General features: G+C 35.3%; 1 protein-coding gene across 1 annotated transcript; it reads left to right on the forward strand.

The window, feature by feature from the left end:
• Positions 1 to 6,818: 6,818 nt before the first annotated feature.
• Positions 6,819 to 237,835, forward strand: SEMA3A (semaphorin 3A). The gene is made up of 17 exons (XM_060156161.1): positions 6,819 to 6,930; positions 66,641 to 66,798; positions 71,230 to 71,292; positions 85,416 to 85,535; positions 128,564 to 128,657; positions 135,968 to 136,087; positions 188,907 to 189,049; positions 190,801 to 190,915; positions 191,005 to 191,074; positions 193,683 to 193,827; positions 197,564 to 197,783; positions 201,261 to 201,352; positions 216,261 to 216,302; positions 220,528 to 220,685; positions 223,274 to 223,341; positions 235,681 to 235,823; positions 237,201 to 237,835. Exons 1-17 carry the CDS (start codon positions 6,819 to 6,821, stop codon positions 237,654 to 237,656), a joined length of 2,319 nt encoding a protein of 772 aa, XP_060012144.1. The 3' UTR covers positions 237,657 to 237,835.
• The last annotated feature ends 50,523 nt before the right edge of the window (positions 237,836 to 288,358 follow it).

A 288,358-nucleotide genomic window follows, 5' to 3' on the forward strand; every position in this document is an offset into this window, starting at 1 on the left:
ATACTATTTGTGGTAGTGGACATTATTTTTATGCCACAAAGGGTGTTTTATAATATTCTGTCTATTAGATATTTGAGGGCCTTTCAAGTGCTTTAAGTTACTAAAGTTATTCATCAACTTTGAAAGAACAAGCAAGAGACTAATCAGATCGCCATTTAAGTCCTCAAGTCAAACCATTTTCAACTTGGATCTGTAATTTAAGAAGATTCAAGGCTGGACATATTGGATGTTATTTTCTCTTCTCATCAATACGGCATGAGAAAATGAATTTATGTTGATTGATTTGCAAAGAGACTTATTCTTTGAATATGCCCTGAGGGAAAATGGTGGAGACTTGAATTTTCTTCCTAAATCACTTGTAAATAATAACTGTTAACTAATAAACAAGGCGTTTCCTAATCTCTCCCATAAGGTGACAGCGGCTCCTGTAGCCAAGGCAGTGAAATGAAACCTGGCATATAATTCTGACACCAACCCCACATCACAAAAGAAAAAAACGGAGAGCATAGGCTAGACCACATGATATTTAACACTTGAAACAATACAGAATAGGGAAGAAAATAATTGAAGTCCTTTCTTCCTAACTCTTGCAATTTGGAGAACTCTGTGCCCTTGAAAAGCAGAATGCACTGTAGTTTTGGAGTCACCATCCGCCAAACAGTTGGTTTTGCCATTATAATAAAGACTTTTAAGGAGCTTTAATTCTAGGCTTCAGCATTTCTGTTCCCTATCGTAATCAGTTTCAAACTCTTTAAAAACATTTTTAAGAAAAGAAAATAGGCTGCTTCCTAGAACATACAGATTTTAGTAAACTTACATCTGAGGTGCAACATTCTTTTCAGTGGTAACATAGGGAAACTATATGCATCTGCTTTGTCTGAGTCAGATGGAAAGTAGTCCTTTAAACAATACTGCCTAGTTTCTTCACTTTGTTTTGTTTAGTACAGATCTGCTTATTTGTTTATTCAGCGAGAAACTGTGTGCTATACCTTTGCTGAAAGCAAGTAACTAATAACTTCATGTCCTGAAACACTCAACAGCCAACCTGCTCATTTCATTTGTATTCCAGGGATGCCTCATTTTTTCCTCCTCACTGCCTAGCCTGTACTGATCAGTATTAACAATGGGATTTTTGTCTCACTTGAAAACTTTCTTGTTCCATTTGAGTTGAGGTGGAGACACTCCCACTTAAAAACAAAACAAAACAACACCACAATAACAAAAATCCCAAACAGGTATTCTGGTATTTTCAGTGTTTAATTATTGCAATAGATTAATATTCTGGAAAACTGCATTCACTTATCAGATAATCTAATAAACTGTAGTGATTCCACTGCTTAACTAGGTGAAAAAGGAGAAGTCCCATGTTTAAAACATTTTGAAATGTTGAAAAATATGATCGATTTAAAAAGTCGAAAGAAAAGAGAGACTGTGGAAATGGTAAATCCTGTTCCTATAACTGGATTTTAGCCACTTTTGGCTACATAGACACTAAACATAAAATTTTATGCATCCCTTTTTTGTCACTCTCTTCTGTTCCCCCCGCCCACAAACTTAATAAAACTCACCTGCTAGCCCTTCGAATCAAATTCTCAAGGAAAGGGAAGCTACTGCCTCACCTTACTGCTAAAGAACTTCCCCTGTAATTTCTGATACCCCTTAATGGTTTAAATTTTTCTTAAAATCTAGAGCCACAGCTAACGTGACTGGCCAGTTTCTGGACCCCTGCATTGATTTAACATCTATCATGTTAATTCATTTGAAAAACAAAAAGGCTTTTATCTTGAGTCCCTATTTACCTTAAATCTCATGATGAACACTGATGTCACAAGAGAAGACATAAAACTGTTTTTTCTTAAACTGTTGCAAGTTCAGTTCCGAGGAGCGGCTAGCTTATTTTACTGAGATCTCTGTTCATGGGTGGGTAATAGGCAAAGACAGGAGTTAATGCTTCCCTAGAGATTGAATTCCTTCTGCCTTGTACCAATCCTTCCTCTCAACTCATGCTTTCACACGTTGCTTGCCCCAAAAGCATTCACAGGGGTCAGATTTTTTAAAAAGTTTAACCTAATTTCTTAAATATTGCTTTTAACCTGCTGCCACCCAGCCCCCCATTCTCAGTGACTACGGCAGTAGTTCTTAAATAACTACCATTTTTTGGCTAGAATGAATAATACATCAACTATTTAGTTTTCCCAATTAATAAGATGTCTTTTGATCTTCTAAAGAATGTTTTCACCCACACAATTCTTTTTTAGAAAAAATAATAATAATTCAACTTCCCTGTACCAGAAAAACCCTCATTAAAAATGAATTTCCAGCATGAGATGTCAGAGCAAGGGCAAATGTTCTAATCTGATATTTGCTGTAATTCTGTTGATCATAGGTCTTTCTCATATACTAACGAAGCATTCTCTTGAAGGAAAAAAAGGGAGATAGCAGATGTTGAATGGAAACTAATATAGATTTTTTTACATGACTCAATTGAATAACACCTTGGGAAGAGTATGGAAATTTGTGTTTGTTTTTTAGTATTGGTTTCCTTCTTGGTGTTTTTTGTTAGGAGAGCTGGTTAACCAACTCCTTTTGAAATTCTTAACTTCATAATTTCTCTTAAAGAGGTCATCTACTTTTGTGGCTGGTACACCCTTTGGGGGTGTTTATCTAACCATAGTGAAATGGGGGGTAGAGCGGGATTGCAGGGAGAGGCAGGTATGTTTAATGAAGCGCACCATAGCATCAAGTAAACTTAATCCACTCAATCTCTTAAATATATCTAAGCTGTTTCTCCTTATAGTCTTTTATGCACAAATATAGCAGGTGTTTTTACCTACCACTCACAGAAAGTTTCAGGCTGTCTATAACCTGGGGAAGCACTTGGAATACCATCTCACAAATTAGAACAATTTCTGCTATTAAACTGCAATGTTTATTGCCATCCCAGTTTGTTTCATTAATAAATAACAAATTATAGAACGTGTACATTTAAAAAATGTACACATTAGTTTTAGCTAACATGTGAAAAGATCAAAAATACATTTCCAATGGAGAATTGCTTTAACATCTGTCTTCTTTGACTGTACTGGTCTTAACTGAAAAAGAAGAGTTAACCAAAGTGTTGTGAAGTTGGAAGAGTTGTTTCTCTAGAAAATCAAGCACGCCACCCAGAAAACTGCCTGTCAAGAGTTTTATACTTGGAAGTCTCCGTAATCCATCTCAATATGGAGTGGGGTGAGATTAAAAACTACTGATTTATTTGACAGAAATATATACAACAGCATGATCATCATATTAAACACCTGCTTAAATTTGACTCTGTAGCAGGACTTAATCACATCTGAAAACTTGAAATTTAAGAAGATATTATAAACTCAGTTGCAAGTAAATTATAGCATATGATGTAGATCGTGGGTTAGAAAATAATTGAAAATAGAGATACTGCTTTAAGAGAAACAAAATAAGATTTTTCACTTGTACCTTAAAAAAACTCAACGTTAAAAGGTCAATATACTATGTATGACTTTTAAAAACGTAAATGATGCAGTAAAATCAATGGTTAATGTGGCAAATACAGCAGGCTTGACCGTGTCAGGGCTGAGGTCACAGATTCAGAGTAGGGAGCAATGTTCCTTGGGAGGTGAATCAAAATTCACATTTCACACATGCAGATTTTGATAGATTCTGATGACATCCACCCAAGTCCACCTCAACTTTGCATCTACCTCAATTCAGAAATAGGTTTAACCTCGGTTATCCCTCACATGTTTGGGTGTTATAAGAAAAACATTGAGAGTAACTTTATTTAAACCTGACCAAAGTCAATTGAGAAAGCAGTAGAAATATAATATTACAAATACTTTGGTAAGTATTTTTCAGGAAGTAGTTCCTTCCTTCCTTCCCCCTTCCTTCCTTCCTCTCTTCCCCCCCCTCCCTCTCTCTCTCTCTTTCTTTCCTTCCACAATTAAAAAAATTCTATCTGTGGTCACACTTTTCTACTATTTTATAATTTAATCAGTCTAGAACAGTTATGCTTACATAAAAAATTTCCTATTCTCACATTTTTTAATTAAAAAAATTACAGATAAGTAAATATAAATGTGAATTCATTAAACTTTCAATTGTTTGAAAAGACCCAAAGATCATAAAAATTTTAGAGGGTAAGAAAAATGTTAAATAAGTACATTAAAGTTTTAAAAAAATTTGTGTGTGTATAAACATGGGGTGTCAGTGCTAACCAAATTCCAGGCTTCAACATTAAGTTATTTATTTTACAAAATAAAGTAATTCTGTCATGATTTTGTGGTTCAGACTCCAGATTGAATGTCTTTCTTCTCCATGGAGTCAATTCTGACCCTCTTTTATCTGAATTTTACCTACAACCTTTTATTTTTCCTGGACAACATCAAAATGTTTCAGGATTAGACATTACGCAAGTGAAATGGATACATTTCTAAATTTGCTTATCCTGTTTAGTTTTGACAAATATAAACTTGCTCTGCTAGTCTAGGTAACAAGAGCTGGAGAAAAATAGATATTTACAATATATATTAATGAAAATGGTACAAGTATTTAAAGTATTTAACCATATGTGGTATTTCAATAGGATAATTCGTTAGTCCAGTCTTCTAAATAATCCCAAAGTGACATGAATTCCTCTGCAGAATGAATGTCTATAGAGAGTAATCCATGGAAGACAGACAAGCCTCTTGTCATTTGCAGCCTTAATCCATTGCCTAGAGCGTGAAAAGTGCTCAGGATAACAAGTGTGGGAATCAGTAAAATCAACATTATTTTTGGATTTTATTTTCTTAACAATACTGACTGATCAATAGGCTGGCGGAAACTGACAAATACAATAGGGTCTGTTTGATGAATCAATCTAGTGAAGTAGAAGGAGAATCCCTGCTCCCCCTCCCCCATTCTCGCCCCTTTAAATCCTCTTCATTCTCTTCCTCCTCGTCCACCTACACTCACACAAACACACGCACACACACGAACACACACACATACACACACACACAGAGGGAGAGAGGGAGGGAGAGAGGGACAGAGGGAGTTGCTCTTTCTCTATTGGTCTATAGACATTAAGTAATGAAAGCTGTAGTGACAATGCTTAGGTCATTTTTTATAAGAATACTAAACCACTTTCAATAAGTGTTTATGTTTTTAATTGTAAGACTCACCCTTTCCTTTCAGCCAAGAAATTTCCGTATTACTGAAATAGAGCTCTCTCCTCCAAATTTCTAACGTGTGCTGTATGTGGGGTTGGGGGGAGGGTGCAGAGTAGAGAGAGTTGGGGAATAAAGAAGGGAAAGTTCTGTCCTGTTGATCTTCATACGCCCTTCCTCAAAACAAAACAAAACAAAACAAAACCGTAAGGATATCAGCTTCGAGAAAAATTGAAAGAAAATACAAAAGGAAATTTAAAGACCTCAGGCAACATGCCTGTTTAGAAAAGAATTAATGGTGTTTGTATGACTGCCTGAATACATGCATATATGTCCACAGAAAATTTAGTAACCCTTCACCAGCTCATGAAGACACAGAGATATTCTCTTTATGTTGGTCCTTGACACCCAGCAGGGACTTCTGTGAACTTTGTCATCTTCCTCTGCCCTTTAAACCAAAACTAGGGAAGTGGCTTTAATTAATGCGATGTGATGCACTAAAAATGTTAGCCAGACCATTCCAGGAGCTGGAAAACCATACATGTTTTTAAATTCTGAGTGTCCTTTTGAGAATCCCCTGTTGTAATTTATAATTCTCAGTGGACCTATATTTGTCTTGAGCTGATTGTTGAAATGGGCTTTACTAGGAATTTCTTTGCTGAAATTGCAGTGGGGCGGGGGAAGGGGGTGGTTGATCCAAGGGGGTTTCTTGGGAGGAGGGAATGATTACTAACAAGGTTTTAAAACCTCCAGTGGTTAAAGTTATATTGATGAAAAGGACAGACATATATATGCATATCCATATACGTATATAGGCATAAACATACGTATAACATACAACGCACAAGTCCAAGCAGAATTATATAATGAGCATGAGTTGGAAATTATGTAGGTAGCAGAATTCAGATTTTTTTCATCAAAATTGCACCTAAAAATGGCTATAAAACAACGCTTGCCTTGGGAAGTAAATTTATAGCTACATGCCTTTCACAGGCACGTTGGAGTGTTCTGCTCCCGGCTCTAATCTCTACGAGATGTTTTTTGCATGTGTTGTGTGACAGGAGGGAAGGGGAGTGGGCTGAGCTCGCCTGTTCTCCCATTGTCAGCCAGTCTAGTGAGTGTTGGGAAAACCTGTCTGTGGGATCTTGTGTCATCTCTCCCTACATGTGTACAGGAAAAGTCCGCGCTGCTCACGGTTTCTCTCTCTCTCTCTCTCTCTCTCTCTCTCTCTCTCTCTCTCTCTCTCTGTTCCCCTTTCATTCTGCTTCCCCGGAGCCGAATGAAGCAGGCAGCAGGATTAGAGTCCGCCAGCTATCAGAAGAGTCTAGATAAAAGGAACTGCTTCTTAAGCACCACTGCTGCAGCCCTTGTTGATTTTTTTTTTCTTTCCACACAACAGTTGTGCCTCATTATCCGGTGCCTGGCTCGATTTTTTTTTTTTTTTTTTGGAGGGTTTGAAGTTTCTGGGCTTCAGTGACTGTTACAGAAGAAGAGGTGTTAGTGTTGCCTGGAGGTCTTGATTGTCTGCATTTATGAATGAAACTGACCTAAATCACCTGTTACCTCCAGTTTCCAGATTGTTTGAACTTCTGTGGCCGCACAATACAGGACCCGAGACTGAAGCAGCTTAGGACCCACAGTGCCTGCAGCATGGGCTGGTTCGCTAGGATTGTCTGTCTTTTCTGGGGAGTGTTACTTACAGCAAGAGCAAACTATCAAAATGGGAAGAACAATGTGCCAAGGCTGAAATTATCCTACAAAGGTAAGTTTTTCTTTTCCTTTTATTTGACTAGCTTTCTAATGCCTCCCTGCCCCCTGCCTTTTCATTCCTTGAACTCCCTCCCAACCTAAACCGTAAAACCTTTAGTTTAACCTGGGAAACCTTTGTGATCGTGTGTGTCTTTTGGAGATGATTGAAACACTTTTTTATAAAAGCATGGCTTCTGTTGGATATATGACAATTTAAATGCAAACAAAGAACATTTAATCACATTTGCAGAGAAAAGCTGAATGCCTGGTAAATGCTGATCTATATATGTGATCATATATCCTGATAATTCTTCTGACTCTACTCCTATTAAAATATTTTTAAAAACCACTATTGCAACAATGGTCTCTTTGTAGATGTGAGTGCCTCACCTATAATAATTATTATGATACATTGTATTTTCTTAGTTTTAGACAGTAAATGGTTAATTGTCATCATGAATATTCAGTTTGTTCAGATCTGACAATCAGATGCTTAACATAAGCAGTAGATCATGGTTTGCCAAGAGAATATAAACTGGAGAGAACAGACTAGTTTTTCCACAGTGTGTTATGGTTGTACAAAAGACTGTGTATTTGGCTAATTGGTGCAAAGCTAAAGCCTTTGAAATGTAATGTTATTTGATTCTATATGTACTTCAGTGAGAACTGAAGAGATACTACTTTCTAGTTGTACAGCTAGCTGTGTGAACTTCTTTTCAAAAAAAGTATAAATTTAAGAAGAAAAAAAAAGCCTTATCACATGATCCGTCTGGTTACATCTTAATGTGTATGCTTGTTTTTTAACGAGGATTTTAAAGAAAATATTTGTTCTATATTTGTTTAGATAGATTTTATAGATAGATGTATAATATCATGCTAATATGGATTCCAACATGGTATATATAACTTTTAATGGAAGAGAATATTTATATAACTGAGGTATTATTAAAATGGAGTTGAAGATTAAACTGTTTTAACTCAAGTAGTTTTACTCCCTAGGGTGTTGCTTTCTTATGATTCTCAAATTTCTACAGTTGGGGGTGGGGCAATAAGAAGCTTCAATTATATTTCGTTTTTAGCCTATGATGTGAAAGAAAATTATTGTATCTATCTGTAGAGATGTCTGTCTACTATACATTGCTCTTATGCCAGAAAAGATATTCTTTAATTTTCACATGATGGGGAACATCTCTTTCTGAGTACTCTAGTGTGAATGAGAACCACAAAATAGGAAAGACAGATGTAATTTTTCACACTTTGGATTAGAAAATTAAACACCTACTTAATGTGTTTGTTTGTATTTAATACTTAGATAAAATACATTGAATTGGAAAATATATTTATTTTTGGTATAATTTTTTGGTTATTAAAATGAGAATGAATTTTAACCATTAGCAAGCAGAATTGCAACTGTACTCATATAAGGTTTTTAAAAATAATCAAAAGGCACCCATTAAATATTTAATTAAATCCCAATTGTGTCTTTATATAGTAACTGTCTTTAAATTATTTTCCTAGTGTATGATATTATGGTCTCTGTGTTTTCATCAGTTTTTGTTTTCTATTTTTACTCTTTGAGAGTATTTCATCCAATGATTCTTAGGTTAATCGTCCACTTTCTTCAAGTTTATATTCCTCATGAGTAAGTTTTACGTACGAGTTTACTTCCTGAAGATGTGAATAGCTATATGCTATAATTTTGGAGTAAGTTTGAAACATGACATGCATTTTAAAAATCTATATTTGGAGATACTTGTCTAAGTGCTAAATAAATTGCAAAATCAGTAGGAACTGAGAATTATTCTTATTTATTTTGCAAGAATTTTATTTCCATGGTAATGGATTACTCTCCATTAATAGAAAAGGCACCAGTTCTTTCTACATATTAAAAGATAGCATTTAATTAGAATAGCCCTTTGTTATATACAAATACTTTAAACTTGTCTAATGAAGTGAGTTGTATATATTGACAAGATGTATATATTTGAAACTGTCTCTATGAGCTCTTTTTAGCAATGGTATCCATTAGAATTATTCTGCTTTCCTTTAAACCAAAAACTGCCCTACAGCTACATAACAATTCTATTGATATACCTAGAGCTTGGCAATTTGGTAAAACAAGCTGTGAAATGAACAACACCAAAAAGAATAATAGGGATGGCCCAAGCAATTTTTCTTCTGCCCTTTTATTGGTCTGTCATTACCTTTTTGTCTCTACATGTACACTTGTTTTTCCAAAGCAACTGCCTGGTAGCCAATTGTCAGTACTTTGTTTCTAAGCTGTAATAGAGATTTTTTTTTTTTTTAGCTACTTCTTTTTCCTCCTTAATTAGATGTCAAACACAGTTAAAACATCCACTGCTTTGCCCTTAAAAATATTCCAGCATGATTCATGAAGAGTTAAATCCCTGCCAACCCTAATTTCCCATGGTCACTTGTTTTCAAAGATCCACCATTAACCCTCTCATTTCTCAGGTTGCCAGGACGAAGTTTCAGGCAATCACTGTGCTTACTTTCTACTTGTCATTTTGCCTGGTAGGAGATAAAAGAGATTTGATATGTTAAATGAGAAAGAAAGAGAAGTAAGAACAAGAAGGCAGCCTTTGATACATTAGATATTAGATACATATATATCTAATAAGGTACCTCTTTACTTTCTAGGAACAGGAATTAAATAGATGTTTTCAGGACCATCTGGAGAAGTGATAATATTAGAAAAATGGGGTAGGCTGGCTTTTCCTCTGAACCAATCTGATTTAGAATCCTTGCGGGGGAAGCAAATGTGAGAACTCTGTAAATCTCAGCAGTCACATACAAATTATCCTCAAGAAACATTCACTCAGAGATACTTTTCCCTTCCTTAAATTCATGTAATATAGCTAGATGTTATAATGCTTCTTTTTAAAATTGATGAATAACTGTTTATTTGCCCCACGAAACTAGTCAAATTTCACTTTTCTCATGAAATACCAGATTATCATAAAATCTTCCTTTTGGAATGTGTGGTACAATGAAGACTTCAGAAAAACGTATGGAAATCACAAGGAAATAAATTAGGTCTGGGGTTTTAAACAAATGGCAAACATTCCATCACTCAGTGTAATGAGCTTTTCCAGGACATTGTGTGCTTCAGTTTTAGTAGAAATCAAAGACACATGCAAGTCTGAATGTGACGGTGATCATGTGAATCCAAAGATTATATCAGTGCCTTTAACTTTACCTTCATAGGGAGGACTTAGTAAATAGCCCTTAAATAAATGGTAGACATTTCAGAGGCTTTCTTTTCATACTTTGTAAAGGTTTTTTTGTTTTGTTTTTTTTCCAGAGTCAAATTGTTTAATTATTGTAAGAATAAGATTATTAGTTAAATCAAAATTCTCAGACATATCTTTTTGAGAGATGATAATGTTTAATTAAAAATTATGAATTAAAACTTGCAAAACCTTTTTTATTTGCCATTATTCAATATATTATGACCACTTCAAAATTTAATTTGTATGAATAATGATTTACTAATTAAACTTGTTGACTTTTCTGGGATTTTCATTAGTCTGCCAAAGCACAAGCATATTTTTACATATTCATACATATATGTGTACACATATATGAATAGGTGAATATACATGAAGGACAACATTTATGTTAATATTTTAGAGTTAATAAAAACAATCTTGGCAATCTACACGTGGTAAATTATAATAAAATACTTTACAAATAAAATTGTTATTGGTTTTAAAGATAGTCATGTGTTAAATTACATATGTATATTGTAGCACACGTGATCTATTTTTTTAATATTTTTTTTTTATCTTTGGCTGCATTGGGTCTTTGCTACTTTGCGCGGGCTTCCTCTAGTTGCAGCGAGCAGAGACTATTCTTTGTTGTGGTGCGTGGGCTTCTCATTGCGGTGGCTCCTCTTGTTGCAGAGTACGGGCTCTAGGCGCACGGGCTTCAATAGTTGTGTCATGCAGGCTCCGTAGTTGTGGCTCGCAGGCTCTGGAGAGCAGTCTCAGTAGTTGTGGCGCACGGGCTTAGTTGCTCCACGGCATGTGGGATCTTCCCGGACCAGGGCTTGAACCCGTGTTCCCTGCATTGGCAGGCAGATTCTTAAACACTGCGCCACCAGGGAAGCCCCAGGCATGATCTTTTGAGTCTCATGAAAAGTCTTCATGAATATCTCAAGTATTCAAGTAATAATATAAAATGGAATTTGTCTTATACTGGAAATCTCCTCATAGCTAAAATGGAATGTGTCTTTGAAGAGTAGGGTAGTAACATGTATATTTTCACAGAGCAAAGACATTATAAATTCTTTGCAATACCTTATCTCCAGTAGTCACTGCATGTATGGCATCAGATCTCTTATTTGCTGATTCTTATTTAGTATGGCCTTTTCTTCCCAAATTCTTTTAACTTTAAAAATCATATTTTGGTTCTGAAGTCTTCGATTTGAGCACGCTGAAAACTAGAACTTTTTATTTATCTACTCGACAAGTATATCCAGGCAAAATAATAAAAAACAAAATAAAACGAAATGCACAGTATCACATCTTGCGATCCAGTGCGGATCAGATCAAATGAGAGCTAGTGAAAGTCTCCAGTTAGAGGCTTCTCTGTTTGGAGCTGCCAGCCAGATTGGCCTTTGAAATAATAACTTATCAGTGCAGACTTTGGCAAGTAACAAAATGACTGAGACCACAAAACCACCCCATGTAAGATAACTCACCAACTTTTGATAATGATGTGCAGTCTTTAATAGCGTAAGGAAACCTGAATGCTGAAGAGATGAATTTTCCAATTCTAACTTTTTTAGGTTGTTATTTCTCTTCATATAAATTATTTCCTAGACTCCACTATTGTCAGTGATATGAAATGCCTAAATATTTAGGCAACTAAATAGAGGTATAGATCTGTGATAACTAATTTTTCTTTGTTTTCTTTTTTCATTATCATATATCAATCAAACATGATTTAAAAATATGTTGTGATTTTCAGTCTATTATATTTAAATTCTATATTGAAGAATTAATGCTATTAAAGGATTTTTCAGGAATAAATTTCATTGGAATCCATCAGTATGATTGCATATGTTCCTAGTAACAAAATAAAAGTTAAAGTGTTGGTAGCAGAGCATAATGTATTTCTATTTAGTGTGAATATATAATTGTATTTGAGATGTGAGCTTTAAGTAACTTATAAAGTTATCAAGAACTTAAAGTCAGCTGTAAGGAAGTGTGTGGTTTAACTTCTTATCCCAGTTTCTCTCATTTAAACTTCAGTGGTACACCTACGTATCACAGTTCCCAAGATCAAAATATCACACACACCTTTACATCGTTTTGGAGAACTGTAAAATCTAAAGTCAGGACTATTTTAAATAGAATTTACACTTGAGTTTTTAAAATTCTTCCAGTACTGAAATAAATTTTTAATTGATCATTATCTATAACATTCATTTACAAAGTCATGATATTATAGCATAGAGTTACATATTAATTGATGAAGACATTGCACTTATCAAACCTTCATGAAAATAAAAACCTATGATAAAATGATCCATTAATGCAAAGCTGTAAGTAAAATCTCCAAAACTCATGACAGTGTCTTAGTTCATGCGGTGAAAGCTGATTTTAAAAAGACCAGCAGTTGTAAACATAAGTTAGAACCAGTGTGAATCTTGGGATGGATTTTACCCTTCATGACTTCTAAGGTGCTGTTTAAAGGAATTACCATGATTTGCAGTTCTATGCTTCTGCTAATAGGTGGCACTAGCAATTTGAGACAGTTCTTTCATTAGTTCGGAAATGGGAAGGCTGCTAGGATAAATACACACAGAGTAGTGTGTGGAGACCAAGCTTGGAAAAACTGGCATGAGAGTCAGGATACATAACAAGCACAAAACAGAAGCATTAGTTAAAATGGAATTTGCTACAGAATTTGATGTGCTCTTTGCATGTATTGGTACCTTCTGACCCTCAAAAAGTAGATTGTTGTAACCAAAATTAAATAAATAATGTAATTTAATTTAAATGAGAATTTACATGTGCAATTGGTCTATAAAATGTAAACAAAATAATGAGTGAAGCAGTAGTAACAAACAATCGGAGTGATGGAAGGACAGTGTCCTGTGGATATGTATAAATAAGACATATATAATTATTTTAAGCCTGAATCATAAAGTGCACTTAACAGGAGCGAGGCAGCCTGCCTGTGGCACATTATCACCCTCATTTATAATTGGAGAGTGGCTAGTTGAGAAGGTAAAATAATGTTTAGAAAATTACATTTGGTATATTTTTAAAAGAATGACTCCTTTAGATTTGTAGGTTATTTTAAATTATTATCACAATTAAACATACCAAAGAACCAATAAATTCTATCTGACACAAATAAGTCTAAATGTCTTCAGTTACTATCTCCTTCCATTGCCAAAACATAAACATCAGTATAAATAGAGAATTTGCACACTATTTCCAGATAGTAACAAAGCTGGACTCTGTCAAACCCAGGATAAGAGGATATACAATTTATACTTGAATTAGGGAATAAAGATAAGTAAAAATAAAATTCTGTTGAATAAATACGAAGAGTGAATTGGTCTTAGTGTTTTCTACAAGCGTAGAGTAAAACTGAAAGGGACCACGAATTTAGGGAGTCTTGTCATCTCATGAATGAGTCGTTGAAACTACATATCCAGGTTTCCTTTGCTTGAAGAGATGTGCCGTGGGAAACCATGTTGACCAAAACTTTACAGTAACTTAATTTGTTACTGCAATCATAAACATGTCTTTGGATAAAATATAACATCACCCACTTGAGTCTTCATCAGCAAACTAAATGAAGTTTAGTTCTATTGATATGTCCAATGAGTTCTTTAGTCAAGAAAACTACTTATGTGGATCATCTTTGTTGTGTCAGATTGTGAGGTTCTAAGGCCAGATTGTATGGTTTTTCATTGGTATAATCTCAAAGGCTAGCACAGTCACTCATTGAATGAACTTGTGCTCCATTGGATACACCTTGTTTTTAACCGCAAAGTATACCTGTTTATAAGTGAGTACAAAATTAATACAAATCTGTAATAAATCAATTCATTATAAGTGACTAGTACGTTATAATGTGGTAGAGAAAGTAAAGTCAGTTCTAAATGCTAAGGTAGGAGGATATCAGTGGAGGCATTTAGATGCATGCAAAGGGCAGTGGTATCTCCACAAATAGAGTCTCCTCTGAGCCAAGCTTATTCCAGCACTGAATCACAAAGTGTCTGGGTCACCTTTGTTTGCCTGCAAGTAGGAGATGGAAAATATATAACAATAAATGCATCTTAGAAGCCTCTAGGAGAGAAATTATTTCATTCCTTTCAACAAATACCCTGAGTTTCCTTATTATGGTATCTCAGTACACACAACAAGAAAAGAAAGTGAGCGAGACGATTCTAAAATCAAATAGTGGCTAAAGACATACTGTCTCCTTATCACTCTTACTGTATCTGGATTTTTGTGTAGAACAAACCAGTCCTACCAAACAAAGTTGAAAATGCAATCGTTTAAAAGTTTAAATTGGCTAGATTTCATTGTCCACACTTTTGGGAGAATCCTGGCTTTGCTCTCTGACAACCTGCTAAGATTAATGTTGCAGAGCTTCTTCTTACCCTTGATTCCACTTATCAAGAGCAGCAGTTACTCATTGCCCCTTGCTTTTCATCTCTAAGTAAGCCTCTGGCTTACTTTGGCTCTGTGCTCTATGGCCTGGGACCACCACCTACTTCCATCCTCAGCCCTTGCTCCCAAACCCCACCCGCCCAGGAGAGTAGATACGATAAGAAAGATCCACAGGAATCTTTGTTGAAGTGTGATGTGCAAAATATATGTTGAGTTTGTTGTTTAAGATCCTAATCTTATATAATCGAGACAGTGAGAGAGAACAGTAGGCTACTTTCCTTAGTCCACTTATAGGTCTATAATTGGTATCTAGAATATAAATTAATGTACAGTGCTTGACTTTACAGTCTTATAAAATATATGTTAGTCTTGTGACAAGGTAGAATTATCAATAGGAAAGGAAATAATACAACTACCCAGAGTGCTCTTACATACAAATCATAGTTATTCATGGTGTGTAAAAATGATTAAGTCCTAATCCAAGCCCTTCCAGAATATATTTGGGGAAAGCCAAAACAAAGTTCTTTATGCCTGAGGTCAAATCAAAACTATACAAGCACTTTTGAGTCTTTATAATATGTGCAGAAATTTTACCTTCAAATTTGAAATTTCAAGAGAATAGACTCTGTTGTAATCATCCTTTAAGAATTAGTTTAAATGAACCTAGGTTTTCATTAGCTATGCAAACTTCAATTATTTACAAAAATAAGTTATGATAAATAATAAGCATTTCTTACTTGTATTTTATATGTAAGACAAACACATAAAACCATGTAAGGCAAGTGGCAGATTTCTTCATGAATAAGTAGATTCTTGGATAAATAAAGTGAATACATAATGGGACTTCTGAGGAAGGTGGTATCACATCTACCTAGAGACTTCAGGGAATTTTGTAAAATAAGGCATAAGGAAGGTGGGCCTTGAAAGACAAGAAGTATGTGAGAAGGCAGAAATAGAAAAAAGTGACAATTAAACCACTATCAAAAATATTTGGGGGATATTTTTTTATAAAAGCAATATATTTTATAAAGTATGTAATAATACAGTTTTATATATATATATTCTTATGCATTCAAATGTGATATGGAAACAAGTGTGTCCTTTAACAAGGGGAACTTAAAGTTGTAGTATGTCAGGCTAGGAATGTCATCTAGTTAACAGGTGTTTGTCTATGTTTGACTGAAAATGAGAGCAAGATGGACAAGTGGCACATCCTTGAAAGACTTTTCCACAGTGGTCACAGTGGTCATTTGGGTTTATTCCATCTCTCCTTTGAGATTTATCTGTAAAGTATATGAGACAAGCTTCTTTCTAACCAATGGAGAAAAGAGGAAAGTTGAGTGTTGTTATCCAGTATAGAAAACACTGTGACTATTGTTCCTTGAAATTATAAAATATACTGGTTTAGAATGCAGGTTTCTTCTTGTTCTCCTAGTGAATTCCTATTTTTTTTTCTGCTTTACTCCATTATTTCTGTAACCAATCCACCAACAGTTTTTTAAATTTATTTATTTATTTAATTTAATTTTTTTTACATCTTTATTGGAGTATAATTGCCTTACAATGGTGTGTTAGTTTCTGCTTTATAACAAAGTGAATCAGTTATACATATACATATGTTCCCATATCTCTTCCCTCTTGCATCTCCCTCCCTCCCACTCTCCCTATCCCACCCCTCTAGGTGGTCACAAAGCGCGGAGCTGATCTCCCTGTGCTATGCGGCTGCTTCCCATTAGCTATCTATTTTATGTTTGGTAGTGTATATATGTCCATGCCACTCTCTCACTTTGTCCCAGCTTACCCTTCCCCCTCCCCATATCCTCAAGTCCATTCTCTAGTAGGTCTGTGTCTTTATTCCTGTCTTACCCCTAGGTTCTTCATGACCTTTTTATTTTTTCTTAAATTCCATATATATGTGTTAGCATATGGTATTTGTCTTTCTCCACCAACAATTTTGAAAAGAGCAGCTGCTATTTTATAAATCATATTTGTTTTTAATATGAAGACACCCATATCATCTATATGATGATCATCAAGTATTAAGATGCCCCTTTAACTGTATATTCCTGTTATGTGCCACGTCTTTAAATGCAAAGTCATATATTACATATATTTTAATTTGCTTGGCACTTTGTTATCATTCAGGATGTTCCTCTGGCTCACTTAAGAAGGAAACTTAGTTTCAGAACAAACAAGCTAGTAAAATCTTGGAACGTTTCATAACATATTAGACAAAGTTGTAGGTTCGTGGTATTTTGCAACACAAACTGCAAAAAGTTACTTCTGGAATTTTGGTCATAATAGAATAATCCCTTGTACTTGCAGAATTATATATAGATGAAGAGCTACACAAATCAGTGTGTTTATACGAGTTCAAATGTGTGTGTATCCATAACAAATACAAGAAAAGTTACATTCAACTCATTATTTTTCTAAATCACATCATGTTTGAGAATTATGGAAAATGGAATGCCAATCACTAGAACACAGACTGAGGCAAAAGGTCATGGGAGACTGTCTCTCCCTTTGCTCGATGGCAGGTCTAGAGTGGTTCAGGACTGGCCATGATTTTCTGTCCTTCAGTGGTTGACCTTACCAGAGCATCTTCTACTGTGCAGTGCTGCTGTCTAGCCAAGTTCTCTGCTCTCTCTTAGGCACTAGCACTCTGGAAAGTTACCAAATTGCCTCTTTCAGTAGCCCTTCCATTAAGACTTCTCAGCATCTTGGCTCTAGGTCATGTAGTGTCTTTCCTCTAAAAGCACACAGGTCCTCTCAGGTCCTTCCACCTCCAGAATGTAGTGTGTGAGCAGGTCCCGCTGGTACAATAGCCTTTCATCTTTCCAGACTTGAAATAAATGATCTTTTTAACTGATCCTGGCCACCCTCCCCTACCCCTTTGCTCTGGAAGTACAAAGTCTTCAACCCATACCTTCTTATCCTATCCAAATAGATCTCCTCTAAGTCTATCATTTGGAAAACAAAATCTGTTCATTTTCCCCTGGGGTATAGAAAAAGTTTCTAGGCCTCAAAAATTAAAAGCCTTTCTGTCTCTCTTGGGAAGAGGCTAGGAAGCTTTCATTTTTAGCAGATTAATCTACAGAAATTAAATGACTATTTCTTAATTAGGTAACTTTGCCACTTTAACTTTTCTCTAAGGGCTCTCTTCTACACACATACACCTAAAGCTAGACATCCTGCCTAGAACAGAGGGTGTGGTGCTCATATATTTTAGTCTAAATGTCTCAACTTTACATCTATAAAATATGCTGACTAAAGGACAAACAAATTAGTCTTCTTGACCCTTGAGATGTAGAAGTGTCCCACAACTGATGAGTGGGAAGAAAAGCACAGCAGAAAGCTGACAACTGGAGGGCATGAGCCAGGGTTACCCAGGGAACTCTTCCCAGTCTGCCCATGCCCCTGCTTGGGAAAATTACTTTCCCAGGTGCTACAAGTTCTGGGAACCAGTTGCTGAGTAAGCTAGGGGCTTTTGCATGTACCCCTTCTACATAGCAAAGGCCACAGAAAATCTACACTTGGATCTGTCACAGGGAACCCCAACTCAACTTGTTTGTTCAAAACTATACTCACAGTCCTCTCTACAAACTTGTTCACCCTCTTGGTTCCCCGTTTCTGGGATTGTTGTCATTTTGTCCTAGTTGTTCAGACCACTAGCATCTTTGCCTTCCCCTTGCTGACTCTCCCCATATCTAACCAATCTCAATGTTCTATGGATTCTCCCTCTTGAGTTCATCCCTCAAATCTTTCCTCTTCTGTCCTCCAGGTTAAGTCAGGCTCTTATCATTACTTGCCCTGTTATGACAGCAGTCGCCTATAGTTGTCTCTTCTTTCTGTCATTACTGGCTACAACTCCTTCTGAAATTCAAATCTAATTATGCCTCTCCTTTTTAAAAAGTTCCTACTGATTACAGCCAAACTCCTTAGTTTTACCTAGAAGGATGATTAACCTAAAGTAGTCTAGGGCACAGAGGAGCTATTTGGAGGGCCTGCCATGGTTCAGCTATGAGGAAATGAATGCCGGAATAAGGATCATGATAATTGAAATGAGAAAGAAATGCTGGAAATGGGACACATTGAACGTATAGAAAAATTGGGTTTGGGGAATGATTGTGTGTAGGGAGGATCTGGAGAATTCAAGAACAATAAGTTTTAAGTTTTCTGCAACTAGGAGTATTATACAACAATTGATAGTATCTGGAAAGTGAAACTCTCTTCACCTTACAGCCCAACCATGCCCCAATATAGTACTCCCTTCACGTCACACCTGTGACCTTGCTGCCGCCTGTCCTCCCACGCTCTCAATTGTGTACTGACGTTGTCCTCTCAAACAGACATCGACTTGAGTATCACCTTTGGCAAGGCTTTTGAAGAGGCAGAGAAACAGAGGTAGGAAACATAATATGGCACCTGTCCTGAAGAAACTTAGCATTCGGAAGGGAAGAAGACACAGATAGTCAACTTTGTAAGATCACACCTGCTCTTTATCTATCTTATATTCTCAGTCAAGTACAGAGTCTTGTGCATGACAGAGCCTTACTAAATACTCCTTGAATGAAGTGATTGAAGGAATAAGTGAGGAGGTGGCTGGTAATCATTCCAGGTGAGAGAGCTAAGGAGCAGAGGTGAGACCATACAAACAATGGATTTGAGAACAAAACATAGCCCAGTTTAAAGGTTTGTAAAATCAAGTACTGGGGCTTCCCTGGTGGCACAGTGGTTGAGAATCTGCCTGCTAATGCAGGGGACATGGGTTCGAGCTCTGGTCTGGGAGGATCCCACGTGGCGTGGAGCAACTGGGCCCGTGAGCCACAACTACTGATCCTGCGCGTCTGGAGCCTGTGCTCCACAAGAGAGGCTGCGATAGTGAGAGGCCCGCGCACCGCGATGAAGAGTGGCCCCCGCTTGCCACAACTAGAGAAGGCCCTCGCACAGAAATGAAGACGCAACACAGCAAAAATAAATAAATTAATTAAAATCAAGTAGTGAAATATTTGATTGGAAGAAAAATAATTTAAGGCTACAGGAGCAGTTCAAATGCTGATAAATGGTAGGGAACTCTGAAACAGAGTGTACAGGATTTAAACTTTAGATTCGAGTAATAGGTGATGAAATTTTTTAAAGTTTATAAGTGAGTGGCATGTGCAAAGCAACACTTAGGCATCCCGAATCCTGGGAGTAGGGCTTTAGTTCTGAATTACTGAGTCATCATCTGAGATGCAGAAGCAAGATTCTGTAACAAGACTTATAACTCAGGTTAGGCTTCACATAATGACCTTGTTATCCTGGGGTACAGAGACTTCATATGTGGGCATGTAGCTCACCTTATCTACATAGAGCATATATTTTCACATGTCTAGAAAAATACAAGTTATACTTAAGAAAAACTGCAGATATTTATGATTTCGTGTAAAATTATAAATTCCAACAGTTGAGTGTCATTTAGGATATAGCTCTACCTAAAAATATTCTACATTATGTACTAATTCCTTCAAATATTAAGTTTATGGCAGACTATACATGTAAAACTTCTGATGAGGAATGATACATGCATTTTACTCTGTCACAAAGTCACTATTTAGGCAAAGCAAGATATCAAAGGTGACTTTCTTTTTTCCCCATTACCATATTATATGAGTTCATCATTCTTCTTTTTTTCTTTTTTTTTTCTTTTTTTTTTTTGCGGTACGCAGGCCTCTCACTGTTGTGGCCTCTCCCGTTGCAGAGCACAGGCTCCGGAGGCGCAGGCTCAGTGGCCATGGATCACGGGCCCAGCCACTCTGCGGCATGTGGGATCTTCCCGGACCGGGGCATGAACGCGTGTCCCTGCATCGGCAGGCGGACTGTCAACCACTGTGCCACCAGGGAAGCCCAGTTCATCATTCTTTTGATGAATTTTTTTTTTTTTTTCTCCTGGGCTGGAAAGCAAAGATTCACTCCTTTGCATTTGATTCTAACTAGATAAACTTAGAAGCTGTACTCAGAGCAGCTACTCCTAAGACGCAGATTCCCTGTTGGACTCTCACATGCTGACCTGGAGCCATGGAGTTTTCTTACTTTCATTGCATGTTTTTCATGTTCAGTAGGGTCTCAGCCTTCTTTTGCTTCCCAAGGTGCTTATTCAGAACAGAATTAAGGTTCCCTCTGCTCACTCTAACAGAGCAGACGTCCGTTCTCTATCGATTCAACCCCGTAATCCAGACAGATTCTTGAGAAAGATCTAGCATAACAACAAAATGAGACCCAGTGACTCAAACAAATAGTTTCTTTCTGGCATGCATGAAATCACTTAGCAAGGCACAGTGTCCGTTGTGCCTAGTGTTTCATCAGAAACAAGATTACTACTTATCTGATTGGCTTTGCTCTTTAGCTGTCAAATTGGAAAAAAACTGTCTACTCTATGACAGTACTTCTGTTTCCATCTATATAAACATCTGCACATTAATTCTGAAAGAATCTGTTTAGTCTATTCTAAGCAGATGCCATATAAGGGAGTGAAATGAGCAATGTTATAGCGATTGGTTTCTTTTTTTTTTTTTTTTGTGGTACCCTGGCCTCTCACTGTTGTGGCCTCTCCCGTTGCGGAGCACAGGCTCCGGATGCGCAGGCTCAGTGGCCATGGCTCACGGGCGCAGCTGCTCCGCGGCATGTGGGATCTTCCCGGACTGGGGCACGAACCCGTGTCCCCTGCATCGGCCGGCGGACTCTCAACCACTGTGCCACCAGGGAAGCCCAGCGATTGGTTTCTTTAGTACCGGTCTCAGTCCAGAATATTGAACTGTACCACAGGCAATATACACTAAGGGTCATAGTCTCCCGAACAGATTCTCCATTGTACATATGACACCATCTTTTTCATACAAATTAGTTTTCTTTATAGAGTTAATAGCAGATTTACTGCCTTTTCACATTTACTAAAGAATAAAATTTCACATTCTTGGAGTATACAAAATGATAGCACATATTCAATTAAAATTATATATATTTGGTCATATGTGTTGTCATTATTTAGTATTACTGAATAGTAAGTCATGCTGTGTTTACAGAGTTCAGGTACCTATTTGCTGGCCTTTTGAAAATCAGTGGCCTTTTTGAATTTAGCTGCTGGAACAAAAATTTCACCAATGCAAGAGGAATCTAAGCCTAGCAAAGAAAGCAATGAATTGACTCTGGCATTTTCTAGGTGTTAGGACTCTGGCATTTATTTTAGCCTCAGGTTGCTCTTCTGTTACATGCAGAGAATAGCTACTTTACAGTAGCTCTTATTGGGATATTGACAATACACGTGTAAGGTATTCAGTCAGTGCTTGGTACATGGAAGAGATTCATTAACTATTAATTCCTTGTGGCAGATTAATAATTGCATAGGTTCTAGGTTACAGTGTTTTGCTCATTCAGAGTGGGTATGCATGCATGCATTCTCTAGCTATTACGCTTATTTTGTGAACCAAATTAATAAATGCTAATAATACAAAGAAAATCACAGTTATTATATTTGTAATGTGCTTCTTTCAGAGACACGTAGCATAATAGTGCAAATCTTTGAAAACATGAAGTTTGTCAATGTCATCTAGTCAGTGAATACAGGAGAACCCTTTGTGAAAAGCTAGTGTTGCAAGTAAACAGTTGTAAACAAATTTAAAAAGCTCAGTCTAACATTCAGCCTTTCAGTCCTGCATAAGTGCCCTTAAATGTCTTGGTGTTGACTTGTTGCTTGTCACAGTTTTAAGTGTGGACTATGGATGAGGGTGTACATGATACTGACCATGGGGGGACTTCCCTGGTGTCGCAGTGGTTAAGAATCTGCCTGTGGGCTTCCCTGGTGGTGCAGTGGTTGAGAGTCCACCTGCCGATGCAGGGGACACGGGTTCTCAAGAATCTGCCTGCCAATGCAGGGGACACCATTTGGATCCCTGGTCTGGGAAGACCCCACATGCCATGGAGCAACTAAACCCATGCGCCACAGCTACTGAGCCTGTGCTCTAGAGCCCACGAGCCACAACTACTGAAGCATGCATGCTCTAGGGCCCATGCTGAGCAACAAGGGAAGCCACCGCAATGAGGAGCCCGCGTGCCTCGACGAAGAGTAGCCCCTGCTCGCCGCAACTAGAGAAAGCCCATGTGCAGCAACGAAGACCCAACACAGCCAAAAAATTAATTAATTCATTTAAAAAAACACTAATTATGGGGATGAAAGCAGACATGATTTTTAGGTCTTCTGGCTCTCAATGCTTAGTGAGCCAGACTGAGCAAAGGAGCACCTGTTTCTTAAGAAAAGACCTGCCTGCATCTCGCAGATTATAAGTTCCAGTTTGTGTTTTCAACATGAACCAAGGTCAGCCATTTAATATTCAGTAAAAATAACTAGGAAATGACTAGTTTTATTAGCTCCTGTACTTACAGCATATCCTGTCAAATGGCGTAATGGTTGCCTTGAATATTATTTTGTTATGACTTGGTCCATGAAGACACAACATCCTTCATGACAACTTACAAAGTATTGAATCCACAGAGGAATTAACACAATATTCCCATTTAATATGTCCCCGAGGCTGAATGAAACATTGTAGATATGAAGTCTGAGTCTTTCAGACCAATTCTATGAACCTCCTGTGATGGCGAATAACCCACTTGCAGGAAAAAGGATATGCAGTCATTCGAGAAAATAAACTTGCAGTCTGAAGCTAGTAAATAGAATGAAGAAAATGTTGGGAGCCACTTAAAGGGGCTTTTGTCTAACAGAAGACACTGGGAAGCCAGACTGGGAAATCTAGACGTTGTCAGAAGGGGAGGTGACACTAACCACAGTTGGCTTTTAAAGGACTTCTCTGGAAGGCAGAATTCCTTTGGAAAACACTTTATGCACCAGCATGAATAAGTTTCTGAGGTACTCTAGACAAAGATGAATTTTATTTCTTTGTGGCTTTAGCAATATTACAGTGCTCATAAACTCTTTTACCTTATGCCAGACATGTGGAAGCAATCAATATATGTAAATGATATGTGAAGGTGAGGCATAGTTTTAGCTTAAAAACTTAGACTGTCTGCGGTTATAAATTATAACCACATCACAAAGAGCTACTCGCGTTTTAATAGTAACTTAAATGTAAAAATAATCAGCGATGAATTCTTAAAACTGCTAGTGTTTTCTTAGTAAAGTACAATAAATGTAAAATATAGTGCTACTTTGTGCTGTTACATTATTTTTAAGACAACATTTAAAGGCAAATATTTTTTACCTTAAGTAATTATTAAAATGTAAATAGCTGTAGTTAGACATAATTACATCAGTCTATCTCTGAAAAACTACTTTTTTGCCAAGGGTTGCATTTTAGATTAACTCCAGTTGCCCTTATTAATAGTAATGCCCCCCTTTTTCTGTTAACATTATATCAATTTGGTTTTTGCCTATAATATACTTTTTTATATTTATATATGTGTGTATATATGTATTCCTATGCTTTGTAACATTTTGTAAATTTTGAACATATAAACATGAATCAAATCTCCCAGCAAAGGAAACAGATATAATAAAAATAAATGTTTCCCTTTCTTTAAATTCAAAACAGTGAAACTGTTAGTCTCAATATGATGGTGCTGTGCCTCTTTTAAAATATTTTTACCATCTGCTCTATATAAAGCTGGATATTAAAATAACACGAATTCAAAGTAGTGTTAGACACACACACACAACTAGTAGAGGGAAAGAAAGTAAAATAAAATAAATCAAAGATGAATATTTAAACATTAATTTATCATCTTTTCAATGAAAAAAAGATCATATTTTGTTAGACTGAAATCAGGTCTGTTATATCCCCAATTTACTCATAGTAAAACAAACAAAACTCATTCTAACATATGTACTCGAGAGAACCAAGAAACAATCATTATACTAAATATTTAAATAAAATTCACCAATATAGAATGGCCCTACATGCCATACTTCATTCAGCAGGCATGTACTGGTGCAGGGTCTCTGACAAACGGGACAGAGATAAAAGACACAGTCCCCATGCAGAAGAATCCTACCCTCCTATATCAACCCAGATTAATTAGGGTTTAGTATATCATTGGGCTAATTTTTTAAAATATGGAAGTTTTACAAAATAGAATGAATTCCTCAGTCTACTAGACAAATGCCAGTTGCCATTTGGAGTTTATTTCCTAGAGCAATAGTAGAGGAATGTGAGGAGAGGGAGAATGACCAGGAATGGAGAAACATTGACTCAGCTGCTGGATGTGAACAGTCCTAAAAGAAAGACAAATTCTTCAACTCAGATGCTTGTGCCCGTGTGTTGTTGTTGTTGTTGCAGTTTGGTCTAGGGTTTTACTGTAACTCTGATTACTCAGCACGTATTTCCATGCTATTATGCTCTTGCTTCTTTAAATAGTATTCTCTTTCTCATCCAGGAAATGTTCTTTTAAAACAAACTCATTTCAAATGGACAAAAATTAACTAAGTATAACTATGCACCAATCACTATAATGATTACTATGAAAAGAAAATCATACAGGGTTAATCCCTTTTCTCAAGAACCTCACAACATAGTGCTCGAGAAAGTGTACCACCCAACAATAAGGCAAATTGGTCCATCAGTTAGATATAAAACAAATGCCATGAAATTTAGAGGTGACAGTGGCTTGTTAATTATGCTGCAGTATGCTATCGAGCATAGAGAAAATATGTTTTACAGGGAGTGAAAATTAAGCTAGACATACAAGGATGAAGAAAATTTTCCAAGGAAGCATGGGGAAGCCCTTTCTGGTAGAAGCACAATCTGGAAACATGAGGCATTAATATGTATAGCTTATCTATGGAGCCACAACATTAATTGAACATTAATTTAATCTTTATGGAAAGGGGTAGCAGATAGTGAGGCAATGGAAGCCAGTTCTGAAAATCTGAGTATGTCAGGGATCAGTGATTCTTTATAATCTTTGATCATCCCTCATACTAATATGGTATGCAGTGAAGTACACTATACATTGTGGAATATGTACAAAGATAATTCTGCCCCAGGGGCAAGAGTTTGTTAAAACACCCAAATGTGCAAAGAGTAATGTATCCTAACAAAGGACTGTGAGAATTCGGAAAATTAAGATATCACAGAGGCCATGGATCAGGAAAGTCCTCTTGTGAGAAGAAGAATTTGAGGTGGGCCTCAAAGAGCCTTTTGGCAGGTGTGGAGGAGAGAGGAAGAATAGAAAACATTCTAGGCGATGGAAGTAAATGAACAATAAACAGAAGAGAAGGTGTTAAGGGTAGTTCATGAAGTGTTTAGTATATTAGTTTGCTTAACCATATTTTAAAAAATCATATGAGGTACGTTCAGGTACTAATTGAAAAATCATGGGCAGTTAACTTGATTTCTCTGAGCACACGATGCATGACACAAAAGAGGTATTCAGTACCTATTCAGTCTTTTTCCTTCAGTTTCCAATGGAAATGCTTAAATATCCCATAAAATATGTCATCATCATTATTATTTATTTTTTTTTTTTGCGGGACGCGGGCCTCTCACTGTTGTGGCCTCTCCCGTTGCGGAGCACAGGCTCTGGATGCGCAGGCTCAGCGGCCATGGCTCACGGGCCCAGCCTCTCCGCGGCATGTGGGATCTTCCCGGACCGGGGCACGAACCCGTGTCCCTTGCACTGGCAGGCGGACTCTCAACCACTGCACCACCAGGGAAGCCCATTATCATTATTTTTAATTCATATGTTTAAGTACATTTTAGGTGCATGGTACCAAGACCAGAACAATAATCTACTTAGAATCGGTAGAACATAGTAGTTAAGAACATGGTGTTAGTGATCAGGAATTTGGGGCTCAAATCTGACCCTTGACTATGTGACCTTGGACAATATGCCCCACTAAAACTCAGTGTTTGTTTAAAAGATGGGGATAATAAAAAATCTAACCTTTTGGATGCTTCTGTAGATTACATGAGGTTTAGCTGGTACCCTTTTAAAATGTATCATGGATGATACACATGGAGTACCAGCAAAGCAATTGGCATGGTGAGTGCCCAGTAATATTGCATTTTGATAGAAAATATAGAAATGGCTCACAAAATGAGGTATCAGGTCAAGTGATAAAAGTGTAGAAAAGGTAATAAGTGTAATGGAGACGCAGAGGAGGCATTCTTTACCAAGGACTGAGATGAGAGCTGAGAAGTCAAAGATGGGAGTTGAGATAGTGCTGTGAGCAGCTAGGTAAAAATGTAAGCTGTGTTTGGAGGGGAAAGACAAATGCTTTGTTTGTTTGACTGCCTTTTCCCTCTATTGTATTAAACATTGGTTTAAATAAATCATTTCAGTAAATATGGCTACCCTTGTTGATGGAGGTGCTAATTATTGTGACTGATTTTCTATTTTCTCTCTGTCTCCTGAAAAGATTGATAAGCAATGACTACGTCAAGATGTATGAAATAGAAGAGAATTGAAAGAGCAAGATGACTAGATATCTCAGCAGTTATAGCTAACAATAGAGTTGTTTGACGTAATGCTCTATCCAGAAGTTTATCAAGACAGTTAAAAGGCTACAAGTCAATAAAATCAGACAAGTGGAATCAGGGGGAGGAAATAGATGCTGTGAGGTGGGATTGGGGAAGAGGAAACTACTTAAAATTATATTGGTTAATGCTTTACATTTTCTTATATCTCTAATTCATTTGAGACAGGGAACAACTCTACCTTTCAAAATTATTTAAAGTTTTGTAAAGAATACTGAATTGTTTAACCATGATCGCTAAATGGAATCTTTTCTAAGTGATTTATAAAAAGTGAACGTAATAAATATCATATATAGAACAAAACTTATAAAAATTGTTGTTACTAAACAATAGCTTGTTTCCATAATCTCATTATAGTTCCCTTGTTATTGAACTTGTGCCTAACAATCTGTGATTCTTTTTAGTTCAGGAAAAGAACAGAGAGTTTTACATTATGTGACAATAATGGGCAGGTGCTATAGCTAAATAACTGGGGTGATATTATGTCCTAATCATTTAAAAGAATAAAATGCATGACCTATCAAGGGGAACTAAAGACAGGTAACCTATGAGTAGATTATTTTTTATAATGTGCCTTCTGATAGGTTATGGATCAAAATATCCTTTATGAAGCATAACAGCTATACACAGTAAAGGCTGTGTGTTGTAGGCCCGTTAGCTCTGATACCACAATTCTAAAGCCATGCCATTGGATTATAGCTCTATTAACTATTTTCTCTTAACTCATACAGAAGAATAGCTTTATTTGAATGCACATGTTTCATCATTTTCTTTTAACTTTTGGAAGTAGCATTTTCTTAACTTTTTCCCTGTGTATTCCTAATAATAGAGGACAGTTCCAAAAATATTTTCGAGAACTCGATAGCACTACTGAAGTTGTTCAATATTATGGCCCAAGGCTAGACATTATTATGCAACAATGAATAAGGCTTAGATGGTGCTGTTGTTTCCAATTTCCAGAGCCAGTTATCTTCACTACTGGAATTGAATGTTGCACACTCTAAACTTCACGCATATTACTAGGAAAGATGACTCCAGACTAAATTATTTGAATTATTTGCCAAAGTAAATCAAAGTCGTTGCTTTTGTTTCACAAACATTGTCAGAGAGGCTAGGAAATGCGAGTGAATAAGAAATACTAGTATTGTTCTTTGTCAGGTTGGAAACTTCTTTTAAATGCTTAAAGAAATAAGCATTCTTAAACACTACTCTTCAGTCTTAGATTAAGCATAGGAAGACCAGCTGTTTGCTTGGTCTACAAATATTGATTTTTCTCCTGTTATCTTTGGAGAAAAGGAGTTCATCTTAAGCCACTGTTCCAAACTCTTACGGGTAGTAATCTGGCACCTTAGTGGTTTGCCATGCCATCTTTCATAAATAAATAAGCTCATACATCTTAGAAGATAATAGATGATTTATTTTTCTTTTTGTTAGGTATACATAAACTCATGGTATGTTTTCCATTAAACACAGGAAGAGAGAACCATTTGTGGTAGAAATTCCAATAGAAAACATATTTACACCCCTCTGATCTTTATTCCAGTCTGGATAATAATTTTTTCATTTGTCTGCTCCTTTTTTCAAAGTTCTTAGTATTCATACTAATTGGGGCCTTTATTTAAATGGCTTTCAGCAATTTGCAGCACACCGCACAGTAACCTCTTAATGTGCATTTAGTACCAAGATTTGTATCTACTGAAATATAAGAACTGCATCCTAAATAATTTATAACTTCAACGAAATAAGATCTTGCGTGTATTAAAAAGGGAGCAACTAAATAAAAAGAATCATTCATAGAAAAAAAATATTGAGTTTTAATTCATAATTGCATATTTAGGCTGTCACAGATTTACCATTTCCATGCCAAATAAAGTGATAAGAGTGCTGTGAAAATTTAATGCTTGTTAATGTTGGAGAATCACTGTGACCATAAATAAAAACTGCTATAAAACTTCAGAGCATTCTTTTGTGGGGCACGCAAGGTTCACGTAGAGTCTGCTCCGATGCCTATTTCCAGACATTTAGGATTCACATATCCAGCTTTTAATAGTACGTACATCTACTTGATGGAATGTTTATCAGACTGTTTTATTCAAAATGATGGATATAATAATATAGAGAAAAAGTAAAAAGACTGATGTAAGTTTCTAATCAAGACATTTGTTAGCTATCATTTAGATAACCAAAACCATTTATCTGTTGGTTTCATGCTCTGCCCTTAAGTCATCCGGATGACTCTGAAAGAAAGGAGTGGAATTTGCTCTCAAGAAAATTCTAACTTTCAACCCTAGCAGCAGGGTCCCAACTAACACAGAATGCTGATGACTAAACTTCCCCATGTACCTCCCAAGTGGTGAACACTCATGCTTCTAAAGCAAAGGGGAACTGATACATGGGATACTCAACTGGCATAAGTAATACAGTGAGGTGCTGGTTTGAGATCAACCCTCCTACTCCTTTTTACTGAGGTTGATTGGCATTCCCCAACATTGATGTATCCTGATGTTTGAAATAGCGTTAGCTCTAAAGCAGTTGTTTTTAAAGTTACTTAAAATAAATAACCCTTTATGTTAGAAGTAAATAATGGTGATGATAAAATTAATATCAACCATCACTACTTAATGAATATTTATTATTGGCTAGAAATGGTACTAAGATTTTTGGGTAAACCATGTAATGTAATCATTACAGCCATTCTAATCAGTGGACATTTTCCATCCTTTTATGGATGAGGAAACCAAGGCCCAAAGTACAGCAAGTAGTAGGGAAAACAAAATTTTCATGTCTGTCTGATACCAAAGCCTTTACATTTTTTTTTAAATTTTGGTAAGGACACCTAACGTGAAATTTACCCTCTTAATAAGTTTTAAGCGTATAATACATTATTGTTGATTACAGGTATAATGTTGTATAGCAGCTCTCTAGAGCTTATTTATTTTGCTTAACGGAAACTTTATGCCAGTTGATTTGTAACCTCCCATTTCCCCCTCCCCTAACCTCTGGTAACCACCCATTCCACTCCTTGATTCTATGAATTCGACTATTTTAGATACCTCATATAAATGGAATGATTATTTTTAATCATTGGCTCTCCATTGAAGAAGATCTGATTGCAGGTGATTGAAAAAAAGAACACTACTCAAAGGCTACAACCGTGCAATTTTACATGATCGTTATGATCCAAAAAGTGACTTAAAAATAACAATGTCAAAATCACAGAGTCCTAAAATTCTTTTTTTTTTAACTATTTTATGGGTTTTGACAAATGCACATATCCCTCATTATAGTATCATACAGAATGGTTTCGTTGTCCTAAATTCTCTGCTCTGACTGTTCATCTTTCCCTCCTCCCTAACCCCTGGCAATCACTGCTCTTTTTACTGTCTCCGTAATTTTGCTTTGCTGGAATATCATATAGTTGGAATCATACAGTTTGCAGCCTTTTCAGATTGGCTTCTTTCACTTAGTAATATGTATTTAAGGTCTTTTCATGGCTTGATAATTCATTCATTTATTTATTTTCAACATCTTTATTGGAGTATAACTGCTCTACAGTGGTGCGTTAGCTTCTGCTTTATAACAAAGTGAATTGAATACTATGGATATACCACAGTTTGTTTATCCATTCACCCACTGAAGGACATCTTGGTTGCTTCCAAGTTTCATCAATTGTGAATAAAGCAGCTATAACCATCTGAGTGCAGGTCTTTGTGTGGACTTACATTTTTGAAGTCTTTTGGGTAAATACCAAGTAGTGAAATTGCTGGATCATATTAAAATTCTTGATATAAATTATTGCTATTGGGCTTGAGGGGCGAAACATTTCAGAGACTACTACATTTCCAAGAAGTTAACCAGAGATTGTCCATCTTTTTCTAACTTAAAACACACCCTAACACCTAAAATCTTTGGGAAAAAATGAAATCTTTTTTTCTAAGCATATGGGCTACTTATAAAAATGAACACTCAGTCCCATGAGAAGACTTACTCCCATCATAGATATTCATTCATTCTGTATCTTTATTTTGAAAATGATTTCCATAAAATCTTTCATTTTTTAGAAGTGAATAATAATGCATAGTTTTCCCATAATGCATAGCTAATCATGTACCATTATGTAATTAAGTTTACTGAAATAAAAAAGATAATATATAAAAAGTAATTTTTGCAATAGCAAACAGTTCTAGCCTCTTTTTTTTTTTTTGATGCTCAAGATGTTTCAGCATACAAACCATTATTTCAGATTTCAAGAAAATTTTAAGCACACTCAAATGAAACTTCTATAATATGCCTGGTTGAAGCTGAAATAATGCAAAACCTCTGCATTCCACAGGATTTACTCTCTAAAACATAAATCCTTTCCTAACATCCAAATATTGCCCCAGCATTGCTGGCATGTTGAACCTGGTTCATATAAAGGTTCCTAAGTTTTGGCAAACTTTTTGACAAATGAATGAAATCACAGACTGGAGTCAATTGTCACATTCTATTGCGGATACTTTATTGGAGGCATTACCTCTCAGAATTAATGAAGTGGGCAGATTTATGAAATGTTAAGAGACTCACCAATCTTTTAAGAAGAAAGAGAAAAATGGTCTTTAGATAATGTGCCTTCTCTAGCTTTACAGTAAGTGATAAGTTCTTCTGTTTAGAGATAACAACAAAGTGTCCACTGTGAACACCACAGGTTATGTTTTTGTTTTTTATTTAGCTCTTTCACTTAAAAAACATGTTTCCAGTGTTGTTCAGATGAACAGCTGGAATACTTAATTGCAATAAAGCACTTGCCTTGACTATCATGAACCTGGAAATTTATAAAGGATTAGTAAAGGGACCAATTATGCATTATCTCAGTATTTCTGTACCTCAGGGTTTGATTTCTGTTTCATATTTCTGCTTGTGAATTTCAGATCCAAATATCTCTTTGTATCCGGGTCTGTGCTTCTGAATGTACCAACTTGACTTTAAACGACAACTTGTGCTCATCAGGTCCTCTTTCTCAGACTCCTCTTATCTTCCACCCGCAGTGTATGGCACCATCATCCGTGCAGCTGAGTTGAGAATTTGGGTCATGCTGGGTTTCTCCGTGATAGTAAATGGGTTTGATTACATATTTCCAATAAATAAATAGCAATTTTATAAGAGTTTTTAAAGATAGTTCAAATTGTTCAGTGGAAGGCTCTTACTTTTCTATGATTAGTAATGCTACCTTAAGAGATGATATGACAAAAATAGGCCAAATACCCTGTCAATATGGAGATATACAAAATGAATATATTGGTTGGTAAACACAAAACGTTGACAAATTCTGATTCAAAACTTAAAAGAGTGTGTTTGAGATTTGAAAAAATTCAGTGGAATCTTGCTTTTGATCATTTAGCTTCCTTCCTCTACTGCTGAACATGTAACTTAATAGTTGCTCTTTTTTTTTGATTCTTGTTTGAAGAAGCCTGGTGGCTTACATTATTATCTTCATGGTACAGCAAATGGAGGAAAGTAAAAATAATCATGTTTCCATGTAAGCAGGATAAAATATAATATTTGGTTTAAAACATTTAAAATGTTTAGTATTAAACTAATTTGGTTCTCTCTTAATATGATAATTTTTTTTTTTTTTTTTTTTTTTGCGGTACGCGGGCCTCTCACTGTTGCGGCCTCTCCCGTTGCGGAGCACAGGCTCCGGACACGCAGGCTCAGCGGCCATGGCTCACGGGCCGAGCCGCTCCACGGCATGTGGGATCTTCCCGGACCGGGGCACGAACCCGCGTCCCCTGCATCGGCAGGCGGACTCTCAACCACTGCGCCACCAGGGAAGCCCAATATGATACTTTTTTTAATCAAAAAAAGTATAATAATTTTATTTTGTTCATTAATATTTTCGTTTTGTTTTCTACAAATCTTACATTTTGCCACTGTTTAGCTATTTAAGATATTATTTATCTAGATTTATATTAGAAAACAATAGAAAACAATTGAAGGGTATACCAATATCAACATTAAATTAATTGGACATTAATTAATAATTAATGACCAGCTAATATCTCTATGTTATTATTTTGAAAAGAATGAATTTTTCTAGTGATTTTGTGTATTTAAAGTTAGAACACTTTCTAATCTTTGGCAAAGGTGTTAATTTACATATTCACATGTGATTTACATATATAAAAAAGCTTCACCTCTTTGAAAGTAGTATAAATCCCTCAGATCTGCACACTCAAATTGTCAATGAGTAAGTGCAAATCTCTTCCCACTCTCCAGCCCAAAAAAGAAAATACAATTTTTCTGTTTCATTAAGCCAACTGCAGAAAAAAACCTTTCCCCTTCTTGTGATGTCATATTTTCACACAGGATCATCATAACTTGAAACTGAACTCTATATTCATTTTTGTTGAAATTTTTTTCTTGCTTCAGAAATAAGCAATATGTGTTGATTTTATACTCTAATTGAAATAACTATTCAGGAGATTGGAGCACTGTTCTTTATAATTCAGTGTGATAGTGTATTCCATCACCCGGCAGCTCAATTTATTTCTTTCACCATCTGTTCTTTCTTTCTTTCCTCTCTGCCAAAAATCGATAGAACTCAATGAGCAAAATTGAGCTGTTCCATAACCCAACCATATTGGGATTATTTTGTTCACAATACATTGACCTAGTTCTTACACTGGTCCAGTTTAATTAGGTAAGCCCTCTGTTTATAAAAATGCACACTTACTAAACTGTAAACATTAAATGAGTGTTATAAAAGCAGCCAAAATGTTATTGTTTCAACAGTCAAGATTTTAAGTTGGCAATACTTGGCAAACATAAAGCCATACACAGTCTGCTTTCAGCTTGGAAATCCATGCAGCAAGAGCTTTTCATGAGGATCAATTGTACACGTCCAAGGAGATTAGATAACTAAAATTTTAAATGCAAGGAAGTCTGAAACTCTTATCAGAGATTTTCACATATATATAAGTATGTCGCTGAAGATAAGTCTATCACAATACTCACAAAATCCTCAAATAATTTTCAGCTGCTCTATTCCATTTGAAAATGCCATATAAAGTTTTTTGCACACATATCAAATTAATCTCATATGATTTTCACAAATATAAATATAGCAAAGAGCAGGAAAAAGTCTGATGACATTTTCTAATAATCCAAAATTGTCACAGCATTTGCTATTGTGTAGCTTATTAGCATAAAAAAACACAGTAAAAGGCTCATAAATTCCATTTTAAAAGTCACTGCAAGGCTAAGCACCTTGAGAAATTGCAGAAGTTGCACTCTATATATACTTTATGTGTGTGCACTTTATATATTACACAAAGTCATTTTAACTTTTAAATGAAATGCTTTTATAAGTAGGAAGATGAGAAAGATGTCAAACAGTACATATATAAAAATGTTTTATCATTACAAGGCAGTGAGTCAGCGTAACTGAGAGTACCAAGATGTGTCCGCCTTCCATAACTTATGTCAGGGCTGTGTTAACAAAGCTGTTTTCATCTGATGTCTCATTCATCTTTGCAACCTGAAAACTGAAATTGCAGAGTGCTTGGTGACACTTGTATTTGTCATTTTGTTTCTTTGCATTTTTCTTTAAAATTTTTGTTTTTACTTTTCTTGCTGGAACTCTCATTAGTTACAGGCACTTATAAAAGTAGGCTGCAAGAAAAATAGAGCTTTAGGTCTTAATAACTGTTAAATATGAAGCTATTTAATGAGACAAATGATATCTTCTCTACAGAAAAGCTTTAAGTATTCATACAAAGGAATTGTTACCAGTTATGGTCATTTTTAATAAATAGTATCTCATTTTAAAAATTGATTTCATCTTTAATATGTGTATTAACAACATTGCACCTTGTGATGGCATTATTTAATGTTACTTCCCAAGAAAGTGTCATTCTTTTTGTGATTGATTATAGACTATTCATTGTGACCTAGCAATAGAAAAAAGCGAAAGATGGTCTTTTGTTTTTTTAAAGCAAAGAAGAAAATTCTGGAAAATATCTCCTTTCTTAAATTTATGAATCTTAGTTCCGATATCTGAAGAATAGAAATTACAATAATTTCTATTAAAGAGCAATAAGCTAATTATAATTAATTTAAAAATCCTTCACAACCATTTATATTTTACTCCAGTAAACAAGGATTACAAAGAAGAGCATTTAATAGATACATCAATGATAATGATTATCTGCAATGCCCAACCTTTACAACGGTAATCCAATGATACTAGACATGCTGTAGGCCAATTTATTGATTGTATTAACTATAAAATTGAATCCTAAGACAATTCACTGGCTTTTGCTCTTGAAGATTTACAGCAGAGAGAGGACTAGGGCCCAGGGCTTGTATCTACATAAAGTTTTCTCAACATTTTATGATGGTTCATTATTTTCATAGACAACATAAGTAGTGGAAACACTTAATGCCCCTATTTTCTTCTCCATATTGAGAAGTGTTTGTATTTAATAGGAATGTTATTTACAATTTACAATAGTTGTTATTTTTATCACAATACTTAAAGTATTTGAGGACAATTAGGCATTTGAAACACTGACTACACACTAGAATCACCTGGTGAGACTGATTAAAAATATATTAATGATGCCTGAGCTCAACACAGGATCAGTAATAACAGTCTTAATATTTTTTTAAGCGTGTCAGTTGATATTAATGTATGGTCAGGTTTGGAAACACTGCTTTAGTTTATATAGTTCAATATAAACTTGAACCCTCAAGAAATTAAAATTACATATTAAAGCCAAGTAGGAAAGAAGCTTAAACCTTTATCTGACAAATTTAGATAATGAAGATAATCTTTAAAATGTATATTAAAAGATTAACTCAAGTGGCAGAAAGGCTCATATATTTTGTGAATTAGTAGGTGTTATGTTAGGTATCCTAATTGGTTCTCATCATGTTCTGAAATAAAATCCATTTTGTAAATCATCTAATTTGCTTATGAAATATAAGTTAATTTAATAAAGGATATGATTTCCATAACTTGATATCCATCATTCATTTCCCTCTTTGTTTACCACAATGTGATACTATTATTTGCTTCAGCATATGTGTATTTCTTCTGTCAGTTGTTTGTAGAAAGTCTCTTCTTTCCTTTTAATACACATGTATACTTGTAATATTGTTGTTATCTTTATTAATGATACTACAGAAGCTTAGCTGTTTTGTAAGTGTTAGAAGCGAAAACAAAAGAGAGCATAGATTGCTGTGTCAGCATGTGGGCTGCAAACAGAACAGGAGAGTTTGTAAATACACCATACACTAAACGAGTAAAAGGAGGGAATATGCACATTAACTTAATTTGATTCTAGTAAAAGTCATTCGAATGGAGGAAAAAACAACCCAGGAGACAGATATTTTGTCTTACTACCTCTTGGTTTATTCTTCATTGTCCTTTTTCAAAAGCAATGTTTTCTAATTGAGTATCAGCCTGGAACGTGGAATTCCAGAATTTTATTCCACTTACATATGAATTATCTTTGACCTTAAACCATGGTGACTTTGTTATTAAGTAACCCCTTACTTATTGAGTGAGATATGATCATATAATCTACGGGAGTGAAAATAGTAAATGTAGTCAAATAAATACGACTGAACTCTGTGACCTATTTCCCCTAATAACTTACAACCACTAGTTGTCGGTTTAGCCTATGGCCCACTTCTCTATTTCATTCAGCTTCAAAACATTGCAATCATCACTGTGATGCAAAATTAAGCCATTTCAACAAATAATCTCAATGTGTATAGTTCTTTTTCAAGGACTATATTTTTATTTGCTTCTTCCACTTGTATTTGAGAAGGGATATTATGGTAACTTTTATTTTTACCTTCTTGGAGTGATGTTAAGCTTGAAATGAAGACATTGGCAATTCTCAAACTAAATGACAGAAAAATCTGCACCAGATGATTGTCATTTCTCTCTGTCTTGTTCTATTAATACCGCTTACAGATTCTTCTCTACTCTCCACCTCATAGTTTTGCTGTTTCATGACTTTTATTGTCATGAGTTCTTCTTACAACCTTCTCTCTATGTGTCTGGGTGTTTGCCATACTCAGTTCTCTGTGTCTCTGGTATTCAAACTCCCAAAGAGAGTACATTTAATCTTTTCTTTCAGGATTCGATAACAAAATGTTCCTACTGAAAAGAGTTAGCATGCCAGGCATGTCAGAGGCATATCAAGTACAGACTTTGGCGCAGGCAGAGATCTCTAATCCATTAAATTGTGGCTGCATGATATAAAGCATGACAGCAAACTACTGTTCCTGTTATTCAAAGGGAGGCTTTGGGTGTGGTGAACACAGTTTTAATGATTTAAATCCAAATTTGAGTGCCACCTGGACACCCAACCACATGTCCCGTAGGTAGCTTGAGGACTACATGTGCTTCCTATGGCCTTTCCACAGTTTAATCCTGATTGGGTCTCTTCCCCTTCTATTTTTTTTCCTCTTTGACAATTCCCCTTCATCATCCAAATAAATTCTTTATTTCTTACCATGTCTTACAAGATGCATTATGTTTTCAAATCTGCCTGCCTTTTCATTATCACATCATTTTGTTCTGTCAATCACTCCCATGATCCAGGAAATCCGAATTGCTTTTGCAGTATTTGTTCACTCAGCAAAAAATTGTGGGGTACCTACTACATGATAGGCACTGTTCTAGGCACTAGGGATACAGTAATAAAATAGTCCAAAAAAGTTCACAGAATATATTGTCCATTCTTAGCATTGCTACTACCCATCTTTTTTTTTTTTTTTTTTTTTTTTTGCGGTACGCGGACCTCTCACTGTTGTGGCCTCTCCCGTTTTGGAGCACAGGCTCCGGACACGCAGGCTCAGCGGCCATGGCTCACAGGCCCAGCTGCTTCGCGGCATGTGGGATCCTCCCGGACCGGGGCACAAACCCGTGTCCCCTGCATCGGCAGGCGGACTCTCAACCACTGCACCGCCAGGGAAGCCCGCTACTACCCATCTTATCCTTCTTGTCCTAACACTTTTCATCTTCCATATTTTATATAATCACATATCCCATATACTCATGTTTACTACAAATATAGACTACACTGGAGGGTCTTTATATGAATATATATTTAAAATATATTAAAATGAAGATTCTGTCACCTGGGCCTAAAGCCATGGGAACAAGGAATGTGTTAAGAATTAAGAACTATTTTCTTGATTTATTGTTTCAAGGTATAAAGACAGTGCAGGGGCTTAACATCTGTTTGATTGATGTTTTAACATTGATTTAATATCTCTGTTAAAATAGCATTATATGAAATTAATTGCCATTTTTCCATATAAAATAATTTTTTTGAAAAGCATATAGGCCATTGGAAAAGATGATTCAATTAGAAGGTGATCAAACAAATAGATACTTAAAATTTACAGATAAAGTTTCTCTCAAATATTGGTCAACAGGAATTTATAAAATTTAGGGATATAGAAAAATATATACTTACACAATTTTATTAACTGAGTGTCACTTATTTAAAATTACATATAAAACTATATTAATTGAGGGATGATGCTGTTTTCCAGTCTCATTTTATGAAAATACTTTGTTTGAAGTATTTCCATGCATCTCTGATATCAGGCTCTTCAACATTATTTAAGCTGAATTTGGAGTCACCAATGTTCATCATTTTAACTTTTCTTTCCCTGAAAATTATAAGGCTAATCAAAAAATGCTCATATAAAATAAGGACAGTTAGTGTTTTTTTGCCCATTGGTATATATATATATATATATATATATATATATATATATATATATACACACACACACGTTCTCATAATAATAGAATCGACCAAATAGGGTCATTGCTAGGACTGATTGTGCTAATATGAGACTACCTGGTCTATATAAAAATGACACAAACTGATACATCATTGTGTCTCTTCTTTAAGTGTGCTTTAAAAGATATATGTGTATAACATAGTACACATATGTATACACATACATATATATGTATAACATATATAACATACACATATGCATAACTTGAAGTCGTAAGTTTATACCTCTACGTATAATTTATAGGATTTAACATAATTCTATACAAAGCATATAAATACAGCAGAGCTTGGATTTTGGAATCAACAACTTTGGGTTAAAACACCCTTCCGACAACTTGTGTGGTTTTTGACAAGCTACTTTATCATTAATAGCCTCTCTTTGCTTACCTATAAAATAAAGGTTAATGGTCCTCATCTTGCCAAGTACTCAGAATCTGAATTTCTAAAGGACTCACCAAGCAATTACATTAATTAATCACTGGTAGTTTTTGACTTTGGTACATAATTTCTAATGCAAGATCTCAGCCTCCGCGTAGCAGCTCTCTCCCTAAGTATTAATAGGAATTCCGAGTCTGTCTCCCTTCATTTCAGTAACAAATCTAATCCAGCTAGCTTGAGCTATCAGCCAGGTACTTAGCTGTGCAGCTCTATTCTCCTTGGTTCTTGTGGCAGTGGGTAGACATAGCTACAACTTTGCTAAGCCACCCAGTACTGAGAACTTTTTTTTTTAACTCCTTAGCAAGGGATTATCTCTAAGACCTTGAGGTGCCAAAGCTCTTTGGTTGTTTGTAGGTAAATTGAGAGTAATTGTTCCCTCCCAATCTAACATTCTGCTATAGAAGGAGTAAAGCTTCTACCTGGATTTTGAAAAACATTTAAAATGAAACACATCTCTCAAATTTTCCTTAAAGCTCTCTTTTTCTAAAAAAACAATTCCAGTCCAGAAGAATATGGGCCAAAAGACAATTTGAAGACCACTTACCGCACTTAGAATCATATTCAGTTTTTATCCCTGAGATTGTTATGAAGTTTCTCTCTCCTGTCTCCCTCTTCCCAGGTCCTAAAACATATGAGGGGTCCCCAACTCCAATTCCTGAAATGTAGCCAAGTCTGGATCTCATGTTTGGCTCCAGTGGGGCGCTCTGCTTCACTTCCCCCATGCTTTCCTGCCCTCCTCACATCTACATTTGTAAAACCCTACTAGAGTATACATATGGCACTAATACTACTAGCCACTCACACATAGTAACAGCATCTCACTCTTCCTATAGTGACTCTTTCTTATTAGAGAAAAATGAACTTAAGAAATGACATTTTGGAGAAAACTGCATGTATACAGGAGCTTCTGCACACTACTACAGAAATCAATTATTAAAATATTATATTTATAGTATCCAGTATGCATGACATGAAGCTGAATGTTCTTGTTCTGTCAGTTACATGAAACTCAAAATATAAACATTTTATTCAGAGTAAATCCAATAAGACCATATGTTAAATGCTGTATACTTAAGCAGGCTAAACTCTCAGGACCTGAATTAGGGTCAGGATTAAAATGAGTACTGAGCAAAGCAGTTTTGGGGTATATTGTTGCTATTTTTAATGATAAGCTTATATGAATGTGCTAGAAAAATGAAACATTAGTAGCATTAAATGAATTTAAATGTTAATTCTTCTAGGGCATTTAAAAAGAATATACTATTCATATTCTCTTTTTTGACAATTGGCTTGTCAACATGTTAAATATCTATTTGGCTTTGATCTTAAGTAAAGTCAATATGCAAAAGTATTTCACATGTGAATGAGCCTGCCTGTCCTGCATCTGCTCTGCACCAGTTCCAAAATTAGACTATAGAGATCTAGCAGTTCTCTCCATAAATCAAGGTATTTCTACAACCTCCGAAGCAGGGAAAGATATACACGATACAGTGAAATCATTTCACACATCACTTTAAACCTATTTCATGGGCTTGCCAGCTACTTTTATAGTTTAGTAAAAACCTTCAATGACTGGTTTTCCTAGTGTGGTAGAGTTGGGACTCTTAGTGTCCCATGAGCGTGCTTGGTATGATTTGTGCTGTAAGCCACGTTTGTAGTGCAAAGATCGTGTGTTCACATTTTAATTTCTGGATTGAATTAAAAAATACTTTAATGAAAAGCATTCTCTTCTTCTACTCAGAAGGTTGCCAAAGAGCAATCTTTTGTCCTATTTCTGGTAGATGATTCTGTTGAAGTAAGCAGAAAGAACAGTTGTGATAAGGGGCCTGTGAGGACTTTAAATTCAGACAGCCTTGACACTGAGGTCTTAGCCTCCTTTCTTTATTTCTTTGAATATTAGTGTTCTCATCTGTAAATCTGAAATAACACTGCCTACCTCATGAATTTATTATAAGGATAATGTATATAAAGAGTGTGAAAGAGCACCTAACACAGGATATTACTAAATATTAATTTTTCTACCCCTCAATATGGTCCATGGTTAAAAATATTTCAGTACCAATATTAGGGGCAATTCTGTCAGTGAGAATAAATGAGATCACTCTACTCCTTAAGAATATATTTTAATCTAAGTTTAGAGTACCTCAGATTTTATTTTATTAAGACCCCATAGTTTTCTCCTGAGGTTTTAAAAAGCCATAAATTATTTCAGAATAAAATTGCATAATAAATCAATCATATTTTGAGGATCAACTTAAGATTTTTATGCTTATTTGTATACTTTAATGTGTGAAAATTGATGCTTTCCATTGTGGGACTCTTGTTCTGATGGCTGCAGTGTTTCTTTTCTGGCTTTCGAACAGCAAAATGTCCAAATTATGAAAGTCACAATATTAAACCCATTAGGACACAATTGTCCACACCCAGCTTGCACGAAAGTCATTATCTACAGCTAATGGTAAAATTGGGTCTTCCCAGCCCTCAAATTACTAGAAGCATTAATGCTTAGATTACATCAAGAGCTAAAAGAGCCTAACAATATTTTTGACAGTGTATTCTGTGATTGAGTTACAGTATCACTAGGTAACACACTTCTCAAACTGCAAATTGCCTTAATGTTGGAATGCTTTTCTCTAACCGGTGTGAAGAGGTGTGGTGTTCTAATTTTATTTCCCCCACTATTACTATGTCAACTCCCTGGGAAATATAGCAAAGGTAGAGTGATAGAGCTTCATGTAGGAGTTTTGCATCTAATGTTTTACTATTTAACAGGATCTGCGTGTAATATTTGCTAGGGAAGAATACATTTGTAAAGATGAGTGCTTCCAAAACACATCACCCTATTTCTTTTAAATTAGTGTAAAATAACAAATGTACTGCAAAAGACTTTTTTTTTTTTTTTTTTTTTTTAATTTGCTCCTAGCGTAGGGTGTAGCAGTTTCGGATGGATTTACTACTTCAGTGGGTGTAGAAACAATCCTTCATTACTTTCATAACTGTATCAAGCACTAAAATATAAATTAAAATTTATGAATATTGTACCTTTAAGACCTTGGTAAACAACGTGAAGTTGCTGTTTACTATGCTCACTGACAGATTATCCTAATGGGTTTCTGTAAAGAGGGGAAGGCAGGCAAAAGATACAGTCCCTTTCTTTGAAGAAAAAAAGAAAAAATGAAAACTCAAAACATTTTAAGTTATTTATAATGCAAAAGGTCATGGCTTACCAGGTCCGGCAAGTCAAATGAAGCTTGTTTTTAAAATTGCAAACTCTTACAGAGGCAAGCTTTAAAAATTAGTCCATAAAATTTAGTTTAAGATTGAACTGACTTGTTACACAAATTTTGGAATCACTTGTCATCTACAGAAACTAATATGTATAATTTTCTACCTTACTGTGATCTTGTAGAGTTACTATATTCTATAGAGACCATAATGTTAAAAATTGTAGAAAAACAGGTAAAATTCAGGGCATCACAACAATACGCAATGATCAATGGAATAACTACTAACGATGAAATTGTATATAATTTTTTATTCATAATTTATTCAGTCAATATTTTTTGAGCACCTACTCTGTGCTACATGCACTGTGTTACATAAAAGAGTTGCAAGGAGGCACAAACATATATGGTGCTGCCCAAATGACACTTACTGTCTAGTTGGTGAGAGAGATAGTAAACTAAAATATGGCAAAAGTAAACATATAGACTTTCACCCTATGACAAATGCTATGAGGCAAAAAGAATATTATGAAAAATTTAATAGTGAGACCTATCGTAGATTCTCACATCAGGGAAGACATTTAAATTGAAATGTAAAATTCAGGTTAGCCAGGTAGAAGGGGAAGGAGGGATTAGAATATTCCAGACCAAAGTTATAACATCTGCTAAAGACCTCAGGCAAAAGAACACTATAGTTCTAAGTGTGACAAGGGAGGGAGGAGTTAATAAGATATTGGGCCTAACATGGCAAGGACTTGAGCAAAGGAGTTCCATGATATGGTCCAAATTTTAAGAGGATCCTCCATTGATTATTCTGTGATCAATGCATTGAAGAGTGGAGTCAAGCTTATTTGGAATTCTGTTGTATTAATCGAGGTAAGAGAGAAGAGTACTTCAACTAGGTTGGTAGTGGTGGCCGTTGAAAGGTGTGTGGTTGTTTGAGATGTATTTAAGGGGAGAATTGACTGTGACTTTCTCGATTTGGATAGCAAATCGAGAAAAACTGTGTTTCATAATATTCTGTCAATTTCTTTGTTTTTTTGAGTGAAGCCATCTTTATTTTATTTCATTTTTTTTAACATCTTTATTGGAGTATAATTGCTTTACAATGGTTTGTTAGTTTCTGCTTTATAACAAAGTGAATCAGTTATACATATACGTATGTTCCCATATCTCTTCCCTCTTGCGTCTCCCTCCCTCCCACCCTCCCTATCCCACCCCTCCAGGCGGTCACAAAGCACTGAGCTGATCTCCCTATGCTATGCGGCTGCTTCTCATTAGCTATCTATTTTACATTTGGTAGTGTATATATGTCCATGCCACTCTCTCACTTTGCCCCAGCTTACCCTGCCCCCTCCCCGTATCCTCAAGTCCATTCTCTACTAGGTCTGCATCTTTATTCCCATCTTGCCCCTAGGTTCTTTTGACCATTTTTTTGGTTTTTGGTTTTTCTGGATTCCATATATATGTGTTAGCATATGGTATTTGTCTTTCTCTTTCTGGCTTACTTCACTCTGTATGACAGACTCTAGGTCCATCCACCAAACTACGAATAACTCAATTTTGTTTCTTTTTATGGCTGAGTAATATTCCATTGTATATATGTGCCACATCTTCTTTATCCATTCATCTGTTGATGGACACTTAGGTTGCTTCCATGTCCTGGCTATTGTAAATAGAGCTGCAATGAACATTTTGGTACATGACTCTTTCTGAATTATGGTTTTTTCAGGGTATATGCCCAGTAGTGGGATTGCTGGGTCATATGGTAGTTCTATTTGTAGTTTTTTAAGGAACCTCTATACTGTTCTCCATAGTGGCTGTATCAATTTACATTCACACCAACAGTGCAAGAGCGTTCCCTTTTCTCCACACCCTCTCCAGCATTTATTGTTTGTAGATTTTTTTGATGATGGCCATTCTGACCGCTGTGAGATGATATCTCATTGTAGCTTTGATTTGCATTTCTCTAATGATTAATGATGTTGAGCATTCTTTCATGTGTTTGTTGACAATCTGTATATCTTCTTTGGAAAAATGTCTATTTAGGTCTTCTGCCCATTTTTGGATTGGGTTGTTTGTTTTTTTGATAATGAGCTGCATGGGTTGCTTGTATGTTTTGGAGATTAATCCTTTGTCCGTTGCTTCATTTGCAAATGTTTTCTCCCATTCTGAGGGTGGTCTTTTCATCTTGTTTATGGTTTCCTTTGCTGTACAAAAGCTTTTAAGTTTCATTAGGTCCCATTTGTTTATTTTTGTTTTTATTTCTATTTCTCTGGGAGGTGGGTCAAAAAGGATCTTGCTGTGATTTATGTCATAGAGTGTTTTGCCTATGTTTTCCTCTAAGAGTTTGATGGTGTCTGGCCTTACATTTAGGTCTTTAATCCATTTTGAGTTTATTTTTGTGTATGGTGTTCGGGAGTGTTCTAATTTCATTCTTTTACATGTAGCTGTCCAGTTTTCCCAGCACCACTTATTGAAGAGGCTGTCTTTTCTCCGCTGTATATTCTTGCCTCCTTTATCAAAGATAAGGTGACCATATGTGTGTGGGTTTATCTCTGGGCTTTCTATCCTCTTCCATTGATCTATATTTCTGTTTTTGTGCCAGTACCATACTGTCTTGATTACTGTAGCTTTGTAGTCTAGTTTGAAGTAAGGGAGCCTGATTCCTCCAGCTCCGTTTTTCGTTCTCAGGATTGCTTTGGCTATTCAGGGTCTTTTGTGTTTCCATACAAATTGTGAAATTTTTTGTTCTAGTTCTGTGAAAAATGCCAGTGGTAGTTTGATAGGCATTGCATTGAATCTGTGGACTGCTTTGGGTAGTAGAGTCATTTTCACAATGTTGATTCTTCCAATCCAAGTACATGGTATATCTCTCCATGTGTTTGTATCATCTTTAATTTCTTTCAGCAGTGTCTTATAATTTTCTGCATACAGGTCTTTTGTCTCCTTAGGTAGGTTTATTCCTAGATATTTTATTCTTTTTGTTGCAGTAGTAAATGAGAGTGTTTTCTTAATTTCACTTTCAGATTTTTCATCATTAGTGTATAGGAATGCAAGAGATTTCTGTGCATTAATTTTGTATCCTGCTACTTTACCAAATTCATTGATTAGCTCTCGTAGTTTTCTGGTAGCATCTTTAGGATTCTCTATGTATAGTATCATGTCATCTGCAAACAGTGACAGCTTTAATTCTTCTTTTCCAATTTGGTTTCCTTTTATTTCTTTTTCTTCTCTGCTTACTGTGGGGAATACTTCCAAAACTCTGTTGAATAATAGTGGTGAGGGTGGGCAAGCTTGTCTCGTTCCTGATGTTAGTGAAAATGGTTTCAGTTTTTCACCATTGAGGACAATGTTGGCTGTGGGTTTGTCATATATGGCCTATATTATGTTGAGGAAAGTTCCCTGTATGCCTACTTTCTGGAGGGTTTTTATCATAAATGGGTATTGAATTTTGTTGAAAGCTTTCTCTGCATCTATTGAGATGATCATGTTTTTTCTCCTTCAATTTGTTAATATGGTGTATTTCGTTGATTGATTTGCATACATTGAAGAACCCTTGCATTCCTGAGGTAAACCCCACTTGATCATAGTGTATGATCCTTTTAATGTGCTGTTGGATTCTGTTTGCTAGTATTTTGTTGAGGATTTTTGCACCTATGTTCATCAGTGATATTGGCCTGTAGTTTTCTTTCTTTGTGACATCTTTGTCTGGTTTTGGTATCAGAGTGATGGTGGCCTTGGAGAATGAGTTTGGGAGTGTTCCTCCCTCTGCTATATTTTGGAAGAGTTTGAGAAGGATAGGTGTTAGCTCTTCTCTAAATGTTTGATAGAATTCACCTCTGAAGTCATCTGGTCCTGGGCTTTTGTTTGTTGGAAAATTTTTAATCACAGTTTCAATTTCAGTGCTTGTGATTGGTCTGTTCATATTTTCTATTTCTTCCTGGTTCAGTCTCGGAAGGTTGTGCATTTCTAAGAATTTGTCCATTTATTCCAGGTTATCCATTTTATTGGCATAGAGTTGCTTGCAGTAATCTGTCATGATCCTTTGTATTTCTGCAGTGTCAGTTGTTACTTCTCCTTTTTCATTTCTAATTCTATTGATTTGAGTCTTTTCCCTTTTTTCTTGATGAGTCTGGCTAATGGTTTATCAATTTTGTTTATCTTCTCAAAGAACCAGCTTTTAGTTTGATTGATCTTTGCTATCATTTCCTTCATTTCTTTTTCATTTATTTCTGATCTGATCTTTATGATTTCTTTCCTTCTGCTAACTTTGGGGTTTTTTTGTTCTTCTTTTTCTAATTGCTTTAGGTGTAAGGTTAGGTTGTTTATTTGAGATGTTTCTTTTTTCTTAATGTAGGATTGCATTGCTATAAACTTCCCTCTTAGAACTGCTTCTGCTGTGGCCCATAGGTTTTGAGCCGTTGTGTTTTCATTGTCATTTGTTTATAGGTATTTTTATTCTGTCAGTTGCTATCAATTTCCCTAGTAGTTAAAATCTCAAAGATATCTTAGTCACAATATTAAAATTGCTGGAACTAGCTAGAAGCCCTAGATCCTCAGAAAAGACTGCTAGTGCTATTTTCACACTCACACACACACACACACACACACAGACACTTCATTAAAGTAGTAGCATTCAAAACCCACCTTTTAACTTTTTCCTAGCACATCTGCACTCTGCAATCCCCTTAACCTTGTTAGATATTAGTCAGTGTGTGGTTATCAATGAAACCTTTTATGTGAATTCTTAAATAGCATTCAACAGGCTCTAAACACAAGACTTTTGAGATCCCTACAGATGTTAGTCGTCTTTAATAATGAAGTATGTTATTTCGACAGATGTAGATATTTGGAAAACAGCTGATAGCTAATAGTTATACCTGCATTTTTGCACATAAACATCTATATTGTAAAATAATGTTATAAGGATTTTGGAGAATTAGAGGTACCGGTGTGAAGGCAAAATAGAAGATTTTAATACTCAAAGGAATGTTAATGATCAGCATCCCTTCTAATACCATTCAAAAGAGTACATTTTTGTCCATTCATATGTTCCAGGTAGTGTTGCAATTGATAGAGCATTCAGTCACTTGCTCAAAATGTACTAATCTTGAAAATTACACTGCTGATTGCTAATTTGTCAGAAATTTAAAGAAAAAACAAAGCATTCCATACAAGTATTTTAAATCAGTGCTGGCATGCATAATAGACATTTCAAGTCTGCCTATCCACCGTTTCGTGGAAAGTTTAGTTACGGTAAAGATTTGGGCTTGATAATGTTATACAGAGTTCTTTTAACAAAAGAAATAGAGACATTCTTCAAGGATTAACATTTTATGAGTCAGGACGGGGGACTAGGACTTCCATTCAAATAAATATATAGGGGAAAAATCCTATGGATAGAATACACAGCTGGTGAAAAACATAATATTCCCACATACATTTCATGTCTTTTTGACATGTGTATCTTCACTGTATACAGACTTATATACATACGGACTTTCCCACAGAAACATGCCACATACATAGAAATGGAATGTGTATTTTACAAATAATTCCTTCACAGACAATCCAGGCAATAAATACTAAGTGAAGTGATAAAACTATCTTTTTCTGTGGCTCACTCAATTATGCAACATTAAACTGAATCTTTTTTTTTTCTAATAGATTATTTTGAAGGTACTTTCAAGTCACAGAATGACCAAGAATGAATGCTGTTATAGTTCTCCCAATAGCATTTTATTGTGTCACATTTTCAGGGGTTTATGATTACCTGTCATGAGGAAAGTTTTGGAAAGACTAGTTTTCTGCTACAAGGCTCACAGGTGGAGACTTCAAGCAGGAACTAAGTCCAAATAACTAAGTAGTTGTCCTAGCATGAGCAAAAATGGCATATTTTCATCACTCTAGGAAGTCAGAGAGTATAAACCTCATCATTTCTTTTTTCTTCCTGGTGCATCATGTAAGTATTGGTAACCTTTGATTCCAGAGGATGATACCAAAAAATGAGAAGAGAAAACACAATAAAAAGTTTTAGTTATAATTTACAAAATTCCACCTGGGAAAATTGTATAAAAATCTTAAAAAATTTGGAATCGTAATGTCTTCGGAAAGCAAAGGGCTTAAAGATATTCAGACATTACATCATTATTTTTCTTAAGTTTGCCTGAGGAATATTTAGGGGCAGGTATTTTAATGTGGTCTAACAGGGACAAAGAAAGACATAGAACAAATTTTGGCTAGGCGTAAGTTCCATCATAAATCAGCTGTAGCATTAAATATGGTATTCAGAACAAAACCTAAGCTTTCTGAATCTTCCTTAACTGTACAGTTAATCTAGATATATTTGAAAATAATATGATATTATGTTGCTTAAATATAAGAACAATGTTATTAATGTAACTCATCAGCAAATAGCATATATGCTTTAAAAGCTGTTTTACTGGATAAGTTAGAGGAGAAATATATTTAAAACATTTTGATTTTGACTTTCCTCATTCTCCCCCACATAATTAAAATAACCTAATGCGTGTAAAGACAAAACAATAATGAAGCCAAGAAGACTGTATTTGGTAACCCCTCAAGGCAGTATTTGATACAAGTTGACACAATTTCTAATCCCCTACCTTAGAGAAATTCCCAAAGTGAAAAAGATGGCCTACTTGAGGTCCAGTGTTTTTGTCAAGTTGTTTGGGAAGAACAAGGCACACCTGCCCAAAGTACACCAACTTCATAAAATGTAGAAGTTCTGGACTGGGAAGGCATAGAGTTGATGAAGCTAAAATATATTCAGATTCTCCCAGAAACTTTGGAGTAACTTAAAAAAAAAAAGGCTATGAAAATCTAATGGGAATTGAGAACATTTGAGTCTAATTAAGAGAGACACTATTTTTTGTAGCCTTGGATATGCTGATCCAACCATAGGAAGAATCCTGCAGAAGGAAAATGTTGCATGGGAAAGCGTGTTGATAGATAGGTCTTGAGTTGGAAGTATGAGGTCACTGGTTTATATCCTGAGGAGAAAACCTGGACATAGTCCATGAAAAACAGCTGCTTTAGTAAAACGTAATGTCTTACACACAAGTGGAATTAAACTAGCTACTGTCATTTTAAGGATTCCACAACTCTCCAAGAGAGGTGGATGTTTGGATTCAAGCCTTTCAGATTTGCTGCTTCAGCACGAAAGTATAATTTTCCTTGAAGTAAATCAATAACAGAAAAAAATACATTTCAGTCAGAGTATATACTTTATGACTTGAATTATTTACATTTATTGAGACATGATTTATGGCCCAGGATGGGGGCTATCTTGTGTTTCATGTTTACTTGAAATGAATGTATATTGTATTCTTGTTGGTGGAGGGTTCTACAAATGTCAGCTAGGTCAAAGTGGTTGACAATGTCATTTAAGTTTTCTATATCGTTGCTGATATATATATATATTCTATCAATTATTTGAAAAGGATTGTTGATATCTCTGAATATAAAAATATTTCTTTGTGTAGTTCTGTCAATTTTTGCTTTGAGTATTTTGAATCCCTCTTATTAGGTGAATAAACATTTTCTATTATTATGTCCACTTAGTTTTAAAAAAGTGTAGGTTTTTTTCCCCTGCCAGCTCTGTAGAACTTCAGAGATCCCCCAAGATCATAGTTGACTTCCACTGAGAAGTGTCTTCCCAACTATGGGAGTAGGGGAGTTGGGCTTGATTCCACCATTCTCTGAATCTCAGCACACCCCACCCACGCTCACCCTACCCCTCCTTTTTTAAATACCACTCTTATTGTTTTAATATATTTACAGGGATATATTATCATTTTAACAAAAAATAATGTTTAAAAACAAAAACATTACTCCTCCCCCCTAGTTTCAGATCCTTGTAAGTTGTGTTTCCTATAGCGAAGATAGTTACCGACTGCTGGGCCGCACCCCACAGGCCTGCAAGCCTGTAGTTGCCCAGCCTCCAGACCGAAGAAGAAACCCAGAGACAGTGACAGAGACATCAATTTATTGGACAGGGGAATCTTAAGCAAAAGAAGTTCTGGAGGGACACTCCACCATTTACAGCAGAGGGCAGGCAGGACATATCTGCAGTCTTCTCTACCAGGGGGAGGAGGCTACCATTTACAGAGGGAATTGGCATCAGGTTGGCTCATCAGTTACCAGGGAAACCAGGAGCTGGGGCACGCCCCTCACAGCCCCTCAGGTTAACGAGCATCACAAGCGCAGATGTTTCCCTTTAATAAACTAGCAGGTGGAGCTGTTCTGGCCTAAAGGGCATGGGGCAGGCACGTTCATGTGAGTAGGGTGCAGATGAAGCAGGGACTGGTCCAGAGTGGATGTACAAAGAGCAAGAAAACAGTCATCTTGAGTGGCTGACCATACACCAACCCCCCGGAATTGGGTGGACGCCAGCTGGCTCCTTTCCTTGCCTGGTGCCACTCACGCCAATTGAAGGAGACCAGGTTCGGCAGAGCAGAAGTTTTATTTGTTGATCAAGGTATGGGAAGGGAGAAAGACCCCTTCCACGAAGGGGATGGAGGTGGGAAACTTTTAAGGGGAGGGTATGCCATCAGAATTGCGGAAAGGGGTGGAGACTTACAGAAATAGCTGGAGCATGTGCAGTCCTTTGCACATGGCAGGCACTAATTGTGCCTAGCCAAGTGCAGGGCCCCCCCCCCATTTGAGCGGAGGTCTCAGGGTGGTAAGGAAGCAAAGGAAACTTTCTAATCCTTTGGGTCTCATCTGCGCAGGCGCGGCCCTCGTGGTCAGACTGGAACCGGTTCAGGGCGGCTGACTGTCGCCATCTTGGCCCTGTCTGGCTGCGGCAGGTTCCGCGGTATTGCTTCTGTGGCGTCTGCCTTCGTTTCTGTTAAACTGGCACAGCTGTGGGCATAGGCGGACGGATTGTGGTGTGGGGAAAAGAGTGGGTTAGTCTCTGTACTGGCGTGGGTCTCTTTCTGGGGACGAGAGGACGCAGTCAGAGAGCCCCAGACCATTTACTGGTCGATAATTCAGCCTCTGCAGCTGGACCCAGGTGAGGCTCCATGCGCCGTCATGCTGTACCCATGGCTCCAGGGCCTGGCCTGGTGGAGATCCCTGACTCACAGGACCGGCAAAGCCACTGCACAGGATGCGCGGAAGGGAAACGGGTAGGTTGCCCTGGGGCCCGGCTGAGGAGATGCCAGGTTGGGCATACAGTAGGTGCTGACAAAGTGCTTAGGGATTTGGAAGGTTCGCCCTGCGCAAGCCTCACTGGAGGTTTTGTACAGCAGATCCTTCTCGTGCCAAGAGCAACGCTCTGTTTAAAGGGCATTTCAAGGAAGCCAGCTAGCACCCGAATAGTTATGATTACGGGTCCCAGAATTTGGTCTGTGTCTGAAGAGGCCGAGAGCAGGAGCTAGGCAGGAAGTATCACCCAAATGTGAGTTTTAGGCCTGACCGGACCCCTGCCTTTCTTTGAGAGCGGGCACTGTCCTCTTAGCTTAGGGGCCTGGCTATCAGCTCATGCTGCCCACGAGGCTCACTTCCCTACCTGGCTAGAAGGGATGATGCTCATCCTTCAGAAAGGCCTGCCTGGCAGGAGGATCCTGAATGCAGTGATCAATTAGCTGTGTCTGCCGTGGGTGCAGGAGGGAGGAATGGCTACATATGTGCCCAGAATTTGTCATCACGCATCTAAATGCCTGGTCAAGGCCCCACCTCAGATTCTGCTCACACAGAAAAGCATCACAAGACAGAGATGTCAGCTAATGGCTACACGCCGGCCTGTGGCTACAGCCCTGTGGATGGCCGTGAGGACCCAGCTGGCATGAATACACGAGAGCAGCTACCCTCACCCACTGAGCCACCCCCAGGAAGGCGCCCCACCCCCCCCACGACATATGGACGCCTTTCTTGCTCTAAGGCCGATTATATATATCAGAGAATTGACATATATATATATATGTGCCTGATATATATTACAATACATACAATGTTTTTACAAAATGTACCATTTTACAAAAAAATGAGTTGGCTGAAATGTACAGGTATAGATATATTTTAAAACCAAGAAGCAAAAACAAAAAAATGGTCTCTTGAAACAAAGTGACTTTGTTTTATTTTTCAATTCTAGACGTATGATTTAAATTCTGGGAAATCATCCAAATTTTTTATTCAGACAATGGCTATTAATCAGTTTTGGCTGAATTCGATATTAAATATTTGTTAAGTATGTGTTTCACTAATTTTATGGCCTTTCTCAGTGTTCTAATTAAATAGATCCTTTTTTTAAAATTTGGAAATGTCTATTTTTTTACAAGTTAAAATTATACTAAGGAATCTACCGAAAACATGGGGTATTGTTATTACAATACTGTTACCCTCCAATAATTAAAGGAATTGAAGACAACACTAGTGCACAAAGAAAGGAATTGGTCTGTACTCAGTTTTCAGAATACTTAGCCTAGGTAGATAATGTCTGTGATTTCAAGAAAATTCCCACCAAACTTTTTCCCAAATATTTTAACATGCATTATTTATTCATGTTATATTTTTAATAATCAATTTCTGCCATTAGTATGATAGCATCTCCCTGAATATTCCTTGAAAAAGAATGCTTTTGTATTAAAAGGAAAAAGAGACTCAGTGTCATACAAGGTAGGTAAACATTGGGTTTAATAGTTTCCTTAAGCAAATTTCCTTACCTCCAAAAGTCTTCAATGTCTTAATTTGACGTATAATATAATGATATATGTAGTATTCTCTCAAACTCGTTTTCTCATGGAATCCTTTATTCCATGAAGCATCAGAAGAATCTTGTTTTATAGAAATATACCTGTATAGCATCATTCATTCATTCATTCATCTACATGTATGTTTGCTTTCATTAGGCAAAGAGACAGGATCAACAGTTCTTAATATATAGATAATGTCAAGTAAGTGTCACAGAAAATATTTTCTAACTTTTGTCTGGGATACTTAAGATTTTATAGCCACATGCTTTTCCTGTTTAGTTTTCTGTTTACTAATCATAAGAAATATAGTAGAAGGTAGAAAGAAAATAAAAGACTTTATGATTAAAATTAAATTTCACTACAGTATTATTTTGAACCTCAACTAGAGTATTTAAAGAGGAAGTTCATGATAGAATTAATTAATTAACAAAAAATACATTTAAGAAAAGATGGGCCACAAAAACAGTATAAGGCCAAGTATAAGAATCCATTTAAGCAGAGATTAAAACATGCGCGTTTTTATTTTTTAATGGTCTTTCTTTTGGGAAGAAAATAGGCATTTTTTTAATCCCCATTTTGTCCTCACATGAGTATAAGGTAAGAGTTCTAAGGTCAATGATAATTCTGCTGTAATGTATATTAAATCAATGTGTGTACTTTTTCTGAATGTTACAAGTCAACTGCTGATAGTTCAAACGCTCTCTCTTTCTTTGATGTCTGCAAGGATGATAACCAACTGTACGGGATGTGGATGATGTGCCTTTCCTGATAGATCCTCTTTTGACTTAAAGTCTGTTGATTGCTCCTTTTGCAATAAGAGCATTTTCAACTACCTGAATCAAGACTTTCATAATATCACTTAGTGGTTCTTGACAGCTAATGAAGTGTCAAAGCAGGGCTGATAAACTCCAGAGCCTATCAAGAGGGCTGAGTGTAGCATTTTTTAGATTCTGATTTACTAAATGAGGTGGAAGTCATTATGTTCATCAAACAAACTCAACTATGAACTTTTAAACTAATTTCTTGGCTTTTTTAAGGAGAAGTAATTTCTTCTTATTGAGTACTTAGAAATGGTAAAGCAACCAGTTATATTGGGAAAAATTAGAAAATCTTTCTCAATTTTGTAATTATACTAGTTTCTACCACTTTTTGAGTTTTATCAGTAGTGGCATTTAACTTAATAAGAAACAAACACCTGTTTTAAATAACACCCTTACAACATTAATATAAAATTAAAATAAATTTTTAAAATCTTGGAAATCTTGTTAAAAATGCATTGCTGCTTAGGGACACAGCCAAATACATAACCTCAACTTCTAAAGCAAGTTTTGTGAGGTGGAAGTTCATAAGTTGCTCTTTTCATAACAATTGATTAATTTGAATAGAAAGTTAAAGTATGTGTCTTTGAAAAAATAAACATGTTCCAATTTTAAGTATATAAAATTACTTTCTATTATTTAATCCTAAGTTTAGTGATAACAATATTGTTATAAAGACATCTACAAAGATAATCTATTAATCTATCTACAAAGATAATCTATTAACTATTTACATGCAAAATAAACAAGTATCAGGAAAATGAAAGTATTAAGATATCAGTGACCTTAGATAATGTTAAAGGACTCTAGTTGCTCACATTGAACTACTCTGAGGGTTTTATTAGGACTGAATAGCACTAACACACACTTTCTCTCCCTGCAAGTCTAAAGGCAAATTTTACCCCTATTGTTCTCTGCATTCAGACTAATGGGAGTGTCTAATTTTGAGTGTGTATTGTGGCCAGCAGGGATTAAAGGGAGGTCATGTTTCGCTCTAAACAAGGTTTATTACTTATCATTCTAACATTGTTATTAGTGCTTTGTTTTGGTTTTTCTTTTGCTGTTTTTTTAAGAGGAAAACAGCCACATTTCCTGATGAAGTATAGAAGAAAGTTTAAAAAGAACTTAAGCTGTTTTTTTTTTTTTTTTTTTTTTTTGCCTACTCTTGAAAAAGAAGTAAATCTGTTTCTGAATTAGATGTTTGTCTTGTGGGGATAAACGTCTCTGTATCTTGTATTGGTCTAGAGAATCTTCAGTGTCTGCTGTCCTGTCCAGTCCAGAGATGTGCTTGATTTAATGGGCCCTGGGAGAGCAAGGATTTTCCACAAAACAAGCTGGATATTTAGCTTCATCCTAGGGAATCACTTAGTTGTCCTTTGGGCTCTTAAACCAAACCTGGCTCACATTATATTTAATTTCAATCCCAGAACAGTTCTAAACACGACCCAATCTTGGAATACATTTACAGTGGAATGTTTTTGGAAAAGAGAATAGAATAATTTAAACTTGTCTCATTTTCTGTATAAGGTAAAATTCTTAAATTATTTTGTTTCTATACAAAATTAGTTTTAGAAGTAGTACTATCAGATAACTTTACAAAAAAATTATTTTGGCAGAGAAGAATATAGGAAAACTTAATTTTTCCCAAATTATCTATATAATAATCCTATTTACCCCCTTTTCATTTGTGTATGTAGAAAAATTATAAAATGTCAATGAATTGTTATGAACTAATTTCATTAGGGCATCTGACTTCCATTGCTTAATTAGTTCTGAAATGTGCTCACTTCAAAATTAAATACATTATTAGGGGAAAAATACTTGCGGAGTTCCATCATAAATAGGATATTATTGTCACTAAGATTAGAATGTCCCCAGAACACATTGTGTGGTTTCATCTAGAGACTCTTTGAGTTCATTGGTTTTCAACACCATCCTCTCTCATCTCCCTCCTACCCCTCTGTAGGGAAATCTGATTCAAACAAAATCCTTTTATAAGTAAGCCTGAAGCCTTCATGATCAAAATTCTAGTTATAGAGGTGGGACATGCCAAGTGAATGCCCTCCCTCCCCACATCCCCCAGAAATGACAATTAAAAAAACATCTCAGGTGAACAACTTCTATTTTTCAACTGACAAACTTAAATTGCATTTGTTTGTGGCACTCAGATACTATATAGTTTAGAGAATGAAGAGACTAGGAGTAGTAAGGGCAGCAGGATAAATTATGAGTTATCTAACCCATATGCACTATTTTACATGATAAACATATCCATTTTATCCACCTAATTGGAAATCCATCTATTCATTCATTCAGTAAACATACAGTAAACACCTTTGTCAGCCAAATCTGGGGTTTAGGTAATTCGTATCCCCAGCCACACACAGCTGCCTCTTGGATTTGGTTACTTGATTTATCCTTGGGAATATTCACATCATCTCCTGGACTTCCTTGTGACCTTCTCTCTCCCTCACAGCTCTAAGAATTAAATAGATTCTTGTCTCAGTTACAAAGGGACACCCACAAACACTGAATTACATATGTTCTCTAGTAAGTTCACGCTTGGACACACCAGTTTTTGTCAGTGATTAAGGAAAACTTTTTTTGCTCCCATAAATGTGTTTTGGGATGGAAATAATGGAAAAATACTGATGAAATACTCAATTTATTCAATGAAAGGTCATTTGCTCAGCATTAAGGCAATTCAAATCATTCTTAAGCAGTTTAAAAAAAATTCTTATAGTGAGCATATGCAACACATAATGGGTGACTAAGTGGTTTATAACTATTTAATTCTCCATATGTGTATATTTTACACAGTTTTGTTACTGGAGAAGTGAAATATTCAATTTGTAAGTATCAGAATAAGCTTGCTTTCTTTTAGTCATGTGGGGAAATGCTAGTTATTTGAAGAACACACTGAAACATATGCTGTGGTGTATGTAAATGGAATGACCAAGACTGCCTGAAAAATCAAACTTTCAATTATATTAATCAGATAAGCATCCTTTTTTTTTTACTTTGCTAATGATACAATGCTTACCACTCATAGGCAATTAATGCACAGTTGCTGGTGAACTCATTGATGATGGAAACCTGCCTGTAAAGGAGCCTTACAAATAAAACAAAAGACAGAATCTAGAAACAAATTTTAATCCTAGATCACTAGCCCATCACTTAAAGCACCAAATTAAACTGATTTGAATTGTAAAAGAAGTATCTACATTTCAATTCTAAATTTTTACTGACAAATCATCTGGCACAGAAATGAGTGATCAGTTATAATATATGTTTGTATTAATAATTTTTGTCCACATTGAAACATTTAGTTGATTTATATGATGACATTTAAACTTTCATTGTTATTCTTCCAAGAAGTAAAAATTAACATTATGCATTAGTTATTTTGTAAATTGTTTCCAACTTTTTTTTTTTGATTATATGCCTGTGCCCTAAACTTACTGCCATCAGCTATCAGGCAGCAAAAATAAGGAGAAAAAATTAAAGTTACAATTTTTTAGAGATTTATTTAGAAAGAGGATTGAACTGAGAGCTAGGAGACCTGAATTTAAACCTGGCCTCTGCAACTGTTAATGGTAGAGTCACTCATGCTCTTTTGCAAATGGAGGCAATCAGACTACAATCTGAAGTAGATCTCAAATTCAATAATTAATTATCTAGTTAATCATTTCCTCTACAGATAATTAGACCCATATGCCACTGTGGTAACTTTATATCTAAAAGAACTAAACACATAGTCTAATGCCCATGCAGATAAATGGCATGCAGTTAATGCATTCGTGTGTGTAATGGTCAAAGTGTGTGAAGCATCAGAGGAGGGAGTGATACCTACTAATTCTTAAGGCTTTCATAGGAGAGATGGCTTCTGACTGTACCTTGAAGCATGAGAACATGGGAAATAAACTAGAAGCAAGAGGGGGGAGGCTAGATTTAGAGAAGAGTAAAGTGGCCATTTCTGATAGCGTTGTGGGAACTTATAGAAATAGGCATAGAACAAGGTAGCAAAGGAAGATTAGGGACTGTGACTTTTATTAGGGAGACTGAGCGAAGGTGATAGTGGTGGGTGTGGGTGCTTTTTTTAAAAATAAAAACATTACATTTTTGAAATTGGCTCTGGTCAATTTTTATAATAATGCCTTGAACAATATGTTAAAATTGAGAGAAATTGAAGATAGGGGACCAGTTAAACTATTGCTATAAACTATAGCAATAAACTATTGCTATTGCAATAATTTCTGTGTTTAATGTTACTAAACAAAACTCTGAAAAACTTTATTCATATGATTATTATATATAAAATGACTATAGTAGTGCTTAGCACATAGAATTTTTTAAAATAGCCATTTTATAGCCACATTATAAATAATTTAGGGTTTAGATGGCATAATTTTATTGGTTATTTGAATGCAATATATAATTAGAAAATCTAGTCTATAATCTGACATATAATACATATCACAACATTTACTTATTCCTAGATGTTATTATATTTACTTTTTCTGAGTTTTTGCTGCCTTTTTTTTTAAAAGGTGTTTCAAATACTATTTATTGAGACACTTGCTTCTATGTGCCAAGACGAGGTATATACCAGGAAAAGGTTCTAGGATTAGGAATACAAATATAGGTAAAAAGCAGCATATTTTAACTCTAGAAAGGGAGCCAAAAAGATAAAGCGGTGATTAACCTACATTATTACATGGTACTGTTTCACAAAGGAAGGCATGTTATACTGTCCCTTAGAAGGCTGGAGAATTCACAGGAGAGGCGTAACCTAGATCCTGAAATCTGAGTAGGTTCACACGGTAAGTGAACACGGAAACCATTGGGAGATAGACCACATTCTAAGCTGTGGTAACTATAGATAGCAGACCATTGAGGTAACTGGAAACAATTCTACCCATGCATGTGTGTGTGTGTAAATATATATATTTATAAATCGTTATATATAGGTACATACACACAATCTACTGGTGAACGAGCCCAAAAACGTGTGGAACATACAAAGGGCTCAAATGATACGTTGGAAATTTCTAGGCAGGTTTTAAAGAGGCAAGTGATGTAATATCTGTGCTTTGAAGTTTGATCCATTCCTTGTTTGGATGAATATATTACTAAGAAGTTGTTATTGCTGTATGGTCTGTATCCTTAAACCTTGCAAGTTTCAGAATGTCTGATATTGCCTCTCTTTCTTGCTGGGTATAAACTTATTGAGTCACATATGTTTTCAGTTGGGTATTTGCACAAATTCCTTTTTTGTTTTCTGGCAAATAATCTTGCTTTCAATAAGGATGAAGCCCACCTGATAACTTTCCTTCAATACGTGACTGGGTTTTTATTAATGGATTCCAAATATATTCTTCCTTTATTTAGGAAGTTCCATAACTGATCCTCTGTAAGATTAGATTTTCCTGGAAGATGGTGACATTTCAGTCTGCAGATATGTTTATTTTTAGGTTTTATTTCCTATCTTTTATTCTTATTATCTTCCCAATCAATTTCATCTCTTTCAATGAAAATTTGATTTTGTTATTACTTAGTTTGGAACTTTGGCAACAAGACTCAATCCTCTCTCTTCTTTGTCAGTTCCTCTTTCCTATGCTTTTCAGTTGCATTTTGGTCAACTTTTTATCTCCTGACAGTGAGTGAGCGAGCTGGAGGAGTTCACTCTCTCACTGTTGGAGTATACAATTGTTGTTTTGACTTGAAAACAAGCTTCACATTTTTTAATATATTTTCTTCTAGGAAAATATATTCTTTCATATTTTGGCGATTGGTGTGTGTCTTGTGAAACTCCATCAAAGACACTGTGGAGTAGTCTGGTGTTCACACCTTCTACTCCTGCTTTCACTGTAGTTTACCTACAGTGATTTCCTTTAGTAGAAGGATAATGCACACACAATAAATATTGAGCATGTGTGTGTTATTAGAACAGTACTTGGCATATAAGTGTTTGTTACGATGTTGCTGCTGCTTTTGTACTTTAGCTGTACTTCTGCTTTTTATGGACATTTTCCAGTAAGTTTATAGCCATATAGACTCCTACAGCTTGTTTATGTAATAAAGCATTTATGGATGGAAGGTTTGTGATTCGTTACATTTTAGTTACTAATTACATCATACCTGGGATATTTGTTTTGTAGAAAGATTATTCTGGAGGCAGTGCATAACATGGCTTGTTGGTATAAACCTAGAAAGGAAGTTCTATTAGAAGATAATTAGAATAATCAAGGGAAGAAATTATAAGGAATTGAACTATGACAGTGGCAGTGAGGATATAAGCAAAAGCAAGTTACAGGAGAAATTATAGTGTTGAACAAAACTGAAGTGATGGAATGGGTCTCTGGATGATGAAGAGGCTCTGGTTTGTACAATTCTTTGGATGAGTGATACTTGCAACCAATTTAAAAATGTACAGAAAGGTGATGATGTAAATGGAAAAAAGAAAAGGAAGTGAGTTCTGATCAATTCCTGCAGACTCTGAGATATTTGTGCAATATGTAAATAGAGGTTACTAGTAAGCCTTTGTTTGGCTTTTGGGGGGAAAATCTGTCTTTGAAGACATACATATGAGACATGTCAAAATACTGCTAGTGACGAAAGCCATAGTTGTGGATAAGATTATACACAGAGTTATTATTGTGTAAAAAGACCAAGTACAGAGCAAATAAAATAATATAAATATTTAAGAAACTCTTAACTAAGGTGAATTATGTGATAGTGAGAGGTAACCAAACTTCTCAACAATCAGTTCTTAGTGTTCTCCAAAGCATATTCTTGTATTTCTCACTTTTTCTTTTCAATGATCATTTCTTAGTATTCTCAAAAATTCTGCCGCCTTAGAGGTAGTGCAGAGGAGGACAGAGCCTGGCCTCTGGTGTCAGGAATTAGAATCTTGACTCTACATCTCACAAGCTTTATGACCTAGGATATTCCCAATATCTATCTGAGTCAATTTCTTCATGAGAAAATATGGAAATGAAAATTTCCACCTCGAACTGTTGTTGTGGGCCTTACATAAATACACTAATAAATCATTCAGCAGTTTTTTTGGCACATAATAGGCACTGAAAACTTATTTCCTTTGTATTTTCTCTTCTGTCTACTGGTTTTTATTCACGTCCTCTTATACTTCCGTGTAAGAAGGTTAAAAAACTAGTCCTCGATGAACAAAATAAAGTAAGAAAAATAAGGTGAATTTTCCCACAATATAACTTTATTAATCTCTAAAAATTATTCTTTGTGTTTTTTTGGTCCTTTCTAAACTTTTTGCTGATTAAGTATGAAATGATAATGATAGTAAATAGCACTTGTTTTGTTGTTTTGTTTTTATAGTGCAACCTTTCTTTTCAGCCCTTATTTTGTTTTTGGAAATTTAAATAATAATCTAGGGAGCGATGAAATACAGAATCTCAAAATTTTGGGACCTTGATGAACTTTCCAATATTTACAAATATCTAGATGTGATCATCATTTAGTCAAAATATTTTGGCATCATATAGACCCAAACTTTGACTACTTTAAATAGCATCTTTGTTCTATGAAAAGGATAAAGTTCAAGTCATGGAAAAAGGACATAAGCCTAAAGCCATCAGTGAATACAGGCAGTTCATTAGAGTCCAGCAACTGGTGGGGTCCTATTACCTTTCATGCTATAAAACTTAGAGAAGGGAGGGTATTGAAGGGAGGGAGAAAGGAAGGAGGAGAGAAATAGAAATGTCATGGAAGTCAGAAATATAGAGAACAGGATGGCTATTGTTTGGATTTGAGGTTAAGTGTACAGCAGTTTTCTATCCATCTATGAGAAAGTCTAGTTCTGGGCGGTCTTGCATTCTAGAAAGCAGTATTCACTTTATTGCCTTTTTGAAATCTGATTCGATCATTGTAATGTAATCATCTGTATAGATCTGTGCTTATCCTAAAGATAATCAAGATACCACAGGAACTATACAACTTTCTTATGTAGAGCTGAATCTACATACGTGATTTTGATGTAAATTTTGTCACCTTTTATTCTTTTCGTATATTAAATATACAAGAGCATTAACTTATAAAATAATTTTTCAGTATCTTAAATAACGTACTGATAGTGACTGCTAACAATGTCTTTTTCTTTTTCTTTATTCAAATAGAGCTACATTAGAGATCCTGATGTATTCGAGGGGAAAAGGCAAATCTGAAAATTTATAAATAAATAAGTATAATGAAAATGACCGTTGACTCATTAGAAGAGAATCACAGTTCTTCTCCCATGATTATTTGATAGGATATTCTGATTAAAGAACAGATCGATTAAAATTTCTTTTCTCCTTTTGCTGCATGATATTAGATTTAAAAAAATCTATCAAATGGACTTTGTGTCTTGAACGTCGTAAGATTCATAAGATTTTTTAGTATTACATCACAAGAGAGTGCAATCTATTTATAATTGAAAACAATGCTGCTTGAAATTATATGAATTGATTTTCCCTTCCAGAACATCTATACACTTATGCTTACTTTCTGCATTGTCTTATAGCCTGTCATAATAATGTGATAATAGGTAGCATTTATTGAACACAGACTATTTGCTTGGCCTTGTGACCACTTTATCTTTCATTTTGTCATTAAGCAAATTATAGAAACACTAAATCATTTGGTGAATCTGGAATAAACAAAATGTTTGCTTAATTATCTTTCAAATTTAAGAATACATAGTTCATTAAGAGTGCTTGTCTGAAATGGCACTTTTGATTACAGTCCTACATTTACTTTTCTCTATGGTTGACACGGCATGTAGAAGTTGAAGTAATGTCTCAACAAGGGAAAAACTGAATTGCACCGAAAAAGAATTAGCGCCTTTGTATGCTTTAGTCTACTAGGATTCACCAAAGTCGAGCTGATTCTATAGAAATTTAGGTTTTTCTAAAGTAACATTTGTTGTTGTTTGACTAAATGTGAACATAGGCAAGATGTAAGAAAGTAGTGGAGTATTAAACATCTCATATTACTGAATATTAATTTTAATTCCAATACCAAGTTGTGTAATGGTAAGATTTACATAACAGAAGCTGAAAAGAAACACCTAAAATTTTTTGACTCTAAAGGAGTAAAGTCCAAGTTGAAGTTATTTAATATCAATTGCAGCTGAACATGTCTACATATAAGGAAAATAAAATGATACATTTAAGTTAAAAATCATAAAGGAAAACAGAATATTTAAAAATGTGAAATCTAGACTTTGAGAAAAAAATCTCTGATTTTAACCTAGGTTTTTTCACCCTGAAAAGTGGTGAGATAATCTAAGCAATCCAGAATTTGCCCTGGCTCACTGCCAAGAAGGTCTCAAAAAGACTCCTCTCTCAGTTACAAAGCAATGTGTGAAGTCCCTGATACAGAGGAACATCTAAAGAAATTGCAGCAAAAGGAATTATGAGGCAAAGTTAAGTACATTTGAAAGGAATGTAGAATAGCTGCTAACCTGTACTCCAGGAAAAATTGCCTTTTTGTTTAATGAAATGATCCAGCAGTAACATTTTTTAAAGTGTAGTTTGTTTCTAGAGTGATTTCACATGTAAATGACTAAAGACTTTCTCTAAGTTGTCGGTACCTAGGAACCAATAATTTTCCCTGAACTCAACCTGTAACATATTTTTCAACTGTATGAATATTTTCATTGTTTAAAATTGTGATATAGAAAGTCTTTATTTTTGCTATTTAAAGTTCAGCATACAGAAGTTGGCAAACAAAAAAGAATACTGTTCTTAATATGACCATTACATTTAATATTAATGTAAATCAAGGAGCATAGTGATCTTCTTATTTATCCCTTCACCATACAAAATTACTGATGTTAACAAGTTAGCACACTTGGTAAGAAAGTAGAAAAGTACTTTTTTCATTCAGCTCCATCTGGACCCTTATTTCCTACTTGTAGTCGAGAAGATCAAACATTAATATTTAACCTCTACTTATACAAACAGGTAATCTTTAACTGAGTGTTTACTATGCAAACTATTGCAGTAATTGTTTTATGAATTACCTAATTTCACCTTAATAATAACTCTTGGGAGATTTATTATTAACCCCATCTTCCAGAACTCAAGGCCCAGGTAGTGTAAGGAACTCATGCTAGTTTACACACCTTGTACGTACTGAGGTGGTGCTTGTGTTTTCACCTATAACTGTGACTCCATGTTCTATGGCTGTAGTAGTTGTCTTCCTATAACTTCTTCCACATTATGCTTAGACCTCTCTTTCATGGTTTCTATGCATTTCAAATTAAAATCAATCCTTGTGTCTCTTAAATGACCCTCCCAGTGATTAATATCTCTATGTAATTTTCTTGGTTTAGACTCAGCTGGCTTTTTAAATTTTTTTAGTTTGCCTAGCTACCTATAGTTTAGTCTCTCTGGTATTAGGGTAGAATTATAGTGTTTAGAATTGGAAAAAAGAGTGAAGGTTATCTAGTCTATTTGATAAACAGATCTCTTTATACAACCTTTCAGTCAATGCATGAATATATCCGGTGATACAGCCCCTGTCTCTGGTACTAGCCCTTTCCATCCTCACACAGCTCAGGGTGCCTGAAATATCAGTCTTACATTGACTCTCTGTAGCATTGATCCTTTACAATCATTTCGTGAGAGGAATGGCATTTACATTCAGATATCATGTGGTGGATTCTCTGTTCTTTCTCTCTGGAGACTCACAGCTCTCATTTATTTCTGATGATGACTTGCATGAATGAAACTCCCTTGATCTATTTCTTCCTTCCCTCCTTCCTTCTATTCTTCCTTCCTTCCTTTTTTTTTTTTTTTTTTTGGTCAGAGGTAGAGAATAAGATAAGACAAGCCCAGTATTGTACTGTTTCTCATGAAGAAATTAGAAAAGCATCTTTTAACAATGTATTAACAATTAATTCTTCTAATTTTGTGAGTAAGATGTAATGTATAGGTAGGTAGGTAGGTAGGTAGGTAGATAGACAGGCAAGCATTCAATTTAATATTCATGACCTGGTAATATGGAAAAGAAACCATGTGAGTTGTGGATGATGAGCTATTAACTATATATCTCCTTACGTGAGGGAATGTTAATTCTGGTAGATAACTCATTTATAGGAATGATTGTAATAATTGACAGTGTGATGCTGATTATGAGTAATTCAAGCAAAATATTACCAATAAATTAATTCTATGAGAATTCTTAGGGATTGCATTTGAACTAGCTTGGAAGAGTGATACTATTTTCTCTAGGTGGCATATAGTTGTAGGTGTCAGGAACAATGGCAGGAAAGGCTAATAAGTGGACGACCACAGAGCATGTTTTCCTGGAGGGTTGTGGACATGAGAAAGAGTACTGAGGTGGGGTCTAAACACAGATGGTGTTGATCTGACCTTTAAGGCTAAGTTAAGGAGTTTGAACTTTATTCTCTATTAAAATAATATTTTTGATAAGATGGAAAAGGCAATAAGAGAAATAAAGCAGGCAACTTATCAAATGACTAATGTCCTGGGATAGGGCTGGGACATTGAAGCGGAAGGGTCTTCATTTCGGCTTCCTCTCCTTGGAAGGCACATTCTATATTTTATGGAGACTGATGAAAAGGTTCTGTGTGTGCACGGTAAAAATCTGAATCATTGATTCAGGACACATTTCTGGAGACTCCTCAACATTTCTATCCCATGAGAGATGGGTTGTGGTGGTATGTATATATATATATATAAACCTAATTTCAATTGAAGCAGATAAAGAAAACCTCTTTGGTGATGATCAACACTTACCTCTCTAGTGAAAAGGTGGACTTACTGTTATGTCTATCTGAAGATGTTTTTGTCACTTAAGGTGTAGGTCTAAAAAAGTTCAGTATTTGCCTGTTCACAACAAAAGCAAATTGGAAATCAATAACAAACTGAAAAATTGGGGTCATGTAGTAAAATTTATTTAATTCAGTGTTTTCATAAAAGCCTAACTCAGTTGATCTATTATATATGTCAGTTACAAAATATTACAAAGGATTTAGATGGTGAAGTTAATGATTTAATGGTCAAAAAGACGTAAATAAAAAGAGGCCTCAAACAACCTAGGAGGTTGAACAGTGTTTTCCCCACACTACCTCTGCTCTGTTGGTCCCTATGCTTATCCTTCTAGCAATGACTTGGAGCAAATGAAACCACTTAAACAAGTCTTAGTAAAGTTAAAGACATTTTGTATACAAAGTGACCATTCTGATCTATTACTACATGCAGAGATTGCACCAGCCCAATTGTTTGGACAAGGTATTTCTCTCCTTTCTTGTGTAGGAGTGTGTGGTCTTGAATATGAAATCAGCAAACTAATGGGAGTATAACTCCCACTTCAATGAAATGTAAAGAAGTCCTGTATATTTTTTACTACCACAAAGAATAACCACTGATTCGTAACTACAGCAGGCAGCAGCCTCATTACCATGTACCAATAGTCTGTGTTCATATAGGACCTCACATTAACACCCAATGTCTTGCTTTGTTACCTTGCAGAAATGTTGGAATCCAACAATGTGATCACTTTCAATGGCTTGGCCAACAGCTCCAGTTATCATACCTTCCTTTTGGATGAGGAACGGAGTAGGCTGTATGTTGGAGCAAAGGATCACATGTTTTCATTCAACCTGGTTAATATCAAGGATTTTCAAAAGGTATCTTTATTCTAATATATGTACTATTCTTTTGAAACAATTCAAGTTATATAGAATTTTCTAGTTATTTAACAGTGTGACAACTGAAAAAAATTGTTTAAATTAATATTTTATCTTTTCAGACACAAATAAAAATAATGCACTGATCTATCACAAATCAGTGGATGTAGTAAACCGTCAAAATTATCAGGGAGGAAACTGTACTATTTTCAGTGATCATTATAAGAAATACTAACTTTAGCTTATTCTTCCACAGTTCTATCATTTTTCCTGCATAAAATTAAATACCTAAAGCATTATAGAAATATATCATAATTGATTTCATGTACTAGGTATATATATTTATATATAATTTACATATCTCTCTATATTGCCAGCACATGCAGAGTTCATCACTCATCATACACATGCCTCATCTGAACGTTGCCTGCGTTTGGAAAGTTTATTAGAGCACAGGCACTCTCATTCATTTACATAGTCTATATCTGCTTTCATTCTACAATGGCAGAGCTGAGTAGTTGTGATAGAAATCATCTGAATCACAAAGCCTAAAATATGTACTATCTGGCCTTTTAAACAAAAAAGTTGGCCAAACCCTGATCACAAAGATCAGTTTTCAGTGTCAGGTTTTTGCAAGTATGGACATTTAGAAACTAGCCTTCTATCAGTATTTTTAATATACTTTATTGTGTTTCTGGATTATTTAATTAATAAGCTATACAGTTTGGAAAAAAAAATATGGATTGACAGATTAGTGGAAATTGTGCTACTGAGTCTATATGCTGTATGCTAAGTCAAACAGTTTTTTTTCAGTCGGTATTTCCTGTCAGTTCTCTGAGGAACAAAGATCTTTATGCAACAGCTTTCCCAAGAGTGGTAATATAACATGCTTTTTAGGGTGCATACACTTTAGTGTATGTGTGTGTGTGTGTGTGTGTGTGTGTGTGTGTGTGTGTGTGTGTGTATTAGTTTTGCTGCTTCTTAACACTTGGTTTTAAAGTCGTGTGCCTCAACTTTTTATAAACTGTAACATATTGGACAGTTATTTTTAAAAAGTAACAGAATTGTAAAAAGCTTTTTTTCTGGTTGGAGAATGTTGTTTTGGGATAAAGTGAAGATTTAATTTCAGGTCTGATTCATATCTCTAATAGAGTATACTGCTAAACCTAAGACTTTTACTTTTCTTCTGTTACCCAAACATTAAAATTCTGACTATATATTAAGAGATTTGATTCATAACATATAGTCAAATAAAATGGCACTGCCCTTAATGATATATTTTGGAATTAAGATATAACATTTAAAAATCACCTTGGATGTTTCTTTTTTTGATTTTTCAATATATTAGATTTTGAAGCTTCCTCAGATTAACAATATCCCTAAGGTTATCTACTATCTAAGAAAACTGATTATCCATTGTTTTTTCTGAAATGATAAAAATATTTATCTTAGCATCTTTTGTAAAGGTCAAAAAATAAGCAAGTTTTTGTTGTTTTAGTGAAAGATAACCATCCTTTATAAAATGAATGAAAAATCTAAGATGATTAGGAAGACTACATATTTTAATAACAGGAGGTTATTATATCAGTTCAACTTTTCAGTGTTTGTAGAAATTTCATCATTTTATGAAATCCATATATATGAATATATGTATATACTTATATCTATGTATCTATTGTATATATCTATAAATAGAAAATATTTGAGCACATCTCACCTCAGAATATATGTTTAATGTATTCAACATTTTTTCTGAATAAATATTCTTAATTTGGTTTATATATTCAATTGGCTCTAAAATTGAAAAGAACTAAATTGTCATATAAACAACCTACTATTTTATAGGTAAGAAAAATCCTAGAGACATTTGTGTGCCCAGGATGCATCACTTGTAATAAACATACACTGAAATAATGGGTTAAATAAAAGTTAAGTGAGTTGCCCAGTGTCGTAGTGTTCTTCTTATAGGCTCTTGATTCAGATCATTATTCTAATAATAGAAGACATATTTCTAATTTTAAAGCATTCATTTCAATACATTATTTAATTTTAATTATATCACACTCTTTATAAGGGTAAATATAGTTTACTTAAGGATTATATCTGTTTGTCTATATTGTCTATTAATGCTCTTTTTAACCTATATGTAATATTATTCAACAACTTTTTCCTAAGCATCTACTACTGTGATAAACTGTATAGGGGGCACTAGGGTATGTCATCAGTAATTCTTGAGGAACTTACAAGATAATACTAAAGATGTATGAGCATAAAGGGAAATACTAGGCCAATCCCTGTTAGAGACAAAAACACAGTCTCAGGCTTGGAAGGACCATGAAAAGATTCTTGGCCTTGGTAAAGGTCTCAATCTCCTTAAGGCATAAATGCTTATTCGATAATGAGTAAGAAGAGCTACCATGGGTAGATGTATAGAAGCCTAAAGAAGGGAAAGTCTAAAATAGATCATGAAGCACTCTGAATATGAGGGTAAGAAATTTAGTCACTGTTAACTGAGAAGTTTTTGAGCAAGAAGAAAAAATATCAACAGGTTAACAAATCTAACCAAAAGATAGGAATTATTCTTCATGGAAATAGATGCTATTGGAAGGACAATTTATATATTTGTTCCGTTGACTTATAGTTATTCTCATTAAATTGCTTTCCAAAAGAGCACTTTATACACCAGAATTTATTTTACTCATGCCAGATCTTTAAGCTAATATTTTTTTACCCTGATCTGTAACAAGTTGGGAGTACACACCCCTCTAAATATGAGAGAATTTAGCATGAATGTTAGCAAAATTACTTTTTATTAATATTTGTCATAAGAGAGAAATCACAAAATGAGGCCCATGTTGTGTCAATGCTGATAATCAAGAGCTAGGAGACTACGAGAAAACAACATGCCCTTTTCAATTTAAAAAGTTATCTGTTTTAATAATCTGTGATTCTTGCACAATCTAGCTGGAAAGCTGAATATACAGTCAATAAATCTTAGCTCTTCTATATATTATTTTTGTGTCCCAGAGAAAATTTATATTTGATCCTTCTCCTGTGTATGTTTTACTTTACATACACAGACACACATGAAAAGAAAAGTACATGAAAAGGAAAAGAATACATAAATTAAGAGCTTCAAATGGTAAAAATAAATCCATGTCCAAAAATTTTTAGGGCTTTTTATTGTGATATGGACCTGAAATGCATTTGCCATGTCATCATAGGTTATTTCAATATGTCCTAAATTCTTGTTTATAAATGTGTTATATTTTGCTTTTTAATTCCCTAGATTGACTATCACAGCCTTTGCCCAAGTTTATGACCATTTATACTGAATTATCTAGAGGTTCCCAGATGAATGATAATCAGTCATTTTGAGACTAAAAGCTTTCTAGCAGACATGGATGATGAACTGCCATCATCTCTGGATTTTTCTTTTACATACGACTTTTTTTTTTCCCCTGAAATTAACTAATGTTACCAGAAAAGAAAGATGAATAAAAAAAAATTAAAATTGCTCTACCCCAGTACAGATAGGAGTCATGGGAATTGCTCAGGGGACTGGAAAATTTTATATTAAAATTTAGATGAGGGTATTTGAATTAATATTATTGAGGGAAATGCATCTACAATCCTCTAAGCCATGAGTCATGCCTTGATTTATCTACCACTGTCACCTGATTTATCTACCACTGTCACTGTATTCAAACAATACAGGAACCTCTGGAAAGATGAAGACCAAATATCAGGGATGAAAATACAGTTATTACACAGTTAGTCTGAGTTTTGCCCACAGTGGGGAAGGTGATTTTTTTTTTAGAGCTATCTATTTGCTTCTTCATTTCCTCCTTTATCTCCTGAAATTATGTAGTGCTACTCTTACCTATTTTCCCTGTCCAAAAAAAAAAATTCCTTTCTAAAATGGGTTTTTCTAACCCTATCAGCTGCTCATTATAGCATGTCATGCTGAGATTTGAATGACAGAAATGGATCCAGAGCACCTGATATTAACATTTCAAAATCACTATTTTATGATAAAGACCAATTCATTTAGAAGACTGCAAGCCACATTCTATGCTTATTTCTATCTCTCTTCACTAGATTCTCACGTGGTCTCAGGATGATCTCCCTTTCCCAACCTGCCTTACAATTCTTTGCATTGCATACTGCTTACATCTACTGACTGCATAAATTTCTGTGTTGCTCAACTTTCATTTATACAGCAAAGCCTAATGGGTAGACAGTGAAAGATGTTAAGTTTATGCCAATTGACTGATGCTACTGCAAAGTCTTAAACTAAGAGGTTCCTGCCACATAATGCTTTACGGAACTTTCTTTATCTCAGTTGCTCCACTTGTTCTAACAGACTATAAGGTTGGATCTCTTAGAAAACTTAATTGGCAGAAAATAATGTTTCTTCTCTGCCCTTAGATTGTGTGGCCAGTGTCTTACACCAGAAGGGATGAATGCAAGTGGGCTGGAAAAGATATCCTGGTAAGTATCAATCTACTAAGTTATTTTAGTAATTGCATAAGGAATTTATTACTCTATCATCATTTTTGTCCAGTGTTATATTAAACACCATTCTTTGCTTCTGGACTTAGAAACAAATTAATGATATTTGATTTTGAATATTGACATTTTTATGTAAAGCATTGAAAATCTTATGTAAAGCAAGTGGGTAGAAAATGACAATACACCTGAATAAAGCAAAAATGGGTTCCTTTTGATGATTTATATACACAAAAGGTAATTTACAGTTTTAGCATATATACTTATACTCAATAAGTCAACTTATTTGTGCAGATTTGTTTTCATGTTAATTCCTCTTGAATTCCTTTTGAATGAATTGAAATTTTTCTTCTTCTGAAGCATCATGATTAAATTCCCCTCCTTCTTTCCATTTCATTCTATTCCTTTTCTTTCTTTTCCTTTCCCCTTCTTTCCTTCTTACATTTCTTCTTTTTTCTCCTTCCTCCCTTAGAACTTCTCTCTTCCCTTCCCTCCTTCTTTCACACATTTCATGCACTCATTCCTTAAATAAATATGGATTGAGAAATGACTATGCAACAAACATTGTCCTGGGTACTACAGACAAAAGATGAGTGAATGGTAAGCAGTTCCTACAATGGTTGTACCACTGTTAGTAGGTAGAGGCCATTTTTCCTGAGGTAAACTTCGTCAGTTAAATTAAGTGGGCCACTGGTTTGAAGTATAGCCAAGGATCTGCACAGATCATGAAAGGCAGTTATAATCATTTAAATCAATAAATTAACATGAATTCAGGATTTTAAATATTTGTATTATTTTATGTCTTATCAGATATTTTTGGATCCAAAACACAAGGAAATAAGTTTAAAAGTTTTGTCTCTATATTAGCATTTAGAAGAAATTTATTCTATGTGCATAAAGACATAAATCAACTTGTATGTATGTATATAGACATATAGATATTTTCAAGGGACAATCTGATTGATTGGTAGCAGCTGCCTAAGATTATGTATATGTTTAGAAGGGTTTAGAAGTGAAATCAGTGTTCATGGAAAAGAATGTCTCAATCTGGTAGCAGAGTTGGCTACAGGTGAAGGCAGATAAAGGAGCACAAAGCACAGCTATCTCCCATCCATGATTAATACATACCAGCAAACATGGGAAATTCATCCTTAAAAATTTCAATTTAAATATAGTGATTACACGTCACATTAAACCATAGTACGGTAAACATTTTTCTGATTATGTGAAAGTGGACAAAAAATTCTGTTCTATCAAATTTTATACTACCCCAAGTTAATACATAGGTTGGGATGATTGAAAAGGAGTAAATAGAAAGAAAAATGAAGTAGGAGTCCAAAGAATCAAGAATTTTATGTTGATTCCCCACTAACTCATTAATTTTAAATGAGCAAGTACCTCAACTTTTGGGGGGTTTTAGTATCTTATCCATTAAATGGGACATTACATATTTGCAGTTGTGAGAAAGAAGTTCAGTAGATTTTGTGATAATTATTTAGAAGTAGGTAGTATTGCATAAATGTAGGCAAAAAATATGACTGAATACACAAAAATTTATTAACATCAAAATGCTATATTTACCATTAACAAATTATGTTGAAAGACTTCAGTGTGATAATAACTAAGGATGGAGAGAAATGGAGGTTTTACCTGTATACAGCTGTGACTTTTAAAAACAGATTTTTTTTTTCTCTTTCTGTTAAAGTGTAACAGGTGAAGACATGGAAACTTAGAATTACTGAGAATTCTATCCTGTGCCAAGTACTTTGATAATTTAGATAGTATTTTATATATGTAGTTTTAACAATAATCTTGTCAAGTGGGTATCATTACCACTGTTTTCTTAAGAAATATAAGGATTCAACATATTCATTCAGAATTGTTTCATTCAGAAATTTTGGAACAAAAAAAAATTTTGGAACATTTTGAGTACTATGCTAGAAGTCAAGATCAAAATTTTTGTGCCTCTGCTGAAGTTTTTGGTGTTGTGTGGCATGTATGGATTTGAACTTAGCTATTAACACACAGATAATAAGCAATATAAATTCAAATAAATACCTTACCTATTCTGATCTTTTTAAGCGTGTGGATGTAATGATAACCAGCTCGTGACATTCCTGTAAGACTCAATCACAAATGAAATTATTACATAGACTGTAATGCATGATACAAAATTAACTATTAGTATCTGTAACAGAGTTGCTTAGACAATTTCTAAGTGAAAACATCATTAATGAAATTTGTTTGGTCCTCTCTAATGAACATGACCACTGTAGTGTGGAACTGTTCTGAATTCAATTCCATCTGAACACTGAAGATAATAACCATACTTATCTGACAACTTATCTGGATTTTATAAAAAGCACTGAGCCAAGTACTGAGCATATTTCAGTTGCTAAGATAGCAGATATTCTTTTGTGTTTATGGTTTTCAAAATTCACCTCAGTACATTTCCCTTATCTTCCATGCCTCTCGCCTTGCCTCCCCTGCTCCTCTCCCTCTTGCTCTCCCCTTCCCTCCCCTCCCCTCCCCTCCCCCTCCCTCCCCTCCCCTCCCCTCTCCTCCCCTCTCCTCCCCTCTCCTCCCCTCCCCTCCCCTCCCCTCTCCCCCTCCCCTCTCCTCTCCCCCTCCCCTCCCCCTCCACTCCCCTCCCCTCCCCTCTCCTCCACTCCCCTCCCCTCCCCTCCCCTCCCCTTCCCTTCCCTTCCCTTCCCTTCCCTTCCCTTCCCTCCTCTCCCACTCCTGCTCCACTGTCAATACTGAACACTGAGGGATTCTGGTGATAGCCCAGACACAGTTATTTCAGCAGCTGCAATAAAGTCAAGATCCCCACAGTGCCCTATGAATAACCTTAATCATGACCTCAGAGGTTTCCTCTCTAAGAAAAGCAACTTTATTTTGCAGGTTTACTGAAAATGCTTATGAGTTTGATAGAACTAAATTAAAAGGAGCTAAAACATACGGTGTTTGCTAAGTCTGATACAGGGTATTAATGGCACCTGATTATTTCATAACACCTTTTAATATGGATTCTGAAAACTTATAAATTATGTCTTATATATTATGTTAGAGATAGATAATTAGGTGTGCACTGAAAAATGTAAATTTTTCAAAGTTTAACAGTATGTCAATATTAGTCATACAGATCTTAAGCCAGCTAATTAATGTAACCTGATAAAATGCTCATGCTTTTGTTATTCCTCTACATTCTACATTAAATGAATTCAGTCATTGTGAATTTTTATTCTTCTTTGTTAACACTTATTTAATGAAGGGAAAACACAACAAGTTCCATATATTTTAGTTCAAAGAAAAAATATTTTTCCTTTAGCTCTTAACACTAAACACCAAACACTAAAGTATATTTAAATAATAAAATATATTTCGTACTATTTTTCTGGTAACCCATCTCATTCCTTTAATATTGCTTTTCATTGACTGTTATGCAAAATACATTTTGTGCATGTGGAATGCACAAATTTTATTAAAATTTATTTTACTTTTCAGGAGACCTCACTTAGGTATCTCAACTTACATAACTAATTTAAATAGGATACATGACATTTATTGGTTATGTTTGGACTTTAACATACAGATGCATTTTTTTTCTTTCTTAATATATGATTTTAGAAAATACCAAATAGTTGATTTATTGGGATTGTAACATTTCTTCCTTGATAAACATAAAAAATAGAATTAGTATTTTTACCAAAAATTTCTTAAATAACCACTTAAAAAGAAAGATTAAGGGTAAAGAGGTTTTTTTTTTTAAATTTTCATTCAACACCATATTTGTTAAGTGATACATGGACAGTTTGAAGGAAATTCTGCACTGTATCTTGAGTAAATAATAGCTGTGACTGATGGACAGTAATTCCTTTCAAAGACCTCTTGTGATGCTCAAAACCACATGAATGAGGCCTTGAGTGGTTTTTGCAGCCATCAGGACTTCAACATAGAATTGTAACCAAAATAGGAAGTGACCTGAACATTTATAGAAAAGTAAACTAACAACCTTCTTGAGTGCTCTCCGTGGTTTCTAGAATCCAAGTTTACCCTTTTCCTACTGGTTTTAGCGTTTTCTCTAAATGTCCTCTGCAAGTAAATCTCCTTTAAACAAACCATCCTGGAGGAAGTGCTGTCTTCTTGGTATTAGATTCAGATGCAAGAATACAATAGGAAAAACAGGACAAAGACACTGGTTATTTTTATGTATCTTGAGAGTAGGTCATTTTTAAGTCCGGTTAAGATGGTCAACATGGTACAGCCACCCAGCAAGTCAGGATATACCACTTGATTGAACCTACATAGTTCCTGTGTCACTAAGTGTAGCATTATACAGAAAGTATTCCCCATTCTCCCAGGCAGCTGGGAAGATACAAACCATCAGCTCAGTTTTGCATCATACATATATATTAAATCAGCTGCTGGGATTTGAGTAACTAGTCCACAATGAAAGGACTTTGTGGTAAGAGGGAATCTACAGCCTAAGACGTGAATAGTCTCTCTCTTTCTTCATATATACATAGATGGAGAGAAAAAGAGAGAGAGAATACAAACGTGCCTTAGGCTGCTGATAATGGCATTTCTGACAATAAGATTAATCTAAACTTATTTTTTTCCAGAAGTGAATATGCAGGATATATATACTACCATTGCCTTCTTTTCTTGGTGTTGTAAGTTCTAAACATTTACGTTGTTATGATATTTTTATATTAGAGGAGTGAAATGCTCATGAACTTTTCCACTGTTGTTACTTGAGAGTTGTAATTTAAAAAAAAATTACATGATATATATTATTGTACAGATACCCTCAATAAGGACATAAATGCAATCCAGATATCTCTATTCTGACTGCTATTAGCTGCATTTACTTTTATTTTTGATATTTTTCTGGTGCTTAAAATCCACTTTGTATTCACAATAACATTTCTATTGAGGGATTAACTTCCTTGACCCTGTTTTGCAAATGAAAACTGAATACATGCTAAGCTGGTAAAACGAATCTGTTTCGAATCAATAGCTCTCTGAATCTTCTTTGTTTATCCTACTAAACCATCTCTCTTTGTACTAAGTTTCAGTAAAACCAAATGGCAACCGTATGACTATTAGAAATATTTTGAACATTGTTGGAAATCAAAATTTCAACCATCTGAGATGAACAAAAAAACCAGATTCTCATAAAATTGCTCTTGTTGGATACATTTCAAAGTGCAATATCATGCACCTGAATTTGGGGACATTTTTGCAGTTCTTAAGAGATATATTTTTGTCCTTAGTTGTTATTCATTTTTAACATATGATATATTATTACATGTCTGTGAAATTTATCATGACTCAAATTGCAGGACCTCAACAACACTAATTTTTGCCAAGTGAATGCAACTGAGAATTTGAAGCTACACATTCATCTGAAGTTGCAGTACAGTCTAAAATGCATGTTAGTCCTTGAATTTCATTTACTTTTTCAAAGGTCAAAGTTGATATCAACTTAATTTTTTAAATTTTATTTTAGGGACTTCAAGGCATGTTAAAACTCTAAATGGATAATTAGAATTACCTCTGATTCTATAAAAATCATAAGGTTTCATTAAATCTCAAAACCCTGATGTTTAATTGTTGGGAGATAATTTTTCATAGATCTCTCACACTTCTGCACATCTGATGAACAGAGGAACTCTTAAGCAAAAGGATACTTTTAAAATAACCTTGAGAAGTAGAGACAGTGTCTCCCTCAGAGCAAAGGGCAAGTTATGCTCACCTGCAGGTACAATGAACATAACATCTTCCTTAAAATGTAATGGCCAGGATGCTTATGCCTAGTATAAAATGTTCAGGTTCCCTCAACCCAGAGTTCCTCTGCTGTAATGCACCTCACTGCATGTGCAGGTGTCACTTGGCCCTCTTCTCACTGCCCAGTGGGAATTGGAGCTTGGGTAACTGGCATGAGAAATGCTGATACTTCGACTACTGATATTTCTGTAAATAATAAAGTCATTTATCTCTGATTCAGGAGCTGTATATCTTCTGCCAGCATCTGCAAAACTGTGTCAGGGTAGCTGGTTATCTTACAGGTAGAGCAGAATCATAGACCCTTTACTGTTCCTGATAATATTGATTATAAGTTTTTGTGGGCACCCTAGATGACCTCACAAATGAAAGACTATGGTCACTTTATTCATTTTTAAGTATGAGTCCATGATGAAATTTGATGATACTTCAGGTATATAGACAACTGATTCCTGATGAGAGCAAGTGAAAGACTTCTTATTAAATGTCACAGAAATGAGCATTCCAATTTTCATGTGCATTCATGTGTGTATGTTTATTTCTGCTTGGAGGTAAATAACAGGCAAACTGATAACAGTTTAAATTCAATATTCAAAGAATACTAGTAATAATGATAGCTAACATCTATTGAAGCTTACGATGTATACTAGGTATTATTCTAAATCATTTCTTTTATTAACTAATTTATGTAACTCCTTTTTGGTTATAAGATACACATTTCCTTTCAAAGGATGTAGTTCCAGCTTACCTAAGTGACACACCACAATTCTGCCACAGCTGTTGAGAAACAATTGCTGTATTTGCTGTTTGACTGTGACAATGATTCATACCATCTACCACTTTGATAAAAAGAGTGATTATAAGTTTATAATTGATAGTCCTTACTGTTGGAGGACTGGAATTTTATGAAAATTCTAATGAACAAAATATAACTCGCCTTTGTAACAGGAATGAGCACAGATTAATATTCAAAACCAATTTTATTAAATCCACCTCTCATTACCACCAATTATGGGTTTAACCTCTTTTAACTGTACTTAAGAAGAAATGAACAATTCATAATAGACTTCTTGCCCAAGTCATGGCACGGTGTGTGGAATGGTGTGAGAGTTAAGCGGACATGAAAATATTCTAACCAACAAATGGATGATTGATTATTTAAAGAATAAGATGTTACTCTTCCGTTAATAAGTGCTAGGCATCATACTATGTACTTTACACAGATATGTCATTAATACCAATTTTAGTTGAAGAAACTGAGGCTCAGAAGTCCTAAATAACTTTCTTGTAGTCACGTAGCAAATGGAAAATGATGCTTTAATAATTCTAACCCCTGTCTGACTGACTTTTAAAGCATCAGATTAGTATAGGTAACTACCTTCATGTTATTTCTATTTTTTCATTTTGATTTTATTACTTTTATTCTGTTTTTCTTAAATTCTTCAAGAATACCTTTTCAAATGTAAATACATACCTAAGAATAAGTAACATTTTCATTAAATATTAATAAATATAAACAAATTTTTTAATTCTAAAGTTTAAACTTTTAACTGTATTCAGAAATTATTTTTAAAATTAATATATGTATATACATAATATATATACATATGTGTGTATAATCCACATATATTATAAATATGGAGTATATGTCTAAATGGATTATTGTAAATGGTTAAAGAGCCTCCATTTATTAGAATATATGTAGAATATTTTATATTATTAATTATATAATAGCATTTAGTACTTTGGACATTAAGGATTTCAAAAGTTTTTTACTTTTGATATTAGACAAGGCAGAGGGTAGAAAAGAGGTATATATGAATTTTAAGAAAGCATTCCCCTAGGGCTTCCCTGGTGGCACAGTGGTTGAGACTCCGCCTGCCGAGGCAGGGGACACGGGTTCGTGCCCTGGTCCGGGAAGATCCCACATGCCGCGGAGCAGCTGGGCCCGTGAGCCATGGCCGCTGAGCCTGCGCGTCCGGAGCCTGTTGCCCCGCAATGGGAGAGGCCACAACAGTGAGAGGCCCACGTACCACAAAAAAAAAAAAAAAATAGCATTCCTCTAAAATCTGGATTTCATTTTTTTTCTCCTTCCTTAAAGCTACATCTCATAGGTGATTAAAGATGCAATTCATCTCCCTTATTTGAGTATTAAATTCATTCATGATAAATGCATATATGTTAGAATTAATATGCCAGCTAATTCTGTCCACAATAAATCTCTTTAGATTGTAAATCTACCTACTTGGTGTAAACCATTGACTTAGTTGCCTTAAGGCATGAGCACTAAGTATTCAACAACCTTGCATAATATTGGAAACCACAGAATGTCATTATTGAAATCAGAGTAAGGTTTTTGACTACATAATAGTTCTGGTTTGGCAGGAAAAAATATTCAGGTTGGTTTCGCATAGTATTTTACAATTTTTTGCATTCATTTGAATATGAGATGAAGAAAGGTTATGCTAAGTACATATTGTATGGACCACCCACAATCAAATAACTCCGGTGAGTGGTACAAATGTAATAATTAGATCGATAGCACAATGTAAAATAAAATATAAGCCAAAAGTAGACATTATCAGCTTCTCTGGTCCATATGACATTTCAAAGTGAAATTGCTCAAAGCTCCTTTAAATAGTAGAAGAGAATCACATTGGCTAACTTTTGCTAATACCATGGTCTGTAGTGCTTAGGCATATAATTTTGACCAAGTTTGAAGGTTTCAAATAATTTGAAATAAAAATGTTTATAGAATCTTAATCATTATTTCTAGAACTTCAAAACAGATAGTCAATCCAGAGGTGAAAAACGAGTCAAATGGGATGCTTAATTGAAATGGGCATTTAGGTAAAATGTTTTGGTATCCTTGGGCAGGAGTCTTCATTTAGTCTATCACATCATTGAAACCAAGTTAGAATTTCTTTTCTAATTGTCATGGATTTGAAGATGTTATAGTTCAATTAATATGAATAGACTCAGATACTTAAATAACTAGCCATGGAGTAATGCCATCTTAGTTGTTCTAGTTGAATCAGTATGTTTAAAAAAAATTCTCTGAAATCAAAACAAAACAAAACATTGAAGTGGAAAGGTCCATTGGTTTGATTATGCCATCATTCTTCTTAAAAAGGAAGGGGAAAATGTCTCCCCAGATGGACAGAACAGGCTACTCACTATTTCATCAGGTGGATATTAAAAAGTTCCAAGTCACAAATTCAACATTAGATGGCTAAGACTATAAATAGGACACAGTTAAGTCTTAGTTCTATTAGACATGCCTCTTTGAAGAAGAGATTTCTAACATCCTTTAGTGAATGCTGAGGTATTAGGAAGACATGATTATGGATGATCTGATCACAGCTGTAATAGCACAGTGTTAAAAGAAAAAAAGACAAAACATTATTGCTAGGTAAGCATGGAACAGCTTAAATACAGAGAGGGATGAAGTGATTGACGGGAACAATCTCACGGATTACTGCTTTGGCACGAAGATTCTCATATTCAGCCAGCTTGCCAAATAAATTGACCAGAGAAAAAGAAAGTCAACAGATTAACTTCAGGAATTAAGCTTATTAATGGATTTTCATGCAGAAATGTATCCACCCACCATGATAGGAAAAGGCTTCCTTTGCTTTCCCAGCTGCTACATTATACATTAAAATATTTCAACATAAATTGGTGATGGGATAGAGACTTTTTTCCTTTTTAAATGAGTGTTCACTGACCTGAGGCAATGTTGTACTATATCCATTAATGTTGAGCTGATTTATATTTGAACTAGAACAAGTTGTTTGATTTAATCATGAACTGAATATATTTAAATATAGATTGTTCATCTTCACGGCCTTCTCTCCTCTTTTCTCTTCTTTTATTTAGAGTAAAATTTCACTGCTCCATCCATAATTTAAGAACATGCAAGGAGGTAATTGGAATTGGAGGTAAATTACATTCTTTTATAGAAAGTGTAATTATCAGAAGTTAGTTAAAAACACCTCTATTCTGTTTTAATTTTCATGCATGGAGCAGTTGTTTTGACAGATGGATGGACTTTATTTTTGTAACTGTCCGGGAAAAGTCTTTGTAACACACTCTAATCAGTGCTGCATATTTGGGATGTTTGTTTTTGAATCACTGTGCATTTGGCTTCTATATCCTTTTCTGGGGGTAGACATTTTCTTTCTAAGTTATTTTTCCAGGCTAATATCTCTGTGTGTAATTCCTCTCTACATTTGACCTGAAGGCACTAGAAACTTTTAAAAAATAAGTGTAAATGGTTTGTCACTGAGGATGATGAATCATTGGGCTTCATGTGTGGCCTTGGGTTTGCTGGTTTATAACTACCTTTACTTTTACTACTAGGCTAAGTTAACAATTTATAATGCTGTTGTTCTGGAGTACATTTCAGTAAAATAAGAGCTCAGTATGGTTGCCTGACTCTCGGGAAGCCAACTCGTGGCTAAACTTGTGTGTGTATCAACTTAAATTCCAAAAAGGATCCAGGTTTGAAAAATGAATTCATTTTGAACTGATTACATTCTCTTTATTACGTTGTAAATCCACTAGTGCTGAGCAAAGCAGTGCAGTAGTTGAATGCCAAAAAGTACATTACATTCTGAGTTTTAAGAATCGTCACGGTTCAAGAAAAGGTCAGAAACACTCTTCTTCTGTCTCCCTAGAGCAGAAATGTGTGAAGTGTGTTTCCTTTTTCTGCCATGCTTCCTTTTTTTTTTTTAGAGGAATGTCCAGGCTGCTTCCAAATAAAATGAATATCCCGTTTTGGAACACTCAAAAACCTTGGCAGCAACAAGCTGGAGAATGAAGGCAAATGAATGACAGGGATTGATACTCTTTTATGTAGGTTTTCTATTTAAAGAACAGTCATTACTCACAATGTCTCTTTCAAGTTTTGGGTTCTTCTCTGTGCAGTTCTTTTAATTCACTGTTTCTTCCTAAGTTGTTATTGATGAGTTTCCTTGCAGCTATTTTAAACCAATTTTGAAAGTATTTCATTCAATTTCTTTGTTTCAGTTCAGGTGTCTTAACATACTCTCTAAACCCCAGAAATTTCTCCCCATTCTATTTGCATCAACCTTTACTTCAAAATAATGTTGAGCTAGCCCCCAGGCACAGAGACAGTACAACCTGCTGCCACCTGGGAAAGTTCACTGGGAAAATCATTCCAGGCCTCAGGCCAGTAGGCTGGGTCTAGCTGCTTTTGTAGGGCAGATAGAATCTTTATCAACATTCTCAGTAGAACCCTTTGCCGGGTTTCACAACTATAGTCCTGTGATTTTTTCCAGCAGCTCTGTAGAGGAATAGTTGTCATATCAGAGTGGTGCTTCTTTGACAGTTAATAGAGAACAAAATAAAATCAGGATATTCAGTGTGGCTCAGTTCCCTAGTTCTCAAGAATCCTGAGAATTTTTCAGTCAATAATTATTGCTAATCAGTTACCCAGTCTATGAGATAAGAACCCACAGATTCTATAATCTTAGAATTCATAACAGTTGCAGAAGTGACATAGCCTTCATTTGTATGCACAAGTATCTGCGCTCATGAAATATTCCCTTCCTTTTTTTTCCTTTATTGCAGAGAACTAGGGTCTATTCTCAAATTTCTAGGATGCCCTGAGGTGTTAGTAATGAGATTAGAGAAACTGGGTTTGTATTTTAAATTCCCTGCATATCTTTATAGGTATGACTGTGGGCAAACTAAAACCCTGTTCTTTTCTAAAATGAACAATACATCCATCTGGGTGTGCCACTGCTCTTTATTAGAATATTCGTTTGCTTACCAATATGTGTGTGCACATCCAGTTTCTTAATTTCAACATATGGTGCTGGAACTGGTTGTTTATAATCTTGAATGCTATAATATTGAGTCCGCTGTCATGGATAGCTGTCTTTATGTAAAAGCAGAGTATGTGACCACCTACATGTTTCAAAGAAAGAGGTGTCATAAAACATTTTCCTGAAAATGACTTATTTGCAAAGGACTGCATTTTCTTAAGAGTACAAGGTTAAGTCCTTTGGGTAAGACTCATAAATGTCTTATTTGTAAATGAGTTTATCAGGTGTTTCCCTATCCACAGCCTCTTTCCTCTGCCCAAGGATCCATGCCCTATCCTCTTGGGGAAGGAGGAGAAACTGCTACAGAATGGGGAGTTTGTGACTAAAAGTCTTGGAAGTTAGGTTATATCTGAGCTTATCTAAGGTTATGTCTAAGATGTACCGTGTTCAAAGTGGTACATGGATAAGATGCATGTACTCTTTAAGCTAGGAAATTTTTCTTCATAGAAAGTTGCAAAATCAGTTGATTTCAGTGCTTAATTTTCTATGTTATAATGCCTTGCCAGACAAAAGAAGGATTCAGGATCTAAGTAGCAAAACAGTGGGAGAAATTAGATGTGTATTTTAGTTGCTCCCCTAAACTACTCAGCATATGATAAGGAAGCATGAGGAGTCGTAACTGGCAAGTTTCATATTTTTCCTTAAAAAGATATGATTCACCTTTGGGATGATATGTTTATAGGTCATCCTCAGATGTCATCCTAGAAAAATCAGTGATGATGGAAAGCAAGTATTTGAATTTAAATAACAATTATTCTTCTCAGATTTGGTCTGCTCTTTATTTTATGGAGGCAATAAAGTTAATACCAAAATCATCAGCTACAATCACAGAATACAAGTGTCATGTGGAAATGTACTTAAATAATTGTAACACCTCAGTTATAAACACCAATGGACTACATAAGTCTAAATGTATTCTGAGCTTTCACCTGAAGAGTCATAGGTTGTACAGAGTGACTTTGGGAGTGTTACACACTTAGAGGCGCAAGGACAAAGCCAATCCACTGTTATGTTTGCCAGCATTACTTGCACTATAGTCTGCTTTTGATCTTTATCTGCATTTTTAGTTACATATTTGGCTCTTATTTATAAATGTTTAATAGGCAAAAACACAAAACTATGTGTATAAGAAAGTCTATGATCAATAACAATAATTTTCAATGTAATTATTATTTACCATATGAATACTCAATTGGATATTAAAAAATGGGTATTGTATATTCCATGACAAACTCATATTTTCTGCTTATATGTATTTAATTTTTAAGATTTTCTGTATGGTTAATAGACCATAACATTTTATTTGAAAATATTCTGATAGTTTGAATTTCTCTTTTCATTGTTTTATTTTTACAGTATTGATATGGACTCACCTATTTAAAAATAGTTGGCAAAAATCATGTCTTTTCTGCTCCGGATTTCTTTGGCAATAAAATTATCTAGTTTATATTTTGACTGTCTGATTTTTTTTCCCCTAAATCTTTCCTTAACAGGAACAAAAGGCTAAGATTCCTATTTGTTTGTAGAACATTTTCTTTCACAGGATCTATAGATATAATGGAGTATATAGAAAAAATATAAAGAGCTCTGTCCATTTATCTCTTAGGTGACATTTTATTTGGGTAATAAAATGGCACGAATGTCTAAACTTCTATAAATAATAATAAGATATGACTATAATTCTCTCTTATAAGTAGCTGTTTTTTACCTGGGGGATCCATGACTCATTGGGCAGGGGATCTACGTATGGGTTTAGGATGTACGTGAACTGCATGAAAATATTTATTAATTATAGCCACTCTAATAAAGACCCTTCAGCCTGTAGACATTGCAGACTCTAACACCTTCTCTATCTCATCTTATACCCAAATTGTCTTTGGGGGTTAAACGACTTTTTCAAGAGAAGGTGGTTTTGTCGTCTTAGGGTCTATAAAGCTCACTAGTAAGAAGCACTACTGAAGTTCAAAGTCAGTCACCCATCATTATGAGTTACTAATGATGTTTCAAATTCATATTTAATAGAAGGTTGTATTACCTTTTATTTTTGATTTTCCAAAATTAAACTCAGAGCTGACTTCTGAAATTTTCACCATTGTTATGATTTAAATAATTCATTAATTAACCATATAATTTGCTGTTTCCCTCATTTCTAGAAAAGTCACATATGATAATCAGTTATCTATAACTTTATTCCACTTTTGTATAAATTATAGTTTTAATAAAAACATTAAAGAGAATATTATATTTTGCCCCCCCCAAATAAGAACTTCTGTATTTCATGTAATAATGCAAGCAGACACCTTCTGTATTTCATGTAATAATGTGAGCAAACAATAGAATAATAAGCCCTAAAAATGATGTGAAAGGACAGAAAAGAAATCTGTTCAAACATGCCTAGCACCCTAGAGGATACTTCAGCCATGCTGACCACTAGAGCTCACTGGTTTTCCTTTTGTTTTACAGAAAGAATGTGCTAATTTCATCAAGGTGCTTAAGGCTTATAATCAGACTCACTTGTACGCCTGTGGAACGGGGGCTTTTCATCCAATTTGCACCTACGTTGAAATTGGACATCATCCTGAGGTAAAGCTGGCTTTTAAAAAACGATGTTCGTCCATGACCCCTTCCTATTCAAATGCTTCATTACTAATTTCTTCAGTTCATTTAGCTTCTAGTTGCTATTCATTGGGACCTACTTCAAATTCAGATGCTGTTATTAATTTTAATCTGTGAATGCAAAAAGAATGAGACCATCACTCAACAATAACTGTGGAACAGGAGGAAGGAAGGAAGCATTTGCTTTCGCTCTGGATTACAGAGTCCAATCCATTTTGCATGTGCAGCAGATGTCAGCAGGCTGAATGTGTACTGTTTTCTCCTTCATTTGTATATTGCCAGCTTTTCCCCTCCATTTCCATCCTTAGCCAGAAGTGTCTGCCACCGCAGTTGTTTTCTTCTGCCCAGAGATTAAGAAAGGATGCCATACATGTGCACAGTGATCTGATCTCATGTTTGACCTAAATTACTCACATTTATGTTCTTGCTTAGCTAGGCTTTGTTTTTATATTTTGGGCTATTATTTTGTCAGTATAAAAAAGGAAAAAAAAATGTTTGTCTCTTACTCCTACAAGACGTTTTAGTGAGAAAATTTAGTGAGGAAATTAAAGTTAGGGAAATTTAAGTACAACTTGCAATTAGGGATGTATTTAAAGGAAAAGTTACTAGTAGGAAAGCAGTTCCATGAATTGGATTTATCAATAGCCTTAAATTATAAGCCTTTTTATTATTTTTGGCACAAAATCCTAAGAAGAACAAAAGTGTTCATGTGGTGAGAAAATCATTTGTGACAGAATTTTCTTTCAGACTGGAATTCAGAAATACTCAACAGATAAAGAATTTGTTCCCAGAATATTTCTGGAATCCTAAAGATAAAATATAATTTACATGTTAGCCACTTCTTTATAACTTAAACTCTAGAGCCTTTCTTTATATTTTCTTAATGGGTACAAAAGTGTTACAAATATGTTCTTTCAACCCAAAGACTTAGAAATCAAAACAGTTTGTGTTGTGCCTTCTTTGTATAAGACACCTTCGAGGCTATGTGGTTTCTAGACTGAACACAATTATTATGACTTTCCTGATGATCCTGGGAAGATAAAAACCCTTTACGGGGCTTCCCTGGTGGTGCAGTGGTTGAGAGTTCGCCTGCCGATGCAGCGGACGCGGGTTCGTGCCCCGGTCCGGGAGGATCCCACATGCCGCGGAGCGGCTGGGCCCGTGAGCCATGGCCGCTGAGCCTGCGTGTCCGGAGCCTGTGCTTCGCAGCGGGAGGGGCCACAACAGTGAGAGGCCCACGTACCGCAAAAAACAAAAAAAAAAAACCCCTTTACCAGGGTCTCACCGGCGTAGACAGTTGCCCTCATCAGCCTCTTCTCCCACTGCATCCTTCTTCCTTCCTTTACAAGTATGCATACTGTTCTTGCTGACATACCCAAGAGTTTTAAGTAAAAATTAACTTTAAGGAAGGGCAGTTCCACTTAAATTACTTGTTTCATATTGATGAAATTAGGAATAATTTCCTGCACACGGTCCTGGAGACTTTGCATACTTAACTTTTCAGTAACTTCTGGATAAATCTCTCCCTTTTTCTTTCCTTCTCAGCTATTTCCTATAGTCAGGCACCCTAAAATTGGGTCTCACTTCTCTGTTTACTGGAGACAGCTCTGGAGAACCTTCCCCATGTTGTATTGCACTTTTTACATCTGCCAGGCACCATGCTGTATAAGACAGTGGGGTCCGGACAGCTGAGCTCCAAGCACAGGTTGGTAGAAAAGATATAGGCTTTAGGGACAGATCTGACTTCTGATCATGTTCGGCAACTTACTAGCTGTGGAGCACTGGAAAAATTACTTAACCTCTCAAGACTCTGTCTCATAATATGTAAAAACAAAACAAACCTCTGTGATTCTCAGTGTCCATATGTTTTAAATGAGAACTTGACTTATTACCTCCAACTGCTTTCCAACCCTCCCAGCGGGGCGTGACCCGCTGACATTTTTTGCTGTAGAAACTCAGGGAGTTCTAATCCCATCATTGTTAAAGGCAGGTCACCTGGCCTCACACTGCAGGGCTTTGGTCCAACCTCACTTCAGTACTGGATGCTTGATAAGGAGCAAGCTACTTTCTTTGTGTCTTTGTTTCTACTCTAGAAAGTGGTAATGAGAATGGTCTCTACCTCATACAGTTGTTGTAAGAGTTTAATGTTGTCTAATAGGTAGATACTGAAAAAAAATGTGGATTATCATTTTTAAAATAGAAATGTGTATCTCAGGCTGAAAGCGGTTTCAGGGTTTATGGTGATAGTTATCACCTTGCTGTTAAATGTACCTCATTCATCAGAGGTTGTATGTTACTGCACTGGGCTCTCATTGTTGCCAGGTCACTCTGTACTTAGCTTAATTTCCTCCATTTTTAAATTTGAAGCTTAGATGATCTTGGTGGTCGTTTAAATTAAAATATCATATATTGTTTCTGTATTTTTACCATTTTCCCCAAAATGTAGTTTTGTTTTGTGTTTTTTCTTTTTGAAGTTGCTCTTTAGCAAAGTTCCTTCCTTCTCATCTCATCAACTACTTTATTGCTGCTTTATGGATGGGTGGGGAGATGCAGAGGTACAGCTTCCGGAGCCAGGCCATTTACCCAGGAAAATGGAGGAGGCCGTTTCCTCCTTCCCATCTCCTTAAGGTGGGATATTGACGTACAAGTATTTTCCTGAAATCCTAAAACTCAGAACCTTTGAGAGAAATCCTCCTTCAGAAGCTCAGTGATCTTGATTTGCATGGCAACTATACATGGGGAGATACTGTTCCAGACTGTTTAGGGGGTCAGAGGGAAAATGATTATGCAATTACCTGGGGGAATTTGGAGCAGTCTAGACAGTCAATCTACGAAATTCTGGAAAAGATATTATCACGATGGCTTGTCTAGACAACATAAAATTTAATTTTCAATGCTTAAGCTGCCTTAAGAGAGAATCTGCTTTAAATTGATCTGTATTGGTACTAAAAATACTACACTCGGATTTAAACAGTTATGCTGTTTTTGAAGTTGAGAAAAAAGAGACAATATGTGTTTCATGCCGTTAGGAAAATAATGCTGGTAATGGAAAGATTGGAAGAATAAGAAATAAAATAATAATCAGGACTGAGGCCAGGATTGTTGGATAAGAGTTCATAAGGTCTCATGAAGTTTGAATTTAGTAACTTTTATTTACAAGGATGGATTTTCAGAAAGAACCAAGACAAATCTTTCTACTATATTCTGGTTGAAAAGTAGCATGTATACTTTGCTGTTCCTGCCCCATTCTACATAAAATAGTGAAATAGTTTACTTTTTAAACTTCTATCCAGGCTTTACATATTACAAATAATTTTATCATACAAAAAAGGACATTTTGCTTTTATCATGAATTCATGGACATTTTAACATCCAGTTTTTTCTTTGCAGTGCTCTTCCTTTAAAATAACTCTTTGTCTTATATTGAGTCCCCAAGATTGTTGAAATTCATTGTTAGAAATTATGGACTTACCATTCCAGATGGCTGGATGCCACAAAAGACATCACTTTTGAAACAAAGCAAGACTTCCTTTATCATTTAATAGCTTCGGATCTTATACGAGGAAATAGCAATTCCTTTTAAATAATCATGAACAGTTTGCAAAACAAAAAAGAAAAAACCTTGTTTAGTCTTCTACTTATGAAAATAGACCCAATTTTGCTCTTCTAGCATTTTAATAGCAATATTTAAACTCCTGAATACTGTATTCCAAAACTACTCTTGCTGTATAGTGAATGCCTCATGACCACACACGGTATGTCATTTATTGCTGTATTAAGCAGATTTTGTGTTTGTGTTTCCTGTAGTACAATTGGGAATTGGTAGACCTATTAATTAACTCCAGTTCTATAAGATGTGTCAGTCAATTCTTGGTTATCCTCCAGTGGTACTTGACATTGCAGATAACTCCCAGTGAGGTCACATGCTCCATACGCATGTGTGTATTTATTATTAAAATGCATGCAGAGTTCACGGAAGGAATGATTCAGAGCTAGAGTACAGATGAGTTTTGTGTTTAAGCTTTCAGCATCCATGCCATTCAAATGAAAAGTGTAAGTCATCCTTACGAGACAGAATATTCCCAAAAGGCTTATAGTATATGGTATTTCCCTTTCAAATTTACATCTGTTAATAAAAAAAATGTATGAATTTAGGAGGAGGATAGCTTTTCGAAGAAGTGTCTGGATGTTTTCTCACATCCTAAACGGGCCTCCTCCTTGTACTGCAAAGGAAATCTAAAGAAAGATGGACCCAGATGAGAGCTGGAAAATATTAACTCTATAAATACTCTCATAATGTCATGATCTCAATTTATGATAGAACCAAAGGGACATTAAGAAATGCAATGAAGCTTAATGGCTATCTCTAAGGTCATTTCTGCAATGACAACTAATATATCAAGATGTAAAATAAAATGTTTTGTCTGGTTCTTCTCTTCCACCAAGAATAAGAGTTTGCTTTCATGTAAAACTTTGAATCACATGCTCTTAGTAACAGTCTCCAGGTCAAATACTACTTAAGTGGTAGCTAGTGCTCTGTCGACTAATTTATACATCTAATCTAACTTTTTCTAATTGAGTTATCTCTCTCAGTGTGTTATGTCATTGAGTCCAATAGAGTCCAAGTTTATTTCTAAGAGGAAATGCTAAAGCTAAGAAATTTAGATATCTTGGTAAAGCAATGAGGCATTGTTTTGGGGTTGGTTACATCATTCCATCTTTCTTAGATCATGTCTTGGAGTCTGACTTTTCCCACTTACGTTAGTAGGTTAGGTGGGAAAAGTCAGGATTCCTTGGTGATTTCTTCTCGCTTCATCATTTCCACCAGAGGCAGTGTGTCCCTCATTTGCACTCTCAAACTGAGCCAAGCGTGGTTAGAGCAAGACCATTATAGTTTCCAGGTTTTTCTTCCCTAATCTTTCAATACTTGAATCATGTTGGAAGGTGGACCATACAAGTTACCATGCTGAATAAACAATACCACCGTTTATATTGCAGATGAAATTTTAAAATGCTTTGCTGTTTGTATTTGAGAAAAAGAATCACAGTTCATAAATTCTTTGACCTTAACAGCTCAGCAATGTATTTCTTGTGAGCTATTCACATTCTAAACTCTAGATATTATCAGTGAGGCTGTTACTCAAAATCAACAGAACTAGTGGCCAAGTGAGGCAGTAGAGGGACCTAAGTTATGATTAGAAACAAGTTTAGGGAAAAAAAGAAAAAATCACAAATGGTGAAAGAGAGAGAACCAAAAATCCAAACCAGCTTCTCCTATACCCTATTTAAAAGATTTCAAATCACCATTTTATGTTTTGACTGGTTTGCTCTAAATATAGGGTATGAAAACACCATAGTTATGAGATTAATACAGTTTTACCCTCTACACTTATTTGGCTCAATTGTAAAACGTTTTCTTTTTTCCCCCCCTCATAGTATTTCATCACTATTTCACAATGACAGAAAAAATAGAAATGTTAGCATTCAGTTTTTAACTTGCAGAGTATTTAGTTTCATGTTTTGTCAGATCTGGTTCAACTAGTGCCAGAAAAAGAATTTGAACAAAATTAAACAGTTTTCTTAAGGCCGTATTGGTGCAGTGATGTCATTATCAATTACTCATTAAAAGACTGTGTTATCCGTAGTACTCAATTTCTGAGTGACATCTTCATTCACAATACAGACATAAGGACTAAATCATAAACAGCACATTGACCAATATATATTTTTCTTTTCTTCATAACTACTAGTAGCTAGTTTGGATCAAAGACTTTATATTTCTTGGAGCTAATCTGTCACTGGAGGTGTGTACTCCAACTTAAATCTTTCTCTTACTGTGCCCTTTTTGATTGATTGCTTTGCACTCATTCCCTATATAATCTATTTTAAAAGGAAGTTTCTGTTTATAAAAACTAATTTGTTATCAATATTATATTTTTCAAAAAACACAAAGAGTAGTGCTAAACCCCATTGCCTGCTCACCTGTTTGGGCTGTTTTCCTCTTCTCTTTTGTTCTTCCTCTTCATGACCCTTTCTTTGCCCTTGAACTCTAGTTCTGTTTTTCTTCCTTTATCTCTTTGTCTTCTTGCCTAAATTACTTCATTTGGAACCAAAGTTTAAGGTAGTGGAAATACAGCCTGGATATATAGGTGAGAAGGAAGGCATTAGTTTAATATATTTGAAATTTGGGGAAAATACCAAGATAAATTTAGACTGAATTTCCACAAATCAGAATATGTTTACCTCCTCTTGGAGTGTGTTTCAAATAGGCCTCAGCAAGCTATCTTGTAGATTTGTTTTAAATCATGATTGTTCACTTTGATGATAACCTGAGGAAATGATACAAGTCCATTCTAAATTATTTGGATAACTACCTCATAATCATGTAAAATCTTAAGATTTTAGTGCTCTTGTTTGCTTAAGGCTTATAAGCATGTGAGTGCCAAGGATATACCTTTAATATTCTTGGGCTAATAAGAAGGAAGCAAAGGTTGAGTTGATATGCAAACACTGTCTTCCTGCCAAGTAAAGGCCAAAATGGGGTCAGAGTGGGCTTTGTGAAGGAAGATCTTGCTGTGGTTCAAAAAGAGAAAAGTAAATTACCCCAGAGCACAAAGGAAGGTAGAACTGCTAGCTTCAAAGACTAGCTTCTGGTCACTAGAACCACGTTCATATTGTAAGAAGGTATTTACTTTTCAAGATACACAAAGATAATATTGTCCCATTGCTCTGCTATTGCTAATTTCAATTGTATTTGCTTTCTAGTTTTGTTGGTACTTAATTTTAATCAGGAAGAACCTATATTTAGCTTAATAATTTTATAAATTTAGTTACTACTAGAAAATATGCTGTGTAAGTTAACTGGTGGCACACTAAGAAGATAACTTGTGGTAGCTTTTAAGCAGATAGTGTCACCTGTTTTTCACATCTGAGGACACTCCCCTTGCTCTAGTGTAATGGCCTCTGGTCTAGGTTCCTCATGGCTCTCAGCTGCTCCAGGCTTACCATATGTAGTCAATTTGGACGTGATGCGAGCTGGGGAAATAGAAAGAGCAAAGGCTGGTGCTGTGAATCAGCGTGAGGTGATGAGCATAGCACTGAAGTGAAAAGGAAAGACATAATGAGAAAACCAGAAGTTCTGGAATAAAGGTTTTATTTATTAAATAGATTTGGGGGAATACTAGGAGATAATGGAGGCTTAATATTTATATCTAGGGCTCTTCAGCTTTGTAGCTACAATTCTGTTCAACTGCTACAATCAATGCCCAAGTGATCTTGGAGGCAATTTGTATTCAGAAGCAATTTATATTAAATAGAGGTAAAATTGACTTTAATAAAAATATAAGAAACATTTTTCCTAAGCAAGGTTCTAACAGTAATGGTGAGGAACATAAACACAAATGTCTGCCCTCAAAGATTTAACATGTACATAAATATGTAACTTCAACATGATGAAACATCAGTAATAATAACTATACTCCAAACAGCTAGTATTTACTAAGCAATAATTATACTCTGTACTGGCTGCTTTGAATGTATTACCTTACTCAGTGTTCACAAAATCTGATGAGGTAGGCACTCTTCACGTCCTCACTGTACTGATGAAAAATTAAGGGTTTCATAGGTATTTTATAATGGGCCTGAGGCAGTCATGCTATTCATTGGTTTATGTCTGAGTGGAGAACCCACTCCTTTAAAAGGAAGTACCAGCCTGGTACAGAGCGAGAAAAGGGTTAAAATCACTAATTCTGGGCTTCCCTAGTGGCGCAGTGGTTGAGAGTCTGCCTGCCGATGCAGGGACACGGGTTCGTGCCCTGGTCCGGGAAGATCCCACATGCCGCGGAGCAGCTAGGCCCATGAGCCATGGCCGCTGAGCCTGCGTGTCCGGAGCCTGTGCTCTGCAACGGGAGAGGCCACAACAGTGAGAGGCCTGCGTACCACAAAAAAAAAAAAAAAAAAAAAAATCACTAATTCTGATTTAGGCTATTAAGTCAGAGATTTATTTTTTCATGTATTTATTTTATATTCCAAAAATACTTAATGTGTGCCTAGTTTGAACAAGGTGATGACTGTAAATAAGGGAACACTTGATGAAGTGAAGAAAGGCCATCACATTTAAGCTGAGTTTTGAAAAATAGGTGAAGTATTGATGGTTGTGGAGGATCCGTTATGTAAGCCTAGAAGGATAGACTAGAAAAACAGAGACATTAAAGTCCAATGGGGAAATGGCAGATACCCCAGCGTGCATCTAGTACACTGATCTTCAAAAATGAGGCTGGCAAATTAGGATCAAGTTGAGTTTAGGGAAGCTAGCCAAGAGCTGTACAAGATTTTAGGAAGAAACTACTGGTATTGCTATGATTGGTTCTGAAACATGTTTTTGGTGTAAATGCGTGTGTGGAGGGGAATACAGACATATAGGTACATCCATTTTGAGACTGTGGCAAAAGTTGAGTAGTGTCACATGCTGAGAACCTGGACTGATAGTGAGGGAAAGATACTGAGTACTGTTAAAAGTTCTCATAACAAACAATAAGAAAATTACATCTAAATTTCATAAACCACTAGATGACATACACTGACATGATGATACTCTTTAAACTCCCCAATGAAAAGATGGTTTCCCAGTTGTCTGGGGACAATTAGATAAACATGTTTTGTAGCATACTGTGGCTTACGCACATTCAATTTTCACTGCTAAGTCTACAAATAAGCTGAATTTATACTGTGCATAAAACATTAAGCTACCATATGCAAAGTTATGCGAATTTCTCACCCACAGTGTATAACAAAAACATGGTTTCTCCACACTTGTAAATCCAGAGAATGCTATTTTGTGTAATGCATATGTGAAAGCAATTCAAACACACTTTGTTTAATAAATAAAAATAAAACACAAATAACTAAACAAAAAGAAACAAGATATAATATATTATACTTAGAAATAGTAATTTTTAAATGAAAAATATCCATGCTTTAATATTAATTTCATTACTATGTTATAGCTTTTACTGATTTTGTGAAATTTTTATGCAGATGATGTATCCAATTTATCCCTTGTTATTCTGCCCCATTTCTATCCTGCTGTAACTACTCTCCATGATTTTTTCATTAATTTTATTACTATTCATGACTCATCGTTGACATATTTGATGGTTTTATGACTATTATAGCATTTTGTATTTATAACCCTGTGATAAAGGTGTTATCTCCATTTTTCATTTTAGGGAACTATGTCTCAGAGAGAGTCAACAATCTACCCATCATCACACAACTAGTAAATTTGTTGTCATAACCGTCAATAACATACGACCTTCCTAGTGACATCAATATTAGTCTCATAGTGTACCAATACTGTAGCATCCTCATTGGTAGGATGCTGTCCCATGTGCGTTTTTTTGTTAGTTTTTTTTTACTGTGGTAAGAATACTTAACACAAGATCTGCTCTCCTAACAACTGTTTAAGTGCACAATTCTGTACTGTTAACTACAGGCACAGTGTTGTGCAGCTGATCGCTAGAACTTACTCATCTTGTGTAACTGAAACTTTATACCCATTGAGCAGCAACTCCCCATTTTCCCCACCTCCAACTCCTGACAACCACCATTCTGTTCTCTGATTCTGTGAGTTTGACTGTTTTAGATTCCTCACGTATCTGGAATCATGTAGCATTTGCCCTTCTGTGCCTGCCTTATTTTACCTAGCATGATATCCTTCAGGTTCATTGCAACAATATTCACAATAGCTAAGATAGGGAAACAGCCTAAATGTCCATCAGCAGATGAATGGGTAAAGAAAATGTGGTGTCAGATGCAATGAAATGTGATTAGGCCTTAAAAAAGAAGGAAATCCTGCCATATTCAATAACATGCACTATGTGTTCATTAATACTCAGGTGTAAACACTCTCAAAATAGTGAATTTCAAGTAAAATGAACTACAACTTGCATTAGTAGGAACCTACTTAAAAGAAGCATTAAGTTCTTGGTGCTGGAAATGTGACAGTGACTGTCAACTTGGTAAAATGGCAGTGGCAAATTCATGGCGTCCTTTAAAAGGATATGATAATACAATCTGGAAGTCATGTTTCAATAAAAGAAGTGCTTGGATACCCACAAAACAGTTACTTTCTGTTTCTACTAAATCCCTCTCTGTGTAAGAAAGGTGTTGAGCAAAAATAACAAAACCTGCCTACTGGTATTTCCACTTAGATGCACAGGAGAGTTCAAATATGTTTTACAATCAAAGAGAGTTGTAATTCTTTTTTTTTTTTAATTAATTTATTTATTTTTGGCTGTGTTGGGTCTTCGCTACTGTGTGCGGGCTTTCTCTAGTTGTGGTGAGCAGGGGCTACTCTTCGTTATGGTGCGCGGGCTTCTCATTGTGGTGGCTTCTCTTGCTGTGGAGCGCGGGCTCTAGGCGTGTGGGCTTCAGTAGTTGTGGCATGTGGGCTCAGTAGTTGTCGCTCGTGGGCTGTGGAGCGCAGGCTCAGTAGTTGTGGCACATGGGCTTAGTTGCTCTGCAGCATGTGGGATCTTCCTGGACCAGGGCTTGAACCCATGCCCCCTGCATTGGCTGGTGGATTCTTAAGCATTGTGCCACCAGGGACGCCCAAGAGTTGTGATTCTTTTTTACGCAAAAGGGATAACCAGAATCTGTAGCATTAATATATAGAAATATATTTGAAATAGATTTCTTATAATATATATATATATTTTTTAGATGTTGGGGGTAGGACTTTATTAATTAATTAATTTATTTTTGCTGTGTTGGGTCTTCATTTCTGTGCAAGGGCTTTCTCTGGTTGTGGCAAGTGGGGGCCACTCTTCATCACGGTGCACGGGCCTCTCACTATCGCGGCCTCCCTTGTTGCGGAGCACAGACTCCAGACGCACAGGCTCAGTACTTGTGGCTCACGGGCCTAGTTGCTCCGTGGCATGTGGGATCCTCCCAGACCAGGGCTCGAACCCATGTCCCCTGCATTAGCAGGCAGATTCTCAACCACTGTGCCACCAGGGAAGCCCCTTATTTCTTAAAATATTTTAAAAATTAAAGTTTCTCAATTCTCATTCAAAGTAAGTTTAGCAATGAAACATGCCCTTTTACTATTTCTCAATATTTTGATCATGTAATAAATATTTCAAGAACACAGAAGAATCTGGATATTACTATACATAGAATTTTAGATTAATAAACAGAAAATACTTAATTTGACATGGCACACAAATTATTAAATAACAGAAAGTTGGTATAGTCTTTATTTCATTTTCCTTAATGTAAATGGGCCTTACCAAGCTATCTGCCTGTGAAGGTATTGAAATATTAACATATTTTTTAAAAAGCTACATTTTTACTCAAAATTAATTTTGTACTTAGGAGTCTTTAGAGTTTCCAGCTGGAATAAATGTATTTGGATAAATATATATTTATGTGAAAGGACATCTTTTAATCATTGCCTCAAAAATTGAATGATATAGGCTTTCAGCTTTCACTTAACACAATTATTTCTATCTTTGCCTATTTTACTCAGATACTTTAGTAATTTCAATCCATTCCTATAGAAATGATAGAAAATTTGATATTAGTACCTGAGTACAGTTTTGAGATTTATATGTTTACATGCAGGAAATATATTGTTTCAAATTGTCAGAAATCAAACCACATAGAATCACTACTTTCCATTTTTATTTTATTTTATTTTATTTTTCCTGTCTGCCGTTTTAATTCGATTGTGCATCTCCGGCCACTGAAAGCAATCTCAGGAATTGCTGAGTGGTTAAAAAGGGAGTCAGATGGGATTTAAAATCAATCCACAGGTCTGTCACTGATTCATTGTGTGACTTTTGCTGCCACTGAAATGACATTAAAATGGTCTCCTCAACATTTTTATACCTCAGGATTTCTCTTGTGATAAATAAATACCTATCTAATATGCATTATGGATATATACTTTAAACAGTAGGTGATGATGAAGAACTACAAGGCTAGCTTCTGTTTTAACAAGTTATCTCACTTGAATTTACCACAAAGCTTTATACAGAGGCTAAAAGTCTGGCTATTTCTAGTGTTGCAAATGGGGTTTTGTATACATGCCAGGGTTCAAGCTCCTTTTAAGTGCTTTTATCCTGGCAAACTTTTCTTCTTTTGATTTTATTTTGTTGGTATTTAATAGCTGTTGTACTACATATTTAAATTAACCTGGAAAGGATGGATGTTTAGTGTCCCATATTGACTTGCCCTTTGCTGGCCTAAATCTCGGAGGCAAATGGAAGATTTGCAGGGAGGAACACCTATTCGCTGTATTATGTCATGCTAGATAGCCGTCCTAGGTACTAGGTACCTTAACACTACGTCAAATTTTTGCAAATTTTTCCTAACAGTATGGAATTTTTAAACGTTCATGCTAAGATTGCACAGTCTCTTAGACATATATTAATTTTTTTCTAGAATAAGATGTAATAACTTATCTGACAGAGGAATAGGAAAATATTATGCCATTGATAAGCAAAATATTTCCATTTTTACTATGCAAACGACCAGAAAACTAGATGTGAACTGACACCCCTTTGTTCATAAATTCATCAGAGGCAATCAATAGTTTCCAGTCTCCTTTTTTTAAAATAAATTTATTTGTTTTATTTATTTATTTTTGGCTGCGTTGGGTCTTCATTGCTACACGTGGGCTTTTCTCTAGTTGCAGAGAGCGGGGGATACTCTTTGCTGCGGTGCGCAGGCTTCTCATTGCAGTGCGCAGGCTTCTCATTGCCATGGCTTCTTCTGTTGCAGAGCACAGACTCTAGGCGTGCAGGCTTCAGTAGTTGTGGCTCGCAGGCTCTAGAGAGCAGGCTCAGTAGTTGTGGTGCACGGGCTTAGCTGCTCCGCGGCGTGTGGGATATTCCTGGACCAGGGCTCGTACCCGTGTCCCCTGCATTGGCAGGTGGATTCTCAACCACTGCACCACCAGAGAAGCCCTCCAGTCTCTTGAGTAAAATCAGCTTCAGGTAAAATGAAAAAACAAAATGAAATGATGTGTTTGCCGCATGGATGACAAAAATGTAATCCCATTCACTTTTCTACCTTATACTATCAAGAGTCTGAAAATTTTAATAAGCTCCTAAGAAAGAAATGAAAAGTACTTTTCAACTGTGCTACTAAGAAAAATATTTTGATCTGGAAGATTTTAGTACAAAAAATTAAGTTGGAAGATTTGATATCCACAAGACTACTGAAGCCCAATACCATCCTAAGCAGAAAGCTCAGCAATATCTGATGTCTTACTTTTTTTTTTTGATATCTTACTTTTTAAAAAATGATGTGTCCAGAGCTAACCTCTGACCACAATTTCCATGAATTTTTGCTTAAAAATACATGTTTATAAAATACTGTATCTTACAGTTACTGCATAGCTCCTCTAAGTCGTATCCTTCATTTCATAATATAGGAAATTTAAACTCAGATTGCTTAAATAGTATTCTCAAATCCCATGGCTACTTAGTGTTTTGTAAAAGCTGAACTTAAACTCAGCTCTCCTGACAGCCGATTCAGAGTTCTTGCCATTGCACTACATTGCCTTCATTCTCACTATCAAACATGGAAAAGGACGTGAAAGGCACAATTTTTCATTTACATCAAGCTGTTTATAAGTTTTTATTAAAATAAAGTGAATAAGTAAATAACATTAGATAATTACTTTTAAAATATAGTTTTACTTTATTTCTCCATGCATTCATGGTCTGATTATGAACTATATAATGCAATGTCAGGGAAAACTTGTATGATTTCTTTTACAAAATAATATTTCCGTATTCAAAATGAGTCAATTGTTTCTTCAAAATAGATAAAATTTGAATGTTGTTTCACTACTTTATACTGTTTTCCTTTATTCTCATTAAGGTAGCTAGATTAAAGATGATTTCTATTAGTTGAAACAGTCAACATATATCAAACATTATCAAAGAAAATAATTGAAACATTAGGAAGGCAACCTGAACACTGTGAACACCAGAATCATGCAAAATTGCACCCACACACCTCTGCATACAATGGACAAGAACGACTAAACTCTTTGATCTCTCCTGGATGACATGAAAGAGTAAAAGGGGGGAAAAAAGCAGCGTCTGTTAGAAAAAGAGTTTAATGAACAGGGTGGAGACCAGCTGAGTGTTGACATAGAGCATGAGAAAAGAAAAAGAATGCAGAAACAAATTTATAGTGATAGACTTCAATAGATCCAAAGAAAGTCTGATTTAGAAAAAAGATATTAAAATAAATGCAGTTTGATTTGTATGTAAAATATTTATAATTCCTGTAGTGAGTTCTCTACCAATGTTTTCAATAGGAAAAATATATATATATTACATATGTATATAACTTTTATATATAAAACTATATATTCATATTATATATATGTGTGTGTTTATAACCATAGTGGTGACAACATCTTAGACGAAAATGTGAAGGTGTAATATAAGGAATGTAAGTCAGTTTAAACTGCCTGAACATATATTGTAAATACAAATTTTAGTCTATTTTTCCTTTAACTTAAGGAAGTTGTGGGAAAAGTGGGTGTTTTGAAATGGATCAATTCTACAGGGATAGAATTTGCCTAGGCGTTGTCCATCATTCAACTGCTGCAACTATCCAAAGCAAAAATATTTTATCAGTACTTTATAAATTTGGGCGACTTTCAGGCTTGTGAGTTTTTGTATCCCAAAGGGTGGTGGTGATGGTTTTTCTTTTTATGATTGGCATCATATGCTGTTATAAGTATGGATTCTGCTATCATGTGATTTAGTATTTTCTAGGATTCTGACTGTTACACCAGCCGTTCCCAACCTTATGTCTGGTAGATGACATGTACCTATGTGACATTCTCTCCTGGGCACACCCATCATTATATGCATAAGAATATTCTGAAATATGAGCAGCTAAAAATAATGACATCAGAGCCTTAACTTTGAAAAATAATGACATAAGAGCCTTAAGCTTGAACTGGCCATAGTTTCTTTAAAATAATAATAAAGTAAAAAGAAAACTATTGAAAATGTACATATTTAAATTCAGGGAAGGAAGCCATGTTTGAGGTTAGAGAAAGTGAATCATGGGCAAAAATGACAAGAAGCCATGATCTTAGATGTGTGAGAAAGTATTTAGGAAATACGAAAAGGAAGATATTTGCCTCTACGATCATGCCTGTATGTAATAGACTAAGTGGACTCTTCTGCTGGACACCAGACAAGCTGTGTAAAGGTCACCATGACTACACTTCCACTTGCTGAAACAATGCTGTTAACTCAGATCCTGCCCCCTCCCTGCTGCTCACCACTTGGCCTATCCAATCAGGTTATCACCCTGAAGCCAGAGCAATCTTCTCAGGAAGCAAACAGCAGCCCATCACCTCTGTTTAAAGATAGAAACTAGGAAAATCTGCTTTTTGGTCTTGGTCCTTTCTATCTCGGAATCCTTTTCTGGACCTTTATCCCCTTACCCTCTACTAACATTCTGGAGTTCCTTTTCTTCTTCTGGTTCCTTTAATTCCCTGTCTCTTTTCTTTTAGGTCTTTGCACTTACTGTGCCTATTCCTTGGATCCCTTGGATATTTGCTTTAATAAATCAATCTCATCCTTCTGATTCCCAACTCAAGCATCACTTCCTTAGAGCAAGTTTCCATCACTTCTCTTGTATTGTAGATAATACTACTATTAAATATGCTCTCATAGCAACACAGGTGAAAAGGCAGATAAATAAATAGATGCATATATTGTGTTAAGTCCTATAATAGGGATTAGAGAAATTTATCTGAAATAGGATATATATTTGCAGGAAGGATTCACCTTATAAACTCTGAACTGCTAAGGGTCATTTCTTCATCTCTCAAGAGTTAATTGTGATAAACAATTGTGATTCTTTTGTGCAAAAAGCCACAGGGTGTAGATCAGAATGAGGACCTGAAATAAACATCCCCAGCCAGTTTGAACCCTTGAATAACACCAAATAGTCTCTTTTTTAAAATGTGGGTACTCCATATTTTAATACAAACCATTTTATACATTTGACATATATCACCATTTTCATGTCAGGAATAATCCATATTGATTAACATACAAGTATGCTCAAATTTTAGCATTTTTGTTTTTTTTTTTGTCATTGGTATAATTGTTTTATCTCTCATATGCATAAGACCCTAAGCAGAGAACAGATTTAAGTAAAATTTTCACTGTAATGTTTGATCTGCAGCTGAAGGTTATTCTGCTGTCAGGGCCCTTATGTAGCAAAGTCAGAAAAGAAGTAGATGAAGGATACACATGACCAAACTTAAAGGAGGGAAGGGGGCCTAAGAGAAGAAAGGAATGAAGTAATATGCCTCCAAATCCATACTGTTAAAATAGGTTGAGCTAACAGTGAAATTTATTGCATAATAACAGTAATGATAATAACATATCTATTAATTTTTATTTTGGGCCCTTTGTTTAAAATAGAATAGAAATTCTTGGCAGATTTCAGTGCTCTGAATCAAGTATGACACTTAAGATTCTGTGAGTGCTGTCACTTGTAATGTAACATAACGTTTATGTAGACGTCTACATTTCTGTCCTGAAGACTAACACAGAGGAAGCAATAAATATAATTAGCAATGTAATGTTCAGCAGCAGCTTTTCCTGGCAGTGTAGGGGAGTGGGAGTTTTAAGGTGAGAGGGCCAAAGAGACAAGAGGAGGGCAAAGGCAGAAATATGTTCACGCTAACATTAAAAAGATAATAACTGAAGGTAGCATTACCAGAAAACTACACGCTCCATTGTTTGAGTTTCGAATTAAAGCTCTCTGAGGATAAAGGCAAATTCTATTTTGGTCAAAGAATTGCCTTTCATCTCCCCCCATCAGGATGTAATTGGCAGGAGATGACACAACCTGCTTAACAATCAGGTATTTCAGAGGTTCCCAGTTGACAGTGAGCAAGATTCCCTTGACTCTCCTTAAATGCCTTTTTTTTCCTCTTTGTGAACAGCATGTATCTGGCATCTGTAAAACATTAATTCACTAATATTCTCAGAGAGTAGACCGTGGGTTGACAAGAATTCCAACTTTAGAATTTAGCAGAGTATACAAAGTTATGAAAAAATGTAGCCTGCGTGTCCATCTCTTGGGAAAAATGAGACATTGTAATATTATGGCATTTAATTGTGTTCATAATATACTGATTTAAATTCTAGAGAAATCACCTCAGAATTCTATAATGTTTGGCAGGTTAGAAAAAAAGAGCATTATTATAAAAATCACTGCCTATTTTTGACAAACTGAAAATGACAGATTCTTCTGAGTTATTAATAGATCAATAAATTTCTGGATATTCATTGTGAGGAAGGTATGAAGATATTGCCCAAAACATGGAGTCAAAGTAAAGCAGTTTTCCCTAAGCCTGACTTTTTAGAAGCCACTTTGGATTAACCATAGTGTTAGCTAGATTAAGGTTTAAGTTTATCATTTTACCTCAAAGGGATATTGTGATCAAATGTGTTTTACCTAGTAAGGCATTCTGCCTAATAGATTCTGAATTGTACCAGTAAATACTACTTATTCTAATTCTCCTCCCATTTCCCTGGCCCAACACTCTGATGATAAGGGTGTACTTTCAGTTTGGAGGTTTTTTATTCAGATTAGATCTGAAATATAAAACATTTTGTGTAAAAGCATACTCTTTTTATCAGTCTACACAGTTTTCTACAGCGCACAGTGTGACATACTTTAGACACTTGATAATATTTGTTAAGTAAATGAATAACCACTAGTAGCATAATTATTGTGACATTAAAAGTATCACCTTTAAATATCCTTTTTTTTTTTTTTTGGCGGTACACGGGCCTCTCACTGCTGTGGCTTCTCCCGCTGCAGAGCACAGGCTCTGGACCCGTGGGCCCATTGGCCATGGCTCACCGGCGGCATGTGGGATCTTCCCGGGCCGGGGCACGAACCCGTGTCCCCTGCATCGGCAGGTGGACTCTCAACCACTGCACCACCAGGGAAGCCCATCCTTATTTTTAATAGGAAAACAATCAGTTAATATCATGCATTCAGTCCCACTTTGATTTATTTTCTTGGCTTCTAGGTGTAAGCTTAAATTCTATTTTGCATTTATTTGTTCAACTCTGTGTTGTGTGTTTCCTTTTCTTTGCATTTGGGTTAAATCTTTCCTCCTTGCAGAGAAAACGTGCTATTGCCATGCTGTAGGCTATTTCTGCACATATTTAGGCAAGTCATCTGCAACCATTGTGTTACCTGTCCATTGTTTAAGGAGCAAATGTTAAAGCATACATGTTTCAGGAATGGAATGGAGGATACATCATGATTTAGCAACCGTTAGTACTCTGATTGTCAAATTCCTAAATTTTTATTAAACACACATGTTGATTTTTTTCCTTTGAGATAGTCCAACTGACTTATCCCCTGAACTTCCATGGTTTTACTTTTAAAGCTCTTACCAGGTTCTTTCCAAATCAAACTTTAAATCCAAGAAGTGCGTGCACTCACACCTCCATTGTAATCTAAAAAGTAAAAACAATCTTTTATAATATTTGTATTATTTTATTACCAAGAGAATATATGAGATCAAACTTCAAAATCTTTCAAATATTCACAAACATAATTCTCTTGTTTATTTCTTATAATAGGACAGATCTAACTTCAGATCCTTCCTAATATAATAATAATGAGTTTTACAAATATATTGTCCTAAGAATGAATGTTTTAAATGTCTTATTTATTTAGTCTCTATATATCTGTTAAATATTTCAAGCTTATACAGCAATTTTGCATCATCAGTACATTTCATAACCTTTAAAACTTAGTTTGATAACACAGAAGGTTTCCTTGCTACTTCATAAATCTAGGTATTTAAAGTAATACCCAGTATACTTAAACTATGAGTTGTTTGTATATAATAGTTTTATGTGTAAGATAAATATATATAAATATAGATACCACCCTTTAGAAGCTGCGTAATTATTTCTTAAAAAGTACTTATTTGTAAAATGAGCCCTATAATGAATTTACCATAAGAAATGTTAATAACTACTTTGAAGGAATGACTGTGTTTCATTAGATGTATAGGTAATTTGAAATTATAACTTTATGTGATTTAGATACGTATCATTTCTGTGAAGTGATTGAAGGTTACAGACTGTTAAATGGTTATCTTTAAAACTATAATTGCACTAAATCAGTAATTTTAACCTTCTCTTTTTATCTATGAAATAATATTTGCAGTCTGGTATATGTCAGAATATCAATAGTTGACAAGTTTTTGTAGATTTGTATATATGAAGTTAAAAATATTCTTGTTGAAGAATTTACAATTAATAAGGACTTGATTTATTTTTTAAAGGCACAATTTGTACCAGTTATACTAATAGCAACATGTGAGGCACATATTCTTCTTCCAGTGGAGTACCAAACTGATAGCTGAACTGAGGTCTTGAGATTTCTGTTCCTATTTAAGGGGAAGTATTTTACACTACTAGGAAAACATGTTGCAGAGTGGTGCTTGAGATGAGTGTTTACATATAATTTTTCACCAAATGGTATTTTTTTTCCCTAACAGCTCTAAATTGACTCATCATTGGGTCTTAGGAGAATTATTACTTCAGTGCCTTTTTTACTCTTAGTATAAGCTCAAAAACGATGCAAATAACCTTAAATAACTTAAAAAAACCCTTTCCATTGTTTCAAATCTTGAAAAAAATAGTAGCATGTGAGAACATTTAGAGCAGCAACAAAGACTTCTCACCAGCAAAAGAATAATTCTATCTTATTTACTTTTAAATTCTCAAGCTAATATTTCATATTATAGTGGTTTTCATCTTGTTGGACAGGAAGTTGGGAAAAATGAGTAGGATGGTGTATTTCATATCATTTTTCTAAGTATGTCAGATTTTATAGTCAAAGGATAATAAAATATTCTATTATCTTTAAATAGATATGAAAAATGTCTTCATAATCAGTCAGCATAAAACTCACACAGAATACCACTTGTGCCATAGTATGATAGTGGTAAATAAAATTGAACTAAGGAATCTTGCCTTAAATAACTTAGAATTTACTTAGAGACATGACATAAAACTGTCAAAGTCAAAAATCATATTTTCAACAAACAGTTTTTTGGTGCTCATTTTATGATGATACCAACTTCATGGATTTATATAGTTAAAAGATAAATTTAACATGTTTTCTGCCCTCAGGACTGCAAGGGCATTTGGGAAAGAAATCATTTTTAACATACAACAATGGCCAGTTATATACAGTTATGTAGAAGGTGCCATGGAAGCCCCTATTTTGGAGTATCCAGTTTTGCCTAAGAATCTTTAAGCTACTTCCAAAACAGGTCAAGACAAGAATAGACATTTCAGAAAATGGGAAGAACCTTGCAAGGCACAGAGGAACAAGATTAAAACAAAATGCAGAAACATAGAGGAAGATAAATACTAGTAAAAGAATATAATACAATGCAGTAGATTTTCAGAGAACAGAGGTCAGTGGTAATGAAGTGTTCGTGAAAGATTTCGAGAGGATAGTAATAACAGTGCTAGCAATAAAACAACAATACTAAACTACTGTTTTGAGTTACTCCTGAACGCTTTGCTGTATAACTTCTGTTCATCTTCCGAATCTCCACTGAGATGCCCATCTCTAAGGGAAGCCTTCTCTGGCTGCTTCATTCCCAGTCTCCACCTAAGTAAAGTCACCCTTGTATTTTTAATATACTGTCCTTTAGAAACATACATTAAAATTGCATATATATTGTATATGTGTGTGTATACATATATACGTATGTATAAATAGGGAATACAGACATATGTTTAATGTCTGTATCCCCTATAACACTATAAACGCCAGAACACTGATACTGTGTTTGTCTTATCTAGCTTTGCAACCACAGCTCCTGGCATGAGGTAGGATCATTGAAAATTAATGATTACATGTCCAAACACTGAGCCAAGTAGTTATCTTAGTTCATCACTCCAACAGTCTAACTAGGCGGATGGAATTTTTTTCCATTTTATAATGAGAAAAATGGGAATTAGAGGGGTTCATTGATCTAGGGAATTCCAGAGTCACGTTTTGAACCCAGGTCTTTATAACTACTATAACCTCCTATTACAGTACCTGTGGTAAGGTACTTGAAAGTGAATTCTGATAATGGCCTGCAAGAGTTTGGATAAAAGGATAGAACAAGGTAAATATTTTCATTACAAAAGGAAACCAAAAAAACAAAAGACATGAAATTAATAGCAGATGCACTATTTTGGGGTATGGAGTGGGGGTAATAGAATATGCTGAATAAGCCATTTTGCATATTAGAAAATAGGAGGAAATAGAGTTGGACATTTGGATTAGGCCAAATTATGAGGAATCTTGAAAGAAAGTTATATATACGAAAAAGAAAGCTACTGAGGATGGCTGAATGGGAAATTAATATGAAGAAAGCAGGTTTTATACAGCTTTAAAGTGCTAGTGAAGCATGTGATAATGCAATTGGATAAAAAGGGACAGAGCATCAAAGAAATCTAGGAAGCTAAGCAGAAATCTAATCTTGATATTTTAATCCTATTGATGAAATCTAATTTTGAAAAATTGCAAACAGATAATCTTTTTTCACTGCATTAACTATCTAATACAGAAGGATGCAATCAGAAAAAGAAAAGCTTCTTCCAGTTTCAAATAACATTTATAACATTTCAGAAGAACATTCTGAAAACCCACTATAGCATAATAACTCTTAGAAATAGTTGCAATTTAAAGAGGCATGTCCAAGCATTTCTTTAACCAGGAATCTTTGTTAAGGCTATGATGAGTTCTGTTCATCCCCAAAGCTTCAATGAACTATATCAAAAAGCAAGAAAATGTGGTTCTTTTAAAAAAAAAATTACACATTTTAGTTCAGCAAATTCATTCGTTTATTAATTCATTCATTCATTTAGGAGTGATGTTCTGTTTCAGAAATTATACTTATACTGGAAGAACTAGGAAAATATAGAGAGATCAGCTTACAAGAATAGAGGGGAAAGAAAACAAATTATTAAATAGAGTTTTATGGATTCTGATTGAGGAATATGCACCAGGTGCCAGGGAACGGTTTGTATGTTAAAAGGTGGTAGACCATACAAGGTGGTTTGGAGAAGGTGAGGCCAGAAGCAGGGAAACCGTTGAATGTGGCTGCCAGGAGAGAAGAAAGGGCCTACATTTGGGTAGCTGCAGTGAGATAGATTCAAAATAAATTTTTAGTATATATAGAAGCTGAAGGTAAGAGAGGGAGAAATATAGGACAAGTGCCTATCATAACAAATATGAAGATGAACACAATAGAAAAAGAATTAAGTGATATAGAAGAGGTAGAAACAAACTTTTCTCCATGTTCTGTGAGATAAATGCCTGTGAAGATGGTAGATGTGTTGTCTTCTAGAATGATATGCAGGTTCACTAAAGGGCTAAAGAAGGGAAACTGTGGTCAGTTCTACTGGAAGGTAAGTCGAGGTTAGTTCGTGGATGATGTGGATTGCCCTTAGTTTATTTTCTATATCAGAGACAGTGTGAATAATGAAACTGACAAGGTTTCCCACTTTCCTCTTGTGCTAGAAAGTTCTGAACCAAATCCGTGGCCCGTCTTAAGCAGGTGTATTGATGACTGTAGTATCTCCTTTTAGCCCTGTTACTGGCCCAGAGTAATATCAGCCCTATTGCCCTTTCTGCTTGCCACACCTTAATTTATGCTACTTTGTCATATCCTATGACACTTGAAATCTGTTCTGGAAAATATATGGTGTAAATGCATTTGTATTTATTTCTGTAGCACTGCATGGATGATGGCTTAGAAGAAATAGATAATACATGTGGAAGACCAGTTAGATGATTGCATAGCCAACATTTTAACGGTAAAGGTAGAAGAAAAAACTATAAGAGCTTTTTTGGTTAAAGGATAAACAAATTGATAGTAAAGAATACATGAAACTGATAAACCAAGGTATGTTCTGGGCTTTGAACATGTGTAATAATGATGATTTCATTGATAAGATTTGGAGCATCATTAGGAGAATTGGCTTGATTACATGATGCTGGTGTTAAGAGAGAACTTGCAGTGCTTGGTTTCCACTCTATCGAGGTTATGATTTGGATGAGACATCGAAGCAGTATGTCACTTAGGCAGATATTAAGCTGAAGGGAAAAAAAGAGTAAAATGTAGACGAGGGAGTCGTGACAGTGAAGTTTTGAGTGATGGTTAAAGGGAAATAAAATATGAAAAAGCCAAAGACTAAACTTCAATGAAAGTACTTTTGGTGAAGTTACATAAGAAATGATGAAGAAAAAGGAAATAGACAGGGGTAGAACAAACACAGAACAGAGTCAAAACAGAAAATCTTACCTTGTAATAGGCACTCAGAATTTCCATAGTCAGTGAAAATGCCAAGGAACAACAACAACAAAAAGCCTTGGGAAAACTCCAGGGGAGTTGGAACAAGAAAGTCATTGGTATTTATGGCCTTATAAGTAGAAGAGTGGGAATGGAATTTAGAATAAAATGTTAACATGGAAGGGATCGTTGAGAGCAAGGGATAAGAATAAAACAATTTACATGTGCAATTTGGAATATGTGAAAGGAATCAAATTCAAGGCAGTGTCAGTCAACAAGAAAAACAAATTGTGCAGCCAGCCAAATTTATGTGTCTAAAATATATTTCCCAATTAATCCTTGGGAAAAAACAAAACTTATCTCTTTTTCTCAGGTCTGTCATGTGTTACACAGTCCCCTGGTTATCATTTTGAACATGTGAAGAAACAAGTTAAGACAACTTGTGGTAGAACAAGATTAGAAATAATAGTTCCTTGTTCCCAGAAATTTTTCTCAGTATACAAACCACAACTTTTTTGGTATGAATTTTTACAATCACACATTTCATGTAGCAGTACCTGAACAGTTAAGCCTATCTTCTACTATAATACCTTGGCCATGAACATAATTATTGTGAATTCCAGCTCTGTTAATTATTAGTTGTACCCCCTGGAGCATAGGCATTCTCCTTAACTGTCAAGTGAATAAAATAATATCTGCCTCCTAGCAGGTTTGTGGGGAATATAAATATGATTTGAAAATAACAATAATAAATCTAATAGCAAAGAGTTTATATGGTCCAGTCACATAGGAGAAAACAGCTTTAGGTGAAAGTCAGAGTCACACAACTACAGAGCAACAGAGCCTGGGCTCAAACCCAGAGACTGTGAAAGTAGCCGGCACAGGACTCGCATCTTCCTGTGTTCTCAACTTGTGCTGCTGTAATTTAATGCTAGTATCAGAGAGAGGGCAGGCAAAGGGGACCGTGGTAATAGTAATTGTAGTAGCCACATCAATAGCAGCAGGCTTTGATGTTCACCCTTTGGTTCTGCAAAGTGATCACACAGAGCACCTACAATTTATAATAGCTATAGGGCTAGGAAAACAGTAAAAACAGCATTGCTCTGGCCTCTTCCCTGATTCTGTGTGGCACCTATGTTTGGGCACTGAAGCAATTATAAAGTGCCAAACAACAACAAGATGGGAAAAATAAAACCAAAAAATTAGTGGAAGGTGAGCAGTCTGGTTTGATTATACATTTAAGGTTCAGTTGTACTTCCCTCTTCCAAAATATTGTATCAAAGCTTCTGACTCTCAACAGTCATGTCTTCATAATAATCCACTCATATGTGTTTTTTCCATTTTGCCTCTTTTATTTTTAAAAGTGCAAAGGGGATGCAAAATAGAGGATGGCTTCATTTACTTTTAAAAGGTTAAAGAAGATACAAAAAATTAGAGTAATATAAGGGTATAGTTAAGATAAAATTAATTTTATGGTGTAAATATTAGCTCAACAAATTTATTTCATGTTTTCTAATTATTTTTCTCTGTTAAATGTTATTGGAATTTTATCTACAAAAAATTCCAGATTTCAAATTTTCCAATTGTGCTACAGTTTATAACTTTAGCACATGATTCAGGATATTCCTCAACTTAGTTCCTATCGTATTTTCTCCTTTCTTGATCATGCAGCAGTTTTCCATTTCCATCTGTGTTCACTCACTGCCCTCATCTCAGCCCACCAGTTACTTTTGCCCCCCCAGAACAGTGTCTAAGAGTTTACGATCAGTTTCAAAGCTCTGTGTAATGTGATATCCTCCTACATCTATGCTCTGTGTAATGTGATATCCTCCTACATCTATGTTCTCATTTCCTAGACACCCCCTCTCATCCTCCCTTTGCTCCTCCTAAACTTCAATACAGTCCATTCGTGCAGTTAGCCAAAAAAAAAAAAAAATCCACATGTAGCATCCTCCCTCACTAATACTGACATATTCTTATCCTTTATTCTTAACATCCCTTGAGAAACCCACATGGTTAGGCATCACATTTCATAGGCATTTTTAGGTTTCAACATACTGTAGCTTTATTTTTCCTAATGGCATTGTCTTTGACAATTATAATATCAGTGAAGAGTGAAAACCTCACAAGCAGGTTTCCAGAATATTGGACAGTCTGTATCTATAAAGACAAAAGTAATTCACCTACTGTTGAGGACAGATTCCTACTTTATTTTGCTCATATTCAGAAATTTTGACTTAAGATATGGGATATATGAAGCAAATGGGTGCTGTGGCTTTTTATTAACCAGCTGGAAAGCTGCCTAGTTTTCCATTTTTCCTTATGCGTACTACCTTGGCATTAGCAAAATTTGAGTGTCTTCAAATAGGAGGAGCTATATTTCTAATACATGCCATATCTGGGAGCATAAATTTAAATGATAGGAGACTATGCTCAAATTCCAGAAATGTTTAAAAACCACAAAATAACTCTCTAAAAAAAAGTATCTCGCCTCTTTTGGGAGGACTTTTTATAATACCACATAGATAAGCAACAGTTGTACAGCTAACTATTTAAGATACTAAATGAATTTTGCCCGCGTATCCTTGATATTCCAAATTAGCTATGAGGCATTCTAAGCACAATGGATTTAGGGGATTATTTTATGATTTGTGGGAAATTGGAATAACCAGATCATGCCATAAGCAATTTCATCTGAATTTTTATACATTTATTCTCAACTCACTGTCTCAATTCAACTATCCAGAGAGCTGATTGGTCCCTTTAATGATTCAGATTTTCTGAGTGAAAATTTATAAAGAAACATGTACAGAATTACAATTCATTAATCAGACATAATTTCCCTACTGTGTTATTTTATTATCTAACCTAATTTTAGGATTATTTTCAAATATAAATATCATTTATCTTATAGCTACTTGATCATTTATTCAAAATACGTACAATAATCTCAAAAATTGCCTTGAAACAATAACCAGGTCATCATTTTCCTGGTCTTTACGGTTATTTTTTTTAAAAGCATTTTAAAGCATCAAAAGAAATAAATAATTAACACTTAGGGACTTGAAAGAGATAAATTAAGAACTGTAGCAAAACTGTGAATGATTCTATAAAACTAAATCTGACTCAAAAATCAAGCCATTCAACGTGTAACCAAATGAAATTTCATTGCAATGGTTGGTGGTTCTGAGCCTGCTATATACCAACCACTTGTATGATCACTGATGCTCAGCCAAGCAGAAGTCTGGACTTGAAACAGGCCAACAAAAATAAACATAAGATGATTAGTAATGGCACTTGCAATGTAGCTTGAATTGTACATAGAATAATGGCTTTTACAGAATTAACTATGGATTTAAGAATAAATGTTGTAACAGTAACACACAAAGGTGACCATGGAAAGAGGCAGAATTATTTGGTGGAAAGGTTCTAAAACTGAGATACTAAATAATCATTTATTCTCCCTGAACTTCAGTGTTTTTATTTATTTTGATGGATTGCATAAAATAGTAATATTAATAAATCTAGACTATCTAGAGGCCATGGTTATCCCTTATTTGAGTCAGTCATCATTTTGGTTTTATTTACATTTATTACATACAATACTAAAGAAGTATGTATTTTTAAATAAATGTGGTTTCAAATTATTATTTAGTTAATTACATTTGTATTTAGTTGATTATTTTAGTAAATATCAGTAAAAACATACATATAGTAGATACGGTGAACCATCTCTTATAAGGTGATCATAATTTAATACCCTTGTATATAAATATAGAAAATGTTATCAGAAATTGGTTTATTTACCAAAATAATTTTAAGTAATTACATTTCAATCAAATTTGGACCTCCTTCGCATTTTGACATTCTTTATAAATGTTTTTATGTGTTTCTGTGATGTCATATCCTACTGATTAAATTCTAATATCAAATTTTAAGGATGAAACCTCTCCTTTGAAAATAACTAATTTGACACAGTAATGAATAGCACTAGCAATTGACATTATATATTATTTAAATGATCCTGTACACTTCAGACAAGATTTGACTATGTACTTTTAGGTATGGATGACTACTTTGAGAGCATGCCACCTGCAGTGTTTTAATACAGCCAAATTTAGTTTTTCTATCCATGTGCAGGTTTTGGATGGCTTGAATTTCTTGTTAGACTTCATAACTGGTTGATATAGGAATTCCTTGAGCTCAAAAGCTAATACCACTATGGACTTTACCTGTAGAATTTTTTATAATCAAGATGCTCCTAGATTTTCCTTTGTCATATCTTAAAAAGGACCTCAGGACTAAATTCTTACAAGATTTAATATAGTATAACCTTTTCTTTTTAAATTAAGGAACAGCACTTGTATGCAAGATTAAAAATAAAGATGACCCAAAAAAAGTATTTCTTTTTCAAATAGTCTTTTTTTTATTTAGTAATACAGGATTCTTCACTGATAACAATAATATTAGAAATTACCTAAATTTCCACTCCACAGTGTACCGACTGCCATTTTCATTATCTTTTACACTCTTTTGTTATCATCTTGAGTTCTTTCCACTTTCCCCTTCCTGCTGCTCATCCTTGTTATATAGCTTTGTATTTAGAATTCAGCCCAAATAAATAATTCACAATTTGAAAATGAATGAAACATATGTAATATATTCTAGTCTTTCAAGAGCATATACTTCTTGCCTCTCTGTACATCTCTTCATTTTGAATTTGTATACTACAAAGTATGTAGGAATATATGTCATAACTTACAGTATTCAATTTTATACTACTAGTATTTATTTATTTTATACTGCTAGTATTTAGTATTTATTTCATACTGCTCTCAGTCTTTATGTGTTACTTTCTCTCCACATCTAAAATTTTACAGTTCTTAATGACAGGGATTAAAATATATTTTTTAAGAGTAATAAATAGGCATTAACAATGGGCTAGTGCTATTCATTACTGTTGGCATACAACAGTAGCATGGATAATTAAGATGATGATAAAATAATTTTAAGGAAGCAGCATGAAACCAAAACTACAAGGCAAACTGAAAAGCTACCCCAAAAGGTAGACTCCTTTTTTAAGTATTTTTCTTCTACCACCATGGGGCAAGCCATCCTCAATCTTGCTCTCAGTGTTAGAAAGAAAAAGCAATGAAGAGGGCAGAAATTAAAACAGAGAACCTTTAGTCAATCTCATAATTAAAAATGAAAAATAGTGTTTTGTTCTCTTAACCTTTAAAATATACAATATAGTTTGTGTGCATCTGTATGTTTAAAAAATTGTAGGGCTTCCCTGGTGGTGCAGTGGTTGGGAGTCCACCTGCCGATGCAGGGGACACGGGTTCGTGCCCCGGTCCGGGAAGATCCCACATGCCGCGGAGTGGCTGGGCCCGTGGGCCGTGGCCGCTGGGCCTGCGCATCCGGAGCCTGTGCTCCGCGGCGGGAGGCCACAGCAGTGAGAGGCCCGCGTATCGGGAAAAAAAAAAAAAATTGTAAACCTAGTATCATGGTTAAGAAGTACCTTAAAATATATATAATATTAAGTCATATATATATATTTATATGTAATATATAATATATGAGATCAGATATATAGAATATGTGTAAATGTGTTTATATGTACATATATGCATTCGTATTTATAACTACATATCCATATAAATATAATTAGTCTAGCATAACTTTGTTATGCTATCTGCATATTTCCAGTTTTTCCTTTTGTGTGTGTGTGTATATATATATACACATATATATAAACATATGTATATGTTTAGGGGCTTTCTAACTGTAATTATATTACCCATCAATATTGATCAAATATAAGTTTGGAAAATATTGACAATTTAAAAAAAATTAACAATGCCAAGACACTTAGAAAATACAGTTTTGCTAAATTTTTCTTTCCTGTTATTCCCAGTTCATTGTTCAGGTTGGTTCATTCTTCTAATTATGCCACAAATATATCATGTGCTTTCTTCAACTTATTAAAAACATCTCTTCATTTTGAATTTGTATGCTACAAAGTATGTAGGGATATATGTCATATCTTACAGTATTCAATTTTATACTACTCTCGGTCTTTATGTGTTACTATTCTCTCCACACCTAAAATTTTACAGTTCTTAATGACAGGGATTATATTATTTTAAGAGTAATAAATGGGCATCAACAAGCTGAGCAAGATACTAATTGAGCTTTCAACTACTCTTAAAATAATTTATGATGACTTATTATGTTTTCTGTAATTGAAAATGTCATCTACAATGACATAAATGTCCAGTCCACGCAAATGGTAATTTTAGGTGTAAGGTGTGATTTTCAACAGCAAACATTCTAGTTAATAAACCAAGTAGAGAAAAGTGAGTTCCCCTGGCTTCAAAGAAGATGGTAGTAACTCTGAGTTCTTTAGCTGTAAGGAACTAAATTCTGGCAAAAACTGAATGAGCTTGGAAGAAGACCCTGAGCATCAGAAGAGACTGCAGCCGCAGCTGACATCTTGATTTCAGCCTTATGAGATCTCGAGCAGAGGTTCCTGCTAAACTTTGCCCAGACTTCTGACCCACGGAAACTGGGCTATAATAGGTGTTGTTTTAAGCCACTAAGTTCGTGGTAGTTTGTTGTATAGCAATAGAAAACTCATATAGGCAGATAGATAAGAAATATTCCTTAAGAAGATGTATTTCTAAAGTAGTGTGATTGATGTTCTTGTAGCAACCTAATATAGTGGCTTTTAGATTTCAGGCTAGAAAAGGATGCTTTTTACCAGTGGTGAAAATGATCTTTACCAGTGGTAGAAGAGTAAGTAATACAACGATGATTGGAATATTTGACAGCAATTGAGGGTCCATTTTAGATGGTAGGAAAGGATCAGTATGATACAGTGATTCCAGCTGTCGGCCCTACCAGGGCAGATGTGAATGTACAGGAAGGAAGTACATTTTTATATAAGAAGGTAGCATAGAAGTCTTACTGAAGAGGGAACTTCTTGAAATCTGTGTATATGTGAATTACAGATACAATGAAAGATTCACAGTAGAGACTTATCATAGACGTCAGGACAAGATAGTAAGATGGACATAGAAAGCTTAAAAAAGATCTGTGTTATAAAATTAACCCAGGTTCTAGAATGTGGTAGAAAGCCTCAACAGTAACTGAAGACAAAATGAGGTTATTTTTTGGATAAAAGATCATTTCCTAAAACAGTTGGTTTAGGAATCCACATGGAATTCCTGGTTAGGAATTTTCTAGTTGGGAAAAACAGAGTCCAAGAAAACTGCCATACAGCTTATCAAATTTTATAAAAGACAGCTGTAACAAAATGTAGTTCTTAAATGAAATTATAATATAAAATTTATGTAATTAGAAATTCTTAAACACAGAGAGGACAGGGTGCAGAATTTTGGAGCTGAGTTCCTTGCATAAAACCAGGAGCTGTGAAAGACAGATGCACCTATCCATGAAAAATGGAATAAAAATGTATTGCTCACCAGCCAGAGGAAGCAGCAATAAATGGATATGATATAGTCTAAGGTTCTTGCATTGTCTGGAAAGTAGTAAGTTAGTCATAAAAAATAAATAAAAATAAACCAAGTAAAAATGCTTGATTTATTCTAGGTTGTGTAATTATAATTTTTTGATAACAAAAAAATCTTGCTTTATAGCCAGAAACTGACTTCTACCAGTGAGAGAGATACATTTATAAATAATATAAGTGTTCACTATAGTAGATTAGAAATAATGACCCAAAAGTCAACTCAACATGTGATATAGAATGTCTTCCTCGTCATTAATTTGAAAGCAAAGAAGCCACCCAATATCTGGGTACTTCTCTAAGGACTACTCTGCCTGTATTTTGCAATAGTTAACCACACAGCCTTAAAGATCAAGTCTTATGAATTCTGGATAATTAATTTAGATATAAATATTTGGAGCAGTTAATTTTTTCTAAATAAAACAGAGACATTGTTAAACAGCAGTGCATGTATAGATTTATTTAATTATATAAAAAGAATGAGTGAAGAGCTATGGAGATTTATGATACTATGACAATTTGAATTTCAGAGCACTTTGAAGTTGCCATTAACTTCTGTGTATAGCCATGATTAATTGCTAAACTTTATTTGAAGTAAATCTGAAAAATGGAGACAATAAGATGATAATGCAATGTAGTTTTTGGTAATTAAGTAATTCACAATGCTTTATAGGGGTTGCAAACTTAAATACCTACGGTACCATGCAGGTGACATAAAAAGATGAAAATGGAAACACAAAAAGTGGGGAGCAATGGAAACGTTGAATTGTCCTATGGAAAGTTCTAAGTCTCATGAAAAGGCTTTCATATTAAAGATTTCAAAACTGCATGTCAACTAAATCATGTCTCTGGGCCAGATTCTGTTCATGAACTGCCAATTTGAAAGTTTACTTAAGATATAGTAACCCTGGGGGTTTTGGGGGGTTTTGTTTTTAATACATGGGCTGCATGATCATTGTATACAATATTAAAAGTAGATAAAAACAATATATATAGAAAAAATATCTAAACTAGAGATTCAATATTTTGATGAATTTTCTTCAAGTTTTTTTTTCCATGTATCTTACATAGTTGTTGTATTACTACATATTGCTTCCACAATGACTTAACAAAGGTATTCTAGATATTATAACATTTAATATAAACATTTATTTTAATATCTGTATCATAATATATTTTGTAGATAGGTCATAGTTTACTACCCTCCTCTTATTGGCATTTACATTTTTTTTCAGTCTTCTAAATACCATGGTTAACCTCTTCTAGCTTTAATTTTTAAATTTTTATTTTCATTTGTATATTTTTCCAAAAGTAAAATAATCAAGTTAAAGTATATGGACATTCTTAAAGAGCTTTCTAATTCCCAAATTATTCTTTAAAATTTATCTTCTTCCCAAGAATTGACAGGATTGTCTCTTTGCTAAAATACCTTTGCCAAAAATAAAAATTATTTTTGTAATCTTTGCTAATTTGCTAAAAGAAAATCATATATTTATGTCATATGATTATAACAACACTTGAATGACAAAGCTTTGCTAAAACAAAGCTTGGTATAAATAAAAATGTTAGTTCTTTTGGCCTCATTGCTTCCCAGATGGTATCTATGAAAAAATCTTGAAATGTAAAGAAACCATATGAGTAGATTCCAATACTTCTTACAGAACATATGCTGCTTTCTATTGACATATTTACATTTAGGTCGATAAAATTCCCCAGTGGTGTCTAATCATGGATGTGACAAACACATTTATAAAAAGAAGTGGTTAAAAATAATAGCTGTACTTTCACAGTTTAGGATAAAAAACACTGATGCTTTGTGAAATTATAAGATGGCAAATACAAAATAACTATGTTTTGGACATAGAAGACTTAAAATGCACATGGAAAGATCAAGTGAATTGTTCCATTACTTTACTTTTTGGGGACTTTTGATTTGCTCTTTGACTGAGCTCACTTTACCAGGTCTCACTGGGGCAAAATATTTTAGAGTAAATTGTTCATGTTCTGGAATTTCTCATTCTAGCCAAGATAAAATTTTCCCTTTCATTGTTATATACCTTGGGAGTTAACAGGCATTCATAGCTGAATGATTAAACCATGACAGGTATGAGATATCTGCATAAACTCAAATTAAGCTCCTATTAAAAACATAATCTGCATGAAGTATGAACACATATGCTTTCTGTTTTCCTTGGTTTATACCATTAATTTTAATGATGACAAAAAGCAGATGAATTATGTCACTGATGTTTGTTTGAGGAACCCAGATAAATTCAGATCCCTTAAATTTAGAGGGCAAATCCTATTTAATCCAGCTGTAGGAAGTGTATGTTGTTACTGGGTGGACAACAAATAAAGTGATACTGATTTCTCACAAACTTGGAAACAAAGTAATTTCATATATTTTTCTGCAGATAAAGTTAGAACTATGTTAGTTTTTTTCTACTTGTCTTTACTGTATTAGAGTATAATGTGGGGACTATATTAAATACAGTGTTATCTGTCATGGTCAATTCAGTTAAGATTAATTCAGGACCTAACGTATGCTTGAAATACAAGGAAAATACAATTAAGAGATATTATTATAACACTTTATGTATGATGTGTATTTATAAAGTAACATGGTGTGCAAATCAAACACAAAAAATAAGGATTTTAGAATCCCTCCATTTATTACTGGTTATGGAAATTGTTTACCTGACTCTGCTATATAGTATGTGACCTCAGGCAAGTCATTTTTTCTCAGTCTTTGTTATTTCATCTGTAAAATTAGTGTTATCACACTATGTACTTCAAGGGGTATTGTAATGATAAAAAAGTAAATACCTATAAAGCACTTAGGAGAGTGTGCATGGCTAATATTTGCTTAACACATATTACCTATTACATTATCATAGATAATGAGTTATCAACATGCTATCATAATAAAGATGTACCACTAATAGTGAATTTAGAATCATTAAAATTATAATGAACTAAATTTCTATATGGTTTAAATATGCTTTCCTATGTTAATTCACATATCTCATTGAATCCTTGAGGCAAGTATGTGGAGTGTTTTCATAGATAAGAATGTTGACACATGAAAGAGATTTTTGAAACTTGTTTTAGAGTTTACAGTTAATAATTGGCACAAGGGGTTATATAATCTAGATTTTATAATTATTAATAATATTTTTGACCATATCTACCTTCAAATTCAAATAACAACAACAAAAAATCTGGGTCGCAGAAAAGCCATATAATCTCTGGAGACAAATTTTAGAGGTAAGATTTCTGCTTTACTAAAGCAATGCTTGAACAGACGATAGAAATTGAAATCAATGATTTTAACCATTCCTACTTACATTTAATCTAGAGATAAACTTTATAGAAATGTTGTGTACCCTGATGATATTATCCTTCTTTCTATTTTGGATCCTCAGAGTTTCTCAGGAACAGAAATTATATTCAGTGAAAAAAGTCTGCATAGATGTAACTAGAAAGGGATCACATATTATGAATATTAAATTGGACTATATTTTATATAACTGGAATATTTTTATTTAATTTAATAAAATATATTTTTGTCAAAACAATTATCGTATAATTGGCTTTTGCTGAGAAAAATTTACTTTCCAAAGTGTATATTTGAAAAATATTGGCAATTATTGAATAAGCATAATTATAATTATTGACTCTAAACATTTTAGCATCAAATGACTACATTTGGGATTTAAAACCAAATCTTGTAATTATTGTGCAGCTAAAACTACTCAAAAATATTAATTATCAATAATATGAGAAGAAGGTATTAGTATACTCAGTTCTAAAAATCCTTACAAGTGTATAGCTTTTCCTTGAGCTTATCTTTCACTGAGATTCTTTTTCAATTAGCAGTCAGTCATTTACTTGCAGCAATGTTTTATTAGATTGTAGAGAAAAATAAAGTTCTAATGTAGTATGGCTGCAATCATAGTGAAATCAAAGACAGGGCTCATATATTATAATCAGGGCAGAAAATTATACTTGCTTTATTCACATAGCACTACTTTTTAAATTTCCCAGCCCTCAGTGACAGATACCAGGGTTACATTTCTTTTGTATCTTCCCACAATGTATATTGTTAAATAACTCTTTCTGACAGGCTAATTTTTATGAAGTTTATTATTCGTAATTGCTCTTATATTCTTTTGAAGAGCCAAGGCCTCTTAATAGCTCTCAATTTTGAAATAACCATGGAAAATGGAAGATTTCATACAGGCCAGGAAACCAAGTTTGAATGATTAGAATAGCAGAGGGATTGGGGCTGAAGTTCAATAGCTGAATTTATAAAAATAAATGAATACCAAATAATAGTATGTAGAGAATGAAAACAAAAATGGGTTTTAAAAGTCTGGATAATCCCTGTATTATGTTCAAGGACAGAGCCAAAGAACAACAGAAGCAAATGTCCAGATTCAGAGGGATAGGATGAGAGAATCATACCAAGTTAGAAATGGAAAGGTCTTTGTAGAATAGCTGATTTGGAAACTCTTGCCATGACTACATAAAGTCAATAAACCCTAAAGATTGCTTATAAAACATACGTATGCTTAGCTTCAATTTTCTGGAACAAAGAATCCATAGCTTCACTGGAATATTAAAGGGAATTCTGATGCAACTGAAGTTAAGAAACGTGAAATACAAAGAAGCTAAATGACTTGACCATCGTAACACACAACATAAAAAATTCCTTTAAACTGCCGTAATGTGTAAGAAGAGCTAATTCTCCCCTCCCCAGGCTATGGCAGTAGGTCTTTTCCTGTCACAAGGCTCATGTATCTTTAAATCATCCTATGCATCACTGTCAGATTCATCATAATATTGCACCTCTTTGATGCTATTGTTCTCCAGCTAAAATTATCGCCGTGTCATGAATGCATGCTAAATTGCTTATTCTGGCACAGGAAACTATCCACAGTTTGATTTCAAATTTATTTATCCACCTTATCTCTTAATATATGTATACAGTCTTCATTGTCTAAACTCAATTTTATGTTACTTATCATATGAATTATATCTATTTTGAGGGGATTTTGTTCATGCTGTTTCCTCTAGATGGACTAACCTGCATCTGTGCTTTCCTCTGCGCTCTCTCTATGAGCTCCTCTGGCCCTCTGCACCCATAACCAATGAACACACAAACACACACATGCGTACTCCCAGATACACTCACCTCCCATCAAAATACATTTTTAAAGGACTAAATCAAATAAAGCTTTTCTTTATATGCTGAAACATAAAATTATCTATCCCCACTTTGAACTCCTGTAGTTTCCAGTTTCTACTATCATAGGGTACATCTCATGCAGTTATTTTTTTAACGTAATATTTATGGTAAGCCCACTTTCTTATATAGTGGTTAAAAACATGGATTTGGAAAGAGTTCCGTTATCAGATTCTTACTCCATCATTTATTGTCTTTATGACTTCGATTATTAAATGGAAAATGTCTCTGCTTCTCATCTGTAAAACTGGCGCAATAATAGTAGGGTTGTTTGAAGATTAAGTGAAAAGACATAGATGAACTCTTAGGGCATTATTAACACTTAGTATGTGTTCAGTGTTAAGTGAAATAGCTACCAAATACTTTATAAACATTGTAATAGCATATGTATATAATATTATTATTATGTACTTTTTATTGTAATTTCTTGCTCGTTGAATTAAAAATTAGACCTTTCACGTTCATGTTCCAAACATAATTCTTACATAGTCACAGATCAATATATATTTACTGTACATATTAATATTTATATAGTGTTTCAGAAAACATGTAAATTAGAAAGTTTCTAAAATAAATATAGAAGCGCAAATCCCAATAAGAAGTTATATATATTTTATAAGTAGAAAATTGTATTTGGCAAAAGCCCAAACAGCTTCTCCAGTTTGATGTTCCAGTAGCCAACATCACAGAGATACATGGAGTAATTTCTGTAAGTAAAAACTGGTCAGGTGAAACAGTTATCCTGGAATTATGGAGCTATTACATTGATAAGAAGATTTTTGAATTTCTACAAAGGACAATTTTGATAACTTTTCCCTGAATAAAATGGCTGTATTGAAAGGAGTAAGCTGTAGTTCATCAGCTTACTACAAGGTCCAATGAAAGTTAAAGAGGAACAGGGATGTAAAAGCAAAGGGATTGTAACGTTATGCTCTTTGTCATTAAATTTTATTTTTTGTCTTTTATAGTAAGAGTAAACTCGTATTTGAAGTGTATAACAAGTATCAATAATCTATTAATAGTGACACATAACAACACTAAAAAATTAAAGATTATCATGTTTCTTAAAACTCACTTTAAAGCTAGGTTTAATATTTAAATTTTGTAGTCTGGCCTCTACTGCACAATTGTGTTCATATCTGTGTCATATCCTTGAAGTATTAGCTCCTAGAGTCCAGGGCAATGTCCTTGCTATTCCTTGGATATAGTTTTTCTCTAGTGCACTCGGTCACACAGTCACTCATTTATTCATTCTTTTTTTCATTGAGCTTTAACTCAGTGAAAAGTTCTATCTTAGTATTTGGGAGAAATATAATGAATCAGATTTTTCCCTCGCCTCAAAAGTATTTAATAGGAAGAAAAGAAAAATGTGCATTATTGAATAGCAAGGTTGAAGGTAACAAATGGCACAAAGAGATTATGAATAGATTTCTATACAAGTTCCAGGGAGAAAATATTTTTTCTGCTGGGGAAAAGTAATGAACATTTAATGGACTGGTATTATGACTTAAGCTTTAAACAATGAGTGAAATTTTTGCCTGCATAGATTAGGGAAAAGTAATTTGAATGAAAGAAGGATGGCATATAAAAAAATACAGGACATGTATTTGTTCATCTGTTCTGCCATTAAAAGTTACTTAGGATAATCCCTAGCTAATAAAAATAAAAAACTAGTGATTTTACTATAATCTTTCCTTGTAGATTTCATGAACTTTTTCTACTGTGATTGTGTTCTGAAGACAAATTTTCTTTCCCTAGAGGGCCTCTAATTTTCAGTTCTACTCTTTTGCTGCTAAGGGATAGGATCTAGAGCTGTGTTGTCCAATAGAACTTCTGTGACAGTGGAAATGTTTGCATCTGTGCAATATTGTATTCACAAATCTCATGTGACTGTTAAACACTTAAAATATAACTAGTGTGACTGAGAAATAGGATTTTTAATTTTAATTAATTTAAATTGCTACATGCAGCTCATGGCTATTAGAATTGCACAGCATAGATCTAGAGTCACCTTTTTAGGAGAAGTAAATCCGGATGAATTTTATCCACAAGTAGATCTCCTTTGGGTAAAATATAGTATGTCACAGTATTTCCTATGAGATCCTATTACGTCCCTTCATTGCTGAAGCCAGTAGTTTTACCCAGTATTGTCATTGCTTGTGTACTATTGTTAATTAGGATATGCACAAAGGAAATTAATAAACTATCCAGGAAGCTCTGAAGACTTCTACTAGGAAGTAACTTTTGAATTTAATCTTAAAGGAAAGGAAGTTCACCCTGGGGTTGAGGACGGGTGAGCTGGGGATAGTTCAGGCAGAGATGAGAAAAATATGGTGTGACCAAGGAATACTTGATAATTCATTAGAACTGGCAAACAAAGTATCTTTGTAAAGAGCAGGAGAGGAGAAAGAGCAATTTGAAAAAATTTAATAATGTATGTTTTAAAATACTGTCCCAGTATTGGGTTTGATTAAGTTTATATAGTTTCCCACCCAAAATGGTTATTCTATCACATATACATAGGATTTTCTTTTCTTTTCTTTCTTACAAACATCATTTATGTTTTAATCATTAAAACAACTAAAATTGCAGCTTTGTTCCCTAAATTTATTACTTGGACAAGATTGAGATTTAGGAAATTTATTGCCATGATGTCACCACTGGTTTATAATTTATAAAACTTTGGATTAGACATTAGCACAGTTATTATTTCCTCTAATGTCTTACCTCACCGCAGTCTAATAACATTCAGGAAATCTAGAAGACAAAGGGGAAAGAGTGGTCTTGAAAGCTAAAAATAGTTGCTGAAAACTGATGCAATCATGTAATAAAATATGGCACAATAACTTATATGATATGCTCACAGTATCTGCTAAAGCAATTAGAATCCATGCAGCTAGATTTCTGTTCATGTATTACTAAAAATGAAAAGTATTTCAGCCCAAGTAAGAATATAAGCTATGTGGTTTAATTGTATACATTGGTCTTAAGATTTTTGGTCTTATTACTTGCATATGTGATCTGTTTAACACTCTTTAAAACAGAAAATCATTGAGTAGCAATCAGATTTCAAAAAGTCTTCCAAGTACAGCCAGACAGTTGTCTACGTGATATGCTACGTATGACAACAGAGAATGTACCATTATATTAACACAGACTTCTTTTCCAAGGGGTCAGTGTTTTCACACATCTAATAGGTCTCGTGCACTAGATAACAGAAACAGCAATATTGGTGTCTCTCAATCACATTAAGTTCATCAGACGTATTAAATGGTAGCCCTTTTTAATTGAGAATTTTTATACATATTATATATATATAACATCTTTATTGGAGTATAATTGCTTTACAGTGGTGTGTTAGTTTCTGTTGTATAACAAAGTGAATCAGCTATACATATACATATATCCCCATATCTCCTCCCTCTTGTGTCTCCCTCCCAGCCTCCCTATCCCACCCCTCTAGGTGGACACAAAGCACGGAGCTGATCTCCCTGTGCTATGTGGCTGCTTCCCACTAGCTATCTGTTTTCCATTTGGTAGTGTATATATGTCCATGCCACTCTCTCTCTTCCTCCCAGCTTACCCTTCCCCCTCCCCATGTCCTCAAGTCCATTCTCTATGGCTGCGTCTTTATTCCTGTCCTGCCCCTAGGTGCTTCAGAACCATTTTTTTTTTTTTTTTTTTTCATATATATGTGTTAGCATATGGTATTTGTTTTTTTCTTTCTGACTTACTTCACTCTGTATGACAGTCTTTAGGTCCATCCACCTCACTACAAATAACTCAGTTTTGTTTCTTTTTATGGCTGAGTAATAGTCCATTGTATATATGTGCCACATTTTCTTTATCCATTCATCTGTCGATGGACGCTTAGGTTGCTTCCTGTACATATTATATTTAATGGGTTTTTTTTGGTCAGAAAAGCTTTTGAACTGGACTGTGGTCTAGCTATAGAAATGAACAATTTTCAGTGCATTTTGGGAGTCCAAAGTATTTACATATTTTTAAACATATGTCTTAATTTCTACTGATGAATATATAGGCAGGCATTTCCACTGTAGCTTGAGAGATATTAATCAGTATAGGAAAGAATGATCTTATTTTGGTAACTATAAACAATGAAAAAATAAATTAATATTTTTGAGGGCATACTAAGTATTGTTTTATATACATTATTGCAGTAAATATTCCCAATCAACCCTATGAGATTTTCCTATCCTCCTTTTATAGATGACTGAGCTTCAGAAGGGTTTAGGGATTGCCTGAGGCCCAGATAATAAAAGGCACAGCCAGGGATAATATCCATTTCTGTCTGATTTCAACAGCCTTAGACTCCATTACTATGTGTAACAGGTATGAATTTTACACTACAAACATTTCTATGTAAGAAATATCTTTTAGTTCCCTATTGTGAAAGCAAATTATATTTATTCCAGGCCCCATATCACTAGGCTGGAAAGGAAATTCAATCTTTTACCCTTCAGTAGAATCCTATAAGAATATAGAATAGTTACACTGTAGAAACCCAGAAATGTGGGCAAGAGTTCCGTTTAAAGGAAAAAAGACGGAAAGGAAAAAGGAGGCCAGCTTTGAACACATTACCTGACACCATGACAAAGGATAGTTTTTCATCTTCTCTTAAACTGTAACTAACATGCTTAACCTCTCTTCCTATGAAGTTTAATCCTTTACCTTGTAAATCAAATGTTAAACACGAGGTTTCAAGTACTTTTCATATACCTTGGCATTGTCTTACTAACGTGAATACATGATCCCAGACATCATGTGTCTCACACTTTGACAGATAGCTCCTCTATCTTTGTCAGTATTGTAAAATGTCTTATGAGGACAAGAAATTTATACTAATATTCCTAACAATATTTTCAGCCACACCACCACTTCTCCTTGATGCTTCCTCTAACCTGTGAGGACTAGTCACATAGACAGATTTTAATATTTTCTATCATTGTGGCAGTAGAGTGTATATCATCTACTGAGCATATTTATTTTGGATTATTTCCTAATTTTTATCTAAATATTTCTTAAGATTTCTTCTATGCTTCTTCTTAGTATATGGCAATAAATTTCATATTATAATTTTAATATTCAAGTGTCTGACAATTGTGTATTTGTAAATAAGTTTATAATTTGGTGACTTATGTAACTGTTTTTAAGTAATATTTCTTTCAAGTTCTGGTAGGAAAGTTTACAACAATGCTAACAACTTGTGTTAAATTTTCATATTCTTGTAGCAGTAATATGAGCAGTATTAATAGAATAAAAATAGTGTCTATTTTTTATTTTGTTGCTTTAAAAATACTTTATTTCAATTCTTTAATCCTCACAATAAACATTTGAGATTAAATATCCTTATCAACATTAACTTTTAGAAACCGAAGGCTCAGAGATATTAATTGGCCACCAAAGAACCAGAGCTAATCATTGGCCCAAGGGGGCCTGACTCCTGACTCACTGCCCTTCCTACTACAACTTAGCACAATTCTGAGAAACCCCGTAAATTTTTCACAGTGTAAATTTTAGAATTCAGCTAAAGAACCATCATTGCTAGGGGATAGCTATTTACCAAGTACAGAATCACTGCAAGCAAACAGGAGACTTGGTAATTCTTACAGTAGTAAAGATGGAGAACATTTTTGGTTTGCTTCCTTTTTCACTCTTCTTCCCTAACCCAAATGAATTTTAAGAGTCATAATTTGAAACTCTGCCATTAGCTCCATCAGAGATATTAAATGTTAAATAAAGTGACCCATATTGGCCATAAAATGAACACCATTTACTATCCTAAGAATATAGAAAATGCTTTTATGTGAATAGTAGAGAAATTGCCAAAAAAGGTATTTTATTTCAGTCTGTGGACAAGCTAATGTGCTACTAGAAAATGCATACATATTCTGACCTAATTAATTTCCAGAGCACTTGGTTCTGAAAAGAATGCTCAGAGATACCCCAGTTTATTCCACTGTCATATAGAAGCCTCACATTCTGAGGACAGTGTCTTAGGCATGAGTTAGTTATCTCCTTCTTAAGGATTTTGTTGCAGTGCTTTCTGGCATACTTTCTACCATAGTCAAATGTTCACTTAAGTTTCTGGGTGCTTGAGCCTCAACTGAGCAGACTTCCCTGTGATAAAAATGTGTCACCTCTGTGCTTGTTGTCCTAAGGACACTATCTCCAGGCACACCCATCCTAATAAACAGTTTGGTATTTCCCACTTAGAGAAATTGATAAGGATAGTTTCAGGCACCTTCCACCTTCCAAGGTGTGAGTAATTTTAAAATGCTTGAGGAGCTTGTAAGCATCAAAGTCGTAGGAATGACAGAGTGGAGGACGTGACTGCTATGACTATTTCCTTCTGGAAAGTACATACAGAGAAGTGAGATAGCGTATCTTCTTGCAGACATCTAATATAGTGAGTTGTTATTTTTTCTCTATGTGAAGGAAGTAAAGGAGTTATTTGTTTAAATTTAACATTCTTTCAAGAGCCATTAGGGTAGCTCTTAGCATAGCTCTGTGATAAAATGATCACTCATCATAGCGTGCTTGTCCTTTAGAGTTCACTTATACACTATTGCTTGCAACATGCTAAATGCTACTAAAAATCACCAAGCTAAATAGATATTTGTCTAGTAATAGCTAGGTTTTATCCCCCTTAAGTTATTCTGGCATCTCTAAAGTTTACACAAATAATAATACACCTTGATAGTGCAGAAGAATACTCAACCTCTCTCTGATTAACTGGCATGTTAAAAATACTTTCTATTATAAATAAATTGAATTCTTCTTTTTCTTTTCTACAGGACAACATTTTTAAGCTGGAAGACTCACATTTTGAGAATGGCCGTGGGAAGAGCCCATATGACCCTAAACTGCTGACGGCATCTCTTTTAATAGGTACTCAGTCAACAGTCAGCTAAACAGTGAATTTTCTGTAGATAATAGCCAGATTGCATGTTCCTTGTTATATACCAAGATTTTTCATTATTAATCATAAAATATTTTAGGAGTATGTCAGTTGAGATATTTTCAAATATTTTGAAAATGAAGAAGAAACACTAAATGCTGATTTGGTTATTGTACTATCTAGTCTATGATTCTTTTTAATCAGAATGGTTTAATAGTATCTTTAAAATTGGCTGCTCAATCACTATACATCCCCCTAGACCTTTACAATTTTTGTTTTGTAAAAATATGGTTTTGATTTTCATTTTTTGGGAAGAGGCGTTTCAAGGGGGAATTTTGACAGGTCAGAAGGAAAGAAGGAGATTCACTCCAAGTTGTTAATTGTAGTCTGAAGATTGGTCACACTCTCAGCATTTGGTCAGCTTAATCAGCACAATGCAACTAAATGGTAGTACAATTGACAGAGACCCCTTGTGTCACCTTGAGTTGACAAAGTCCTTCTGTATTCATCTTTTCTGACTTTAGGGCTTCTTCTTCTTTTTTTAATCTAACAAAACATTCTATGCATTTCCTGTGCCCTTTTCTTTAGCCATCTTCCTAGTTCTAGTTTTCTTCTTTTACTTCAACATTGCAGATAGGTGGTGAATGCTTAGCCATAGTTCAAAAGGATAGAAAGAGGAAGATAGAAGTAGGCAGAAGGAGAAAACTTTAGTTTGTATTGAAAAATAGAGAATTTTTTCCACATTCTTTTAACCACTTCTGGACTGGGATTAAATAATACACAAAAAGTGATATATCATTAAACAATTTTTCTTTTTCTTTTTTTGTTTTCTTGTTTTAACTTTTGAGTATGCCAGCAACCTAAAGTACGGAAGATTCTGGGTCATTACCTTACTCCTGAATATATGTTTTTATATAATCATGTAGAAATTATGTAGCTTTTTGTTTCCTTTTCTTTTTCCTTTTGTTTTCTTTTTTATAAAATATAGAAAGTAATTATTTGATAACACAAAAGAATAATAAGTGAAACTTTTCAGGTGTAAACTTTCTAATAAAATTTTGAATAATACATCTAGATTTTTAAAAGGTAAATTTAGGCTATTATTTGACATATAATAATTTCATAAAGTTTAGCCTTTTTATTTTAAAAAATAATCTTTTTTCTATTCAACAAACTAAGACTCTAGTCATACTGACTACAGCATTAACTTGAAAATATATTTTTTCCAGTATTCTCTAGTGTTTATCGCTGTTTCACTGATCCTTTTACTATTAAGAATAAAACCATTACAGCATGAATTACCTCCTCTATTGCTTTGGAAATGTAGACAATTTCAGTCCATTTGATCCATTTATGGAGCACTTTAACAAAAGTTTAAGACCTGAAGGAATGCAGCAAATGTAACACACTTATAATTTTCCTATTCGCAGATGGCCTAGTGATTACGTGTGGATGACTTCCTTAAGTGCACACACAAATTTGAAAACTGTCTTAAACAAAGGGGAGGAGTCCTATCTTGTTTGAACCTGCAGGCTGTACTTATTTAAATTGCATACTGAACAAAAAAAGATAGATACTACTCAAAAAAGCAGTATGTAAAAGTGTGCCTAGAGCAGCTTTATTTTGTGGTATGTTTCTCAGTAGGGGTTTGCTTATTTATTTTAATATTCCACTGAGAAAGAATGATGACAACTAAGTATTACATAGTTCATATGGCGTGCAGCCACACAATGTCCACAAAGAATATGAAACGCTGCAGTTTTGGTTTTATATTAGAACTTCCTTGAAACAGTTGTATAGGTTTGTGAAAAGGAAAAGAGAATGAGGGAAGTTGCATGAGTCAAGGAGAGGATGTATGGCTGGAAAGGAACGGTAGGCATTTCAGAGAAACAGCTTTTAAATGAAAGGCCAGATCTCACCTAGCCAGTACTGTAAAGTAATTGAATAATTTTCAGAGATATTTAGTGCTTATTGACAGAGGAGATTATTAAAGCCAACTTAAGTTAATTTCTGGATCAGTTGAATAGCAAGATACAGAAAAATGAGCAGGCCATACTAGACCTGGTAAAATCCCTCAAAATATTTGTAGCACCATTTTAATTCAAAAGCTGTGACTTCCTTTATTGAGGTTACTTGCTTCTTTATAACTATGCTATAATTCCGCCATGAGTCAGGAAAGAACATAATTTGACATTAGAATATGCTCTCACTTGGTATTAAAGGTACTCCCCAAATTAATTAACTATAATTGAGAAATTATTTGAACCACTCTGAGCCTCAGTTTCTGTGTATGTAAAATGGCATGGCTATGCAAATTCCACTAGTTTGTTGTGAGAATTAAATAAGACAATGTAATAGCATACTACATTTGGGTACGTACATATTTCTGGCATATATTTGGAAATAGAAACTGAAAAAAGAGGAACAGGTAATAGAGGTTTTTTGTAGGGAGGCTAGGAGAGAGATTTGGTAATGTATAAATTTTACATTTTTAATTTTGTATCATTTACAACTACTTAAAAAATGTTAGTTTTAAAAGTACAGAATTAACAAAGCCAGTATATTTATTGTTACAGAAAAGGTTGCTTAACAAATGTGAAAATGTAAAAGTATTCCCATACCCTTCCACTCTGAAGAAGTAGCTTTTATCCATGCCATGTCGTGTGTGTGTGTGTGTGTGTGTGTGTGTGTGTGTGTGTGTGTGTGTGTGTGTGTGTGTGTGTGTGTGTGTGTGTGTGTGTGTGTGTGTGTGTGTGTGTTTGAGAGACATATTTTTTTCCCTCTGTTTCTAATTACTCTGCTACGCTGTGAGTGGAATTTGCTTAAGGTGTTAACAACATAATGGCTTGGTCTTTAGGTTTGTTTGATTTTTGCTCACATCCATGATACACTTTACACCTGTGTTAGTAATGCTGTGATTTCATCAGGAAATTTTTTTTTTTCCACCTTCTGTTTCTTCTCACCACACCCTTTTTAAGAATTGTAATCCAATATATTAACTGATCTAAGCCACATTTTTACTTCATTTTGAGCTGTGAATAGAAAGTACAGAGTACATATGAACTTGTGTTTTTAACACATGCTTCTCAGGTAACACTGCCATGGTGGAAATGCAGTTCACTAAACTTTTTGTTCATCTCAGTAAAGAATGCTTTCCTTAGAGACAGTTAAGAAAGCTTACAGTTCAGAAAGAATGGCACTGTACTCAAATATGAAAGAGCAACTTTCATATTTGACAATTTCTAGCTTGTTAGTTACATCTGTCAGCACTAATTTATCTCAGTCTGATGTATTATTTTTGAGACATCAAACTGCCTATATGGTACTTTTGTAGAAAGACTTAACAACTTTGTTGGACAGAGTATCCACAACCACTTTTTGATGTGTATAACAATTCCTTGAGTATATTATTCTACCATCAATTTAATAAAATTGGACAGATACATTTTCTTTCACTAGTAACTTAGTATATATGGGAAAACCCAAAAGTATGTATCTTAGCCATAATGCAATTTGAATCATTGTAAGCTAACATTTACGTATACTTAGGGTCATAAAATTGGAAAATTAACATGCATAATTTGATAACTTCATAAAGGACCTCGAACATACAAAAGAAGTTTGGCAAGTGGGCTTTTTTAAAAAAATAAAAAAATATATTTGTTCTCCAAATATAAGCCAACTAAGGTATGTAAATTGCTTAAACGCAGATATATATATATATTGTTTAATAAATTTATTTTATTTATTTATTTCTGGCTGCGTTGGGTCTTCGTTGCTGCACACGGGGTTTCTCTAGTCACGGCGAGTAGGGGCTACTCTTCGTTGCGGTGTGCGGGCTTCTCATTGCAGTGGCTTCTCTTGTTGCAGAGCACGGGCTCTAGGCGTGCGGGCTTCAGTAATTGTGGCACATGGGCTCAATAGTTGTGGCTCACAGGCTCTAGAGTGCAGGCTCAGTATTTGTGGTGCACAGGCTGAGTTGCTCCGTGGCATGTGGGATCTTCCCAGACCAGGGCTCGAACCTGTGTCCCCTGCATTGGCAGGAGGATTCTTAACCATTGTGCCACCAGGGAAGCCCTAAACTCAGAAATTGTCGGGTCATTTCAGATAGCCAAAGAATGTAATAAGTCTTTAATACAGGGTAGAATACACAATTACATTAAATGAAATATAGTCTGAGTTGATATTTTATATCTGCTTAAAGAGAATGCAAGAGTAGGATATTCTACCACCTATACAGCTGGGCCAAATAAAAAATACGTCATACAATTTCTGGAGGAGTCATCCTGGATAAGAACCCTATAGATATCTGAGCAGAAAATCTGATCTAAGGCCTGGTGTAAAGGAACAGTTAGTGATATTGAGCATTGACAACATGAGAATGTGCCCTCATGCCCACCTAATCATCTAGTGCCCTCCAGCTCATAGATATCATGTTGACTTTTGCTAAAAATAATATTTGAGTAGGAGGTAATTTCCTATGACTGGAGGCAACTGGTGCCTTAACTACAACCTTCCTTTGGTTTCTAAGTCAACTCTTTATAAATTCTGTCTTTAGTAATAAATTCAGTCACTAGCTCTTCTACTGATGAACTCTTCTAACTCTTCTACATTCTCTGAGTGACAGAAAATCAGTGTTTCTGCCTTTGCCTTCATTTATATTGTTTTTTGCCTTCCTCATGTGGGAATGTTGTAAAACAGCTAAACAAATGAATATGAGAAACAAATACCTATCAATATCCAAATAATGTTTATTTGGTTACAGTTTTCGTTATTTCAACTCTATCTGGAATAGAGTTTACATATAATAGCAACCGTAATTATGAATTTTACTCACACTGAAAAAGCTAAATGAAAAAAGCAATTGACTGATGATATTCTTTACTCTTCCATTTTTAATTATACTTACTGTTAGGCATGGTCTGGCTACAGTCTGATATGAAATTGCTCAGTTTTCACCTTTCGGTTGTTCTGTTTTCGCCTTTCATGATTTTCATCACCTAACGTGGTTGAGGGGGCAATGAGGTTCAACTAGTAATTTAATACTTTTGATTTTTCAAGGTAAAGAGGATACAGGTCACCCTGTACAGGTGTTCCAACATGAAAGTATTTGAAATTGACATGAAGATTTTAGGCTGCTTTCACAACACGCTTTTAACTAACATTCTCTCATTCACCTGAAGTTTAAAAATTCATCACTTCTATCAGTCAATTATTTGTAAAAAGATAAGGTTTCAACCTTAATAAAAATGTTACAGTGATTGAATATAGGTTAAAATTAAGTAGACCATATGCATTAAAATGTTTCAAAGTACCTTTGAAACTTATAGATAGCTTGTTCATAGTGTTTTTGTGCCTTTCGAAAAGGGTTATTTCTTTACCTTGTGGGCATATAGAACATTATTGTAGCATATTATGGTGAGAGCAACTCAGATTTGAGCAACTTGATCTTTAATTAAGTAAAGAGAAGACAAGATGCTTTTGAATCCCAAAGATACCATAATATGGCAATTTATGGTGTCATATGAGTACCATCCATTTAGCTAGTAATTTGTACTTAATACATTGTCAGACCATTACTTTTATTTGTCTTGATTCACAACAATTCAAAATAAGTGATCAGTTTTAAAAAACTCAGTCTCTAAGATAAGGTGTCTTTCTATTAATATTTAAAGTTATAACTTGGCGTTTCTCAGTGATTCTGTCTATGTAGCTATTCTGCACTGCTTTGGAAGTTTTCCAAAGCCTGGTACCTTCAAACACATGAGAGAACCAGAGGTTCTACCAGAGGAATTAATTTAGTTTGGACCACTGAAAAGGTCTATTTTTGTTTCAAAGCCCCTTATTTGCAAGTGAGAATTGTGGGTGTGAACAAAGATAACACATAAAGGATCAGACTAATTAGACTTTCCCAAAGGTATTGATAACTGAAGATGCACAGAAAGTTTCTGATTGATATACAAGAAAGTCCTTTGGAAATTATAGTGGTATACAAATGTTTTAAGTTATAATTTATGTATGCCTACTTTGTTTTCTGAGTATTTTTCGAGTCAGTGAATTCAGAAACATTAGCATATCCAAATAATCAACAAGATAATAGGTTTTACTGTCATTATGGTAGATTATTTGGAGAAAATGTTACATTTATTGTTGTTTTGTTTTGCTGATAATTCACTGTAAGCAAGCAGGCAATAATGCATTTTCTGGATGGAATAATATGAGGCACTTTTTGTTTAAAGGAAAGAAAACGTCATTTTTACAAAGTTCAGTTTATTGAACGGTGGTATGGTATATATTTAGTATAAGAGGCTTGGGTTAAACAGGCCTGGGTTTGAACTTTCACCTTGACTTGCCTAGTCATTAGCTGAGCAACCTTGGGTTTCTTGAGCTGTAAAATAGGGATAACATTTACGTCATGGGGTTGTTGACAGAACTAAATGAGATAATTTGAAAGTGTCAAGCCAGCACCTGACTACCCTGCAAGCACAAATGGTATTCAGTAAATATTAACTTCTCTTTCTCCTTATTTCTTTTTCCTTTCTATTCCAACCTTCTGATTATGATTCTCCCATTATTAAACTCTGACCTAGAGTTAATTCAACTTAAGTAGAAATGAGTCAAAGCACAACAGAATCTTGAGCTGTAGTGATTATGGCCTGTGTTTATCAAAATACCCCCTTCTTCAAACACATTTCTGTTATATCTGAAACTATGTGGTGGACTTGTTTTTGGATTGTATGATAGCTCATACCAAGTTAGAGCATTTTTCCCACTTAATATACTAAAAAATGAAAGGCAAGAAAAATTTTTGGCAAGGAAAATATTAGTCTTCTCCAAATTATAGCAAAATCTCATTAATTTAGATCCCACTAAAAAGGAAGTGTATTAGAAAGTTAATTTCCATTAAAATCAAAACTATAAGCAAGATTTTGCAATGAGACTTTACCCTAAAAAATAAAGATATTAGAACCATAGTAGATTGAAACGTATAAAAGCAGACAATGTGACGCATATAATTTGTGTTTTGTACTTTGTCTTTGGTCATAATAGAAAATATAAAAGTTCATGTTTTAGTAATGTGCACTGAATCATACTTTACTCAGTTTTTCAGAGTTAGTGCTAAATGAGTAGTGAGATACTCCCTTCAACAAAGACACAGGATAAACATAAGTAGCTTTGCATAGTGATGCAGAGAGCATTAGCGTGGTCTTAACATGAAACCTGTATTTTGTGTGTTTTGTTTCTCTTGCCTCAATTGAATTAAAGTATGTGTATGTGGTTTTATTTTGTCACAACACAGATGGAGAATTATACTCTGGAACGGCAGCTGATTTTATGGGGCGAGACTTTGCTATCTTCCGAACTCTTGGGCACCACCACCCAATCAGGACAGAGCAGCACGATTCCAGGTGGCTCAATGGTAGGTGGTGCGTGCCAGAATGCAGGCACAAAACACGGGCATCTATAGTAAGTCAGTGGAGAGCTTTCCTTATACGGTACAAACAGCATGAGTTGAGATTTAGTGTGCAGATAAACTCATGGTGGTGACTTCACGGCTGTGTGTGTGAGAAAGTGGGACAAAAAGAGAAAAGAGAGATTAAAATTTAAGAAAATATTTGCTTTGTGCCAAAACTAAAGTTTCTCAGTAGTTAACTATGGAAAGAAATAGATCTGGGCTGGAGCTACGGAAGGGAGGCAATGGAAAAAGATAAGATGACTTACCAGTCTTGTCTTCCAGGGACACCACAACAAATCTCATGATGTAGTATTTTTTTTCCTCCACACCTCTCATGTGGCCTTGAGAGCATAAGTTATTAAATGTTTGAAAAAATTGTTGTGCTAAAAGCATTACATTGAAAGTGTTTTTGAAAGGATTTTGTATCATTTCATTTGATTCTCCTTTAATCTTCCTAAAATTCTTTCTCCTGTTTTATAGGTTGGGAAATTAACATTAATATTTTATCTAAGATTACATCTAACCCAATAGTAGTTTTGGGGCAAGAACCCAGTTTCCTGACCTTTAGTCACTAGTGTCATACTTGATGAAGCAGATACTTTTTTAAAAATTTTATTTTATTGAAGTACAGTTGATTTACAATGTTGTTTTAATTTCTGCTGTATACCAAACTGAGTCAATTATACATACATATATATATATATATACACATTCTTTTTCATATTCTTTTCCATTATGGTTTATCACAGGATATTGAACATAGTTCCCTGTGCTATGCAGTAGGACTTTGTTGCTTATCCACTCAATATATTATAGTTTGCAAGGCAGATACTTTTTTAATTCTCTTTTTCTTTTTAATACATTAATAAATTTACCATAGGAGAAAATTATAAAATTTATATGCCAAAAATAAATAAATACTATTTTCATTCAGATTTTGAACCAAATAATCCTTATATAATCTTCCATGTAGAGGTGTTTTTTTTTGGATTATTCATTTATGCATTCACCAAAGATTTTTTTATAATCATCCCCACCATATTTTCATGGTTGTTTTTTATTATTAAATAATGATCTCCATTTATATCTGCCTTCAGTCCTATAAAATAAAGCTTCCCAGTCTCTAATCTTGCATTCATGAACTCTCCTTTGGTTTTACATGCCTCATTAATAAGGATGAAGCTCATGGCTTACAGTCCATCTATGTACTCAGTAAGATGCTTGATTGTCTCACTCTTTGAACTTCTGCCACACTTGCTTCTCCTGAACTTCTGGGGGGGTACCCAAAATTCATTTCACCTCTGTCTTTCACTGGTTTGTTAGAGAACAATCACAATATGCTCTAAAACCTCGTTGAAATTTCAGGAGACCATGAGCTGTGTGTCTTTGTTCTTCTATATCCCAATTCTAAAATGACTATTTAAATCATAAAACATACCTCAAATTACCTCAATCAGCATTTCATTCCTCCTGTAACAGTATTTCTGATTGTCCTGTTATTTTTCATGTATTAGTGAAAATGATGTGCCTCTTAACTTCCACCTTTGACCCTACTGCTTTGCTCTTAATTGCATTGATTTTTTTTCATAAATTTACCCAATTTACTCTTTTTGCTGTTTTTATCTCTTCTTCACCACTGATTTCTTCCCTGACCTGCAAACATGTTTGTCTACCCTATCCATACTCTCCCTTTAATCATGGTGTACCACGAGGTCTCTAGATGTCTAAGTCCATAGCCTGGTTAGGAACTTGTTTTCTCAGCATTTTCACCAGATTTAGCCATTTTCAACCTGACTTTGATCCCATGAAACTGCTTCTCCACTAATGACTTCCTATGTTTTTTTTTTATCAGTCTCCATTTAGACAACCTCTCCTGTGGTATTTGTCACTTAACTAGCCCTTTGTCTTTAAAAGGGTCTGTTCTCCCAGTTTCCTGCATTTCCTGCTCTCCCAATTTTCTCCAGTTTGACATTACTTCCCAGTTGCTGTCCTTTAAATGCAGATGATGCCTAAAATAATTCATGATTGAGTACAAACACTGTGGTAATCAAAAGGGACTGGACATATAGTCAAATACCCACCTCTGGGGGTAGAGGAAGTAGAATGGTGCCCAGGTGACCATCTGAGAAATTAGAAGCCTCACTAAGGAAAAGAAAAATGCTGAGCTGAGATCACGGTAAGGCTCTCTGTGTAAAGCTGTTGAAGACCCAAACTCTAAAATCCCAGAGGACAGTTTGGAATATCCACTGTTAATTATTAAACCTAGGCTTTGTATGGACTCAAAATTAGTAGGAAAAAACCTCTTTCAATATGGCTATCTGGTCTGCTCTCAAACGGAAATATTTATATAGAAGGGGAAAGTTTGTTTTTTTGTTCAGCAAGAATGAGACTTTGATCTACTAAGAACTCTAAAGGGCATACAGGCTTTCACTGTCCATGAGAAAGAAAATCTCATTAGAAGATGGAATAACATAAAGGAGAGTATAGTATCCATTTCATTTTCATGGCCTTGGAGGAAAAAAGTCATCAAGTTAAAGCTGCTTTTGTGCTGCGCACTCACATGTTGACAGCTGAGTCTGAATAATTTACACTGTGGGAAAACAGTCATTGTCCTCAGCTCTGTATTTCATCTCTGCAAATGTGTAGTTCATTTGAGAATTCAGTTATCAGTCTCTCAGCACTAAACGTGAGAACTGATTTTGCCAAATTAGCACAAAGGTTACATTTGACAGGGTGCAGAAACCAGAACTGCGGCAAGGTGGAGGATGCAGACACATACGAGCTAGAACCAAGGGACTGTGTGATTCACAAGCCTCCTGAAATTAAACACCACTGAAGAACAAAATTGGAAACATAATGTTTACACACGCATGTATAAAATAAGTGAATTTTGAGGCATCAGCATAGACTACACAATCAGTTGTGCTGCCAGAAGTAATAAATTACTTTGCAAGGTACTTTTTGAAAGGTCTCCTGGACTATTGAAATTAATTTTGGCACAGGACTTACTTTACTTTTATCAAATCAATTCAAACCAATTCAGTTATTTTGGAAGAATTAATTGGCCTATTTCAGATGACTTTTAATTTGTGTTCTTGCTAAATAAAAAACAAAACTGTTGTGTAGAATTGGATCTTGAAATGTCTTAACTTTTATGGAATTTCACTATTTTCATAATTACTCACTAAAGTTTACATTTTTATAATAGTAGCAATAAAGGCTTAAATTCAGTTTCATTTTACCAGGAAACATTAGGAATTAAGTAACAAACTTTTAGATGAAGAAACATGAGAGATGGAATCTATTGATTTTTTCCATAACTGCTTTTTAAAAATCATCCTTTACACTAGCCCCTAGTTTAAGATTGCTAGATGTTAGAACAACTTTTGATTCCAGAAAATGTACTGGTATGAGTTTGACCTGATGTGCCAAAATTCGCTGTTTTTTTCTTTTTGCTTCATAAATTCTCTTGATACTATATAGCTTTAAACTTCAATTCTAATTTTGGTTTACTAACAGTGTAAAAATTAGGTAAAATTTCTCTCTGTATATTCATAGTAAAAAACCAAGTTTACCCTGCTGTTATAGTAATGATTTCTTATCATTTATTGTGTAAGTATCACCTAGTTCTTGTACATATTAGTCATTCATTAGAGCAGATGGATAGCTAACCCACATTTATTTGATGGACACTATTTCTAACATTGTTTATTTATGTCTTGGACTAACATTGGAATGCTCTATGATAGAAGGAAAGACTATAGTCTTCAGAGTGAGACACTGTTTTACCTTGACCTTGTACCTATTCATGGGTTTATAATACTACCTACCTCTTAGAGTTGTGAAAAAATCGACTACATGATAATGCATATAGAGTACTAAGCAAGTGATTGGCATGTAGTAAGCACTTAATAAATGTGAGTTTTTTCTGTATCCTTTATCCCACTTCCATTGGGTGGAGCATTCTTAGTAAGCTTTGTCAGACTCATTCTGTGAGTGATTATATTTGAGTCAGGGTGAAAGGGCAGTCAGAGCTGGGTTTAATACATGAAACCACATGGATCCTTGAGATAGCCAAGGCCCAGTGCACACAAACAGACCTAATTACAGTGCCCAGAGTGTTAGACCTTCCTACTCATTTTAGGAAGACCTGTTTTCTTTTAGTGGAATTTCCTAAAAGGATTGTGCCTGTGGATAGACCAACTCACTTGCTTTTTTTCCTGTAATTGAAATGGTATGCGAGTCATCATTCCACTTCCTCTCACTTGTAACACTCATACCAGGATGGCTTGCCCTTATTGGAATCAGCATAGCTTCCTCTGTGGTCATGCACTAGGATATTTCATGTTCTCTAAAGATTCAAATTTCTCCACAAGATATATTTTTTTTGAAAATAGAACCAAGAAATGTAACCGCAAATAAGTTCTGAGAGCACAAATTAATACTGCATGGTACCAGATATCTAATCTTAAATCACTTGTATAACTCTTTTGATATACTATTTTAATTCTACCATCTTTAAAGGCATGAACTGTATCAGAGTATCTAACTGGATTTTTTAATAAATAAAATTAATCATCTAGTTTGGCATAATGTCAGACTTATTAATGATGCCATTTTGAACTATTTCTCTGACTTAAGTTAGTAATATTTTGCTGACCTTGAGGAAAAAAAGCCCTCTGGAAGCCTTACTCTATGGTTACATGAGCAGATGAGTATTATAGATGTTGAGTGACCATTCAGTTGAAACAACAAGAGCAACCACAAACATCCTCTATGAAAGAAGCAACAAAGATAGAGTCTTTTTAAACTTTTGAATTACATATTCTATGAATTACATTCTGTAGTAATTAGTTAACAGTTCTGAAGTATCAGTGCATAGAGTCACAAATAAAAATGTTCGTATTTTTGGTTATTTTTGGTGAAATAATGCTGAAACATGGATATGTAATAGTTTAAAATAAGTATCCATAACTATATCTAAACACAACCTATTAGTTATGGTTTTTTCCTTATGAATCTATTACCAAGAAAAATTTTCATGCTGATAAAGAATGCCCACCTGCCAGAAATACAATTTTTTCCAAAAATACATACCATGAAATTATTCTACTCTCTAAATGATGATAAATTTAATACACTCACTAAATATGCCTTCTTTTTCTCATAAAGAAAAAGTTCCCAAAGTATACCTTTACTTGCTCTTCTTTTCTGAGGACCTATTTTCTGTGTCATATTTTATCTAAGGACCATAATCACTTTTAACCAGTTTTGTTTGAAATTACTTTGCACTTATGAGGAAAAAAAATGAATAAAACTTCGCAATAAAAATTAACTCACTAGTGGCAATGTTTGGAACATGATTCTTTTTTCAGGCCTCTGAGAAAATGTAGCTGAATAAAATAGGATATGCTATTTTAACATTTTTTAATGATGGGCTAAAAAGTACAACCCTCAAGTATGGCACATTAATCACAAATTTTGAACCACTTATTTCAGAATTTATAGTTGAATGGTGAGAGTAGAAAATAATATTTAAGGGTATGATTACATTTACTAAAGAAAATTCTGCTTTTTAAATTAAAACTGATGAAAATGTATAAAAGTGAGACAATATCTTGGAAAATTCTTTAAATTATAGCCAGCTCTCTTTTTTCTCTTGGTTCTTAACATTATTTTTCTCTCGTCTCAGCATCAGCTTAATGAATACAGAGCCTGTCTATACCAATTTCCTCTTCTAGAGTCACTGCATTCAGAGCTTGGTGGGCCTCAATAGGGATTTACTGCTGACTGAGTAATCTGGGTTCATGTGTGCAGTGACATCAAGCAAGAGATTTACCCTGAGAAGTGGATGCCATGACAATGCGTGTAACCATGGTGTGACTGGCCTCTCTGACATGGCTCTCAAAAGCTTTCCCTCTGTGAAAACAGAAGCCTGTTTGCAAATTAATTAGTTTCTGGCGGCAGCTTGATTGTTGACCCAGAGTTTGTAGAGTGGAAAAACAATCAGATTAGTGTGCTCAGGGTAAAAGACCAGTGTGCAGTTGCGTGTGGCTTGCTCAACTATTGAAACCATGAATGGACTGAAACAAATTCTTTTCTGAGAAGCCTAGGCAGAGGTTAAGTGTGATGAGCCTAGAGCTCCCAACAGCAGGGGTGGGGGAATTAAAGGATTTTAGCCAGATAAAGCTGAATGATGGCAAGCAATGCCATCGAATTTTAATAGCATGGATAGTTTTGGCCAAATAAAAAAAAAAAAAACCCAAAAAACACTTGTTATGTTGTTCTAATCCCTCTGAGTAGAAGGAATAAGTTTACAATATTATTAAGTGTAGGTTTGACACAAATACTTTCACAGTAGAAAATCTCAGAAGTTTTCAGATGGGAAGGTTTTAATTAAATTTGTCTCAAAGGCTAATATGATAACATCTAAATGAAAAACTGTTATGAAGTAACCTGCATTTTTATGTTGATAAAATTTTTGTTGATATATTTACCTCAGCTGCTTTCTGAGGTGTAATCCTCACATGCCCAATAAAATTAATCCTGAGTCAAAGAGAGATGTTGGCTGATGAGAATACATATTCTGCTGTCTACTTTTGCAGATATCAAATTAGGTAACTGTGCCAAGCAATGATGTCTGCAATCTTAGGATGAAAAAATTCTGCATACAGTTTTTGATGATTAAAATTTGTTTTAGTCAATAAATTATTGTTTATGCTTCATTTTGTAAGATTACCTAACACAATAAGCCATATATACTATTCCTTTTTAGATACCACTGGCAGATGTCTCCCTAAATACAGCTCTGATGGCTATCACAGTACTTTCCTGTTCAAAAATCATTTGTATCTCTGAATTTACAAGTGAATTGAATCCAGATTTTGCTGCCTGTCACGTTCTTTGTCATGCAATCCTAAATGACCTCTCCAATATTAAACACTAACAGACTCAAATAGGGTGGGTTGCCCTTAAATTTACTATCATTTTCATTTAACCATACCATTCTCTCAGTGGATTTTAATCTTTCCCACCTTTGAATCCCAAGAGCACATATATGCATGTTTCGATTTATCACAGGGCCTACCACTTTGCCTTGCAATCTAGGGTATGCCAAATAAGAAACTCTTCAGTGAACCTTCTTTGCAGGCTCTGGGGTCAGATGGCCTGAGTTTGTATCCCAGGTCCTCTCATCTACCACCCTTGTGACTTAGGGGGTAATTTATGTTACTTATTTTCATCACCCATTTATGATTCGTAAAATAGGGTTAATAACTAATACACTGTTTTTCTGAGAATGCATGAGACAGTCCTCATAAGGTACTAAGAACAGTGTCTAATAATATGGTAGATGCTCATTATAACTGTGATTGCTGCTGGCGTTTGCATACCAGCTCTATACATAAAACACAGTGCACATTTGGAGAATTAATACAGAGAACCAGCCTGAAGGTTATGTTTGCCTTTCTTAATCTGTTCTCAGGCTATTTTGTTTTGTCTTATTTAATTGACTATTGTCAATATATGGGCACTTAATACATCAAAAATATATAAAATATTTGTCTTTATTATTAAAATAGTCTATAAACTTTTTAGTCAAATTGGGCTTAACAAAATTAGCAGATGAAACAGATGGTGAACCAAGGGTAAATTTCAATAAAATGTGTTTTCCTAAGTATTAATTTAGCTCTATTAAGTGCAATACTTACCACTTAAATAAATAAATCATTAGGTTAATTCTTTTTTTCCAATATAATTTTTAAAAAAACATTGACTGCATTGTTGCATCTAGGATATTCATTTATCCTGCCGTATCACAGCTTAGCTTTTAATTTTTTTCATATGAAGACGTCATCTGTAACCTTTGGGGTCGTGGTTAAGAGCATGGAGTCTATGGAACTTGACTGCCTGACTTGGGCACTGACTGAGCAGCTGGAGACAGCTACTGTAAGCTGCCTGTGCTCAACGTCCCTTTTTTCAAGTGGAAATGATAATCGTTCCTCCCTATTGGGTTATGAGAATTATGCATAAGTAAATTTCTATAAAGCACTTGGAAAAGAGACTGTTCTTACCAAAAACAAAACAAACAAACAACTCAGTTGATGTTAGCTTATTCCATAACATTGTGTAAGAATTTTAAATAATAGAAAAATAAAAATACCTAAATATGTCAACTCACCAAAGATGTAGTAGAATGTACAGTCTCACTTAACTGAACAGCCATGTATTTCTAGGAAAGCAATGAAAATGGCTTAAGGAAAACAAGACAAGATGAAGTGATAGTAATCTATGCCCTTTCCTTAGACCGAGTCTATACATACAGAATTTCTTGTCTAATGATGTGAGTACATTTTGATAAAACAGATCTACTACTCTTTTGCTTCAAGAAAGGGAAAAAGGATTTTTTTTCTAAGTTTAGAAATATCCTAAGTTACTTACATATGACACTGAAATGCTCTAAACTTCATATATCAACTAAACATAAATTATAAAATGTTATGCAGAAGAAGGGTCTTTAAAATATTTTCCTGGTAATATTAGTAAGGAAGATTTGCATGTGTTTAGATGTCCTTAAAAGAAACATTTTTTATTTAAAATTGTTTGTGTCACTATATGTTATAAGTAACTAGACAAGAGAAAATCACATCCCTTCACTTCCCACCCCGGCCTCCCCCACCTTCCTTTCAGCAATCTGTCAAATTCCTGTGGCACTTTTGGATCAACACATAAATTCTGCATTTTAAACACTATAACATTTTACATATGGTAATATTATTATTTTTAAATATATTTATGCAAAAATAAAGATATGCATTTGAGAACTATAGTTTATTATTAGTAGTAATTTTGTAAATTGATAAGTATAAATTTTTTTATTCATTAGAAGTATAATTTTTATTATTTTGTGATGATTTACTAAATCATAACTATTTTGGCCTTTAATTAGGCTGTTAGCATAAGGGATTCATCAAAAATATGTCTCTTCAATATGTTAATAAATTTGTCTAAATTCATATAAGTGTAAATAATCTCTTTTGCCTCATTTAATTACTAATATTTTTGCTTTCTTTTTTATTTTTTAAATTAATTTTTATTGGAGTATAGTTGATTTAAAATGTGGTGTTAGTTTCTGCTGTACAGCAAAGTGAGTCAGTTATACACATATATATATCCACTCTTTTTTAGATTATTTTCCTATAATGGTCATTACAGGGTATTTAGTAGACTTCCCTGTGCTGTACACTAGGTTCTTATTAGTTATCTATTTCACATATAGTAGTGTGTATATGTCAATCCCAGTCTCCCAATTTATCCCTCCCCGCCTTCCCCCTTGGTAACAGTAAGTTTGTTTTCTACGTCTGTGACTCTATTTCTGTTTTGTAAATAAGTTCATTTGTACCATTTTTTTAAGATTGCACATATAAGCAATATCATATGGTATTTGTCTTTCTCTGACTTATGGATAAAGAAGATGTGGTACATATATACAATAGAATATTACTCAGCCATAATTACTAATGTAAAAAAATGTTAGGTTTCAATATCAAAGAGAACCATCCCTTTTTGTACATTTAAAATCCTCACCTGAATATGTATGGGAAATTCGTGACAGCCAATTTAGTTTTCCCTTTGAAACCCACACTGCCTTCTTCTGCTTAGCGTACAATAGGATTGAAGTGACAGACAGTACAGAGCGGTATTTGGGGGCTTGTATGTTGTGTTTTGACCCATTTACAATTTAGTAAACTTGAATCTCAGTGATCCTGAAAGTTATTAATGCCAAGACTGATATCAAATGATTACTGCCACGTAATTGCTTAACACCTATAGAGTTTATTTATCAGTGTGTTTTCTAAACACATTTAAGAATGAATGAACAAATTATACTCACGTTTTGCAGGACAAGAAAGTAATCTTCTAAGTCAAACAAAAATGACAGTATTCTGAAAATAGAAAACAAAACATAGAAATTACCACAAAACCTTACTCATTTGGGGATGAATTAAAGGGACATCTAGTCATACTAATAATTCAAATTATAAAATTTGGGCTTACAAAGCTAGGATGAACCAATAAGGTGCAGAGCATCTTTGATCAATGACTTTTATGTATTTGCAGTAATCATATTAAATATTTTGACGGAAGAGAAATTATTGAAGTAGTGGAATATTGCTGTTTGCCATAAGAAAGCTAATGACTGACCTCCCTGTTGTTACTTCTGTTGATTTCCTTTAAATAAAATAAAAGGGAAAATCACACTCTTTATAAATATCAAGGTAAATATACAGCCAACTCTGATCAACCAATCAGTGCCCAAATTAAGAAAATTGGATGTGAAAGCCCTTGAGATGATTGTATGTTAATGAATCTTAAAATGTGAACTGATTTTCCACTTTTTTCCAAACTGGAACTACCTTTACTGGCTTTCTGGTTTGTTTCTAATTCCTGAGTAAGAGCAACCTGTAGAAGGCAGTTGAAAAGACTGGCTGGAGCTAGGAATTTGACAGCAGGAAATAGAACAAGAATGGCAGACCGTTAGAGCATCCAGTTTTAATGTCCTACAATGCTGAGGTCATTTGGTAGTGATAGAGCAGAGGCAGCACCAAAAAAGAGGGTAGCCATGTCATAAAGATATGCAAAATCTCTACTAAATTTAATAGTTTTGATTAATTTTGTCATCTCCATTTTGTATAAATGTGCTGCAACTCCATTAGTCAGTTCTGACTGTTAGCTACTCATGAATTCCCGAACTGTTTGTCCTTGGAAGGATCACACTTTGTTAGCAGTAGATGTCACTAATATGATAGTAAAGAATATTCTGTTAAGAATAGCAAACTGAAACTTCATTTAATACACTTTAATACAACTAAGGAAGCTGAGTATGTCATTGCTATTAAGCTTGATTACTTGTAACTATTACATATTTTCTAGGATGGGAAAACATAGGTTATCATTGAAAGGAAAAAGAAGTTTCTAAAAAACATATCTATCCACTATTTGTATGGAGTCAGAAAAGAAAGATGATAATTATGGAGGAATAAAGGGAGAAAAGAAAAGAGTAATTCCTAATGGTTAATAATAACTTCTTGAATAGATTTTGTCATTATCACTTAACCATAGTAATAATATCTGTCACTATAAGAAAATGTATGACATCACAAACTGAAATTAAAATCTTTAAACTATACCATTGTCTCGTACCTAAAAGTCTAACCCTGAAGTTTATAATGTAAGTTAGATGTGATACATATTAAATAATTTTTACAGTCTCAGAACATTGCAAAATATTATTGGAACATATATTAATTCCTGGGCCATTTTATATCTGACCAGTAAAAACAATGAAACGCCATGTAATATGATAAAGGTAAAATAGCTAAGTTATTAATGAGAAGTTAAGAATAGATCACTTTTAGGTGAACTAAACTGTCAAATTTAATTACTATTTACAATGTATTTTCTGTTTTTTAATGAGTATTTTTAGTTTCCCCAAGCCTAGTCCCTTCTAGGCCCTTCTAGTCCTTTCTCATCTCATTCAGCAGTGTTTTCTGTTTCTCTGTATATAACTTAAGTATATCAGTCAACACAGTTACTAACATAGAATGCTACTCTTTCCTCTGTACCCTACAGTTCTACTGGAAGTGCTCCTAGATACCTGATATTAGCACAATGAATAGCTAGCTACGTTTGCTAGCTACTAATATTATTCTGGCCAACTTCCATTTTCTGTACACATTAAGCACTCTCTAGGTACCAAGAATTATCATTAAGCGCTCTCTAGGTACCAAGAACTATTATAAGAAACAGCTGAGTAAGAGAGATCCCTGCCCTCCAGGATAATACTAATAGAACTCTTTATCAATGGAAAACCCTGGAAGTCTTAGCACATCTATGGGATTATATGCATATTATGTCCAACAAGTCTTAATATCTTAAAAACATTGTTTAACTCATAACGTAAGAGAGAAAGTACTATCCATTTTTCTTTCAGTAAACATGAATTTTTTGATTCAGTTGATTTTCAGGCTTTGAGTATCAGAACCACTGACTGTCTGAGGTTTTTACTATATAATGATTTGACAGCTTATGAGGGAGGCTATTTTTTGTCCATATATCTGCGGTCTTCTGTTAGAGAATATATATATAAGAGTTCAAAAATCCAAGAAATTGGAATTTTGTTTTTTTAAGTTTTGAGGAAAGGGATGGGAATCTTTTAGAATCAGAAAAACTGTACATAATATGACTATAGATTTTTAGAAGGTATTATTTTAATGGCATACATTTCTAATTATAAATAAATTTTTAAGAAGGGAAGTCATGCCGAAAATAATGAGACCAAAAAAAGATGGGTGGTGAGAGAGAATTAGTTAAGGAGTGGAGAGAAACTAGAAACAATATTCTTTTATTTTCAAGTATTTTAGCAGAAGTTCTAAATGCTTCTAGATGTTCTAGAAATTCTAGATGTTCTGAGCTGCTGTCCAGTAAGTAAGTAAATAAGGTCACTTCAACTGGTCTCTGAGCTTTAAAAGACATACATAAAAAATTATGAATTAATCATTAGCAACAATCATGACTCTTGACCCGTTTTCTAAGAGTAAAATCATTTAATTTGTTTTAAAATTTTAATTTCTAATTTGATTATTTAAAGCAGTGGTTGAATAAGAGCTTAAAAATGCATGTTCTGAACAGTTTTCTTAGGTAAATTTATTGTCTTCATGGATTTAACACACTATTTGCTATAGAATTTTTATATATCAATAGTTATACTGCCTTTTCTATCATTAAATAGAAGGTGTAGTAATTTTCTAGTTTCTTTGGGTTTTATTATATAAATCTATAAATTGTGTTGTTGTCATACATTTACCTGCCTTTCTCTTTACAGCTGCTCTGTGTGGGGGGGTGCACAGTAACAAATGGAGGGATATTTTAGTGGGGGGGGCACAGTAACAAATGGAGGGATATTATTTAAAAAGATGAGGAAATCTTTCTCTCGATGTTTTAAACTAATATATGTAAACATTTCTTATTATATGGTCTAAGAAATTTATTCCAATAACATGTAATTATATAAGGCTCAGAGCATGGCTCAGACAATGGTTGTATTTATAGTTTAATACTTATTCCATGGAAAAGTGTAGAAATTGTAGGTCCACTAGAAAGTAAAACTAAATCTATATTAAAGACATTAGAAACCATTTCTTAGTGTTACTGAAATAAAGGGAAACAAACCCTGTATTTATTCAAAACAAAGTTGAAAGTATCAAATTGGTTTAGAAAATACCTTTATTAGTCTTGAGTAGGTATCTATGGAAACAACTCTGTATTAGCCCTCAAAATATATAAGCATTATTAAAGAAGAAACAATAGGGAAAAGTTGCAAGAAAAAAAAGAAGAAAAGGAAATTGAATGCTTGCACAGAACAGAAACCACAAATTGAGTTAAGCATTAGCACCAATTTTAAATCGCATCCACCACACTGCAAATGCTTGACATTTAGTGTTACTACCCAGGATGTTTGAAAGTTTTAATAATTAAAGCAAATTTGAGAAATTGATGTTTTTACATAAAGAAATAATTGAAATAATCATGCACAACTGAAATCCTATGTCTGTATAGTGTTTTATATTCTTGAAAGTGCTTCCTATAAGATCATTTCATCCTCCCCAAAACCCTGTGAAATAGAAAACTGCAAGAAATAAAATTTAAGTAATCTGCAAGAGGTCAGAAGTAACCTTGTATCCAGTGAAAACTGAGATGAAATTCATACCTTCTGACTCTCTGTTCTCTTTCTAACATGTTCATTTTACTATTTACCATTACCAAAACTTGCATGTTTCTGTTCTTTGCTAAAGCTTTTTCATGTAGGAAATTTTTATCAAGTTTTAGACTTTGGTTTTGGGTTTTTTTTTTCCCCCCTTCCCCCTCCCCATATTCTCAAGTCCATTCTCTGGTAGGTCTGTGTCTTTATTCCTGTCTTGCCCCTAGGTTCTTCATGACCATTTTTTTTTTCTTTAGATTCCATATATATGTGTTAGCATATGGTATTTGTTTTTCTCTTTCTGTCATACTTCACTCTGTATGACAGTCTCTAGGTCCATCCACATCACTACAAATAACTCAGTTTCGTTCCGTTTAATGGCTGACTAACATTCCATTGTATATATGTGCCACATCTTCTTTATCCATTCATCTGCCGATGGGCAATTAGGTTGCTTCCATGTCCTGGCTATTGTAAGTAGGACTGCAATGAACATTGTGGTACATATCTCTTTTTGAATTATGGTTTTCTCAGGGTATATGCCCAGTAGTGGGATTGCTGGGTCGTATGGTAGTTCTGTTTTTCGGGGTTTTTTTGTTTTTTTGTTTTTGCGGTACCCGGGCCTCTCACTGTTGTGGCCTCTCCCGTTGCAGAGCACAGGCTCCGGATGCGCAGGCTCAGCGGCCATGGCTCACGGGCCTAGCCGCTCCGCGGCATGTGGAATTTTCCCGGACCAGGGCACGAACCCGTGTCCCCTGCATCGGCAGGTGGACTCTCAACCACTGCGCCACCAGAGAAGCCCTATTTTTAGTTTTTTAAGGAACCTCCGTACTGTTCTCCACAGTGGCTGTATCAATTTACATTCGCACCAACAGTGCAAGAGTGTTCCCTTTTCTCCACACCCTCTCCAGCATTTGTTGTTTGTAGATTTTCTGATGATGCCGATTCTGACTGGTGTGAGGTGATACCTCATTGTAGTTTTGATTTGCATTTCTCTAAAAATTAGTGATGTTGAGCAGGTTTTCATGTGCTTCTTGGTCATCTGTATGTCTTCTTTGGAGAAATGTCTATTTAGATGTTCTGCCCATTTTTGGATTGGGTTGTTTGTTTTTTTTAATATTGAGCTGCTTGAGCTCTTTATATATTTTGAAGATTAATCCTTTGTCCGTTGATTCCTTTGCAAATATTTTCTGCCATTCTGAGGGTTGTCTTTTCGTCTTTTTTATGGTTTCCTTTGCTGTGCAAAAGCATTTAAGTTTCATTAGGTCCCACTTGTTTATTTTTGTTTTTATTTCCATTTATCTAGGAGGTGGGTCAAAAAGGGTCTTGCTGTGATTTATGTCATAGAGTGTTCTTCCTATGTTTTCCTTTTTTTGAGTTTATTTTTGTGTATGGTGTTCAGCAGTGTTTTAACTTCATATTTGTAAATGTAACTGTCCAGTTTTCCCAGCACCAGTTATTGAAGAGGCTGTCTTTTCTCCACTGTATATTCTTACCTCCTTTATCAAAGATAAGGTGACCATATGTATGTGGGTTTATCTCTGGGCTTTCTATCCTGTTCCATTGATCTATATTTCTGTTTTTATGCCAGTACCATACTGTCTTGATTACTGTAGCTTTGTAGGATAGTCTGAAGTCAGGGAGCCTGATTCCTCCAGCTCTATTTTTCTTTCTCAAGATAGCTTTGGCTATTCGGGGTCTTTTGTGTTTCCACACGAATTGTGAAATTTTTTGTTCTAGTTCTGTGAAAAGTGCCAGTGGTATTTTGATAGGGATTGCATTGAATCTGTAGATTGCTTTGGGCAGTACAGTCATTTTCACATTGTTGATTCTTCCAATCCAAGAACATGGTATATCTGTCCATCTATTTGTATCATCTTTAATTTCTTTCATCAGTGTCTTATAATTTTCTGCATACAGTTCTTCTGTCTCCTTAGGTAGGTTTATTCCTAGATATTTTATTCTTTTTGTTGCAGTGGTAAATGGGAGTGTTTTCGTAATTTCACTTTCAGATTTTTCATCATTAGTGTATAGGAATGCAAGAGATTTCTGTGCATTAATTTTGTATCCTGCTACTTTACCAAATTCATTGATTAGCTCTAGTAGTTTTATAGTAGCATCTTTAGGATTCTCTATGTTTAGTATCATGTCATCTGCAAACAGTGACAGCTTTCCTTCTTCTTTTCCAATTTGGACTCCTTTTATTTCTTTTTCTTCTCTGCTTGCTGTGGCTGAAACTTCCAAAACTGTGTTGAATAGTAGTGGTGAGAGTGGGAAACCTTATCATGTTCCTGATCTTAGAGGAAATGGTTTCAATTTTTCACCATTGAGAACAATGTTGGCTGTGGGTTTGTCATATATGGCCCTTATTATATTGAGGAAAGGTCCCTCTATGCCTACTTTCTGGATGGTTTTTATCATAAATTGGTATTGAATTTTGTTGAAAGCTTTCTCTGCATCTATTGAGATGATCATATGCTTTTTGTTCTTCGATTTGTTAATATGGTGTTATCACATTGACTGATTTGCGTATATTGAAGAATCCTTGCATTCCTGGGATAAACCTCACTTGGTCATGGTGTATAATCCTTTTAATGTGCTACTGGATTCTGTTTGCTAGTATTTTGTTTAGGATATTTGCATCTATGTTCATCAGTGATACTGGCCTGTAGTTTTCTTTCTTTGTGACATCTTTGTCTGGTTTTGGTATCAGGGTGATGGTGGCTTCTTGAATGAGTTTGGGAGCATTCCTCCCTCTGCTATATTTTGGAAGAGTTTGAGAAGGATAGGTGTTAGCTCTTCTCTGAATGTTTGATAGAATTCGCCCGGGAAGCCATCTGGTCCTGGGCTTTTGTTTGTTGGAAGATTTTTAATCACAGTTTCAATTTCAGTGCTTGTGATTGGTCTGTTCATATTTTCTATTTCTTCCTGGTTCAGTCTCGGAAGGTTGTGCGTTTCTAAGAATTTGTCCATTTCTTTCAGTTGTCCATTTTATTGGCATAGAGTTGCTTGTAGTAATCTCTCATGATCCTTTGTATTTCTGCAGTGTCAGTTGTTACTTCTCCTTTTACATTTCTAATTCTATTGATTTGAGTCTTCTCCCTTCTTTTCTCGATGAGTCTGGCTAATGGTTTATCAATTTTGTTTATCTTCTCAAAGAACCAGCTTTTAGTTTGATTGAACTTTGCTATCATTTCCTTCATTTCTTTTTCATTTATTTCTGATCTGATCTTTAAGATTTCTTTGCTTCTGCTAACTTTGGGGGTTTTTTTGTCCTTCTTTCTCTAATTGCTTTAGGTGTAAGGTTAGACTGTTTATTTGAGTTGTTTCTTGTTTCTTAAGGTAGGATTGTATTGCTCTAAACTTCCGTCTTAGAACTGCTTTTGCTGCATCCCATAGGTTGTCGGTCGTCGTGTTTTTATTGTCATTTGTTTCTAGGTATTTTTTGATTTCCTCTTTGATTTCTTCAGTGACCTCTTGGTTATTTAGTAGTGCATTGTTTAGCCTCCATGTGTTTGTATTTTTTACAGATCTTTTCCTGTAATTGATATCTAGTCTCATAGTGTTTTTGTCAGAAAAGATACTTGATACGATTTCAATTAAATTTAGCAAGGCTTGATTTGTGACCCAAGATATGATCTATCCTGGAGAATGTTCCATGAACACTTGAGAAGAATGTGTATTCTGTTGTTTTTGGATGGAATGTCCTATAAATATCAATTAAGTCCATCTTCTTTAATGTATCATTTAAAGCTTGTGTTTCCTTGTTTATTTTCATTTTGGATGATCTGTTCTTTGGTGAAAGTGGGGTGTTAAAGGCCCCTACTATGATTGTGTTACTGTTGATTTCCCCTTTTATGGTTGTTAGTATTTGCCTTATGTATTGAGGTGCTCCTATATTGGGTGCATAAATATTTACAATTGTTATATTTTCTTCTTGGATCGATCCCTTGATCATTATGTAGTGTCCTTCTTTGTCTCTTGTAATAGTCTTTATTTTAAAGTGTATTTTGTCTGATATGAGAATTGCTATTCCAGCTTTCTTTTGATTTCCATTTGCATGGAATATCTTTTTCCATCCCCTCACTTTCAGTCTGTATGTGTCCCTAGGTCTGAAGTGCGTCTCCTGTAGACAGCATATATACAGGTCTTGTTTTTCTATCCATTCAGCCATTCTGTGTCTTTTGGTTGGAGCATTTAATACATTTACATTTAAGGTAATTATCAGTATGTATGTTCCTATTACCATTTTCTTAATTGTTTTGTTATTGTAGGTCTTTTCCTTCTCTTGTGTTTCCTGCCTAGAGAAGTTCCTTTAGTATTTGTTGTAGAGCTGGTTTGTTGGTGCTGAATTCTCTTTGCTTTTGCTTGTTTGTAAAGGTTTTAAATTTCTCCTTCAAATCTGAATGAGATCCTTGATGGGTAGAATAATCTTGGTTGTAGGTTTTTCTTCTTCATCACTTTAAATATGTCCTGCCAGTCCCTTCTGGCTTGCAGAGATTCTGCTGAAAGATCAGCTGTTAACCTTATGGGGATTCCCTTATGTGTTACTTGTTGTTTTTCCCTTGCTGCTTTTAATATTTTTTCTTTGCATTTAATTTTTGATAGTTTGATTAATATGTGTCTTGGCATGTTCTCCTTGGATTTATCCTGTATGGGACTCTCTGTGCTTACTGGACTTGAATAACTATTTCCTTTCTCATATTAGGGAAGTTTTCAACTATAATCTCTTCAAGTGTTTTCTCAGTCCCTTTCTTTTTCTCTTCTTCTTCTGGGACAACTGTAATTCGAATGTTGGTGCATTTAATGTTGTCCCAGAGGTGTCTGAGACTGTCCTCAATTCTTTTCATTTTTTTTTCTTTATTCTGCTCTGCAGTAGCTATTTCCACTATTTTATCTTCCAGGTCACTTATCCATTCTTCTGCCTCAGTTATTCTGCTATTGATCCCTTCTAGAGAATTTTTAATTTCATTTATTGTATTGTTCATCACTGTTTGTTTGCTCTTTAGTTCCTCTAGGTCCTTGTTAAACGTTTCTTGTATTTTCTCCTTTCTATTTCCATGATTTGGGATCATCTTTACTATCATTATTCTGAATTCTTTTTCAGGTAGACTGCCTATTTCCTCTTCATTTGTTAGGTCTGGTGGGTTTTTATCTTGCTCCTTCATCTGCTGTGTGTTTTTCTGTCTTCTCATTTTGCTTAACTTACTGTGTTTGGGGTTACCTTTTCACAGGCTGCAGGTTCGTAGTTCCCGTTGTTTTTGGTGTGTGTCCCCAGTGATTAAGGTTGGTTCAGTGGGGTGTTTAGGCTTCCTTGTGGAGGGGACTAGTGCCTGTGTTCTTGTAGATGCGGCTGGATATTGTCTTGCTGGTGGGCAGGTCAACGTCTGGTAGTGTGTTTGGGGTGTCTGTGGCCTTACTATGATTTTAGGCAGCCTCTCTGCTAATGTGTGGGGTTGTGTTCCTGTCTTGCTAGTTGTTTGGCATAGGGTGTCCAGCACTGTAGCTTGCTGGTCGTTGAGTGGAGCTGGGTCTTGGCATTGAGATGGAGATCTCTGGGAGATTTTCACCATTTGATATTACGTGGAGCTGGGAGGTGTCTTGTGGACCAGTGTCTTGAACTTGGCTCTCCCATCTCAGAGGCACACCCCTGATGCCTGGCTGGAGCACCAAGAGCCTTTCATCCCCACAGCTCAGAATATAAGGGAGAAAGAATAGAAAGAAAGAAGGTAAAATAAAATAAAATACAGTTATTAAAAAATAATTATTAAGAAAAAATTTTTAAAAAGTAAAAACAAGAAACAGAACCCTAGGACAAATGGTAGAAGCAAAGCTATACAGACAAAATCACACACAGAAGCATACACATAAACACATACACACAAAAAGGGAAAAAGGGAAAAAAAAATATATCTTTGCTGCCAAAGTCCACCTCCTCAATTTGGGATGATTCATTGTCTATTCAGGTATTCCACAGATGCAGGGTACATCAAGTTGATTGTGGAGATTTAATCCTTTGCTCCTGAGGCTGCTGGGAGGAATTTTCCTTTCTCTTCTTTGTTCGCACAGCTACCGGGGTTCAGCTTTCGGTTTGGCCCCGCCGCTGCATGTAGGTCGCCTGAGGGCGTCTGTTCTTTGCTCAGACAGGATAGGGTTAAAGGAGTCACTGATTCGGGGGCTCTGGCTCACTCAGGCCGGGGGGAGGGAGGGGTACAGAGTACGAGGCGAGCCTGTGGCGGCAGAGGCCTGCGTGACGTTGCAGCAGCCTGAGGCACGCCGTGCGTTCTCCCGGGGAAGTTGTCCCTGGATCCCGGGACCCTGGCAGTGGCGGGCTGCACAGGCTCCCGGAAGGGGGTTGTGGATAGTGACCTGTGCTCGCACACAGGCTTCTTTGTGGCGGCAGCAGCAGCCTTAGCGTCTCCTGCCCGTCTCTGGGGTCCGCGCTGTTAGCCGCGGCTCACGCCCGTCTCTGAAGCTCCTTTAAGCAGCGCTCTTAATCCCCTCTCCTCGCGCACCAGGAAGCAGAGAGGCAAGAAAAAGTCTCTTGTTTCTTTGGCAGCTCCAGACTTTTCCCGGACTCCCTCCTGGCTAGCCGTGGTGCACTAACCCCCTGCAGGATGTGTTCACCCCAGCAACCCCAGTCCTCCCTGCGCTCCGACCAAAGCCCGAGCCTCAGCTCCCAGCCCTGCCCGCCCCGGCGGGTGAGCAGACAAGCCTTTCGGGCTGGTGAGTGCCGGTCGGCACCGATCCTCTGTGCAGGAATCTCTCCGGTTTGTCCTCCACACCCCTGTGGCTGCGCTCTCCTCCACGGCTCCAAAGCTTCCCCCTCCGCCACCTGCAGTCTGCCCGCGAAGGGGCTTCCTAGTGTGTGGAAACCTTTCCTCCTTCACAGCTCCCTCTCTCTGGTGCAGGTCCCGTCCCTATTTTTTGTCTCTGTTTTTTCTTTTTTCTTTTGCCCTACCCAGGTACGTGGGGAGTTTCTTGCCTTTTGGGAGGTCTGAGGTCTTCTGCCAGTGTTCAGTAGGTGTTCTGTAGGAGTTGTTCCACATGTAGGTGTATTTCTGATGTATTTGTGGGGAGGAAGGTGATCTCTGCGTCTTACACTTCACCATCTTTAAGCTCCTCCCAAGTTATATACTTTGGAAAATACAGTTGCATACTTTTCAAAAAGCCAAGATTTGCCACAGTAAAAGGATTTTATCCAACCATGGTTCACAGAATGGATTATGTTATTTATGCGTAGCTCAAATCATTGAAAGCTTAGCTGGTATAAACCCTTATTACCAGGAGTTTGGCCATGGAACTAGCAGCATATGCATCTGCTGGGAATTTGTTAGAAAGACAGACTCTCAGAGCCCACCCAGACCTACTTAATCAGAGTCTGCACTCTAATCCTACATTAAAACTGAGGACTAGGCTAAACTACCAAAACATAGTACATCTTTGATTGTTAAAGAAGAAACACAGAGACAGAACAGCTTTGTTCCATTATGTGAGTGGACTACTTATATCTCAACTAAATTGACATTGGCATGCAAGAATGTTTGTGTGGTGTGTGTGTATGTGTGTGTTCATTATTTAGACTAGGTTTACTGTGATGTGGTCTAGTTCAGACTTTGTAATTATTCTAATATTGGCCTTCTTAAATTAGTAACTTTTGCTTCCATTTTAATTGGGGAGTTATAAACACTACCTTAGTGTATCCTTTGAACAGGTTGGTTGGAATTTTAAGCAACAATCACTGATAAGATCTCTATGAAAGGCTAGTAAGACCCACCTTACTGTGCTTGAATCATTCTACCAAGACAGTGTTAGGTTAGTACAACTGCTAGCACCTTTATAATAGCCCATAAAATCTCCCACAACTACATGTCCTGTTAAATGTTAGGAATTTTCTTTAAATAGTGGTGGAGATGGTGACTTGTAGGTTCAAAAAAGCCTCAGGTAGTTAAAAAAAAAGTTGTTTTCAGAATAGATCAATATGAATTAACTGTTTTACACTTGAACTAGACTAGGACTAATAATGTTTTATTTTAAATAATAAACTGGATGACAAAACAGCAACATAGTATTTAAAATATGTGATAATATTATTTCTATGTATAATAGAATGATAATATTATTGATATTATCATTAAATATTAAATAATATTAAATATTAAATAATATAAATATTATTTCTATGTAAATATCCTTTTGTCCAGAGCATCCAGTAAAGAAAAACTAGATAGATTCTTAGGGCAAAGACACAGGCAAAATTCAAATATAAGACCAGAAATTATACATTTTATGTTACAACTTTAAATTTTGTATTGCAACCTTAAATTTTAACTTATTGGGATGTGATATAATTTTATACATATAATAGAGTACTTCCAATGTTAAAAAAACTCACTAGTCTCCAGTTCATATAGATGTAATCCTAAAAAAAAAAAAAAAACTCAAAGTAAGTGCAGGTTGTTTTATTAAAGTAACAATAAGTTGTTTGTTTTCAATACAGTGAGATTAGGAAAGTACAAAAAATGGTAGCTAATGTTAAATTTGAATTATTATTTCTTAAGGAATAATAAAATCTTGAAGATTAAGCCATGTGTAATAAGAATTGTTTTCTGCAAATTCTAATTACTTTGAAAATTATGCTGTAAATCATCTTCTTTTCTGCCTTGAATTTCCTTCCCCACATAATTAGACATTTTCAAGAATCAAAACTATTATTGTCTCTTAAGAACAAAAGCCATAGAAACTGCTAATTATATCACAGCTGAACATGTTTTTCTTCTTTGAAGAGATCCTATATTTCTGGCATTTTTGAGAACACTTTCTGATCAGAGAATGATAGAAATAAATGCTGAAGCTTTGCTAGTTTTGCAATCAAGATAATTAGTTTCTACCTATAATAACACTCATTAAAGAGTTGCCAAGGTCTGTGTCAAGTAAAAATTGACCTAAATACTCCCTGGTCCCTAAATCATTATTTTATTTTAAGAATCAGGCCACATTGTCATAGATATTTCCTTTCCCGAGAATTCAAGGGCCTAACTACAGAGGAAAAGCCCCCAGTCAGTGCAGTCCTTGAAAAAGGGCTTGAGCTATTGCCAAGTCCTAGGAAATGGGCAGATAGCAGGATGAAACTTTTTCCATTGCACTTACAAAATTGACTTTTTATTTCACAGAGTAAAAATTTTTTGTGTGATTACATATTCAGAAATATTTTGGCAAAATAAATTTTATGATTGTATAAAATTGGCTTTTTTCTGAATACAACTGTTACTAGAATTCACAAATACCAGTTTTGCCATCTGTAGATTCTGAGCTACTTTTCAGAGAGAAAAGAAGTAAGTGGAAATTGAGTATACACCTGAATTTTAAGAGAATTTAAAAGAAATAAATTGGTATTACATATTTGCTTTTATTTTTGTGTTGCTTAAGTGGTTTTGTTCATTTGTTTGTTGGCAAGATTTCAATCTATCAATTTAACTTTGAATCATGTATAAAATATGTGGGTGAGATAATTGTATGAAACCTCTAAGAAATGTCTGAGGGCATAGACAAAGATTAAAAGGCTTTTAAGCCATTCAAGTCATTTGGAGCTATAGTATCACCAGTAATAATATCAGACAAAAAGGAAAACTAGAAACAAATACATTTATGAGTATCCAGATATTCCAAATAAACGCATGAAATCAATTCTAGTGTTACAAGGATGATTCAGTAAGTAGGAAACCTCTTAATTCATTACCTTAATATTTTAAAAATAAAACAAAGGGTGAGCTGTGACAGGGCGAGAGAGAGTCATGGACATATATACACTAACAAATGTAAGGTAGATAGCTAGTGGGAAGCAGCCGCATGGCACAGGGATATCGGCTCGGTGCTTTGTGACCGCCTGGAGGGGTGGGATAGGGAGGGTGCGAGGGAGGGAGACGCAGGAGGGAAGAGATATGGGAACATATGTATATGTATAACTGATTCACTTTGTTATAAAGCAGAAACTAACACACCATTGTAAAGCAATTATACCCCAATAAAGATGTTAAAAAATAAAATAAAATAAAATATGTTACCTTTTTAAGGTTGAAAAATAATTCAAATGAATTTTTCTGACTAATTAAAATATGTTAGCTAAGAGTAGAAAAAAGTGTTCTTAACATGATAGGAAAGGATTGAACTGCAATTAGAGTTCTTAATGCATAGAAGAATACTGTTAATTTAGGATAATATGTTATTATAATTATTTGAAAATAATAGGCCTTGTATTTTAGAGCACTTTCAGTTAGGTTTACAGTAAAATTGAATGAAGGGGATAGAGATTTTCCTCATAGCCCTACTCCCACACATGCTTAGCTTCCCTGTTATCAACATCCCCCACCAAAGTGTACATTTGTTACAGTTGATGTACCTACACTGACACATCATTATCACCCAAAGTCTGTAGTTTATATTAGAGTTCACTCTTGGTGTTTGGACCAATGTATAATGACATATGTATACTTTGTGTGATCTATTATAGTATCATACAAAGTTTGTCAGTGTAACCACTGACCCAAAAATCCTCTGTGCTCAACCTATTCATTCTTTTCTTCCCCTTAATCCCAGCAACCCCTGATCTTTTTACTGTCTCCATAGTTTTGCCTTTTCCAGAATGTCATGTTGTTGAAATCACACCATACAGTGTGTACCTTTTTCACATAGGCTTCTTTCACTTACTAATATGCATTTAAGTTTCCTGCATGTCTTTTCATGGCTTGATAGGCTCATTCTTTTTAGCTCTGAATAATATTCCATTGTCTGGATTCACCTACTGAAGCACATTTTGTTTGCTTCCAAGTTTTAGCAACTTTGAATAAAGCCGCTATAAACATCATGGGCAGGTTTTTGTGTGGATATAACTTTTTAACTCCTTTGGGTAAATACCAAGGAGCACAGTTGTTGGGCCATATGGTGAGAGTATGTTTAGTTTTTGTAAAAACCACCAAACTGTCTTCCATAGTGGCTGTGTCATTTGGAATTCACACCACCAATAAATGAGAGTTCCCACTGCTCCAAATCCTTGCCAGCATTTAGTATTGTCAGTGTTCTGGATTTTGGCCAGTCTAATAGATGTGTAGCGGTATCTCGTTTTAATTTGCATTTTCCTAATGACATGTGATATGGAGATCTTTCTGTGCTTATTTGCCTTCTGCATATCTTCTTTAGTGAGATGTCTATTAAAGTCTTTGGCCCATTTTTTAATTCAGTTGTTTGTTTTCTTATAGAATTTTAAGAGTTCTTTGTCTATCTTGGATAACAGTCTTTTATCAGATGTCTTTTGCAAATATTTTCTCATAATCTGAGACTTATGTTCTCATTCTCTTTATATAAATGTTTTTCAAAAGATGTATTTATTTCTATGAAATGTCTCTTAAACGTACATCATTCCTCTTATTTTAAATGTTACCAAATGAGTGAGATATGACTGCAGATTGGAGAAAGAGTTGAAAGGAGTTACTGCTATGTTTTTCTTCCTTCTAAGAGAATTTAAATCACCCTGTACTATACCTCTTTGGTATGGGTTTTTCTTTTTTTTTTTAGCTCCTTGCTCAAGCACTGAAACTTTTAAAAAGTAAATCACATTCACTTAAATGCACTTTTCCATCTCATTTAATAAAGTAGAGTAAGTACACTGTGTAAAAAAATGTGATGAACTTTCTGGCAAAGGGAAGAAAAACGTGCTCTAATTTAAAATGAGGTGAGTTAGGAAATACCATGTTTCTTGAACCTCTACCAATTTTCTCTTTATGGGAAAGGTTTAGTGTGAAGTCATCGATTAAGTAAGATCGTACAAATTACTTTTTATCATGGAGCAATGATTTTTCTAAACAGAAAGTTTTATTTTCTTTGGATGTAGGAAATGGAAGTGGGCTGCCTTGGTTTTCCTCATCCAAGTTCAAAATTTATTTTTAGTTTGTATTGTATGAAAAATATTATAATTACTTTATGAACATGGACTCTATTGATAGCATGATTTTTTTTTAGAGAGCAGCATTTACATTATACATATTCCATTTAATGTTGATCTCTCCTGTAATGACAAAATATTTTTTAAAATTGTCTTTTTCCCAGACCTTTTCAATTTTATAGAAATCCATTGGGAAAAAAAATCTGTATTGAGTCATTAAGGTTTAAGTATAATCAAAATCAATATCCAAATTATTACCTCAAGAATATGTGCATTATATGTGTATATATGCATGTATAACCATATGAGGTAATGAAAAATTCTTCTATGAAATTATTTCCTTCATGAAATTCCTCTGATTTTCTCAAATAACAAATCATCTCGTCTGTTCATACAGTAGTTTATACTTAACATAATTTAAAAACATAATGTAAATGATAAAAGGACAGTTTATGATGATGGGTATGAACTTATTTGTTTAGAACCTAATACAAGGAATCACTTGTAAATATTTCAGCTTCCTGCATTTAAGAATAAATAGTCCAAAATTATAGAAATGCCTACAAATATTATAGTTGAGGTAACTGTATTAAATCTAAAGTATTATATCAAAATATTTCTAATCTATATTTATCATGATAAAACACAGACCTATAAATCATTATACATTGTACTTGTAAATGAAAGGACATCATTATACAACTCTCAAAATCTGCAATGGAAAAAGGCACTCTAATATACAATGAATAAAGCACATAATTATATCATTCTCATATTTAAATATTGAAGAACTCTTCTTTCACAAGCAGTCAATAAAAAAGACCACATACTTACAAGATAAGAGAGTGGAAATAGACCACATTTTAGTAGATAAGTATCAAATCATAAGTAATGATGACAGATAGTCATATGAACTCATGATAGATCCATTTGGTTTAAATTAGATTAATATTCTAATCACTCTCCTTAAAACCTACTTTGTGCTTAACACTATGTTTCTGTAATTTGAGAAATTCACCAAAATAGAGAAATGATTGTAAGATATACATGATAGAAATAAATCAGTCAGCAGGACAGAAAGACAAAACCAAAATACAGCAATATGTATTTTCTTAAAAAAAATTCACAAACTAAATATTTATTACCAATTTACTTTCCAAACATAGTTCTACAGCATGTAGGCAATTACAATATGAAAAAGTTCCTATTTGAATACAAGACATTAAAAACCATAATATTTAAGTAAAAAGAACATAACATGCTATCTAGATATAGAAAATCAACCATACATTGAAGATTTTATCAGATCAAATTTGCTTCTCTATGAAAATCTAAGTGATGTTTGGAGCTCAGACCCAGTTATATTGTTTGAATTTCTCGATTTTGCTGCAGTTTGAATGTAAGACTAAGCCATAAAGATAAGTATTAGTAAAGAAAAGAAGTAAATGTTTTTATTCACCACCTATAATAATTTACAGGCTGTATTTTCTTAATTTGTCCTAATCATTATATGTGCCTTAGCTCACCTTAGCCGAAAGTTAGTAAAAACATACTACTTTTTGTTTCAGGAGGCATAGAGGTATTTTAAAATTATTTTTCTATGAACAATTTCAAATACAGGTAAGTTGAAGGGATTTGACAGTGATACATATTTGTCTCAATCTATATTCTACAAATTTATAATTTTCTATAATTTATCACATATCTATCCATCCATTCCTCTTCATCAACCATCTTTTTTTATGAATTCAAAGTAGATTTCAGAGACCATCACACCATTCTCATATGATTAACAATGATATGAGTTCAATATTTGTGTATTTTTTCTATTCAGATGAAATTTATACAATGAAATGCACTAATCTTAAGTGTAGTACTCACTGAGTTGTGACAAATGATATACTCCTGTACCCCAAATGCCAATCAAGGTCAGAAACACCTCAGGAAGTTTTCTCCTGCCCTTTCCTAATCAATCTCTACACCCTTCTTCCCAGAGGAATCCACTGTTCTGAATTTTCCACAATAGATTACTCTTGCCTATTCTAGAAACTCACATAAATGGAATTACACACAATAGATGCTCCTTTGTTTAAATGTTTTTGAAATTCATCCATGTCATTGCATCTATCAGTAATTTGTTTCTTTTTATTTCTGAGAAGTATTTAACTGTATGGCTACACCACATTGTGTTTATCTGTTCTCCCATTGATACACACCTCGGCTTAAAAAGCTGCTCTAGCCATTATTGTTCAAGTCCAGTTGTGGGCATAAGCTTTGAGGTCTCTCAGTTAAATGGCAATTAGTGGAATGGCTGGATCATAGGGTAGATATATGTTTGGTTTTATAAGAAACTGCCAGACCAATTTATATTCCAACCAAAATCGTATGAAGGAGAATGTTAAACAATGGATTGGGAGAGGAGGAGTCAAGATGGTGGTGTGGGAAGACACGGAGTTAGGGTCTCCCCACAACCAAGGTGCCTGCTGGCCACGTTTGGGGGACTCTGACACCCAAGGAGATGGGAGGAACACCAGTAGGACATAGGGGGACTGAGGCGGGAGGAGAAGTGGAGGCCAGATAGGATCGGCGCCCCTGAGGCTGGGGAAATCAGGAGAGGCAGATGGGAGGGGCCCTCCGGGAGGAGTGGAACAGGAGTGGAGGGTGTTGCCCCACCCACTCGGACCCAAGGAGCCTGCTGAGCTCCCAGGCCAGTCCCCTGCCCTCCAAGGTCCCCTCCAGACTGCATGGGTCCTTGAGGGCATAGGAGGGACCGTGGGGAGATCAGGAGAAGCAAGCAGGAAGAGCCATCCGGGAAGAGCAGGAGAGGAGCGGAAGGTGATTGCCCCACCCACTCAAGCCCAGGAAGCCTGCTGGGCTCCCAAGTGGCTTGCAGGATCTTGGTTCACAAGCCTGGGGTCAGGCCAAAGCTCCTGTGGTGGGAGCTCCAAGTCCAAACCACTGGACTAACAGAGAACCTCAGACCCCAAGGAATATTCATTGGAGTGGGGCTTCACAGAGTTCCTCATCTCAGCACCAAGACCCAGCTCTGCCAAATAGCCTACAAACCCCAGTGTTGGAAGCCTCAGGCCAAACAACCAGTAAGACAGGAACACAATCCCACTCAAAAAAAAATTTAAAAATATGTCACAAATGAAGGAGCAAGGTAAAAACCTACAAGACCAAAAAAATGAAGAGGAAATAGGGAAACTACCAGAAAAAGAATTCAGAGTTATGATAGTAAAGATGATCCAGAATCTCAGAAGTAGAATGGAAGAAGATTGAGGAAATACAAGAAATGTTAACAAGATCTAGAAGAACTAAAGAACAAACAGAGATGAACAACACAATAACTGAAATGAAAAATACTCTAGAAGGAATCAATTACAGAATAACTGAGGCAGAAGAATGAATCAGTGAGCTGGAAGACAAAAGGGTGGAAATAACTGCCGAGGAGCAGAATAAAGATAAAAGAATGCAAAGAATTTGAAGACAATCTCAGAGACCTCTGGGACAACACTAAATGCACCAACATTTGAATTATAGGGGGTCCCAGAAGAAGAAGAGAACAAGAAAGGGACTGAGAAAATATTTGAAGAGATTATAGTTGAAAACTTCCCTAACACGGGAAAGGAAATAGTCAGTCAAGTCCAGAAAGCACAGAGAGTCCCATACAGGATAAACTCTAGGAAAAACACACCAAGGCATATATTAATCAAACTATCAAAAATTAAATTCAAAGAAAAAATATTAAAAGCAGCAAGGGAAAAACAAAAAATAACATACAAGGGAATCCCCATAAGGTTATCAGCTGATTTTTCAGCAGAAACTCTGCAGGCCAGAAGGGAATGAATAGCAAGATATATTTAAAGTGATGAAAAAGAAAAACCTACAACCGAGATTACCCAGCAAGGATGTGATTCAGATTCGATGGAGAAGTCAAAAGCTTTTCAAACAAGCAAAAGCTAAGAGAATTCAGCACCACCAAACCAGCTTTACAACAAATGCTAAAGAAACTTCTGTAGGCAGGAAACACAAGAGAAGAAAAAGACCCACAATAACAATCCCAAAACAGTTAAGAAAATGGTAATAGGAACATACATATCGATAATAACCTTGAATGTAAATGGATTAAATGCCCCAACCAAAAGACGCAGTCTGGCTGAATGGACACAAAAACAATACCCAAATATATGCTGTCTACAAGAGACCCACTTCAAACCTAGGGACACATACAGACTGAAAGTGAAGGGATGGAAAAAGATACTCCATGCAGATGGAAATCAAAAGAAAGCTGGAGTAGCAATATTCGTATCAGATAAAATAGACTTTAAAATAAAGACTGTTACAAGAGATAAGGAGGGATACTACATAATGATCAAAGGATCAATCCAAGAAGAAGATATAACAATTATAAATGTTTATGCACCCAACATAGGAGTACCTCAATACGGCAATAAGGCAAATGCTAACAGCCATAAAAGGGGAAATTGACAGTAACACAGTCATAGTAGGGGACTTTACACCCCACTTACACCAATGGACAGATCCTCCAAACCGAAAATAAATAAGGAAGCACAAGCTTTAAATAACACAATAGACCAGATAGATCTAGTTGATATTTATAGAATATTCCACCCAAAAGTGGCAGAATACACTTTCTTCTCAAGTGCACATGGAACACTCTCCAGGATAGGTCACGTCTTGGGTCACAAATCAGGCCTCGGAAAATTTAAGAAAATTGAAATCATATCAAGCATCTTTTCTGAGCACAACTCTATGAGATTGGAAATCAGTTACAGGAAAAAAACTGAAAACACAAATACATGGAGGCTAAACAGTGCACTACTAAATAACCAAGAGATCACTGAAGAAATCAAAGAAGAAACAAAAAAATACATAGAAACAAATGACAATGAAAACATGACAACCCAAAACCTATGGGCCACAGCAAAAGCAATTCTACGAGGGAAGTTTATAGCAATACAATATCACCTCAAGAAACAAGAAAAATCTCAAATAAAAAATCTAACCCTACACTTAAAACAACTAGAGAAGGAAGAACAAAGAAAGCCCAAAGTCAGTAGAAGGAAAGAAATCATAAAGATCAGAGCAGAAATAAATGAAATAGAAATGAAGAAAACAATAGCAAAGATCAATAAAACTAAAAGATGGTTCCTTGAGAAGATAAACAAAATTGATAAACCCTTAGCCAGACTCATCAAGAAAAAAAGGGAGAGGACGCAAATCAATAGAATTAGAAATGAAAAAGGAGAAATCACAACTGACACTGCAGAAATACAGAGGATTATAAGAGACTACTGCAAACATCTATACGCCAATACAATGGACAACCATGGAAAGATGGACAAATTCTTGGAAAGGTACTACAAGTTTCCAAGACTGATCCAGGAAGAATTAGAAAATATAAACAGACCTCTCGCGAGTAATGAAATTGAAACTGTGATTAAAAATCTTCCAACAAACAAAAGCCCAGGACCAGGTGGCTTCTCAGGTGAATCCTATCAAACATTTAGAGAAGAGCTAACACCAGTCCTTCTCAAACTCTTCCAAAAAATTGCAGAGGGAGAAATACTCCCAAATTCATTGTACGAAGCCACCATCACCCTGATACCAAAACCAGAAAAAGATATCACAAAAAAAAGAAAATTATAGACCAATATCACTGATGAACATAGATGCAAAAATCCTGAACAAAATACTAGCAAACAGAATCCAGCAATACATTAAAAGTATCATACATCATGATCAAGTGGGATTTATCCCAGGGATGCAAGATTTCTTCAATATATGCAAATCAATCAATATGATACACCACATTAACAAATTTAGGAAGTAAAACCATATGATTATCTCAATAGAGGCAGGAAAAGCTTTTGACAAAATTAAACACCCATTTATGATAAAAACTCTCCAGAAAATGGGCATAGAGGGAACCTACCTCCACATAATAAAGGCCATATATGACAAACCCACAGCAAGCATCACACACATTGGTGAAAAACTGAAAGCATTTCCACTGATCAGGAAGAAGACAAGGATGTCCACTCTCGCCACTCGAATTTATTCAACATAGTTTTGGAAGTCCTAGCCACAGCATTCAGAGAAGAAAAAGAAATAAAAAGAATACAAATTGGAAAAGAAGAAATAAAATTGTCACTGTTTGCCAATGACATGATACTATACATAGAAAATCCGAACATGCCACCAGAAAACTACTAGAACTAATAAGTGAATTTGCTAAGGTTGCAGGATACAAAATTAATGCACAGAAATCTCTGGCATTCCTATACACCAACAATGAAAAATCAGAAAGAGAAATTAAGGAAACACTACCATTTACCATTGCAACAAAAAGAATAAAATACCTAGGAATAAACCTACCTAAGGAGGCGAAAGACTTGTGCTCAGAACACTATAAAACACTGATGAAAGAAATCCAAGATGACATAAACAGATGGAGAAATATACCATGTTCTTGGATTGGAAGAATCAATATGGTGAAAATGACTATACTACGCAAAGCAATCTACAGATTCAGTGCAATCCCTATCAAACTACCAATGGCATCTTTCACAGAATTAGAACCCAAAAGTTCACAATTCGTACGGAAACACAAAAGATCCCGAATAGCAAAGCAATCTTGAGAAAGAAAACCAGAGTTGGAGGAATCAGACTCCCCAACTTCAAGACAGTATGGCACAAAAACAGAAATATAGATCAATGGTACAGGATAGAATGCACAGAGATAAACCCACGCACATATGGGCACCTAACTTACGACAAAGGAGACAAGAACATGCGATAGAGAAAAGATAGCCTCTTCTATAAGTGGTGCTGGGAAAACTGGACTGCTATGTGTAAAAGAATGAAATTAGAACACTACCTACACCATACACAAAACTGAAGTCCAAATGGATTAAAGACTGAAATGTAAACTCTTAGAGGAAAACAGAGGAAGATCACTCTTTGACATAAACCACAGCATGGTCTTTTTTGACCCACCTCCTAGAGTAATAGAAATAAAAACAGAAATAAACAAATGGTACTTAATTAAACTTACAAGCTTAGGAAACCATAAACAAGACCAAAAGAGAACCCTCAGAATGGGAGAAAATATTTGCAAATGAAACAGCAGACAAAGGATGAATCTCCAGAATATACAAACAGCTCATGGAGCTCAATATCAAAACAACAAACAGTCCAGTTAAAAAATGAGCAGAAGACCTAAATAGACATTTCACCAAGGAAGACATACAGATGGCCAAGAGGCACGTGAAAAGATGCTCAACATCACTAATTATGAGAGAAATGCAAATCAAAACTACAGTGAGGTATCACCTCATGCCGGTCAGAATGGCCATTATCAACAAATCTAGAAACAGTAAATGCTGGAAAGGGTGTGGTGAAAAGGGAAACTTCCTACACTGTTGGTGGGATTTGTAAGTTGATACAGCCACTATGGAGAACAGTATGGAGGTTCCTTAAAAAATAAAAATAGAACTACCATATGATCCACCTATCCCACTACTGGGCATATACCCTGAGAAAACCATAATTCAAAAAGAGACATGTACCAGGCTTCCCTCGTGGCACAGTGGTTGAGGGTCCGCCTGCCGATGCAGGGTACATGGGTTCGTGCCCCAGTGTGGGAGGACCCCACATGCCGCGGAGCGGCTGGGCCCGTGAGCCGTGGCCGCTGGACCTGCGCACCTGGAGCCTGTGCTCCGCAACGGGAGAGGCCACAACAGTGAGAGGCCACAACAGTGAGAGGCCCGTGTACCGCAAAAAAAAAAAAAAAAAAAAAAAGAGACATGTACCACAATGTTCATTGCAGCACTATTTACAATAGCCAGGACATGGAACCAACCTAAATGTCCGTCAACAAATGAATGGATAAAGAAGATGTGGCACATGTATACAATGGAATGTTACTCAGCCATAAAGACAAAACGAAACTGAGTTATTTGTAGTGAGGTGGATGGTCCTAGAGTCTGTCATACAGAGTGAAGTAAGTCAGAAAGAACAACAAATATGGTATGCTAACACATATATATGGAATCCAAAAAAAAAAAAAGGTACTGATGAACGTAGTTGCAGGGCAGGAATAAAGAGGTAGACATAGAAAATGGACTTGAGGACATGGGGTGGGAGGGCAAAGCTGGGGCGAAGTGAGAGTAGCATCGACATAGACAACACTACCGAATGTAAAATAGTTGGCTAGTGGGAAGCAGCAGCATAGCACAGGGAGATGGGCTCGGTGCTTTGCAATGACCTAGAGGGGTGGGGTAGGGAGGATGGGAGGGAAGCTCAAGAGGGAGGAGATATGGGGATGTGGGTATGCATATGGCTGATTCGCTTTGTTGTGCAGCAGAGACTAACACAGTATTGTGAAGCAATTATACTCCAATAAAGATCTATTAAAAAGTTTTTCAAAAACAAACAAAAAAACCCACAATGGATTGGCGTAAACAAACTGAATGTTGATGAAGTCACTTTTGGTATTATGTAGAAGAAAAAATGTAGGAAGGTAAGACTGATAACAAGAAACTCAGAAAGCTATTAAAGTGTGGGAAAACTTTAAAGACCTAAACTAAGACATGAATAATAAAAATAGACATAAAAGATATTTAGGAGATAGATGGAAATAAAACTTGATGATTGATAAAATCTTGATGGAGAGTAAGGAGAAAGAAATAGTATGGCATTGAGAAAAATGAGATTCCAGATGGAGCTGGTGTGGAAATGATGGAGACAGTTATTCTGAGGAGCTAAATGTGCAATACTACATGAACACGGGCAAAGTCAGCCAAAAAGTTCTGCTCAAACATAGAATATCCTGGGAATTGGGGAATCAAATTGATTAAGTTGGAAAAAAAAATTATAGGAAAGGGAGAGGCAGCAACCATGGGAGTGATACGTTTTTGAGGAATTCCTTTCTCTACTTTAAAAAATTCTTTTAACAATCAAAATAATTTTAATTACCTCATAATGATTATACACACCCCTGTAATCTTACTTATACATAATGTAATTAAAAACAATAATCATTTAAATAATGCAAACATGATGAGTACACTCATGGTATACATTTGTTAATACAAGGAAAATATACAAGGAAAGCACCTATAAATGTTGCAGCACATGTAGTCTTGCTCGGCTAGGCAAGCCCCAGCATTGAGAATCAAACCTCCTTTTGAATATTTTAAGTCCATGCGTCTTTATCTAAGTCGGTGTGAAGAACAGTGCGGCTGCCGATCTTTTTAGTTTTTGACTCGTTTTGATCTTCTTTTTCATTATGGCAACTGATGTGAAAAAAGGAGCTCTTGATTTGCCCTTTGCTTCTGCCCTTTACCTTCCACCCCTATTTTTTAAAAAAGATACTTTTTTTTTTTGTTTACTTCAATGGTACTCTTCTTAAATGATTTCTGATGAACAGCACATGGATAAACAATGAAGCAGAGGTAACGAACCATGGGAAAATAATGACAGTTATTGTTGTTCTCCGTCCATGTGTTTCAACTCTATTAGGTCATTTGATACTTATAACATCTCTATATTCTCACCTTATGATGAGACACAGATATGTTAAATAATTTGCTCAGGGTCACACAGTTAGTAAGTGGTAGAGCTTAGCTGAATGCTGCGACAGCCCCCTAACCTTAACCTCTGTGCAGTTACTCTGCCATCATCTATGTGAAGGCAGTTTACAAACTGTAAGACAATTATATAAATAGGTAGTGTTCAGTTGAGTTCAGTTAGAACTTAAAGGGTAATGTACTATCTTAAGAAGCAGAGAAGATTTGAAGATGAATGACAAAGCCCTGCCTCAAAAGAACTTTGTGAAGAAACATCCTATATCGTAAAGAATAATTTAGGGCAGGTGAGATGGTATAACTACTTTAATTGAAGTCTAAACAAAATATTGTGGAAACCCAGAAGACAAATTTCCACTGGAAGAATTTAAAGAAAGAACTTTTGGAAAATACTTGAAAAGGATCTTGAAAATTTGGCTTGATTCTTCATAGAGAATTTGCATGAAAGAATGAAAGTTCTGAGAATCCAGAGTGATAAGAGAGGAGGAAACAGAGGGAAATGCAATGGGAGGTGAGTCTAGAATTATACAGGGGGGCACTGGATAGTGAAGACCTTGAATGCCTTTTAAAGGAGTCTGAAGTGGTAGAAAGTGTCAAGGTTTTCCACTAATTTTTTATTAAAGTTAAAAGCTGATCTCTTTATTAAAATAGTAAATAATAATCAAATAGTGTATGTGTATATGCAACCTAGAGACATATTACAAAAATTACAGAATACATAGGTATAAATATTTGATGCTGCTTGACGCCGTAAAAAAAACTCATCTCTTGTTCACATCCTAGCTTTGCCAGTTTCTAGTTCGCATTTTGAGCATTTGTTGAGTCTTAATGTCAGAGTTTCTTTCTGGGATGAGTGTGGTTTAAAATAATGTATAAGAAGGACAAGGAAGGGACAAAATAAATAGTACGTTTTATTTTCACTTACTGTTTGTGCTCATCTTCCATTCTAATCAGCCCTTCTCTCTTTCCTGGCATGATTCATTTCGAACCTTTCTTCGGGTTAAACTATCCCAAGAGCTGTTCATAGTTTCCCAGCCAGCTAAGCATCAAAAGTTTTTCCAGGCCTGTTCCTTGGCAGCCAGAGGTTTTTGTGTTCCACAGCCAAAAATGATATATCCATTATGCTTAGGCTGTTAGCTAAGAATGTGAGATGACCTTATGCTGCATTCCCTGCATTCCCAATGTGCTGGAAGTTCCCATTCATGGTCTTCTGATTCTTCGGGGCCTTTTTTCCCCCTTACGTTGCATCAGAGCTGAAAGGGGAAGAAACTAGTCACTATGGCTGCCATCGTGGTGCACTAGCCTTCATCTGGTGAGGATTTTGCCCCATCAGCAACTTGTAAGTATTTTGAAGTCTAAGGCTGTGATACTGGAAATATTTTTTTTAATTGTAAACATGAAGTTATACGATTTACATAATTTACAATTGGTCTTTGTTCTTCTCGGTTGTCTTTAACAGGTTTACAGCTGGCTTCTGATTCAGCTTGCTTTCATTAGCAATCTAAGTTTCTGTTACGATTAACTTTTTTTCCCCCCTTTTTTTTTTTTGGTGGCACTACGCAGCTTGCAGGATCTTAGTTCCCTGACCAGGGATCGAACCCGGGCCCCCAGCAGTGGAAGCATGGAGTCCTAGCCACTGGACCGCCAGGGAATTCCCACCATTAACTTTAAAAGATATATTTACATAGGATATTTCTCAAAGTTTTATAAACAGTGTTCTAAAATAATAACAGCTAGCAATTTTGAAGCCCTGTGATATAGTGATATAGATAAGTAGGGAGGGAGATGATAGATAGACAGACAGACAGACATATGTGTATATGTAGGTGTAGATGTATATATATTTTCTAATGTAATTCTCCCAGCACCCCTCAGAGGCATATGCTTCTGACAGATAAAGAAACTGAGGCTAGTTGACGTTAATTAATTTTTTGAAGTTACAAGTCTAGTGAGTGGGAGAAGCCTCGTTTCTATCCAGTTTTCTTTGACTCCTATCACAGAACAGTTTTTATATATGTACAATGAAGTAAGAATTTGTTTATTTTTATGTTGTTAATTCAAGGTATATATTTAGTAAGGATTTTCCTTCCTACATAGTCATAATGTCAGTGAAATCACCTTTTAAGTGTGAAGAGAACAAGAGTGTATATGTTTTTTTGTGAATTTTTTGTGTTTTTTTGTGAATTTTGTGGTTTTTTGTGAATTTTTTGTGTTTTTTTTGTGAATTTTGTGTTTTTATGTGAATTTTCAAACCTTCCTGTCCTCTCATAAATGGTGTCAGGATTGATTCACAGAGTTAGGTGATTAGGGCTGTTCTTCTGCAGTGGTTTTTTTTTTCCTTCTGGTCTGGTCTGGAACCCCCTAATATGCTTTACAAGAGGATTGTCTGAATGTTTCATGGTGTGAAACTAACTATTCCTCTTAAAGTTGCACAAGAGAGTTTATAATCATTCATTCCATCTTCTGTCCAGTTGAACTATCTGTAATTTATGTCCTAGAAAACCAATGTATGTCCTACCTTTTAAATTTATAGGTACTCCAAAAGCCTTAATTAACCTTCCAGTAGATTTGATTCATTTTCAGAAAAAATATTTCTACAATTTCAGTTGGATGTTCTTGTTCTTTGGGGATTGTCGGTGGAAGGGAGACGTCCAGTCAAATGCTGGTCAGAATTTTGTCTTACTAGCGAATCCGATTGATCCTAATGCTGAGAGCAGCAAAATGTGTTCATTGTTTACATAAGCTCAAGCTGCCAAATGAGTCATAAAGGCAGCCGTATGTCCCGTGCCAAAGTGTCATTTTCATTAAATGTGAGATTGCACCTGAAGGACAGTTTAATTTGCAGGTGCTAAAAATATTTCGACAGAGTGGTACTGTTACAAGTAGCAGGTGGTGCCCAAACGTGAATTTGGCAAGAAATGCCATCTGTGGGATGAGGTGTAGAAGAATGTCAAGGGGGTAGTAACAGAGATAAAGGGGGAAAGAAAAGAGAAGTGTATTTACTCACCATTTATTGCTATTATCATGATTAAAGATTCCATGCTTCACATGATAGCACTGGCCCAAGAGTATTAAATATGATTATTTGTTCAGGTTCTACCCTGTGCTCAGGGGCATTGCAAAAGTAGCACAATACCTGTAAAGACAAAGTTTCTTCCCCAAAGGCATACCACTTAAGCTATCCAGATGAGAGAATCTTTCCAACTCTATTTACCTTTTGTAGTGTTTACATTGCAGTTGTGTACTGGCAAGATATATGCACTTTGATCTTGCTTAAATGGATTTTGCCCTTTTCTTTTGATGTTAAGCTTTTAATACACATCCACATCAACTTCCTGCTTCACATTGCAAGAAATATTTTCAGATTGTACAAGCTCAAAGATTTTGTTAAGTCATTGTCACTTTGGATTTTGTGAACTTTACAGAATAGAGAACTGTACAGGGTTGCAATGTGGAGAGGTATCTAGGGGCATTGTAACTGTTTACATTATTTAAAAATCTGTAAATATGTGTCTGTTAGTTTCAATGGACTTGGGCCATATTGAAATCAGGAATTTGTATATGAGGACTGGAAATAGACAATCTCTGATGTAATGGGTTACAGAACACAAATTTTAAAAGAAAAAGTAGTGGGTTTGGGTTTTTCATTTCTGCTTGCCATTTGCTGGGAGTAACTGGAAGTAGAATAACTTCCTTTGTGAATACCATGAATTTTCTTAGATTCCTAAGGAGAACTAATAAAGTAGGTCAATCTGAATGAATTTTGGTAAAACTTTTCCATGCGGAGTTTTTGATCACACGGCAAGTTATTGAAGTGCTTGAAGTTTCTCAGGACAGTGGTAATCTCTGACCCCTAACATATGCATTGTTGTTAGCTTCATAAAATGGAGAGACATGCTTTCTGATATTTTAATCCTATTGATGAAATCTTATTTTGAAAAATTGAAAACAAATAATCTTTTTTTACTGCATTAATTACCTAATATAAAAGGATGCAATCAGAAAAAGAGAAGCTTCTTCCAAGTTCAAAGAACATTAATAACGTTTCAGAAGAACATTTTGAAAACCCACTGTTGCATAATAACTCTTAGAAATAGTTGCAATTTAAAGAAGCATGTCTCAGCATTTCTTTAACCAGGAACCTTTGTTAAGGCTATGATGAGTTCTGTTCATCCCCAAAGCTTCAATGAACTATGTCAAAAAGCAAGAAAATATGATTCTTTAAAAAAAAAAAAAACTTAAACATTTTAGTTCAGCAAATTCATTCGTTTATTAATTCATTCATTTATTTAGGAGTGATGTTCTGTTTCAGAAATTATACTGGAAGAACTAGGAAAATATAGAGAGATCAGCTTACAAGAATAGAGGGGAAAGAAAACAAATTATTAAATAGAGTTTTATGGATTCTGATTGAGGAATATGCACCAGGTGCCAGGGAACGGTTTGTATGTTAAAAGGTGGTAGACCATACAAGGTGGTTTGGAGAAGGTGAGGCCAGAAGCAGGGAAACCGTTGAATGTGGCTGCCAGGAGAGAAGAGATAAGGGCCTACATTTGGGTAGCTGCAGTGAGATAGATTCAAAATAAATTTTTAGTATATATAGAAGCTGAAGGTAAGAGAGGGAGAAATATAGGACAAGTGCCTATCATAACAAATATGAAGATGAACATAATAGAAAAAGAATTAAGTGATATAGAAGAGGTAGAAGCAAACTTTTCTCCATGTTCTGTGAGATAAATGCCTGTGAAGATGGTAGATGTGTTGTCTTCTAGAATGATATGCAGGTTCACTAAAGGGCTAAAGAAGGGAAACTGTGGTCAGTTCTACTGGAAGGTAAGTCGACGTTAGTTCGTGGATGATGTGGATTGCCCTTAGTTTATTTTCTATATCAGAGACAGTATGAATAATGAAACTGACAAGGTTTCCCTCTTTCCTCTTGTGCTAGAAAGTTCTGAACCAAATCCGTGGCCCGTCTTAAGCAGGTGTATCGATGAATGTAGTATCTCCTTTTAGCCCTGTTACTGGCCCAGAGTAATATCAGCCCTATTGCCCTTTCTGCTTGCCACATCTTAATTTATGCTACTTTGTCATATCCTATGACACTTGAAATCTGTTCTGGAAAATATATGGTGTAAATGCATTTGTATTTATTTCTGTAGCACCGCATGGATAATGGCTTAGAAGAAATAGATAATACATGTGGAAGACCAGTTAGATGATTCCAAAAGTATAACTGTTAAGTGAAAAGAACAAGAATGGTGCTGGCTAATTTAAGACTATAAAACAGGGAGAAGAAGTGAAAACAATAGCAGGTATAAGTTTGATAATAAATTTAGAGTAGAGAACAGAAGTCCTGCAGGAGATGGGGGCAGTGTAAGGTAAAAACACATTTTATATCTAGGTGCTGCTCTTGACATTAACCAAAGTGGAACGGTAAGAGCAGAAACAGTTTTTAAGGAAAAGTTGACAAGTTCTTTGCTAGGCATGACGAATTAAAGTTGCAGTGATATATCTAAGTAGAAAATTTTGCCAAAATTTTGAAGTGCAGAATTGGATATAGGAAGAAAAGAAAGTTTTATGTAGTTTGGTGATATTCAAGCATTATAAGTGAATAAATCCCCAAAGAAAAAAACTTTAAAAATAAAGAAAATTAAGAATAGTAAAATAATGGAAGCAATACTAGGAGATGACTTTATTTACAGGAGTAGAAAGAAATAAAAGTACCCCGCAAAATTTAAGGAGTGTCTATATTTAGGGATTTAGGAAAAGAGAGTCCTAAAGGAAATTATGAAGATTTGATTATTAACAATTCAGGCTCAGAGACAAAAAAGCCACAAACCAGAGAAGCAGTAAAAATTGGGGGCAAGATCTGAATATTTCATTGTGTCAATGGCTAAAGACAACCAAAGGAGGATGAGTACCAATTTGCTGATTTGGTGGTTTCTGTTGTTTCTCATTAAGAACACTACCAATGGTGAAAGTTTCCAAAATCTATAGACAGCAAAGAGTTGAGAAGCAAGTGGTAACTGGGGCAGGGAGTATATGTACTCTCGCAAGAAGTGCTATGGCTTAATGGGTGCAAGAAACCACAATAGATTCCATGGAGTGTCAGTGGAAGTTTTCTGGTTTTCTTTTTCTTTCTCAGGATAAAAAGACTTAAAATATTGAAAATTCAACAAAAGATTGCCTTCTTCCCTTCATTTTACAGCTCCCCAGTTGCTAGATTGCTTCCTGCTTTTCATCACTTTTCTCAGGGCTCCATTCTATCCTCTTTTATCTTTTTATTCTATACCCTCCTAATCACCCCATTGACTTTACTTTTAAATAGCTTCAACTATAGGCCTCTTTTCTAAGCTCTTTTTTTTTTAATTTTTGCATTTTATTTACTTTTTTTTATACAGCAGGTCCTTTTTAGTCAATTATCAATTTTATACACATCAGTATATACATGTCAATCCCAATTTCCCAATTCATCCCTTCACCCCCCCACCCCACACCGCTATCCCCCCTTGGTGTCCATACGTTTGTTCTCTACATCTGTGTCTCAATTTCTACCCTGCAAACCGGTTTATCTGTACCCTTTTTCTAGGTTCCACATATATGCATTAATATACGATATTTGTTTTTCTCTTTCTGACTTACTTTGTATGACAGTCTCTAGATCCATCCATGTCTCAACAAATGACCCAATTTTGTTCCTTTTTATGGCTGAGTAATATTCCATTGGGTATATATACCACATCTTCTTTATCCATTTGTCTGTCGATGGGCATTTAGGTTGCTTCCATGACCTGGCTATTGTAAATAGTGCTGCAATGAACGTTGGGGTACATGTGTCTTTTTGAATTATAGTTTTCTCTGGGTATGTGCCCAGTAGTGGGATTGCTGGGTCATATGGTAATTCTGTTTTACTTTTTTAAGAAACCTCCATACTGTTCTCCATAGTGGCTGTACCAATTTACATTCCCACCAACAGTGCAAGAGGGTTCCCTTCTCTCCACACCCTCTCCAGCATTTATTGTTTGTAGATTTTCTGATGGCGCCCATTAACTGGTGTGAGGTGATACCTCATTGTAGTTTTGATTTGCATTTCTCTAAAAATTAGTGATGTTGAGAGCTTTTCATGTGCTTCTTGGCCATCTGTATGTCTTCTTTGGAGAAATGTCTATTTAGGTCTTCTGCCCATTTTTGGATTGGGTTGTTTGTTTTTTTAATATTGAGCTGCATGAGCTCTTTATATATTTTGGAGATTAATCCTTTGTCCATTGATTCCTTTGCAATCCCATTCTGAGGGTTGTCTTTTCTCCCATTCTGAGGGTTGTCTTTTCATCTTGTTTATGGTTTCCTTTGCTGTGCAAAAGCTTTGAAGTTTCATTAGGTCCCATTTGTTTATTTTTGTTTTTATTTCCATTACTCTAGGAGGTTGGTCAAAAAAGATCTTGCTGTGATTTATGTCAAAGAGTGTTCTTCCTATGTTTTCCTCTGAGAGTTTTATAGTGTCCTGTCTTACATTTAGGTCTCTAATCCATCTTCAGTTTACTTTTGTGTATGGTGTTAGGGAGTGTTCTTATTTCATTCTTTTACATGTAGCTGTCCAGTTTTCCCAGCACCACTTATTGAAGAGACTCTCTTTTCTCCATTGTATATCCTTGCCTCCTTCTTCATACATTAGTTGACCATAGGTGCGTAGGTTTATCTCTGGGCTTTCTGTCTTGTTCCATGGACTTATGTTTCTGTTTTTGTGCCAATACCACATTGTCTTGATTACTGTAGCTTTCTACTACAGTCTGAAGTCAGGGAGCCTGATTCCTCCAGCTCCGTTTTTCTTTCTCAAGATTGCTTTGGCTATTCGGGGTCTTTTGTGTCTCCATACAAATTTTAAGATTTTTTTGTTCTACTTCTGTAAAAAATGCCATTGGTAATTTGATAGGGATTGCATTGAATCTGTAGATTGCTTCGGGTAGTAGAGTCATTTTCACAATATTGATTCTTCCAATGCAAGAACATGGTATATCTCTCCATCTGTTGGTATCATCCTTAATTTCTTTCATCAGTGTCTTATAGTTTTCTGCATACAGTTCTTTTGTCTCCTTAGGTAGGTTTATTCCTAGGTATTTTCTTATTTTTGTTGCAGTGGTAAATGGGAGTGTTTCCTTAATTTCTCTTTCAGATTGTTCATCATTAGTATATAGGAATGCAAGAGATTTCTGTGCATTAATTTTGTATCCTGAAACTTTACCAAATTCATTGATGAGCTCTAATAGTTTTCTGGTGGCATCTTTAGGATTCTCTGTGTATAGTATCATGTCATCTGCAAAGAGTGACAGTTTTACTTCTTCTTTTCCAATTTGCATTCCTCTTGTTTCTTGTTCGTCTCTGATTGCCATGGCTACCACTCCCAAAACTATGTTGAATAATAGTGATGAGAGTGGATATCCTTGTGTTCCTGGTCTTAGAGGAAATGATTTCAGTTTTCCACCATTGAGAATGATGTTTGCTGGGGTTTTGTCGTATATAGCCTTTATTATGTTGAGGTAGGTTCCCTCTATGCCCACTTTCTGGAGAGTTTTTATCATAAATGGGTGTTGAATTTTGTCAAAAGCTTTTTCTGCATCTATTGAGATGATCATATGCTTTTTATTCTTCCATTTGTTAATATGGTTTATCACATTGATTGATTTACGTATATTGAAGAATCCTTGCATCCCTGGGATAAATCCCACTTGATCATGGTGTATAATCCTTTTAATGTGTTGTTGGATTCTGTTTGCTAGTATTTTGTTGAGGATTTTTGCATCTATATTCATCAGTGATATTGGTCTGTAATTTTCTTTTTTTGTGGTATCTTTGTCTGGTTTGGGTATCAGGGTGATGGTGGCCTCATAGAATGAGTTTGGGAGTGTTCCTTCCTCCGCAATTTTTTGGAAGAGCTTGAGAAGGATGGGTGTTAGCTCTTCTCTAAATGTTTGATAGAATTCACCTGTGAAGCCATCTGGTCCTGGAATTTGTTTGTTGGAAGATTTTTTTTTTTGGAAGATTTTTAATCACAGTTTCCATTGCAGTACTTGTGATTGATCTGTTCATATTTTCTACGTCTTCCTGTTTCAGTCTTGGAAGGTTATACCTTTCTAAGAACTTGTCCATTTCTTCCAGGTTGTCCATTTTATTGGCATAGAGTTGCTTGTAGTAGTCTCTTAGGATGCTTTGTATTTCTGCAATGTCTGTTGTAACTTCTCCTTTTTCATTTCTAATTTTATTGATTTGAGTCCTCTCCCTCTTTTTCTTGATGAGTCTGACTAATGGTTTATCAATTTTGTTTATCTTCTCAGAGAACCAGCTTTTAGTTTTATTGATCTTTGCTATTGTTTTCTTTGTTTCTATTTCATTTATTTCTGCTCTGATCTTTATGATTTTTTTCCTTCCACTAACTTTGGGTTTTGTTTGTTTTTCTTCCTCTAGTTCCTTTAGGTGTAAGGTTAGATTGTTTGAGATTTTTCTTGTTTCTTGAGGTAGGCTTGTATAGCTATAAACTTCCCTCTTGAACTGCTTTTGCTGCCTCCCATAGGTTTTGGATCATCGTGTTTTCACTGTCATTTGTCTCCAGATATCTTTTGATTTCCTCTTTGATGTCTTCAGCGGTCTCTTGGTTATTTAGTAACGTATTGTTTAGCCTCCATGTGTTTGTGTTTTTTACATTTTTTCCCCTGTAATTTATTTCTAATCTCATAGCGTTGTGTTCAGAAAAGATGCTTGATATTATTTCAATTTTCTTAAATTTACTGTGGCTTGATTTGTGACCCAACATATGAACTATCCTGGAGAATATTCTGTGTGCGCTTGAGAAGAAAGTGTAATCTGCTGTTTTTGGATGGAACGTCCTTTAAGTATCAATTAAATCTACCTGGTCTATTGTGTCATTTAAAGCTTCCATTTCCTTATTTTTTTTCATTTTGGATGATCTGTCCATTGGTGTTAAGTGAGGTGTTAAAGTTCCCCGCTATTACTGTGTACTGTCTTATTTCCTCTTTTATAGCTCTTAGCAATTGCCTTATGTATTGAGGTGCTCCTATGTTGGGTGCATAAATATTTACAATTGTTATATCTTCTTCTTGGATTGATCCCTTGATCATTGTGTAGCGTCCTTCCTTGTCTTTTGTAACATTCTTTATTTTAAAGTCTGTATTATCTGATATGAGAATTACTATTCCAGCTTTCTTTTGATTTCCATTTGCATGGAATATCTTTTTCCATCCCCTCACTTTCAGTCTGAATGTGTCCCTAGATCTGAAGTGGGTCTCTTGTAGACAGCATATAGGTGAGTCTTGTTTTTGTATCCATTCAGCATGCCCGTGTCTTTTGGTTGGAGCATTTAATCCATTCACATTTAAGGTAATTATCGATATGTATGTTCCTATTACCATTTTCTTAATTGTTTTGGGTTTGTTTTAGTGCTTCTTTTTTTTTTTTTTTTGCAGTACTTGGGCCTCTAACTGTTGTGACCTCTCCCGTTGCGGAGCACAGGCTCTGGACGCACAGGCTCAGCAGCCATGGCTCACGGGCCCAGCCGCTGCACGGCATGTGGGATCTTCCCGGACCAGGGCACAAACCCATGTCCCCTGCATCGGCAGGCGGACTCTCAACCACTGCGCCACCAGGGAAGCCCTGTGCGTCTTTTTCTTCTCTTCTGTTTCCCACTTAGAGAAGTTCCTTTAGCATTTGTTGTAGAGCTGGTTTGGTGGTGCTGAATTCTCTTCACTTTTGCTTGTCTGTAAAGCTTTTGGTTGCTCTGTGGAATCTGAATGAGATCCTTGCCGGGTAGAGTAATCTTGATTACTCTAGGTTCTTCCCTTTCATCACTTTAAGTATATCATGCCACTCCTTTCTGGATTGTAGAGTTTCTGCTGAGAAATCAGCTGTTAACCTTATGGGAGTTCCCTTGTATGTTATTTGTATGTTATTTGTTATTTGTTTTTCCCTTGCTGCTTTCAATAATTTTCCTTTGTCTTTAATTTTTACCAATTTGATTACTATGTGTCTCGGTGTGTTTCTCCTTGGGTTTATCCTGTATTGAACTCTCTGCGCTTCCTGGACTTGGGTGGCTATATCCTTTCCCATGTTAGGCAAGTTTTCGACTATAATCTCTTCAAATATTTTCTTGGGTCCTTTCTCTCTCTCTTTTCCTTCTGAGAGGCCTATAATGCAAATGTTGTTGCATTTAATGTTGTCCCAGAGGTCTCTTAGGCTGTCTTCGTTTCTTTTCATTCTTTTTCTTTATTCTGTTCCACAGCAGCGAATTCCACCATTCTGTCTTCCAGGTCACTTACCCATTCTTCTGCCTCAGTTATTCTGCTATTGATTCCTTCTAGTGTATTTTTCATTTCAGTTATTGTATTGTTCATCTCTGTTTGTTTGTCCTTTAATTTTTCTAGGTCTTTGTTAAACATTTCTTGCATCTTCTCAATCTTTGCCTCCATTCTTTTTCCGAGGTCCTGGATCATCTTCACTATCATTATTCTGAATTCTGTTTTCTGGAAGGTTCCCTATCTCCACTTCATTTAGTTGTTTTTCTGGGGTTTTGTCTTGTTCCTTCATCTGGTACATAGCCCTCTGCCTTTTCATCTTGTCTATCTTTCTGTGAATGTGGTGTTTGTTCCATAGGCTGCAGGATTGTAGTCTCCTTGCTTCTGCTGTCTGCCCTCTGGTTCATGAGACTTAGATAACCTCATGAGGCTTGTGCAAGTTTCCTGCTGGGAGGGACTGGTGGTGGGTAGAGCTGACTGTTGCTCTGGTGGGCAGAGCTCAGTAAAACTTTAATCTGCCTGACTGCTGGTGGGTGGGGCTGGGTTCCCTCCCTGTTGGTTGTTTGGCCTGAGGTGACCCAACACTGGAGGCTACCTGGCTCCTTATGGGGCTAATGGCGGACTCTGGGAGGGCTTATGCCAAGGAGTGCTTCCCAGAACTTGTGCTGCAAGTGTCCTTGTCCCCACGGTGAGCCACAGCTGCCCCCTGCCTCTGCAGGAGACCCTCCAACACTAGCAGGCAGGTCTGATTCAGTCTCCTATGGGGTCACTGCTCCTTCCCCTGGGTCCCGATGCACACACTACTTTGTGTGTGCCCTCCAAGAGTGGAGTCTCTATTTTCCCCAATCCTGTCGAAGTCCTCCAATCAAATCCCACTAGACTTCAAAGTCTGATTCTCTAGGAATTCCTCCTCCCCTTGCCGGATCCCCAGGTTGGGAAGCCTGACGTGGGACTCAGAACCTTCACTCCCGTGAGTGGACTTCTGTGGTAAGTGTTCTCCAGTCTATGAGTCACCCACCCACCAGTTATGGGATTTGATTTTACTGTGATTGCACCCCTCACAGGGGCTTCTCTTTTGTCTTTGGTTGTGGGGTATCTTTTTTGGTGAGTTCCAGTGTCTTCCTATCGATGATTGTCCAGCAGTTAGTTGTGATTCTGGTGTTCTTGCAAGAGGGAGTGAGAGCACGTCCTTCTACTCTGCCATCTTGGTTCCTGCTTCTCTAAGGTCTTGTATTTCCTGGTCTAAGGGATAACTTCACAAGCATCTGCCTCTAAAGATGCACTAAACTGAGCTAGTCTTCCTTCCACATCTCGTATCTAGTCTTCCTCAAGTGTTACTTCATGCTAAATGATTCCTATCCCACCAGTTGTTTAAAGCGGTCTTTCCTTTAATTTTACCATGATTTTTCTTACTACTTCTCACATTCAGCATCTTATCAGTGAACATAATCCATTGGTTCTACTTTCCCATAATCTCTGCGTATGTCTCCTCTATCATACAAGTCCACATCACCATCATTTCTCACCAGTCTTCTAAGTAATCTTCCTGCCTTCATTCTTGCCTCAGTATATATTTTTTTCCTACAGCAGCCAGTGATCTTCTTAGAATAGAAACCTGGTAATGTCATTACTAGGTTTAAAATACTTCATTGCTTTCCCTTTTAGCCGTTAGGACAATAAACTCCTGAACAATAAACTTCCTTCTTATGCTGGCCTCTGCTTAACTTTCTGTCATCCTCTCTGACCAGCTCTCTCTCCTGTTGCACAACATTCTCTGTTGTTTCTGTGACCTTGCACCTGTGTTTCTTCTACCTGGGAAACTCTTATTCTTCAGGTCTTGAATTACATGTCATATCTTCTGAGAAAAACTTTCCCTAATTCCTTCAAAGCAAGATCAGTTGTCCCTTCTATTTCTCACTGCATTCGTTCCAAACTCATTTTTGTTATGTGCAATTTGATAATTGCTCTGTTTAACTGTTGGTATTCCCTCACAGATAGTAAGCACCATGTAGGCAGAAAACATTTCATCACAATATCCCCTAATCTTCCACAATTCAGGGCATAGAGTAAGTGATTAGGAGATATTTGATAAATGAAAATATAAATGTAAGTGATTACATGAAGAATAGAGATTGCTCAGTGGAGCAACATTCTGTAGATTATTAGATTGAGAGCAAATAGAGAGAGGCCTTATGTATATTATGGAAGGGAAATAATTCTTCCACAGAAAGGAAGCAAAGAACAATTATGGGGGGTGTGAAGGAAGCAAAAGGAGGGAGTTCTTACTGAATGGCCTTGGTCTCAGCCATATAACAAATTAGAAAGTCCATCTTTGGTGGGTAGATTGAGAGATGGCACATTAGTTGTTCTGAAGACAATGAGAATGATTTTAAACAGTAGCTGATAATAAGTCTAAGGTGAGCCACTACAAGTAAATAAAACAATTACTTAGCAACACTAGAATTCTTGTTTAGGATAAATAACTTGAATTTAGAGCAAATCCATTTACTACGATTACATGGTTTTCTTCATCCTGGCTTAGGTATGGGGGCAAAGGAAAAAAAAGTTTTGGGATTTCAAAGGCAGGTAAGTGGAGGTTTAGGAAGCCAAGAGGTTCTAAGATGATAGGGAAGACAATTAGAATGACTGGTTAGAATGTTCCTGTGATAAAGAGGGGAATTCACCAGAGGGGAGGGAAATAGACTGAGAGAATAAGAGGGGCAAGGAAGGGAGAGGCAAACTTTGGAGCATAAGTAGAAAATGAACAGTGAGTAGAGATTTTGGCCAAAAAAAAAAAAAGATTTTCTAAATTTGAAATATTAGAAGAATGGCTTCTTTTAAATTTTTGAAAGAGATCAACTAAAGACCTAATTTATTTTGAAATTAGAGTGAATGTTTTTTCAAGTATAGGATATAACCTAAATTCCTTGAAGACAATTAACATTGTTTTTCTTAGATAATCTCTTTTACTATTTTGATATATTTGGCTTTTGTTTTCTATGCCTAATGGTATTTTTTGTCTGTAATCTGAAGCTATGTCAAACTGTTAATTCACCTACCAAATCCTCTGTGCCTGTAATATCAGATACTAAAGGAGAGACTAGACTTGAAGACCCTTTAAACAATTAATGTACGTGATAACTTGTTTGAATTATTTCCTACTAGAGTCCACATTTGTAACATGATAATTATCTTTACATATTTTAGAGATGGAAGCATGATGCTTGATAACTCCTTTTTTCATGCCCAAATACTAACTTAAGAGAATATCTATAAGTATAAAATATTGTTTGCTTTGTTCTCATTTGTATGTTTCTAACATCACTTTTGCTAGATTGTAGCTTTCTGAAAACAAGGGATATATATTATTCATTTTGTTTTATACTTAGTGCCTTGCATGTATTTGTGATCAAATAAAAGGTAGTTGGATTTAATTACTTGAAATCCTTTAAGTTATTCAAGTGTTTATATGAACAACTTCCTTAATATGGGAGGTAGTATTAAACCGACTTCTCCATTTTTTCATCATTAAAGCAGAAGAAAGTATGATTTTTCACTTTAATTCTGCAGCTGTATTATAATGAGATCTTATAATGAGAACTTAACATGTGATTGAGGCTTCCTTTTAGTATCATCATCATAACAACATAGTACATTTGTTAATATTTTACAAAGTTGTTTCACATGTACTATTTAAGTTTAAAATACTTATTTGTATGTGAACTGTTTATGACACAAGGTGAATTGAACTTAACATGAAATAAGCCCAATTTGAATATTAGGCAACTGAGATCTGAGAGGTAAGAGTCTTGCTAAAATGTCACAAAAGTCGTAAGTGATTGAACTGAGTTCTATCATGTGTAGGTCTGTGTTATACATCTGCATGCACATGCATGCACACATACATGCACACATACATGCACATGCTGAATTTCTGAAGCTAGAAATCTGACTTCATCAGTGGGGTGGTAATTATTGGGTTTGTAACATAATTCGTACTCTTGTCACATTAATCCACTCACCATTCTTCAGGAGACAAAAACATGTATACAAATATGTTTATGAATATGATTAAGTAGAAATTTATGAAGAGAAACCACCTTTGCAACGTTTATTAAAGTTGAAGTAATGTATTATTAAAAATTCTAGTCCTGGGCTTCCCTGGTGGCGCAGTGGTTGAGAGTCCACCTGGCAATGCAGGGGACACGGGTTCGTGCCCCGGTCCGGGAAGATCCCACATGCCGCGGAGCAGCTGGGCCCGTGAGCCATGGCCGCTGCGTCCAGAGCCTGCGCGTCCGGAGCCTGTGCTCCGGAGCCTGTGCTCCGCAGCGGGAGAGGCCACAACAGTGAGAGGCCCGCGTAACGCAAAAAAAAAAAAAAAAAAAAAAAAACTAGTCCTGATTCCAAATTTTGAGGTTTTATTCTCCTTCCCTTATTCCACTGGCATACTGAACTTTAAATATGAATAGGTAATATTTCATATGTTTCACATTACTTACAGGGTCTGTATAATTTGCCTGAAAAAGATAGTGGAGTGTAGCCCTGTGAAATATACTAAGTACATGGTCCCAGAGCAAATGCTAAAGGAAAGTTACAAGTGTAGTACACATGACAACATGATTATTCACAGGTGAAAAGGTTAGGACTAAATAAGATGGATAAAGCTGGTTTCAATATTCTGATCCCTTTCCTGGTATCTTAAGTATGGTGCTGACCTAGGTGTGTATATTTCATAGTTAACTTGATAACATAATACAACATGGGAGCAAAAGTAGGTTATTGTGAGAACTTAAATACCTGCAACAATCCTAAGTGCTTTCAATAAAACAAACTCAGCTTCTTAGTATGTTACATTGTTAAAGCTGTGAAGCAATTATAATTTGTTAAATAGTTTATATGAGCCCACAGCCGTATCAAGCCAGGTACTTACAGAAGTATGTTTTGAAGTGGGACTCTAGACATCACAGATACACCTTCTGCATAATCTAGGCAGTCTTGTTTTTTCCTTTTCTCTTTCCTTGTCTTCTTGCACAGATATTCATTGAATGCCCTCAGTATTTTAAGCTCTAGGATCATAGCATCAAACAAAACACGCCAAGTTCTTGTTCTCCTCGAACTGATATTCATTGGGATGGAGAGGGAGACAGACAATAAGCAAATGAAGATTAAAGAAAGAAGAAAGCAACAGGGAGATGTAGCATAGCAGGTGTTTCATAATGTTAGGAAGAAAAGTAATGCATGTGAGTAGGAGTAAGGCTTTCAGCACTTTAAATTAGGGTAGTCAACAAAGATGTCTTTAATAACGTAATATTTTGAACAAAGACCTGAGTAAAAATAAGAATCCTGTCTTTAGAATATATGAGGGCAGAGAGTTACACAGTGAGGAAAAATCTGAGGCGGTGCTGAGAGTGCTTGACCTGTTTGAGAACCAGGAAGGGGTTTGGTATGTCTGGCTAAGAGTAAGTTAGGGAAGGGAAGGGTAGGAAGAAGAAAAGTCATGTGGGGTAGCAGGGACCAGATGGTAAATGACTTCTGGTCACTGGAAGGAGTTTGCATTTTATTGTGTGTGATTTGAAAAGATATAGGAGGGTTTAGATATGTCTGAAGTGACATATCGGGTACACACTGGTGTGTGGAGACTCAGAGAACTCAAGGGTAACTCCACGGTTTGGGGCTTGAGTACCTCGTAAATGACAATGCCATTTAATGAGATGGGGTACAACTTGAGAAAATTTCTTTTGTTTTATATGAATCTCATCTCTCCCCTCACACCTAGTTTTTGCTCGAAAGTGGAATAGACCAATTGGTAGTTTGATTTAAATTATTTTATGCTTGAAAGAAAGAATAACAGTAGTGATGACAATAAGTAATATTTGATAGCCCTTACACATTGCAAAATGTTTTAATATCCAGTGATGCATCTGCACTATATGGTCACACGGAGGATTTCTGCACCTGCTCCTAAAATAATGTTTGAGACATAAGGTGATTTGTAACATACTTTAAAATACGTAAAGAACAGTTCACATCTACTGAAAAAGAGTGAACTAAAGAGAGATTAAGTCTTGAAATATGTCACATAGGGGTTAAGAGAAAATTGAAAATGGACTGTAATGAATGGTCTTATTTACCCAACTGTGAATTAATATATATGCTATAATTTGTCTCTCAGATCCAAGGTTCATTAGTGCCCACCTCATCCCAGAAAGTGACAACCCTGAAGATGACAAAGTGTATTTTTTCTTCCGTGAAAATGCGATAGATGGAGAACACACTGGAAAAGCCACTCATGCTAGAATAGGTCAGATATGCAAGGTGAGGTAAAGAAAAAAATGAGGAGGGTATCATTGTCCAATTGCAGTTTTTTCCTTTTCCACCTTTGTACAAATATAATGAAAAATATGGCTAAAAAGCTTGACTGATCACTATAAATATTTAAATACCAAAAAAAGATTGAAAACGTATTATAGTTGCTTATGAATAACTTCATAGTCAAACATAGAGGTATAGGTTGTGAGGTGTTATTTCACAATTACATTAAATAATATTAGTTTGAAATTCTGGAGAAATAATTTTTTTTCATATTACCTGGGAAAATATAATTTTTGTATTCTCAGACCTAGCATAGGTTCCTACAATGTGTAAGTTTTCAATGAATATTTTTTGTTGGAAATAACTCAAGTATGAATATAAAAGAGACAAGTGTTAAAGCTTGTTCTTATGACTTGATTATAGCATCCTATATACACATAATTTTGAAGCTCTGAACTTTAATATACTGTGTGGCACAAATTCAGATGTGATATGCATTATAATGTTAGATATATAGAATAAAAAATTGGTCAGTAAATACTTATGGACTAATTAGTATCAGTGTGAAAATATGATAACAATACTATTCTTACCCTCTATACTGTATAGTACAGTATATATGAAATATGAATGAAGCTAACTGTTATTATATATTAAAGCACCTTTCATCTCAAGAAAAATCACAAGGCCAAATCCAGTTACTGTCTTAAAATGAAATTATTTCTTTTAAAAAAAAATCATGAAATTTTAAAAATCCCTATCTTGGGGGCGGGGATATCCTCTTTCCTATCCCAATCATCTAATTATTTATCTTTAGTATATTAAATTACTGGAAAATTAAAATTTTTAATGCTCTGGAAACATGCAAATGATATATGCAATATATGAGAATCTTTTCTCCACAAAATATAAGGCATATTTAAAAGCAGTACTTACAAGGGTTAAAAAAATCTTTATACTAAATAAAATCTTATAAACAAAATATAAATCAGTGTTATATTTTTGAAGAAAAAGTTATTTTCCTTTAAACATATGCACATAAATATTATTTTATAAGACTATAAGTTACTGGTGAATCCATACCATCATAATAGAGTTTATTGCTACATCAGGTTACAGTTAAGTTTCATTTTCAGTGAGAAGATACTTCTTCAAAATTTTTGCTCTAGAATGAGTTTTCTTTATTAAGATTTAAGCAAATGTTTTTTCAACATGCTGTTTGTAAAGTCAGCATTGCGTCAACTGAGCTTATAAAAATATTTGATGCTAGCATGCTTTTGTTTGTGGTGTATTTTCAGTATGAGTTATAAGGCATGCAGTTATTCTTTCATTCAGTAAATACTCATTAAGTGCCTACTATGTGCCAATGTGCTTAATTTTGTGAACCAGCCTACTTAGGTAAGTAAAATCTTAGGGAAAACTTACATAAGAAAGAGAGACTAAAAGCAAACCAAAACAAACACAAGAGTAATATCGTTCATTGCCAAGTGGTAAGAGAATGGAAAAAGTACAGTGACTTTTTAATGCTAAGGCATATTTATTGTAAGTCATTCCTTGAACAAGGTTGGAGTGAATAGATTTCACCAAAAATATAATAAGAAAGCATAGTTACTTGTATCTAGTCATTTAAAATTCATTTCTCAATTTGAAAAATGAGGAATTGTGATTTGTATGTCTCAAGATATGAGAAGATAAGATATTTGAAATTATCATTTGCATGCACAATTTCTAAAACCATTATTCTCTCCTTTCAGAATGACTTCGGGGGCCACAGAAGTCTGGTGAATAAATGGACAACATTCCTCAAAGCTCGTCTCATTTGTTCAGTGCCAGGTCCAAATGGCATTGACACTCATTTTGATGAATTGCGTAAGTAGCTGATGATGTCATATAGAGAATATTCAAACCTTGCCATTACCTTCAAAAATGCAACTTTCTCCAATTTTGTTTTAAAACAGAGGATGTATTCCTAATGAATTCTAAAGATCCTAAAAATCCAATTGTATATGGAGTGTTTACAACTTCCAGGTAAATAACACTTTGCTCTCTTATTATCATAGAAAATTCATGTCCTTTAGGTGCTTTCCAAATGTCCATAATTTGTGAAAATATTTTTGAAAGAACAACGTCGGCTAAACCTTTGAGCTCTTGTGCATTCTTGGGTGCCTGAAATAAGTCATGACCTAAATCATTTTTTACATAAATTTTAACAAAGAATTCACTACTATAAATTTAATGACGAAAAATATATGCCATGCCCTATGTATAGCTTTGACTTTAAAAATTTGAGTGAAATGTAAAATATTATAAACATAGAACTCTGAGTTTTGTTAAAAGTTTGTAGTGATATAAACTAAGGGTGAAAAATCTTTTTCCCTCCCCTCTCCTTTCTCTTCTTTGTCCCTACCCCCTCTTTCTCTCTCTCTCTCTCCCCTCCTTCTTCCCCCTCTCCCCGCCACCTCCTTTCATCATTCCCCATGTGCCTCAAGGCTCTTGCTGTCAATCAAGCAGTAATTATTTCCTGACTATTATATTCAGCATAAAGTTTACATTACCCGGAATTGCTAAAAGAAACATATTTAAATGCATATAAAGAGGGATATGCATTTGGATATGTATAAATGTTTAATAAAAGAAAAATAATTTAAAATCAAAAGTCAGGAAGAGTGCTACAAGGGACTGTGATAGCATAAAGAAAGATTAACTACAATGTCCAAACACTGATTTTTTTCTGTAAATATTAAAGCCATTACAAATTGATTGGACATTTTTACTTAATTTTTAAAATAACGTAAAAATTAGGAAAACTACATTAGTAAAACCAGATGCAATTTCCCATACCTAAATATTTCTCCCCTTTAGTATAAAAACAGAATGACCGCTAAAGAATGTGGGAGGCTTGGGCTTCCCTGGTGGCGCAGTGGTTGAGAGTCTGCCTGCCGATGCAGGGGACACAGGTTCGTGCCCCGGTCCGGGAAGATCCCACATGCCGTGGAGCGGCTGGGCCCATGAGCCATGGCTGCTGAGCCTGCATGTCCGGAGCCTGTGCTCCACAACGGGAGAGGCCACGACAGTGAGAGGCCTGCGTACCGCCAAAAAAAAAAAAAAAAAAGTGGGAGGCTCAAATTAAACAAATATTAATTGATTTCTTCTGCTTCCTCATTGCTTAGTACAGTAGTTTTCAGTCTTAAGCTTGCATCAGAATCACCCAGAGAACCTGTTAAAATACAGATGCTCGGCCCCGCCCTCAGAGTCTCTGATTCAGTAGGAAGGGGTAGGGCCTAAGAACGCATTTTTAACAAATTCCCAGGTGATGCCCATACTGTTGGTCTAGGAACCACACTTTGAGAATCACTGGCGTAGTGGGTAAAATAATTTCACCTGTCTGCTTCAGCGAGCTTGATGTCATATATGAGTTAGTCTTAACAGCTGTAAATCCTAAAAAGATCTTTCCATGATGATGGATTCCATCAATAGATAAGCAAAGTGTATAACAATGAAAAAGGGACACATAAACATTACAAACTACTATGATGTATCAAATATGTATTAATTTGCTACTTATTCCATTATGAAAATATTGTTGTTAAATTCTATAAGTATTTACTGAAATTTACTGTGTGTCAAGTACCGTGCGATATGTAATTTATGTTACAGAAAAGAAGCCAAGCATGTTTCCTTCCCTCATGAAGCTTGCACTCTACCAGACATTGTCTAGATGCAGCAGTTTTCAATAATAAACTCTTATTACACAAGTTTTTCATTTTGTCTAATTTTTATGTAATTTTCTATGGGTAGAGATTGATTAAAAGGTATGCATTCCATATTTTTAATGTGCACAACTGTTTTATATCTTTATAAATAAATCCCTCAAGCTGTATTTATATAAGCAAAATAAAATGGGAAATTGTGGCAGCTCATGGTAAACTTAGAATTTGCTTCAATTACCTGATTTTTTTTGTCCAACAAAATGATGGGGATAATTGCTATAGTACTCCACTTTTGCTAGGGTGTAATAGCTACTAACTTAAAATGATTTTCTGTGTTGGAAAGAGATGATTTTAAATGCCTTCACACAAATCGAGCTCTGTTACTTGATCAAATACTTTTGTTGGTTTGGGAGTTAAAAATTATAACACATTGACTATTCATCTTCTGCACCAGTTTCAGTTTATAAAATGTGTTCTTAAACATTCTTTCTTGTTTAAACATTTCCTGGTTTCAGCAATGATGCTTAAGTCTTAACATAATACCAAAGTTTATATTTTTATTTTATCTGATATCAGAATTAATCATTACCTTTTAGATTTTGTATATATGTTTTCCCTATCAATGTTTACATATGATATGAATGTATATATTTATAGCATATATTGTCTATGAAATGAATATGTATATGTTCTATGAGTGCTAAAGGTGTTTTCATCCATGCCTTCGAATTTTGAGCAATCATAATTTTGCTTTCTTGTGTATTATTAAAATATATATAAATATATGACTTAAAAAATCCCAAACACTACTTGAGAATTTATGTTCAAGTATTGATAATTGCTATCTGAAATTTAAAAACTCAGTATAAATAGCTCTGTCATTGTGTAAAGATGAAAGTCTGTTTTTGTTCTGTCTGTCTTTTTAGTAACATCTTCAAGGGGTCAGCCGTGTGCATGTATAGCATGAGTGATGTGAGAAGGGTGTTCCTGGGTCCATATGCTCACAGGGATGGTCCCAACTACCAGTGGGTGCCTTATCAAGGAAGAGTCCCCTACCCACGACCAGGAACTGTAAGTGGCCTAGGTGTTTAAGATAGGAAATGAATGAATTTATGCTGAAGGTTAAAAAAAAAAAAAGCAGCTACATACATATTAAATATAGATAATGTAAAAGAAAAATTCCAAGACTATAAATGAAAGAAAGGCAAGGATTTTTCTTTGATAACCATGAAATTCCACATTTAAAGACATGTTCTTCACAGGCATCAGTGCTTAAGTTCAACGCTTACCAGTAGTTAATACCAATAATTTATGAGAAATAGAAACTGAGCAGGTAGCCTTATTTATCTTCTTTTCGGAAAGAGATATAGTAAAAATGGCTTTCACGGAGAGTTGAAACAATTAGGAAAGACTTGCTCTCTCTGATTGTGACAAAGGCTCAAGAATTGCACATTAAGTAGGAGGAAACAAATTTAAATCAATATTATCTTCCTATGGAAGTGGGACACATCTCTCAAATAAGTAAAGAAGATATGCAAGGAAGAAACAAACAAAAACCTCATGGAAAGGGCCTAGGTGTTTTAATAGATGCTGTTTACTATCGCTGACCTCTCTCCTTCCAGCCTGTTGTACACATTCAGGCTTATAAAAAGGTGGATAGGTCTCAAAATAAAATCAGCTTTAAGTCTGCAATTTAAAGTAGGGAGAAAAAAAGAAAAGAGTGATACAGTAGAAAGTGAGTGAATATGACGGCAGATGTTCTAGAATATGTGGATGGAACCATCCAGTGCAACATTTCCTAACCCTAAGAATTTTTTTTTTAACATCTTTTTTGGAGTATAATTGCTTTACAATGGTGTGTTAGCATACGGCATTTGTTTTTCTCTTTCTGACTTACTTTACTCTGTGTGACAGACTCTACGTCTATCCACCTCACTACAAATAACTCAATTTCATTTCTTTTTATGGCTGAGTAGTATTCCGTAAATATGTGCCACATCTTCTTTATCCATTCATCTGTCGATGGACACTTAGGTTGTTTCCATGTCCTGGCTATTGTAAATAGAGCTGCAATGAACATTGTGGTACATGACTCTTTTTGAATTATGGTTTTCTCAGGGTATATGCCCAGTACTGGGATTGCTGGGCCCTATGGTAGTTCTATTTGTAGTTTTTTAAGGAACCTCCATACTGTTCTCCGTAGTGGCTGTATCAATTTACATTCCCACCAACAGTGCAAGAGGGTTCCCTTTTCTCCACACACTCTCCAGCATTTATTGTTTGTAGATTTTTTGATGATGGCCATTCTGACTGGTGTGAGGTGATACCTCATTGCAGTTTTGATTTGCATTTCTCTAATGATTAGTGATGTTGAGCATCCTTTCATGTGTTTGTTGGCAATCTGTATATCTTCGTTGGAGAAATGTCTATTTAGGTCTTCTGCCCATTTTTGGATTGTTTTTTTTTTTTTTTTGATATTGAGCTGCATGAGCTGCTTGTAAATTTTGGAGATTAATCCTTTGTCTGTTGCTTCATTTGCAAATATTTTCTCCCATTCTGAGGGTTGTCTTTTTGTGTTGTTTATGGTTTCCTTTGCTATACAAAAGCTTTTAAGTTTCATTAGGTCCCATTTGTTTATTTTTGTTTTTATTTCCATTTCTCTAGAAGGTGATAACCCTAAGAATCTTTAAGGAAATAATTTCATATGATGAAAAAACTTGTTCTTTAAGTTTAACCATTATTTTAATTTCATGTCAGTTTTATTGTTAAATTCAAGTAAATGATGTTTTTAGATGAGTTTATTAGGCATAGGATGTTTTTAATCTTTATTTTCTGTAAAATTTTTTGCTAAACTTATTTATGAGCATTTCATAAAGATTACTTCTAGCTGATGGAGCTTGTAGGTAAAAAACCTGAATAGGCTTTCAGAAGAAAAAATGAACAAGATAGACTATCCATTGATTATAAGAAGCCCGTTTTAACAGATTTATGCATACATACATATTTATATGTGTGTGTGTGTGTGTGTGTGTCTATGTATATAAAATAGTATATACAGTAGCCCAATAATTGTTCCCATTTCACAGATGAAGACTCTGAGGCAAAGAGAGGAGCCAAGATTCATTCCAGGCAGTTTGATTCTAGAGCCTGAATTCTCACCCATTGTTCATAGAGAGTTGTTATGACATGGTCCATTAAGTCAGCAGTATGAACCAAGTGCTGGAGGCAGAAGACAGAAAGCACTGCCTAAGCTAGGAATTAGGGAGGGGCTGCCAAGAGGAGGCAACACCTTGCTCCGTGAATAAAATTCCCTTAGATCAATCCATTAATCCCAAAAGGGGGCAGCTGAGAATATGTCGTTCCATCAACACTACTGGAGAAAAACATATTGAGGCCTTCAAGCAGTGTGTCAATAGAAGGGCATTTTCTTTATTTTTAAAGAAAAACCTACAGCTTAAGTAATACTAAATACAAAAATAAAAGTAAGGCAAGAAAGTGAGACAAATTGTAAGATAAAAATCTAAAATAAGTCTCTTTTGCAATCATTTCTAAATTTTTGCAAGTAGTTTTTAAATGGTGGTAGAAAAGCAAAAAAAATTAATGTTACAAAATATGTTTTATCGTTTCTTCTACGAGTTTATACAGCTATTTGATATTTCTATAACATTAAATAAATAATTTTTTTAATTTACTTAAATAAAAAGTAATTCCCTAAATCCCTTAACTGTTATATTAGTGTATTATTGTGTGTGTATCTGTATACTACATACATATATATTCATAAAGAGATACTCTTCCCGTTTCAAAATAGCTTTATTTCATTTCTCATGAATTATTAATGATCTGTGTTAAGGTAATGGCAGAGACAATTGATTTCTCCTTCTAAGCCTCTTGTTAGATCAAGAACCACTCAACTACATTTCAGCTCTCAAACTCTTACATTAAATGGCAGAAATTAGTTAAGTGTAAGACAAAAAGCAAGAGACTGGAGTTACTGTACTCTGAATGCTTGCACCACATAATTAAATGCAGTGAAAAGAGACAGTAAAATCTGAATTTTCTTGTTTTTGTCTTACTGCCTTAAGTGGAGCATTTAAATCCAGAGGTGATATTATGACAGTGTACAGCACAGCATCCTGTCTGGCTCTCCCTATAGCCATCATCTGTTCTGCTTGGTCCATTCTGATTGGTCAGTTTCTGTGCCATGCAAGTTGTTAACACCTTGAATAACACATCTCCTTATCCCTAGAATTACTGTAATTATTAAAGAAATAATACTTTTGGTCCTTTTTATGGTACTTTTTCAGGGTTATGTTAAAAATAAGGCAATAAAGAATAGTTTATATTGTCTTTTACTTTGAAGAGAGCATTTATATTTTAGCATAATACCATAGGGAGAAATGAAATGCATTCAAGAAAATTTTTGATTTTCTCTAATCTAATGATTAATAGCATTTAGTTATAACATATTCCACTCATTATTTCAAATACTTCATTTAAACATAAAGTATATGGTGTTGTCACTAATAGAGGCATCAGACTTCTCTTGTACACTGAATTCATTAGATGCATTTGCAATTTTTGGTAAGAAATGATGACATCCCATCGAGACTTAAAATATGTTTAGAAAATGTACATTATATATTACATCTACTAATTTAAGTAAAATTATTTTGTTTTTTAGTTTAACAGTTACTTTAAAAATTACAGATTTAGATTCCTAGCTCATTGAGGCCATATATTATATAAATTATAATCCTATTCATTATATTTTAATCAAAAGATAATATTTTCTTTATCTTAATAGTGTCCCAGTAAAACATTTGGTGGATTTGAGTCTACAAAAGACCTTCCTGATGATGTTATAACATTTGCCAGAAGTCATCCAGCCATGTACAACCCAGTGTTTCCTATTAATAACCGGCCGATAATGATCAAAACAGACGTAAATTACCAGTTTACACAAATTGTAGTAGATCGAGTGGATGCAGAAGATGGCCAGTATGATGTCATGTTTATTGGAACAGGTAAATGTTTTAACTTCAGCTCTAAATGTTCTTCCAGAACATTGCATCTAACTAATTAAGTATACTAAGAACTGAAGGAAGACTTTATAGTCACTCTCAAGATATAGTTAACCTCTAATAAATGACTAAAAAACCTGAACATTCTCCCATTCCAATGTGTTATTTTTTTAGGCAAGTTGACATATATTTATTAATTTAAATTAAATTTCCTTTTCAATCAAAAGTTGATAAATGTAATCAGGTAAAGCTATTGATTAGGTGAACAATCAATGTCTATAATTGAATCATAACTCTTTTCTGAACAGTGGCTTTTCAGGACAAAAATGTATTGCTCAAATCCCAAGACATTCAATAAAAGTTCTAGAATATATTGATGCAAAATTATCCGAACTTTAAAATTATCATAGAGTGCAAATCTTCCAGAAAATAAATTTTGGCAACAAAATTTGTTTAGTGTTTTTACCATACAATGAGAAGGAAAACAAAGCAAAATAAAACTTCATCAGAAGACCAACAGAGTGGACCTAAGGAATCGTCAGATACATTTTAGATCCATTTCTATAGACATTTAGTGACGTATTTTTTACCAATTCCATGATTAGAAACATTTTATAGGTATATTTTCAGGATGAATTCCATTGCTTTTATGACATATTATTTTATTTTTACCCTACTCTCTTTAATAATACTTTTTTAAAAGCACCAGTTACAAATCTGAAACTTGCTACTTAGGGTCAGATTCCAAGGTAATAAATTCCTAGTCTCCATTAACGTTGTTAACTGAAATAAATCAATAGGAAACAGAGTGAGTGCTCCACTGAAACCTGTATAATAACATTTATTTTCCCTTGGTGAGAACAGAGAAAGAAATTGCATTAAGTACAGGGGAATGCCAACTGCACAGTAAGTGCTTTAAAGACTTAAAGTTTTATAACAAAATTGTGAAATACGTTATCAAGTGTAAGTGTCAGGTTCTGAGCAATACATTACAGTCTGCTTTTATGAGTGAGAAAGTTTCTCTATCAAATAAAGGAATCCCAGGGAGACCTGGAGTTCAATAAAAGTCAATGAATTGCAAGTATCAACTTCTGGTTATAAATACCTTGAGAAATTATAAGATGATAGGATTTCTCTTCAATTAATATTAGTTTATCACTAATGTCAAATTATAATTAGATCTCTCTACAGAGTAGTTAAACTTGTTCAGTAATGTCACACTTACCTTTTTCTTCACCTCTGGCCTAAACATGTTGAGAAGTCCCCCACTCATTGTCAATGCAACAAAAGCTTGCTTCCAGCTATTTGACCAAAGAAACCTAATCATGAATTTTCAGTTCTTCTTGGACGCAAGCCGTCTTTAAAGGAACCAATTTCATGAGCACGTTGAATGTCTGATGATGTGGATGGCTATCGGTCAGCACAGAACAGGGTCATCTGTCAACAAAGTAAATTGATTACAGTAATTTTATCTTTTAAGTAAGTTACACATTGATCCTAGTTGAGTAATCTGATTCAATTTGTGTGAAATTGTTTGAAATACTACTCAGTAAAACTTGATCTGGAACACAGATAAAGTTATTTTGGGGTATTGGAGAATGATCAGAGGCACTGAGTATATTAACCTAATTTACCTTTAATCTTTGGTGTTATGAGTAATCTAAGGTCCTGTAAACAGAAGGATCTGCTTAAAAGAGGGATTTTTTTTTTTTTGACTTTACAACGGATACACTAGCAACCTTTCTTGGTCTCATATAGCATATCATATTGATCCCTTGAAAATGGTTATCTGTCATATGAATACATTGAATTATTTTTCTGGTGTAACTTTACTGGTAAGATTTTCTTCTCGAATAATTAGACTGTTTAATTTGATTAAAATGAGCCAATTGAAGCTAAAAATATTTGATCAACTGATCAGAAATGGTATGTTGAAGAGTCAAATTTTTGAATTTAATACATCTCTGTTCTTTATTCTATCAAGAATAGGAACCCATCTGTAAATACTGGAAAATAGTAGCTTCTTAACCGCACTTAGAGTAAAAGTGCCAGGTCTTATCATTAAAACAATTTACCTCTTTTAACGATGAATCAACAGTGCTTTAAATCTCTATAAAATGTATTTATTTTAACAGTTTTCATTATTTATGGTTCTGAATTTAAAAATTTTTTAGTACTCTGAAGTTGATTGAACAGCATGTTAATTAAACCAATTTGCTAACCAAAATTGATTAGCCAGTTGTTGAAAAACCACTGTAATAAGTAATCCAAGGTATTTACTTTGAGAAATCAGATTATTGTCATTTATCAGGTAATGGTCATTGAGCTGTTGTTAGGGGCCTCTAACTACTAAAGTCTTCCTCGTGGGAAGAAGGTGAGCAGCCAGGCTCTGAGGCTCTAACTACTTTTGTTGCTTGACAACATTCCTTCCATTTTGCTTATATTTTAAGTATTCATAGTAGTTCCTGGTTGCATAACAAAAATGGGAAAAACTTGTAATGTCAAGCTGGTAATTTTTTTCTTTTTTTAGTATATTTTGTTATAGAATGAAAGATTCTTTACATTCTATAGTGCTTTACAATTTTCAAAAGTTTCACACAGATGATTTCATATAACCCCATAATAACCCTTTTTTCCCCACCCCTATATTGCCCCTCCCCCTTCTGCCTCCCCACTGGTAACCACTCATTTTGTTCTCTGTATCTGTGAGTCAGCTTCTTTTTTTGTTATAGTCACTAATTTGTTGACTTTTTAGATTCCATGTATAACAGATATCGTACAGTGTTTGTATTTCTGTCTGACTTATTTTACTTAGTATAATGCCCACCAAATCCACCCAAGTTGCTATAAATGGCAACATTTCCTTTTTTTTATGGCTGAGTAGTAGTCCATTGTATATACATATACCACATCTCCTTTATCCATTCATCTGTTGATAGCAATTGTAAATAGTGCTGCTAGGAACATTGGAATACATGTATCTTTTTGAATTAGTGTTTTGGGTTTGGTTTGTTTTGTTTTGTTTTGGCTATATACCCTGGAGTGAAATTCCTGGGTCATATACTATTTTTAGTTTTTTTTTGAGAAACCTCAACACTGTCAAACTGGTATTATTTTTAGTTTAGTTTTGTTTTGTTTTTGAGACACCTGATAGTTGAGATTAAAAATACAAATAATCCAACCTAGTGATTATTATATATATATATATTTTTTTTTTAATTACACAGGTTTAGGATAAAATCATCTCCAAAGCTTCAGATATTTCTAAAAATTCAACTATTTTTATTCCATAGCTATGTTTATACTTTATCTAGTTTCATGAAATGAATTTGTATATATTACTAATGCTGTAACAATAAAATAAATTTTAAAATGCTGACGTCAAAATGTTCTTTCTGGTCAAATACTGATTTCATGCATTAACACTAAACTCTGTTCAGATCTATTTAAATTGTGGTCTTCTCCACTTTTCTTTCAAAGATGTTGGAACCGTTCTTAAAGTAGTTTCAATTCCTAAGGAGACTTGGCATGATTTAGAAGAAGTTCTGCTGGAAGAAATGACAGTTTTTCGGGTGAGTGCTGCTTAATTTCAAGTGTCAACAAGTTCCCTTGTATGTCTTTCCCCCAGGACAGCTGCACAGTGAACTTGGTATGGACAAGCAGTCTAGCATACCCTTCTAATTAGCTTGTCAATTAGAAAGCCAGACACTAGTCAAAATAAACCTTGAAACTTTCAATGCTAGTTAAATCAAAAAATGTAAAGAAATATATCCTTGGCTCATATTTTGTTTTCTCAATGATAAATTATATGATTTACATTTTATATTATTTATGTAAGTTACCTCAATGAACAAACCCTGTGTGCCTCCTACCCTCCAAATCCCCTCTTTCACACTTAATGGTATAACTGGGATGATAGGTAACTTCCATGAATGTATTAAAGGAAATACATTCAGAATGATAACGGAATGAAGACATTTCAATAATTTTTTAGCTTATTTGTGAATTGTTTTATCATATTTTCCTAAAGAAATCATTTGTTAGCAAAAAAAAGTTTGAGGTTTTATACCACTTGTGGAAAATCTGTTATGAATTCCTAGTCTACACAATTATGAAGAGTACAGATAGTTGTCCTTTTGTCCTGAATCACTGATGGCCCAAGTAGGTTTATATAGGATTGGGGGTAGAGGCAGCAGTATATGGATTGAAGTGAGGGAGGAAAACTGAAGTAATGTAACATACACCACATTCCTTTTAGAAAGCCAGCTAGGAGGAAGAGTTTGAATTGAAGCACACCTTGATATAAATCATTTATGAAATATAACAGAGAAATAGATGCCTATCAAAGGTGTTATTTCAGTTTTTGATAAAAAAAGGCAAAAATCTGAGACATTTATAACTGCAAAATAATCTGGAATTAGAAGAATTTCATGGACAGAAAATGAGAAAATATAGGATCTAGTCTCACAACTTAACATTATCTCATTTAGTCTCCAGAAATCTCACTTTATCTATAAAATGAAGTGGATGAATTAAAGTTTTCAGTTGATTAAATATTTTGATTGTAAGGAAAATCTTCCCAAGACTTCTTTTAGCCCCATACTTCTAGACCAGTTTATTAACACAATAGAGCTCTAGCTCACTATTCAGTAATACTTTGAAGAGAAAATAAAGTAAAATATGGCAAGCTTTTAATATATATATATAGATTCAAGTAAAGTTATGATTAGCTTTGAAACAGATAACTGGTACATCATGACACAGACATCTTGTAATAACTAAACAATGTTCTAATGGGAAGGGCTTAGGTTCTTCAGTCATAGCTAGCTACATGGCAGTTCTGTTTGGAACCCATACAGTCCCTCTGAGCTTCCCTAGCAGGAAAAATAATACCCACCTCACAAGGAAGCTAGAAGAATTAGAGACACTATATGTAGAACATCCAGGACAGTGCCAGCTCCTGTGCTTAGAATCTTATTGTCAATATAATTTTACTTGTTTTAGTTTGTCTACACTGAATATAAGCCACATTCTCAGTAGCCTTCTCTACTAATCCTTGGTTTAAGTCTTAGAATAACACAGTCATCATAATTCTAGTACGATTTTTAAAATCAGGCACTTGGACCTTACTTTGTCTGGTATAGAATGATGACTAATCCCTATCTTTCACCAAGTCCCATTTCATTATTTACGCATTGATACTTTATCCTACAAATTCAAAACTACAATTATGCAAATAGACTGTGTCAGTAATACAGAGCCCATCTAGATTTAGCAAACAAATTATGGGCACTGAGGGGCAGATACATATACTGCTGTCTTGTGTCCATTGTTGTGTCTTCAGAGCCTAAAGTGTGTTTTCAACCTACATTTATTAAATGAACAAAGGAATCAGTATTTACGCAAAAATGAAAAATGAGAAATTAAAGAGTTTAAGGTCTTCTTAGGGAGACCCCACTTAAGGTGAGGTGCCAGAGTATGAGGAAGATAAACCGAGAACAGCAAAAAGTTATCCTGCTGATTATATCCCATATTATTCTAGTAGAAAAAAATTTTTACCAATTCTGTATTTTTGGAAATCTATATTACCACCACTGTAGCAAATGAAGTTGCAGGAGTAGTAAAATATTGTTAACTTTAGAATTTCTTAACTATTTCCAGAATCTTTTACTTTTGAATTTGTCATGGTTCCTTTGCGTATTCCCCTTCAGTTATAGTATATGATTATAACAAGTTCCATTTACTAATTCAACTGTAAACAAACATGTCTACCATGGTCCTGGCACAATGCTAATCATCATCTCTGGTGATTCAGAGATGAACACTATAAACATGGTCCCTGACCTTGTGTAGCTTAGAGACTCTTCCATGTTATCCTTCATAGTTTCAAGTACTTAATTTATTATCTTTTAGTACAACTAAGTTTTATCTTGTAGAATTGTATCATTATGTCATGCCATTAAAAAAATAAGGTTCTTTTTATCTATTATTTTCCAGGATTTTATGAATCAGAATATGTATAATTTTGCAGTACTACTGTGTTCTAGCTAATTTTCAATCCCTACATCTCTGGGATTTTAAGTTTACATTTCACATCTTATCTTTGTTTTTTAATAGTAAATCAAATTTTAGTTTAAAAATATTACTTTAAGCTGATCTATTAAATGACTTTTAACAAAATCTTGAGAGGTTGGAAGCCAGCCATCTTGCCAACCCAAATATTTAATGTCTATTAGATTTTGTTAGTGTTTTGCAATTTCCAGAGAAATACACAGCCGAATTACACTTATGATAACTATTGAATGACTTTTTTGTGGTTTTTTAAGATGTCATGAGAGAGGTTCTTTATTCAGTTTTTAACAATTAGGTATGGATACGTAATATTGTGCTTTCATGGAAATGATTGTTTACGAGTTTATAATTTTGTTAAAGGATTGTTTGCAACGTGGGACACATCTTCCAGAGATAAATGTTCCATTTTTCTCCCATATTCTGTTTTATGCATTGTTGTCATTATTATTTCTTTGGCACCCAAGTAGACAAAACGTATTTGGGCAGAGTTTAGAGAAATATTTTCTTTCAACATTCTGTTCTATCAGGCAAAGTTCATACATATATTGTGGTCTAGCAATTGGAATATTTCACTGTCAAACTTTGTTTAATTTTGCAGAAGGAGGGCAAAAAACACATTAAAGCAATTTCTATATACACTGAAACAAGCGGAGAAATGTTACAGTTTCTGTATTTTTATTTGAGCCTTGCAAGTCATTCCATTTAACATAAAATAAAATTTAAAAGGGTTAATTTGAGCACTGTGGTAGTTTGACAAGGTAAATAGACAAGGAACAGATTTAGGGTCTTGGTGGTATCTGATACTCTCGGATTTTAAAAAGAAAGACATTTAATGTCAACCAACCAGTTAATTTTACCATAATATCATCTCCAGGAGACCATGTTCATTATGTGTCTTTGCTAGACTGAATAACCAAACCTCATATAAAATCCGGAATTAAAGCCAGTACTATGTCCATTGCCATCTTGAGGTTGGTTTTAGGAAAACACCCTGGCTAATCACAGAACATTCCAGTGGTTCCAGTTACATCTAAGATACTTTTTTTCTGGGTGAAATCAAATCCCGATCAGAGTATAGAAAGAAAAATATTCCTCAGTAATAAAATTTCCATTTTAGAGTAAAATTTTTGTAGGTAACAAGATGTGAGATAAAATTGGCCTTGGTATAAGACTCTAGAAATGACTTTAAATAGCCATTATATATTCAAAATGGTATCAAAGTACTAAGACACAAACCTGATTCCAAATATTACTTGTAACCATAAATTGGTGTTTGAATCTCATTTACTATGTGATTCCAAACAAGTTGGTTAAAGTCAGTTGAGGCTCCACTTCTTCATTTCATAATTTTTTTTTAATGAAGATTACTGGTAAATTGTAGCTATTGTTAACTAGTTATACTAATGAAAATCTCATTTAAAATAAATGCTTGAAAATTCTACACCTATACCTTGTTAAAAAAATATTCAAAAGGTATGAAAACCAGACGTATGCTGATTTTTACTTTACTCACATTGAGATTTTTTTTTTTCCCAGTCCAAAGAGGGTTTTACTTTTGAGACAGTGAGGTGTTCAAGTCGCAATGCATTTAGTACAGTGGGTTTTATTTATAGTCCTATTGACTGCAAAGGATTGCAAGGCAGTTACATTGATAACGCATGCATTTTAAACCCAATTTATGCAATATTCCATGAACAGCTGAGCAAATAAATGAAAGAGTTTAATTTTCATTCAAATGTAAATCATAATTGATGCTTTCCAAAACCTAGTCTATTAACTCATTCTAAAGGAGCATCAGCATGCGTAGCATCCAGGGAGCTCTGTCAGATTCTCCTGGGATCAGCAGGTTGAAAAGCTCTGCAAGTGTGCAAGTTTAATAAGGACTAGATTAAAATATCTGAAAAAAATATATAGCAAATTAGAGTCATAGAAAATCTTGAAAAGATGCTAAGTTTTTAATTTCATTTTTACTTGGACTCCAGTTAAATTTGCTCTTGAAACCAGTTTCATGAAAATGTTTATGAAGCTACATCTGTTTTAAATGAAAGTTGTATTCATCACCAACTAGGGCTCAGAAAAAAATATAGCTTATTTAAATGAATGTCATCTTAATATATTGTCTATTAAAATTCAACCGCAGGCAGCATATAGCACATCCTATTCCAAACTGTTATTACTTCCCTGGTCTGAAAAATAAGTTTCTTTTAATTAAGAGATTCTAGGATCTTAATTGAAGAACGTTAAATTATAATATGGCACAATGGAATTTCTTGTGTTTTGGGGTTTGTTTTGTTTTACAATTTATGTATGAAGTGATCATTTCCATCTACCTTACAGACATTTAATTTTTTGTATTGTCAATGAATGTGAAATGTCTGAAAATTCACCAGCTTCACTTTTATATAGTTTCACTGAAGTTTTTAAAAGAACTGAGACATAGCTAACTTTCATTTTAATTATACTAGCTGTTGATTCTCTAAGAAGTACTTTCCTTGTACCTTGGCTGTAAAATTTATTTCATGAAAGTCCCTATGAAGTTAGCTGCTTACATAACCACTTTTCCTGTGAAACTCTTAGAATGGAAGAAGCTGCTATGGAATATTTTCCTAACTCTTTTGAATTATTTGTTTGGGTTCACTTATTCCAATATTATGTAAACCTAAATACAATTGTCAGTTTTATCTTTTAAAACTAAAAATCTATGATGAATTGGCCCCTTGATTTTTGTGATTTGATGCTACTAAATTCCAAAGATCTTATTTCTGTATAGGGAAAATTGGTAGATATTTCTTTCATCATAGTTGTCTTTATGATTGACAGTTCCTATAGAAAATTATTTTTAATATCATTAAACTCTGAAAATAGGAAATTATGGGAAATCTCTAACTTATCCCATCAAATTAATTTACATTCTAAATCATTTGTCTCATTTGTGTCTCAGGCAGGTTGTCTTAAATTTGTTAACAAAATTCTGTGCTCAGCTTAGATGTCAGGGTTCAAAGTGGAAATTTGCAATTCTGCAGTACTCAGGGGGTAATTAAAGCCACAAGAGTGGATAAGCCCACCAGGAACAATGTGGCATCCAAAGAAGAGCGGAAAGGAGTCAGCAAGGCAAGGCAAGTATATGAGGAATGGCTGGAGATAGAAAAGACTGAAAAAGGCTGAGAATAGTCAATAAAGAGTTTCAAGGCATAATGAAATCTAAAGGAGGAAGCAGTCAAGAAGAAATGACTGGTCAATAGTGCCATATCAAACAAGAACTCTAGCAATAATAATAGACTGAAAGCTTCCATTCAGCATCAGTGATTTCTCTTTCTGAGAATCGTAGGCCACCTCTCTAGAGTAAGGGCTAGACTCAGTGGGCTGAGGGATGAATGGCACTGAATGGACATGAAGAAGTAAAGATGGTGAGTATAGAATATTCAGATTATTTTCAAAGAAATTACAGCTAACTTTAAAGGATTAAGGAAAAACTTCCTTTAAAGGATGGCCTCCTTTATCTCATATACAAATTCAGTTGAAGGAACAGAGTATAATGGGGAGAGTAAAAGAGTAGGAGAGAGGGGGAAAATTGGTAGGGAATTCATTTATTCATTCATTCACTCATTCATTATTTAACAAATATTTATTGACAACTTGCAAATTACACTTAACCTTTGAACAACTTGGGGGTTAGGCACACCAACCCTTCAGGCAGGGGAAAATCTGAGTATAACTTTACAGTTGGCCCTCCATATCTGTGGTTTTGCATCAATGGATTCATCCAGCGCTGATGGTGTAGTACTATAGTATTTACAATTGAAAAAAATCCACATCTAAGTGGACCCACAAAGTTCAAACCCCTTTTGTTCAAGGGTCAACTGTAGGAGCAACAATCCCAGGTATGTGGCAGTGCACGAAACAGCCCCAAATCCCGGGCCTAAATTAGTGTGTCGGGCGGTAGAGGGGTGGGGAGGGCTGGGGCCAGGGGAAGATAAACAATTAAGAAAATATATGAGAGATTGGTTCAAGATGATGGAGTAGAAGGGCGTGCTCTCACTCCCTCTTGCAAGGACACCAGAATCACAACTAACTGCTGAACAGTCATCAACAAGAAGACACTGGAACTCACCAAAACAGATACCCCACATCCAAAGACAAAGGAGAATCCACAATGAGATGGTAGGAGGGGTGCAATCACAATAAAATCAAATCCCATAATTGCTGGGTGGGTGACTCACAAACTGGAGAACACTTATACCACAGAAGTCCACACACAGGAATGAAGGCTCTGAGCCCCAAGTCAGGCTTCCCAACCTGGGGGTCTCGCAATGGGAGGAGGAATTCCTAGAGAATCAGACTTTGAAAGCTAGCGGGATTTCATTGCAGGACTCTGACAGGACTGGGGAAAAGAGAGACTCTACTCTTTCAGGGCACACACAAAGTAGTGTGTGCATCAGGACCCAGGGGAAGGAGCAGTGACCCCATAGGAGACTGAGCCAGACCTACCTGCTAGTGTTGGAGGGTCTCCTGCAGAGGTGGGGCAGGGGGTGCTGTGGCTCACCGTGGGGACAAGGACACTTGCAGCACAAGCTCTGGGAAGTACTCCTTGGCGTGAGCCCTCCCAGAGTCTGCCACTAGCCCCAGCAAAGAGCCTGGGTAGGCTCCAGTGTTGGGTCACCTCATCCCAAACAACCAACAGGGAGGGAACCCAGCCCCATCCATCAGCAGTCAAGTGGATTAAAGTTTTACTGAGCTCTGCCCACCAGAGCAACAGTCAGCTCTACCCACCACCAGTCCCTCCCAGCAGGAAACTTGCACAAGCTTCTTAGATAGCCTCATGCACCAGAGGGCAGACAGCGGAAGCAAGGACAACTACAGTCCTGCAGCCTGTGGAACAAAAACCACATTCACAGAAAGATAGACGAGATGAAAAGGCAGAGGGCTATGTACCAGATGAAGGAACAAGATAAAACCACAGAAAAACAACTAAATGAAGTGTAGACAGGCAACCTTCCAGAAAAAGAATTCAGAATAGTGACAGTGAAGATGATCCAGAACCTTGGAAAAAGAATGGAGGCAAAGATCGAGAAGATGCGAGAAATGTTTAACAAAGACCTAGAAGAATTAAAGGACAAACAAACAGAGATGAACAATACAATAACTGAAATGAAAAATACACTAGAAGGAATCAACAGCAGAATAACTGAGGCAGAAGAACAGGTAAGTGACCTGGAAGACAGAATGTTGGGATTCACTGCTGCAGAACAGAATAAAGAAAAAAGAATGAAAAGAAATGAAGAAAGCCTAAGAGACGTCTGAGACAACATTAAATGCAACAACATTCACATTATAGGATCCCAGAAGGAGAAGAGAGACAGAAAGGACCCGAGAAAATATTTGAAGAGATTATAGTCGAAAACTTCCCTAACACGGGAAAGGAAATAGCCACCCAGGTCCAGGAAGCACAGAGAGTCCCATACAGGATAAACCCAAGGAGAAACACACCGAGACACATAGTAATCAAATTGGCAAAATTTAAAGACAAATTATTAAAAGCAGCAAGGGAAGAATGACAACATACAAGGGAACTCCCATAAGGTTAACAGCTGATTTCTCAGCAGAAACTCTACAAGCCATAAGGGAGTGGCATGGTATACTTAAAGTGATGAAAGGGAAGAACCTACAACCAAGATTACCCGGCAAGGATCTCGTTCAGATTCAATGGAGAAATCAAAAGCTTTACAGACAAGCAAAAGTAGAGAGAATTCAGCACCACAAAACCAGCTCTACAAGTGCTAAAGGAATTTCTCTAACTGGGAAACACAAGAGAAGAAAAAGACGCACAAAAACAAACCCAAAACAATTAAGAAAATGGTAATAGGAACATCATATAGATAATTACCTAAAATGTGAATGGATTAAATGCTCCAACCAAAAGACACATCCTTGCTGAATGGATACAAAAATGAGACCCATCTATATGCTGTCTACAAGAGACCCACTTCAGACCTAGGGACACATTCAGACTGAAAGTGAGGGGATGGAAAAAGATATTCCATGCAAATGGAAATCAATAAAAGCTGGAGTAGCAATACTCATATCAGATAAAATAGAGTTTAAAATAAAGAATGTTACAAGAGAAAAGGAAGGACACTACATAGTGATCAAGGGATCAATCCAAGAAGAAGATATAACAATTATAAATGTCTATGCACCCAACATAGGAGTACCTCAATATATAAGGTAACTGCTAAGAGCTATAAGAGAGGAAATCGACAGTAACACAGTAATAGTGGGGACTTTAACACCTCACTTACACCAATGGACAGATCGTCCAAAAAATGAAAATAAACAGAAGCTTTAAATGACACAATAGACCAGATAGATTTAATTGATATTTATAGGACATTCCATCCAAAAACAGCAAATTACACTTTCTCCTGAAGTGCACATGGAAATTTCTCCAGGATAGATCACATCTTGTGTCACAAATCAAGCCACAGTAAGTTTAAGAAAACTGAAATCCTATCAAGCATCTTTTCTGACCACAACACTATGAGAGTAGAAATCAATTACAGGGGAAAAAAGGTAAAAAACACAAACACATGGAGGCTAAATAATACGTTACTAAATAACCAAGAGATTACTGAAGACATCAAAGAGGAAATCAAAAAATACCTAGAGACAAATGACAGTGAAAAGACAACGATCCAAAACCTATGGGATGCAGCAAAAGCATTCTAAGAGGGACGTCTATAGCTATACAAGCCTACCTCAAGAAACAAGAAACATCTCAAATAAACAATCTAACCTAACACCTAAAGGAACTAGAGAAAGAAGAACAAACAAAACCCAAAGTTAGCAGCAGGAAAGCAATCATAAAGATCAGAGCAGAAATAAATGGCATAGAAACAAAAAAAAAACTATAGCAAGGATCAATAAAACTAAAGGCTGGTTCTTTAAGAAGATAAACAAAATTGATAAACCATTAGATTCATCAATAAAAAGAGGGAGAGGACTCAAGTCAATATTAGAAATGAAAAGGAAGTTACAACGGACACGGCAGAAAAAGAAAGCATCCTAAGAGACTACTACAGTCAACTCTATGCCAATAAAATGGACAACCTGGAAGAAATGGACAAATTCTTAGGTATAACCTTCCAAGACTGAACCAGGAAGAAATAGAAAATATGAACAGACCAATCACAAGTAATGAAATTGAAACTGTGATTAAAAATCTTCCAAAAAACAAAAGTCCAGAACTAGATGGCTTCACAAGTGAATTCTTTCAAACATTTAGAGAAGAGCTAACACCCATCCTTCTCATACTCTTCCAAAAAATTGCACAGGGGGCTTCCCTGGTGGCGCAGTGGCTGAGAATCTGCCTGCCAATGCAGGGGACACGGGATCGAGCCCTGGTCTGGGAAGATCCCACATGCCGCGGAGCAGCTAGGCCTGTGAGCCACAACTACTGAGCCTGCGCGTCTGGAACTTGTGCTCCACAACAAGAGAGGCCGTGATAGTGAGAGGCCCACGCACCGCAATGAGGAGTGGCCCCCGCTCGCCACAACTAGAGAAACCCCATGCACAGAAACGAAGACCGAACACAGTCATAAATAAATAAATAAATAAATAAATAAAAATTGCACAGGAAGGAACACTCCCAAATTCATTCTTGAGGCCACCATCACCCTGATACCAAAACCAAAGACACTACAAAGGAAAATTACAGACCAATATCATTCATGAATATAGATGCAGAAATCCTCAACAAAATACTAGCAAACAGAATCCACCAACACATTAAAAGGATCATACACCATGATCAAGTGGGATTTATCCCAAGGATGCAAGGATTCTTCAGTATACGCAAATCAATCAGTGTGATACACCATATTAACAAATTGAAGAATAAAAACCATATGATCATCTCAACAGATGCAGAAAAAGCTTTTGACAAAATTCAATACGCATTTATGATAAAAACTCTCCAGAAAGTGGGCATAGAGGGAAACTACCTCAACATAATAAAGGCCCTATACAACAAACCCACAGCAAACATCATTCTTTTTTTTTTTTTTTTTTTTTTTTTTGCGGTACGCGGGCCTCTCACTGTTGTGGCCTCTCCAGTTGCAGAGCACAGGCTCTGGACGTGCAGGCTCAGCGGCCATGGCTCACGGGCCCAGCCGCTCTGCAACATGTGGGATCTTCCCGGACCGGGGCATGAACCCGTGTCCCATGCATTGGCAGGTGGACTCTCAACCACTGTGCCACCAGGGAAGCCCCAAACATCATTCTTAATGGTGGAAAACTGAAATCATTTCCTAAAGATCAGAAACAAGACAAGGATGTCCACTCTCACCACTATTATGCAACATAGTTTTGGAAGTCCTAGCCATGGCAGTCAGAGGAGAAAAAGAAATAAAAGGAATACAAGTTGGAAAAGAAGAAGTAAAACTGTCACTGTTTGCAGGTGACATGATACTATACATAGAGAATCCTAAAGATGCCACCAGAAAACTATTAGAGCTAATCAATGAATTTGGTAAAGTTGCAGGATACAAAATGAATGCACAGAAATCTCTTGCATTCCTATACACTAATGCTGAAAAATCTGAAAGAGAAATTAAGGAAACACTCCCATTTACCATTGCAACAAAAAGAATAAAATACCTATGAATATGCTTACCTAAGGAGACAAAAGACCTGTATGCAGAAACTATAAGACACTGATGAAAGAAATTAAAGATGATACCAGCAGATGGAGAGATATACCATGTTCTTGGATTGGAAGAATCAATGTTGTGGAGATGACTATACTACCCAAAGCAATCTACAGATTCAGTGCAATCCCTATCAAATTACCAATGGTATGTTTTACAGAACCAGAACAAAAACTCTTAAAATTTGTATGGAGACACAAAAGACCCCAAATAGCCAAAGCAGTCTTGAGGGAAAAAAATGGTGCTGGAGGAATCAGGCTCCCTGACTTCAGACTATACTACAAAGCTACAGTAATCAAAAGACAACATGGTAGTGGCACAGAAACAGAAATATAGATCAATGAACAGGATAGAAAGCCCAGAGATAAACCCACACACCTATGGTCAACTAATCTATGATAAAGGAGGCAGCAATATACAATGGAGAAAAGACAGTCTCTTCAATAAGTGGTGCTGCGAAAACTGGACAGCTACATGTAAAAGAATGAAATTAGGACACTCCCTAACACCATACACAAAAATAAACTCAAGATGGATTAGAGACCTAAATGTAAGACCGGACACTATAGAACTCTTAGAGGAAAACATAGGAAGAACATTCTTCAACATAAATCACAGCAAGATCTTTTTTGATCTACCTGCTAGAGTAATGGAAATAAGAACAAAAATAAACAAATGGGACCTAATGAAACTTCAAAGCTTTTGCACAGCAAAGGAAACCATAAACAAGATGAAAAGACAACCCTCAGAATGGGAGAAATTATTTGCAAACGAATCAACAGACAAAGGGTTAATCTCCAAAATATATAAACAGTTCATGCCGTTTAATATTAAAAACACAAACAACCGAATCCAAAAATGGGCAGAAGACCTAAATGGACATTTCTCCAAAGAAGACATACAGATGGGCAAGAAGCACATGAAAAGCTGCTCAACATTACTAATTATTAGAGAAATGCAAATCAAAACTACAATGAGGTATCACCTCACACCAGTTAGAATGGCCATCATCAGAAAATCTACAAACAACAAATGCTGGAGAGGGTGTGGAGAAACGGGAACCCTCTTGCACTGTTGCTGGGAATGTAAATTGATACAACCACTATGGAGAACAGTATGGAGGCCCCTTAAAAAACTAAAAATAGAACTACCATATGACCCAGCCATCCCACTACTGGGCATATACCCTGAGAAAACCATAAGTCAAAAAGACACATGCACCCCAACGTTCATTGCAGCACTGTTTGCAATAGCCAGGTCATGGAAGCAACCTAAATGCCCATCGACAGATGAATGGACAAAGAAGATGTGGTACATATATACAATGGAATATTACTCAGCCATAAAAAGGAATGAAATTGGATCATTTGTAGAGACGTGGATGAATCTAGACACTGTCATACAGAGTGAAGTAAGTCAGAAAGAGAAAAATAAATATTGTATATTATCGCATATATGTGGAATGTAGAAAAATGGTACAGATGAACCGGATTCCAGGGCAGAAATTGAGACAGAGACATAGAGAACAAACGTGTGGACACCAAGGGGGGAAAGCGGCGGGGGGTGGGGGTGGTGGTGTGATGAATTGGGCAATTGGGATTGACATGTATACACTGATGTGTATAAAATGGATGACTAATAAGAGTCTGCTGTATAAAAAAATAAAATTCATAAATTCAAAAAAAAAAAGAAAACGTGAGATGCCTCTGCTGCTGTCCTCATATCCTGTCAACCTCACCTCTAATTCCCACTGTGTGTCTTTCAGTTTTTGCCCCAGCACTTCCCTGACAGGCAAAAGGGCAAGCAAGAGTCACAACTGAGGGTGTGGGAGATTTAACAACCCTGTGGGCATCCAAAGAGTAATGGAATATTTCCATATATATATATATATATATATAACTTTTCTTGGTACAAGCCTCAGTGGATAGTTTTGAGAGTCATTGTCTACTATCCTCAGATTTTGTCTCAGTGGTACTTACATTACCTACTTTTTATTGACTTTTCCTCCCTCCTCTCAATCCTTAGTTCCTTACTCTTACTCCCTACCTTCAGATAAGAGCTTTGAGCTATCGGAGGAAACTCACCTCCTCTACCTATATGACTCAAGATAAAGGTCATATATAAATCATATATATGCATAAATGTCATATATATGTATTTCTAGATAGTGATAAGCACTCAAGAGAAAAACTAAAGCAAGGAAAGGATATGGGAGTGTGTCTGTGTGCACGTGTTGAGTGTGTATGTTGTGCGTTTGAAAGAGGAGAGATTTGAATAAACACTATGTGATGAGCAAATTTGTAAAGTATTTTATATTTATTAATTCATTTAATCGTCTTAGCAGTCCTATGAGGAAGGTACCATTGTATTCATTTTTCAGATGAGAAAACTAAATTCGAGATTATATACCACACCTAATATCACACTTCTGGCCAAGTTTGTGTTACTACTATTTGAACCCATACATTTGACCCCAGAGTGCAACTCTTTACCCTTTCTTCAGGGCTTAACTTCAGTCACCTACACAGAGAGACCTTTCAGGATTTTGTTCTTCCCACCTAAGCCTCTTTGTCATCAGCTGTCTCTGAAACCGCCCAGCCATCTCTTCTTAGAGTTGTGTTTGTCATTGATGAGACATAGGATGGAGCACAGTTAAATGAAAGTGAATCTAAGAGTATAAGCGAATACATTCAGGTGAATAGCCTTTTGGTGGTCTAAGTTATTCAAAGAACAGTCTTTATTTATGCAGCATACATAGGTTTATGATAAGCTTTAGCAGAACACTTTAGCAAAGTATATTGGTGATTACTTCCCTAGTCATGACTGCTCTATATTAGCCAGTTGATAGAAATTAAAGAGATTATGTTCTCCAGCAGAGACCTGAAGTGTAGGTCTTTGCGTCTTAGTCATTTTAATAATAAAGAAATTATCTCATCCCAACTGAGCTCTCACAGTTCTTGACAGCTGGAAACCAGCTTAGTACTCTCAGCTCATCCTTGGCGCTATTAGGAGCTGCCCTGACAGTCTCACGTATGCCATGGTCTTGGTGTTCTCCAGTTGAACATACAAATTTTCACAGATCCCCAACATCAGATGGGGCCATTCTCAGACCATTATGAATCAAAAAAAAAAAAAAAAAAGGCAAGACCATTCTGTAATCATGTCTGAATATCTAAACACAGAAAAGAATGTAAACGTTGTCCAAACCATAAAAATGACCAGATATCTCCCTACTCTGCCCTAGTGAGTGATTGCTACTTTACCTATCGCTACTTTAGCTTCACTCTGTTTTTCCCTCCTAAATAAGACTTATGAAGATACCGAATCATAGAATTACCTCTGCTTTTTGACAGCATCCAATGCAAAGCAAAGCCCTACTTCCTGGAACCCTTCCTTAAGTTACCTAACACAAGCCCAAAACGTATAAGTCCTTTCCATCCCTCTCTTACTGAGCTTCCCATGAACAGTGGGCAATAAACCCAACCTGATTCATGGGTATGTTCCTGATGGTCGTTAACTGGAGGATGCACTTATTGTCTGCTCCATACATACAACACTTGTCTATGCAATTTCTTTTACATGTCTTATTTCCCAGTTATAGTGCTTCTTACAGGCACTGAAGTTATCTTTCTGGAAATTTATGTTGGTATTTTATGACTTTTCTAATTGACTAAACAATTCACATTTTGTTTTTCTTCTTTAGGAACCAACTGCTATTTCAGCAATGGAGCTTTCCACTAAGCAGGTACTATATTCTATATTTTGTTAATTTTATGTTTCAAATAGATAAATATGTTCCATCAGAGTTTATGGATTTATTAACAATTGTTCAAAAAACAAGAGAAAAAATTCTTACAATAACTAGTAGGAAACTAAAGATAATTTTCATTGCCCTTGTGCTTTTGACCAGTCTCATATATGTCCTATAAATATATTTCTTAGATCACTATTTGTTGTAAATTTTCATTTATAGCATTTCTTTTTTGGTCATTATAATATAATTTACTCAGTAATTATTTTCATCTGTCTATCCTTTAAAATAACATTGGTGAATATTTCAGAATATAAATAAATTTATAATTTAATTTGTATGTATAAACAGAATACATTATATAGGGTAATAAAATTATGCACTGGACTATATATTTTTGGAGGATTTTTACTTAAAAGTTAATTTTACTTTTTCAGTAGTATTGTGTGCTAGAGAAAACATTTAGTTTGGCTAAATATAAAAGGGAAGCAGCAAAATGGTCACTGCCAAATGATGTTATTAAACTCCATGGATTCAAAGGTTAAGGGCAGCGTGTTAAATTAAGTCTTTTCATTCACGTTGAATGAATGCTTTGGCAAGACTCTTAAGAAACACAAATGACTTCTAAATGCTAAATGATATGGGCAAAACAAATATAATTTTAACTTCTAATGAATTACCTTTTCCACATAAATGTTACCTAGCCTTTCTATCCAGTATATCAAAGGTAACTAAAAAGAAAAAAATGGCTTGGATCCTGAGTTGAAGTTAATTATTAAATAACCTAGAAGAGAAAGCCAGGAAGGAGTAGGGAGCCCTTTACTCACTGTAAACTTACATACAAGTTTTGTATGAAAACTTATATACAAAATTATTGAATCTGAGAATGATTTGGTGACTCTTATTTCTTAACTGTTTACATGTTGTATCTCTGACCATACATTATTCCTCATACAGGATGCTAAAATACTGTGCCACTGAAACTCAGTATATATCCTTTCCACACATTCATATCAAAATAGATTGATAATCTCCAAGTTATTTAGAGAAATCCAGAGTGCAGATATTATTGACCTGATACTGTCATCTTACACTTCGTAAGTGTGTGTTCACCTGTTGTTGTAATCTAAAAATTGTCAAATGTTGGCAAGGAAATCCGGGGATTTCCAGGATAGTAGCTAGACCAGGATATTCTTTCCTGTAATGATTTTTTAAATTATTTATTTATTTTCTGCTAGACTTCTGTGTCAACGTTAATTACATTGCATCTAGTTTTGTAAAACATTTCTTTCTGTTTTAACATGTTTAAACCTACCTTAAGAATTGCCTATTAAATGTAACATGTTTCACCAAAAAACAAATACAAACAATTTATCAACCTAAAATACTATGTTAGAAGAAAGTGTCCCTAGCCTTCATTTTTCATTACTGGAAAATTTTCACAACATCAGATGGAGTTTCATTTCCATTCAGATGTGACTGGAGTTTGATTTCATTCAGATGTGACTCAATTTCATTTATGCTCATGGAAATTTTAAAACTGAGGCAGTAGTTTCATGAGGGAGAAGCAGTGTTGCAACTAATTTTCTGGTTAAGTGGGCTCATCTCCTGCTATGAACCACAACTTGTTAAGGAGGTTAGTGAGAAAGCCTGTGGTGATGTTAAATTGGGCAGAAAAAGCACATCAGGTTATTTACTGGTGACTGGATTATGCTCAGTGGTGCCTGCAAGCATCCCCCATATTTCATTTAAATAGCATAATTCATTGTGAAAATCATTAATAGTACTGCAGAATAATCGTTAAATATAAACTACATTGAATTGTATTTAATTTGGGGCATTTTATCACACTTTAGGTTTTCATTACAATAATTTCATTTGCCATATTTTTGGTTTCATATTCTTCTCATGTATTATTTCTCTGATTTTCTCCTAAAGGAATCTGACAGGTTTAGATGTTATCATTTGGATAACAACTCCTTTACTACTCAATGCCATATTCTTACAGAAATCCATAAGTATGAATTTCATTCATGCTTCTTAAAAGTTATTGGTCAAACATAGAAATCTTTTTCTTAGGTATAACCAACTTGGTCAGTAGCTTTTTAAATAGTTATGACCATAGTATATGGTTTGGCATGTCTGTATTCACCAATGCCAACCATGCTTCTAGAAACTGCTACCCCGTTTTAACTAGTTTAATTGTTGTTTAAACATTATATTTGTTTCATTTTTTATCATATTGAGATTGCTTGCCTTCAATACAATCTAAGTTTTTTTTTTTAAAGGTGCTTTTGGAAGAGAGAAAGAATAGGAGGGAAAAAAAAGAATAAAGAATTTCTTTCCATTAGTTAAGTTCCCTGTTAATATTTTTCAAATTATGATCAACTGTTATCACATGCAGGTTCTATAGATGCTTTAAGAGCGGTACAAATCAATATAATTTTCTCTCAACCAAAAAACTTAATAATACTTCATCTTTTCCTCCCAGAGACTTTAACTACCATTTCTTAATTTGACATGGTTTGTAGCATCTTTCAATATAATAATACAAGGTGAATATAGTAAGAAGTTGATTTTCTGTAATATATTCCATATTCTATATACTATACTATGTTCATGTACTATAAATATTCTTCACTTACTGAAATGGAATAAGCAATCAGTATATCTGCCTCCATAATAATTTAGTTTTTATTGTATTATTTCTTACCCCTTTTTTTCCCTTTCTTATATTAAGATATAAGTAAGTTGGTTAGCTTTCAGCATATAATTATTTTCTAAAGGTACTCCTTATACCCTCAATAATTTCATAGATTCTAATAGTTACTTATATCTTCATTTAAACATATCTATTTACATATGTAGTCCCATCTTTGAGAGCCTTTTGGAAATGCAGTTTTAATTATATCCATTGCTGACTGTTATAGTAAAAGAGCACACCATGGTTCAGAGACTGGCTTTTCTGTGACTTATTTTCATTTATATAGTGGAAAATTAAAATACACTTTTGAGGTCTTTTTCATATGTACTGTCATGTTTCAGTATTTTCACAACTTTTATTTAATGTTTTATTATAATTATTCAATCATCTAAAGCAAGAAAGGGAGCTATGACACCAATTACAGTAAAATGTAGAAAAGTCACAAAACAGTCTTATTTGTATGTCATTTTGTATTTACATAAATTTGCAACTGGTATGCTAAATTGGTTCAACTTTGTTAAAGGTATTTTTTAACTTGTATTGAAATCCTGAAGTAGTTATTGTTAGAAAGCTTTTTTCCCCCCAATTCTGGCTCCTTTGATAATTTCAAATTCACTGAAGATAGTGGCAGCATAGACGTTTTATCTAGATGCATACTTTAAAGATCTAGTTAAACATGCTCATTTTATGAATAAGGAAGTTAAGTCTTAGAAAAATTATGTGAAAGGCCCAAGATCACAAGAGAGTTAATGTTAGGCAAGACCTAGGATCCAGGTATGTTGATGCCCAATACCCCACTTTTTCCCACAACACCTGAGTTTTTTGTTCAAGTCCACGGCACCAGCCAGAGTGTACTTGATTCCCCTGAGATCTTTTGAATGAGAAGTAATTGAGTACTTTTGTTTAAAGTAATCTTCCTGGAGGTAGTGCAAAGGCAAGACATTTAGCATTGAGCAAAACTTCTTACCAATGCAAGTGCCAAAACTTCACCCTTTCCCTTCTTATAGGAGGGCAGACTGCATTACAGGCAATTCAGTAGGGCACCCAAGAGTCAAAAGCAAAAGATCCCTGCCTCAAGACCAATCAGAATACATGACAATGTAGATAATATGATTAATCAAAATTATAAACAGTAGAAATTTAAAAAGCAACCTAAGAGCAAAAACTGAAGGTTTGAACTTTACATTGCTCAGTGTCTTACTGTCTAAAATTTTTTATTTTTATGAGATTTAATTGACATATAACTATTGCTGTCTTCCTTTATCTTCCCTTGGTTTTACACTTATAAAATATACCTGTTTCAGTCAACTATTTAGATTTTGGTCTTGCTCTATTTTAAATGGTCACATTTCCTGCCAGGCCTTTGAAGAAACTACCAATAATGGAACGTTTTTAAACCCACAAATATAAATGCATCTTTGCTAAGCTGGAACCTTTTTTTGTTGTTGTTTTTAAGAAAAAAATAGATTTGAAAAACAAGGTAGATTTTGTCATAACAGTAAACTCTTTCCACAGCAACAACTATATATCGGCTCTACTGTGGGAGTCACACAGCTCCCTTTACACAGATGTGATATTTACGGGAAAGCTTGTGCAGAGTGCTGCCTTGCCCGAGACCCTTACTGTGCCTGGGATGGCTCTTCATGCTCTCGCTATTTTCCTACTGCAAAGAGGTAGGAGGAATATTAGAAATAAACACAGTGTTTCGTATTTATCTTATCTGATTCCATTTTTGGAACAACTTCTTCATATAAATACATCATCTTTTTTCTGATGAATAAAATGAGGTGTTATACTTCAGGGAACTCTTAGACACCTCCTAAACGTTGTACACAAGCTTGGTTTACTTTTGTTTTAAAAAACAAAAACACTTTCTTAATTTGACAAAATAGTCATTTCAACGTATTCTCTACTACTCACTTAAGGCTACCTTTGCCCCTTGATATTCACCAGTATTTTAGAAACAAGCAATAGTAGATGAAGTAATATACAATACTTGCTAATATAAACCTAAAGATTAACAGTATGCACATGAACATATTGAAACCTTTAATAGAAATTAACATTATTAAGCCAATGCATTATAGGAGCAGTAAAATTTGTTTTTTTATCTTAGCTAATGTTTTACAAGAAGGTAAGAACGTGGCTTTTTTCATTGCTAATGAGATGTGTTCTACAACATTTGGATCATTTTAAAGGTTTTGGAAAAATATTAGGGAAAAGAAATAACCCTAATATCTACTTAAATATTTTGATTACACACTAGATAATATCGACTGTAGTGTTAAATCATCTACAACTTAAATCTTTCATATAGTCAGTCCATATGGATTAAAACACAGTTACCTTGTTAATAATAATATTAAATAATAAATATTAAATATTAAATTATTATTCCACTTAATAAATATGCAATTTTCTTAAGCCTTCAATATTCAGAATTTAGACAACATGTTAGTATTACTTTCATATAGGTATTGACTTTGTTGGAAGTTTAAATTTAAAACAAGAACTTAGTGTGGAGGTAATGTGTTATTGATCAAAGAAACCATGGATAATTTAATAAATAGGAATATGCTGTTTTCACAGCAATTAAATTAATTAAGAATAAGGTTTTATGCTTCTTAAAACCAGTTAGCTCTAAAGGGCTTTTAATGTTGCTTGAAAGTGTGAAATTCATGTTTGAACTAAAAATGGGTATTATTTCCTTTCCATGTGAAAATGTATAACATTGCCTAATTTAGTAATAATCCATTTGAATTTTAAGCTTTTATTAATGAGAAAGAAGATAAAAATAAGATCATAACTACGTCTATAATAAGTTAAAAAGCTGGATGTTATTATACATTTGAAATGTGTTTATTGCATACCTAGAATCCAAGATTGAAGGAATTATCATTAACACATTTTTGTTGTGCCTTGCAGATTTTACTTAATCCAATTTCATGTGTCTTTGAAAAGGATGTTTAGAGGCCTCACAATTTATATATTCTTTGTGACGGCATTTTTCAAAAACTTCAATGGCAATAAAAAACACCTTCCCAAATGCTTTGTGGTTCATGTTTCACAAGTTCCCTTGTTGCCTCAATTTTGAAATGTGCAACATCTGTTTGATAGTCTCACCAATTCTACAAATAGAAATCTATAAATACCTGGGACTTCTAAATTTATGAATACAGTAACAAATTCCATGTTTGCAATTCTCAGTGGCCTTTGTGAGAGCTCTTTTCAAGGATGGTAACTAACTTTGCAGCAAGACAATACCCATTAAAATAGATGCAGAAAACAGATGGGCAAGTGTCCCCAGTCTTTTCGAGTCAGTCACACAGAGCCAATCTCCAGTTTTAGCCTTCTACTCCAACTACACATCTAGTTGGCACCACAACGGCTGGAGCCAACCTCCTTCCTCCCAGTCAACCAGTAGCCAAGTGTAGAGAGAGGACTCCCAGAATGCACTGTAAGTAACATGATCTGAGCAGTAGAATGCAGGAAAAATTAATTTTGAGTTCTATAGCAAATTTAGCTTTTCTTTTAGAGGTAAGTTCGTCTTCTCTCTCACCTTCCTCTGATAAAAGGAGGAGCCTTGCTCCACGGTATTTGTTGTTGTTTTTGTCCTGTTTTTCACTTTGCAGGTAAATTGGTTTGCAATCAAAACCATGTAATCATAAAAGAAATGTTTTATAAAAAAAAGTTGGTACAGCAACCAAAAAGAAAAATTAAAGACTAACTTACAAGTAGAATTCATAGTCTTAATAGTATAATTTAACAAAAGTCTATTTAAGGAATTATGTGTAAGTATTAAGAGAAAGAGAACATTCATGTGAGTTTTAATTTTCAGGCTTACTCCCTCATTAGAGATTAGGAAAAAAAGTTTAATTCTATTCATTGAATAAATGGGTTGCTCTTCTATATTTTGTGCTTTTTCCTCAGAATTTAAGGTATTAAGAATTTTAGATTTTCTAGATGTTAGATACTTACTGACTGACATTCAGTAGCAAAAAGAAACCATGAATTTTCTGTTATCAATACTTTGAAAAACTTTTTTTTCATTGTTAGTACATTTATATACTATTTTCCATTTTGATCATCTTGCAGACTACTGTTATAGGTATAATGAGCTACTTTTAAAAAATCTTTTAGGCAGATGTAGATGCATCTCTTCTGATAAGCTTCCAGGGTCTTTGACTCTTCTCAGTTCTTATGACAAATTCCGAAGAGGGAATAGAGATACAGTAATAATTTTTAAATATAATTGTTTTAGACGCACAAGACGACAAGATATAAGAAATGGAGATCCGCTGACTCACTGTTCAGACTTACAACACCATGGTAAGTTATAGCATTTTTAATCTTTCAACTTGCTAACACCAGGGTAAAACCATAAGCAATAATGCGTATACGCACACATGCATACGCACACATACATACACATGCATACAAGTTATACACCTCTGCCAGAATACTTAGAGAAGTGCAACTGAAGAGAAAGAAAATCTTGTAGAAAGAAAATTCCAGTGAACACAAAGCGCTGAATTATGTTTTATTATTGTAGGTATGATAAATTCAGAATGTTAGACCCTTACGAGACTTAATGCTCAATTTTCTCATGTTAACCAAAAGGAGTCAAGTTTAAGCACACGCTTTGTATGTGGTAGCAACCAGGGAGTAGTAGGCAGCAAATATATTCATTTAAATATATCAGAGAAGAAAGTGTAGTCTTAAAATAAGCCATGCAAATTACTCATTAATATACTCATAATATAGACCCAGTATATTATTACTGGGTATCCTACTCAAGTAGAAGATGGTTTGGATGTCTTCACTCTGATTTAGTAGGATAGTCCCTTGAACTGGGGATTTTGGACCAAGTTCATTTTATGTTTCCTAAATGATGTCAAGGCCTATTTAATGTCAAGTTGCTTATTTAATGATGAAATATCAACCAATCTTTATTTAAAACGCAGTAAAATGGTAGTATAGCTCATCCCCCCCCACCCCCACTTCAACCCTTTACAAAAACAATAATTAGGCTATGCTTCCCCCTGCTGGGAAAACTCAGCAATGACATCACTGCTAACGAGCAGCTCAGTTAAAAATGGCTAAAATATCAAATATAAACATTTTACATGTAATTGAACGTAATTATCCTTTAACTTTTTTGGTGCGTTTTACATTAATCTTAAAAGCAGGTATACTATTTTTTATCATTTACTTGGATTTGATTTACTAATTCTGTGTGTAGAACATTCATGGTTCATGAATGTTAAGAAAGAAAACACACTGTACGAATAGCACCCAGCAACATTCCAAAATCTAGTTGACTTTCTGAAAGTCCCTGTGTGTATCCTACATGTACTGGTATGTGATTCATGAATGTCCACACGGTTGTTTGGGGGATGCCAATACCAGGAGACAGGTAGCCACAAATTGGGCCTATATTTTGAATTCATTTTGCTTGCAAAATTTCCTTATCTGTTATTTGTTTTCCTGTCTGTTATCGCTCTCATTATGAAAAAAAATACCACTAGATTGGAGCATATAAGTTTTTGTCTTTATACGGATTTAGTGCATTGTTGACACATCCTCATTTAATTTTTCGGATGGCATATTTCAATTGGACAACAAAATATCCACTAGTTTTCCATTTATTTCATGTAGAAATATTGAATTATGATCAGCAGCTTTTCAACAATACAGCATTATGAAATATTCCTTTTATTAAAGAGTATATTTGCTTAGATATAGAGAGGCTAATGATAACTAACTAGAAGTAAAAGAAACAAGATGATGTAAATAGAGCTCATTTCCAATCAGATTTAATCTCCATGTCAATATGGACCTTGCTATTTTGCTCACTTTTTTATCTCTAGGTCTGTAACAGATGCAATATTGTGAATATTGTAGATATTTAGTAAATATTTGTTGAATGAATTATCTAAATATTTCAAGCTATAGCATAATACTTACATACTTTTGTTTCTCAATAGAGATTTGATCTAAATAGCATCCGTTATTTATTGTGAAAATGATTTGTCATACATTGTTATTAATACCATTGTATTCAGAAGTAGAATCTTTAAGAAATATCATAAACCAATTAACTAATAAATTATAGTTGCAAACCACTTTATGTAGGATACCGTGCTATGTTTTGAAGATCGCTAGAGAAATATATATATATATATATATCTTATTAATACATCCATTTTTTTAGCAATCAGTCCCTTCATAGACCCAGTTAGTGTTTTTTCAAAGTGATATATATGCTGGAATTATGAGTGTACATATATACAAGGAAAAGTTGACCAAAGTCATACTTTTTTTTAAAGTGAGGCTGTGGATAAATAAATATTATTAACAGTTGAATGAATGGGCTTTGGAGAGTGCTTCAGATTTTAAAGTTATGTTTTGATGAAATTAGAGTGGTGCAACCCTATAAACTTTGGGAATATAGAATTGCTTAGCTGTAGAAAGTAAAATGAATGTGAATAACTTTTTTCTCCTGATTCTTCAGTTGGAATGAATACTGTAGGGAGGAAAAATAATTTCTGTGTTTCAATGTTACTGAGTCTGTGTGTGTATATAAAAACAACCCCAAGTAGATGCTTGTGATATATGGGAGGAAATGGTAAAATAGTTCAAGAAGCTCTGCAGTAGTAAAAACATTCCTTTTTTGAAGGCCTCTTTATTCCTTGTCTGCTTGTCTTGCTAATTGACCAAACATAAAAAATATACACCATAGATTACAGTAAATTTCAAATGTTTGGAAACTAAGTCAGGCATTCCCATGTGGTCAGACTGAGTCTTACCATTAGGAATCAGTGAATTATCTTGGAATAGGTGATGTCAATCTTTGACAGTAAAATGGGCAGAAATCCAGAGCTCAGCCCTATTAAATCATGTATGTTACCTTGCTAATGTCCCATCTCACATTGAATAAAATATATGTGCTCATATGGAAACATATAAAGATATGAGATGTTTTCACAGAAATTGCTAAGCAACCTGAAGCCAATTATACACTTCAGGACCATCAGTTCCAGCTGTAATCGTAAACATATTGGGTAAAACTCTATATTTTACATCTCCTGAGGTTTTAATAGAGGGACTGTATAAAATAACTCAGAATTAAGGTGGAAGACATTTCACTCTCGATGAAATCTTTAACACTTACTCAGTGCTCTGTTCACTCTCTTGTAAAGGCAGCACTAATGGTGAGCTGGACCGGGTGAAACAGAAGAATCCAGCTCCACTTCCCCTTGGTCCAGCACACTCTCCCCCATCACTGGTAGCCTTTTGCCTTGGGAAATTTCAGTACAAAACCCTAAATATATCTGCTAGCAGATCTTCTTGTCTTCCCATTCACTCATACACAATGCTAACAAGAAACCTCCAGTATGTTCCCTTTCCTAACATAACTGTTGTGCACAGAATTGGAACTTGTCTGACTTTGCATTCAAGAGCATAAGTGGTTGAGTCAGTTTACCTTTAAACTACCTCTCATTCTTCCTTCTTTACTAAACGAGCTGTATTATGATCTACATGTCCAGAAAGGAAAAAGCTATACCAGAAGTAACAATTTTTGAAAATTAACATCTTAGATTTTTGCCTCTTTGAAATATTTTATGTCCTAACTTCTACATTAATGCCATCATTGAATTTCACTTTGTAATAGTTCTCTTGGCTGTTCTACATACATGCATTTCCTTTCCAAGAACCCACAGTAAAATGTTGGCAGAATTCAACCTTCTTCATTATCTCCACAACTAGTTCATCTCAATTTATGTCTTGGTTGGCATAATTTAAATGAAATCATTCCAAAATTGTTCCAGAATTTCATAAAATATCTCTGTCAGTGTCATCTTTATGGTGTGCAGAGCTATAAATTTAGTATTTTGGAGCAATGCTAATCTGGTCTGTGCTTTAGCTTCTTTTATACATGTAGAAAATCCAACTATGAATCTGAGCATTTGGCCCCAAGAGAAGCCTCAAGATTTGATAGATGAGCTGATGTCAGTCCTAAAAAAAATCCCTAACTTTAATAAATTACCAAATTGTATCAAGTCTAAGACGTCACTGAATGTAAGATGCACCATTATTTTATGTACTACTTAGAGAGAAAAACTGCCCAAAATGGACAATCTAATATATGGTCCCAGCATCAAGCCAGAACGCAATATGTTTCAGTATTGGCACAAAGGAGAAATAAATTCCCAACCGAAAGAAGATAGCAAAGAAATTGGCCTGTTTTACTCCTTGAACCACAAAGGTGGCCCTCATGAAGGTTTAATTTCTGAATTCACACCAACGGGGTGGACCAAAAGCTTCAGACAAAACTTTAATTTAAGGAGCTGTCAGCTTAGTAGGGTCTCATGTGTCTGGAAGAAGTAAGAACAAATTATTTCTGGAAGAAAGCAACTTCAACTCAGATGGAGAACAACTGTAAGACATTCTGATATCAGAGATGTTAAAATATAAAGGAGCACGCATCCTAGAATGAAATTATTATAGTAGTGTCTTCCATAACTTTTGTAAACCTTTTTTGAAACTGTTTTCACTGGAGAAAATCAATCATCACCACAGTAGTCTTCTGACATTACGTTAGGCCAATAATCCATTTATTCATAGCACATGTATGCAAGACCTGCACACACAACCTGAAGAAGAAGAATAAGAAGAGGTTTAAAATATTTTGTGCTATCATTGTTCCTTATTAAAGCTTTTAAATACGTCATCAGAGATCACCCAACTGTTTATACATCTATCTGTTGTAAATGAAGAGTTCTTAAACATGCTGTATTTTTTAATTCCAAAACTTATAAGGAAAACATATTAAATAAAATACAAGATGGTATTTTTATTATTGTTTATGGAAGGTTTCTACTTCAGCAAATGGGTGTTTTCCATCATCTATCATATCTCTTCGGAAAATGTAAATTGAACATTAAAGTTCATGTTTCCTTATTTTTAAAGGTGTAAATTCACATGGTAATTTTACTCTGCCATGTAAATTATATATGTTTTCTTGGTAAAGAATTTGTTATAAAGTCATGAAAATAAAACATATCAGACATTTAATATAGACTATATAGTACAGTAGATATCTTCATATTGGTGTTGCTTTTTAAAATAATTGTTTCAGCCCTCCCTATACTAAGAAGCATTGAGGCCTCTGATATCCCAAGATTATTAAGCACGTTATTAAAATGGCTTCATAGTTAACTTCAAAACATGTCAATTTAATTTGTGTATTTTAAATCAATATATACCTTAAAAATAAGATACTAGCGATTCTCTCTACAATAATTACCTATGAACAATAAAATTAAAATATCCTAGTCATATCTCTCTGTTTATCCATCTACCTATATATACACTGACAAGAGCATTTAAACACAAATCCACAGGTATCTGTGAATTCAGGGAAAGCTGGAAACTCCTTGAATTGTAAAATTCGAAGTGTTGTATTCTGCTTGATAATTATTTCCCAGCACAAGAGACAGATCTTAATTTAGGGCATAAAACAAAATAGTGTAAAATTTAAATTTATTTTAGCAATTTGATAAATTATAAGTTTAAATGTTCTCTAAGGTTTCATTAATTGAGTCTTTTTTGCACTTGAGAAATAGATGTATTGAGCATATGGACTTTAATACATATGCACACATTTCTAGGCACATGTATGCATGCAAACTCACATGCAACAAACATTTACTGAGAAACTAGCTGGTATAAGCATCACACAAAACACTGGAGAAATATTATACTAAGCATTATTGTGATGAATAAACAACTAGTACCCCTGTTATATAGCTGTAAATTTGTGTTAAGTGCACTACAGTATATAAGATTATTAAATCAGTTGTTAACCATCTTAATATTCAGTCAGGCCCAAAATATACATGAATGTCAAGGATGAGTGTTAAGGATGAGTGAAACTTTTGTCTTCTTTTTTTATTTTATTTTATTATTATTTTTTTTGCGGTATGCGGGCCTCTCACTGTTGTGGCCTCTCCCGTCGCGGAGCACAGTCTCCGGACGGGCAGGCTTAGCAGCCATGGCTCACGGGCCCAGCCGCTCTGCGGCATGTGGGATCTTCCCAGACTGGGGCACGAACCCGTGTCCCCTGCATCGGCAGACGGACTCTCAACCACTGCGCCACCAGGGAAGCCCTTCTTTTTTTATTTTTAAATATTTTATAGCTTCCCAAGAGTTATTGATTCATCCATGAAATGCCTTTTCAGCTACTGCAACTTTAGGAGATATTTATTATTCATCCACTTGAAGTCAAATTAGAGTCTTTTCTATTGATAAAATACCAGTTGTATTTCTGGAGAAAATAATCAGAATCCAGTAAGAAAAATCTAAGTAATGTTGTTTATAATAAGAAGTGCATATCTCCAGCTTTCTGTGTCACCATGAGTTGGTGGACAACATTTCCTTTCCTCCTTTGCTTGACCTTTTACATTGAATAATATTGGCAAAAAATTCACAGTGTAAAATATTAAAATTACAATGTGATGAAAACAAGTGGAATTAGATTTCTCTTTATGTAGTTTGGCAACTAATTGAATTTGCTAAATATTTAAAATAATTTGCAGTTATTTTCCCTCTCCCAAATTGTTTCATTATTTATGAAATTCAGCTTTTTAATAACCTAAAGGATGAGAATATCAAAAATGACAGCAGAGATCAAATAGTTGAATACATATATGGTTCACTACCTCACCTATCTCTGTCTTTTCTACATGAAATCAAATTTCCTAAGATTCTTACATTATTAGCATTTCAATCTTGGGAGACATTTATGGGGTTAAAATGGAGAGTGAAATAAATGGAAAGCTGAAATGTGATGCCTTCTGTTTCTGCTATATTGGAAGAGAATCAAATACTAAATAAGGCCTTTAGCAACGTGATATTTCTGGCCAAATGATGGATATCTTGACTTTTTGTTGTTACAAAAGGAAGCAATTTATTTAACTTCTTTCTTTCCTCCCATTCTTTCTGGCTTATTAGCCTCATTTCATTTCCATAAATTATCCCACTGAAAGAGGAAATGGTTAATTGAAGATTGCTTCCTTAAAAACATTATTTCTTGTCATTAACAGCTGCAACATATTGTAATATGTGTTATTCAAACACACTGTGATGCTTTAAAAATAATTTTAATGTTCTCAATTATTTTGCTCTAACTATTCACTTCAACCCATAAGAATTCATTATGCCAATTTAACAACTCACCCTTCTTGTCTACTAGTAATATTCATGACAAAAGTTTGTATTCAAAATCATTGCTTTCTAAGTATGAAAAGTAGTTTTAAATTGATTACAATGAAATTGCTTTCTTTCTGGAAAAATTACTTATTGGCATAGACATCGTTTAGAGATATAGGTGTCCCTGGAGATATGAGAATACATTCATATAATTTCTCAAATATCTTTCTCTTCTTATTATCCCATATTTGAAATTTTTGATTTTGGAGTACACTTAATTAGTCATCATCATCTTCTACCATATCTCAAGTCAACTCTTAGAACATTATAAAGCTTAACAAATTTAGAAGACTTGAAATGTTTACAGTGCAGTAATGTATTCTGTCATAATGAGGGTTATAAACCCTATACCATTTTTAATTGATCAAACTCTTAATCATTTATGTAATTATGATAACTCTGTGCCTTGAAAATGTCAAAGTTACATGAGATTTCAGCTTTTAAATGCAGAGGAAACTGTTACCTGGATTTGCTATTCAGCAAACATCAGCTAAGGGTTTATGACTACCTTGTGCCCAAATTGTGGAATGCACAGTATGAGGGAGATAATCAGATTAATAAAAAATTGTAACAAATAAGACTGCATGTGCTCTAAAGATACATGTAAAAAGAGATTTTTTGAAAGCATAGAAGAAGCAATACTTTTTTTTGATATGGGTGAGAGAGCAGAATTGATGCTGGGAAGGAGTTCATAATTTGTCTCATTAGGGCTTCTCAATAAAGGATTTTAATTTTTGAATAAACAGTTGAAACTATCACAAGAACAGCAATAACAGTAATATCACCTCACATATTTATGACTACCTCTGTATCCAGACAATGTACTATTATTTGTATGTAGATATATTTTAATAACAAAAAATATTTAAGGGGATTATAAAAAGTATATGCTGTCTGTAATTGATAAGTGACCTAATATATTTCAGACAATTTGCAATTGTTTGATTAAAAGCAAAGATAGGATAAAGGCAGCAATAATGTCACACAGGCAAAGCAGATGTACTGACAGAGAACAAAACCAGGCATGTGACAAGAACATATTTACTAAGAAGTTACAAGGGTAAGACATAAATTTGTTTAATGGTTTTTTTCAGCCAATGTGGGGGGAGAAATATGATCAAGTGGTGAGTCACAAAGTTCATTAAAAAATTCAGTTGTTCAAGCGAATCTCAATAATTCCTAAAAACTAACATTAGAAAAATTTCCCAAAGATGAACACCATAGTCAACAACAGTGGGACATAAACACAGTGAGCGAATCCATAGAGTATTGCTTATGGGTTCCCTCAACAGATCAGAGGGACCCCACTCAACAGGATTCAATAAAATCAGTTATATCATGGGATTAACACAATGTGTTTCATGTAAACTGCTCTTGTTTCAACTGTAATCCAGAGAGAGATTTTAGATTAGATTTACCTGAATGTGCAAGATTTCATATCCTTCAGGAAATCTTGAATCAACAATGTTTTCTCAGGTGAGCTTTTGATTTATATTGTGTATTTATGAGTTCAACAGTATATGCTCTGAAAAATACTTATAGTGCAGCTATATTCTATGCCACCATTTCTATGCAGAGCTGTTTGCTTTAATAACAGTCAAAATGATAGTGTATTTGGCATCCAAAAAATTGAAAATCTAATAAGTTTAGAAGTCAAGAATCAAAATGTTGTTCCTGTTTGTTAAATTTTTTTTTTGAGAGAAAGAGAGGGAAAGAACGAGACAGAGATGGGGTAAAGGGGTTATGGGGGGGAAGAGAGGAGGGAGAAAAGAAGAGAGAGAAAAACATATTGTTATTAGACCCCTAATGTTTCCTATGTTGTACAAAATTTACTCAAGTGGTTGGGATAGAAGGGTCAGAAAAGGGAATGAATATTTACTGAGTGCCTTCCAGTAGTCTATCGGGTGTAAGATCAGCTGCAAGGATATATTATACAACATGGGGAATATAACCAATATTTGGTAATAACTGTAAATGGAGTGTAACTGGTAAGAATTGTATAAAAATAAATTTAAAATTAAATATTTATTGAGTATCTGTTTATAAGGTATCGGGTGTGGAGAAATTAACAGAAAAAATGTTTACAGGGTGTGACGTCAAAGCACCCAAATATATGAATGCTTGGCTGAGGCCACTGTGAATGAAAGTTCTGGTCCTAAATTAAAAGTTGCTGATGATAGAAACATTCTACTGCAGAGGAATTAAGAGAAACAAGTGTATTCAAAAGATATTTAGTTTCTTCCATTTTTTGGCAGTCGCAGAATCTAACAGAACATACAGTAGGAGACTCTCAAACCAAAGAAAGAGAGTAGTACCTCTGCATACTAAGACTGATAGTTAATATGACAGGACTTTTAGCTTCACTGCTTACTAACTAGAAGATTTTGTTTTGCTTTCAATTTCGACAAAGGAGAGAAAGAAAGGGCCAACTTAGAGGGGAATGAATCCTTAACGTATTGGCAAGAGTAGTTATTAAGACACCAAGACAGTGAACCAAATTCACCAGTTGTGCTTCTTATCTTATTCAGGTGGGAAAGTATCTGAATGTCATGATATTTCTTGAAGTCCATGGCCTATTGCTATATTAAACCAAAAACAACTTGGTATAAATTTATTAGATTCTACTATAGATAAGTAACAGATGAATATTTTTTAAATTCAGGAAACATTTACCACTAAGAGAATTCTTTTCTTTAATGGGCTTTGGGAAACATTTGCTGTCACCAGAGATCTTGGAGAGAAACTAAAAACTAAGTAGATTTCCCAAGACTCTAGAGGTGACAGAAAGTTCTCTATGGATCAGTTAGAATGATTAAATTAATTGAGAAGACAAACAGTGACTTTTTTGAAAATGTACCTAATAGATGTTTCATTTATATTAAGCTCTATTATTTCTTATTATACAAGTTACATTGCTTTTCTTATCTGAGTATCAACTAATGTACTGAAGGATTTATACAGATCTCTATGTTTGAGAGCAATAACTTATTTATACCTTAGATTTCTATAGATATCTATAGTAACTTGGACAAATTAGATGAGAGACAAGTATTATCATAAATTTCTACAAGAAAACTAGACCTGAGAGGCATGGCTGGCAAGACAGAAGATACTGGTGGATAACCATACCGTTTGTCTCTAAATCCAGCTGATTTTTTTCTGTGTTATCATGCTGTCATATATCTTATGATTCAGTAATATGTAGATATTGAATGAAAAGTTACTTCCTAAAAGTAATAGGATTTCTTTTTTTAATTAAATATTTTTTTATGTTTTTATTTTATTAGAGTCAGAACACAACATGAAATCCACCCTATTAACAAAATTTGAAGTATTGTTCACTGTAGGCATAATGTTGTGTAGCAGATCTCAAGATCTCATTTATCTTGCATAACTAAAATGTTATACCCATTGACTAGCAACTCCCCATTTCCCTTCCCCCCCCACCCCATAGCAACCACCATTCTACTGTCTGCTTTTACGAGTATTTACTACTTTAAATACTTCATCTGAGTGGAATCATGCAGTATTTGGTTTTCTGTGACTGGCTTATTTCACTTAGCACGTCTTCAAGTTTCATCCATGTTGTTGCATATTGCAGATTTCCACCTTTTTTCAGGTTGCATAATATTACAAGTAAAATAATTTCTAAATCAAATAAGTTTAAACTGCACAACCATTAGCAGAAAAAAAAATGCATTCTATGTAAACTCTAAAAACCTCTGTGACAAGGCATTCTAATTATTCATGGTAGCTCCTGAATCACAGATCTCCCAGCTCGTGTTGGACATAGACACTCAATTCATCTCTATCCAAGGAAGCAGATGTCTTGCAAACTAGCACAGCAACATGTGCCATATCTATTCAATCAAAGATATACTAATAATTTCAGAGGGAAAAGAAAAACACTACCATAGTGCATGTATATATTGACACACAGATATACATATCTCCAACATGAAATAAACTGTGACTTGGAATGAGTTAAATATTGTTTCTTTACATTTCAGTCATTTCCTGTTTTTTATTATTTCTAGAGTATTCATCTTTTAAATAAGAAGAGACAGATACTTCCCAATATTAGAAGAGTTTTGTTTCACACCTAGAACAATAAAGGAAAAAGCACTGGGGCTGACATCCCTGGAGATAGCAAATGCAGGCAGAAGGTTGACTATAGGAAGGGTGAGAATAGGAGATGATGGCCATAGGCTGTGTATGGGAATTGGATGGAAGCAGGATTTTGGAAAGTTTTAAACTTAGAGCAAATCATACTGTCTGTGACAGACAGAAGTACTCAGATAGTTATAACAAGAGTAAAACTGTCAACGTGATGCAAAAAAGGGGGAAACATTTTTTTAATTAAAAATCTAGCGGAGTTTGAAGAAGAAAACAAAAATTTTTCATCTGTCTACACTGTCAGCCCTCTGTGCATGTGAAAATATATTTATTATTTTCTAAATTATTTTAATGAGTTCCAGATTGTACAGGATGTCATAAAGGAAACAGGATTAAACAAGATAACAAGGAGTTTTTCTTCTCTAAATGAGTTTTACCTAGACACCCCGTGTCGTACTTTTGATCTTAACTGTGTTTCATTTACCACATTGAAGGAGGTTACATAAAGGGTAAAATAATAGAAAATCAGGAAACAGAATTTCTTATTGCTGCATTTTATTACATACTCTTGCCATCTTCTTTAGCCTAATTCTTGAAAATAATAAAAGATGTGTCATTTTAAAATAAGGACAATTGAAACCACATTGCATTATAATTGTGCGTCTTTCTTCTGAACCATCCCAAACGTTTCACACCAATTGATCTTCAGATCAAACTTGTGGATTATTTAAGGGTTGTTGGTGGGGAGTATAAACTTCCTGAACTCTACCTTCTGTAAAATACTAGATAAATATTACTGGCTGGTAAATTTAATTTTACAGATGAAAAACAAACACAAAAAGGCAAAATTAAGTTCTCAGAAATGGACTCTTATTTCCAAAAACCCAATCGAATAACTTTTCTGCTGGAGAATTGTGGCAGAAATTCACTGGCACCATTAGAGCATAGAGTTTTACAATGAAAATAATATCTTGGAGAGTATTATCATGGCATATAAATGTATAGTTATACTGCACACATGACTGATTTTGTTAATGTAATGCTATTTTCTGGTAGACAAATCTCTGTATATGCTTTATATAACCCATACTGAAATAATTAGTCTATTTAGTAGACACTTGAATTCTGAAACCTTGTCATTTCTGCCATCTTCAATCAAATTGGAAAAGACTTCCAACTTGGCAACAAATTCATCTCCTGAATTTCTGAATAAATACTTTGGAAAGTTGAGTTTACTTCTCTAACATTTTCTCATTTCATTTCCTCATCACCGGCCAGATAATCACCATGGCCACAGCTTTGAAGAAAGAATCATCTATGGAGTAGAAAATAGTAGCACGTTCCTGGAATGCAGTCCAAAATCACAGCGAGCTCTGGTCTATTGGCAATTCCAGAGGCGAAATGAAGAGCGAAAAGAAGAGGTATAGGAAAGAAACTGACTGGATTAATTCTATATGACATATGCTGTTAAGTGACCCCAGCATGGTTGACTTGAGAGGGGAAAAAAAAGTAGTGAATATTTATTCTTTTCTTAACATACCAATACTCATTCATTAAACAAGTATTCATTGAAGGCTGATTTTATGACAGGCTTTGTGATAGGAGTTAGAGAAACAAAGGTGAACTGGTAAGAGTTTTGTCTCAGAAGCTGTTTGGGGATCTATTTTAGAGACTTCTTTTTTCTTCCTGGAGTTATCTACAAAACAATTATGTTATCTACATTCATATACAAGAAAAAAATCTAATCCTTCTACTAATTTTAACTTTTGTTCAATTAATTCTGCTCTCCAAACATGTTTTCCTTTCTCCATTAACTTCCTCCTCAAATGGGAAGGGGCAGTTAAGGGAAAGGAGTAGTAGATTTTGGATAAAGGTTCTGAGGTACAGTTATGAACTCTGATGTGAACTGTGCATGTAGTTTCACACAAATCTTCCTCCTCTGTGGATCCATTTATTCCTCTGTAAAATTTTAAAAAACATATACATAGAAAATCTCAGTGAGTACTCTGAACCTTTAAAACTTTTTAAAAAGTGTTAAATAGGGTAACCATAGTATGTAGGTGATTTGTGAATGTACAATGTGCAGACAATTTTACAAACATAATCTGAATGTAGAAGTAAAAGCCCTTCTGTTATCTCTTTTGACAGTTGAAGCAGTCTTCAAACATGTAATCACATCATATAAATGTTAAGGTTGATTTTATATATTACCAGCTGTGGCTTTCAGAGATCTCTTTTGTAAACTGTATGCAAAATAAAAGTGAGGTTAGACATATTAAATAGCCTATCTTCATGTCACATCTAAGACTTAGGAAATGGAATAAATAAGTAAGCATGCAATCCCATGTTTTTTCTGGTTGCTCAACTGCTGAACTTATTCTCTTTTTCCATCCTTATTATAAATTTATTCTAATGCTGCATTGTTTTCTAGTATCATGTTTCTATATTTTCAATTCCAATATTCAATGTTAACTTTCACCTATATTTATATAGCTTATTTCAAATTTATAAAGTATATCTTTGTCCTTTCATCCCATTATCTTGATTACTTTAAATTATTATGAGAAATTCTATTAAGACAAGAGACAGCAATATTTTGCAGTGCTTCTTAAAAACAATTGGAAGAAATGTATAACTCTTTTCCCTGATAGGAAAATGCAGTCATTTCTCTTAAACTAGAAATTTTATTAACTGAAAATGTGTCTCAGTACACGGTCTGAATTTTTGCTGAGACAGAGTTTTGGAGCCTATATTTCTTGTAAATATGTATGATTTTACTACATCTTGTCTTTTGCTAGATCAGAGTGGATGATCATATCATTAGGACCGAACAAGGCCTTCTATTGCGTAGTCTGCAGCGGAAGGATTCAGGCAATTACCTCTGTCATGCCGTGGAACACGGATTCATGCAAACTCTTCTTAAAGTGACCCTGGAAGTCATCGACACAGAGCATTTGGAAGAACTTCTTCATAAAGATGATGATGGAGATGGCTCTAAGACCAAAGAAATTTCCAACAGCATGACACCTAGCCAGAAGGTCTGGTACAGAGACTTCATGCAACTCATCAACCACCCCAACCTGAACACAATGGATGAGTTCTGCGAACAAGTTTGGAAAAGGGACCGAAAACAGCGTCGGCAAAGGCCAGGACATACCCAAGGGAACAGTAACAAATGGAAGCACTTACAGGAAAATAAGAAAGGTAGAAACAGGAGGACCCACGAATTTGAGAGGGCACCCAGGAGTGTCTGAGCTGCATTACCTCTAGAAACCTCAAACAAGTAGAAACTTGCCTAGACAATAACTGGAAAAAATGCAATATACATGAACTTTTTTCATGGCATTATGTGGATGTTTACAATGGTGGGAAGTGCACCTGAGTTCCACCAATTATAAATTAAGTCCATGAGTAACTTTACTAACAGGCTTTCTTCCTAATACCAACACTTAATAGAGGTCAGGTGAATGCAGATGTTCACACTAGTGACTTAATGTTTCCTATGAGATTTCACTATACAGGTTTTGCTTTCTTCTTTGCCTGAGAAATAAAAATGTCATTTGCCATGTTGCCATCTAAAGAAGAAAAACTGCATCAGCAAAGCCATTTTATTGAACTAGAAGTTTTAAACTGCATGGATTTACTAAGCTGATGAATATTCCAAAACACTGTTGGATTCAAGGATATTTTTTGTCTACCAGTACTCGTGTTTATATGTACCGGAGGAGTAAAATGATACTGAATTAAATGGTCTGTGGAAATACGAAAAACATAAACCATCCATCATCCAGAAGAAAAATGGAATACACTGATCTACTACTGATGTCTTCTTCCAGCTTTGATCTAAAGATGTATTTTATTAAAACTATAATTTAAATGTACCATGACAAATATGCAGAAAAAAGTAGCTCTTTTCTAAGCTAGAGTAGGTTTTTGTCTTACAATTATCGTGCTATGTAGTTTTTGTTTTTAAAAACTCCAATTGTGTGCTGCTTTTTTTAAAACGTTGTTTTCAGTTTTGCAAGAGGAATAACCAATATTGTCCTAGAAACATATATACATCATTAACAACCAATTCCTAAAATCTGGATATAAATTATGCTTTATTTCTCTGAGGAATTAAAAAAAAAACTTCCCCTTCTTCAAATATTATCTAAATTAATTAGAACCTGCATAATGTTCTTAGAAAAACAGAGCATTTAACCCGAAAAAAAAAGAGAAGAAAGAAATAGATTTGTAAATGCATTTTCTTGTACCTAATGGATCAACAAAGAGAAAAGGAACTGCATATTTCATGCAAATAGTAAGCATTGGTTTAATGTTAATAGAAAATGTCTTAATTCTGCGCTTGAATTCCTGCCTGATATTTGAGACATAAAAACTCTCTCTCATGACTCCATTTGGAATTTTATCTGTCACTTAATTTTTTTGAGAAGAGGGAGATCAGTAATATTCAGAACAACCTCCTAAAAGCAAATTTCCCAACTCTGTTTACATTTTTATCAGCTGCCTCTTATCTCACCTTGTTTAAGACAATTATCTGTCTAAAGAACACATGACTCTTTTCAGGTCAATGGGAGTGACTTATACAAACTATTTTCCAGGACACGGCTCACACTTAAAACATGTAAAGCTCTTTGTCTCCTGCAACAACTTATAAAATAAGATAAAAGATTATTAATTAAGGGCTTGCCTGCTTCATTGTCCTAAGATGATTCTTTGAGAATCATTGACTTCAAGATGTATAAGACCTTCAGCATTGCAATGCAGTTTTGCACTGCACTCATCTTTCCAAGAATCCCTCTCTGGGTCCTTCATCACGCACAAAAATGCAAAGGAAACATCTTATTGCTAATTAATGAAAGCAGCATTGAAATTGTAACTCTAGCTGTCTTGGGATTCTAATTAACTCAGCATTAATTTCTCACCTCAGACTACAGTGAACTTTTTTTGAATTCTCTATCAGCTGAAATATTCACAGATGGAAGCTCATGTTTCAGTTTTAATGATTACTTTGAATAAATGATTTTTTGACGTTTGTTTCAAATGGGAGCCTCAAAATATTCTACATTCAATTTTAGGCTCCAATGATTAATACAATGTTACTTTTAGAAGTACATCCTCAAATGGTAGCTAAATTTTAAATTATTTGAAGGAGAGACTCCTGTAGAGGAAAAAAAAAAAAAGAGATATAAATCAAAAAACCAAGAGTGCTCCAAAAATAGGTCATTTAAAAATTTCTCATAGAGTATCTTTACTAAAATTCGGTGTTGCATTTTATTCTAAATTTGTAGCTGAAACAAATTTATTTGCAATAACAGAAGTATCTTATTATTAGTCCTCAAAAATAAAGGATTTGAAGGGGTAGAGATTGTATAACTTCAGGGATGCCTTCCAATATCTGAATGCATTTTGTTTAGCATTATGAAATACCCATAGAAAGAATGTGTAGATTTCAACTAACAGAAACAAAAACAAATCCACTGACATGTCTTCATAAATCAGGTCTAAGTTTTCGAAGAAAATTATAGATATAACATGCAGGTAAATAAGTCTTATTACAGTCATAATCTTCTGTCAATGGGTGTTGAGGTGGGCAGTTTGCACAAAAAGTAATTAATGTCCCATTTAATTCAGTTTCAATAGACTTTGGCTTATGCATGTATCATCAGAGTTGAAACTTTGTTAAGAGACTCATGTGACCTTGAACAGATTATTACAGCAATCTTAAAATAGGAAAAAGGTACAGCACAGCAGAGAAATTATGGCCCAGTTGAAATCAAATGCAAAATGTAAATGTACACTTACTGCTACATTTTATGTATTATTTAGTGATTTTCAGTGGTATGTGTTTAATATTTTTGCTACCTACACATTAGGCAACAGAGATGTACATAATTTTGAAAAGAAGAGGAAGGACAGTGTAAAATGCAACTTTCTGTAGGTACTCCATTTCAGTGTGTTCAACGTCATCCTAAAATGCAAGATTTTCCCACATAGGTAACAAGGTGGCTTATGTGCTATTTAAGGGCAGAAGCTGTGTGCCCATTCAATCAGCATGTTTTTTTGCCAGGTAGTAAATACGTTCCATATCTGTATTTATCATTGCATTTCAGATGGGAACTAGAAAACTGGAGAGAAAAATGTAATGAAACTGCTGCTGTAAATTATTCCTTTTAGCATGTATTCAGTTGCTAAATACACATTTCTTCAAAATATTTGAATTCAGATGTCTTTACTATTCCATGTAGCATATAGTGTCAAGGAACATAAGTTTAGAAAAGGTTGAGAACCAAAGTCAGGTTGCTAGCAGATTTCTTCATTGTAGTCATCTGTAAACTGGGCTCTATACTTAATGGAGATGATGTGAATTTAATGCCCTTTAAATTAAATACTGTTATTTTATGCCATACTTAAAAAGCAAATATGGGGATGAAATTCTATAGTGTGTCATTATCATAATCAGTTTGGTTTCATTCTGGATCTACAAAGACGCCTGATAATTGTTATTGAAGTTGCCTATCCTGAAGGTCATAAGCAAGCATTTTATTAATATGGAGTGATTAGTATAACATTTTGAAATCTTTGTTTTATGAATTCATTTTTTAAACACAATCTGTGTTCACTTTAATGGTAATCTATCAGGTTTCATGGCTTCAAAGACACACTTAACAAATAGGATTCAACATCAATGTTATAATGTGTTAGAGATAAATTGGCCTAATGCCAAAGACATCCATGCTTTTTAATTTTGTTTGTAATAATTAAAGTCAATGTTAATGTTTGCAAAATACATGTTTCCATAAAGAAGAAAACATTTTTCAAAAAGTCTGCAAAATCCTATTAGTTTGATTTGTAACAATTTTTATAGTAATTAATTAAAGAAACATACTTTTTAAAGTTAATATACTAAGAGGACCTATACATGAAAGAGAGAAAGAAGCCACAGAAATGGTGCCTCATATAGTATGTCCATTTTCACAGTCAACCTGATAAAGAAGACAGCTTGGTTTTCATTTCAAACATGCAAGCACACACAGGCAGAGGCAGAGGTACCAAATCAAACTAAACTAAAAAAAAAAAAAAAAGGATTTTGAATATAAAGGATTTGGGCTTTTATTTTATTTTATTTTTTAACATCTTTTTTGGAGTATAATTGCTTTACAGTGGTGTGTTACTTTCTGCTTTATAACAAAGTGAATCAGTTATACGTATACATATATCGCCATATCTCCTCCCACTTGCATCTCCCTCCCACCCTCCCTATCCCACCCCTCTAGGTGGTCACAAAGCACCGAGCTGATCTCCCTGTGCTATGTGGCTACTTTCCACTAGCTATCTGTTTTACATTTGGTAGTGTATATATGTCCATGCCACTCTCTCACTTCGTCCCAGCTTACCCTTCCCCCTCCCTATGTCCTCAAGTCCATTTTCTACGGCTGCGTCTTTATTCCTGTCCTGCCCCTAGGTTCTTCAGAACCATTTTTTTTTTTTTTTAGATTCCATATATATGTGTTAGCATACGTTATTTGTTTTTCTCTTTCTGACTTACTTCACTCTGTATGACAGACTCTAGGTCCATCCACCTCACCACAAATAATTTCTTTTCTTTTTATGGCTGAGTAATATTCCATTGTATGTATGTGCCACATCTTCTTTATCCATTATCTGTTGATGGGCACTTAGGTTGCTTCCATGTCCTGGCTATTGTAAATAGAGCTGCAATGAACATTGTGGTACATGCCTCTTTTTGAATTATGATTTTCTCAGGGTATATGCCCAGTAGTGGGATTGCTGGGTCACATGGTAGTTCTATTTTTAGTTTTTTAAGGAACCTCCATACTCTTCTCCATAGTGGCTGTATCAACTTACATTACCCCCAGTAGTGCAAGAGGGTTCCCTTTTCTCCACACCCTCTCCAGCATTTATTGTTTCTAGATTTTTTGATGATGGCCATTCTGACTGGTGTGAGGTGATACCTCATTGTAGTTTTGATTTGCATTTCTCTAATTATTAGTGATGTTGAGCATCCTTTCATGTGTTTGTTGTCAGTCTGTATATCTTCTTTGGAGAAATGTCTATTTGGGTCTTCTGCCCATTTTTGGATTGGGTTGTTTGGTTTCCTGGTGTGTATGAGCTACATGAGCTGTTTGGTTTCCTGATATGTATGAGCTAAATTTTGGAGATTAATCCTTTGTCAGTTGCTTCGTTTGCAAATATTTTCTTCCATTCTGAGAGTTGTCTTTTCATCTTGTTTACGGTTTCCTTTGCTGTGCAAAAGCTTTGAAGTTTCATTAGGTCCCATTTGTTTATTTTTATTTCCATTTCTCTAAGAGGTGGGTCAAAAAGGATCTTGCTGTGGTTTATGTCATACAGTGTTCTGCCTATGTTTTCATCTAAGAGTTTGATAGTTTCTCGCCTTACATTTAGGTCTTTAATCCATTTTGAGCTTATTTTTGTGTATGGTGTTAGGGAGTGATCTAATCTCATACTTGTACATGTACCTGTCCAGTTTTCCCAGCACCACTTATTGAAGAGGCTGTCCTTCCTCCACTGTACATTCCTGCCTCCTTTATCAAAGATAAGGTGACCATATGTGCATGTCTTTATCTCTGGGCTTTCTATCCTGTTCCATTGATCTATATTTCTGTTTTTGTGCCAGTACCATACTGTCTTGATTACTGTAGCTTTGTAGTATAGTCTGAAGTCAGGGAGCCTGATTCCTCCAGCTCCATTTTTCTTTCTCCAGATTGCCTTGGCTATTTGGGGTCTTCTGTGTCTCCATACAAATTTTAAGATTTTTTTGTTCTACTTCTTTGAAAAATGCCATTGGTAGTTTGATAGGGATTGGATTGAATCAGTAGATTGCTTTGGGTAGAATAGTCATTTTCACAGTGTTCATTCTTCCAATACAAGAACATGGTATATCTCTCCATCTATTTGTATCACCTTTAATTTCTAAAGAAATTAATCAGTGTCTTATAGTTTTCTGCATACAGGTCTTTTGTGTCCTTAGGTAAGTTTATTCCTAGGTATTTTATTCTTTTTGTTGCAGTGGTAAATGGGAGTGTTTCCTTAATTTCTCTTTCAGATTTTTCAATATTAGTGTATAGGAATGCAAGAGATCTGTGCATTAATTTTGTATCCTGCTACCAGGTTCATTGATTAGCTCTAGTAGTTGTCTTTTAACATCTTTAGGATTCTCTATGTAGAGGATCATGTCTTCTGCAAACAGTGACAGCTTTACTTCTTCTTTTCCAGTTTTTATTTCTTTTTCTTCTCTGATCACTCTGGCTAGGACCTCCAAAACTATGTTGAATAATTGTGGTGAGAGTGGACATCCTTGTCTTTTTCGTGATCTTAGAGGTCATGATTTCATTTTTCACCATTGAGAATGATGTTTGCTTTGGGTTTGTTGTGTATGGCCTTTATTATGTTGAGATAAGTTCTCTCTTTGCTCACTTTCTGGAGAGTTTTTATCATAAATGGGTGTTGAATTTTGTCAAAAGCTTTTTCTGCATCTATTGAGATGATCATATGGTTTTTATCCTTCAATTTGTTAATATGGGGTATCACATTGATTGATTTGCATATATTGAAGAATCCTTGCATTCCTAGGATAACCCCCACTTGATTATGGTGTATGATCCTTTTAATGTGCTGTTGGATTCTGTTTGCTAGTATTTTGTTGAATATTTTCACGTCTATGTTCATCTGTGATATTGGTCTGTAGTTTTCCTTTTTTGTGAAATCTTTGTCTGGTTTTGGTATCAGGGTGATGGTGGTCTCGTAGAATGCGTTTGGGAGTGTTCCTCCCTTTGCTGTATTTTGGAATAGTTTGAGAATATAGGTGTTAGCTCTTCTCTAAATGTTTGATAGAATTCATCTGTGAAGCCATCTGGTCCTGGACTTCTGTTTGTTGGAAGATTTTTAATCACAGTCTCAATTTCAGTGCCTGTGATTGGTCTGTTTATACTTTCTATTTCTTCCCGGTTCAGTCTCGGAGCGTTGTGCTTTTCTTAGAATTTGTCGATTTCTTCCAGGTTGTCCATTTTATTGGCATAGAGTTGCTTGTAGTAATGTCTCATGATCCTCTGTATTTCTGCAGTGTCAGTTGTTACTTCTCCTTTTCATTTCTAATTCTATTGATTTGAGTCTTCTCCCTTTTTTTCTTGATGAATCTGGCTATTGGTTTATCAATTTTGTTTATCTTCTCTAAGAACCAGCTTTTAGTTTTATTGATCTTTGCTATTGTTTCCTTCATTTTCATTTATTTCTGATCTGATCTTTATGATTTCTTTCCTTCTGCTAACTTTGGGGGTTTTTGTTCTTCTTTCTCTAAGTGCTTTAGCTGTAAGTTTAGGTTGTTTATTTGAGATGATTCTTGAGGTAGGATTGTATTGCTAAAACCTTCTCTCTTAGAACTGCTTTTGCTGCATCCCATAGGTTTTGGGTCGTCATGTTTTCATTGTCATTTGTTTCTAGGTATTTTTTTGATTTCCTCTTTGATTTCTTCAGTGAACTCTTGGTTATTTAGTAGTGTATTGTTTAGCCTCCATGTGTTTTTATTTTTTACAGATTTTTTCCTGTAATTGATATCTAGTCTCATAGCATTGTGGTTGGAAAAGATACTTGATACGATTTCAGTTTTCTTAAATTTACCAAGGCTTGATTTGTGACCCAAGATATGATCTATCCTGGAGAATGTTCCATGAGCATTTGAGAAGAATGTGTATTCTGTTGTTTTTGGATGGAATGTCCAATAAATATCAATTAAGTCCATCTTGTTTAATGTATCATTTAAAGTTTGTGTTTCCTTATTTATTTTCATTTTGGATGATCTGTCCATTGGTGAAAGTGTCGTATTAAAGTCCCCTACTATGATTGTGTTTCTGTCAGTTTCCCCTTTTATGGCTGTTCACATTTGCCTGATGTATTGAGGTGCTCCTGTGTTGGGTGCATAAATATTTACAATGGTTATATCTTCTTCTTGGATTGATCATTTGATCATTATGTAGTGTCCTTCTTTGTCTCTTGTAATAGTCTTTATTTTAAAGTCTATTTTGTCTGGTATGAGAATTGCTACTCCAGCTTTCTTTTGATTTCCATTTGCATGGAATATCTTTTTCCATCCCCTCACTTTCAGTCTGTATGTGTCCCTAGGTCTGAAGTGGGTCTCTTGTAGACAGCATATATACGGGTCTTGTTTTTGTATCCATTCAACCAGTCTGTGTCTTTTGATTGGAGCATTTAATCCATTTACACTTAAGGTAGTTATCAATATGCATGTTCCTATTACCATTTTCTTAATTGTTTTTAGTTTGTTATTGTAGGTCTTTTCCTTCTCTTGTGTTTCCTGCCTAGAGAAGTTCCTTTAGCATTTGTTGTAGAGCTGGTTTGGTGGTGCTGAATTCTCTTAGGTTTTGCTTGTCTGTAAAGATTTTAATTTCTCCGTGGAATCTGAAAGAGATCCTTGCTGTGTAGAGTTATCTTGTTATGTAGGTTTTTCACTTTCATCACTTTAAATATGTCCTGCCACTCCCTTCTGGCTTGCAGAGTTTCTGCTGACAGATCAGCTGTTAATCTCATGGGGATTCCCTTGTATGTTATTTGTTGCTTTTCCCTTGCTGCTTTTAATACTTTCTTTGTATTTAATTTTTCATAGTTTGATTAATATGTCTTGGCATGTTTCTCCTTGGATTTATTCTGCATGGGACTTCTTGCGCTTCCTGGACTTGATTGACTATTTCCTTTCCCATACTGGGAAGTTTTCAACTATAATCTCTTCAGATATTTTCTCAGTCCCTTTCTTTTAGTCTTCTTCTTCTGGGACTGCTATAATTCGAATGTTGGTCCATTTAATGTTGTCCCAGAGGTCTCTGAGATTGTCCTCAATTCTTTTCATTCTTTTTTTCTTTATTCTGCTGTGCGGTAGTTTTTTACACTATTTTACCTTCCACATCACGTATCCATTCTTCTGCCTTAGTTATTCTGCTATTGTTTCCTTCTAGAGAATTTTTAATTTCATTTATTGTGGTGTTCATCATTGTTTTTTTTTTTTGCTCTTTAGTTCTTCTAGGTCCTTGCTAAACATTTCCTGTATTTTCTCCATTCTATTTCCAAGGTTTTGGATCATCTTTACTGTCATTACTCTGAATTCCTTTTCAGGTAGACTGCCTATTTCCTCTTCGTTTGTTTGGTCTGCTGAGTTTTTACCTTGCTCCTTCATCTGCTGTGTGTTTCTCTGTCTTCTTATTTTGCTTCACTTACTGTGTTTGGGGTCTCCTTTTCGCAGGTTGCAGGTTCATAGTTTCTCTTGTTTTTGGTGTCTGCCCCCAGAGGGTAAGGTTGGTTCAGTGGGTTGTGTAGGGTTCCTGGTGGAGGGGACTGGTGCCTGTTTTCTCGTGGATGAGGCTGTATCTTGTCTTTCTAATGGGCAGGACCACATCTGGTTGTGTGTTTTGGAGTGTCTGTGAACTTATTATGATCTTAGGCAGCCTCTCTGCCAATGGGTGGGGTTGTGTTCCTGTCTTGCTAGTTGTTTGGCATAGGGCGTCCAGCACTGTAACTTTCTGGTCGTTGAGTGGAGCTAGGTCTTAGCATTGAGATGGACATCTCTTTGAGAGCTTTCGCCATTTGATGTTACCTGGAGCCGGGAAGTCTCTGGGGGGCCAATGTCTCCCACCTCAGAAGCACAGACCTGACACCCAGCTGGAGCACCAAGACCCAGCTGATAATAAAGAAGTACACAGGGAGAGATCAGGAAGGGTCCCGAGCAGAGGAACTTCTGACTCTGTGAAATTGGGATGCACCATGCTCCCAGCATGTGGACATGCTCACCAACTCCAAAGCTCTCCTACTTGGGCTTTTAGACGTTTTGTTCTTGAGAGCCAGATTCCTACCCTTTCTATTAAATTCTACTGATAGGTCTTGTCTACCTGCTATGTGCTAGGCACTGGTAGGTGATGAGGATGCTAACATGAATGTGGCATAACCCTTGTCCTCAAGAGCTTCCAATGAAATAAAACAGATTGTAATTTGACTTACCATCATCTTATCTGGCCAAGCTTTCCAGATCCTCCCATTCCTGCATTGAACTAACCATCTTCTCTGCACTAAATCTGTGCCTTGTATATAATTTTTATTGCCACACTTATCAGAAGAGTTTAACTTCTTTGTTTACAGCCCTGTCACCTTTTCTAGACTGTGAGCTCCTTGAGGGCAGGGTTTGTATCTAATTTATCTCTGCCCTCAGTGCCTAGCATGATGACTGACACAGGGAAGGATCTCTTTATATTGTTGCAGGAAAGAATCAGGTTACACTGTGATGAGTGACAAATGCAAACTCATAATAAAAGTGCTCTGGGGCTGGCCAGCTTTCCCAACACCATTTGGTGAAGAGACTGTCTTCTCCATTGTATATTCTTGCCTCCTTTTTTGAAGATTAATTGATCATAGGTTTGTGGATTTATTCCTGGGCTCTCTATTCTGTTCCATTGATCTGCATGTCTGTTTTTGTGCCAATACCATGCTGTTCTGATTACTGTAGCTTTGTAGTGTTGTCTGAAGTCTGAGAGGGTTATGCCTCCAGCTTTGTTTGTTTTCCTCAGGATTGCTTTTGCAATCTGGGTCTTTTGTGGTTCCATATAAGTTTTAGGATTATTTGTTCCAGTTCCGTGAAAAATGTAATGGGTAATTTGATAGGGATCACATTAAATCTGTAGATTCTTAAGGTAGTATGGCCATTTTAACAATATTAATCTTCCAATCCAAGAGCATGGGATATCTCTCCATTTCTTTGAATCATCGTCAGTTTCCATTATCAATGTTTTATAGTTCTCAGCGTATAGGTCTTTCAGCTCCTTGGTTAGGTTTATTCCTAGGAATTTTATTTTTTGACCTGAATTTTAAATGGGATTGTTTTACTTTTTCTTTCTCATATTAACTGTTAGTGTAAAGAAATGCAACAGATTTCTGTATATTAATCTTGTATCCTGCTACCTTGCTAAATTCATTTATTAATTCTAATAGTTTTTGTGTGTGGTGTTTAAGGTTTTCTGTATAGAGTATCATGTCATCTGCATATAATGACAGTTTTACCTCTTCCTTTCCAATTTGGACACCTTTTATTTCCTTTTTTAGAACACTCCCTCACACTGTATACAAAAATAAACTCAAAATGGTTTAAAGACCTAAATATAAGACATGACACCATAAAACTCCTAGAAGAGAACATAAGCAAAACATTCTCTGACATAAATTATAGCAATATTTTCTTAGATCAGTCTCCCAAGGCAAAAGAATTAAAAGCAAAAATAAACAGGCGGGACCTAATCAAACTTAATAGCTTTTGCACAGCAAAGGAAATCATCAACAAAATGAAAAAACCTATGGAATGGAAGAAGATATTTGCAAACAATGGGACTAACAAGGGGTTAATAGCCAAAACATACGAACAGCTCATAGAACTCAATATCGGAAGAACAAACAACCCAATCAAAAAATGGGCAGAGGGGCTTCCCTGGTGGCACAGTAGTTGACAGTCCACCTGCCGATGCAGGGGACACAGGTTCGTGTCCCGGTCCGGGAAGATTCCACATGCCACGGAGTGGCTGGGCCCGTGAGCCATGGCTGCTGAGCCTGCGTGTCTGGAGCCTGTGCTCCGCAACGGGAAAGGCCACAACAGTGAGAGGCCCACGTATCGCAAAAAAAAAAAAAAAAAAAAAAAATGGGCAGAAGACCTAAGTAGATATTTCTCCAAAGAAAACATAGAGATGGTCAATAGGCACATGAAAAGATGCTCAACATCGCTAATTATTAGAGAAATACAAATCAAAACAACAATGAGGTATCACCTCACATGGGTCAGAATGGCCATCATCAAAATGTCTACAAATAATAAATGCTGGAGTGTATGGCGAAAAGGGAACCCTCCTGCACTGTTGGGAATGTAAATTGGTGCAGCCACTATGGAGAACAGTATGGAGGTTCTTTACAAAACTAAAAATAGAGTTACTATATAATCCAGTAATCCCACTTCTGGGCATATATCCAGAAAAGATGAAAACTCTAATTCGAAAAGATACATGCACCCCAATGTTCATAGCAGCACTATTTACAATAGCCAAGACATGGAAATAACCCAAGTGCCCATCAACAGACGATTGGTTTAAGAAGATATGGCACACACACACACACACACACACACACACACACACACACACACACACACAGTGGAATATTACTCAGCCATAACAAAGAATGAAATGTCATTTGCAGCAACATGAATGGACATAGAGGTTATCATACTAAGTGAAGTAAATCAAACGAGAAAAGACAAATATTATACTACTTATATGTGGAATCTAAAAATAATACAAATGAATTTATTTACAAAACAGAAACAGACTCACAGACTTCAAAAACAAACTTATGGTTACCAAAGGGGAAATGGAGGGGGGAAGAGGGATAACTTAGGAGTATGGAATTAACAGATAGACACTACTATATATAAAATTGATAACAAGGATTTTCTGTATAACACAAAGAATTATATTCAACATCTTGTGATAACCAATAATGGAAAAATCTGAAATATATATGTAAAACTGAATCATTTTGCTGTACACCTGAAACTAACACAATATTATAAATCAAATATACTTCAGATTTTTGTTTTTCTTTTAAAGTGCTATGGGATCAAAGAGGAGGGAAGAATTAATTTGGTGAGAGAGATCATGGAAAGCTTCAGAAAAGAAGTGACACAAGCTATGAAATGAAATATAAGACAGGTTTGCCCAGATGAAGTAAAAGAAGTCAGTCTGGGCAGAAGGAATAAGGGGATTGGAAGAAAGGTATGAAAAAATGCTTTTATTTTGAGAACAAATATTCCAAATGGAAAGAGCATGGAATTCATAAAAGTAAAATGTCCCACTATTATGAGTCAAAGTGGTGCAATTTGTTTGGATTTTACTGGATTTTGGCTTATTGTCCTCTATTTGTAGCTCATATTCTCATCACTGGCACATGGTGTCATTCACTCTGCTTCTTTATACTCCCTACCCACCCTTCCCTCTCCCTACCTGTCTTCCCTCTTAACGTTGACCTCTTTTGTCTTTACTCAGCTGGAGTCATAGCACTGGCCTGTGTTCCCATGATCACCTTCAAATTAATCTTTATGCCATAATCTCTTTGCTAGTTCAAGTGACCACAGGCCAGCTGAAATTTGGAATTCCACAGATGAATGGCTGAGAGAAGATAGCTTCATCAGGTTGGCCCCTCTCTTTCTCTTATATTTCACCTACCTTCAGCATTAACTTACCCATCTAGTATTAGACTGCTAGGTCACAGCGTCCAACATTGCCTAGCTAATTAGCCAGGAACCTCACAAAAAAGACTTCACCAAAGATAGCATTGAAATAGGAAACCTGTATTTGTTCAGTGGATGCCCTAGATGGAGTACTTCACAGTTAAACAATGATGCAGGTGAAGTTAGCACATGTACTTGACAGGAAAAGACTCCTTTTTTTTCAAACAAAAAAAGAAAAAGTTAAAAAAAAAAGTCACATCTTGAATCCGTCAAATCCACCCCACCGTTATATTATACTGTCAAGTTTTTTCTCCTATAACAAAAAGAATGTATTTTATTTCCCTTAATCTAAACATTATACTTGTAGACACAGTGTTTATTTATACAGTACCTAAGCAAAAGTTTTCATAAATGTGTTCAAGTCATCACAGTTTGGGTAATTTTGAAGATTCAACTTCCATCCTCTCTTTGTAAACCTCACTGAAGAATTAGATCTCAGGTAAATATAGATTTTTAAAATCCATGTTATTTGTGTAGCCCAGTTCTTAATGTTTTGACTGTTTTGTTAATCACTAAGTCCAGAGTGGCTTACACTTTTTTAGACAGTTTTGTGTCAAAAATCAAACATCTTTTCCACTTTAGGATTTGTTTACTGCATGTCAATTTTTAGGGGGGTTGCACCTTTGAATTTCTAAAAAAGAATGAATTTTATTAAGTCCTCAAATATTTTATATGCAATGATCTGAATTGCTGGTAAATGTCAACAAATTAATACAGATCTCCACATACCATTTAATAAATTCTACTTGAATTTAGATACTGACTAAAGATGGTACCTCTATGTTACATTGTTGGCATCTACCAGTTTCAGAAACATTGCTCATTTTCTTTGCATTACTTTTGATTCTAAGTGTATGTTTGTTGAAGTTAATTTTACTGTATTTGGTTCAGGAAGCAGATTAAATTTATTACCTGGTGAATATTATACAGCATCAGAAATAACTAATATTAAAAGTAGTAGTCATCATAGATACAGTAGTACTAGCAATAATGATGTTAAGTGTTTATAACATACTGTTTTCTTTACTAAGTGCTTTATTTGTATTGCTTTATATAATTAACACAACAGCTCCACAAACCCTATATTTTATCCCTATTTAATCAATAAAGAAACTCTGGCACAGAGTGGTTAGATAACTATTATAATTACCCAATTTACACAGCCAAAAGCTATAGAAATGGAGTTCTAACCCAAGTACAATCCCTGATTACTTGTGTTTCTAGAAAGATAAGTAGTTAATGTAAATATTATTTAAGATACCAAGCTGTACAGAAACAAAGAAAGATTATGATGTCCAAAAGCTTTAGAAGATGAAGGAGGGGACAGGATCTGAGTTGACCAAGGAAGCAGGGAACGCCTTCTTCATAAGGCAAGATAGACAGTCAAGGGGCTTTACAGGCCAGGTCTTCTCCTTTACTTGGTGGGTGTCTTTGGACTTTTTTTTTTTTTAATCAATACTTCCCTAGGCCTCAGTGCTCCTATCTATAAAATAGATAATACCTCAGTTTTATTCATCAGTATAAAAGAGATGATAGAGAGCTTATTCATAGAGTTGGGGTAATAATTAACATTGATATATGACACTTACTGCTAACACTGACATTTATTCACTTTTCTCTATTTCTGTCCTGACAATGATAAAAAAAATTACGCTCTTCCTTGTTAAATGAAAGAATAAAAAAATGCTCTTGGTTATGTCTACTGCCACCCTCTCTAGTCATTCATCCCTCCACTTCTTGTCTTGGTTTCTTGTACTTACAGTTTCTCCCTCTTCCATTCTAATGTAATAATTGTAACAATAACAATAATTTCTCTCATTTATACTATTCATTTGAGCAGTTTTCTACTTGCCTTTTTGAATAAGAATTCTCAAAAGATATTCTAGGGGATTCCCAATTAAAGATAAATAATTTATGTGTTTGACTTCTATCCTCTTGTAAAACCTCATTAAATTAATATACAACAGATTTATCTTAGTTTCCATCTAGGTCAACTTTTAATTCCCAATTTTTTGGGCTTCTGTCTGTCTGCCATCATCATCACAAAAGATGTATTCTAAAGGTGAATAACCCAATTGTTCTGTACTAAGTAATCACTTGTATATATATATGTATTTTTTATATATGGTTTCCACAGTTAGCATTTTCAAGCTTGGAAAGAAAACATTTCTCTATACATTATTTCATGAACCCTCTTCCAGAAAACAAAATAATTCTTTTTATATAGGCTCAAGTATATAAACCATACTGCATTGTGTGCCTTTATATATGAAAACTCCTTGAGATGTGGTCTGAGCAATCACATGTGCTGATAAAGAACTTTCAAAAATAGAATCAGAGTTAGAAAATACATTGTATAGAAGAAATTTTATTTCTTGTAGTAAGATGTAATTTAAAATACAAGAACAGGCATTTACTCATAGTCTCTAAAGAACACATGAAAAAGAGCACTACCATCATTCGCACCTCCAAAGATAATAATCTGTGCAAAATTACTCCCTTTAGAAAGTAGAGATGAAAAGAGACATGAGACCTCGAAACCCTGCCAAGCTAAGGATGAACATAAGAAGTAAACCACATGTACTGTGGGGGGCAAAGCCACAGCGGAACTGTTAGGCAAAAATAAGACCAAGCTGTGACGTGGTCCAGAGGCTCACTAACAGGAAGTTCTCAGAAGCATCTGACGGGCCTCGAGGTCTGATAGGAATCGATAAAAGTTCCGAAAGTGTGGACACTGATTGGGTTCAATTGTTTGGTAATTCTCCTTAAAGAGTTGCTTTTTGTTTGAAGCACTGTCCTCCTTCAACTCTATCTTGGAAATTGATAAAAAGCAGCATAAAGAGATGAAATAACAGTGCAGGCTTTGAAGTAGAATTATTCTATTCATATGAACTTCAAGAGAACATTTGGGCTGATCCCTAGAAAAGACTACTATATATATTAGACAAGCTGGAAGGGGGAAAAGAATAAGGACTGTAAAAAAGTGTTTTATACTGTCCCTAAATGAAAAGAGCATTAAGTTCAAAACTCAATGGGCAGTATATATATTCATGGTAGAACTGAAGATGATTTTCAGAGAAAACTAAACTAGACTTTTTTTTATTTTTGGAGTTATAAATTGCAAAACAAGTATTTTATTTTTATTTTATTATTTATTTTTAACATCTTTATTGGAGTATAATTGCTTTACAATGTTGTGTTAGTTTCTGCTGTACAACAAAGTGAATCAGCTATATGCATACATATATCCCCATATCCGCTCCCTCTTGCGTCTCCCTCCCAGCCTCCCTATCCCACCCCTCTAGGTGGTCACAAAGCACTGAGCTGACCTCCTTGTGCTATGCGGCTGCTCCCCACTAGCTATCTGTTTTACATTTGGTAGTGTATATATGTCCATGCCACTGTCTCACTTCGTCCCAGCTTACCCTTCCCCCTCCCCGTGTCCTCAAGTCTAGAGTTTCTTTTATACCTCAAATTTAGGTCTACTCTCTGGACATCTCTCCAGGCTCTGTGTTTCTCAGTATCTGATCAGTCCTGCTATGTTTAAATGCCTTGCACTGAATACAACACCACTTACCTTGTATGCTCAGCTTCCTTTTATTGACCACATGATGACTTAACATATTTAACATAACATTAAGGGATGGGAAGATACTGCTCCAAAATAAGAAATTTTAAGAGCATAAGGAGGAGAAATCTCAAATGTTGTGAGAGTGTGATGCAAGAGAGAATGGGAGCTGGGAAGGCAAGGGAAGAAAGTGCATGGATCTTCAAAGGAAGTAAAAACGTCCAGGAACACCGGTATCATCTCTTTTATTAACAGTGCGAATGCTTGGGTTCCTATCTACTTTCTCATTTTATTCTTCTGGGGATCCCAGTCTTAGGTGCTATCCGTCTGTATTTAACTTGTCTACTTTGGTCAACCATTCACTAAGTCCAGCTACTCAAAACACATGGTCAAAGTGTGGGCTACCAACATTGGCATCACCTGGGAGCTTATGAAACTACAGATACCTAAGACACTCCCCAGACCTACTGAATCCGAACTAGCATTTTAGCTCAATCCCCAGATCGTGTTTGATCAGCAGTACTCTGACTCATTTCTATAGATTTGGATCTCATTCTCTTTCAGGCACACACATTTAGCTCGCTTTTCCTGTATTTCATGGCTGATTTCTCAAGACTTCACTGGCCCAGTGGCTCCACACAGGCGTTATCCTGTCTTTGTCCTACAAAGGCTAATCTGCTTCCAGGGTCTATGGGCTCCAGGGGCCTGAGACCAGTCACCAAGATGTCTCAGCCCTGGGATATCAGGTAAAAATTACATATTCCACTAATTAAGAGAAACTGTTACATATTTCAAGAATAACTGTGATGGAAATTGACAGAAACTTGTTGTATTTTAAGTAATATTTACCTATCAGTGGTAGAGGCTAGATTGGAGGTGGGAGAATCTTACTTGGAAGCTATTTCTACTCTCCAGATTTTTTAAAGTGTTGCTCCCTGTGTTTGTTTAGTTTGGGGTTTTTTGTGGGTTTTTTTTGTTTTTTGTTTAAAAAATAGTATGCAAAACTTCAACTGTATAAATAGTTTTATCTAGTTTTTGAGTAACATTCTTAGGAGAGGGAGTGTAATGCAATGAGAGTGTATACTTTATAGATAATATCATCATCTCATTTCCTTTAGATTCCCTAGGATAACGCAGGTACACATTTTCCTGGAATATTTCAGCATTAGGCTTCCTGAAATTTGGCAGCAGTGTAGTGACTTCTTGAATTTCTCAACCATTTTTTCCCATTAATCTTATAGTATTTAAATTCTATGAAGAAGATACAGTAACTTAAATACTTCCTATAAATAGAACTACTCAGATTACCAACAGAAAGACTTCTTAAAATTAAATATGCGGTTTAGCAAAATAGTGATCAAAGGCTATTTCCGTAGAATATTTTGGTGCCATTAAATCCCAGTATTGTGTGCAGAGCTAATACTTAAAAGTATAACCAGCTTTAACAGTGTACGCATGTGTACATGCCATATATTTCCAAGATTTATTTTTCACTTCGTCTTGGGTGGTCTACTACTGCCTTTTACACTACAACCAACTGATTCCAAAGTTCAGGGTTATTGAAAAGCATCATAAATAAAATCCATGTGTGCATTGTTTAAGTACCAGATGATACTTACAAAGGTTTCAGCAACTTTGCCAGTTCACTGCCAGCAAAAATTATCGATCTCTACCGTTAGTTGTACAATCACAAATGTTTTTGTAAGGTTGAATTCACCCCGATAATCTTTCCTGGCAAATTCTAGTAGGATTGTGAAAGAATTATATTATTTATGTTGCATTCACTGTTGCATGTCAAAGCAGCAGATACTATCTGTTTAAAGCAGCCCTTGAACTTCTTGTTGGACTACCTATTGTCACAGATCTATACATTCTTAAGGAAAGAATGTCTGTCCTTAAGAGAAAGTCTCTATGCTGTTTTTTCTATGAAAATAGTTTATTGATTAGCAGCAGTGTGTGAGCCTATTAAAAATCACTTCCAAAAAAAAAAAATTTAGTACTGAAGTATTAGATGTTTTATGTCAATGAGATTTCAGGAAGTGGGGACTTTAAATTAAAGCTCAAGGGAGTTTCCGGTCATGGAGTTTAAAAAGTGCAGTTTTCTCTTAAGCTCTCTGTAAATCATCTTAAAACACTGCTGATTTGCTAATGTGTAACACAGACTTCTAGATTTTTGTTGGGTAAAAAGGGATAAATCGGGAGCAATGGGAATGGGAGCCTTGGGGCAATTTGAGGTACAGGAATGTTTCCAAAGCAGTTTTTGAACAGTTGTAAGGACAAAATGAAGTCACTACCAAAGAGGTGCTAGTTTACAGTCCCAGAGTCATGAAACATAAGCGTTGCATTTTGTACCGCTGAGTATCAGCTTCTTGATGTGACTTAATAGCAGGTTATATTTTTAGCACAAAAGGATAACCCTTGGATAAAATCTCGTATAGCATCAACAGATATGTCATTAGCCAAAACCCAGTGTTAAAGAATTTAAAACCCCAAATCTCCATTGATAGCTAATAACCTACTCCAGTCTCAGGTCACTTTGGCAAATGTGTTGTCCTAAGTTACATTTGTGACGGTTTCCTGGAACCTTTAGGAGTTGTTTCCTTGGCCAGGTACAGTGAACAATCCATGTTTTTTATTGGTCAGTTCCGCTGCTGTTCACCATAGAATAGTGGCCAGTAGCTTATAACGTATAAATGTTATGTAAAGTGGTCAAGGTTTTAATCAGTCGGAAGTATTGGCAAATTAGAAGAACTACACTTTCCAGGAGGCTCATTATCCTTTCCACTTTGGGGCTGAAGAGAGGACCACATAGGACAAGGTTAGAGGACTCTGACCACTTTCAGAGAAAAAAGGTATCTCCCCAAGCAAAAGCAAGAGCTACATGTGGGTGAGAGGTCAGAGGAGATACCAGAAAGTGGAAGTAGGAAGAGAAGTGGAAAAGAAGGTGGATAGGGAGCTAACTTAACCTTCTTTCCTTTAGGAAATCTAAATTCTCAAAAGGAAATTTACAGTGAAGCTACAGGAAGATAATTTTAGAATTTGGGTTAATCTGAGAAACGACATGATTAAGGGATTGATTCAGGGAGTTGCTTGTCTAGCTGGAAATACAGATTCTCAAGTCTTGGGTTGTTTTATCTAGGTTCTAAAGAGCTGTGTGTATGTGCTTGTGTGTGTGTGTGTGTGTGTGTGTGTGTGTGTGTGTGTGTGAGATAGTGTGTGTGTGTGTCAGTTCAAACATATCCAAACTGACTAATAACCCTCTCTCTATTTATTCAAATTTTAAAGAAGGTAACTTGTAGAACTCTTATTTTCAAAGCTTAAATTGCTTGTTGGGAATCTACAGTGTTTAGGTCTCAAGCACCTATCCACTTTCCCCATCTTTGCATTTTATACGCCATTAGCTAATAGAATAGGTTATAGCTCCACTTTCACTAGGAGTGTACACTTCAGTGAGGAGAAATTCAACAGCCCCACCTTTATCACCAAATTTACAGGCAATTCATTTGGAAAAATAAAATGAGATACAGCACCTCACAGTCGTAGGTTCCTCCTATAAAGCCTTGTCCATCAAGCTGTGACTGGTGCCCCTGCTGCAACCCACCTTCAGTGCGTTCTGCTCTTCTACATCCAACCCAGCTCCAAGCCTCTACTGTACACATCTGCACTCAGCCCAAGCTGACTATGAAACTATCACCTGAACTCCTCTGAGCTCATCTTTGCGGATACTCACACATCCAGCCCCAGACACTCGCCCTGGGAAACCACAACAGTCCCTGGTGCCACTCACTGGTACCATCCCCAATCCTCTAGTACCCCAATCTTGCTACTGCTGACATATACTAGTTCCTGGTATGTTTCATAGAATTGAACAATAGAAGAAATACACCTACCCAGACTTTTAAAAAAACTTCCTCAATAATCTCTTTTAAAAGAGTTTTAATTTAAACCCAGACACATTTCAGGCAAGATGAAGGTTTGTGACAAACTCTTCTGTCTCACTTGCGAGTACTCAAATGCAACTCTTCTCCCTCGCTTCTAGGAGTGTAGTTTTTAGAGGAGAAGGTAAAAGGAGGCCTCCAAATCTTTCTTCAAACTCCTTCCATTGATTACAGAGGAAAGAAGGTAAACCAAGTAAGCACCTTAGGATATGCTACAAATAAATATCCTAGGACTGTTCCAAAAAGATTTGAAAATGTGACTCAACCTCCCAGGTTGTACATAGTAACATAAGGTAAATGCTATATGTGAGGGAATTACAAAAATGTAAGTGACAATATTAAATATTAGAAGGGAAGCATTTGAGGTGCAGGAAGGCTCTGCCCCAAATCTCATCCAGATTACTGCCTCTTCTGCCTGCCTACAAAGTTCACTTTACTTCCACTTTCTCTTTCCATGAGAGACCTCTTTATTTTTGCTCATAATTGTGGATACTGAGGCTCTTGGATTATGGTTATAATCCGAGCCCACTTTTTAAAAAAATCCTGTCTTCTATAATACATTCATACCATGACCATACTCTGATTATGTTACCTTTGAGCTCTATTAATCAGAAACAAATGCATATGACAGATATCTATCACAAGCTTACAATACGTAAAAACTCATAATATTACATTATGCAAGAGTTGACACTGCACTCAGAAAGACCAGAAAAGATTGAAGTATCTTATTTATTCACCTGAAAAATATTTATCAAGTCTTTATTATGTGATAGACACGGGATATAAATCTGACTTGTGGGGGGGGGTTACAACCTATAATTTAGATAAGAGTTGATACTGAAATATATAATAAAAAGCTACAAACATATTAAGAAAACAAGTTATTTACATACTACTGCAATTCATAGATCACATTGTTAAAAAAAGAATCTCAGAACTAATTCTGGAACAACTTCGGTCTCTCAGGGAGATTCAGCATTCTTAACCCCATTATACAGAGAAATGGACAAATAGTGGAAGGCTTTGATGTTAGAGTTCATGTCTCATTATAGATTGCTTTTCATACTAATTATCACTGTCTCTATGGTGTATGAAGTTAACATAAGTATTTCTCCACGGTAATTTAAATATTTGTACAAATTTACCCATATAAAATGTTTTTGTGTACATATTTCTGAAATTTGAGGAATAAATATTTCAGCTTGGTAACCTTCTGCTTTTTCAACTTGCCCACTATGACTTCATACCTATTAATCCCTCCTTAATAATTGTTTTGTTTTTATGTAGAAAGATCCTAGGCGTTTAGATTACTCATTTCCTTCACATAACTAACGTTACACACAATTTATATTTAGCTAAGTGTGTTCACTTTTAAAAACATACTTAGGAAGAGTTCAGTCTTGAGAATGGGTTCATGCTGGGGGAAAGCACCAACAGGCACTAACAGACTGTCAACTTTCCAAGAAAAGACCTCTCAGGATATGAGTATCCAGGGATTCTGCAAAGGCCATTTTCACATGATAAAATGTCTCAGTCTGAATTTCTTGGCAACTTTTGGTTTTGGCATTTTATTTTTCAAATCAAAGACATTTCAATGTGTCATTATCTTGAAGAATGTAACATTACATGAGTCCAGATGAGCATAGAAACTTAACAAAAGTTCCATGATTTTAGCCAACCTGCACCTGCCATCTTCCCTGGAGACCCACTCCTGTGTGGTTTCCTTACATGAAGTAAAAGCTTCTTAGAGACCATAGTGCAGTAATTCCCAAATGTTATGCAGTTGCAAAACCCTCTCATTGTGAAATTTTTGCCTTCCACCTCTAGCATTTTGGGAAAATTTGAAGGAATCTCAAGTTAATCTAGTCTTTCTGAAAAACCCAAGTGATGAAATTAGATAATGAGCATGGAAAGGAGATTGTAAAGTAATTATTCTCTCTTCTTTTGGGATTGGGCTGGCATTCCTGGGGAAGGAATGGCTTCTGCACATGATGTCTGCTTCTGTGCCCCTGATTCACTTATCACCACTCCAAGAAAACATATTTCTTTCATTCATTCATTCATTCAGTAACTATTTGATGAGCACTAACGTATGCCAAGCATGGTCCTAGGTGCTGAATATTTAGAGGTAAAAAAAAGACAAAATTGCTATACTAAAGGCTCTTACATTTCAGTTTGCGAAACAGACAAAGAAACATTAAACAAGTAGATCTTTAGTATCTAGTAGCTCACAATTTTCTTTAGCACCAAGCAAAGTATTTTGAACATAGTAAGTGTTTAGTAACTATTTGCTAAATGAAAGATATAGTGTGGCTTTGTTATTTACTAGCAAGCTACTTATCCTTGCTAAATGGGAATAACAATAGAGTTCTATTGGGTTTCCATAAGATTTAAAAAAATGTATTTAATATGTGAGTCACGGTATCTTGCATATAGTAAATGGCGGAAAGTATCAGTTCACAAAATTATGCACAATATATTATAAATGTATGGAAACTGAAGGCAAGGAGTTAGTGATGTTCTGGTAGGTGGTTAGATAAGTGAGGTTGGCTGGACCTAAATACATCATAAAGAATGGAAATAAAGACATCTTATTCCTTCTTCCCCTTCAAGAATGGTACTTGACAATTTACAATTGGAAACAAAAGATATGAAGGAGTTAAAGAGATTTCAGCTAATAATTTGAATCAACTTGACTAGTGATAGCAATAGCTTTGTAACACGGGAAATAGGTCAGTGTATATGTGAAAGCCATAATGGTTAACCAGGCAGTTCCACAGCTGTAGCTAGAAGTTAGTCTTTTCCGTGTGGCTTTAATATACAAACTGAAGTGGCAAAAGTACTCAGAAGGGCAGATGTAACTTGGAGAATAAAAATGTATTACAAGTACCAAAACTGATTATATTATTTGATAGTGCACTATTTGCACGATGTCCCCTCCCTTTTATCACTGTTAATAATTAAGTTTTGATTATAATATACACCATAGTTCATTAATTCAACAAATGTTGAGTGTTTCTAACGTGCCAGAAAATGTGTGAATACGTTAAACTGGAATACCACACAGAAATCCTTTAATACGAAACAAACTTCTCCATAAGTTATCATGCTAGAAATTCTCAGCTAACTGACCCTTAAAATCCTTCCATTTAAATGGGTTCCTGTTGTCCAACCATATAAGAGCTTTCACTTGCGTATTTTGTGCCATGAACATAGAATCAAGTGGGGAGTGGCACCACTCCGTTTGGATCTCAACATCTGTCCTTCTTCAAATTAAAAAACTCGGGGTGGGGGGAATGACACATGATAAATCTATGATAGTTTCAATCAGTGTTAGTTGATAGAACTTAACTAATACTATTTGAGGTTCTAATTACATGAATAGAGTCAAGGTGTTTGACATGTGTAGATTCCATACACGAACTTAGCTCATGCAGTAAATTCACCTATTTTTATTAAAAGGTAAGAAGGTGCCATAAATCACAAAATTATAATCCTTCACTAATGGAGAACCAAAATAAACAAGTGAATAAGTACACTAGCAAATGCTGAATTATTAAACCTACATTCCAGAAATATCTCTGTAGCCTCTAAAGCCTTACTTGTTAGAAAACATACCATGAGAAAGTATGCTTTTCTTTCTAAACTTTCTCATGAGCTATAGAGAATAAAACCTGGTTGGATAGGGGAAAGGAAGTAATATAAAATCCAATGAATACATGGGATAGATTAACATGGAGAAATGTGGATAATCTACTTATGCAGGAACATTTTCTTAACAACAGCTCTTTTCTGCCACTATCTCTTAACTCTGAAATCCCAGTGGAATTGAATATTATATTTTCTTATTTAAATCGATTCCCTAAATTCTTTGTTAATTGACAAAGCTGATATTGTATGAATTCTTCAAATGACTGTGGTTTCAAATGAGAAGTACATTTATAAAAGAACTTTAATTCCTCTACTTTTGAAATGAGAAGACTATTAATCTTAATTACATATTATTATAGCACCTAATATTTTAAAACTGAAGAGTAACTTTAAAAAGAGTAAAATCAAACTTTTTAAAAATAAGACTTTCCCATTAGGATACAACAAAATTATGTTTTAAATATAGTGAATTTTTCTCCAAAGTATTTAAAGCTTGTTTTATTTAAAAGGTATTGTCTTCTTATTCATTGCTAAGTAACTCAACTCTGAAAGCTACCCAGTTATACATCTGGAGTCAGCTACATAACAAAAATATCGACTATCTGAAATACTCGGGCAAAAGCTGAACCTGGAATTAAACTATGTGGATAAATTTCAATTCACAATACCTCAACCATCTCTCAGTTTTATCAGTACTTTCTAATTAATTCAATACGTTTTATTACCTTAAGGTCTTATTACCGTTAATGCAGTATATTGAAAGCAAAAAAAATGATATAACAGGAAAATGGAGGAATATTAAAATATTTGTGCAAAAATATGCAGAAAATAATCTCAGAAGTATTATAGATTATCAAATACAATTTTTAGAAAGATGTAAAATGTCATTAAAAACACATCAATCTACAATGATGTTACGTGAATAATTTCCATGTTTCCAAGTTACTATCTAATGAATACCCTAAATTATCTAAAAGATACAAAAGGGAACTTCAACTTAATGCTTTTATGTAATTAAATTGTAGCAATCTTTTAAAATGTATTTTTCTTCTCATAAGCAATAGAAGCATTAGAACTCTATACCACAGATGAGAAAACACAAACAGGTTTCTTCAATAAGATCTGGCTCAGGAAAACCCATTTTAGCTCTATCTAATTAGGATTCTTTACTCAGGCTATTTTGGACCAAGTGCTTATGAAGAATACCAGTCACAGAATGGTTTGTAAAATCAAATATAGTGAACCCAGGCAGAAAAAAAATATAATAAAGTTGCTTCAGAAACGCACCTGCCACACAGGTTTGTCTCCAGCAAAACAAAGGCAACAGGCAGGGTAGTCTGACACTGAGCTAAGATACAGCAACATATTTTAAGCAAGATTTCACACAGCTCACAAGACAAAGAGATGAAGTCAACAGCAGATGTGTAAAGAATGAAAAACCAGCATAAAGGCCTTGTGTGCTCAGATAACCATACCATAAGAAGCCAAGAGACTCAAACAGAAACCCTTAACCAAAGCACCACTATCCTCCCAGTAAGAGAGTCCCTGAACTCAGATGAGGAACACAGAGGAAACTGACAATGAACACAAAAGCAAAGGCAAGTATTGAATCTTGATTCTTCAAAGGCGTAGGTCATATTATTTATTTTATTTAATCTTTTTCTTATCTTCAGAAAAACTTCCTGATATACTTCTATTCTAGCACTCATTATATTATATATCTATATAGAGATATACTCTATATTTTTATCTGACTGGCATCTTAGCCAGATGTTGAGCTTTGTGAGAGGGAAAAATCCTCTATTGATCTTTATATCCACAGCTTCTAGCTTAGTTCCAAACATATAATAGAAAGTACTCAGTAGATGTTTAACTGATTGATTTGTAGTTCATGTACTACTAGAAACGTGTTAAATTTTCTTATCAAGTATATTATAATCAGCAGTGCCATCTCTGAGTATGAATGAGAAATGTGTTTGTATAGATACAGTATCAAGTGTATGTAATGTAATATACCACAGCAGTGGACAAAAAGGCATAGTGACCACACACTATAATCTTCCCTCACATTGCACCCTAGAACTGCATATATATGTTTTTAATTGCACAAATGTAGAACCATACTCAGAAATAAGGAAAGTTTCAGAAGATCAAAAGTGAGTTATTCCTGACAGACTGAAAGGAGACAAATTTTGATCAAATAGAAGAATGTGAGCTCAATAAACTTTTGGAAGAGTATGATTTTTAAAACCTGACAGGAGCAAAGCCACAGAAATTCCATGGTGGATGCCTGGAGTGGGAGGGAGCTGAAACAACTGTAGTATGATAAATTAGGGTACCACCAAGGAGATAGTCTATCTGCCAGCTCAAGCACATTTCCTGTCCCTCTGCCATCGCATATGACACATCCCTCTCCACCAAGATAAGCTGTAGCATTAGTGTTTATCTCAAGGTGGACTTGTAGGTTGGATACAAAAGACAAGGAGCTAGGCAGCTGGCAATGCTAGAGAAAAACTGGGGGGGGGGGAAGCCCAAAATAAAAGGACAGAAACACCTCTATATAAGGTTAATCTGGCCCTTCTACCAGAATCACTGAAAACTGAGTAGTAAAAGAGCCAGTTGTAGTTTGAGTGTTCTACCCTCAGATAGACTTCATAAACTAAAAGAGCCAAACACCTGAAAGGGAAGCTGAACTACAGATAAGACCGTTTTCAGAGATCACAAGACACCTTAGGAGAACCAGCCACAGGAAAGAGAAACAACAATCATGGGAACTTAAACCAGAGAAAGAAGATCAGATAGAGCAGTGATTATCAACCACTGCTGCATTGGAATCGCTTTAAAATGTGTTGAGACCTCAATATCTGAGGGTCAGATATTATGATGTACTTGGTCCAAGGTGCTACCTGGGGGTTAGGTTTTTTTTTTTAAAGTTCCCCAAGTGATATTAATGTGCAGCTAAAGATGAAATCTTCTGTGATAGGGCAGCCATAACAGGAATTTGAAACACATATGCACCCTCATAGAGTTAAAAGAGAGATTGCATCTATGATGCCTATTATGATATTCAAAGATCCTTTTAGGATTTATGATATTATCTTTATCCTCTGCTAGTTTTCCTCTGTTACCACTGACTATTATTGGGGGAGAGAGAGGTTTGAATAAAGAGAGGCTGTGTTGAGTTAGGGTATCTCCCAGGGATTTCCTAGAGATTAACCAAATAAAGGCCGCATAAAGTAGAATTACCTGCTTGTATTCAACAAGGTCCAGTGTCTGGTCCTTACATGCTCAGAAACATGATCTGCCAGATTTCAAGATCCAGTGTACTCAGGGATGCTGTCTCCAGACTACCAAATGCAATTCGGAAAGAAAATGGACAATTTATTAATTTTCAACAAGAAATATAGTTGTGAATGAGATAGAAAAGCATGCAGAGGAAGATTTTCATTTAGCATGGAATCAGAACAAAAGGAATTAGTCATGTGCCTCAAATGTTTGAGGGCCTCAGCTGTAATTATTGGAAGCACTTTCTCATTCATTTGTTAGAAATAAGGATTGACTGAATTCCTCTTTTGTATCAGTATGACACATAAATGTATAGACAGCGTTTCTTGTCTCAGGGAGATGGCATTCTAGTGGTAGGTGGGATGAAGAAGATAATAAAGAAATTAATACATAGATCAATAAAAATACCAAAGTGAGTACAGTGGGTTAAACAGTACCCTCCCACAGCAAAATCCATGTCTACCCAGAAACTCAGAGTGTGACCTCATTTGAAGACAGGGCTTTTGCACAGGTCATACTGTTTGGATTGGGCCCTAAATCAAATAACTGGTGTCCTTATAAAAAGAGGAGAGGTTACAGAGAGGCACACAGAGAAGAAAGCCATGTGAAGATGGCGGGAGGCCGAGATTGGGAGTTGTGCTTCCACAAGGCAAGGAATTCCAGGAGCCACCAGAAGCTGGAAGAGGAGAGGAAGTAACACCCCCCACACACACAGCCTCATAGGGAGCACAGCCCCTCCAGCACCATCGTTTCAACCTCCAGTCTTCAGAACGTAACACCTGGTTTGTGGTGATTTGTGGTCGCTGCAGGAAACTAATGCAGCAGTGATCCGCTGTAGATGTAGAATTAAAAAGACAACGGTGGGACGGAAAGTCAATGAATGACATGGATTCTGGGATTGAAATGAGAATAAAGAGCAAACCACCAACAAATGATCGTAATAATGCTCCAGATAGAAGACATGGCCACAGCAAAGATTCTAAGGCCGTAAAAAGCGTGCTGCCTTCCAGAAACCAAAGTCAGGCCAGTGCAGCTAGAGTTCCATGGGCCGAGGGCAGAAAGGTAGGAGACCAGGTTAGAGAGGAAATCAAAAGGCATGTAACATAAGGATTTATATAGATGTTAATTTCAAGTGCAATTTGAAAATGTTGGGAAATCTTAAAATAAGCAGAAAATGGACTCAATCTGATTGAGGATTTTTAAAAGATCCTTCTGATTGCTGTGGAGAGAATGTATTTTTTTCAGTTAACCCTTTGACAACTAGCATATGGTCACAGTGAGGGATAACTTGGGATACGAACAACATGTCGTTTCTAGATCTAGCTCTTTGCCGGTCACTGGTAGCATGTTTTAGTATCAGTGAAATGGCAGTAGGAAAGCTGGAGAATATGAAAGGAGAAAGATCATAACACTGAACAATTGTCACGAGTAGCAGGCTGCTTCTGCATTTGCTTTTCATCCACTCTCATTAGCAGCTACTGGTTTTCTAAAGAGTGAAGGGCTAAGACCCATAGCTTATCAGATGATGCTACTGTAATATGCTCAAGATAAGAATTTAGAGAAGTCCTGTTTCTTTATTATGTGTCCTATTTCTCACAGGAAGAGCCAAGCAGCAGTAGTATTTCTAATTAACTGCACCTGAGAATTTGAGATTTCCTAAGAAACGACCAAAAGAATGCTAACTTGGAATGATGGTTACTGGATATCCAATCCAAAAGGTGAGTTATGTTGTATTACATAAAGAAAGAAATGCTGTAACAACTTACCTGTATATATGTATATAAACTTGAATGCTAGTGATTCTAATATTTATCATAACTCTGAAAGTTTCCAGTGTATAGCTTCAGTATTTATACAGTCACTAAAAGGGAAATGAATAGCAGGTAAGTACTTTGTTCTACTAATAAGAAACAGTGTAGAAATACAGGCAGATAATATGTTGTGTCCCAGTGAATTTCCCAGCACGTACTGTTGAGAATAACAGCTAGTGAAGGCATGGTTCTCTGGTCACCTACTTAAGAAAAAAAAAATCTGGGGAACTTGTGCTCACCTGGGGAACTTGCTCTCGTCAGCCAATTTTGAGAACAGGATAAAGGAAATTGTGTCCCAGGCAGCCTGACATGAGACAATGGGGCAGTCTCCTTATTGCTTAAACATACGGCATTATGCAGAGCCGTTCTGCACTTGCCTTCTCACAAAAAGTGAAATCAGCCTCAAAGAGCAGTGACAATATTGCAAAAGAGGATTTATTGAGCTTCATTACATCTTGAAAGGATTAGCTGCACCTGCACATAAAGAATCTCAGTCGGTTCAGATAAACAGGCTGAAGGCGCCTGCTTTATTATACAGCTTTCAAGGGGAGATCTGTGACTGATACTCCTGAAGATGTGCAAAGCCTCCGGGTTCCCTGGCAAGGAGCAAGAGTGCCATCTTCTGGTAGAAGAGACTGAGAACATGGGGAAGGCTTTTCTTGAACTTGTTAGGAAAGAATGTTATTAAATAAAGAATTTTCATTTCTTTGAAGCTGAATTACAGAACTGTTGAACATATCATTTCCTCCTCAGGATTTTATTCCACTCTCAATTACATAAAATGAAGTAAAAATACACTCCAAGAAGTAAAGTGGGAAGAAGGAGGAAAAAGGACAAAGGAGTATCTTTTGACAGAGAACATTAACAGAGAAGTTCTAGTTTTAGGGTTGAGAGTTATTTCCCCCTATCTAGTTTTTTCTTCTTGTAAATACCTTCAGGTAAATTAGCTATTATATAATTTGGAAACTCTTGATAGTTAAAACATAATGTTCTCTGCTCAAGGCATTAATGTCAACATTTAGAATTAGAGCAAGCACGTATCAAATAATAAAAAAGCATAATAGCTTTATTAATGTTAAATTATTGCAATTATTTCTTTGTTCCACTTAAAACATCACTCACGCGAGGTAAGTTTGCACCTTTCTCTCAATTTCTGACCTATACTTTTAAATTTTTTTAAATTAATTAATTTATTCATTCTTGGCTGTGTTGGGTCTTCGTTTCTGTGCGAGGGCTCTGTCTAGTTGCGGTGAGCGGGGGCCACACTTCATCGCGGTGCGCAGGCCTCTCACTGTCGCGGCCTCTCCCGTTGCAGAGCACAGGCTCCAGACGCACAGGCTCAACAGTTGTGGCTCACGGGCCCAGTTGCTCCGCGGCATGTGGGATCCTCCCAGACCAGGGCTCGAACTCGTGTCCACTGCATTGACAGGCAGACTCTCAACCACTGTGCCACCAGGGAAGCCCCTGACCTATACTTTACACAATATGCTTTAAACATCCATATTTTAATCTTTATTTGAACCATTACATTGAAATAATTCTACTTGGTCTACAAAATGTACTTTGTTCCTAACTACATTTAACAGTTCTAGAGTCCTCACTTAACTAGCGGTTCACATAAATTCTCCATAAAATTTAGCTGTGATCAACATAGCCAAGCACTTCCCAGATCTCCCTTCAAAGAAGGGCTTGTTATCCCAGACTTTAGCTTCCAGCCTCTTTAGGGAATGATTCCCCAGCTGCACCTTCTTACTCTTCCAACGGCTCCAGTTCCCCCATGGCTGATATCCAATGACAGGTAGATACAGGAATATCAAGACCTGCTATTTCTGCCTAATTTTGGACCACTCTAATGGGCCACCTTGGCCCCAGAGCAACTTGTAAGGTTGACAGAAGTCAACCTTCCAGCATGAATTCCATCTCTTCCCAATCCTGCTTGCTTACCCTCCCTGACACAGGTTAATCTCAGTGGCATTCCCTAATGAACAACTTGTTTGCAGGCTCACTCCATCTCAGCGTCTGCTTCCAGGAGAATTCAAACAGCCGCTCCAGTTGAAGGACAGCCTCATTATAACCAGGTACTTTGTTTTGTCCTCTTCTATGGAAAAATATGTTATTTTTAACTTAAAAATGATTTATCTCTCATCAAATCTTATCAAATACTGTGAGATGCATGGTTTTTGGCCATTATGTCTATTCTATATCACTGAAATATTTTACATAATCCTGTATGTGTATTGCATATGTATGTGTGTGTATTGGTATGTTGATCTAAGTTTGAAATCCTGAACAGTTTGTTGGATTAATGTTTTAAATTCTAAATAGTTTAACTATAGATCATGGATGCTTAAAATATGTATTTTAATATAATATGTGCCATAAAGACTTTGAGCTCTTAATAATTTGAGATGATAGATTGATCTGAAATATTTTATCTTTGCAACTTAATAAAGTGTACTCAGTCCCTCTAGTTTAAAAAAAAAAAAGGACTAGAATTAGTATTTTTAAGTGGAAGGAAAATGCCCTCTAGTGGTAAATATTAATAAGCTTTATTTTTAAAGCATTAAACTCAATGCCTTGTTTAAGGCACAGTTAAGTGTCTACCACGAGCTAAGCCCAGGATACAATTATGAATAAAATAGAAAGATTACAAAACCTCTTCTAATGTGCACTCTAGTAAGAGAGACAAATTTTTAAAAAGAAAATAATTAAAGGAATTGTGTATTTAGTTAACATGATAAAGGGAACGAACGGGATTTTGAGATAGAGAACAGTTAAGGGGAAACTTGCTTTATTGTCAAATACTACTTACTCCTTCATTTCTAGGAAGCTTCAATCTTCTCATTTATATTTTGTGGAATAAGGATGGTTGTCTTTGTTGCTTTTGCTTTGTTTTAAAAATTTGAGGCATGTGAGTGTATGAAACTAGAATCTCAAATCCGAAAAAGAAGTCAAAGCTAAAATAGTTGTCTAGAGACATCCTGAAATACTATTTCATGTACACAACATCTGAAATGTTATGTAGCAATTGTGCAGGTTTTGCAAAATAACAAAGAAGTAAGAGGAAGCCCATTGTATTACCAGTAGAAGGGTTTCACAAATATATAATAATTCAGAGTCTTCGTCTCACTACAAAAACATAATCTCACCAGTATAAAGAAATAATAGCTTATGGAAATCCTTATAATTGTATCAATTATATGAGCACTGAGCAAAAGAAAAATGAACTTCTTCAAGATCCTACAAGATCCCACTGCCTTCATTATTGATGTTCCCTGGCGTCTTTCAAATTTTGTTCCGGGATTAGACCCAACATGCTGCTCACAGATTGCTCCCTGACAATTTTGATCTCCCCAAACACATTTCCACAGTGATGTAGTCTATTAGATTCTGCATTTCTAACAAATACCTAGCTGATGCCAGTGCTGCTGGTCCAGAGAACACACTTTAAGTGAAAGAAAGAGACCATCCCCACCTGTGGGTACTTAACTTAAAAAACAACTGGGTAGGCAAGAATCAATATTCTCAAGATGTCAGTTCTTCAACTTGATCTATAGATTCAATACAATTGCAGTCAAAATCCCAGAAAGTTATTTTATGGACATCGACAAACCGATTCTAAATTTTGTATGGAGAGCCAAAGGCCCAGATAGCCAACATAATCTTAGAGAATGACAAAGTTGGAAGACTGATACTACCGTACCTACTTCAAGTTACTATCATTAAAATTAAAAACTTCTGCTCTGTAAAAGACAATGTCAAGAGAATAAAATAGATAAACCACCTACTGGGAGAAAATATTTGCAAAAGATATATCTGATAAAGGACTGTTCTCCAAAGAACACTTAAAACTCAACAGTAAGAATACAAACAACCCAATTAAAACATAGACCAAAGACTTTAACAGACACCTTACCAAAGAAGATATACAGATGGCTAAATGTGTATTGAAAGATAATCCACAACATATAACATCAGGAAAATGCACGTAAAAACTACAGTAAGAAACCACTACACACCTATTAGAATGGCTAAAATCTGGAAAACTGACAACACCAAATGCTGACAAGGATGTGGAGCAACAGGAACTCTCATTCATTGCTGGTGGGAATGCAAAATGGTACAGTCACTTTGGAAGACAGTTTAGTGGGGTCTTACAAAACTAAACATACTCTTACCATACAAACCAGCAATTGTACTACTTGGAATTTACTTTAAGGAACTGAAATTTTATGTCTACACGAAAGCCTGTACTCAGGTGTTTATGATATCTTTATTTATAATTGCCAAAACTTGGAAACAGCCAAGATACCTTGCGGTAGCTGAATGAGTAAACTAGGTTATATTTAGAGAATAGAATATTATTCAGTGCTAAAAAGAAATGAGGTATCAAGCCCTGAAAATACACGGAAGAACCTTAAATACTAATAGTAAGTGAAAGAAGCCAATCTGGAAAAGCTACATACTGTGTGATTCCAAATATATGACATTCTGGAAAAGGCAAAACTACTGAGACAGTAAAAAGAACAGTGATTTCCAGGGGTTGGGGGTGGAGAGGAGGGATGCAAAAGTGGAGTACACAGGATTTTTAGGGCAGTGAAACTATGCAATATGATACTATGGATATATGAAATTGTATATTTGTCCAAACCCATAGAATGTACAGCCCCAACAGTCAATTCTCGTGTAAACTGTGGACTTCAGGTGATAATGATGTATCAGTATAGGTACATCAATTGCAACAAATGTACCACCTTGGTGGAGGATGTAAAAATGGGAGAGGCTATGTGTGTTTTGGGTCAGGGATATATGGGAAATATATACCTACCTTTCTCTCAATATTGCTGTTAAACTAAAACTGATGTAGAAAATTAAAATCTTAAGAAAACTAATAAGAACAAAACACTCTGTTTTAGGATGTCTTTAGGCTAGATGTAGATTGAATCCTACCAGCTTGGTATTCTTTCATCAAGGTTAAGGTAGCAAGACCTAATTGTATGTCTTCTCACAAATGTAATCTCAGTGCTCAGCCCGGTGCCTGATCCAGGACTGATAGCTGTTAATAAATAAGTAAATGACTGATGAATCCATGCAAATGCATGGCGGAAGGAGTTTCTTGTAACATCGAAAGAGTAATTGATATTCTTTTTATTTTTGGAGCATGTTTCGCCCAACATCATGCACATTTCTTCGTAAATGTTGCTCTTTTCCCATCTGCTCTGAATGGGAGCATCTTTTTTTTTTTTCATGATTTGCAGAGGATGCTAGGCAACTCCAAATTTTCTAGTTTATAAAACATTCAATAAAGCACAGAATTCTGGTGTTAGCTCAGGTAAATAAATAATTCATAACAAACATTCTTACAGCTGAACATAAAAGAAAGTGTGAAATACAAGGCCTGGCAAAGTAATATGAGTGCAAAAACATTGGAATAGAATGCATATGGGCATCACATTTTTAAAATCCATTTTTTCCCCTTAGAATTTAGGGAATTAGGGCTTCCCTGGTGGCGCAGTGGTCGAGAGTCCGCCTGCCGATGCACGGGACACGGGTTCGTGCCCCGGTCCGGGAAGATCCCACATGACGTGGAGCGGCTGGGCCCGTGAGCCATGGCCGCTGAGCCTGAGCGTCCAGAGCCTGTGCTCCGCAATGGGAGAGGCCACAACAGTGAGAGGCCCGTGTACCGAAAAAAATTAAATAACTAAATAAAATAAAATAATTTAGAAAATGAATATTTAGAATCAGAAAGAAATCACAACAAATAAATTAGTTTTTAAAGCTGCAATAATACAAACATTATAAAATCCAGTAAACTTTGGTTTTATTAATTGACTGTCAGACACACGTTTTTTTTAAATTTTAAGAGTTTGAGCGAAAATTGATTTGAACCAGGCAGCACCAAACCAGAGGTGGTTAAACCTCTGGAGCCAAGGGAACAAGTTAGAAAGAGAAAGTGGAAGCAAAGAAAGGAAATTATTGACTGGCTAGAGTACAATGCCTAGATGGCTGTTTGTGATTGGTTTTCCTGAGTATTTTGATTTTGTAACCTTGAGGCATTTACACGCTTAGATTTTGGTTTGCTTACACAAGCCATCACGGAATTAAAGCCACCTCAGTCTGGTGGCCTCCTTGTTTAGCTAATTTAACAATTCCCCCTGTTTGCTCATCCTTTCATACATGAGAGATTGGCCAACAATTTGGTATCAACCCTACTCTCAGTCACCGTCATAGTTAAGCTGTTCCTGTCTCATTGTGAAACTCTCAGGTTATGAGGTCAGATCTGGAGGAACTATTTTTGCTGTTTATCTTTTGGTTCATCTCGTTTCTGTTTCTCTAAGAACAGTGAGACCATCTGAGGTAACGTTGATGGCTGTGAAGAAGCACTTAAGACCTTTGAGCAAGCATAGCACACCAGGGAGACTCCAATGGTGACTATTAGAAGGATAACACCAGGAGATTGAAGTATGCTCTGTAGCCAGGGCCACCATGAACCAAACCAGTCAGTATCAGATAAGTCAAAGCATGTACCTGAAAGGGAAGTAACCTGTGTTAGCCAAGTGCCTTGTTTGTTAACTTCTTGTATTTGCTACAATACCAGAGGTTTTGCGCCAGGTACAGCAAAAGTTATTCTCTACGGCACAGACTCCTTCTTGGTCAGCCAATAAGTAATCTAAAGCAATCCTATTGTCTAAATCCACCTTAGCAAGAAAGTCTAGCAAGTTTTGTTGTGCAGGTTTTAATTGTCTGACACATGTTTAATAACACTTTTTTCTTACATTTTTGGCTGAATACATTTTGATTACCTCTTAATTGAACAATAATTTCTAATAGGATTTACTATAGAGATAATAGAAAATATACTTCTGTTGGGACTATTTCAGCCTCACAACTTGTTATCACTTAATATCATGTAAGTTTTAAGATTGTTGTCAAATTGGGGGGAAAAGAAACTATCAAGTTTCTTCCCACATAAGCCATAATATTGCAGGAGTCTATCCTCGTTATAGTAATGTGTTATAGGTTTTATATTATTTTCATCAAAGGTGTTTTCAAATGTGTCCATATGATTCATTTCTCTTCAATAACTTGATCATCATGTAATCAAGGAGCCTATTCATTACTTACACTCTTCCTCTTACATTACTGCTTTTACTGTTGATCTAAATTTTTTTGTTATAATTCACTTGTAAATATCAGAATGACTTCTATTGATGTTGTGCATCCCTATCATTTTGTTTTATATTTCATTTTTATCTGAATTTTCTCTCAGGTTTTAATAAATACATTTTAAAGTGACAAAAGAAGGTACACTTCAAATATATCCAAGTCAAGAATCTGTAATTTCTCTCTTGTTTAATTAAGCATTCCAAACCATCTTTCCAAATTGCAATTAAAATAGCACACTTCAGTTTTATCAACCTTTAAATACATTTTTTGCATATCGTTTATGTGCTGGTTTAACTCTCAAATCTTCAAAAATACATTTACAACTTTATAATAAGGAGCAGACTTTCTCTTTAGACAAAAATCCAAGTTGTCAAATGTGTTTAAGATAAACCAAAGAGAAAACTTGTAATTGTGGAAAAATACCAAAGCAATATTTCTGGTACTATGGCAATAGCTTTCTTCTTTAATGACATCAAGGTTAGGAGCTGGTCATGGCACATATTCTGTGTATTTAGTGATGTTTTTATGGAATGCTTGCAGCTCTTAAAAGTAACATTGTCATATAACAGACTATGAATATTATTCATAGGTAGGTTACAATCAGGCTACTTTTCTGGTGATCTAATGGTCAAAAAAATCATGCAGAGGGTTTTCCCTTGTAGCAGTAGGACACAGTAATTATCAATGATTAGGATTTATTACATGATGCAAAATCTACAGCTATGAGTAATAATTGGTTTCTGGTTTATTTATTTGGACCAGTATTATATACGCTCTCATAATTTCTATTAATCTTAAGAATTTTTTAGATTAGTTACATTTTTTTCACTTTAATGCTTTCCAAGTGCTCATACCAAAATGAACCATATTCAACTCTAACTCAATACTTCATATAAAGTTTTCATTTTTTGTAGAACATCAATTTTCATCTTGACCACTGAAGGCAAACATATTTTGCCTCAAAATGTATAACTGAAACTCTTTTTTCAGTATTTCCCAAAAAAATGAATATTTCTGTTTCTACATATAAGGAGCTTGGAAGTCACCACTTTATCCTAACAAGTGAAAAGCTGAGCAGACTAAAAAAATCACCAACTCTACGTGGATCCAGAAGAAAGAGCAGGACACAGGGCAAACTGCTGCCTCCAAGACTGAAGAGACAGGCAAATACAGGGAGTCTCATCTCATCACTAGATCAGAGACTTGTGAGTCTCTGCAACAGAAACTGCAACAGAAACCAGTGCCCGGGCATGAAAACCTGAACTCTAACTGATGAATTGCTGAAGGCTCATGTAGACAAGTCTGAGAGTTAAAAATTCTGCGGGACCTAGTCATAAGGGGCCGCCAGAATATTGTGAGATTTATCTCCAGGTAAATCTTACCATGTGGCCCAGCAATCCTGTTCCTTGGTATTTACCCAAAGGCGTTGAGAACTATATTGATGCAAAAACCTGCTCATGAATGTTTTTAATTGCCAAAACTTTGAAGCAACCAAGATGTCTTTCAGTAGGTGATGGATAAATCAACTGTGGTACATCCAGACCAGTCCTGAAAGATACTGCCACCTATCTGGCACCGTAATTGAATCTTCAAAAGGCTATTCCACTGTTCCGTTAAGTCAGCTGCTTCAGGATGATGGGGAACGTGGTAAGCCCAATGGATTCCACAAACATAGGCTCTACTGTTGCGCTTAATTTGCAGTGACGTGAGTTCCTTGATCAGAAGCAATGCCATGTGGAATACTATACGGTGGATAAGACATTTCATAAATCCATGGATGGTAGTTTTGGAAGAAGCATTTCATGCAAAGAAGGCAAATTCGTATCCACAGAAGTGTGGCTTCCAGTGAGAACAAAATGCTATCCTTTCCATGATGATTAGTAGTCCAGTGTTATCAATCTATCACGAGGTAGCAGTCCAATGACCCTGAGGAACAGTGCCATATTGGGGCCAGTGTTGATCTCTGTTTTTGGCAGACGGGGCACTTCGCAGTGGCAGTAGCCAGATTGGCCTTGGTGAGTAGAAGTCCATGCTGTTGAGCCCATGTATAACCTCTCTCCTTGCCACCCTCACTACTTTGTTCATGAGCCCATTGGGGAATGACAGGAGTGGCTCAGGAAGGAAGCTGATTAATATCCACAAACTGGGTCATCAGATCCACTTCATTATTAAAATCCTCCTTACATGGGACTCAAATATCTTCATATTTTCTGTCCATTCAGAAAGGTCTGTCCACAGACCTTTTCCTCAGACTTCCTTATCACTAATTTTCCAGTCGTACTACTCTCAAGTCCCTCCCCATTCAGCCAGTTCCCTGGCCACAGCCATGAGTTGGTATACACTCACATATCTGGCCATTTCTCCTTCCAAACAAACTAAGCAAGCAAGTGCAGTGCTTAAAGTTCTGCTCACGGGGCTTCCCTGGTGGCGCAGTGGTTGAGAGTCTGCCTGCCGATGCAGGGGACGCGGGTTCGTGCCCCGGTCCGGGAAGATCACACATGCCGCGGAACAGCTGGGCCCGTGAGCCATGGCAGCTGAGCCTGCGCGTCCGGAGCCTGTGCTCCCCAACGGGAGAGGCCACGACAGTGAGAGGCCCGCATACTGCAAAAAAAAAAAAAAAAAAAAAGTTCTGCTCACTGCATGGATTTCCATTTATCATTGCCCTTCAGGGATGTCCCAGAAAGAACTGTAGTGCTACAGATTTACACTTTGGGGTGATGTCTACATTATCTCCCAGAACAAGATGTAAACCAAGACTGAGGTTTCTCTTCCTCAGTCTAGTGATCATACGGGGACTCCCCATGATGACATAGATGCAGACTGAGAGAGAAAAAGTAATATAGCAGGAGCAGGAACCATGGGCATCTGGGCCACTTTCTTATGTAACTAAGTTGTGTTCTTACAACCCAATCTTACATATACACTTCCATTTGATGATGGAGTGCCACTGCTGTGCACACCCACCTTTATAGCTTGGGGAGTCAGACATGGCCAGTTCATCATGGGAAGCTCAGGTCACATGGTAGCTTGATCTCTTCTAAGGCCTAATAGCAAGCCAAAAGTAGTTTCTGAAAGAAGAATAGTTAGCCACGAGAAGGGCAGGGCATTGCTCCAAAATCTTCAGGGTCTTTGCTGTGGTTCACCGATAGGGCCCTGTTAAAGGTTCCAAACAGCATGCCTGCCTCTGACACTTCAGGAGCCACTGGATCTGGCCCAAATGACAGAACAGCTTGACCAACAGCCTGGACTTGTCACAGAGCTTCTCTCATATTGGGCTCTACTCAAAACTAGCAGCTTTTGTGTTACTCAGTAAATGGGTCAGAGTCGCACATGTAAACGAGGAATATGTTGCCTCCAAGTGCAGAGGCCCACTAGGCATTGTGCCTCCTTTTGGTTGCAGGAGGAGCCAGATGCAGCAATTTATCCTTTAACTCAGAAGGGATATCTTGACATGCCTCATACCGCTGGACCCCTGGAAATTTCACTGAAGTAGAGGCCACTAATTTTTTGTTTAATTTATTTCCCACCCTCTGACACACAAATGTCTTACCAATAAGTCTAGAGTAGTTGCTATTTCTTGCTCACAAAGTCCGATCAGTATAATATCATCAATGTAATTAATGTGATTTCTTGTGGAAGGGAAAGGCAATCAAGATCCCTAATGTGGACTAAATTATAACATCGGGCTGGAGAGTTGATACACTCCTGAGGTAGGACAGTGAGGGTATTTTGCTGGCCTTGCCAGCTGAAAGCAAGGGTGGTCTATACCAGTAGACATAGAGAAAAAAGCATTTGCTTAGTCAACAGCTGCATACCACATACCGGGGGATGTGTTAATTTGCTCAAGCAATGAAATAAAATCTGATAGATTTGCAACTGGTGTCAACACCTGATTAAACGTATGATAATCCACTGTCATTCTAACAAGATACATTTTCTGCAAAAGCCAGATAGGTGAGTTGAATGGGGATGTGGTAGGAATCACCTCCCCTGCTTCCATCAAGTCCCTGATGATGGCACTAATCTCTGCAATCCCTCCATGAACGTGGTATTGCTTTTGGCTTACTATTTTCCTAGGTAGGGCAATTCTAGTGGCTTCCACCTGGCCTTTCCTATCCTAATAGCCCTTACTCCACAGGTTAGGGAACCAACATGGGGATTCTGCTAGTTTCTGAGTATGTCTATTCCAGAACTGGAGAAATGAGTAGACAGTGGGTTTGCAGACCCACTGAAGCACCTTGAGACAGACCCAAGTTAAATCTCCATTGATGACCTAACCTCCGTAAGTCCCTACTTCTATCGGTGAGACATAGTAACTTTTGGGGTCTCCTAGGATTAGTGTCAATTCAAAGCCAATGTCCAGAAATCCCCCCAAATCTGCTTATTTCTTTTTCCCCGGTGCCAGTCAAGGTGGAAAATTCTGCAGTTCCCTTTTTGGAAAGCTGGGTGAAAGACTAACAGTATAAATTTTGGCAGTGTAGCCAGATTCTTCCTCAAGGGGACCTGACCTCCCCTTCGTTCAAGAGGTTCTGGGTCTGTAAACTGGCTCAAATCTGAGCAGTGTTTGAGGGGCTGTAACTCGTCCTCCCTGTCTCCTGGGACAAGGGCCACAGGAAGGAAGGAAGAGAGGAGGGAAGGAAAGGAAGGAGAAAGGGAGAGAGGAAGGAAGGTAAAAAGAAAACCAAACCAAACCAGGCAGACAAGGTCACTATAGTTGGCATGCTTGGACTACTCTAGAAAATAAGTGAAATCTGTTTTTTCACTCTTTGCACTACAGACCAAGTATGTAGCCCCTGGTTGGTCTATTAAAATGTGGCTAGAATTTCTCTAAGAATATCTCATTTCAAGATATCAATATTTTTCTGAATACACACACATACAGAAGTGCACATTATCTTTGTTTAAGTAAAAGTCTACAACAATTGATGATTGTGAAAGATATTCACATGCATAAACAAAAGTAATAAAAAGTTTCAAATAGATAAGAAGTCACAGAAATACTTAAAGACTGAATGCGTTAACTAGGTCATTTGAGGAAAAATATATCCTTTTAAGGTAATAGATTTTTATGACATACAAATAATATAAAAAACAAAACTATAGAAATTATACAGTTGTTTTAATCATTATAGAATTGTTTGTATTTTAACATCACATCAAACAAACAGTATTTAATTTTTTAATAATAGTATTTAATTTTTAGTTACTTCATTTAATTTAGGCCATTATCATTTCAAGAAAAAAAACCCTAAACCTATTTGGTTATTCTTCCCATGATGATAAATTGAAAGCACAATGCCAACATAGACATAAAAATTCAGTAGGAAGAAAAAATCCAAACTCATATCCATAAAACCTTTGATAAATCAACTTGGATCTCAACATGTTAAAGAATGTAACATTTGAAGAAACAAAAAAAGTGCAAAAGTATGCACCCATAGCTTACTTTGTTCTTCCTCATCAAAATTTGAGAATGATAAAAGTATAAGAAAGATTTAAGAGGAAGATTCCTTTTACTTTTCTGTCTGTGAAGGCTAATATATTAGACAAAAACTGGTCAAATGATTACTATAGCTTGTCCAACCATTTTCAGCATTTCAAGTCAGTATATTCTTGAGATTTTTCTCAAGTATGACTCCTTGGTTTAAAATTCCTTCTGGAAAACATGCTACTGAAAAACATTTCCCTGAATTACATTCTACAGTGCAAAAAAATCTTAGCGATATTATTAAATGTACTGTTTGAAAGTGATTGCCTGTTTAATATTTTAGTATTAGCATATGACTCAGGCAATTATAGAAGTTTAAATTTTTGAAAAATTTATGTTCTTGAAGTATAATGGAGAACTTTAGAAACTATGTTTCTATAGGTTTAATAATAAAATTAAATAATAATGTTGTATTCCTTTACATTTAAAAAATCAGCATTTCTTCTTATATAGCAGAAACTCCTTCTGTAAGTTAATTTTTTTATTCTCACTTTCAGCCAAATTTGATTTTAAGTAACTTAATCATTTAGCATTGAGTAATATGTGTATTTCATGCCCCTCATGGTATCTTTCAATTAACAGAAGTGTCAGATAAACCAGAATTTGTTGTTTATTGCAAGTGACCAGAACTTTAACAGGAAATCCAAGAACCATGGTAATACTTTCCATGTTGTCAGAATTTGGAATTTAGGGAATTATGATCGATTTTGAACCACTGAAAAATAATTAACAGTTTCAGACATAGAAAGTGACTCTACATGAAAGAGACATACGGATATTTTGAGTTAATATGTAGGAATCATACGTGTGTATATGAAAGGATGTTATGAGAAAGAAATTTACTGGGGCTTAACTACAACAAAGAGATTTTGAGGAGTCATATGGAAGAACTTTTTGATATACCTTAAAATATTTGCCAGAGAAGAAGACGGAGCCTCCTTTTTTGGAGACCTAAATGAAAATGTAGACTGGATTTTATCTTTCAAACTTAAAACCCGTGTAGTGTCAGGAACCCAAACAGATGACCTTTCTGTTCTATGATTCCATTATTTGAAAGGTTTGTGAAATCCCAGCCCGTCAGTTGCTTTCTGGGGCTTGTCTCCTGCTAAGTCCCATAAGGTATATTTTCCTCCCAGGCACCAACCTACTTAAAGCACAGCAGTCACTGGAGTTGCCAACTCATTAAAAGCAGAGTGTAGTCCAGCATTAACCTAATTATATGCTGCAACCACTTTCTTGTGCATCTGGGAGTAACTCTTTGGCTTCCAGCCAGCATCTCTGGGATTTGATTTTCAAGTGACATAACCCGTTACTTTAAAATGTTTACCTCCTGAATGCTGGAGATGGAACGTCATCATTACAAAGGAGAAAACTTACAATTGGATCAAAAGCCTCTACTCCTGTGAGCAGAGGCTTTGCCATTGTCCAGAGAGCCCTGGTCTCTGCTTTCTCTAGACTCATATTTCCTAATGATGCAGTATCTTGTTCATTACGATTCACTCTGAGATGAAGTCATTATGTGCCTTGCTCTTTCTTTCACACAGCGTTGGTAAGCATTTTAAGGAAACTTTTATACAAATCTTTAAAATTTCTGGCAGGGAAAATAGGCAGACATCTGGAAAAGAAGCAGCATCACTTATCCCCATCCAAAGTGTATTTTTGCTTCATGTCTATACTTTTTCCGAAAGCTTATATACAAGTTCCTCTTAGCCATGAGCCTTTCTTGAGCAAAAGTGTCTGAATAATCTATGGGTTATCTTCCATATCTTAGAGAAGGAAGTCTACGTTTCTATTCCATCCCTGTGTTTCAGAGGGCTACAGTGGGGTGTAGAGCTGTCCCGTGCATTCAATCAATAGCATTTCTTCTCCATCTGTTACTGTGGAGTTTGGCTACAGTTTTCCCTTCTGGTGGTTTGTAGTCTCTGTCTTCTGTTGTGTTCTCCTCGGTAGAGGCTTTATGAGGTGGTTTCCTGAGCTGTTGTAAGATTCTTTTCCACACTCATTGAGTGGCTGCCTTGATTGATCTTAGCAGTACCTTCAGAAATTCTGGTGGAAATCTTTTCTTAGTTGAGGCTTTTAGATATTGGCTATATAACTAAATAAGGAGTTCCATATTTCAAAGTAGTGTGTTTGGAAGGGTGCCCAGAGTAAAGAAAGCATTAATAGGCATAAAAAGCTAGCATATGGATGCTATAAGAAGTATATTGGAAAATGTACAAATAGAGTAGTGGAACCTTCCAATCAAAGGGTGTGAGGGGCAGTGAGGAAAATATGTTTTCTCTTATGTTTCTGCCAAAATGTAAGGACAATACAACCTATACAGTAAATTCAGCAGATGCTGGAAACTGCAAAAAAAGAACACTCGTTGCAGCCAGCTTAGTTTAAAATAACATACTATTTATGTCTGAATTTGATTGTAGGTATATTCTCTGTTATTTGATCTATTTTATCTATGTTATTTAGTCTATTAAGACCACGTTAAATTAATATAATTAGATTCTACTATATTGTTCACACAGAAAAAATATAAGACTAAGAATTATTTCCTTGGAAAGGCCAATCTAAGAAAGAAGGTTTATGATTTGTCCTGAGCTCAATCTGTTGGTAATTGTCTTTATGTTCCTATTATGCACCTAGGTATATGTGAGGCGTATAAGCGGGGAATAAGGCATAACTTCTTCTTTTCAGGGGTTTGAAAGCTAGCAAAAAATGATAGTTGGCAACATTTTCTTTGTCCACTTCAGGGCAGTTATTTCAAGGTTTTTGATTATGAATTTTTTTGTTCCCAAATGCTAAGGAGCACTTCTTATCTAGAGTCCTGAATGTAAATGTTAATTGAATTGTTTTTATGTGATGCACATAGCTTTTAGGTAAGGGTTGTCATGTGCTTTATAAGACTTAAAGATTCTTCTGGTGGCAGGATATCACAACGCACTAACACTTGGAAAGATGGAAGGCAGAATTTTTGGTTACTTACAGCTCCAAACTAGAGAAGGCTTCCAGGTAAGGCCAAAAGGGGGTTGTACCCAGGGGAAGAGTTACAGCAAACTGGAGCTGTAAGAGGCAGCTTAGGTATGGCTAGCAGGGTGGGGTTAGCAAGATTTCTCAGGTTCCCTGAAGATCGGCTAACCTGAATGATTTTGTGGGATCCTAGGCCTAGAGGCTGTCTCCAGTCTCTTACCTAGCCTTGGAGTGATTAGGGCTGATGCACTGTGGCTTGGAGTGTGAGAGCCCAGTAAAGGACGTGGTCAGTTGGATACGAACTTGATTAGCTGCTCAAGAAAAAAAATTGCTCGACCTCAAATCAGGGCTTCAAAACTGGGTCAAGACAGCACGGTTAAAAAAAACCAAAAAAACTACACTACATGATGATACAAACATAATGATACAAATTATAAAAAAATATTCTTTATAATTTTTTAGGCATTCACCCATTCATACTTGCAATAAATATTTAATGAACGCACGTTAGGTGTTGACACCATGATGAACACGGAGAAAATAAAGATGGATCAGAGGCTTTCAGTTCAGTAAGAGACAAAACAATGACAATGTTGTAGTCATTGTAAAAGAGTCATAACATAGGTGCTACTGGAACACAAATGTGGTTGTCAGTTTGACAGTACTGACCACTCAGGAAAAGCTTCCAGACATAGGACGCATCGTGAAGAAAGATACAGAAGCAAGATACAATAGGCAGGAATCTTAGAAAAAGCCTAGTATTAACAAACTTTATAAATAAGTAAGAAAAAAAAAAAAAGGCCCAGAAAGATAAAGAGACTTGATTCATGTCACAGATATAGCAAAAACCCAGTATTCACTTGTATGTTCCCTTGCATGGTCAATATCAATTTTGTTTAATCACACATCGCACATATTTGACCATCTGGACATGATATATGAGCGTTGTAATAATCTGGCTGGAAGGACGTATCATAGTATAGAATAGACTTAGAATTCTGTTCTTCCAAGATAGATGCACAGTCTCTTTCACTGGATGGGTAAACATCTGGGTCCTATCTGGTCAGGGAACCTGAGACCAGAGCATTATGGTAGCTATAATTGGGGTTGAGTTTTGCGTGATGCAAACACAAAGAGTAATGAAGGTGGAGTGTCATGTGGAGACATAAATGTGTTCTCAAAATGTTAAATGTTAAACCCAAAGGAAAAGTCAGGAAGCAGATTTAAGGTTTAGTGATACGTAGGAAGAGTGTGCTGGATCCTGGAATCCAGCCTGGAAACGCACCCAGAACAAGGGATGGGAGGAAAGTTGTAACGAATGTTGGTGATTTAATCTGTGGGTAAGGAGGGAGCCCTTAAGGACACAATGTGTTGGTGGTGGAGTTTTATAAAATCAAGCCTTTCTGTTTGTATTTTATGACATTAAAATAACTCTATACTGGAGGAAATATATTGGGATAGTTGATTTTTATGTAGTAGTAAACTAGATTATACATTTTAATATTAAAGAAATTTACTATATTACATTGATTCAGAACCCATATAGAATTAAGCCAACAACACAGAGTCAAAGAAACATATAAAATGTTTCAGATGTACACGCCAATTACATGAAATAGTTAACCTTGTGGGTTATGATCCCTTTGTCTTTCACTGAAAATGCAGACTGTAACTTTGCAATACTTGTACCCTAAATGCATAAACTGCATTTCTCAACCATCCCTTGAACCGTCTGAAGTGCAGGCCTCAAAACTTAACTTATCCAACTCAAACTGACTTTACCATTATTCTCCTGTTCAAATTTCCCCTTATTGCCTAAACTGTGTCTCTTTACAGTTGGTTTATCTAAATCATGATTGAAACAAGGTACAATTATTGAATTTAGTTGTACGTGTCTCAGGACACACATAAATAGATTTCACTCTCAACCTGATCGCTCCCACTGCAACTTCACTACCATTTTCATGGCGCTGGCTTGTGGACAGCTGTCCTTGGAATGTCCTATACTCTGACATTGACTAATTACTTCATAGTTTTGCCACTGAATATGTTTCTGCATCTCCCATACTATTCTTATACAGGTATTATACACACAGATGGATTTTACTTCATTATTCTATCTGATAACCTCTATCTTCTGTCAAGCTTAGCCTGTTACATCTACTGTGATAACTGACACATTTGGACTCATTTCTACCATTTTTATTTTACTTTATTTCTACCACCATTATTTACCATTCTTAATGTGTCACTTTTCTGTTTCCATTTTTCTTGTATTTTACTTTTTTGGCATACTGATTGTTTCTTCCTTTTAATCTCCCTTTGACTAGAAATACTTTGAAATTTTATCCCATATATTTAACTTAACAGTTTTCTAAAGTGATTCAATATCTCAAGTCCCTACCAAATAATACAAGGTACTTAGAACACTCTAATTCTGATCTCTCCTTTACTGATTTATATGTTACTGTTATATAGAATATTATTTGTATATCTTATTAAATATATAATTAGACTATACTGTTATTATATAGACAATATATATTTCAGTTTACTTATGGATTTACTTGTTTCTTTGCCCATTATTCCTTTTTGCCTCTCAGGTCCTTTTTCCTCTTCCTTAAGTATATCTGATAAAAATTCCTTTACTGCAGATCTATGGATGTAAACTCTTATTTGAACATTTATTCATTTTGGTTTCTATTTTCTTTTTCATTTTCTTTTTATTATTTTTATTATTGTTGTTTTTGTTGATTGTTTTATTTCATTTGTCCCTAAAAATTTCCTAGTTTTCTTATGAGCCCAGTAATGAATTAAAAGTATGTGTGTTTTCAGTGATTTAAGAGGTCACTGTTTTATTTCCAGAGGGCTGTTCAGATATTCAGACCACATGCTTCAGAGGAAGGTTATCACAGAAGGTATTGGTTTGCATGACTAGCAGGGAGAAGGCTATTTATGGATGGGACGTGAGAACTAGAGAGGGAAGTCCACACAGGAGACTGAGAGGTCAAGGAGCAAGTGCCTCAAAAGGGGATGGGGATTTGGGAGAAAAATCTTCTGGATGTTTTTATACTATAATGAGGAGTTTGATTCAAGGTCATTGGTGCTGACACATCAAGACTGACTGTCACTGACTCGATTAATAAGCTAGTATGTTACAGTGTTTTAAAAATAAATGGAGTTCTATGATTTTTGTTAACATAAGTATGCAACTATTAGCCCTCTTAATATTAATCCCTTTAATTTTTAAAGACTCTACTTGGAAAATAGACACAATGGTCATGGCTTACTAAAGACACACCAGAATTCTAGACTCCCTGAAACACCCAGAGTAAAAGTGTTATATGTGTGTGTGTGTGTGTGTGTGTGTGTGTGTGTGTTTAAAAATCCCTTTCCATCTGGCTTAAATGCCTTCTTTCAGATCTGTTACATCTGGTCACCACTTTGACCCAGGGATGGAATTGAAGTTACCCCACCATCTGGCAGTCTTTCTAGACTTGCCACTGACATGAAATTTCAGAGCAGCTCATACTGCAGCAACGTGGGACTCAGGCGGCCAGTTTTCAGTTTAACTCATTACTCAAAGTGTTTCTCATAACTCATCTCAGTACAGTCCTTTACATTAATCATGCAAATGAGTGTTCTCTCTTCTATAATTCAAATGACTTAAAGGAAGGCGTACTGTTTTACTTGCTTTTTTTACTCCCTCTATATCCAGTAGAACTTAGCACGGTGCTTTGCAAAGACACATTGAATTGAGTAATCAAGTTAATAACGATTCCCATTTTCTGAAAATAGCCCTTATACCCTTTCTCTTAGCCATGTTTCTTGTCCTCTGAGCCTCCAATTAAAAGACAACTCCTAACCAATAGTAGGCTCTGGTACTTACCGTCCTAAAGATGTATCTGAAATGTGCTTTCTGTCAGGTGTGGCAGTGCAAATGCAAATATGATAGTCTCCCTTTTTTGTAAATAAGTTGAGTGCCATGTAAGTATAGTTTCATTCCATTCTATTTAATTTTACTTTTACAGAGTATAGTAGATTTACGTAACTATCATTTTCCTTTAAAGTATTATAAAGAGCACACTCTGCCAGAGTATCAAATTTATAATGAACCAGTGATATCAAAATGATTAACTGCTTAGTTTCTACAATCACTCACTTGCAACAAAAAACATTATTTCTGCTGTGAAAACAGAAACAACAAAAACAGTTGGGTTTTGGGGTGGCTTTTTTTTTGGTCAAAATCACTTAATTCATAATACAAGCCTTACTGACCAGAGAAGCAAAAAGAAGAGAGAAAAACAAAGATAATTTAGCTGGAGTAAAAGAAAACAGCTATTTGTTTTCAATTATTTTGAAATATTCAAATATTTATAACTGGTGAATTTTATCTTATCTATCGGAGCAATGTATAATTGTTTCAGTTACATAACAGGCTTTTATAAAGGTGAAAGAAAAGTCTAATCTCTATCACCTCCACTTGAATTACTAATGTCACATGTAAATATAAGGTTTCCCGTACATCTGTTTCATAATCCTCCTCCCAAGGATGACTAGCTAAAGAATTTAAATGTCATGACGGCTCTAACCCAGCTGCCATGCTCAAAGAGCCCTTCCTGGAAAGAGTTTAGTGAACAGGCATAAAGAATGCCATTCTTGGAAGTAAGATTGGAGGCACCAGAAAGTGTTCTTTTGCAGCAGTTGAGCTGTCGTGTATCCTCAAATGTAACACTAATCTAAAAAAGATCTTTCCCTTGATTTGCACTTGTGATGTAAACATTTACATGAAACCAAAATTTTAGGCAAATCAAGGTTGCCACAATATGAATTATCTCAATGGAAAAGATTGTTCAGCATTTATAATTTATGTGCATGCTTGATTCATATTTTGCTCATGTCTACTATTCTAATGATATTTCACCCGGGTTTTATAAAGAAATCGATGTGTGCTTTCTTTTAAACATTGTCCAATATCCGCACTTCATTTGTACTTTCTTTTCCCTAAGAATATGATGGGTACAATCAAAAATGTAGAACCCATAATCCACATAGACCTCTGATAGCAGAATTCATGTTGGAAGTTTACCCATCAAGAAGCTTCATTTCCTAGGCTACAGTAAAACATTTAACCAATAAAAGAATACAATTTTCACTCAAACTGAATGTTATATATTCAATTACTTTTTATTCTTTTGTAAGACAATTGAAAACAATATAATTTATATAAAAATGAAAGTTGTAAAAAAGTAAAAGCTAGATAATTTAATCCACTCCCTTAAAAACCTTGATGTATTCTAAAATGTCAATCAAGATTAGAATGAAGCGGGGCTTCCCTGGTGGCGCAGTGGTTGAGAGTCCGCCTGCCGATGCAGGGGACATGGGTTCGTGCCCCGTTCCGGGAAGATCCCACATGCCGCGGAGCGGCTGGGCCCGTGAGCCATGGCCGCTGAGCCTGCGCATCGGAGCCTGTGCTCCGCAACGGAAGAGGCCACAACAGAGAGAGGCCTGCGTACCACAAAAAAAAAAAAAAAAAGATTAGAACGAAGCATTAGAAGGGAGTATTTGTGTGGTACATGCAGTGATATAGCCCCCAAAATGACAAATTTCATGTGATGAACAGAGCAAAAGTTGTTGAGTGCATCTCAATTTAGCACATAGCATTTTCCCAATGGACAAATACTCAGTAAAGATAAAGTTTACAGAAAGTTATTG

This window comes from Lagenorhynchus albirostris, chromosome 8 (genome assembly GCF_949774975.1).
Source record: "Lagenorhynchus albirostris chromosome 8, mLagAlb1.1, whole genome shotgun sequence".
Classification (NCBI taxonomy): Eukaryota; Metazoa; Chordata; class Mammalia; order Artiodactyla; family Delphinidae; genus Lagenorhynchus; species Lagenorhynchus albirostris.

Coding starts and splice junctions, on each gene's coding strand:
- SEMA3A (XM_060156161.1), top strand. CDS start 6,819: ATGGGCTGGTTCGCTAGGATTGTCTGTCTTTTCTGGGGAGTGTTACTT. Junction 85,536..128,563: donor AAATTGGACATCATCCTGAG/GTAAAGCTGGCT, acceptor TCTTTTCTACAG/GACAACATTTTTAAGCTGGA. Junction 191,075..193,682: donor GGAGTGTTTACAACTTCCAG/GTAAATAACACT, acceptor CTGTCTTTTTAG/TAACATCTTCAAGGGGTCAG.